The 246464-nt window shown below is 34.7% G+C and overlaps 23 protein-coding genes and 1 long non-coding RNA gene across 29 annotated transcripts in view; 15 read left to right on the top strand and 9 right to left on the bottom strand.

Moving 5' to 3' along the window:
• LOC138335747 (chorion peroxidase-like) overlaps window positions 1-132 on the top strand; it is a 9413-nt gene extending 9281 nt beyond the window's left edge. The window contains exon 10 of the mRNA XM_069284911.1: window positions 1-132. This exon is cut by the window's left edge and continues 132 nt beyond it. The gene's annotated coding sequence lies outside the window, so the exon portion shown is untranslated.
• A 3250-nt stretch (window positions 133-3382) lies between these two features.
• LOC138334917 (chorion peroxidase-like) lies at window positions 3383-19200 on the top strand. 2 transcript variants are annotated; one of them, XM_069283775.1, is made up of 13 exons: window positions 3383-3928; window positions 4834-4997; window positions 8089-8260; window positions 10111-10334; window positions 12619-12795; window positions 13352-13406; window positions 13783-13886; window positions 14357-14458; window positions 14914-15012; window positions 15565-16276; window positions 17077-17246; window positions 18103-18205; window positions 18984-19200. In XM_069283775.1, the coding sequence occupies exons 2-13, from the start codon at window positions 4859-4861 to the stop codon at window positions 19063-19065; spliced, it is 2139 nt and encodes a 712-aa protein (XP_069139876.1). In that variant the 5' UTR covers window positions 3383-3928; window positions 4834-4858; the 3' UTR covers window positions 19066-19200. The 2 variants fall into 2 exon arrangements, with proteins under 2 accessions (XP_069139876.1, XP_069139874.1); XM_069283773.1 differs by lacking the exon at window positions 3383-3928 and having other exon boundaries at window positions 4608-4997.
• Window positions 19201-21774: 2574 nt separating this feature from the next.
• LOC138334459 (angiopoietin-related protein 1-like) lies at window positions 21775-34541 on the bottom strand. The gene is made up of 5 exons (XM_069283117.1): window positions 34391-34541; window positions 26581-26705; window positions 26183-26279; window positions 25314-25475; window positions 21775-24316 (listed from the first exon to the last, which is right to left on the bottom strand). The coding sequence occupies exons 1-5, from the start codon at window positions 34539-34541 to the stop codon at window positions 24060-24062; spliced, it is 792 nt and encodes a 263-aa protein (XP_069139218.1). The 3' UTR covers window positions 21775-24059.
• Window positions 34542-43094: 8553 nt separating this feature from the next.
• On the bottom strand, window positions 43095-45204 carry LOC138334200 (homeobox protein Dlx3b-like). Its single transcript, XM_069282807.1, has 3 exons — window positions 44631-45204; window positions 44155-44318; window positions 43095-43430 (listed from the first exon to the last, which is right to left on the bottom strand). The coding sequence occupies exons 1-3, from the start codon at window positions 45130-45132 to the stop codon at window positions 43095-43097; spliced, it is 1002 nt and encodes a 333-aa protein (XP_069138908.1). The 5' UTR covers window positions 45133-45204.
• Window positions 45205-57491: 12287 nt separating this feature from the next.
• On the bottom strand, window positions 57492-60137 carry LOC138335035 (uncharacterized). Its single transcript, XR_011210223.1, has 3 exons — window positions 60055-60137; window positions 58626-58715; window positions 57492-57574 (listed from the first exon to the last, which is right to left on the bottom strand). It is a non-coding gene; the product is annotated as an uncharacterized lncRNA (long non-coding RNA).
• A 339-nt stretch (window positions 60138-60476) lies between these two features.
• LOC138334918 (transcriptional regulatory protein AlgP-like) lies at window positions 60477-81067 on the top strand. Of its 2 annotated transcripts, none has more exons than XM_069283777.1 (4): window positions 60477-60516; window positions 61715-61806; window positions 71345-71449; window positions 74115-81067. In XM_069283777.1, the coding sequence occupies exons 2-4, from the start codon at window positions 61727-61729 to the stop codon at window positions 75775-75777; spliced, it is 1848 nt and encodes a 615-aa protein (XP_069139878.1). In that variant the 5' UTR covers window positions 60477-60516; window positions 61715-61726; the 3' UTR covers window positions 75778-81067. The 2 variants fall into 2 exon arrangements, with proteins under 2 accessions (XP_069139878.1, XP_069139877.1); XM_069283776.1 differs by having other exon boundaries at window positions 60512-60542.
• A 1713-nt stretch (window positions 81068-82780) lies between these two features.
• On the top strand, window positions 82781-100639 carry LOC138334919 (solute carrier family 49 member A3-like). Of its 3 annotated transcripts, XM_069283779.1 has the most exons (13): window positions 82781-82996; window positions 85707-85773; window positions 87332-87413; window positions 88947-89105; window positions 89250-89466; window positions 89637-89719; window positions 90095-90229; window positions 90498-90614; window positions 92882-93034; window positions 93643-93800; window positions 95158-95249; window positions 95395-95442; window positions 95889-100639. In XM_069283779.1, the coding sequence occupies exons 2-13, from the start codon at window positions 85748-85750 to the stop codon at window positions 96032-96034; spliced, it is 1416 nt and encodes a 471-aa protein (XP_069139880.1). In that variant the 5' UTR covers window positions 82781-82996; window positions 85707-85747; the 3' UTR covers window positions 96035-100639. The 3 variants fall into 3 exon arrangements, with proteins under 3 accessions (XP_069139880.1, XP_069139881.1, XP_069139879.1); XM_069283780.1 differs by lacking the exon at window positions 87332-87413; XM_069283778.1 differs by lacking the exons at window positions 82781-82996; window positions 85707-85773 and having other exon boundaries at window positions 87124-87413.
• Window positions 100640-100771: 132 nt separating this feature from the next.
• Window positions 100772-149722, bottom strand: LOC138334920 (probable tRNA(His) guanylyltransferase). 2 transcript variants are annotated; one of them, XM_069283782.1, is made up of 8 exons: window positions 141234-141358; window positions 124651-124824; window positions 124131-124236; window positions 113069-113245; window positions 108246-108415; window positions 107529-107617; window positions 106731-106838; window positions 100772-106166 (listed from the first exon to the last, which is right to left on the bottom strand). In XM_069283782.1, exons 3-8 carry the CDS (start codon window positions 124232-124234, stop codon window positions 105993-105995), a joined length of 822 nt encoding a protein of 273 aa, XP_069139883.1. In that variant the 5' UTR covers window positions 124235-124236; window positions 124651-124824; window positions 141234-141358; the 3' UTR covers window positions 100772-105992. The 2 variants fall into 2 exon arrangements, with proteins under 2 accessions (XP_069139883.1, XP_069139882.1); XM_069283781.1 differs by lacking the exon at window positions 141234-141358 and adding an exon at window positions 149633-149722 and having other exon boundaries at window positions 124131-124824.
• On the top strand, window positions 130299-133214 carry LOC138334460 (uncharacterized). Its single transcript, XM_069283118.1, has one exon. The coding sequence runs from the start codon at window positions 130299-130301 to the stop codon at window positions 133212-133214; it is 2916 nt and encodes a 971-aa protein (XP_069139219.1).
• LOC138334461 (uncharacterized) lies at window positions 133550-135004 on the top strand. Its single transcript, XM_069283119.1, has one exon. It carries the CDS (start codon window positions 133550-133552, stop codon window positions 135002-135004), a length of 1455 nt encoding a protein of 484 aa, XP_069139220.1.
• LOC138334462 (uncharacterized) lies at window positions 135007-135600 on the top strand. Its single transcript, XM_069283121.1, has one exon. The coding sequence runs from the start codon at window positions 135007-135009 to the stop codon at window positions 135598-135600; it is 594 nt and encodes a 197-aa protein (XP_069139222.1).
• LOC138334921 (E3 ubiquitin-protein ligase RNF103-like) lies at window positions 143553-145661 on the top strand. Its single transcript, XM_069283783.1, has 2 exons — window positions 143553-144181; window positions 145396-145661. Exons 1-2 carry the CDS (start codon window positions 143956-143958, stop codon window positions 145644-145646), a joined length of 477 nt encoding a protein of 158 aa, XP_069139884.1. The 5' UTR covers window positions 143553-143955; the 3' UTR covers window positions 145647-145661.
• A 2808-nt stretch (window positions 149723-152530) lies between the features above and the next one.
• On the top strand, window positions 152531-158343 carry LOC138334923 (E3 ubiquitin-protein ligase RNF103-like). The gene is made up of 3 exons (XM_069283784.1): window positions 152531-153121; window positions 154336-154582; window positions 156238-158343. Exons 1-3 carry the CDS (start codon window positions 152896-152898, stop codon window positions 157886-157888), a joined length of 2124 nt encoding a protein of 707 aa, XP_069139885.1. The 5' UTR covers window positions 152531-152895; the 3' UTR covers window positions 157889-158343.
• Window positions 158344-162085: 3742 nt separating this feature from the next.
• On the bottom strand, window positions 162086-168802 carry LOC138334924 (nuclear receptor-binding factor 2-like). The gene is made up of 4 exons (XM_069283785.1): window positions 168653-168802; window positions 167990-168074; window positions 164605-164735; window positions 162086-163996 (listed from the first exon to the last, which is right to left on the bottom strand). Exons 1-4 carry the CDS (start codon window positions 168671-168673, stop codon window positions 163463-163465), a joined length of 771 nt encoding a protein of 256 aa, XP_069139886.1. The 5' UTR covers window positions 168674-168802; the 3' UTR covers window positions 162086-163462.
• On the top strand, window positions 168726-180669 carry LOC138334925 (vesicle transport protein SEC20-like). The gene is made up of 6 exons (XM_069283786.1): window positions 168726-168877; window positions 174715-174807; window positions 175340-175431; window positions 175748-175849; window positions 176424-176545; window positions 180407-180669. Exons 1-6 carry the CDS (start codon window positions 168797-168799, stop codon window positions 180592-180594), a joined length of 678 nt encoding a protein of 225 aa, XP_069139887.1. The 5' UTR covers window positions 168726-168796; the 3' UTR covers window positions 180595-180669.
• A 7724-nt stretch (window positions 180670-188393) lies between these two features.
• LOC138334926 (uncharacterized) lies at window positions 188394-193411 on the top strand. Its single transcript, XM_069283788.1, has 4 exons — window positions 188394-189540; window positions 189758-189868; window positions 189974-190099; window positions 190184-193411. The coding sequence occupies exons 1-4, from the start codon at window positions 188404-188406 to the stop codon at window positions 190562-190564; spliced, it is 1755 nt and encodes a 584-aa protein (XP_069139889.1). The 5' UTR covers window positions 188394-188403; the 3' UTR covers window positions 190565-193411.
• A 6066-nt stretch (window positions 193412-199477) lies between these two features.
• Window positions 199478-203397, top strand: LOC138335748 (G-protein coupled receptor GRL101-like). Its single transcript, XM_069284912.1, has 3 exons — window positions 199478-200879; window positions 201118-201259; window positions 203179-203397. The coding sequence occupies exons 1-3, from the start codon at window positions 199583-199585 to the stop codon at window positions 203183-203185; spliced, it is 1446 nt and encodes a 481-aa protein (XP_069141013.1). The 5' UTR covers window positions 199478-199582; the 3' UTR covers window positions 203186-203397.
• Window positions 203398-207383: 3986 nt separating this feature from the next.
• LOC138334463 (uncharacterized PPE family protein PPE21-like) lies at window positions 207384-207839 on the bottom strand. Its single transcript, XM_069283122.1, has one exon. It carries the CDS (start codon window positions 207837-207839, stop codon window positions 207384-207386), a length of 456 nt encoding a protein of 151 aa, XP_069139223.1.
• Window positions 207840-207848: 9 nt separating this feature from the next.
• LOC138334464 (aggrecan core protein-like) lies at window positions 207849-208589 on the bottom strand. Its single transcript, XM_069283123.1, has one exon. It carries the CDS (start codon window positions 208587-208589, stop codon window positions 207849-207851), a length of 741 nt encoding a protein of 246 aa, XP_069139224.1.
• Window positions 208590-211771: 3182 nt separating this feature from the next.
• LOC138335749 (G-protein coupled receptor GRL101-like) lies at window positions 211772-216309 on the top strand. Its single transcript, XM_069284913.1, has 3 exons — window positions 211772-213760; window positions 213999-214140; window positions 216060-216309. Exons 1-3 carry the CDS (start codon window positions 211852-211854, stop codon window positions 216064-216066), a joined length of 2058 nt encoding a protein of 685 aa, XP_069141014.1. The 5' UTR covers window positions 211772-211851; the 3' UTR covers window positions 216067-216309.
• Window positions 216310-220275: 3966 nt separating this feature from the next.
• Window positions 220276-220671, bottom strand: LOC138334465 (aggrecan core protein-like). Its single transcript, XM_069283124.1, has one exon. It carries the CDS (start codon window positions 220669-220671, stop codon window positions 220276-220278), a length of 396 nt encoding a protein of 131 aa, XP_069139225.1.
• Window positions 220672-220944: 273 nt separating this feature from the next.
• Window positions 220945-221469, bottom strand: LOC138334466 (aggrecan core protein-like). The gene has a single exon (XM_069283125.1). It carries the CDS (start codon window positions 221467-221469, stop codon window positions 220945-220947), a length of 525 nt encoding a protein of 174 aa, XP_069139226.1.
• Window positions 221470-223142: 1673 nt separating this feature from the next.
• On the top strand, window positions 223143-228752 carry LOC138335750 (G-protein coupled receptor GRL101-like). Its single transcript, XM_069284914.1, has 3 exons — window positions 223143-226193; window positions 226432-226573; window positions 228511-228752. The coding sequence occupies exons 1-3, from the start codon at window positions 224165-224167 to the stop codon at window positions 228515-228517; spliced, it is 2178 nt and encodes a 725-aa protein (XP_069141015.1). The 5' UTR covers window positions 223143-224164; the 3' UTR covers window positions 228518-228752.
• Window positions 228753-230209: 1457 nt separating this feature from the next.
• LOC138334927 (transmembrane protein 128-like) lies at window positions 230210-241407 on the top strand. Its single transcript, XM_069283789.1, has 4 exons — window positions 230210-230367; window positions 236958-237183; window positions 237900-238067; window positions 239551-241407. The coding sequence occupies exons 1-4, from the start codon at window positions 230250-230252 to the stop codon at window positions 239648-239650; spliced, it is 612 nt and encodes a 203-aa protein (XP_069139890.1). The 5' UTR covers window positions 230210-230249; the 3' UTR covers window positions 239651-241407.
• Window positions 241408-246464: the final 5057 nt, after the last annotated feature.

The following is a 246464-nucleotide window of genomic DNA, read 5'->3' on the forward strand; positions in this document are numbered from 1 at the left end:
ATGTTGACAAAATTTTGAGTTATTTCAGGTTTAATTTGTCTAAATTATCAGAAATAAATTATCTTCAGAATCTAAATCATACAATAGTGAATCGCTTTATAAACTATCCTTTATATTAAACCATGTATCTGGTGTTTTTGTTCGTCTTACTTTCATTGTACTACTTCTTCGTACCAAAATAAGTCTTTTTTGTGTCATTTTAATTTCTGAGGGGAATTTCATACCGACCCGTGGACTTCAATCGAGTACTGTAAACCAACTTATTTTCGCGAACTATAACTTTTGCAGGCAATGAGAAAGCGCGAAAATAAATCTCTGCGCAAATGTCTCTAACACATTTAGAATCATAGAGAAATATAATGCGAAATGAAGTTATCATGAAAAAGACCTTAGGCATGGAAACACGAAAAGAAGTCATAATGAAAAGACCTTAGGCATGGAAACCAGTAATGAAGTCATCGCCAAAATAAGTTTGTTTGCAGTAATTAATCGTAGCAATTTAACCTCATTTACTCGAGCACATAGTCCTGGAAGATCCTCATTTATTTTCACGAACTTATTTTGAAAACGAACTTGTTTTGAAATAAAAATCGCGAAATAAAGTAGACACGAAAGAAATTTGGTTTACAATATTTAGTTTTAGAGGCGCGGTTGTCGAGTGGGGGAAAATGAGTCATGTGTTGGAAACCCCAGTGCAGTTGACAGGCATACATACCCGGTTGGTTTTTCTTGATATTCTGCTCCACAAGGGTTTCAGTATGGTTTATCAATACAAACAGATAAAAGCTTGGACAAGACAAGATAAATTTGTACACGATTAGTTTAAACCTATTTAATTTATCTATTATTTCATAAATGAATACTACTGTGTAACGCCACTATGTAATTTGATAAAATATTTCGACGTTTTAGAAATTCATATTTAAGATTTTGCAAGAATTGTATTACACATTGCTAGCACATCGATACACATGATATCTGAGTCGGGCTATTAATACAACGAAAAAGAACAATAACCCCAAACCGTAAGTAAAGTTGTTTTCATAATAAGTTTTTCGCATATGTACTTAATCTTCGCCTTTGGCGTGTATTTACACAACACATGCTGGATTTTAAGAACACATGGCGATTTATAAACCACCAGATTATTATCATGTCACCTGTCGCCTGTATAGTCCCACTTGTTCAACTTCCAATGCAATGTTAGGTTTAAGATAATAAAAATCTACTGAATTGAGTTTAATTTTTAAAGTGTTACCTCCCTAGACATCCTTCAGAACACTTAAAATGTTGTCACAGATGTACCTATTACTAGTAACTAAAGTTCACACTGCAGTTTTCGTTTTCAAACACATGTTAATTTACCTGCATGTTTTCGGAATTTTCAGATTTTTGTTTATTCTTTTTTTCACGGGATAAAGTGTTGATGATATGTTTAGTACTGCATGTAATAAACAAAACCAGCTATGGCTTTACTTTTTATTAAATCTACGGAAGTCTGTTCTTCTGTGACGATAGCATTTTCAATATAATAGTCAGGTATGAGAAAATGTCTTTCCCGTCGGAATTTTTTAATTGTTTGTTTATTTGTTTGTTAATCATACATACCGCATACATGGGAGGCCGTCTTTACATGACCCTGGCTAATTGGACGTTAATTATTCAAACAAATAAACACAAATCTAAGTGTCAATAGATCAATATAATTTCAAAAGATGTTCTAATTTGGTTCCAATGAGTCAATATTTGTTATTCAATTTAAAAGTAACCTTGGTTAACACTTGATTTTATAATGGTGTTATTTAATGTGTATAATGTCTTCAAAAACAGCTGATCTAGTCGAGGACATTTCGTGATTTAGCAAACAATAGATGAGTGGTTTAATACTAACCTCACGGTGAATTCTATAGTCTAGATAGCGAAACAAAATCATAAACCAGTTTAAAGCAGACCCATTGACCTAACCTTTTAATACCCTTGACCAAAAATTGACATCTATCTACCCGCTACTTCCATTGTATAATCGCAATAAGCGAGTTTTAGGATGCTTTAACTTAACATTTGGGTTATTTATATATTTAGTTTGCATATTTTATTAATCTGTGATTCAAATTAAAAAATGTAACATGAATACCTAACAGTCTTATCTGAAACAAAATAAAAAACAAAGAAAAAAACCCAAACAATTGATATGTTGTATGTGTAGATGTCGCTACATTTTAGGGGGCTGTGGTATATCCTTGTTGTGTTTCCTTTTAAAAGTTACACTGTTTATCCTTTCCATAGGACTACTACTGACACTAGTGTACAAAAATGAGGCGTAAACATTTCCAAAAGTAGTGTCTTGAAGAATGTTTTGAAACGCTATTAATTCGTGAACCGTTCCCTCGGGTGTGATCTAATGTAATGGGAATGATGTGACGTCTGAAATGAAAAAAAAAGTGGGCGTACGGCTATTTTGTGTACCTGATGCATGCTTCAGTGATATAGCACTACATCAAGGACAATAATTCCACTATTACACAAAAAGACTCCTAAAACATACATTTACACGCGCAACACGCTGGATACAGGGAAGGAGGCCGTCTTTACGCGAGCTAAGCTGTTAATAGGACGTTAGGTTCAATACACCAAACCTGATCAATGGAGAAAAGACGAATCATGTGATACATCACCTCATTTACACCCGTTACTCATTTCTTCAACTACATGTTTTTAATGAGGAGCAAACCGCTGTATTGGTATTATTTTAATGCTTATACAGTAATTAATTGATCGGACTACTTGATGACACAAAACACGTTTAAACGTATGATTTCATTGATTTTCCAAAGGATTATTTTCTAAATCAATATGCAATATGGATAACCCTAAATGTCATGATAACGTCGGGTTTTTTCCGCCATCTCGGATTTTTTTTTATTCTTTATTGTATACTACGAAAAAGAATCTGCCAACAGAAAGTCGAATTTTTTATGAAAACAAGTAAAAAGTAATTATGAGAAAGAATGTATACGTTCTCTTTCTATCCTAAAGGTTATATATACTTCTGTATTTGTTATGTACTTATAACCTTACGTAACTGTCGTAACGGTCTGTTTTGGTGTGCATTTGGTTTTGTTACGATTGCTTTTCTGAAGGTGATAAGTCTTGGGATATTACGGACACTATCCTTGATTCAGATGAACGACCTTGAATTATCACATTAGCCCCAAGATATGATTGGTCTTCAAACAATTTGAGTGTATGTAAATAGATTTGAACCTGTTGAAGTAAAATAACTGAAATAATTAAACAACTTTTCAATGAAATGTTTTTTTTATTATCTTTATTTATTTATTTGTTTATGTATTCTCCTCGCTACATTAAATCGCATTATTATAGTTGTTTTATACAGGTGGCCATTCAAACAACCATTCAAGAAGAGTTGTCATTTAATCTAATGTCAACAGCTTATACGCCTAGAATGCTACGACAAAAGGATTCCATTTGCTAGCTTGATATCGCCGGCGCAATGACATAACAGTGTTCTTACATATTGGTAACTTATTAATTATATTAATTTCGTCATCAAGATAAGGCGTCATCGATGACTACACATGATGTAAGTGCAAATTACCTATACCACCTACCATTGGATGTCTCTCAACTCTCGTGTCTAAGGTCTTGACCCGGCCTTTCTCTAAGTACTATTGTTATCCTAGCCCCAGGGGCCTTTATATCTACCAATGGCAGTGGTTTCGTTTCTATATAGGACTAAATTTGATTGATTAAATCATTAAAATTTTCAGGTCCGGTTTGAAAAAATAAAGTTCCAAAACCGGTACAGCTATCGAGCATTTAGTACGTTACACAAAAAAGGTGTTGGATTTACTTAAATCTGTTAAGGATATACGATTGGATTAGAAATATTTGGAAATAAGTATTGGTAAGTATGGAAGACATTGTCTTTTATTCTTTATCATTCTATTTCATTCACAACAGTTAATGGTTTTTAATTAATTCCCAATGATAATAAAGCCAGGTATTTTGATCATTTTAAAAGGTTAATTTACTGTATAAATTGAAATATTCGTGGGTACCTCCTTTCGTGAAATGGAACTATACAATTTCCGTGGTTCAATTTTTTAACAAGAATTCCACTATCGTATTAATCATATTTCATAGCAACCGCGACAACGAAGACATTCTACAAAAAATCATGTTGCATTTAATGTAAACATATTTTATTTGCACATTTGCGCATTATAAACTTTAAAGTTGTAAACTTATAATCCGTCTTATCCCGTGCACAGATGTTATACAGTACATGATGGTAATCTTCCCTTTGTTTGACTCTATATTCATAAATAAGTACTGTAAAGTTCCTGCTTGATCTCAATTTGAAAGTAAACGCTATCAAAATGGTTTTGATCTATAATACCGCATAAATGTATATAAGGTTTGCTGGATATTTGTGAGGTTACGAAAATATCGAATTAATCAGAAATACATAAAGCATTTAATATTATAGCAATATAGCCTACTAATAAATTTTAATAATTCCACGTGTTCTCATAAAATTTTAGTAAAGAGGCTGTACATCATAATCAGTTTATCTAGGGTAGCATGTATCTCATATTTCTCTATTATGATTGTGGTGGGTTTTTTTTCTAGGATGACGAAATTTCGTTTCAACCCCATTAACAAAAGTTTGTTATACGGTAACATTATAGAGAAAATCGCGAAATTCCCTCTCCGCGATATTAAGCAATTATACAGTAGGCTATATATACAACAAACCAAATTTCAAGATTCGACTATATTAATAATAACATCTTCATATTCATTTAGTTACGAACAAACAGTACTTGTCATCATGGAGATAATGCGCATGTGTTTCATTATGGCATTGGTTGTGACGACAAATGCGGAGACTACAGAGGCAGGAAACCTGACCGAAATGGTAATCCAATCAATACAAGAAGCCATCCTAATGAGTGAAACAGACCAATCTGGTAAGTTCCGCTTTTTATTATTAGTTAATTTAAATTATTTAGTTCTTTTATTTTTATTATTATTTTTTTTTTGCATTTGCATTTGCATCTTTTGATTTAACTATATTTTCTTAATGCCTTTTTGATTCCTCTTCCATTTGCTATTTTCCCCGAGATAAACTTAATTTAGTTATCTTTTCCTTTTTGTTCGCGGTTATTTTAATTTCAATTTGGAATTAGCACGAGTTTTAAATCAATTTATACGAACATAAACAGCTAATATATAATTCATATAATCGATTAATTGAATATTTAAATATATAAAACTGCATGAAAATATTTACAGAATTTTATATTAAAACCAGTTGCCACTTCTTCCGCAACATCCCTTGAATAGGATATCCCCTTATCGAAGCTTTACCTTAAAGGAATCAAATTGGCCCTCCTATTCTAAGTGTTCGTTACAATACGTGCCTAATGCTGTGCATACACATTTAGTATTAATTAAGTGTAGCTATCAGGTGCGTGATGTAATGTTACCTAACTCGTCTGTTGTTTCCTTTGATTTGAAAGCTTCTCATAATATTATATTGAATCCGTTAACTTGCTGTCCACTTTGGAAATGTTATCTGCGTCGCCTCAGGAATACGATAGCCCACGATCTATTTCACTAGACAAACATTAAAGCAGACTGAAAGGTGAAAAATTACATACCATTGATATCTGAAGTTCCGAAAACCCCATTGAAATGAATTTAAAATAACGACGGATACAATTTTATACGACTTTGGCATTTATCATTTAAGGCGTCATTGAAGTGACTTTCTGATAACTGTTTAAACGAAACATGATGTGGCTTCTTTGTAAAATAATTTACCCATTGAATTAATTGAATCATAATTGTACACAGGAAAAAGTGAATACACGTTTTATGTACGTTATAAAACGCATGTTGAGGACCACGCATGTAAAAAGTACGTACGAAACGTATGTAATACATGTGTTAAACATGCGTAATACGAATGGTAAACAGACGTAAAACGTAAACGCATGTAAAACGGACGTTTCAAAACATGTGTTATACATACGTTTGATCCTATTACAAAATCCACCTTTTTTGTTTTTATGTACATTTACATTGTCTTTGAAGTTGCACCATATATTTGTCATTTTCAAAAGTAAAGTTTAATTCCATTTTATTTGTATTTTCGGTTCCCGTCCAATGACTGATATTTTTTCATACATACACAAGAAAAAGTGCATACACGTTTTAAGTACGTTATAAAACGCATGTAAAACGCATGTTGAGGACCACGCATGTAAAACGTACGTACGAAACGTATGTAATACGTGTGTTAAACATGCATAATACGCATGGTAAACAGACGTAAAACGTAAACGCATGTAAAACGGGCGTATCAAAACATGTCTTATACATACGTTTGATCCTATTACAAAATCCACCTTTTTTAAATGTTTTATGTACATTTACATGGTCTTTGAAGTTGCACCATATATTTGTCATTTTCAAAAGTAAAGTTTAATTCCATTTTATCGGTTCCTGTCCAATGACTGATATTTTTTTCATACATAGTATGTTGTATTTACAAACGAGTTACTACATTGATAAATTTCATAATCTTAGGATGATTTTATTTTTTCTACATCAATTTGTCCTTAACGTCACTTCATCACTTACATTTTTAATAAAGGCTTAAATCTTTACTAAAGTCGTGCCCGTGTTTTCAAATTCTGGCTCATGATCCAGAAATCAATTTATTTGCACATTGTAACATGTAAATACATTTTTTTCCTTTGCATATGCATAATGAAGCTACACGTATAATCCTTAGCTACATTTATAATGACAATTCTAGGGTATATACTCATGATCTCGTAGATCAAAAAGCATCCTCAATACTCCAGAGGTTTCGATCACTTACGATCTCTACATAGATCGTAAGTGACCGGAACCCCTGGAGTATCGAGGATGATCAAACAACAGTTGTAGACTTACTACATTGTACATCATAAAGCGCTGGTCAGTTGATATTGATCATATGTATTCAGAGAATTAGTCTTCAAAACTGTTAAAATTAAAATTTAAAAAGACGGAATCCACATTAGCGGTTTTGCTTCTGTTCACAATCAGTAGATGTACATATAATTGTATACCTACATGTATCATCATACGATATTGAAGCTGCATTATTCTATCATGAGGCTAGTATGAGGTTCACTATAAGTTGGTAGAAGACATATATAGATAACATGAAACCAAAACATAGAGGCTATTAAACATGTATTTGCATATGGGAATATCATTTTCGAAAAAAAAACCACTGCAGGTCTTCAATAACAATGATAAAAGTAATGTTTTACATGTAATTAGTAGGGTTAATTTAACAGACGTCCGTTTTACATGTGGCGGAAAACAAACTGCGTAAAACATATGTTAAACATACGTTTAACGCATGCTTTGTTCAAACGTACGTTTTACGCATGGTGGCCAAAACGTACGTAAAACGCATGTTTTTTCAACGTCTGTAAAACATGAGTTGCACTTTTTGCTGTGTATGTCAATTGGATAAGATCTTTAGGTTATGTTCCCATTCTGAGACACACCAAAAGTGTATATAGTAGTAGTCTCCACTCCTGCTTACCGCATAAATGGTGTTGAAAGAATTGTGACCGTCGAACAGAGTGTGATGTTCGGTGCTATATCTGCTGCCCCTATTGCATGATAGTAAAAGGCGACTAAATTTTGGATCTTACCTTTTCTCTTCTTCCTAACTTCTCCTATATAAAGTCTCCCTTGACACCGATTGCCCACACGCCATAGAGATGAGACCGTCCTCAAATGATCTTATATTCAATAATAAAACTGTACTTATTTTCTTGTGATAGTTTGTACCGTCTTTTGATACCAGAAAAACCAACATCATCGGTTTATTATCTCCATGTTTATAAGTCGTTTCTTAAAACAAAGCATATTTACTTGTCACTTTACTATAATAAGTTATTATCAAATATTATACAAAAATACGCTTAGTTCATTAGCAGTGTTTTTTTCTTTTCTTTTAACTTTAACTGCCATTTGAATTCCACAAAGATGGTCCATATGTAAGAAAAGCAGGAAAATCCGCCATGCCAAGTGCCGTCACAGGGTGTACGCTGTGGCAACACTCCCTCTTTTCCTCCGCCAGTGGGAACTCGGGTCGTGTGCCACAAACCGACAGAAATGCTGCTCTTTCCATTTCGGCATTACGAAAGTTTAATGTAAGGTATGTTACATGATTTATGGCAATAAAGAGGTGTTTTTACTTCTTGTGTGATCAAACAGTTGATAAGGGGATATTGTGTAACGGAGTCTGATATTATTTGTTTTGTGTAAGGTGCTTTACTTGTTCAAGTAGACCAGCACAACTGGAATGAGACAATTACTAGATTCTATCCGTTAAAAGTAGTTTTTCCCTGCTATTTCGTATATCCTCCTTCTCCTTAACATAACTCGTTCCGAAATAATCCGAAGTATTTTAAAGATGCTCCAACGCCGACAGAGCATACATGATATTCATCAGTTGAACAATGATTGGTGTTTGATCATGTATATATATTCTAATTAACACAAAAAATAATATAAAATAATTTATTTCGGATTTGGTGCATGCGCAATCAGTACTTCCTTCCATATAGGATATAGTGACACGGATTTTTTTCGGGATCCAATTAATTATTTTTCATATTTTTAACTTGAGGTAAAATTAGAAGCTCAAACTTTTCAATGGTGGTAATGGTGTAAAGTAAGTAACTTTTGTAACTGAAGAAAAATACTAAATCGTCTGTTCCTGTTTTTAATAGTGAAAAAATGCCATTTGTCAGCGGTGGAGCATCTTTAAATAGGACATAATGAAAGATGAACCAAAAATCGATTTCCATTTTTATGATAATCTCAAAGAAAACTTCCTTTCAGATATCAAAATCCTGAAATAATTCCCTCGTGTACCTAATTATCAATGGATTTGACGATTATATTATAGATATCGTAAATACTCGTGAGTTATTAGGTTCTAAATTACTAAGTAGTAATTAAGTAGTAAAGAAAACTGATTTTATATAAATTAAAATTTCTGACAATATTAAACTAAGTAGAAAATTTAACATAATTACATGGATATTGCCATTACAAATATTTACAAAAAGTTTTCCTCAAACCAACACAAACACGCGTCTTTACATAACGCGATCGTATATAGCCACGGGAGACGAATCTACCTACCGGTATCTAATACCTACCTGTCTACAGGTGTGTACAGGTCAACATTATTAGACATCTTTTTCTATTAAAGAGTGTACCCTAACTTATTTTCGTATGCGATTACATTTAAGGTACATGTATTGTAGGAGCTAGTATTTTAGGTATATGTATTTTAGGAACAATAAAAATAAGTAAAAAAAATAATTGCAAAATAATTTTAATTACTTGTACAGCAGTAATTTAAAAACCGTAAATTGCAAAAGCACACCGACGCTAATAATTCATTAAGCATAGAAACGAAAATTTGAGTCTCTGCGAAAAGTTTACAACAGTCTGATTGTCAATTTATAAAATATTTCATTATGATTGTAATATCTCTAATAAGAAAAGCATCCCTATCAATAAAAGTTATATACTTTCTTTAATTACTGTGTAAACATGCTTCGTCAATAACATAAAACATATTTGTATCCAGACCCGGAATCAATACCAATGGTAACAAAGACTGGTGTTGAAATTTCGATGCAGTATGTTCATTCTTCCAAAACACCTAGTCAATGTTTATGAGTTGCCGCACAAATTTATACACTATATAAATTATTTGTTTGTCCTTTTGAAGGTCAAAGAATTATTATCAAGGCTATGTTCTGGGTCGTATGGGGTCGATAAAATGTTTCCTTGTAGGTTACGAAAGTACTGATAACTTATTTTCAGTCAATATTCGTTTATATAATGTTTGTTTTATCACTGTTTTTGTTTATCCTTTCAATCATATAGCATAGCCTCAAGGAGTACATTTACTGTACCTTTGTAGGAAGTGATTCCTTTTTTTCAATTTGTAAACAACCCATATAATGACTTATTTCAATTCTAAAGATCCCGGACCACTGGCCCGAAGCCAATTACAACTGATGAAGCTCTACTACAAACGTGGCGGTCACAAATAGCTTCAAAGTGCACACCTTCGCCTCAGCCTATGTCCTGTAGTCTGCTTGATAGATACAGAACAGCCAATGGGACTTGCAATAACATACAGAATCCGTTATATGGCTCTTCACATATGCCGCATCGACGACTGCTGCCTCCGGAATATGACGATGGTAACGAATAATCTACTCACGGATCTCGTTATACAACGCTCCCCTATTATTTCTTCTTCAGTTGATTATTTTACTGGTGCTAATGAAGTATAATTACTACACAATAAATATACCCAGTTAGGAGTGATCGATGGTTTATTGTTTAATCTATATATATGTTTCCAAAAACTTACGTGATCCTTTGAGAAGATCGCATTGACAATTAAAAAACATATAACTTCTCATAAGTGTTCCAAAGGGAACATAATTTACAATATACATAATCTAAACAGTCTTTGTTCCAAATTTCCGGCTATAAATTTCAAACAGAGACTGTTTATATTATGTATAATTAAAAAATACTTATTTTATCGAATAAGATATCTTAAGATTACACTCAGGGCTATAAAGAGGGGGTCATTATCACATAACCAAATGTACCGAAGCTTAATATATCATCAGGATATGGCACCTTGTAGCATGTTGCTTTATCATCCAGATATTATTTTACTGGTGCTAATGACGTTATGTTATAATTACTACTCAATAAATATACCCAGTTAGGAATGATCGATGGTAAATTGTTTAATCAATATCTGTTTACAAAATATTATGTGACTCTTTCAGAAGATCGTATTAGCAATTAAAAATACTTATTTTATCCAACAAGATATCTTAAGAATACACTCAATGCTACCAAGATGGGGTCGGTATCACATAGCCAAACACCTGTCTGATGTGCAGATGCTTGGTGTATCATCAAAACATGGAATCTTGCAGCATGTTGGTTAATCCTCAAGATACAATTGTCAGACTAAATAATGGTGTATTAAAGTTGTTTTGTGAATGAATAGCTTATATAATATTGAAGAAAATTACGTCATAAAGTTAATTTAATCTACGGTCGAACTGGTGAACATTATGTATAAATAAATGTTAGTAACTATTTATCTTATTATGTTAAAATTGAGGGGGAGTATTAATATTAAGAGAACGTATTGCAGAGGGCTTCGTATAAGTTTAATAACTTGTGTCTAATCCATTGCATTGTTAAGATATTTTAAATAAAAACTAAACTTAAAACTTAAAGCATAAGATAAAAGTACTCGGTTTATAATCTGGTAACAGAACATGAAACTGTGGGTCAATCAAGACACAAACCGATGATACTTCACGCTGTGTTGCATAACATAAGCGTCCTGACATATCAAAGGGAACCTGTCAGAACTTGTCTCTTCTTTTGTGACAGTGACGAACACTACATAATCGAAATATGTTGTTCTTACGAGAACTATCACGTATATAACATCTTTACAAGTTTTCTTACATGTACAACATCTACCTTTGCCCCGGGCAAAACTGTTCGTTGTAAGCATACTGAAATTTGAAATATGGTGCATTATATTTCTTATAGATATTATTAAACAAATATATATCTTTACTTTGTATACAGATATGAAGGTATCTCTTTTAGAAATAATTTCATTCCGAAAATAAAAATTCATTACTTCAAACTATTTCAACTACACATTTGGATTTAAAAAGAAATTAGGAGTATTTCACATTATTTTTAGTTATTTTGAATTAGTAGCTGGTATTTTGTTTTCAAAATAAATACTAATATAATCTAAATGAAATAAATACTGATGAGGAAAAACGGTATAAAGCTAGTATATTAATAATCCGAAATAAAAGGCCAAAATAAATTCAAAGTAAATATTCAGCCACTATAGGGCTTTCTTCAGTCCGAAATAACACTAACACAACGTGTTCGTCTACATGTTTGTTTACATCTATTGTGTGCAGGTACGAAATGTCTCGGCCCGTTTGATGTAAACGGCGGGTTATTTCGACCCAACATGCTATGTGCACTAAATCAACCCCAGTGTTTAAACAATGGTTATAACCGCAAGATACTTTTTTAGATAGACTCGTGTAGCCATAAACATAACACTGACGTATCAAAAGGGGATATTATATGCAATCACATGCACGGTCGAAACGTCAGACATACCAGCTTTTCGAGGTGGCAATCGAAAGAAAAGTTTGACAATCGACTAAGGGTATGTTATTGTTTTGAGACAACTCGTACCTCACACTATTCTGTAGACATAATGCCTATTACTGATAATACTGATTGTTGATATCTAACGAAGGTTATAGATACAATACAAATGATTCCGGTAATCTGCTTCTGCCTGATACTCCGTTAATTGTTTCATTATAAAGTTGCATTAGTTAAATATCAATGTACACGTCGTTAGATATATAATATAATGATACTTATTGTGATGTTTCCTTCTAGGCATTGATTCGCCTCGGACCCGAGCAGAAAACGGCTCGCTGCTTCCTAGTCCTCGGCTGATCAGTAACACACTACATAGTTCCAGTACGTCATGGAAAAGCCCCAGCTTCACCATCATGTACATGTCCTTTGGTCAGTTTCTTGATCACGACATCACAAGCACTCCTTCCATGAAAGGTAGGACATTAGTGATGAAATGCTAAAAATTATTTGGTCGATTTGTTGCAAAATATCCAATACGAAACCAACAGATATTAAACATGCAACATTTAATTGATTGACATTTTGCAATATATTTTGTACTCCGAAAAATATTTGCGAAATTTTGATTTTCGCAATTAAAAGTATGATAAAAATCGCGAAAAAAATTGTAACACTTTTCATAATTTTCTCTGAATTAAAAATGATTTAGCATTTAGAAATGATATTATAGAAACAATGGTATGAAATTAGTCATAAGAATAAATTTAAAAGTTCTAGGAAAGAACTTGCAGGGGCATTGCCTATTGCCTATTTCTTTTTTTATTTGTTATTGGAATAAAATTATATTGAAATAGCTTACATGCTACTATCTAATACCGACATCGTGTCTTAACTGATAAAATGAACCGCTTTCGAAAAACAGTAATCGCTATGAGAAAATGTAAATTAATTAATTTGATGTGTCATTTCAAACAAACATTTCCTAACCTTGGTTTTAATTCCTCTATATTTAATTTTGTTATTTCATCAGATGAAAACAACAATCCTATTGACTGTTGCCAAGATAACAACGTTGTGCAAAACAGGTGAGCGGAATTGCATCATCATGTAGCGTATAGCAAGATATTTCCGCGATTGTTGACAAGAAAATTTAATTTCAACAGTTTAAGATACTGTGATGCGGCTGTATCGAGTTTTTTAACTTAATTTTGGAGAGTTTTTGTACATATATGTGATCTTGCATCACATTCAATGCGGTTATTGAAACTGTCACATTCTAAATGACTAGATATTTTTCCTGAAAAATTTGAAATTGTTTTGAGATCTTTAATATGAACAACAAAAGATATTTCCAAGATATGCTTTACCCTGTATTGCAATGCTTGTTATTATCTACTTTAGTAAAAAGAATGTAAATTAAATTATCTTTTTTGATGAAATGTTGTTATTCTCATTTTTCAGTGCATGTTTCCCTATAGGCATACCTGATAACGATGAGAGATTTGTCACAAAATGCATGAGCTTTACACGATCGGCAGCGGCAGTGAACAACGGATGTGATCCTGGCAAGTTTAGAATATTGATCACTCTATTGAATTTAGGCAACATTAACTTTTTTGATGAATTATGTTTTACAATCAATGTCTTATATATCGATGAACATTTAAATATGATACGATAGAGTGTCGAGTGTGTTCCTTTAAAGTTAATGTTCTTTCGAAAATCGATTAAAAACTTTCTTAAAATATTGCAATCATTTTGTAAGTACATTGAGGTTCAGACTTTGTGCATCTTGCCAACTACATCATTAGAAATTTAGTTTTTAAAATGCATTGTTCATGGCCTTACATTAGAATGCTTTTAAGTCATTGGCTTCACTGCAGAATCCTAGAAAGACGAAGCAGTTATAAAGTACAGTAAAATCCATAAGGCTTGATGCATATCTCGATTTTGACATAACCAAACACTCGTGCGTGCCATATATCGAATGACATGTTTATTATTGTAATTACCGATATTTTTAAAATCAAAACAGATTATCGTCAACAAATAAACCAGCTGACATCCTACATAGATGCTTCAAATGTGTACGGGTCTTACCAAGAGACTCAAGATCGACTAAGAACGAAATCGGAAGGTAAAATGTTGTCGCGAGAACAATTGATTAATATATAAAAATAAACAAAACATGTCCTTACATAATCTAAATGCCGGGGGTTTCCAACATTTTGTGACCCTTGGGTAGAATATCCCTATCCTTCATATCCACGTACGAGTCTTATATTAATAAGATGTTTTAATCCGATATTGCTACTTAGATTATGCAGATATTAAAACATTCATATCAAACATCTTTAAATAAAAAGGTTATCAAATACAATTTCTCGAATCAATTTTGTTCGCCATGAAATTTAAACTCTTGTCGATAATTTATATTATGTATAGCAACTATACAGTTACTGATGACTATTTTATAATAACTCAATCCTCATGTTCGCCTATATTGTAATGCCCAATGGAGTTAAAATTTATACGTTTTTCTTAAAATGTTTTCATCATTAATGTTGTAAAATTACCGCTTCCGTTTTGAAGGACGCATGCGCGTATCAGTCAGTGGCGACTTACTACCATCCTACAACAGCGACACCTGTGTATTGACTGATTCGTCGTCAACACACTGCTTTGATGCAGGTATATATGGTATTATACATTGTTTTACGTGAAAGCAATTATCATGGCATACAATCGGTATAGCTAATTTAAAGAGACTAGTGACAGTAATACAAAAATACTGTTTGAATAAAAGAACGGATTTTATCTACCAAAATGCGAACCGGTTGCATAATATAGTTTACAAGAATTAGATTAAATTATTTCAAAAAAAAAATAATTTATATGTTATAGTATCGCCGTTAAGTGTACTTAAGTGGCAATGAGCCCAGTAGAAAAACATTTACAGTGACTACAATCAAGTTTTGTTCGTACACAAAGAAATCCCAATAGATATATTATTTAATCGTATATAAATAGTACTATTTTGAATTTGGTTGCTACGACACAGGCTTTATAATATAAGTATAATCAAATTATCTTAGATACAAAGAATAGATACATACATATTTCAATATAATTGACTTTAAATTATTATATCACGAAAATAACGGTAAGATAAAACCTATCTCTCTGCTAACAAATAAACATACAATTTGTTTTCTAATTGCTGCAGATTGGTTTCCTCCACAGGTGATGAAAGGCATTCTGAAGTACCAACTTTAACCACATTACACATAGCCTTTCTGAGAGAACATAATCGGATAGCTGATCAGCTCCATCAACTGAATCCTGACTGGAACGACGAACAAATATTCCAAGAAACGCGGAAAATTGTTGGAGCATTACTTCAGCATATAACATACAATGAGTATCTTCCTATAGTGCTTGGGAATGACCTAATGGAAAAGTTTGACCTGCGGCCATCTCCCAGTGGATTCAGGCATGTCTATAATGACACTATAGATGCGACTTCATTCAATGCGTTTGCAACGGCGGCATTCAGATACGGACATTCACAAATACCTGATCAGATCATGTTACTCAATCAAAGGTATAAAAAGAAGGAAATCATTAATGTAGAAAGTCACTTCTTTAAACCGGACATTATGTTTAAGAAACACGGTCCCGAGTGGTTAGGGCGTTGGCAGGTTTCACGTGCCCAGAGGAAAGAAGATAAATCCATTCAGGGGAGTGTGAGAAATTTTCTATTTTTAGATTCGAAAAATGACAGCCTTGACCTTGCTGCTTTGAACATGCAACGAGGGCGTGATCACGGCCTTCCTTCATACAATGCCTGGAGAACATGGTGTGGTCTTGAACAAGTAACACACTTTGGTTACCGAAAGGGAGGTCTCATCGATCATTCACAATATGCCAGAAAAAAGATTGCCAGTCTTTATAGGTACACATTTATTTTTCCCTTTGAAACCATGTTCAGTCAGGATGTTACGCAATCTAATTAAAATTAGACTTATAGTTTCGCTCCAATGCGATGCTCCACGATACGCTCCAATACAAAATCTGTCAACTCCCAGTTCGGGGTCATCTCTGCAAATTGTAACATCTCGGGATGTACTGTTAACCTTTTATACTTTCGGGAATATCAACCACACAGAAGATTCCGTAGGCGAGACGCTGATTGGCTAACCACAGGAGTTATGCTGAGGTGACCAGGAACGGGAAGTTGTTAGATGTTGTATTGGTGCCTATCGTACAAACCAAATATTAATAAGATTGGATGTTACGAATTATATCCATAAATACTCAATGACCCTCAAATATATATTTTGCACTTGTTAATAAATTAAGTTTCCAAAGAGGCATCTTAATACAATTTTCTCATCATTGTAGTTACTACAATATATAGGTATATACTAACTATGAGAAATAAAGTAATATGATAGGCATTGATGATAGAAAATACAATCCTTGTAACCTTACCCTAAGAGTCTTTCCGAGAAGGGACAAGTAATTCACAATTTAGTTGTCATTAAATAATTCTGCACAATCTCAATTTGTATAAAAGTTTTGAAGAAAATCAACAAAGCGCTAATTAGAATGTGCTTCTTGACGTTTTTGTTTGTCATATACAAATTCAAATTTAGGGTTCATTACAGAAACAAGGTTTCAGATATATATACATAAATTTCCAGCTCCCCTAACGATATTGATCTCTATAGATATATATACCTATATTTTCAGCTCCCCTAACGATATCGATCTCTATAGCGGAGGTCTATCAGAGAACAGGATACTCGGAGGGCTGGTCGGACCAACGTTTGCTTGCATACTGTCCCAACAGTTTAATAATTTACAAAAGGGCGACAGATTTTGGTATGAAAATGATGCGCCAAATTCCGGATTTACAGAAGGTAGATATACTAAGAGGTCTCATAATTGTATCTACAATGCATTATAAAACATATAAAGGTTTTCCTTACACATACAATCAAGTCTAGCTTTACGTATACAAACCAGTCTTGTAACGTTATTTATCCCATAACAATGCAAGTTTCACTATTGAAAAATCATGTGATAAATTCAATAGCAGTTGGTTATCATTTATGTTTACACACTCCAGTGTGTAAAAACCTATATATAGCTACGGCGCCTCTGATTGGTCAATTCCAAGATCTCAATTAGCTTTCAACTTCAGGCTATTCTAATAGCGTATTTTGTTTTAAATAACACTGTATTTACTGAAAAATAGGTAGTTGCTTATTCAAAGTATTTAAACAATAGAACATGAGTTATGTATTAAGGCACTATACTTTATTGCGGAAAGATATCATTACACATTGTATGGTGGAAAGTTCCCCTAAATGAAGACAAGAAAACGGTCACCATGGTATAAACATAAACATAAAGTTATGGATAAATAAGCTCCCTAACGCGTAACTGTTGTTTATCATGTTTATCAAACTCGAGTTAGTTAATTTTCGAATTTTCAAAAGACAAGCTCGTGTCTTTTCAAAATTTGAAAATTAACTAATTGGAGTTTGATAAACATGATAAAAAACTGTCACTTGTTGGGGAACCTCTATACATTATACATTATCAAACATATGAAGATTTGCATTATATAAACCAGAGTAGTAACAGTATCTACTAGTCACTGTCAGATATATAAAGGTTTTCAAACTATTTTCGTCCCTTGCTTGGTTTGTGGATTATTGTTTCCTTAGAATTTCGTGCCCAGGATGTTTAGGCTTTTCATATTTGTTGTAGCACAACTTAATGAAATCAAGAAGATGACACTGTCCTCAATACTATGCACAAATCTCAACTTGATAAAAACACAACGGAATTCATTCAGAATGAAAAACAAATCGTGAGTACAAACTAATCACAGCAATATGTTAAGAGATATACTATAAACACATGTGAAATTCTTAAGTCAATATAGTAATTTGTAGGCAAAAAATTGCAATCCTGTTTAATTTTATCGGAATATGAAAAAAAATGTTTGCAAACGCGGATTCTTAGAAAAGTTTCCAAACGATTTTTTTCATAATCCGATAAAATTAAAAAAAATAGTGACATCAAAGCTTTGATTTTATAACCTATATTAAATGTACCATTCTAGTGACTTTTCAAGAGATTCCTTTTTCCGAATCTATACGAAACGTCGATGTCTCTATTGTGACGTCACAATAACGTGACAATAATATTAAAATATATATACTGTAAATTTGCTTTCAATTTTCATTCTTTGCGAACATTTCATTTTTTTAAGTTTTTTCTGGGTTGCATTCATCACCTTTGTAAAGTAACCTTTAGTCATACCAATTACGACATTGACAGATCACGACTGTCGTAAATTTGTCATTATCTTTAATATATGACGTAAATTTAGAATTTTCTCTGAAATTGCATATTAAAAAATTTAAGTTAATCATCATTTTTTTTTTGTTTTGGTATTTATTGTGATTTTAAAATAATTCAGAGAAGGATATATATATTTGAATAACATATACTTTGGGTTACCTGTTAAAGGTATTAATGTTATTATCATAACATTGAACAAAAAAAGACATACGTTGGCGAAGAATGGGAATTGGGCGCACACACAAGTGACCCCATGTTTATAAAGTAGTTTTTCATTGCAGTGACAACACGAGACAGGAATGCAGTCAGCTACCATCCATCGACATGACAAAATGGGCAATAACCCAGTATAGACACTATTGAAGATGTTGTTATAGTAATTAAAATATATAATAGGATATAAACAGCCAAATTTGGACATTTTCATGTTGATTACTAGTACTTGGTATACATTATGTTCACTAAGATGTAAATCACTTATCATATATAATATGATTTCCTCTTTCCACGAAACACATATACTTGTTTTCATAAATTCAAACGTGAAACACTTTTTCTTTAAATACTGGGTTGCATTCACACCTTTGTAAAGTAACATTTATTACGACTATCACGACTGTCGTAAATTTGTCATTATCTTTAACATATGACGTAAATTTAGAATTTTCTCTGAAATTGCATATTAAAAAATTTAAGTTAATCATCATTTTTTTTTTTTTTTTTTTTTTTTGTATTTATTGTGATTTTAAAATAATTCAGAGAAGGATATATATATTTGAATAACATATACTTTGGGTTGCCTGTTAAAGGTATTAATGTTATTATCATAACATTGAACAAAAAAGACATACGTTGGCGAAGAATGGGAATTGGGCGCACACACAAGTGACCCCATGTTTATAAAGTAGTTTTTCATTGCAGTGACAACACGAGACAGGAATGCAGTCAGCTACCATCCATCGACATGACAAAATGGGCCAATAACCCAGTATAGACACTATTGAAGATGTTGTTATAGTAATTAAAATATAATAGGATATAAACAGCCAAATTTGGACATTTTTATGTTGATTACTAGTACTTGGTATACATTATGTTCACTAAGATGTATATCACTTATCATATATAATATGATTTCCTCTTCAAATGCCAAAATTGACGAAACACATATACTTGTTTTCATATTCTAGCTCAAATTATCGTGAATGTATTATATCTGTAGTTTCGCTTTAGTTCTATAAAACCCTGGTGTAGCACACCAGCACACATCGTATTTAATACTTAAAAATGTGTTTATTATGTAAAAATGTTTATTATGTACCCCGGGGTGTGTTTACAAAACTAAATATTAACACTGACTATTGCTATTAGATTTAATTATTTCAGAGCTCCTTATGAATTCCAATATCCCACTATGGTGCAAATATCAATCACTCATTTGTCAGTAATTAGCTTATTTATTGTTATGCAAAATTAACTTCGCTTGTGATTTACATAATGAAACACCTCGCCATATTGATCAACTAGATGTTGATGGACCGACTTTGTTAACAAAGTGCGTATCATATCTCATATTATTATTTTTGCTTGTTTTAAAATGTCTTGGTTTGCTAGACTTAAATGTTTTAAATATATTATCTGTGCTTATCATCTTTCTCTGTCTCATCTTGTTAACATTGTTCAATCAAATTTCAAACAGAGAAGAAGTGTCAATTTTCAATGGATGAAAATGTTTTTTGTTTGTTTTATGAAGTTACAAATAAAGATAATCATTTTTCATTATGGCTTCAATTGATTATTTCAAAAGTGAAAAAATATGCTACTTGGGGATCTAAGCGTAATACCACACTATCGTCAATGTATAGTTTATATTTCAATACTGTGGATACTTTAATGATCTAGTTTCGACAATTTGTATTCCGATTTGCCCGGATAAATAAATAAAAGATTTTCAGTTTACGAAAATTAAATAATGAATCAACACTCGCGATTTCTTCGGTTAACTACACACTGTTCCAAACACTAATTGGTCCACATTATCGTTACAATGCAACATTACTGAACATTGTTCACGACATCAAAAGTCCGTATTTTCCGGCCTTCATGAATCCAAAGCTCACGTTAGCGGTAAACAATACATATTATGAATTTAAAGGGACAATTCACTCAGGCTAATTCTTTTACATAACCAAGAAGCAAAATATGGCATAAATGTATTGTTCTACATTTCTTATGAAACATATGACATAAATTATTGACAAATTCCACGTCAATGTTTAGTATTTTAATTGATACCATTGTAATTACAAATCGTTGATCAACACGATTAAGCAGGTACAAGATGTACGCCGCTGTACCCATATCCAAGCCAAAGTCACGCGCGTTAAGCAAATTAACTACATAGCCACGTTTGAGGTGATAAAATGATTTTTAGGCAAGATAATTCACCTAATAAGGTAAACACACTACTGTCAGAGCGATTCGAGCAGTTCTAGACAAAAGTAGCATTACTCTACGAGCAAGGGACAGGGTTCGGCATACAAGATGTTTGACCACAATTAGAATGGCGGACAGCGAGCGAGTTTGCACATTTCACACGCATTTCACCACCATGGGCTTTTCTGGCATATCACAGTAAAACCGACTGATCTAATTTCCATTAGAACTGGATTTTTTCTTATATATGTACAAATTTTAATGTTCTCTTAGACTGAATTGACCCTTTAAAAGGTGTCTTTGCACTCGGTGTTATTGTAAATCAACAAACTTTCTAATATGATAATTAATCAAATGCAACATCTTGTGGTTAACAAACAGGCCAACGTTAACGTTATTTGACATTTTCTACAGAGGTCCATCCTCAACACTCCAGGGGTTATTATCACTATCATTATATAAATCCATGGAATATGTCATCATAGCAAAACTGAAAGCAGTCAATGAGAAAAAACAGACAAATCACAGGCTTGTAGAGACTTCCTTATTTGAAGATTATAGAGAGAGTGACGACGTATATTAATAACCACGCAATCGACCACAATGTATCGTTATTCGATTCTTTTGATTACATCAAAAGACCAAATTACCTGTATAATCTGCTGTCCACACAAAGCCTTCAGTTTTGCTATGACATATTCAAAAGTGGATATTAACGACAGTGATAGTAACCTCTGTATTTTTAGGATGATAGTTCCAAAACTGATGTGGATATATTGCAGCTCAAGGTATTTCGAATGTCACTTCCATGAGTTCATCTCCTTGGTTACTTTATTTACCTCGTCTCGTATACAACCGAAAAATGATTTTCGAGCTTGCGAGCACAAGGCGTGGCTGTATTACACCTGGCGATAGGTCAATTTGACGGACACTAGGGCAAATTATAGAACATGTGATGTGTTACTAGATTTTCATTTCCACTCGGTGAATCTATGTATAATTTAACAACTATTGTTAAAAGTTAAAAAGATTTTGAGTGTTTCTGATATCGTCATTCTTGAAAATCCATATAAAAATAAGATAACTATGCATATATGCGAAATGTGCCAGATTCACTGACAGTAGCTCGGGATTTCCCTGGTATTCCCTATTATTATATGTAATTATAAGTCAGATCAATTATCATTAGAAAATTACTTCTATCTGTATGAACAATTAGGTATTTTTTTTTTACAAAAAGTATTACAAAATATAATGGGGCTTTTAACGGCTATTGAATATATATATTAATACATCTAATATTCAACAATCATTTCAAAAAATCTATAACTATTAATTCATGATCATCCACGGTACATTAAACACGACACAACATTCCTGTCTAAGCCACTTGCTATTTCCGGATTGTAAACCACCGCGCTCCCATTAATCCAAACGGCATTAAACTGGAGACCAAATTCTGGCTTATCATTTGGCTGTAACTCCTGAAAATGTCTACATGTGATAGTATATAAAAAGCATTACCGAAAACTGTCTTGGTATTGACCATATCCAATGTCACTTATTTTGTCACACATATCATTTGACAATATAACCAAATTACATAAGAATATTCAGCTTTTAATATCGCGAATTACTTTCAGCTCTAAAAAGGACAAAATGTTGCAAGATATCATTGACATTCATTTCAAAATCTTTTCTAATTTCACAGCATTAAAAAATATAATGAAATATCAGCGTAAGAAAAGTTATTTGAAAATATATTACCTCTTTTCTTGATGTTGGACCAATGTGATCCCATTATTTTCAACCCTGTCAGTGAGAGGTTGTAGTAACGAATTGACCGACGTGTATGACAGGTAAAACAACACAGTATACTTCTTTTGGTTTTATCATACTGAGGTGATACAATCATTTCAAAATAAATTAATCGATTTCGATCATAAAATTAATCAAAGTAATTTCAATCAATATATTTATTGTTGAAATCAACATTGACATCGTTGATATTCCAAATTTGCATGTTTGCGGGTATATAAAATTTGACGTCATTATTTTTACTCATGAAATAATGACGTCATAATCGGTATATATCCACAAGAGCAGATAACTCTATAATATGCACAGACGGAATATCCATATAAGGTATCTTTCGCTGTTACCGACACCGACTGAACTACTTCGATGTGAACCATTGATATATATATTAATACTATATTGATAGAAATGTGAAATATTTATTTTTTGCTTCAATTTTGGATCTAATCAGTAAGATAAAATCTACCTGTAATTTCTGTGAATATCTAGGTAGGTCAGGAATAGTACACAACAATCAGCCTGAGGTGACGCTTGAGCACGTTATGCGTCAATAAGTTGTGGGCTAGATGCAACAGAATAGATAAAATGAATCATTATTGATTGATATCATTTGGTCGACATTTTGCATGAGTGCTCCTTGAGGCATGCTATTAATCATAATGTAACTTCAGAATATAGAATTGCTTTTTAGCCACATGTAATAAACTTTCGTATAAAGAGAAAGATCGAACGCGAATGGGGTGTTTAATGATGTTTGATAACTAAAAACGATTATAAGTAAGGGCCCTTGATCGTAAATTTATGCATTCGCGACATTTTGAAGACAACAAAAACGCAAAAAGAAAGTGGTTTACAGTCGATATTAAAATACCTAACCACAATACCATATACTTACTGCTCGTTGTAGAATATAGGGAAAATATGGAAGAAACATTGCAAATCGGGGTGATGGTAGGTTGGGGATGCAGTATCTCCAGTTCGGACTTAAATATCACACTGCTTTAATGATAGACACCTTACATTTACCTAATAGTGAATAGACCTCTGTATGAACATCTCAGGCAACTTTATAGGTCCATGTAAGATTTTATATTCATGCTTTATTACCTTCTCCTCTTTATCATCATACTGCATTTACGTAAAGGCATTTGACGTCTGTCAGGGAAGAAGTGATTCCAGTTCATAGAGCGGCGTTCGTCTGTTCCTTCATCCATCATGTAGATCCCGTTTAGATTAATAGCGTAGCAGTTCCTGTACCAAAATCCTCCCCTTGCAAAGGACGCACACGTGCGATTGGTTATATCGTTATCCCTATCGTAAGTGGAGAACTGTTGATGTCCATGTTGGGAAAACTTATCAACTGCAATCAAAATAAACGTAAAATTCTTAGATTCATTGTTAACATAATTAGATTATAGAATTGTTAATTTTTAACATATATCAAGCAACGAAGATATTCTTGATACGGGAGTTATGGGAAAAGATGGACTATGGACCTTTACGCCCGTTCACCGGAATTAAATAATGATACACTGTCAATACCGACTAACAGACTATTTGATACAGTTGTCGCAGTCCGTTTTTCCGACGATTTAGTGATTTTTCACATCAGTATATTTTTTTCTGCTTGGGATTGCTAATCATTTTCCATGTTAACGACACTTTGCCTTGACATGATCTTCGTTTGATTCGAAAACGTTAAACAATGGTACTCCACGTGGGCTCTTTAAACATCAGTAAAATATGCCCCACTAGGTTAAGTCACTGATTTACCCTCCTTAACCTTTATCCTAAGTAAATGAGTAAATGCCAGAGTAGCCTATATTCCACAAGTCCTGACTGCTTGTTTGATGATTTTTCGTTCTATTAACAGCTGGGGTCATTCGAAGACTTTAAGGAGGTTGCTCTTGTGTACCATGTACTGTGTGTGTGTTTTGGGAGACTGTGGTATCAAATACTACTGTTTGAACTAGACTCGAAATGTTTCTTTTAGACCAATCGGAGATATGTTTGGTTTTATTGGTCATACCAAAAACAGTGTCCACGTTTCGGAATACAATTCGTGAAAGGTCTTCAAATCTACAACTCTGAATACAATAAGTGATAGGTCTTCAAATCTACAACTTGTTGTAGTTTAGTTTTATATTTTAATATTTTTGTAATTATTCACGCGGGACCACTGCCTGTCTTGACCTACTTTAACGAGAACTTACAATACAGTCATTAGTACATTATTGACATTCCTTGTTTTAGGATGTTATGCTTAACCAAACAACTAACCAATCCAAACTTTTGCTTCAATTTCTACAGAATGGCTGTGTTAACACAAGTTCTTTACTCAATGTTCTATTACTTACCCACATTTCCTGAAAATCCATCAATAGTTAGATTGTAGTTAAAGGATTCGTCCTTAATAGAAAAACTTTCATACTCCGCGTGTTTAGCTGTCCCGTTCCATGATTCTAAAAGTATATAAAGCCTCTGGTCTAGCTGCAGAAGGCTGTAGATATACTCCAGACCTGTGTGAGTAAAATAGACAATTAGTCGATGACATTATGCAAATTTCCATCCTCGATATTCCAGGGGTTAATACGACTGTCGTTATATCGACCCCAGGACTATTTCACTGTAAAATTGTTCAGGAGAACACAAAAGGATGACCAATCATAAGTATGCAGACTTCCTTTGATGATAACAGAGTGAGCTACGTCCAACTTCAAAGCTACACATTCAACCAGTGTACCACTATTCGATTCTTTTGATGTACATCAAATGGTCAATTTACCTGCTGCATTCCGTTTCACCATAGAATAATCCAGGGGTGGATATTACGTCAGTGATAGTAAACCATGGGGTATCGAGAATGGCAATATTCTGGATATAAACGACATAGTACATTTTTTTATGGAATTCAGAACAATTATACTATCTGACTAACATGAGAGGGATAATAACCCCAGTTATTGATTGACCATTGTATTTGTTCTTACTGTTTGTGTCAACCCTATGAAATATAATACAACGCCGATATTAGGAAAAACCACTCATCTCCGGAAGGTTCTAGATAGTAACCCTAGCTTAGCGAAGATAAATGTAATTAAGATCATTTTTGGGGGTAATCGCGCACATGACTTTATTTCTGTTATTATCAACTAATAAGTCTGTTATGAATCTATGATAAATATTGATGGACACATGAACAGATACTGGATATGTCTCTGCTTACCTAACCAGTATTCACCATTGACGTTTCCAAAGCCTTGCTTGTAGTCCTCCCAGTTTCGATAAAAGTCGACAGAACCGTCGAATCGTCGCTGAATGACCTTAGAAATATCAATAACGTTAAATGTATGAAAATATTTGTTATTGCATCATCAATTGTTTGTATATAATCTTATATGTAACAAAAACTGTAACGTTACTTTCTTTATATATTGCGATTGACCGACTGACCAACGACGGCCCGATCACCAGACCACTCTATAAAGCGACTAATATCAGATTTAACAGCAATTCATTTTTTGTTTTAAATGCTTACCATTTTTATTATTGTCATCACTTTTTTAACTTATACAATATTTTTGGCAATCATTGCTGTTTTGAAATATATTAAGATGGACTTACCGTCCATGGGCCGCCGATTATATCGGTTTCACAATAAACATCGAATGTTGTTCCTTTTACCGGGGTAATACTGTAAACACCCGAACAATTGGTGCAGCATAAATCACTACAGTCGACTAGCGGGCCTGTAAAAGCATCCCAAATGTTAATATGAATGAAGATGACAGTAAGCCAAAATTAATCAACTGCATTAGAATGTATAGATAAGAATGCCAGGCACATTCACCACACGTACGTGGCTAGCGAACAAAATCATATTTTTCGCTTTTACTGTTAACTACCTTTGAAAACATTCACAGGCTTAAACATGACTTTATCATTAAATCAACGTTCTAAACATGGCTGAAGAATTGCAATCTTAATATTTGTATAGAACTTCATTTCTCCGGGTATTTTTAAAAATGTATGATAAATCATGTGCCTTAGAAAGGGCAATACAAGAACGCCGCATTTTTTCATAGTTGACATTCAGTACAAACATTTTTTATCAATTTTCAATTGAGAAATTAACAAAAATTGTTAAGCTATTGGAGACACTTTGTGCTCATTTGGTTTGATTTTATTCCTGCGTTTCTGACTAACATTTGCCCTTAGGCGAAACTTAATCACATTTAATGATCACGTATCGTCCGCAAGGGGAGGTCACTCTACTAGAAACTGTCCCTATGACAGCAATATAATCATTAAACGATAGAAATGTAACTCATTAGTTAATACCTTGAGTGAATTTTGTACGAATCCCTGAGTCATAGACAGTACTATCCTTGCTTCATTATTGTGTATTGGCAACCTTTTCTGTACACTCCGTACTAGCAAACCAGCTTCAAAGTACAACTCACCGAGCACATCAAAGACGTTTACATTATCAAAGCATTAAAATCGATAATATGATTTGATAGCAATGTTTTTCAACCTTAGTTAAAACACGATGGTTTTACAATTGAATGCGACAGCCCCAACCAGATGAAATGAATGTTCACAAGAGACCCATGGGCCTTAACGGTCACCGAGAATGATATGGATGTTAAATACTCTATCTTAAGCTACTAATTCTAATGAAGTTTGACTCATTTCCAATGTAAATTAAGCAAAAAATGTTCATATAAATGTATTTTTCATATATAATCTAGAGTAAACTTGACCCTTTCCCCAGGGGAAACATGAGACCCTAGGGTCATATAATTCACAATTTTCATAGAACACCTTAAGGCTTTTCAATCTCTAAAGAGTATTTGATTCGACAATTTCAAGAATTTTAGAAAAATGTTTTTGAAGTTTTAGCCTATTTGCCCCCTTTGGCCCGCCCCTCTTCTCCCAGGGGGTCGGTCAGGACAGATATGGATATGATATAAAGATGCTGTTTCAGGCTAATAATTCTTAACAAGTTTGACGCATTTCCTATGAAGATTGAGCAACACAAATGTTCATAAATGTGTTTTTATCACATGCCTAGTGTCACTTTCTTTAAAGACAGCTAAACCAAAATTCAAAGTACATTCATCCACAGTGTACCATGTTTCAATTCTTTTGGTGTACATCAAAGGACCAAAGTGTCCTAGCAGCACGTACCTGTTGTCGCACACAGAACCTTCCGTTATGATATATTCTAAGAGGAGTAAATATTATGACAGTGATAGTAACCCCTGGAATATCGAGGATGGGTACTGTGTGTAGTCTCCATATGTAAAATATTACTGCGGGATGGTTTGTTTTATCAACATCGTATTGGTAGTAGACTATACCAATGTAAAAGGTGGTGGATTGGGTGTTATTCAAATACAAAGTTAGGTTAGATAGTTTAATATATTAATCTGGAATAGGTAGTTTTATCAATTATATATTTTGGAGTGGGCATTGTTACCATATGAACTTTGGTATAATGTATGGTGTGCATTATATTATAAGACTCTTTCATAAGTGAATAGGAAACGATAGTATTATTCTACTGAGGGTCACAAAACGTAGGAAAACCCGAGGAGGATTGTCGAGGTTTTACAACATTTTGTGATAACAAGGGTAGAATATCCTTATCTTTCATATCCAAAAGTGAAAGAGGATATTTCACTCGTCGCTTCAATGTAGCTAACGCGCTACATTGTATAGGTTTGTATTCAATTGCGTTCATAAGTTCAGTCCCTATATGCATATGTATTTATTTACTATTTATTACATGGGTAGCCATGTAATACTGCCTCTGACGACACGAGTGTATTGCATTGGTAAACCAGTATTACACTTGTAGATATGAGAGAAATAGGCCAATTTACAAACAGGTCACACAACTTTGGGTTATTGGATATGAAATTTATTTCACAAAAGTGAGTTATTTTTTAAAAGTTACTAAAAATACGGACAGTAGCAGAAGCAATAACTTACGATTGTGAAATAAATTCCATATCCAATAACCCTAAGATGAGTGACCTGTTTCTACCACAATTAAATCATCTGCAAGAAGGCCAAAATACGATAACATTATTTATGAATATGTAAATAGTATGTAGTGATATCTTCATATGCAAATCGGCCATCATTAATATTCAAACTGCAGAAAGAATGTATTAATAGCAAATCATTTTATAAACAACTTATCCGTGCATTCCTACTTACTGAACAAGTGAACGTCTTTTTAAATTCTAAAGGTACTTCAACAATAAACTTCTGTTAACAATCTTTCTTTCGTGGCTGTGAAATTTCGCGATTACTATTTCAAAACAAGTTCGCGAAGATTAATATTCACGGATTTAACAAATGAATGATAATTCCTATCAATATAGATGATGTAGATATTACTTCGCGGGGATGAAATTTCGCGAATTTGCTTGGATTTCGCAAAAATTCGCACGCGAAAGAAAGTTAGTTTACAGTATTTTTGTCGAACTACATCCGGGCATTTTTGCGGCAATGTGACATCTACCTCTTGCCAAATAATCATCAAACTATTATAACCAAGTTCTACCAAAATCACCAGAAGGGTCCTCGTACGGCTAGATATAACGCTGACCAAATACAATTCTGAATTTTTAGCAGGCAGTTTATGTTACGAATAGGAAATCCTGGAAATAGAACACCGTCACGCATCATTGTCTATTCGATTCGATTATCGATGACGTTCATAATTTGTGACGTGACACTGGAGAAAGTAGTTCGGGATCAAATTTAAGATTAGATCATATTCCACTAGTGGATTATTAATATATTTATCCAACACCCCACACATTTATACAATGACCTGAGAATGGAATAACACGACATTTCGTGGTAGAAATATAAACTAACCAAGGCAAAATGGTGTTTATTGGGATATAACTGACACCCAAAACATGACAATTATGACGTCACTAACGTTGACAGTTAACGTCAATTGATCACCGTCAAAATGGCTCATCCATATTGTGGTGTATATCGTCGTTTTTCTGGTCTTAGACAATTTTAACGCAGAGATTAAAAAACCTTAATAATTTAAATATAAGCATTACACTATCTTCCTATGGAATATATAGTATATAAAGATGCCAGACTTTTGCAGATAATCTTCGTGATGCCCTAAACAGTTTAATGGTTCAATATATATCAACTTTTGTAATGAGGGTGATTGAATTTAATACAATATGAATGGACTTTATAATTAGTAACATATCTATTTTTATACCTGTGATGGTTATGCTTTGCACTTTTTATCATATTATAAACCTAACATAATATTAAATTATGATCATGATCTCCCTAGGGTGAAAATAAATCCATCAAAGCGTCGAGATGAGACATGAGATACCGGGTATATTCTACACTTTGTCACATCTTATTTACAGTAACCATAATGGAACCCATGTGGTCGATCAGACACTACTTGTCTAAATCCACTAGTAAATGCAACTAAAATGTTAGTCCCAAATCATGTGTTCAGTGTTTTAAGGGGTTGTTTTCTTGATATTTAAAACGAATTAATAATCAGGTTCATTAAATTTGTGATGAATACAAACACGTGTTTCATAAAGTTACGCTGCAATTTTATCTCACTGGTTCGAGGTTCCAAAACCACATGGGTAAACCATCTATTAACCATCGATCGATAAGTCCCACTTTCCGGTGATTATGACGTCACGAAAATCACGTCAAAAGATGACGTCACAATCACCAGATGGTGGAACTTGACAGACAATCGTACCTTATCCACGGAGCTTTTGAATCTCGAAACCGCTGTATTGAGAAGCTAGTCTTTTAGCACACAATTTAGCTATAGAATCAGAAATATGGAAATATTGTATTAACCATAATGCTTTGGAAGTTGAAGACAAATCTCATTTTTTTTCATGTAACAAAAATATATCAAAAAATATTTTAGGAAAACACCCGTCTTTTTTCAAAGCAATAAAATTGCCACAATCTTATACTTTCTTATATACAGTTTATGGCCAGGCAGTATGTCGCCACAACTCATGCTTGCAAAGACGTGTGAACTTACGAGTCATGTAAATATTTGATGGTCATGCTTTGCACTTTTTATGATATTGTAAATACAACATTATATTAAATTATGTACACGATCTACCTGAAGCGAAGAAAAAAACAACTAAAGCGTAGGGATGACGCATATGATAAAGGTATATCTTCTCTCATATCTACGGATATGTATCTCGTGCAATACACCATAAACATATTGGTACTGTACTGTATTACATGGCTACCCATGCTACACAACCTTAAAACATTAATGCGATCGCAAACCTGTCGTTCATTATCTCTGTAAAAGGAGGTAAAAAAACATGGTCTCGGTAATAAACAAAATATTTTGCGTAAAGATACCTTAGAGTCAGCTGCATATCGTATGTTATTCAATACATAGGATTTTTTCTGGGCTTTCGGTTATTTTAGAGCCAAATGTCTAGGGATGGTAATTTGTATTCAATTGTTTATGTCATAATTGATTACATATCATTGAATAAGTAGATCACAGTGACATAGTTAAGCACTATTTCTATTTAAGCATTAAAAACTTGATTGATTTTCCTGGAAAATTTCAATTCACAACGATTCGATAGCTTGATAATTGGATATTGATATTACCTAATTAACATGATTACATCCTAGGTTCACATGGTATTGGAGACAGTAATATTCGATGAATAGTATTACAAGTCCATTTAGCATCTTCTCGTTTCTACATGTTTAAAGCATGTTTAAGTGATCTTCATCTAAGTTTGTTTGAGAGAATATTAAGAAACACCAGCACCGAAAGTAGGATATTAGAATGGTGCCTGCTACCTCGCTGCAATTATTGCAGAAGGCGCCTAAAGGAATCTTGATCTCCTGCCTTTCTTAATCAAAATACTTTCATTTTTCAAAACTTTGCTATTTTTATATTGTTATTCAGCACTTCATGTGGATCTTGACATTATCTGCTTAAGGTGATTGTACCTAATGTCATTTGTGCTGGATGAAGGGGATTAATAGAATCTTACATGGGTCTGTGAAGTGGACAGGGATATCTCAACCCGAGTGAAAGATTTTCGCCGGTCAACCTGAGGCTTGCCGAGGGTTGACGGCCAAAATCTCTCACGAGGGTTGAGATATCCCTGTCCATTTCACAGACCCATGTTTGATTCTTTTTCTCCCATACTTAATAGTAAAATGACGAAATTCCACTTGGTTTCCAGCTCTTTCATCGCGCCACTATCGCAGGAACGTCGTTATGCGTCAAAATTGATGACGTCATCTACAATGCGCGCCGCAGTTACGCCGCATGTATTGATGACGTCACGTTATTGTCTAGCGCGTGTGAGCTGTCTACACCCCCCTGTGTAAGATTAATAAAATCTGTTACCTGTAAGTGATCGAGATCGGGTTATCTCAGTCGAGGGCTAAGATTTTGTAACATAATCCCAACCGAGGCGTTAGCCGAGGTTGGGATGTTACAAAATCTTAGCCCGAGACTGAGATAACCCGATCTTGATCACTTAAAGGTAATAGATTTTTTTTCTCGCGTCTCTCAGATATAATAAAACCATCTATAAACGCATTCAGTGTAAAATTATCCCGTCTTGGGCCTCCTGGTTCAAAGCCGATTGACCATTTCATCTGCGCTTCGAATTTAGTCATTCCGCGTAAAACTATAGTTCGGTTATATCAAAGAAAAAAGCTGATCAATCGGTACATACTATTTTAATCATTAAAAACAACAACCAAACAATGCATGGTAAATGCTGAATGTACATATTTCTAATAATATTGATTGTCTGAAGCGTGTGACGTCATCGATTCGAGAGTATGACGTCACATGAGCGGACTGTTACATGAATGGTGTAAAATTCCGCCAAAAATCGCGTAAAGGTACCAGACAGATCGGACGAGATAGAAAAATCTAGCACTGGGTATCATGTGAGATTTCCCTGTCCGAGGTGCGAGAAAGAGATATATTTTCCCTAGCAACCGCGGGATATCTCTGTGAAGTATGGGAGAATAATTCGATCATATCCAATGACTGGTATCAATTGTGAACTGTGCATCATCTAATGTGGGGTTTTTTCGTGTTTAAAGATGCTCCACCGCCGACAGAGCATAAATGATATTCATCATTTGAACAATAATTGGTGTTTAATCGTGTATATATGTGTCTATTTAACACAAAAAAAAATACAAAATAATTTATTTTGTCTTTGGTGCATGAGCAATCAGTACTTCAATCCATATATGATATAGTGCCACGGATTTTTTTTCGGGATGTAATTAATTATTTTTTTATATTTTGAACTTGAAATTAGAAACTCAAACTTTTCAATGGCGGTAATGGTGTAAATTAAGTAACTTTTGCAACCGAAGAAAAATACTAAATCGTCTGCTCATGTTTTTAATAGTGAAAAAATACCATTTGACAGCGGTGGAGCATCTTTAAAGCATGCTTAGTTGATTTATATCAGATTCTCAAGCAATTTCTACATTGCAAGTAGAATGTTAGAATTGAGTCTGCTGCCCCACTACATGATCGTAAATGGCGAGTAAATCTGAAATCTTTATCCTCGTGGCTACCTAGATCTTCTCAAGTCAAACAACTTCATATATGAGGTTTCTTTCTCAGCAAATAACTGTTTTTTATATTTGAAAAATGAATGTCAATGCAAACCAGTCATTTTCAAAACATACATCCTCACACTGTATCTTAAGTATTGAATGACTAGAGCCACGAGATAAAGATCCCAGATTTAGACGACTGTCTATTTAATAGATCAAGAAAATGGAAAACGGGGGGGAAATTCGCAAGAGAAAACAAAACTAACTAAAACAGTGCGCCAAAACGTTATTTTAAATAAATGGAAGGACATTTTTATTACATTAGTGTCAAAACAAAGAACTATCCACCACTTTAAAGGCTTTAACCATCATTAAGATGATCACGTGATATCAAAAAGGAAGAGATTATTGAAGTCACTGACCTTGTATACCACGTTAGATAAAGCTCGAAGATGCTCCACCGCCGACAGAGCATAAATAATGTTTATCATTTGGATATTAATCTATGTCTATATGTATATCAAGTTATCACAAGAATAGATATAAAATCATTTGTTTCACTTCTGTTAACTTGTCTGCGCAATCAGTACACTAATCCTTATAGAGCATAGTGTCATGGAATTTTCGGGAAACGATTAATCATTTTTTTATACTTTTATTCCAAAAAAAAGTGCCAAGTAAGTACCTCTTGTTACCAAAGAAAAAATACTAATTTATCAGCTCCTGTTTTTATTAGATAAAGAGTATAAATATCATTTATCAGCGGTGGAGCATCTTTAACCAGCTTAAATATTAAAATACTGACCTTGTCTCTGCATCATAGCTGTTTGTATACCCGTAGTCACATTCATCCAGCCCCCATAACTGGCATTCCCGTAGATTGTACAAATTTCTGACGCTGTATCGAAGGAAAATGACGCGCAGTTTAGTTTGGCACATTTTGCTGCACATTCCATCGTAGATCTCGCAGTCACGTTATCCATGACTGTTGAATCATTGTAAGTTACTTCTAGATTGTCGAAGGACACCAAGCATTGGAATGTCCGTTGCACGTGAGTTATAATCAGCAAAACTAACCGCAATACCACACGTGCCATTGTTTTATTTCGTGTGTACTGTCCCTTTGATTAGTTTTAAGGTAATTCGTAAAACAATTTGAACGTTTATATAATTCTGTTAAAATAAGCTGTATGCACAAAATTAGACTTGTGTTTTACATGTCGTGAACCATTGTGATGCTCTAGTCTTATAGAACGATCAATTGCGGTGATCAATCCTCACGATGATATATGACGCGTTTATACGTCCCAAACCAGCCTCGTCATAGATAATTTATTGATGTTACGGTACAATAAAAATTGTATCAACATTTCAAAAGAACCTATTTTGACTCCAAACATACCAACATATCCGTTCAATATAAATAACTCGTACTTTTTATTGCATATCCACTTCACACTCATACATGTGGTATATATTCATTAAAGATAATATGAAAACCTGCTAATGAAGCCGTATTAAAGTTAATGTTGAATAGCCTGCCTCAAATGAACGTCGAATACCAAATTCTGGATATGATGGGGTGTTTCAATAGGAATTCGTGTGTATTGATAGGGAGTTATAGTTTGTCTAAGAATTGTCCTCAGTGCAAGATCACAAGACAAACTCTCCTGCTAGGTAATCAGAAAATCAGTAACTGTTAATGATTGCTAAGCTACTGCAGTATAAAACATTACTGCATACTTTCACCCTCTCACAAAGGAAAAGTGTGGCCAATAAATGTCTTGTTACCATAGGTGACTCCACAATAACCCCATTTCATGGCCAATCAGGATTACTTGACCATGAAAGGGGCTGAATCCCCCATTCATGGCCAATCAGTTAGATTTTTAATTTCAATTTCTTACCAGTTTCTTATAACTTACTGTTACAGTAATTTCATTTTATCATACACATATTAAAGATCACCAACAACAGAAGAGGTGGGCGGTACCTATCTCATGCCCGATTCATCTACACTCGTAATTTTTTTTTTTTTTTTTTTTTTTGCGCATGCGCGTGGCAAGATGGACGTGTTAAATTCTCAGGTGCTATACTTAGAGGAAAATGTTTAAAAAAATGTGTTATCCGAACAATGAAGAAAGCTTTGTGTGATGTGAATATGTTTAATAACTATGGGTCACGGCGGACGGACTAAACGGAGGAAACGGAAAGACGGGTCAGGAGTTACACCACCTAGTAAAATACAGGTAACGTCTACACACATTCCGCATGACAATATGGCGTCTCCACGCGCCTCTACACCGTCCACACCAGTAGCCTCCTCAGTAACCACGATACCGGTTAACCAAGTGTCAAGTCAAGTGTCGCCACTATTATCCCAAACGATATCCCATGCACACTCTGCTCTATTTGGCGCCAACCCGTCAAATTCTGACTCTCCTATATCACCTCAAATTCAACAAGCGCCTGTGTCGCACCCCGGGCCCATCATGTACCCACCATATATGGCCGGACAACCTACCCGATTCCAGTTACCACCACCGACACCACCTGCAGTCCCAGATATTGCAATGCAAATGATATTTAGTAATATTCAAATACTCAGTGACAAGTTAGAAAAAATTGACAGTTTTATGGGTGAGCAGTTACCGAAACTGGATTTATTACAACAAATTCACCAAAAATTTGAGCAAATGGAGAAAACGATTGTAAACATGACATCTGAAATAGAAAATTTAAAAGAAACTGTAACTAGACAAGACAAATTGTTACAAAAACAAGAAGGACATCATTACGAAGTGGAAAACAGAATCGCGCATGTGGAGCATGCAAATGAAAGCTTAGAGTACGAAAATTTCACATTGAAAGAAGAAGGGTTAAAACAACAAACTCATAACATGAAATTCAATTTAATTTTCAACGGTATTCCAGAGACACAGACAGAAAATTCAAACGATGGACGAGAAACAGAACTGGTGTTAAAAGAATTTGTCAAGACATATCTAAAACTAGAAGACGCAAATGACATTCCATTCCATAATGTACATCGACTACGTCCCCGCTCCGATGGGAAGCCCAGGGGAATTATAGCGAAATTTGTTAGGTTCGCGGACCGTGAGCGAGTGTTAAAAGCAGCGCCAGAAAACCTTAGGGATCTGCGACAGTATTCTGTCTTCCAACAATCCCCACCTGAGATCGCGCAACGAAGAGCCAACTTGTACCCTAAAATGAGGGAGCTCAAACACAATGGTAATCGGGTTAAACTGGTGTACGAAACATTAATTGTTAATGGCACCCCGTATGAGGCCCCTTCGTCATCGAACGCGCCACCACCCGATCGACCAAATAGGCAAGTTCGTTGGAATGGACCCGACCATGACAGAGGACGACCTCGTGCACGTGAGGAACGGGTAAACAATATGTAGGACAGTCGCCCAGACGACCCCGGGACGGGCAATACACAAACTGATCAACTTCATGTTGGTTTTTTGAACGTCTGCGGGTTAAAATCAAAGTTAAATAACCCTGATTTTCTGTCTTTGATTACAGAATATGACATTTTTATGTGTGTGGAGACGAAAACCGATAACCTTGATGAAATTATAGTACCCAATGGTTATAATTACCATTTGACAAATAGGATGAAGTGTAAGAAAAAGTCCGGAGGAATTATTGTTATATATAAGCAGATATTGGCTGATGTTTTGCATTTTCATAAAACCGAATCGGAGTTTGTACAGTGGTTTGAAATATCTAAAAACAAATCATTAATACATAACAATGTTTTATTTGGATGTGTATACATTCCTCCAGAATATTCCAAATATTCGTCAGAAAATGCCTTTACCGATTTGGAAGATGAATTGATAGCACTTTCTAAATATAATCATAACATAATATTAACTGGTGATTTTAATGCAAGATCAGCGACATTATCTGATTATATTGTACCGGATGAAAATCTTTTTGGTATACTAAATATTTCCGATAATAATAATGATATCAATAACATGTATTCAATTCAACAGCTTCTTGATCAAAATGTTCCTTTAACTAGGTATAGCATGGATAACAGTAATCCTAACAGGTATGGGACACGACTTATTGAGTTATGTAAGCGATGTTCTATATTTATAGCTAATGGACGTATAGGAAAAGATATATTTATAGGAGAAACGACATGTCGAGATGTAAGCGTGGTAGACTATCTTCTTTTGTCAGCTGCAAGTTTTAAGTTTGTATCTGACTTTGAAGTCTGTGAATTTAATCCAATGTTCTCCGATGTTCATAAACAACTTCACTTCAAAGTAAATATTAACTATGAAATTTGTTCGCAATCTAAAAACCAAGTAAGTAATTGTCCTAGTCTTAAATGGAATTCTATGAAACAGACGATTTTGTGTCTGCTCTTAATTTAAATTCGAATATTAAATTACAAGATATTAATGCAAAACTAAATGAAATAGTGGCACTTGCTGATGTAAATCATACAGATATTAACAATATTGTTGAGGACTTGAGTAAAGTTTTGACGTCTACAGCGATAAATGTATTTGGGGTAAACCAAGTTCACAAAAGTAAAGCTTGTAGTAAACAAAGTAAGCCATGGTTTAACAAAGAATGTAAAGTAGCCCGTAACGCATTTAATTATATCAAAAATATGTATAAAAATAATAAGACGAGAGAAAACAAAACACAATTAAATAAAAAGGGAAGAGAATATCGAAAGACAATTCATATTAATTTTAAAAAATATCAAGAGAAATGTGCGAAAGAGCTGAGAACTCTATCAAGATATAATCCTAAGGCTTTTTGGAAAACTTTGAATAAATTTAGTCAGTCGACAAAGAAATTCCCTGTAGATATTTTCTATGGATATTTCAAAAAGATTAATCGTGGTGATGATGATTATGATGATGATGGTGATGATGATGATGATGATGGACGTGGTGATGATGATGATGATGGAAGTGGTAGTTACGATGATGATGATGATGATGATGATGATGGTAGTGATGATGATGATGATGATGATGATGATGATGGAATGATGATGATGATGATGATGATGATGATGATGATGATGATGATGATGATGATGATGATGATGATGATGATGATGATGATGATGATGATGATGATGATGATGATGATGATGATGATGATGATGATGGTAGTGATGATGATGATGATGATGTAGTGATGATGATGATGTGATGATGATGATGATGATGAATGTTGATGATGATGATGATGATGATGATGATGATGATGATGGATAGTGATGATGATGAGATGATGATGATGATGATGATGATGTGATGATGATGATGATGATGGTATGTGATGATGATGATGATGATGTGTATGATGATGATGATGATGATGATGATGATGATGTAGTAGTGATGATGATGATGATGATGATGATGATGATGATGATGATGATGATGATATGATGATGATGATTAGTATGATGATGATGATGATGATGATGATGATGATGATGATGATGATATATTGAATAGTGAAATAACTGAACTTGAATTACTTAATGCTATTAAACAGTTAAAAAAACAACAAGGCCCCTGGTATTGACATGATATTAAATGAGTACTTAAAAAACTCACCGCCTGATCTAATAACTAGATATTGTAAACTTTTTAATGTCATTTTGGATACAGGATTAATACCTGAGAGTTGGACTATTGGTATTATAAACCCATGTACAAAAATAAAGGAAGTGAGGAAAATCCGGATAATTATAGAGCAATAACCCTTATAAGTTGTCTTGGGAAATTGTTTACTTCTATCATAAACACAAGTTGAAGTGGAGGTCTTCTATCATAAACACAAGGTTGAAGTGAGGAAGATCCGGATAATTATAGAGCAATAACCCTTATAAGTTGTCTTGGGAAATTGTTTACTTCTATCATAAACACAAGGTTGAAGTGAGGAAGATCCGGATAATTATAGAGCAATAACCCTTATAAGTTGTCTTGGGAAATTGTTTACTTCTATCATAAACACAAGGTTGAATAAATACTCTATTCAGTGAGGAATAGAGTGAGGAAGATCCGGATAATTATAGAGCAATAACCCTGTAAGTTGTCTCGGGAAATTGTTTACTTCTATCATAAACACAAGGTTGAATAAATACTCTATTCAAAAAAACCTCATTTCAAAAATCAGGCAGGATTTAGAAAGAATCACTCCACGATGGATAATGTTTTTATTTTGCAATCTCTGATATCTCTATATCTCGCTAATAATAAAAGCTGTATTGTACTTTTGTTGATTTTCGAAAAGCATTTGATACTGTGTGGCGTGTAGGTTTATGGAAAAAAAATAGGAAAAGCAAAATAAAGGGAAAATGTTTTAAAGTTTTTTAATTTATAATATGTATGATAATATAAAATCTTGTGTACAATACAATGGTCAAATATCTAATTGTTTCCCGTGCCTAGTTGGTGTCCGTCAAGGTGAAAAATCTATCCCCATTTCTTTTCTCCGTATTCCTAAACGATTTAGAACAATATATGGAGGTTGCAGGAGTTAGCTCCCTTGGGACTATCGAACAGAAAATGTCTGACGAATTAAGCATATTTTTGAAAATTTTCATATTACTTTATGCAGATGATACTGTGAAATTTTCCGAAACAGCAGAAGGTATGCAAAACGCACTAGATATTTTTCAACAGTATTGCGATACATGGAAACTTCAGGTAAATATTAACAAAACTAAAGTGTTAGTTTTCAGCAAGAGGAAAACTAAACAGGTGTATAATTTCGTGCTTAACGGTCATGTCTTAGAAACAACAGATACTTTTACATATTTAGGCATCACTTTTAAATATAATGGTAATTTTTCCAACGCTATTAACAGATTGGTTGACCAAGCCCAAAAATCAATATTCGCTATATATAAAAAGGTGCGTAACCAAGCTATTCCAATAGATTTACAACTAAAATTATTTGATTCGTTAGTCGAACCAATACTGCTATACGGTTCCGAAGTTTGGGGGTTTGGGAATTTAAAGTCAGTCGAGCAAACACACCTGAAATTCTGCAAACGAATACTTAAAGTCAGAAGTAGCACTCCAGATTTTATGGTGTATGGGGAACTGGGAAGATTCCCACTCGAAATAAATATCAAACTGAGAATGCTGTGTTTTTGGAAAAGACTTATACAAAATGAAAATAAATTAAGTAGTATACTTTATAAACTAATCTCGAAGTTACATTTCGAAGGAATATACACATTTAAATGGATATCTTTCATTAGAAATATTTTTGATGAATCTGGTCAGTCAAATATCTTCCTCAATGAAATACAAATGATTAACAGTTTTTATAAAAGTTTTATGAAACAGCGCCTTCAAGATCAGTTTATACAAAAATGGTTCTCAGATGTAGAAAACTCCTCAAGAGGGCAGACTTATCTAATATATAAAAAAGAATTTGGATTTGAAAATTATCTTATAAAATTATCGGAAATGAATAGAGTATACATAACTAAATTCCGTACATCGAATTTAAAAATTCCAATTGAGACTGGAAGATGGCGTAATGTTGAGAAACATGAAAGAATATGCCATTTATGCAATGAAAATATCGGGGATGAATTTCACTATCTTTTTGTATGTAAACACGACGAAATCAAGAATATACGTATTAAATATATCCCACAGTATTATAATAGTAATCCATGTCTTCATAAGATGGGTGGCCTTATAGGTATTTGTAATATCCAATTATTGAAGAAGGTGTCTCTATTCATTAGAAAAATGATTGTATTTTTGTAGATGTGAATGAAAGCAATGATAGTAATACGGTATAAGTATTGTTAATTTCCAAATTTATTGTCCATATTGTCCATCCAGCCACGTGCAGTTAAAAATGTAACTTGTATTTGTATAATCCATGTAACACATTTTAATGTGTCTGGGAGACTATAATAAAATCTTTGAAAATCTTTAAAAGTGACGGCAGGACTTTCTTGATATGCCCTACTTCTGATTGCTCAGTCTCCCTCACCACACTAGACTACATTCCCGCGCCCATATCTCTGATAAAGCCAACGTTGGACCTGGTTACCAACCGCTGTGCAGAGTCCAGATTAACAGCATCCGTGCGCAGATTGACGGCGACATGACTCCAATGACATACGCGCTCGGAAAAAGCCAGACCATCTACACATGCTTTTTGACGTTTCTTCAGGCACATATGACCAGCTTCATCATTTCCTTTCGACCGACTACTGCTTTCGTCGACTTTAACCGTAGTGTCTTCCCTGGAATTGATGCCAAAAGATAGTTTTTTTTTCATCCAGTGTATTTGAAGAAAGGTCCAGTCGACATGAATTCAGACTCCCTGTGCGCCGAGCTGCTGTATTGCCCCTTATTCCATTGGAACATGTTGACGATGTCTGGTTCCAGACACGGAAGGAAGCCAATGATGCCTACGTACCTTGTCCATTTCTTTCACCGACTACGAAGAGTGGGTAGATGGAGACATGACATGAAACCGCTTCCTTTCTGAGGTTTCACGCAGTAAACCAATCACCATCAAGCCTGGTATGAAAAACTGTGAGACGAGTGATGCACACGTTCAACCCAACATCATACAATTGTTCAAAGACATGCAGAACATGTATGACACCAGCGGGATTAAGAATTGAATCATCGACCTGATGCCTTATGTCGACTCAGCATCACAGCTGTTGCATCTTAGTTAGATCCCCGTTGATGATGGAAGTACGACAACTCCTCTTGATATGTATAACCATAACAGATACACATTAATTACTGTTGTAGTGTTTGTTAGTTTAACCGGAAGTTGTCTTAAACACAAGGGTTTCAATGATGTAGCCGTACTGCTAATGCTACGGTGGCTGATTTGCGCCATTTCGTCTTTTCAGGACGAAACGGTACAAAAAGTGAAAAGTCAAACACGAAAAGACGAAAGTAATGCACGCTAATTAACGCCTTTAATTTTCGTCTTTTCGTCTTCAAAAATCTCGAAGTTTCACCCGGAAATGACGAGAACTAACAAGTCATTTCGCTCCGAAATGATGATGCTGTTAACGATAATGATGTTGACGTTAATACCAATACATTCAATATAGATCTATCACACGCCTCTACAGACCCGCCTTGATCTAATCATCAATATTGACGGCGTCAGGAATGGCTAATTTAACATTTTGTCGCGTTACGCTATGCATGTTTTTGACTCGGAGGCCTTGCCCATGATTCCTAGCAGTTTGCTTGTTCCAAGAGAACATATTTTTTTCTTTCGAATGAATCGAGTTTTGGCCTATATTTCTTGAAACAAAGTAAAATATAAGCTTCAACGAAATTCAATAAAAATATGAAAACGTGTAACATTCCTGCATAACATTTATTGAGATTTGGCACTTGTGGAAAAATACTTATAATATTCATTACATAATTATCAAATGTCAATATAGTTCATTATTAACAGAAAATTATTCATTCTTGTTGTCAACTGTAACCCTCACGTTGATTGGTCGAGCACGAAAATACGGGTGAATTGCTAAGGCCGTTTGCAATTGGCTGAAATCTTGAGTGTAGCGGCAATGGCTGTGTTCGGAACATTGGCGAGTGAGGACTTGATGTCGGTGAAGGGAAGTTTGGAATATTGTCATCTCTCAACATTTGTTGGTGCTTGTTGTTGATAGTATACGGTGGAGGACAAGGGATTCCGAGTGCCTGTAGTTGAGATACATCAACGCCACCTGTCGGCAAAGGCATACCAAATGTGTCATCTTTGTGTTTTCTCTTTTCTTTCATCCTTCTGTTTTGAAACCATGTTTTCACCTGCGAAAAATAAAAAGAAATACGTCAATATGAAGTAAAAGTTGCCAAAATTTCGAAACATCAAAATAAATTTGGTGGGTAGGACAAAAAAATGAAGTCTGTCAAAATCAATCAAAACAAACAAGGGGGGGGGGGCATTTTTCTTATGGAGTAGCATGATTCTCCTGCTTATCTGAGAACTGGTAAAAGCAATTTTCATCGATTTCAATATAGACCCCTATAACGTCTAAAATGTTCTATGGACGCAAACTTAATATACTAATATACTGTAGCTATTGATCATATCCTGTGGCTGAAGACACCTATCGCGAAGTTTCATTTCTATTAGAATTATTTTGATGAGTTATTACTACTGTCAAACGCACCAAATGCCAAACTGAATAACGCGTACAGAAATAAAGAAATTCCAAATTTGAACCTTGAACTGTACCATACTCTCTCCTGATCAGATAACTTTCTTGTGGCCATGAAACTTTCACTAACCCGTAGTGCTTCGTCCATATGTTTCGGCGTTCAATTTTACACATTTTGTTGAGATATATTTCTAGATTGGCTGGTTGAAGGAATATATTACCAGTTCAGCTTTAGTCTTCAATGTTTCCAGCGCTATTCTACGACAACCTGATCACTCTGTACCATAACCACATTCTGATCTTTCTCAGTTGTACAATATTCCAATATGGGAAAGGGGAGGTAATCCTATTAAAGTTATCGCCTCACTTACCTGCTGGTCAGTAAGACCAAGTTCTGTGGCCAGTTTTGACCTCTCGCCAGCGGGTAGATACTTCTGGGATTTATACCGGACTTCCAGCGCCTGTACCTGATCGTCGGAAAACGCTGTCCTCGCCTTCTTATGTCGGGGAGTGTCTCCCAAACCTTCGTCTATATCTAATAACACAGTTAAAAATGGATTTAAGATACACATTAAATTTACCAACATTTCTCTCTTTATCCTTGTGACATAATATTGTACTCAAATTAATGAATTAATTAATTAATTGATTGATTGATTAAGAGCGAAAGGCTAATAAATGATAGTGTAATTTCATTGATTTTTATTAACGTTTCATCATCTTGATATATCCATTTAATATAATACTTAAATTAACAGAATAATTTATCGTTTACAACGATTTTATATTAAGAATCAGTATATAAATATGTTGCGGAAAACTTTAAAACAATAGATTATAGACATACCTGAAGTTCCACATGAAGATTCAAGACTTGAATCTATGAAACTGTCATTTTCTCTCTGAAGGATCCTTGTAGTTCTTGATTTGTCTACATATTCGTCGGTGCGCTTCCGTTTCAAAGCACTGCCAACACCTGGCGAGCCACTTTTTTGTTCATCACCATCAAGATTGAGACTGCGCTTTCTAGAACTTTTTGAGGAAGATGGCGTACTGTTTTGAGATGAATAACCATCGTCTGGAATGAGTTTAAACGAGTCTCTCAAGTTTCCTAACGGAGACTTAAATTGAGACACACACGGTGACGATTGTCCGTGATTCGTGTAATACGGACTAGAAAACACACTTGGGTTAAAACTTCCAAAGTTTGTTAAGTTAGTATCCTGCCACGGGTTTCTGTTGACGATGTACGTTCCATAAAAATCTCTGACTTGACTTTCATCCGTACGGCTGCTTTTTGCCAGATTCTCAATAGAAAACGACATTTTCTTATTGCTGGTGTTTGCCATACTTAATTGTCACTTTGAGTACCTCAGAAAGTCTCATGAACAAAAGTTCCACAAAAATATTCCTCTTATGAATAAACTGTCAAATGCTGAAATATTGTGAAAACTAACCATAAGAAAATATCTCAAGACGCCAGAACAAAATCCATGTGTTCACTCAGCAATGTCAAATTAATTTTGAACTCGAACTGTGAGCGACATTCTTTTTATACCAAAATTAGTGGTGAGATATGACACTTTTTGTGATTGTTTGTCACCCCCATGATTTGTGATGCTTATTACAACACAAGCCGGTCAAATCGTCCAAAAACCTGTCCGAGTGTTGATACAGATCCCTATTGTTATCTTAATTAATTAGCCGACGGTCGATTTCAGGCCTTAATTGGGGTTATGAGATCTCGCCACCTGCGGATAGTTCAGGTAATTAGCGAACGTGTTGATCATGGGTCAAGGCCGTTTATATTGTGACAATGCTCGAGCTGGCGGTAATTTGAAAATCCAATTATCGCTAATTACAATTGAGTGTAACACGTCACGAATTTCTTTCGGTAGTTAACACTAATGTTGAGCACATAGTGATTATCTATTGAAATTGATATTTCACGATTTTGATTTCTATCAGTCGTCCTATCTGCCTCCGATGTATCCCCATAGGACAAACGTTAATCCATATCCTTCATTTTAGGTTCGTAACCTTTAACTTAGAGCCGACATGGATTAACACTAATCCCAGCACTGATCGACGCTATTGATGTTCAAAAAGTTTCTTTAATTTAAGTACAGATGATGTGGTCTTTTGAATTTATGATACCATCAATAATTAGTTGAAGATCAAACAAGCCAGCTTCTAGGGGATTAGCGATATCAATTAACATATTATTGCTCATAGATACAGTAAGGAGAGGATTAATAAAGCAAATTCTATCTATTATTAAACATTTACTCAAAATACATCAAAGACTGATTATACTTCAAAGACTGAAGAATGCAATTCTTAATGGACATGACAAGAAAAAGTTATCATACTGTACTTTGCTATCACGATTTCTTGAATAACATACATGTATTTACTTTTTCCTATATCTTGTGTTGTTTTGTGTGTCTATATTTTGAAAATGTAAGAGATGTATATTTTGTGTATGTAAATCAAAAGCTTATTTGCTATATTTAACCAACTTGCCATTCACTTTGGTATTATTACTAAATAGAAAATTCTAATTGTTCTATGCATTTATCCGACGAAATCGAAAAATACAACTAGAAGCATTAAGAATTATAACTGGAATGAGAAAAGGCACATCACATTTGAAATCATATAATGAAACTGAATTTGTTCCATTAAAAACCAGAAGAGATAACCACTCTCAAATTCAACTCTACAAAATTATAAATCACATGACACCAAACTATCTTCATGAAATAATTGATCCCTGTATTAATAATGTAAACAACAATAATTATAATTTGAGAAATCATAGATTTTCTAATATACTTTTTGCTCGCACCAACTGCTATCAAAGTTTCTTTCCAAATATGATGAATAAATGGAATCTTTTAGATCAACATATTACTTACTCACAATCCATATCAATTTTCAAAAACACACTTGATAAATTAACCACTTTTGAAAATGACATAAGTACAATTTTTACTTATTGTTCACCAAGATTTTAAATATTTTATTATGTCAGCTAAGAATGGAGTCAGTAATCTGAATTCCGACAGATTTAATGATCATCTAATTGAAAGTGCCCAATGTATTTGTGGCTACCAAAATGAAAACATAAATCATTTCTTTTTCTTCTGTCCACTCTTTCATCAATACCGCCATTACTTATTTTTAATCTTCAATAAGATTGGCTTCATATCTGCTAATATTTTAACAAAAAGAAGTTTAATACTTTCCGATGAAGACAATAAACACATTTTAGACAATGTATCAAAATCTATTATTGAATCAAATCGATTCATGTAAAATTTCTTTGCACCTTAAATTATATATATATTATATTCATGATTTACAATGTACTTAAGTTCATACCCTATCAGAAGGTAAAAGGGCTATTTATAATCTATTTTCTCACTTTAATAGCTATGAAAGGGCTTAATTCAATCTTATTACATAAAAATGTAAATGTATGATATATACATGTACTAAGTATTCAGCATGTATTTATACTTTTATAGTAATATATAAATGATTATATGATGAGATATGATGCTAATTAACTCATATATGTATTGTTGCTAAAGATGGAAGTAGTTGAAAGGTGTATGTGTGCTTGTTTATTTTAATCAATTTCCAAGAATGAAACCTTAATTTGATACTCAACTATCAACAGGTATATTTATACATTTACTGTAGATAAGTATATAATATTCCACTTATAGAAATTAATTTATCTAAATCTAAGTTAATAGTAACTTAATTAACAATAATATAGTATAATGGTATACCATTGTACCGGATTCAGGAAAGGATTAATATAGGCACTACCTGCCTGTTATCCAATCCTTTTGTTTTCAATAAAATATATTGAGTTTAAATATAAAAATGGACAATTTTGAGGTTGTTTTTTTTTCTTCGTTTCTGTGACACACCAGTGTACCAGTGACACACTGATTTGGAGCCACTTTCTATAATATTGATTTCATTTCTTTATTTTTTCAAATTTATTTAATTTGCTTCTTTTCCATAAAATATGTCTGTTTCACAATCAGCTCTCATTAATGTTTAAGACTGAAAAAAATCTATAACATTTGTTAAGTTAGTTTAATAAGAAATCATATCAACTTGATTTGAAAATAGTCATTTAACTGAGATTGGGCTTATCAGCTTTGACCAACTAGACCTGGAACAGGTAATAAGAAAGTTTTGACCAACTAATTTAATTCAAAATATTTAATTGTCAAATATAGCAAAATATGTTAAATTAAGTAATAACGTAAGAAATAACATTTTATAAGTTAAATATTAGCATTATCCCTCTACACTAGTCTTATGTATACTTACGAGGGTTGTTTGTGTGTCAGTGTGTATGTAAGTATGGCCAGAGCATGGATGTGAGTGTGGTTTTTGTGTATTGTACTTGTATATATGTTTGTTTCAAACCGATGAGCTGAAAGGCTCAAGGATATAAAAGAACTGAATATTGTATATTTATAAATTATACACAATGGGATTGGGTAACAGGCAGTGCCTATATCAACCCTTTCCCTTTTCCAGTAAAGTACAACATGTTATAAATACAAATTAAACAACAAATTACAATTAATTAATATACACATCCTTACACTCTCTCTCTCACATCCTCGCGTCCCTAACCTATGAATTATTAATGAATCAGGGAGCATTTAAATTTGAGTAAAGATAGTAAATTATATGGGAAGATGTATAAATAATTCATTATTAAATGTGTTTATTAATTCATAGTTAAATATATGACTGAATATATCAGCATGTAAGTTATATCACAATGGTCTTTTTGTATGTATTATATATTTGGACACATTATATAGGATATATTTGTTATCATCAGAAAGTAGAAGACTACCTTTAGTTAGAATGTCAGCTGAGATATAGCCAATTCTGATAAAGATCATGTATAAAAAGTGTCTACAGAAATTAAAAAGTGGGCTGTTAAAACTGTCTTCAGTATAATTACCACAATCACATTGAGCACTGTATCTATCATAAATGTTACTATCTCCTTGTCAATATGTAAAAATTACACTAACAACAGACAGACATTGTGAGTTAATAATATGTTCATCTAAATTTATTCCATAAGTTCATTGTGCTAGGAAAAAAAACTATTTTTATAACAATTTGTGCATGCAAACCGCTACAGTAGCAAATATCTGTGAAGCACCCAATCTAGAGTTGTTGTTATTGTTGCTTTTATATAGGGTAAAACTTATTTCATATAGAATAGTCAGGTGTCGATGCGGTTGATAAATTTTATACAATTGGATCAAACACGTGTTTGTTTCGTATCGAGTAATTAGAGAGTCAATATTTGTTTTCAGAATAGAGTTTATAATGAAGATGTTACCTCTCCTCATACCAGTGATTATTCTAAGTGCTTCGATCATGTATTTTTTCAATTTTCATCGGAGAGATACATTGTACAATTGTTCCATATTATATCAGCATATTCCAAAATAGTCGTATAAAACTTTTATTTATAATTTCAAGGGATTTGCGATCAATTTTATGCTTAAGCATTCGAAGTTATATTTAGATTTTTTGACAGGCTTTGATTTGTCCCTACTGTGTTTATTGAAAGTTTAAGCCCAGGTGCCTATGGCAGTCTTGTTTCATTGATGATGATAAAATTATTAAATATGACATAACTCTGCATTTTGAAATTAAAAAAAGATATTGAATTATTTTTTTTTGTTGACACCAGTGTGGTATCAGCACGACAGTTTTGTATCACGATTTTACTCTGCTGTTTTGTTTGGTCAGAGGGCAGTTTTGATCCTGGGAGCCGATCTAGCCATTTAGGCGATATCGTCGTCCTACAACATCGCGATCGCCATTTATTGTGGTATATTGGTATAAGTGAGTTGTTTGTGCCACGTCCGTCGTCTGGACTTGTCCGTGTGTTGTAATTCGTTTATCGTCTGTCGTCTGTGTTCATTGCGAATCGTCCGCTGTCCGTCGTCCGTGTTCTATATAATCGTCTCTTGACCGTCGTCAGTCTTTGTAAATCTGTTAGCTCTTCGTACTATCGGTCTTTCCCGGTTTTCCATGAAGCAGCAACATGGAGGTAGAAGAACTATACCAAACTACATCGTCCCAGGACTTTGACACATTTACCTCGGCAGGAAAACTAAATTTTGACACCCCTGATAAGATGCAAGACTCAAAGGATGCTAAGAGAAAGAGAATAAACTCCCCACAAGACAATGTAAGTAAAGACGCAATCATCATACATTGCAAAACTGTGAAATTATCCAAGTGTAACCCTATTAAAATCCAAAAAACTTGTTACATGTGTTATAGAATACCCAGTAAAAAGCATCAGGGGCCTGGGAAATGGAGACTTGCTGGTAATATGTACTGATGACATGCAGAAAAAGAAATTACTTAAAGAAAAACAATTGGGTGAGTACAAGATATATGTAAAAGGAACCAGTTTCAACAGACAGAGTAGAAGGTGTCATATACGGTGTGTCACCAGACATCTCAGATGCCGATATTTTAGAATGCCTCGAAGAGGCAGAGGTTGGTAAAGTCACCCGTATGAAAGGGAGACAGTATGAGAGTATTGAAGGCAGTACAACTGTGAAACTAACTTTTAATTGTTAAAACCCTGCCCGAGCGTGTATCCATCGGATACCGCTCACACAATGTTAAACAATATATATACCGCCACCGCTCAGGTGCTATAAATGCAATCGATATGGCCACATAGCGGCCAAGTGTAGAGGCACCCAAAGATGCCAAAAATGTGGGGGGAGAACATAAAGTTCAAGACTGTACTAGTGAGACCAAAAAGTGTGTTAACTGTGGTGGACAGCATAGTGCTGCATATGGTGGGTGTCCTGCCAGGAAAACGGCAGTTGAAATTGTAAAAATTCAAACCACTGAGAAATGCTCTCGCCGTGAGGCAATAGCCGAGGTAAAAAAATCTTACGCACAAGCTGCAGCGGAAGCTACAGAAGTTAATCGTGTACCCTATACCGGTGTGGCCGACTTTAACATACCGCCGCCAAAAACAACCCGTCCATCCGTCCGTCCGTCCGTTGTTCCCAACACAGGAACCACAGGTAACGGTTCCAATAAAAAAACTAATGTTGTTACTGGTCTCCGTAATTACCAAATTTCAATCTGGCGAGAGCTGGTCTGAAATTCTTGTGTATATACTTGGCCAGGTCGATACACTGTTCGGTATCAATCTGGATGTTCCTTTAGTACCCCGCTGCAGAAACAACTTAAATGGCCCATAAACACCACCATCGGTATAGGCATCCTACAATGGAATGCCCGGAGCATTAATAAAAATGGCACTGAATTATTAAATTATATAGAAAGTAGACCTGAAATTAATATTATTTGTCTACAAGAGACTTGGCTTACCAAAAACACCAACTTTTTTTATTCCAGGTTTTTACCCCCAAATATTAAAAGATCGCCCTGAACATCAACGGGGGGGGGGGGGGGGGGGGGAGGTGTAGCAATATATATACGGGATAACCTCGTGTTTCATGAATTAGATATCACAAGTAACGTATTGGAGGTAGTCGGTGCTGTTATAAAATTACACGACAAATCTATAAGTATAGTAAATGTATACAACACCGCTACTTCCAATAAACACGAGGATTATACCCATCTAAACCAATTTATAAGTACCCCATACATCATGTGTGGGGATTTTAATAGCCATCATACCCTATGGGAGGCAATTACTGTAGTGCTAAAGGCAATGCCTTATACACTTATATAGAAAATAATGACCTTACACTACTAAATGATGGCTCGGGCACCCGAGTAAATATATCAACTTTTGAAATGTCAGTATTAGACCTTACCTTAGCTACACCAGACATTGCCGGACAGTGTACCTGGAGGGTTCACGAACACAATTTTGACAGTGACCACTTCCCCATCATTACACACTATAGATGTAAACCGTTAAGAAATAATACAGGTAATAAAGCGGGTTGGAATTTTAACAGGGCTGACTGGGTGGGCTATACAACATCTAGTGAAAGGGAAGTAACTCCGGTATGTACTGGACGGCAATGTCGAGTCAAGTCTAAAAAAATATCACCCAGGCCATAATAAAATATAACTAATATTAATGTTCCTTTAAAGCAGAAAAAGAACTATAAATATTCTGCAGTACCATGGTGGAATGGGGATTGTGAGCGGGCAGTACGTGCCAAGCGCAAGGCTTATAACAAAGCCAGGAGAAGTTTTAATTATTCTTACTTGCAGGACTACAGAGAGAAAAGAGAGGCTTGTAAAAACAGTTATCAATACAGCAAAAAAAGAACATTGGCAAAACTACTGTAACACCATTAATAAAGACACTACCATGGCCAAGGTCTGGAAAGCTGTCAAGGACATGAAAAACACAAACACATGTAAAGAAATACCTGCACTAATACACAACAATACACACATTACAGAAAATAAAGAAAAAACAAACTTATTTGCAGCCTCCTTTTCCTCTGTAAGTAGTACCGAAAATTATAATCAAGATTTTTTGCAGCACACAAAACACAATTTGAACAAGAACAGTCTGATTTTATTAATAATACAGAACCTTGTGATAATCATATAAACAATATTTTTACATTTCAGGAATTTACTGATGCGCTTGCGCAAACTAAAGACACAAGTCGTGGGGAAGATAAAATAACATATAACATGTATAAAAAAATTAAGTGTTCCAGCAACAGAAAGTCTTATTAGATTATATCAACCTGGTATGGATAAGCCAAAAAGTCCCTAATAGCTGGAAACACTCCATTGTTGTTCCAATATTTAAGAAAGGAAAAAATCCTAATATACCACTTTCTTACAGGCCCATCTCACTTACATCCACCCTTTGTAAACTTATGGAGAAAATGGTCAACAATCGCCTCAAATGGTACCTTGAGTGCAACAATTTACTTACAATCAATCAATGCGGGTTTAGATCTAACCGTGGAACAACCGACCACTAATAAAACTAACTAACGAAAATTCAAAAAGCCAACCTTAATAAAGAAAGTCTATTAGCTGTATTTATTGATTTTGAAAAAAGCATTCGACATGATGTGGAAAGATGGTTTATTATATAAAATGAAAAATATGGGTATACATGGAAACATGTATGGTTTTATTAAAGATTTTTTACAGGGCCGAACTATACAAGTGCGTATAGGGGAGACGTACTCAGAAGTATACCCAATTGAAAACGGTACCCCCAGGGCTCAGTGATCAGTCCTACATTATTTAATATCTGTATAAATGACAATATCTGACTGTATTACTATTAAACAAAATATATCACAATTTGCAGATGATAGTGCCATCTGGAAAGCGCATCGTAACCTACAACTATTGAGCACCGCTCTATCCAAAGACATTACTAACATTCTAAATTGGTGTAATACATGGGGATTCAAAATATCTGAAACCAAAACTATTGCAGTGCTATTTCGCAGAAGGGGTTCTGCTGAGTTTAAGTCAAGAACATCGGAGGTGAAAATTAAAATGGGGGAAACACTTATATCTATTAAAAATGTTGCACAAAATTTCTTGGTATGTTTTATGACAGAGGTTTACACCTGGAGCACACATATAGATTCTGTGATACAAGCGGTGCGAACAACGCCCTAATTTAATAAAACATTTAAGTGGTACTAACTGGGGGCTGTTGATCGTTATATACTAACTACATTATATAAAACCTTAATTAGAAGTATAGTAAGAGTATGGCGCTGAAGTATATCAACTCAAGCCGGCGATACACATCTAGCGCGCCTAGAATCAATTACAATATAAATGTTTAATGACTTGTTTGCATGCTATGAAAGTGCACTTCACTTTCTAGTCTGCAGGCGGAAGCCTCAGACCCACCCTTTCAACTCCACAGGAACTTTTTTAATTTGTAAATATCAGCTGAAAAATTGAGGGACTTAAAACCCCGCACACCTACAATAAACAGCCTAACAGAAGATGCCAAATTCATATATAATGAACCTAAAATGCCAATAACATACAAATCGTACTACACTTCGATAAAAACAATCAAATCTCTTCTTTTCAGATAGCAAACATCACATCACACACACCTCCGAGTTCAGCCCAATCCCACTGTGGACCCTGAGCAAACCGGAAGTGAGCACCACACTACACGACACCGTAAACAAGTCAATGTCGCCGGCAGATGCCCTAGGTCCTGCAGGTCAATATATCCTATCTTTTTCAGGAGTACACATATATACTGATGGATCTAAAGATCCAACCACACAACTATGTGGAGTGTGCTTTTTGTCATTCCGGAAATGAATATACAAACAAATTCAGACCTAAGTAGATCCATATTATCAATTATGAACTGCTGAACTTAACATGCAATTCCTAACTCACTCAACAATTTTTTGAAAAAACACCAATTTGAAACTAATTAGACTATGTATATTGTAAATCTTTAACCAGACTCACTGAGTTCATTGCAGTGCTATACAAACGCCAGCTTTCAACATTAAGAATCCCAATTGTGTTATGAAATTATTATATCTAATTGTCCTTAATACGACTGTTCAGTTTAGCATTGGATTCCGAGCCATGTCGGCATCACAAGGTTAATGACTTGGCGGATACGGAAGTCCAAAGCTGCCCTTAGAGTTAGAGCATCGTCATAGATTAAAGTTCCCTCGTATCTAAGGACGTAAGTTAAGGTCTTTTTTTGCAGGCACAGGAAACTAAAAAATCTTGCAAACTAAATGGGAATGAACCAGACGTGGGGAGGTCTATGGAAAACCACAAAATGCCCATTTTGAAAAAATTTTACAACAAAATTAATTTTAAAAAAATTTATACAGCTTAACGACCAGAGCATATACACACCACCGCGCTCTATCTATTCCAGAGGACCACGTGGGAAAAATGTCCGTGACTCAAATTTTTATCTATACCAAATGAATTTTACATTCTGAAGGATTATGTGAAACATGTAACTGTATTACCAGAAACCATAGAACACTAATCTTTTATATATGTGTGTGATAAAATTCTATTGATACAGAGACAAGAATTACGTGGGTTTAGGCTACAGGACAGGGGGGGGGTTTGGCGTGAGTTCGCGCTGGTGCCTCTTATGGGGGTTGGTCTTTGGATTGGTGGGGGGGATTATTAGGGGCGCGATAACGAACCTGTTGTTCGCAGATTTGGGTACAGCACGTAGAATCACACGTTGGAAACTTGTTCACCTTCAGTATGGAGGTGGCAGGAACTGTTCAGTTACCCTTAGGTGATGCGGTTCCAGCACGAAGGTGCGATCAGACACTCCCAGCTGTAACCAGAAATTCGATCTCAACAACAAGGAAATGGCAGGAGCACTATAGGTATCATTATATATACTGGTGTACTCCACATGTACATATCTCTTGTAGTCTACGTACTACATTTTGTTGCTTTGTGTCACGTACATTTTAAAATCAGACTGTTCGACAGAAGCCAGCACAGGGGCGCTGTCCGCATCAGTCACCAGTGGCTTATAATAAGACACCATTTTATATAAATTGTTACATATCCACCGGGGGGGGGGGGGGGGGGGGGGGTGGGGGAAGACGTATTTTCTTTAGAATAGGCTAGATGTGTAAGTGCTAGGTCCTAGGGGGGTTGGCAATTAGTGTTGTGCCGTATCGCTCGTGCACACCTTATAAGGCCCATCCCCCACCCCATCCCGCTCTATTTTTGCATAAATAACTTTTATAAATAAGGGGGGAGTTTGTGATACCAGCTGACGTCAGTTTGAAACAAACAATTTATTATATAAACTTATAAACTTAAAGTCCTAATAAATAGGGAGGTTTATTTTGCTTTTATAGCTAGTTTTTGTTAGGAAAAAACACTTTAATCTTTTTCAGATAAGATATTTTAAATAGAGATAGGACTAAATAGCATTATCGTCATATCATGTAAGCCCACCGCGATGGTTTAGCTTATATCAGCCCGACACGAGTGCAACAAATATCATGTTCATTATCGTCCAGCATTTAGGTTATCGACAATTCATAAATCATATGATGACAATGGTTCCATGATACGTCCGGAAGGGGGTCCCCAACCACTATTGTGGAAACATTGAAGATTCATAACGTCCGGGCCGCTGGTTAGCTTATAGTGACCTCGGAGACGGATGACCTTTAGTCTGAACTTGAACATAAATTTAAGGGTTAAGTATACATGTGAGTACATTTACACACGTGTGACAAAATTTTCATATATATACTTTACATACTTTAAATACACATGTATTTTGCACTTGTGACTGGAGAAGTGGTATAATGGTGTTAAAACACTTGTTTTTCTTACGGGGCTAGTTACTAACACTACAAATGTACATCACCTTTTTTCCATAAGAAAAATGGCGATAAACTATCGCTCAAGGATTATTATTTTTTCTTTATAATATACTAATATTAACAAATCCTTGAGTCAGAATGTAACTTTTTTTTTTTTTTTTATAATCACCAGTCGGTGAACAGTATGTGGTACTTTTACCAAATACTATCGACCTCCCTCCACTGATTACAGGTGTGGAACAAAGGGAGTGTAATCCAAACTCCGGCCATAAGACAGGGCTTTAGCCCATCTGGGCAAAATTTTTCAATAAGTTTATTCTTCATTTTTTTTTACACTTGGATAAACCCCCTTTAACGAAAAAACTGTACTCGTGGCAAGGAGATACAGTTTTGATAAATGAACAATCAATGTTTTTTTATCCTACAATCCATCGCAATTTTCTGGCATCTTCTCTGTTAAATTAACTATAATAACGAACTGATTTCAATTATAATATGAACATGGTCTCATCTCTTTTGATTTTCCTTAAAAACTTATTCCTTATATATACCAACATCCAATTTCCTCTAGTAACCTGGATAATTACTTATAAAATTTATTTTTGATCGGTTTAGAAGATACCGTGACACAACTCTACTTGTTTTTCAATTCTGATCTGTTGATAAATAATACACTGGGTACTCCCCCCTACTGTACAGGATGTGGAATAGGGGAGGCAACCCCTACATTTACACCGGCCAGGATACATAAGGGCATGGCCCGCCTGGCATTTTTTCTCTAACGATTTTTATCTCTTTATCTTAAACTATATATACATAGTATAACTGTATAGTTATATTATTAGTCAACGTTTAACGTGGCAGATTAAACAGTTGATCTACATAATTATAGATATATGAAAGAATACAGCTAATCTGGCTTCTAACTCCATTAAATTTTTTAAATTTTATTTTTTAATCTTTTAAATTTATCCTTTTAATTAACTATACAAATAATACGTATCCGTACGTAAAAAAAATTTAAGCTGGTTGGTTCCCTCACATTAAGTTACTTTACTAAGTATCAAATAATTATTATTGACGGCGAAGTCATTTGATACTATATTTTTAAATTAATTTTTATAAATAGATTTATATTACAATTTTTGATCAATATATCTAAGTGATTAATAACAAAGTTCTCATTGTTTTTCTCCTCTACTTTAATAACGCATACACTTAATATAATTTAAAAGTCAGCACACACCAACCCTATATTAGGGAGAGTCTGAAATCAAACATTTAAGACAATTAATACTTAATTATATAAGGAAAAAACATTCTTACCTTTCCTTTATCATCAACTGTGACCTTACAATGTTCTCTGGATACATTTGGGAGCTGAATGCGAATGTCACATTCATTGGATCTACAAAACAAACAATTAAGTTATAGGTTTAAAGCTGTTAACCATTATCCTAGCTACTGTGATATTTTTTTACAAATATACTAATCATTACTGAATAGTGAATATATTGATAAAATCTTAATGAAGGTTTTAATAATTGATCTTAAAGACAGAATAGTATTCCAGATGCAGGGGATATATGATGCAAGGTCATAAGCTGCTAAATGTCAGATTCGTTCGCACTAGATCTCCTTATCGATCAGTGGTTCAATTCAATGATGTTTTTCTCCCATTGGTGGGGTATAAGTTACAATAATTGAGATAACAGTTCTGACCTTCGGTTTTCACACTATCGGTTGATTTTAGCTATCCGATAACTCCATATAAATTGTACGGCAAAAAATACAAATGCAAATCATAAATAATTGAAATGATAAAAGACAAAGAAAATTTAATAACTTTTGCATAACTGACTGCTTCCAAAGCGTACACACTTTTGTAAGAAAATTATGCTTGAATCCAACAGGATCTTTTAAATTCGGTCAAAAATAAAGTGCCTTCACTTGGCTCCTAAAGTGACCATTTATGAAGAATTTGTGCATGAAGTCGCAGCCCTACTGATCTGTTTGGACACATACACCATCAGTTGGTTTTTAATAATGATGTTGAACATAAAAAAATGTTTGAAATTTAAGGTAAGTTCATTCAATTGTTTAAATTGGTGGGGTATGTTACAAAAAATAGATAACAGAAAATTAACTTAAACACTATAAATAAAAACGGTCGGTTCCCAAAGTTTGTATTTTTAACTAACCGTAATCATCAGTAGGGAAAGAAATTGTAAAAACCTTGTCACACTAAAAATTAAAGTCAATTATATGAAAAAAATAATAATAAAATAAAAATAATAGTAATAAAAAATAGTAATAAAAAAAAGACAAAGAAAATTTAATAACTTTCTGTTTATATATATATATATATATAACTGATCACACACACACCAATCAGGTTTGGAAAAATAATATTAAAATCTAAACATGTTTCACATTAACATCACTAAAATATAACTTACCTTCCAAACAAACATACTGATGTTGTCAAGGGAAATTGTGCACCATCTGCCCCCGTCCGCTTGATAACTACTATTTTACCATACAGCATACTGCAAAATATCACAATATGAGCATTATATGCCCTATATTATTCTCTTTTAAGTACTACTACTATCAATTAATTTTCAATGTGCAATTACCATGTCTACAGTGAATAAGCAAATTATGGAACTCTCAGGTAATTACAAATCAGCTGTCAACAAGTGTTCAGTCATGTGTCAGTGCATTAGTTTATATACATAATTCGGTATAGGTATAAGCTGACAATAAAACAAATAATTTTGATTGATAATCAGATTACAGGGACCCATTACTGATATTATTTAGGAAGGGATAAGTCTTAGATATTTACAAACAGAAATTTAGTATTGAGAAATGTCTTTGTTAATAAAACAAATTCCAATTTACTATTAATTGATTCAGTTTATAACCAGATTTTCTAGAAATTTTGAAAGTTTGTAGAAAACTGCATGCTCTTTTCTTTGGTTTTATCCAAAAAACTTGGTTTATGTCAAATATATCACCACATAATAAAATTTTGATGATGTTTATTGATTTCCATGTTCACTTGAACTGTGAATTTTGGTTGAAATTAGTAAAAATATGATAATTCTCAATGCTTTTTATGTGTGCTCTACATTAAGACGACCTACCTATATAATGTTATACTGTATCTTATCACAAGTGACATGTCCTTGTGGTAACAGACACAGAAATCAAATGAATGCAAGATTATCAAGAACATGCTAGTACTGATGCTGTATGTTACCTGTGATATGGAGTGTATCAATGTAAGTGGGTTTATTGTTTTTTATTCATCCCTTTCATTTAAAGCAATCATATGGTGAAATATCATTAAATTGTGCAATATTAAGAGCATAGACTAGTTTAAAAGTAAAATCAGTGGACAAAAACTGATAACAAGACCAAGATGATCTGGATTAAACAGTAGCTATGCATTAAAAATGTTAAATGACTACCACATTTCCCACAAAGAAAAACTTGGCTTTTGTTTTGTAACCACATTCATCGACATTTATTCAGATATTATATCATATGCATTCGTTTTCGACTATAAATAAAACATGAAAATAACGAATATTGAATTCACGATTTAACCGAAGAAAATTGAAATCTAGAAACTCAATCATCAACGTGACTTTGAACTTTTTGCATCATTTTACCGTTGGCATACATTTGCTCTCAGCTGTTTTCAACGCCATGTTTTTTTTAAAAAGGCCGATAGCACCAAATTCAAACTTACCCGCGGAACCAGTACGAGACACTAATTTTTATAAACAAATGGTTCGCTAAATTTAATTTATCAAGAGAAACCATTAAAACTGGTAAATAACTATAATATAATGTTACTTATTAAATTGACCTTACCTTTCTAACGGCTGTTACGGTGAATATAATGTATATTGCGCGATGCGCGTACCCCGGTAATGTATCGCCGCGCGAGGCTAATGATGAAGTGAGTAATACGGTCGATTCGGCTTTCGCCGGAAAAAGTATAACCGGAAGTAATATTTTATATAACAATTTTTTAGTCAACTTCAAAATAATTCGAACAAATTAATAGCAATATCATTATAATATGAAATATTTAAACATTCAATTAAGACGATAAAAAGGAAAAATAAATATTTTTCATAACCGTAAATAAACAGTGGCTGTGCGCATTGATATAATTTTCCTTTCCTTGTACAAGATTTAAATGTGTTGTTCGCGATGAAATGATTGGTTGGTTAGAATCACCCGCCATTTTTAAGACCTTATATGGAAAAGTTCAAAGGTCATTCTTGAATAGACCATTGAACCTCATTTGCATTTTTGGCGTTTGTTGTGGTAAGTGTGTTTCGATATTAAGGCGGGTAAGTACGATATATACAAATATATCCAAATGTGGTCAAGTTAAGCAATGGTATATGAAGCTATATATACAAACTTGAAAGTAAGGTACAAAATGCATTTCATCCAGAGTAATAATGCAGTGTTTTGCAAGGTTGTGGAACAACCGAAAATCATTCATAAACAAACGGTTTCATATGGGGCCCTTCATATGCACTAGCTAAGTACATTCAAAGGATCAAGTTCAAACTTACCGTCTGATTTACATAATGATTTTTAAGTTCTGCATTGCCTTTTGGCAATTGTTAATATCATTGGAAGACTAATATATAGACTATATTGTCGTGGGATTTTACATAACTCAGTAGGCCTTATAGGCCCAGGTTGTAATCATAATTTTGAACAGCCTTGTTGATATTTCAGCCAATCGCGTTACATTATTTATTCGTATGAAGTCACGTGTATAAACAGAGTAGTAAGTCTCAGCTTCACGCAAGTTGACCAACTCTCAGGTGAATTTCATGTAAAATTATATGACCGCTTTTCAATATAAGCTTGAATGTTATATCGTCAATACTTATGCAGTACAGATTTTTTGACATCAAACATTTTCTTACTTTCCTGTGGATTTGTTTCATCTTACTGACTTCTAAAATAATTTATAAAAGAGTAATTTAGCACATTCCTAGAGGGATATGAACTTAGACTAGAGGCATATGCTTTCCTGGGTCCATTAATTTACTTAGTACATATTCCTTATCTTGTTCTCTTATCCATCGACATTGGAATTTGATCACATCCACATATCTACTAGGACTGGTTGTGTACATATATATTCTATGCATCAAGATTTTCGCACGTCTGGAGCTGTTGACGAATACTCCATGATGGTGTTGTTTTGTTAATGTGAATATAGTGTGTTTCATGAGATTTCAACAATTATTTTTTTCCTAAATCACGACTACTGTTCCTTCATGACTACTTGTTGGGTGCAGTACTGTACAGTTAGAACCCTTTATGAAAACCCCCACTTATTTCACCTTTGAAAATGAAAAAGTAATGAAGTGTGATTTGTGATATATATATTCTCTTTTATAATTAATTGTATGAATTTGTAGTAGTTCATTGATGCAAGTTTCCTTGATTTTTTGATAATTTTAATTTGATTGACCTTTAAATCTATGTCATTTATTAGTATTGGATCAGGATGCCAGGGAGACAGACAAAGACACCTAAAAGGACAACCAGAAAGTCCACTGCTGCTTCAGGAAGTCCCACTGACATTGGGTACGTTACAATCAGGAAGTAATAAGTGATATTATGATATATAGTTTTTAAAATTACCGATGAAAAAATAGAAATAAAAATGTTAATACCAGTACCTTTTCTGTAAGGTATCATCTGATTACATGCTATCCAGTGAGTCTGAGTAACTCCCACACAAGCTTTACCCTGAATGGTCCTTCTAACACTAACACTTTCAACAGAAAAAAAGTTCTATAAGTAGCAGTTGATACAAGTTTTGTTCTAATCTTGCAAAACTGGAATCTGATGCTGTACCCTGAAGTTATAACAAATTTAAGTAGACAGAATTGCCCCAGGTCAGTGAAAGGTGTGAGATGAAAAGTTTGTGTTACCTGCCATAAGGAAAGTTGATTGTTATCATATGGTAGTCAATACCATAAAGATATTATGCCACACTAAGCTAGCTATATATAGCTTAATTAGATCTATAAAAACATGATAATGCCGAAAGGTTCCTGTCAATCAAATAATGTTGATCAGATTGCATTGTAACTTTCCTTGTACTTGTCTTATTTTCTGCATAAAGGTTTCAGAACTTTAGCATAAAGCAAACAATTCAAAGATATGCAGTTGTCCCATTAAGCAATTATATGCACATGTATAAACATTTGAAAGCCTGGTAATGTGTTGGAATGTATTGCAATATTTCAAAACAAAGTTCAGAAATAACAAAAATCTACTAAAAAATTCATGTCTTAACACCAAGATTTCTATATGGGTTTTAAAAACAATGTATTTTAGTACACGGGTAAAACACAATAATGGGCTCCCCTATGTTGCACTTTGGGGTCAAAATTAAACATTTCAGAAATCAAATGAAAACTATTTCATATCAATGAGTAATGTTCAAAAACAGCGATTGTTTTGAAATGACTTATGTTTAAGTCAATTTTTTTATTGTTTTATTGGGGTACCCAATACCAGGTTACGGACACTACTAATGCAAAATAACAGATGACATCTCATAAGCATCATGTATTTTAACAATTTTATTTCTACTAAACATGTGTAGCCATATATTAAAATAAGGTTATAAAATTAAACTAACTTGATCTGTTGAAAATGGATAATCTCCAAGCAAAAACAAACATTGTGGTATATCCAAAATTTGCCATTCAAAATGTTTAAAAACAATTCAAACAATTTCCTTACAAGCATAATTATGGTCATAAAAACACTAAAAGAAACACTAGCCCTAATAAAAAACACAAAATATTCAATTCAGATTGATAGAATGAACGGTAAAATTAAAAATAATCTACATCAAAATATTGGTAGGTTACGGACACTACAGAATCGTAAATTATACATAATTTTCTTCATTATTTAATTGTGCTGCATATATATACATTACTGAATGAATTTGTTAATACATTATTTTATCAATGACCATTGATATATACAATGTATGTCTTTTCAGATTGATTACTATTATAATAAAATCTCAAAGATAAAGTTTAATTATGTATTATTTTATACAAGATTGAATTACCAGTATATCATTCAGTTCTACATTTTTATTTGGAATCTCAAAACAGAAAATCTGTTTAACTACAATAAAAGAGGCATTTTCACTTAAAGGACTTGTTGCATTTACAGTAATTTACTAAAATCTATATGATACATATAAACAGTGCATTTAATTACTTGTAGGTATTTTTTTTCTAAAAAATGAAATTATGTAGATCTCTCATAACATCAATTGACTTAGATTGATTTAATTTACTCTTGTGTTTTTATGCTCTCTTCTGGCAAATGAAGTCGGTAATCTGAACAATTTGATTTTTTCATTTTTTTTGGTGTTTTTTTGCTTGAGCCAAGTATAATAAGAACCATTTCTTTTCACCATACTGATCAGGACTTGCTACTCACTGATCAACTGACCTAAAAAATAGTCAAAAAAGCACATTTCTTAATCATCATTTAATGACATTTGTTTTTTTCAATTTTGGAATTTCCTTAGGTTTTCCAGTTGATGCTCTGATGTTTCAGCTGTCTTAATTTTTTTTCAAATTTTACAGGCTAATCCACTTTCTTTCATGGTCTTCTTTAGAACATCATATGTATACTGCATGCTCTTCATAGTCATTTGATTTGGTTATTTTAAAGTCTTGCAGATCATTTTTTATTTACTTCATTCCTGCATGGTCTGTTCTTGAGTACTTCCAGTCTTCCACCTCTCGATCTTAGTTCAAACTTGGTCTAAATTGAAGAAAAAAAATATTAATATCAACTACACTTATAAAGATTGAAATAACATAAGGTATACCTTTATCATATGAATGAACATAAATATTCATAATCTTTAAAGATAATGAGAAAAAACTTTAAAACACTACTTGTTTTGAAGGTCTGACATTTTTGTAGTGTCTGTAACCAGTGACATATTGATCAAATGTAGAAATATTGTGAATAAAATCTGAAATGATTAATGTTGAATTTTTTTTTTTTTCATATATCTTGTGATCAGAAGAGAGATTCTAAAAATCATTTATAGTGAAATTGTTAAAATTTTGTTATTAATATTTCAACTAAACTTAATTTTCATACCAAAAAATCCATAACCAGACAGGAAATCTGTTCACTAAAGTATTTGTGAAAGATAAATTAAGGTTAAAACCAGATTTTGCTATTATTCAATCAATAATTGATAATGTGTTGTACTAAAACTCATAAAAATACTCATATCAGAGCTCTTATAAATAATCAACAGTATGGTTTACAGATACTACATTTGGTCCATAGTGACAAGTTTTACTCAACTTCAAGCAAAGTATCCACAAATTCTGCAGTATATGGCCTCAGGATCTCCTTCAGATGTCTTCAGAAAATCATATGCAGCTTTCAATGCCTCATTACTTGGCAACGTGTGTGTTTGAATAACTAGAATTTTCAGGACTCGCAAGTTGTTTTTGACGTTGTTTACTTAAAGGGCCACTACCTTTCCGAAACGGCTTTTAATTTTTTAGCTCACCTGGCCCAAAGGGCCGGTGAGCTTATGTCATGGCGCGGCGTCCGTCGTCCGTCTGTCCGTCAACATTTCCTTTAAATCGCTACTAGTCATAGAGTTCTGCATGGATTTTAACCAAATTTGGCCAGAATACATCCTTGGTGGGAGGGGAACAGAACTTGTATAAATTTTTGCTCTGACCCCCCGGGGACAGGAGGGGCGGGGCCCAATAGGGGAAATAGAGGTAAATCCTATAAATCGCTACTTGTCCTAGAGTTCTGCATGGATTGAAAACAAATTTGGCCAGAAACATCCTTGGGGGAAGGGGAATAGAACTTGTATAAATATTGGCTCTCTGACCCCCCGGGGGCAGGAGGGGCGGGGCCCCAATAGGTGAAATTGAGGTAAATCCTATAAATTGCTACCTGTCCTAGTGTTTCTGCATGGATTGTAACCAAATTTGGCCAGAAACATCCTTGGGGGAAAGGGAACAGAAACTTGTATAAATTTTGGCTCTGACCCCCCGGGGGCAGGAGGGGCGGGGCCCAATAAGGGAAATTTAGGTAAATCCTATAAAAATCGCTACTTGTCCTAGAGTTCTGCATGGATTGTAACCAAATTTGGCCAGAAACATCCTTGGGGAGAGGGGATCAGAACTTGTTTAAATTTTTGCTCTGACCCCCCGAGGATAGGAGGGGCGGGGCCAAATAGGGGAAATTAAGGTAAAATCCTATAAATCGCTACTTGTCCTAGAGTTCTGCATGGATTGTAACCAAAATTGGCCAGAAACATCCTTGGGGGAAGGGGAATAGAACTTGTGTATAAATTTTGGCTCTGACCCCCCCGGGGACAGGAGGGGCGGGGCCCAATAGGAGAAATTGAGGTAAATCCTATAAATCGCTACTTGTCCTAGAGTTCTGCATGGATTGTAACCAAATTTGGCCAGAAACATCCTTGGGGGAAGGATAGAAACAGAACTTTGTATAAATTTTCGGCTCTGACCCCCCGGGGACAGCGAGGAGGGAGGGACCCAATAGGGGAAATCTTAGGTAAATCCTATAAATTGCTACTTGTTCATAGAGTTCTGCATGGATTGTAACCAAATTTGGCCAAAACATCCTAGGGGGAAGGGGAAACAGAACTTGTATAAACTTTTTGCTCTGACCCTCTGGGACATGAGGGGCGGGGCCCAATAGGGGGAAATAGAGGTAAATCCCTATAAATCGATACTTGTCCTAGCAGTTTCTGCATGGATTGTAAACCAAATTTTTGGCCAGAAACATTCTTAGGGAATAGGAAACAGAACTTATACTATAATATTGGCTTCTGACCCCCAAGGCAGGCAGGAGGGGCAGGCGGCCAATAGGGGAAATAGAGGTAAATCCTATAAATCGCTACTTGTCCTAGAGTTCTGCATGGATTGAAACCAAATTTGACCAGAAACATCCTTGGGGGAAGGAGAATAGAACTTGTATAAATTTTGGCTCTGACCCCCTGGGGGCAGGAGGGGCGGGGGCCCAATAGGGAAATTTAGGTAAATCCTATAAATCGCTACTAGTCTTAGAGTTCTGCTTGGAGTTTAACCAAATTTGGCCCAGAAACATCCTTGGGGTTAACAGAATTCCTATAATTTTTGGCTCTGACCCCCTTGAGCAGAAAGAGTGGGGCCCAATAGGGAATTAGAGGTAAATATTCAAATTCCTTCAGAAAAGAAACAATGAACCTTACTAGGGCATTTCAAACCTGGGTGAACTGTGATACAGGCCCTCTGGGCCTCTTGTTCAAATAGGACATGTACAAACGAGATACACATTTTGTAGAGTCGCAGAATTTATTAATATGAACGGCTAACTAAGCACCCTTATCTTCACCCTGAAGAACAGTTTAATTAGAATAAAATAAATTGTTAATTTGTCAGAAACGCGGGTCCGTTTTGTGTTTCCCCCGCCGTCGTCCTACATTGCGCGCGGATCGAGAGGACTAATCACTGCCGCCAGACACGGCAAACTAGTGAGAAATGAATCTCCACTGTTATCGTACATTAGTCAGGGGACTCTTGGCATATGTTTGTTGTTGTAACCTTCATCTTAAGCCCATCGTTATAGATACTTTCTTTGGTTATTACTGTTTTAATGAAACCGTGTTAAATTTGCCTCCGGAAATGGTAGTATGGGCTTTAATAGCTTATCAGCTAGTCAATACCAAAGATATTTAAGTGACATGCACTTTCAAAAATATAAAATCTGTGGTGTCATTGTTTAATCTTAAGATATTCTACCAATAAAATGTGTTCAGGGTTTGTTTATACACTATCTGAAAACATGCAGTTAGAAATCAGGTTACGGACACTACAGCAAAATCGTAGTGTCCGTAACCTTCATGACCCTGTAGTTTTAAAGCAATACTCATAAGGAGATTATTTTTTTACATTTTATGGGATATTAAACTAAGTAGTTACTACACACACACACAAAAAGAAATAGATCTTCAAAGCATTATATAGGAATAATGGAAGTGGTTACGGACACTACATGTTTTTTTTTGTTTTTTCTTTTACAAAGGAAAAGTGCCTCGCAAAACTTTGCTGTATCATTAAAAATATCTAGTTGCAAGTAGGATTAGACTTAACTATGAAATCTATAGTTTAAGTATAAATTAAAAAATTTCTAGGCTATAACATGGGGCAAGTTTTGAAAGGTAAAAACGCAAACGAAGCCGGTAATTGTAACAAATTAGATTTTTATTGCCATTTTTTATTGTATCATTATGAATGATACATCATTCAATTCGTAAAAGAATATCCTATTTGGTTTTATTTTAATCTTTGCATTAAACCTATTTTACAATGTGTTTATTTGGTCTGTCAAAAACAGATTTTTTAGCTCACCTGGCCCGAAGGGCCAGTGAGCTTATGTCATGGCGCGGCGTCCGTCGTCCGTCCGTCCGTCCGTCCGTCTGTCTGTCCGTCAACATTTCCTTTTAAATCGCTACTAGTCATAGAGTTCTGCATGGATTGTAACCAAATTTGGCCACAAACATCCTTGGGGGAGGGGGAACAGAACTTGTATAAATTTTGGCTCTGACCCCCCGGGGGCAGGAGGGGCGGGGCCCAATATGGGAAATAGAGGTAAATCCTATAAATCCCTACTTGTCCTAGAGTTCTGCATGGATTGTAACCAAATTTGGCCACAAACATCCTTAGGGGAGGGGGAACAGAACTTGTATAAATTTTGGCTCTGACCCCCTGGGGGCAGGAGGGGCGAGGCCCCATAGGGGAATTAGAGGTAAATCCTATAAATCGCTACTTGTCCTAGAGTTCTGCATGGAATGTAACCAAATTTGGTCACAAACATCCTTGGGGGAAGGGGAACAGAACTTGTAAAAATTTTGGCTCTGGTCCCTCGGGGGCAGGGGGGGGGGCCCAATAGGGGAAATAGAGGTAAATCCTTTAAATCCCTACTAGTCATAGAGTTTCTGAATGGAATGTAACCAAATTTGGCCACAAACATCCTTGGGGAAGGGGAACAGAACTTGTATAAATTTTGGCTCTGACCCCCCGGGGGCAGCAGGGGCGAGGCCCCATAGGGGAATTAGAGGTAAATCCTATAAATCGCTACTTGTCCTAGAGTTCTGCATGGAATGTAACCAAATTTGGTCACAAACATCCTTGGGGGAAGGGGAACAGAACTTTTATAAATTTTGGCTCTGGTCCCTCGGGGGCAGGAGGGGGGGCCCAATAGGGGAAATAGAGGTAAATCCTTTAAATCCCTACTAGTCATAGAGTTCTGAATGGAATGAAACCAAATTTGGCCACAAACATCCTTTGGGGAAGAGGAACAGAAACTTATATAAATTTTGGCTCTGGCCCCCCCGGGGGCTGGAGGGGTTGGGCCCAATAGAGGAAATAGAGGCAAATCCTTTAAATCGCTACTAGTCATAGAGTTTTTGCTTGGATTGTGACCAAATTTAGCCATAAACATCCTGGGGGGAAGGGGAAACAGAACTTGTGTAAAGTTTGGCTCTGGCCCCCAGGGGGCAGGACGGGTGGGGCCCAATAGGGGAAATAGAGGTAAATCCTATAGATCACTACTAGTCATAGAGTTCTGCATGGAATGTAAACACAATTTGGCCACAAACATCCCTGGGCGGAAGGGGAACAGAACTTGTGTAAATTTTGGCTCTGGCCCCCCCAGGGCAGGACGGGTGGGGCCCAATAGGGAAATTAGAGGTAAATCCTTTAAATCGCTACTTGTCCTAGAATTTTGCTTGGATTGTGACCAAATTTAGCCATAAACATCCTTGGGGGAAGGGTAAACATCCTTGGGGGAAGGGAAACAGAACTTGTGTAAATTTTGGCTCTGACCCCCTGGGGGCAGGAGGGGTGGGGCCCAATAGGGGATTTAGAGGTTAATATTATAATTCCTTCAGAAAAAACAATGAACCTGTATTCAGAATATTACTTGGCATTACAAACCAGGTGAGCGATACAGGCCCTCTGGGCCTCTTGTTTTAAGTGCAACAGCATAACGTAGAAAAATGTATCATTTTCAGCATTTCCTCTTTGTATAACTCAAAAACTATCGAAGCAATTCTCATGAAATTTGGAACACAGTCACAGTATTATATATATATATATATTTGTTGAAAATGATTAACAAATTGAATTAACTTAATAATTGAAGCTGGTATGACTGTATAACATTGGATAGTTTTAAAAGAGCCCTTTATTGTGTTTTACCCGACAGTGACTTAGTGAACAAAGGTTGCATCAGATCCGTCTCTCCATCCTTTCTTCCTTCTGTGAATCTGTCCTTCCACACATTGTCTTGTCCATGACCTATCTCCTATAAGTAGTATTGTAAAAACAATAAGGCATCAGAACTAAGGGTAAAGGCTTTGTAATATGGGCTAATCTAGAGAATGTGTATGGTGTACTAAAATAAGACCACCTATATTTTGACTTTTCATTCTCCGTTCCTTATTATTTTCCACCACAACTTGGTCTCAGCATTTTGTTCTAAAATTATAATTTTGATCGCCATGGAATTTTGTCAGGTCATTTCTGGTGATCAGCAGATGTGTCGACCGGTTTCATTTTTTTTTAGGTTTTTTTTTACCAGCATCCAAGATGGCCGCCACATTCTTTCATTGTTCAAAATTGAACTGCATATAGATATTTATTTACTGGTCCGATTTGCCTGTAATCGGTTTCAATATGTAGTTAAAATCAGATTTTTAATTTTAAAGTGAAAAATACCATACTTAATGAAATAAAATAAAATAAAAAATCTGGCTGTTTGAAATTTTCTACCTGGTTCTTGGATTGAAGCAAGGATCCATTTCAGGGCCACTATTATTTGTTTTCTATTTTTAACTTATAGATCATAAGGTTACTAGTGACATATAACTACTTTGAGGTCATTTTTGTTGACCTGTAGATGTACAACTTTTGCAGACCAGGAACCAAGATGGCTACCACTGCATGCATTTGGTAAAATTGAACAAAAAGAAACATAATTGAGAACACAAATTTAATACAATTATAAACATCGCTGTGCCTAATATATTAACTTTAAATGACGTGACTTTTCAAAAAGCATTTTTCTGCTGTGAAATAAAAATTATTTACCGGTAAAACAATGTCAAATCATCATGCGGGGAGGTCACTCTTGTCAAACTAGGCTCTGTGGAGATTGGGGGAACTTTATGTAACAGCACCCATCACAATTAGATCTTGTTAAATAATGACTTACTCTGTGCAATACGATTTTGTGAAATGCTATCTGAAATTTGGTCATATTAAACATTATTCAATTTCGCTGTGGGCAGTTATATATTGTACATGTGTTGGATACAGTATTGTAATTGAAAATCAAAATAAAGGGATACTTGGTCAGTAGGACTAGGGGTACTCCCTATCAACGACAATTTCAACTATTGCAATACAATTTGTTTCACTATCAGATAATACATATTATGATAGTTAAATACTGCATACTACAATTGCAATAGTACTGTGAATTTGTGATAGTGTTGCATCTATTATATTCAAGTTGATGAATTGGTTGCCATGTCGTACATGAAGTAAAATATGGGTTTAGAGTTATATCCCTTTACCTTCTAACATTTAAACACACTCACTGATCACAATGGAGAAAAATGTCAGTATTTGTCCTATTTAATTTTGACATTTTTTCATATCTGTTTGGCTTTTACTGTATCAAATCACTATGAGTTCTTCATTTTAGTCTAAATTTCTGAAAAAAGCATTCCGACTACTGAAAGTCTTAATAGTTTGACATGCTTTCCGCAATATTGTTATCAACTTGTTTGTCATTGATTCATGATCAAATTTAGAGGCATGTAAACTGTAATCACAATATACATCAAATTTTTGATAATATTGTTAAACCCCTTTTTGTCAGACAATAGTCAAAAGTGTTCAATGATCTTTTTATCAACAAAAATTACTATGATCAAAACATTTTATAAATAAAAAACAACACCCCCACCCCTGCCCACTGCTAGAAGATCTAATTTTTCTTACAGACTTATTTTCTTATGTTTCAGAACTTTGAAAGCGTTAAGTCCTAAAACGCCAGGATGGATGTCGGGAACACATGCAGTCTTCAAAACACCTGAATCACCGTCACCAAAGCAACTTAGGACTCGTCGGTAAACACCTATTTTATACACTATTGGCAGTTTTTAGGTCAACTGAGACGAAGTCTCAAGTGACCTATTTTAATCGTCTTTTGTCTGACGTGTTGTATGTCCATAAACAATTAACATTTTCGACTTCTTCTCCAAAACCACTGAAGCAATTTCAATGAAATTTTACACAAACCTTCTAAGGTGTAAGGCCAATCAAAATTGTGAATTATATGACCCTCAACCCCTAGGGGGCTGTGGGAGGGGCCAAAAGGGGTAAAATTGGCTAAAATTTCAAAAATCATCTTCTCCACTCACAGATATGGTAGAATCAAATACTTTTCATGGATAGAAAGGTCTCAAGGCCCTCTACAAAAATTGTGAATTATAGGACCCTGGGTTATCAGGTTTCCCCCTGGGGAGGGATTAAGTTTACTATAATTTTGAGCATTATTTGGTCATTTATAATAGGAAACTAGTAAAATATTGTCAGAATTATCCCTATGAGATGGCCATTGAATTCTATTAATAAATTGTCCATGACTGACTCCCAGGCACCTTAGGGGTGGGGCCAAAAGGGGTCAAATTAGCTGAAACTACAAAAATCTTCTTCTGAAATTCGGAAACTGGTAGAATCAAATACTCTTCATAGATGGAAATGTCTTAAGGTCCTTTAAAAAAAATGTGAATGATATGACTCTGGGTCTAGTGTTTCCCCCTGGGGAGGGGGTCAAGTTTATATAGGAAAAACACATTTATGATCATTAGGAAATGAGTCAAACTGGGTTAGAATTATTAGCCTGAGATAGCATTTGAACATCATATCCATATTGGTCCTGGCCGACCCCCAGGGGCCAGAAGGGCGGAGCCAAAAGGGGTCAAAATGGATACCATTTCAAAAATCTTTCTTCTGAATTCACAGATTTGATGGAAGCAAATACTCTTCATAGATTAAAAAGTCAAATTTTTGAAAATACTGACTGACTTCAAGGGCCTGATGGGCCAATATATAGCGTTTATATGTCTTTGTTTCATTCTGTATTTGAATTCAGGTGACCGTTAAGGCCCATTGGCCTCTTGTTGACTTAAACTTGTATGGTTTGAGTCTAAGGAATTGCTTTCAGTAACCTTTTTACTCAGTAATTTAAGTGCCATTGGCCTATGACATTCTAATTTAAATGCCGTTGACCTAAGAAATGCTAATTTAAATGCTGTTGACTAGGGCTGCCGCGGTTCACCGGTATATTGGGGTATTGCAATGCACCACCAAAAAATATTGTACCGCGATACAGTTTACATGTACCGGTTTTTTACGATATATTTTCTTAGTATCATAATTTCATTAATTTGATATAATTAAAACATCCTGTCATTAAAACAAAACCAGCAAGTTATATTTGTTTTCCTTTTCCGATAATATGAAGCCATGTGGGTATCCCTTTCGTTTTCATTAGATTCAGATGTCGGTCAAATGTTTGTAACTAACGTGTATAATGTTCAAATGATTCAAACATTTGAATGACGTTGAATATAAACAATATGACATTAGGCTAGTTTCTGAAATATTATCAAGCTGATTCGCTCCATCAATCAACAAAACCGGAATATATAATTCTCTAAACACATTTAAGGCCCGGTGAATACATGGCTGCAGGGATTTTGCCAGCTATTTCAGGCTTCATCGTCCGCCGCCATTTTCGATTTCCTACACGTGTCAAAACAACACTGCAAGCTGATCAGCCCTTTGAAGTTTAATCACGATCGTAAGCTTATTTTGCCAGGACAATTGTACGTAAATTTGTTCATCATTTAGGTTCAAAAGTGTACATATTTGCAGACACTATCATGTTTAGTTATTGCATTATTAGGTTACGATCGTCTGTAGCTTAGCGTTTTCACAAACAGACTCGTATTTTTTTAAAACAAGAACCTCACATTTGAACATTTTTGTTACTCAACAACACGGTTCAAATCGATGTAAAACTACATAACATAGCACTGTATGTTTGTATAATGTAAAGGGTGTTTTTATTATGGAATATATACAAAATAGACACCACATATGTTAAGGTCAAAATATTGCAATACATATCACAATAAAGTTGTTGTGTATCGCAATATATCGTGGTACGCTTCTGCCGTATCGCGGCAGCCCTACTGTTGACCTATATCTGACATGGATATATATACTGTTCTTGTCATTATAAAACAACAAATTGAGTCTTAGAAACTGATATAAATCAATGCTGTATATTTTGGGGTATATTTGTGAATCTTGGTTTCAATAAACATGAAAAACAATCAAATCTGTCTTATGTTTGAAATGAAATATGTTGTTTGTATCTTGCTAACAAAGACATAACTTTTTGGGTCTTACTAAAATTATGAATACATGCATGTGTGACATGATTATTGTTCATTAATGAAAAGACTTTGAAACCTCTTTTGTGCATTTTTCCTCAAATATATATACATGTATATGAAAAATCATATGGGAAAGAACCAGCAGAAAAGTTATTAAAAGCAACCACTGTTTATAGTACTGCAATGATAAACCATGGGGTGATATAACATGGTATAAGCTACAATGCTAAATTCAGACTTTTTCAAGGTTATTAGTTAAGTCGAAAATAAATTTTCCCATTATGCTGTGTCATTAAACTAAGTTTTTGTTTGTTTTGTATTCTAGGTCATCTATGTACCCGTCAAACTTTGAACTGAAGAGCAAGACATCAAAATTGGGACTTAAAGAAAAACAACTTATACGTTCCCCACCAGTGGCAAAACGCACTAGAAGGTCATCCATATACCAGAAGTCTACCATGACTTTAGTAGATATTCCTCTTTCTCCCGAAAAACCCAAGTCCAAAATGGCATCCCCTAAAGGTGTTAAAACCAGGACAAGGAGGTCGTCTGTCTATCACAGAGGTGGAAGTGCTAAACTTGTACAGATCACAGAAGAATCAACAGTTACGCAAAAGACCAAAACAATACCAATATCAGTCAAACCTTTCACTAATGTGAAATCTCAGGATAAATCTACTTCCAGTCAGCCAGTTAAACAGGAAAATGCCCGGCCACCTCGACCGGCACCAAAGTCCTTACCACAGAAGAGGAAGGTACAGACTCCAGACAAGTCCCCACAGGCAAAGAGAGCCAAGGTCAGTAGTCCAACATCTCCAGTGATAGCAGCAAAACAGGTCAAAAGTCCTCCCGGGGATTCTGCATCTAGATCTTCAACAAAGAAAACCAGTTCCCCTACAAAAGAGTTGACTTGGAAAACTCCTGCAAAATCTTCAAGATCATCTCGTAGCACTCCTGTGTTGCAAGTTGAGGTTTCATCCAAGACAAAGTCAACATCAGTTAAAAAGACGCCAGTGCAAAAGATAAAATCACCAACAGAGCAAACTGCAAAGACACCAGCTGCAAAAGCACCTGTTCAGAGTAAGGAAAAAAAACTAGTTGCGAAAACACCTGTTCAGAGTAAAGCAAAAACACCAGCTGCGAAAACACCTGTTCAGAGTAAGGCAAAAACACCAGCAGCAAAAACACCAGCTGTGAAAACACCAGCTGTGAAAACACCTGTTCAGAGTAAGGCAAAAACACCAGCTGTGAAAACTCCTGTTCAGAGTAAGGCAAAAACACCAGCTGTGAAAACACCTGTTCAGAGTAAAGCAAAAACACCAGCTGTGAAACCTCCTGTTCAGAGTAAAGCAAAAACACCAGCAGCAAAAACACCAGCTGTGAAACCTCCTGTTCAGAGTAAGGCAAAAACACCAGGTCAGAGTAAGGCGAAAACACCAGCTGCGAAAACACCTGTTCAAAGTAAGGCAAAAACACCAGCTGTGAAAACTCCTGTTGAGAGTAAAGCAAAGACACCAGTTACAAAGAAAAGTCCTGGAAGAAGGGCGAAAGAATCCTCACCAATGAAAGACACTCCAGTTATTGGGTCTAAAGTTTTAACACAAAGTAACCATGTGAAAAATGTACAGAAAAGAAAATTGTCTGAAGAAACTGTTGATACCAAGAGTCCTCAACCCCTCAAGAAGTACAAGGCTGCTGAAAATGTAAAACCCAAATCTGTCATTGTACAATCTCCAGATAGTAGTGCGAAAAGACTGAAGACCCCCAAGAAACTTCCAAAAACACCAGTAGTTAAACGCAAAACAACTCCTGCCAGGCATGCTGAGGTAGAAGCACAGACCATAGATGTGATTCCTGTCCAAGCAGACCAGGAATATGAGCCATTTAACGCTACACTGATTGATGAGGCAAACACATCTATAATGAGCCAGACAAGTAATGGACTTGATACAACATATTCACACTCATCGCGCTGTATTATCCTCTAGTCTTAGAACAGGACTAAGAATAGATTTAGATTTTTGGCCGATATCTGCCAATCAGAGAAAATTTCATTATGTGTGCCACAACAAAAACTGTAAAGATTTTGTAAATAGATATCTCTAATGGTTTCTGAGAATTGACTGTAATTGTCAATTTTCACATAAGTTGTATAGACATACCGGTAATAATTTGTTCATGAATAATTTCCGATTCATAAGCAATTTTTTCTCTGGTCCTGACTTCAGAAGATAAGTTCTGTAAGACCTCTGGGTTCATTTGTTCAAAAGATGAATTGGCTCATCACAGTTTAAGGACAGTTTTCCAATTATGAAAAAACAAACATTCTTGCTAAATTAACTTGATAAAGTTTTGATAACACTTTGAAGTATTTTATCTTTTACTTACTTGCTCATTTTAGACCACAGCTTTTGCAACAAATGAGAAATTAAAAGTTGGATAAGTTTATTGCCTTTTGAACAAGCAGGACATGTATTTTAGAGCATCTCGGGTCAGGATCGGAGAAACCTTGACAAGCTAGATGAGTTCTGATACAGTTCAGGCTGCGTGTAAGAGTCAGCTTAAATTTGTAATATATAGGGATATGTAATTTTGATTTATATTTAAATGTCTTATTTAAAAACTATGTTTGTGTCTGTATATTATCTGTTTGGTGTATTGCTGTAGATTTTATCAAAGTAGATTTAGATTTTATTTATTTTTTTATGGCATTAAGTTTATTTTTAGTCTTCAAAACATATTTTCTTTTATTTTAAGTATTCTATCAGATTATTTTATTATTACCCAAGTCTGTTTTACATATGACAAATCATATTTAAACCTTTACCTGAATTGCAAACACAAAACTTTATTTGCAGCATAAATAATAAATCAGATCCTATTTTTGTACAGGGTTTTGTATGGAGATTATAATATGTACTAGAGTCTTGGTGCTACTTGGCTACAGTAGCTGTGTCTATCAAATGTTTTCCTTTTTCTCTTCTTCTTTCATTCCTTCTTTGCTCACATATAATCTACATCTTGTAAATATACAGTATATATATTCTTTGTTTCAATAAGATGAGACTATATTTCTATATATTAGGACAAGATGTTTTAGTTATTGCTTTATTTGACATTTAAAGTGATGTGTAGTATATGTATGTCATTTGATATATATGGTGTCTGTCATGTGACATGTGTGTGTAAGGGTGTGTCATGTTGTGTGTAGTACTAATATGTGTGTCTTGACATGTGTGTTTGGAGGTTAAAAAGGTAATACATTCATGTATGATTGTGATTTGTATGTAGTGATCTTTAGTTGAAGGTTGACAGCTGGATAACATGTAATGATTGAATGATGGGAAGTGTATCTATGAATGCTTGTGTGTAACAGAAGGTTATATGGGAACATGTGGTGTGGTGGTTTTTGTGTATAGGTAGTTTGAGGAGAATACATACTGATAGGTATACTGGTATTTGTATGATGCTTGTGTGTACGGTATATTTGTGTGTGTGTGTGTGTGTAATGTATGTATAGGTTAATCTCTCAGGGACCATTTCAATCGTCTGATGGAATGGATTAAGTGATGACTTCATACATTTTAGTAGTCCGCTAAACCTGCCTATATTATAAGGCTTTTTGATTGATTTTTTTTTTTGGCCTAATATGTATATCAGGCATTAGGTAAAAAAAAAAAATTAAAGCCTTTTTATATAAACAGGTTTAGCGAACTAACATTTTAGAAGCTGTTTGTAGAATTTCCCCTAACTGTTGGAGCGAAATAATAAAACTACCCATAGCTTCATTTTCGGAGCTTGTTGTTATGTGAAATTCTTCCGCTTGTTGGTGAGAAATTAGTTTGAGTAATGTGCTACATTTTAGTAGCTGTTTTCTGTGTGCTTGCAATCACAAGGACTTGATACGATTTTCCAACCAACGGTCAATACCATGTATACATGTACATAATATAGATACTATAATACATATATCTATTGACCGTTAGTTGGAAAATTGTGCCAAGTCCCTGTGCATGAGATGTGTGGAAATTGTATGAATGAAATGTGTTAAATGATTGTATTGATGTACAATTTTTCTGTTCAAGCTAGTCGACGAAGAAACCATCTTTGATACTCCAGGGGTTACTATCATTAATCAGTTGGCAACAGAGTTGACACAGGTAATTTGATCCTTTGATGCATATCAAAGAAATTTTATAACTTTGGTTGACTGTGTGACTTTGAAGTTTGTTTTTGCTTTCTGTTATCTTCAAAGGAAGTCTCTGCAGGTTATGATTGGTTAGATTTTTTCTCCTGAACTACCTCCAGTTTTACTATGAGATAGTTTAGGGGTGGATATAACATTCGTGGTAGTAACCTCGGAAGTATCAAGGATGCGAGGAACCATACATGGTCACAACATTTTGATGAATATATATTTTGTAATTAATATGATGATGAAATATTGCTTAATGGGGAACCTTTTTTAGGTCATTTGACCCGAAGGGGTTAATCCTAAATCCAAAATGGCCACCATAGCTGCCATCTTGAAAACTTCTTCTCAAGTTCTACATGAGCGATTTGGCTGAAACTTGCATGAAATGCTCCGGCATGGTCCAGACAAAGTGTTGATACATCTCTGGTTGATCCAAAATGGAATATGGCTACCATGACACTATATCTAATTAATTTCCTGTATGAATATTGTCAAGGTAGTCAGATGACCGTTAAGGCCTCTTGTTATCATAATCATTCAATTTTTGAAATTATTTACAAAGTTAACATCCATTGGTATTAAATAAATATTATTTAGTTATCAAAATTCAAAAAAACTAATCAAACTTTTCTTCTTCTTTATTTTGCCTTGATATTCTGTTCAAATTTCAATGGCTTTTATGACAGTCAAATGGCAATTTATTGCATAAAATGTAAATGGCACAATACTGTTTAGATATTTTGTTGTTACTCAAGATTTTTTATGTGAAACAGTATGGTACATGTACTTGTTTTACCTTCATTATCCTCTATGTAAATGTTTCTATTCTAGTACAGTATTTATGATATTTATGATAAGATTGTATATTTGTCCTAGACCTCACATTGGTAAAGAAATCGAACTATAAATCAATGATACTATGTTAATGAATGATGTTATGTTTGTGTTGACGTGGGTAATTCTCGTTTCAATAGGGGTGTAACTTTGGCGTAAAATGGGTTCTTTTAGAGAAAATTGATCTTTCTCGTTTCTTTGTGTAAGTGTTGGGTCAGCAAGCACTCAGCAAGCCTCATGCTGAATATATATTAGATTGGATTAATTCACACCATGTTGCGAAATCATAGATCAATGTAAAATTCTATTCATCAAGCAATAATGTAAGGGTGCTAACATCTTCAGATTTTATAGATAGCTGAAATCTTATCTTTTGAGCAGACACTCAAAACTTCTAACTACTATAGACCTATCAATATATTTCTATAAAATCATAGCAGAACCAAGTCTGACTAATCTGTTACATGTATATAAATTACAAACATCAGCAAGTTTTTCTGGCCATAATTTTGGTTTATATCTATCAGTGAATTTGAATAAGGACATGTAACAGTGTAACTGTTAACACCAATTTCTCATCAATGGCTTCTTTTAAGATTGTCACGAGGGAAAATAACTGCCAATGAGGAATCATGGTGGTTATGAAAGTGTGACAAATAATTTCATTAAGATTAAAAGAGATCATTCGGGGTAATATTGAGTAAACCTGTAAAGAAAGTAATGGTCAATATAATATATACCACCAGGTAGCATTTATAGCTATTGTGTAGTGACAATATATTTATATGTGTGTGCTGTCTGTAAAACCTTGTTTTACTGCCAATGATATTGTGCTTCAGGAAAAATGTGAAGTTTATTTTTACAGGAACATTTAAATATTCAGTAACTATTCATTTAGATTTTTTTATATTGTGTATTTTTCATGATCTTACATTTCCTACAAAAGAATTTAAAACATTTGGTGTATTTTTGTGGCTTTTAACATCTTTTTGTTTGCTAATGTAAATTGTTAAATGTATTTTGAATTTGTTTGCTTTTCTGTGCACCTTGGTCATCTTTTATACATATATTGGTACATGAAGCCTAAGAACTAGGCTAAATGTACTTAGAAAATCTTGATTTTAAAGTCAGCACCCCAATGTGCAATTTTCAATAGTACTTTCTTGAACAACTACATGTATTGTATACCTGGTAATGATGTTACTTCTGGATTTTGGAGAGAGAGAAAAATCTAGGATTTGACAAATGTCTGTTGAAGGATTTGTAAAGTAGGTGAAAAGAGTATTTGAATAGGAGGAGAGAAACTTGTGTGAGGTTTTGTTAGATGAGTAAGGCCATGAAGTAAAGAGATTATCAACATTAGAAAGGAGGCAACAAAAAGTTATTGAATGATAACAAAACAGGAGATCCATCGCCAAACTTAAATGTGCTGTAATTACAATGGTGAGATGGTAGGGAAGATCTTAAGTTATTAAGAGAATAAAATGGAACTTTGAAAGACTGCTTTGTGTTGAAAGCAATAGAATATCTTTATTTTCTAAATTTATCTCCTGTTATGAGCAAAGGGGAGATAAGTCTATTTGTTGATAGGGAGCGCAGTTAAGGAAGAAAAGTACACGGGTGATGGAATGATGGAAATATTAAAAGCAGTTGAAGGCTTAATGGAAAGGATGAATTTTGAAGGGAAATTAGCAAGGAAGTTATAGACTGATGGAAGGATAGGATAAAGATGATTGGTTAATGAGTTTGGTTGTGATATGGAAAGGGTGAAGGAGAGAGGAATTGAGGCCAAGACGGCTGTTCAGAGTTGAGAGTGGGAGCAGATAAAGAGAGAAATGAACAGATTAAGATGAAAGATAACAGTGGAGGAAATGTGTAGGTAAAGGGGAAAGGATGAATGACTAAGGAAGCTGACAAAATCTGTAATATAATAAATAATGATGTACATAGAGGAGGAGGAGTTAATGGTGACAGTCAGCTCTTCAGAAGGCAGCTCTCAAACACAAACTTAGAACATATGCAGACTAAAGCAGATTTTGAAATAGCTTGCTATGTTTCTTTGGTATATTAGCTTAGTATGTAACTCGGTAGTGTAAATGGCTTTGCTATGTTACTTGGTGGTATTCTGTAGTTTTTAACAGATTCCCTATGTTTAAAACGGTGTCTGTTATGTTTTGAATTTCTTTGACAGTTTTGACAAAATAAACACTAGGAATTTTCTTAAAGAATAAACAAGGTATAATTAAGAAGTGGTTTTGTTTTTATTTGTCATATTCTTATTAAACTTCGTTGGCCAAGGGTATTCAGTACGAGATGCACTCCCTGACACAGGAAGAATATCAGACTGAATACACTTGGCTACCGAAGTTGATCCTCATCAATTAGTGTTCTGTGAGATTTGACTTATGTCATCTTCAAGATACCTTTGACTCTCAAGTTAGAAAGAATTACTGAAATTTCTATGTATTTTAGGGGGCTGTATCTCTGAGGTGGGCTGGAGATTTCCTTGAACGCCATTGTTTTGAAATTGTATACATATACATTACAATGTGGCAATAGCTGATACATATACAATAGAATGTGGCAATAGCTGAAGATATGCAAACATGCAATTGAATATGGGTTTGAATTTTCCTGATAATCAAATCAAATTTGTTTGCTGTTGCCCAGAAAAAAAAACCTAGGAAGACTATAGAATACATTTTCGACCTAATAAGAGCCCAATTGAAAAACCTAATAAGATTATAGTTATTACACGAAGTAAATATCAAATCGATTTGCAAAAGAAAGTCTTTCGAGTTAACTTGAGACCTCAAAAACGGAAGGGGACTTTGATTCGGTCGAAACTTATTAATCAAGAGATTTCAATAAAAACTGACACAATGGGTCTGAAAATACAAGAGATTAGCAAACGGTTTGTGCAAAGGAATGTCCTTGACCTTCGGCCAAGGTCTTAAGGTCAAATATGCTAAAATGTTATGCAACTTTTCCTTCATAAAAATAAGGCACAGTGACTTAGGTGGTAGATTTTTACCATAAGGACTTCATATTATTCCTATGAACTTTATATGGTCATTAGACTTGTAATTTTGCTCCACAATGATGCTATAAGGTCCAATACCAAGGAAAGTATCGTAGAGCATCGCATCCTCGATATTCCAGGGGTTCCGACCACTTACGATCTCTACACCCAAGATATTATATATATTGAGATATCTTATATACGATAAAAGACATCCTGTATAGAAAATGATTTAATAATATGTAAGATATTTCATATACTATGTAATACACGATATCTCATGTAGATAAATACGTAACATAACTTACTACTTCAATCAATTTGAGTAACCACAACCTATCTAACCTATACCAATACCATGGCCAACAGTCGGGACACGCTGCTCCATAAATATAAAATTGAGAGATGGGTCGTTTTCGTATCTTTATTTATATACGGTTTGACTGGTTGGACCTAGTTGTGGTTATTGTTTTAAAACAAAGCCCTCATATGCTTGTATAAAAAATACAGCATTTATACTTGAACTAATTACTTTAAAGGCACACTATCTTTCCGAAACGGCTTTTAGTTTTTAAAATGGGAAGATAAAACGGGATTGATAATTTTGTACAGTCGCAAAAGTTATGAACTTACTGTTATTCTACACTTACCATCATCTGAAACAATAAGTCAAAATAGATAAAATGTTAAGTTTCATAACGCGGGTCGTCTTATGTGTCCCGCTGGCTGTAGTCCTAGATATCGCGTGGTAGTTGACTATCACTGCGGCAGACGGCAAAACAGCGAAATTTATCTTAACAGTTATCATATACATGTAATACGCAGGAAATCTTGCATATATTCAATTGTTACCTCACCTGGCCATCGATATGTATTTTTTTATGTTATTAGTTTTAAAAAAATATTACTGAAAGGCAGTGGGCCTTTAACAAACGGGTGAACTGTGGCTTTCTGAATAAACGAAAACGACCATGATGTTCATCCAAGTGTGGAACTAGCAAATGAAGCAGACAGTATCAAATATCAACAAGTCTGAATAAGCTGAAGACGTCCTAGTTTTGGGAGGGAGCTCCGATCGAGGACGATTGTTCCCCGTCATCACAATCACAACTACAAAAGTGTTGTTATATACTTTTTGTACTATAGATTTGTTAAGGTAAGTCGCTAACTTCCGCTTTCTAAGGTAAAAAGTATATATATACATAATAAAAAACGTGTATTGGTAACAATGGTGACTCTTTGTTAATATATTACACTACCACCAAAAGGGTTAAATAATCCCAGTCCCTTGTTTTCGTATAGAAAGATGTGACTTCATTTAGGCTATTAACATTGTAATACACTAACTAAATACATGTACGTAATATGGTCTGTTGAGTAGGTGAGTATACCCGCCACCACTATAACCTCTAACTTGTGTGTACTCATTGTCTACAACATTTCTTTGTAGGTCATATTTTTCTCTATGCAACTGTGTATGCATACATGTATGCAATGATTCTGTTGTGTCGGTTTCTGCTATGTTGTATGTGGGGAATACCTGCCACCTCTTACGTCCACACAATACTATATTATATGACAATATTACAGGTTTTCCTTGTGTCTTGCCCATTCCTAGTCACCAGTCAACAACCCAATAAGATTAAGTTAAAAAAACCCAATAATAACATAAGAAAATACATCGACGGCCTAAGACGAGATTACAACATCAAACAAATGCAAGATTCCCTACATAATCTATTTTGAAAGACAATATTCTTTTAGCTGCTCTAGAGTAGTGACATCCTCGATATTCCACGATCTCTACATCGTAAGTGATCGGAACCCCTGGAGTATCAAGGATGGAGTAGTGATAGTCTTGTAAAGCACGTTGCGAAACATTATACTACCCGCGTTATGAAAAAAATAACATTGAATTTATTTTCATAAAATTATTCAGAAGGTGATGGGGAGTGTAGTGTTAGCGGTAAGCTAATACTTTTTCGACTCTATAAAATCATGAATCTCGTTTAACATTCCCATCTTATAGAATAAATGAGTTTCTGAATGTTAGTGGCACTTTAAAGCTACACTATTATATTTAGCACGGATAAAAAATGTTTCGTTACAATATACCAAATTAGCTCGGAACGTAAGCTACCTGAAAGTTTGAATAGAAACTCATAGAATTGTACGAGAATATATGAGTTTGTTTTGGTATGCGTCAAGGTGGCGTTCTTCGATCACTGATATTTTACCGTCTGAAGCATTCCAAGACTTTTGAAATTCACACTGGTAGATGTTTTGCTTTCGGCGCTACCATGAATGTGGTAGGTTCGTTTTTCAAACTTCGGACTGTGCACAAAAAACACACTGGTAAACGTTTTAGATCGGAGAAAAAAACGAGAGCCAGTATGTTTGACGCCTTATTATGCTCGCGAAAACTATTTCGCGTTGTATATATGTACAGACAAGAATCTAGAACATTCCTGAGTATCGCTTCTAAACAGAAAAAAAATCGACGAGTTTTCAGTTATATAACAGTTTCATGCAATTATTTTTCGGGTGTATTTCTTTGATTAGTCGTCTATTCAATATTATTTATTGACACAGATATATGCCTTGATACCTTCTAAACTCTGTACGAGCATTTTTGAATTCAGGAAAAGTATACATCTGTCGACATGGGGCATTTCAAATTATCTTTAGTTCATATCGGTTTTTTTTGTTTTTGTTTTTGTTGTTGTACAGTCTGAAGTTTGAAAAACAAGTGCCCGAGGCCTGCTTTGATGAGAGAGCCCGGGCTAAAACATTCACCAGATAGATTTAAAAAAAAAATAGCAGCATAGAAAACGATAGGAATTGGAGGTAGTGAAGTAAAAGAAATGTCCTATAGCTAGTTTTTGAAAATGCTGAAAACTGGATAAAAAACAACTTTTGATTTGATTTTGCTGTTTAGAAGCGCTTTTGGGGGATGTTCTCAATTCCTGTCGGGTTTACAATTATCAACACATATCCCAACGGAAACGCCGCGCTTTGACGCGAGCGCCGGAGCTTAAACATTTATCATTGTGTACTTGTAATTGCGCAAAATCGAGTTATTTGTGTCTTTTGTTAAAACCTATGGACATGAAATCGATTGACTATTGCAATATCGTAAGAGAGAAAATTTGTATAGTGGTTTAATCATGTCAACAATTTAGCCCTTTATGTTGTTTACAGAGAAAACATTTTTTTTGTGTAAATAATAAGTTCACTAATTCTCATATCCTAATGGTTTTATGGTTACTGGTTTTCTGCCTAATGACTCTGTTTATATAAAAGTTTTGTCTCGTCGTAGTGTTATCAAAGTGTCAGACACTCACTACCTTCTCTATTCTGTCGCGAATAAAACATCTGTAAACTAGAGATTTTATCGGGTGTACCATTAAAAAGATTTCACGTTTAATTGCTGTTATTGTTTTGTAATTGTATCAAGTATACATAAGATGATCCAAATTCATACAACTTTTATTCTGTTTCGTAAACTTCACATTTGTGCACTTACTGACTGACGCGGTAAGCTCGTGAGAAAGGAATGGTAAATCTTACTGAATGAGATAACAGAAAGGTGAGTAAATAAAGCTATGTTAGGGAAAGGTTTGTCGCTAGCTAACACCACACATGTCCTTACTTAGCCATAGTAATCCTGAATTTTCAGTATTACATCATACCATTATAAATCGCTATTGAACAAAATACATGTAACTTATAGAACTTCCCTATAAGATAACAGTGGTCACAGGTTGCCATAATAAATACTAAGGTACTCGGGGATACCCTTAATTCCATGCCGCGTTATACTTTATTGATTCAATGTAGTCCCTCTTTATATGTTCCCTTATCAGGGATCGGATGTCCCCACTGATAAAGGGACCAGGCTACAGCGATGACGGTGGGGCCGATGGAGGTCAGGTAAGAAACGTATATGTAAGGCACATGTTATTACTGATTCAATTATTACCTGTAATTAAATCCCGCTATAAGACCGGGTGTGGACATGTCCGAGTTTCCTTTGACCCATGTATAGCAGACATCGTTATTTTGAAATATAAATGTCTTGATGTCTAATCATAATGACTCAGAATGAATGAATGAATGTCTGGCTATAGGTATACATGTGTATGTATATACATATACCTTCTAGTCGTTCGATTTTACTATGAACCCCAATACCACATTTAAATAACTCCTATTTTGAGCATTGGTTAAAAGCCTGATATTTCTTATCTAAAATCAGAAACATATATATATAGAGAGAGATTGGAAACTCCTTCTTTGTCTTTGTTGACAGGCAGAGGGACCTCCGGTTTATAGGCATTTTGCCTTGGCTAACTACTTTTAAGTGTATTCTTTTAAACATGATATTTTTGCATCAACACAAAGTTAAAACATTATATCATGGTTTGATGTGATCAGCTTTCCCAATCGATGATATTTAATATGATTTTTGAAAACATGAAAATAAGCAATTCTACCTGGTTTTTCGAAAATCAGGCATTCAAAACCAGAAGTGCGTATAAGTTAAAATATTATAATATTTCTATCCAAAATCGTACTCAAACCATATGAAAATTACTGAACTTTTACAACATATCAAAGTTATTCTTCTATATTCAACTATTTAAGAGTTTATCTTAAAACCCCTAAGCACATTTAGAGGTACATCTGCCGATCGTTAAAAATGGAGGAGTTGCCAATCTCTATGTATATATATGTTTCTGCTAAAATCAACGGTAACAGTCTCTATCTCGATCTATTCATAACTCATTAGAGTTATGGACTTTAGATTATCAAGATACGTGTATACTTTATAAGAAACATCAATCCGATATATCCGGGTAAGTATTATGTTGATTTTATCTTCTATATGACATAATTAAAAGGTGTAATTATATTTAATCCAGGCCTAACGAAAAAACGTATACCAAGTTGAAAGCAGTAGGTTCCTACTCAAAATGGACATTATCATATTTTTTCCAGATAATCATATTAAATTATCTATCATATTAATTATAAGATATAGGCAATCAATAATGGATGGTCATAAAACGCGCAAAGAAATAAATAGTGCATTTTTAAATATTTTGTGTAACCGCCGATAAAGGTTTTACCCATTCGAAACACCTCGTCGGATTGGGTACCATATTAAGGGATTCGACCGAAGTGTTCCGAATGAGTTAAAATAAAAGTTGTAGACTTTTGATTTTATTGTGACTTATAATTATAATTCCATGAGAATATTTGTTAAATGTTTAAAATGAATTGATTTGAGCATGAACAGAAATGCACAATGAGAACATATTTTTATGGGAAAAGGCGGGGTAAGCATCTTTAATGTTGTTCATGTGGTGTGTACATATGTCACATGATCATTAGCTGCGGACAAAATGGCGCCGACGGGTGGTGCACAACAAAACTCTGTTATCAATGAACGAACCGCTATAGTATCTGATTTCTCTTCCTCGTCTAGCACACCATTGGAGTACAGGACCTATAAATGGCGATGGTTTATGCTAATTGTTGTCAGCATCCTGAATTTGTCAAATGCTATGGTAGGTACTATAGGGAAAGCTAAAACACGAACCCTACATCACTCTTCAGTACTCTTCAGTACATTCTGTTTTAGTCTCTGTTAGTAGCAACGTCTGAATTTGTTATATCCGCCGTGGTTACACCCTACGCTGTTAGGTTACTACAACACACGATATATTTCTTTTATTACTCGAGAAAAGGTCATGCTAATAAGGATTTGACATCAAAAATATTTGTAACTATTTTTATATATAACTTATATGAAGTAATATGGGCTGGTTAAATCCATGAAGGATTTACAACTGAGAAGGATTCGTGACTGTCTCTTTACACTACTTAACACCACGCGAGACGACTATGAACCGGGAATAAAAAACATTTTTATCGACAAATACTTGTCTTATCGAGTCAAATGAAACACTAATGTAAAGTTAAATAATTTTACAACATTTTCACTTGCTTTAAGGACGGAAGATTTAGAAGAAATGTCTTAAATTTTCGTTAAAATATACAACAGCTCATGAAATGACAGCAGTCACTTCAGAAGACGGTAACCCTCACACCCGCAGGCTAATTCAAAAGCTGCGTGGGTGGATATCAAAGGAAAATAAGTCTTCGCCCAGCATCACGGTCAGTGCAAAAACACAAAAGCTCCTGCGTTGTTCTTGCCCAATACCCAGTGTGACTTATCCTTCTCATATACATCCTTGAATCTAATAGCAAGAGTATAGAATACTCACGATAAAGCAAACCTTTACTTCTCTTTTTTCTTGGCTCAAAAACATGTCAGAAATCATCCATCAGTCGTAAAGGCCTTCAAATGTGTTTTACGGCTAGTGTAAGAGGTCCCGTGTTCGAACCCCATCATTTTCTGCCCCTGTCTTACATTTGGTGTCTATGACCAAGCCATATTTTAAGTAAGGTCAATGTTTAATTGACAGAAGAAACTTTGAAAGATTGTGTGATTCGCGTCTGGGTTGTAGCTAGGTAAAGTTGAACCTTCAAGAACGATTAAGACAAAAAAGGTAGGTAATAGTGTTGATAGTGATCATGTTGATATCCTGCTAGTGTTTAGTCCTGGATACAAAACCTGGTCTGGTTGTGCATTTATCCTCCTTTATCCACTGCTTTTACTGTAGACCCTTTTGGATGATATATGATTTATATATATATATATATATATATTTATAAATTACGTAACAGTGGACAGTGTCAATAAGAAATTATTGTTCAGGGACAGACTGGTTGATTGAAGCATACATTATAGTCTTGCATTGGAATTTCTGATATTTCCCCTCTCCTGTTACTGGTAGCCATACATACAAACATTTGGACGAGGCTTTATTTGCTCTATTTATTAGCCATAGATTATAGTCTTCTTGAGGGTGAACCCATGACCACTCCAGATCCATCAATATTGACCTTTATAACGATGGCGATTTTAATCAGATTGATATGTTGTTACTGTACATTACATATATATCATTTTATCACTTGTTTGGCACAACTAAATTATATATAACACCATTTGTTCTATGTTGTTGTTGTTCCAGGTATGGATCACATTTTCTCCCATTGCCGACCTGACGACTGTTTACTTCAACATCAATTCTTTCCAAGTGAACATACTTTCACTGGTGTACCTAATAGCCTCTATTCCTTTTGGACTGACCGCCTCATGGATACTGGATACCTTTGGCCTGAGAGCTAGTGTAAGTGTCCAGCTAAGTAGCCATTGTGATGGAAAGACCTGTACAAAAAAATGTCGTATAAAATCAAACAAACATTTATGATCCCTGTTTCACTTTAAAATGATATTATAAAAATATATATGTAAATATGAATCTATATTTCAGTTATTGACGGCAGCATGGTTGAATGGTATTGGGTCATTGCTCCGTAACTTCAGCACGTTTGACTTTGTACCTGGTGATTCTAAGTTTGCTGTACTGTTGGTCGGTCAGATCCTGGCAGCATGTGCCCAACCCTTTGTCATGTTTGCCCCAACCAAACTCGCAGCTTTATGGTTCGCAGAAAACCAGAGAGCAACTGCCAACATGCTTACTTCAATGGGTAAGGGTTTCAGTGATTGGTTAATTGGATGTTTCATTGCAAGGCTAGAAAATACAATGTATATATATGTAGTGACCATTTGTGTGGTGGATTGTAAACAGATATTGCAGTGATTTTCATCGCTTATTGTTTGAAAAATGGAACATTACTGTTTGATTTGTTGTTTACAGCGAATCCACTGGGAATCCTTGTGACCAATGTCTTAATCCCAGCTATAGTGAACGGCTGTAACAAACAGGAGATTCCAATCGCTGTAAGTGTTTATCATGATACTGTAAATATACAGTTTGCAATTTTTGCTTCAGGAATTTTACACTAAGATTAATCAGATTTTTTTTCAGTGTGAATTCATCACTATGTACACTTACCATGTACTAAAATTTTATTCCGCCTTAATGAATACAATAATTACCGGTATACAATTACTTATCATCAGTTACATGTAGTACAGTGTACCAAAGCATATTTATACTGAGGTACCAGTCTCTGATGTTTTAAGAATTATCACCAACATTTGACTTGATTTCATACACTGCATTCAAATTAACTAGGCTGTATTTTAAAGTTTACCATCTTTCAAAAATCATCCATCAGTTTTATAAAACCAATATATTTGATTCTCTTCCAGCTCTGGGTTGTGACGGGACCTGCTCTCTTGGTGATGTTAATGACAACGTTTGGAGTCTGTAGTTCAGTGCCGCCGTCCCCACCATCAGCCAGTGCTGACGAGGCCTCACAACCATTTGTCCAAGGATTCAAAAAGGTCAGAAATATTTATCATTTACTTCCTGTTTTAAATCTCCATTTAATATTTGTACCAGAAGAAGAGCTTATCTAAATTAACAACTGTGTACACTTAGATAAAAGAACTACCCGCTGATAAATTATACAATTTAACCAGTAATCTGTGGTTTTTTAAGGGTATTTATCTTCTTTTATTAGCATAAAAAAGCTTAATCTGTGTTTATATTAATTTACAATTAAGATACTTCATAGTTTATGTAATATGTACGAAAAAAATCTCATTTCAGATGGCCAAAAACAAGAATTACTGGATACTGAACTTTCTGTTTGGAGCAGGGCTGGCCATCTTTACAGCCTTTACCTCATTTCTTGACCAGATTCTCTGTCCAAGAGGATACTCCAATGTAAGTTAGGCCTCTAGCCGATATTTTATCTCTTGTTTTTCTTCAAAGTTCCTTGGATGACATAATGAAATACATGTATAATGCTTGCATGCACAAAGTGTTTTGAAAATGTCATCATTGATAGTTAGCAGTCAGAGTACGATAATTTATTTTTCTATGTTAGTTGTTGATAACTGACAGCAGTTCTCTCTTGTAACTAATTCTTCCATATATAATACGTGATGAAAATATTATAAAGATAAAAAATAATAACGTACCAGATACATGTTCAATCGTAAAATTGTTTAATTCACGGAAAATCGCCAACTGAAGCGTGGTTGTTTACAGCACAACACAATGGCGGACTGATTTCGCTATCGATTTGCTGCAGGATTGTTACCAAGAAAATAATAACTAAATCGTCAAAAATCATCAAATATCAATCAATAAGTTAAACATATTATTTAAATATTTTGTATGTGCAAAAAATGTCCGCAGACAGCAAGAAAACGATCTTCTGATCATGAATGACTGCTAACTTGCACACGTGTTACACTCGGTCAACACACAAGGCCTCGTTACTATTGATGATATATATAAGATAGGTCACGTATGTAAATAGACGTGACCTATCTTATATATATCATCAATAGTAACGAGGCCCTGTGGTCAACATGTGTATTTTCCGGAATCCTGTCGCTGTGATTTCAATGAAATAATCAGTAATCAAGTTTATTCGCGTGTTTTACATGTTATTTAGAACATTCTAGCGATGTTATAAGCATCGAACAGTCTATAAAACATCATTTTATCGATCTCTGCAGCGGCAAACACCACGAGGTCTTAATCCGGAAGTTTACAAAAATAAGGCTTCGGTGAATTGCATCATGGGACACCTAGTTAACAAACAGTGGAAGAACACTCTAAACGAAGACGATTGATACAGTAACTCTTTACACCAAGATATATCTTATACACAAAATATATCAAAAAAGAAATATAATCAATTCCTATGCATAACGTTACTGAAGAAAGTATTTTACCGGCGTACTGAAATATGAACGAGAGTAAGCATGAACTCAAACTTGCACACGTACGTGTTACACATATGTCGGTCAACAGGGGAATTTCCCGGAATCCTGTCGCCGTGATTTTAATGAAATAATCAGCAATCAAGTTTATAAACGAAAATCACATGTAATTAAGAACATTATACCGAGTGTAAAACATCGCTAAGTAATATTAAAATCATTTAATCGATCTCTGTAGCGAAAATAATATCCGGAAGTTTACAAAAATAAGGCTTCGGTGAATTGCATCATGGGATGGCAAGTTGACAGAGAACTCAGATTTAGGTTAATGATGCAAGCCTTGATAATCAAATACAGTAAAATCTTTACACATCAATATAATAATTACGCGAAATATATCAAAATAGAGATAAAATAAAATCATATGCATACTGAAAAAAGTTTTAACCGACATGCTGAAATATTAGAGAGAGTAAGCGTAAAATCGTACGGCCGCCATGTTTACACAAAGTAGGCTTACGTAATTATAGCAGAATAAACAAGGAACAGAAACATGACCAAGTCCATTTTGCTAAAGATGTTTACATCATAATGAGTTTTATTTGTTATATATAAACAGTACAAGTTTACAGACAATTTTCGTGATTCTAAACGATCGATAAGCATTACTGTATACTTCAATAGAGATCGATCGTATGTGCACAGATGGTTACGTGGGTACATTGGCCTAACTTTCGGGTGCGGCTAATATAACGGTGCGTCTTATACGTGCACAAAACCTGAAAAAATCGTAAAAAAGGCCTCTGCGGCTTATACACAGGTGCGGTTAACTGACAGCAGTTCTCTCTTGTAACTAATTCTTCCATATATTGTACAAATAGATACATATTTAGGAGTGAAATATACTTTTATGGACATTATTTATCTAGGTTTATTTTATTCAGTGGTGGGTTCTATAGATTTGTGTCATGTCAGTCTGAACTTGTTCAGGCTCTTTTTCTTACCAATAAGGCAATGAGACTTCATACTTAGTATGTGGGTTCACCTTGGTGGAGATGGTGAGATGTGTGTCAAAACCATGTGAATGACCTACATTTTGACCTTTGGCCTCAAATTTATACTTGTACAGACATTCTCTTGAGTCTCTTTCCTTACTATGAGATACTAAAGCATACAGACAGCAGGTGACTTGAATTCGTCTAATTATCTTGTTTTGTTTTGGGTAATTTATTTATTTCATATTTCATGTTCTCTTAGAACTTTTCAGGCATATGTGGTGCTTTGATGATAGCAGGTGGCCTGTTCGGGGCGGTCATTTCTGGTATCTATGTGGACAAGACCAAAAGGTTTGAGGAGGTGGTCAAAGTATCCTATGGATTAGCCATTGTATTCGCTGTAGGCTTTATGGAGGTAAGGACAACTATTCAAACTGCGTGATATTTTGGTTGATTTATGAATAAGTTGTGCAATTTAAACATCTCAAATACCATGTCCTGACCACTTCACGAGTACATGTAGTATCTATTTAATTGATATTCGTTTTGAGAAGAACTAATTGAGCAATGTAAATGAACATGTTTTTCAAATGATCGTAGCTTGCCAAAATAAATTTTCTAATAAAAAATAAAAATAATAAAGCCTTTACTGCTACTTGGGTATACTTCATTTTACAATACTTTACATGCAGTAAAAGTTGTTAGACGGGCATCCAGTTGACCCTTGACTTTTAGCAGATTCAGGAGTCAAATCACAATTTCTAAGAAATCTGAAAAGTCAAAATATGTAACAAATAGACATGTGCTTCAAACTCAAGATTAAAATCTGATTTTTGGGGATCAAAAAAATACTCTCAAGGGTCTACTGGATGTCCTGGTTAGATAGAAAAATGCAAAATTTGCTGTAAATAGTTAAAAAGTAAATTACAATCTCCTATTGAATCCATATGTTTCTAGCAGATGAGAAAAGTTTGTTTAGTGAAAATATAAAGTTCCTTTCCAACAATCTGTGCTTTTTTGCAGGTTTGCCGTATGAGAGACCAGGAAGCTTTGATAGCAGCCTCTATATGCATGTTTGGAATGTTTGGATTCGCCTTGTATCCCATTAGTCTAGAAATGGCAGTAGAGATTACATACCCTGTTGCCGAGGCAACAAGTTCGGGTCTGCTGGTAGTCTCTGGGTAAGTTAGATGCATTTTAAGGTAATCTGACACAACTTTTCAAACCATACCACATAAAAGGCCTTTTGAAATAGTCTTAGCAGTCTTATAAAACATTTAAACTAAATCACACCAAACAAAATCAATGTCATTTTTTTTCTAACAGGTCTTATTTTCTTGCATTTTTCATGTAGATTTCAAATCTGTAAAGATAAATGGGTGTTCTCCAACTACTTTTTGAGATATTTGAGCTTGAAATATACCATCCTTGCAAATTTGCTGGCCGAAAATAGAAAAATTCATAAAATTATGTTTTCTGTAATATTAGGATGAATGTAGTCTCGATCCTGTTGACTTTTTGTCCTAAATTTCTAACGATAGAACAATATACAAAACTCTTGTATTTTTTTAAATGCTAACTAATTTTTGTTATTTTCCAGGACCGTTTCTATACGTAATTATCATGTTTTGCCATATTTTCGCCCGTAAAAAATCAATGAATATGCCAAAAAGGAAATGAAAACCCATGTCAATTTCACAATATTTGTATATGGTATGCCCAAGATAATATATTTTTCAAATATCACATAAAAACATGGGGTCCTCGATCAAAATTTCACAATTTTGTAAGCTTGAAGTTTGTAACTCACAACCCTACCCCCATTTTATCCAGTGCTAAGATGGGTCATATTTGACTATTTTTTGAAAATGATGCCGCAAAAAAAACATTCCACATCAGTTCATATGTTTTTTGTGATAGTATATCTGGTTTATGTCTGTTTGTTTTTATGATTTTCTCCAAATTTTGTGTTTAAAGGAAATCCGTATGCGATTTTTTTAGAATTCCGGAATTTCGATCCGGCCGGGTCCCATCTTATCATTTATAGCGACGAAGGGCACTTCCGGTGTTTGAAAATCCATTCCCATTTACGACAGGGAACGCAAAAATCTCAGAGATAGCATATAATTTTCACTTCACTGCTTTTATTTGATTTATTTAATGATTTTAAACATTCAATATTATATGTAGACAATTTTCACCTATTGAAAAAATATCCAAGTGGGATGTCGTGGCGTATCGGAAACCATTCTGGAATTCAAAACAACCTCCGCAACTTCCGGTATAGCGTCATATGAATTGGCGCGGTTTTCAAAAGTATGGACCTACATTTAAACTAAATCACACCAAACAAAATCAAACTATGCTGCTGCTTAATTCAGTGAAACACAGTTATAAAATTACTTCGTTATAGGCATAGTTTGTAATTTAAAACCTTGCTGAGGAGTAAAAATACTACTATATAACCATTGATTTATTACAAGGATGTTCATTATATAGATGTGTTACTGTATATGTATTTTACTTGATGTGTTACAGACAAGTCCAGGGCATTGTGATGATACTGGTATCCCAGGTGTTAGCCCAGCCTCTCCCACCTACAGAAATGTCCTATTCACGCTGTGTAGTGGGTAAGTGATATTAAATGTGCAGATTCAGAACTATTAAAAAACGGAACTAGTTTTGACAGTAATTGATCATACAGTATACTTTAATGCAGTTTCAGTATTTCCTGGATAAATTATGGTTATTTTGAAGTGTTTTATGTTGCTGTAGGTTGTGGAGCAGATGCTGCCAATGGTTTCACTCCTCAGGACTGGACAGGTAACTAATTTACAATTTTAAATTTAACAATGCAGAAACATGTACCTAGGCTATAACAGGTCGAGGGGCCTCAGTTGCTGAGTGGTTTCTCGATATATTATTATCAGCTTTCCATCTCTGGGTAGCATGTTCAAGTTCTATGTGGGGCAGTTGTCAGGTGATGACCATAGGTCAGTGTTTTTCCCTGGATACTCAGGCTTTCTTTAGAAACTGGTTGATGAAGTGAATATATTTCGAGGTCAATCATATTTATGACATTGAGATATGAAATGTTAACAAAGTTGTCGGTTATGTTTCAGATCCAATCATATTTATGTTGTGCTATTGGACCATTGTGTTATGTTTCAGATACAATCGTATTTATGTTGTGTTATGGGACCGTTGTGTTATGTTTCAGACCCAATCATGTTTATGTTGTGCTATGGGACTGTTGTGTTATGTTTCAGATCCAATCATGTTTATGTTGTGCTATGGGACCGTTGCGGCTGTATTAGGAATCTTATTCCTGAGAGGCGACTACAAACGTCTGAAAGCAGAACAAAAAATTATGGCAGGGAAAATATTACAGAACTCTCTAACAGTCCCATCATGATTCTAACTTATGATATTTGTGCCTGGATGTTTAAAGCTTTAACTAGAGTGAGAGTGATGTGTAGGTCGTATTAGTTAATCTTCGACCATATATTTGTAACTCCGTCAGCATGAATAAGGGTTTAAAGAAGTAGTGTGTCTATCAACAGGTTCTTTTAGTGTCTGTGACTTTTATTTAAATATGTTTAGAGTTATGTCCCTTTAGAGCAGCTATTCTTTAAGTTGTTCCATTGCAATATTGTGGACAGTATTATGTTAGAGACCGCTTTTATTGCTTCTGAATGAATGTTATTTATTTATATCTTTGGCATTCCTATATCTGGTAACTTTGATGATAACAATTTTATCCTAGGCTATTAAAACAATTTTTCATCATGATAATATGGAATTGATTTTGGAACTCTGCCAAACTTTTTTGTTTATCTCATAAAATCTCTTAATTCGACATGGAGAATGAATGCATATTATTATTTGGGTAAAACTTGAAATTAAAAACTTCACAATGAGAACAATTCCATTCTGATTTATTTCTTTTCTATATTTCATAGTTTCTCTCTACAATTTGTACTTTTAAAAATATTTTCTTGATCGTAAATCATAATGAGAGAATAATTTTGATATTATTTGTACCTAGTATAGGAGATTGATTTACAGATGATGATGTATAGACACATTTCCTCAAAAGAAAGTTTCAAATTTGATTCCCCTAGAATCAGTAAATTGAATTGTTAATGATTTACTAAAACTTTGGTCAGGTATTTAGGAAAGAAAGATATTGAGTACTTTCCCAACGTTGTTGTTTGTGGTTGTGTGCAGATGATATACTTGTGAGAGTTATAAGTGGTGCTTAAAACTAGTATATGATTACATTGTACCATAAATTCCTGTGTATTGCGTCCAAGCTATACAATTCTTTTTCACGTCAGAAGTTGCCTACTGAGGGCTATCTGCTGGTGCGTGCTATCAAGGGAAAACTGCAGGTGAATAGATGATGTACCCTCCTACCATGTCAAAGTATCTTTAAAATAAATGAGTAGATGTTCTTAAATTTGAAGTCTATTTTCATACACATAATAATGCTATTGTTAACTATAATATATCATTTTTCAAGTGAAATATTATTATGAACTGGGGTGCTATTTTTAGTGCACACCATACTTGCACTTGCACCTTAAGGTATTCTGCAAGTGCGGATTTTATTTTACATCATAGAAAGTGTCTTATTTAGTTTTCTGTGTACTATACCCAATGCAGGTAATACACAGGAAATTATGGTATGTAATTTGCATGGCTCTTTATTTAAACTGGTATGTATGTATTTATGTGTATTTAGTCACAGGGACTTGATGTATTCCATTTACTGTGATACACGTGTGTTAATGATAGCTCATATGTAAAGTAGAGGATTAGGTGATAGGTAACAAGTCCCTGTGTTTTTGATAAGTGCTTTATTGTACCAGTGCTTTTACAAAGTGATTGTGATAAATGGAGAAGATTTTATTTTCTTTGAACCCGATCAAAACATTACTCAAATGTTGTAACTATTTTCATTTGTCAGTTTAAGGCATACCATGTCTCATTTGAAAGAAAACTGTCCATGTAAATGATTTTCATATATAATTCTGTTTCTACATAATGTAATATACAATATACTTTCTTATCAAATTTTTCTGTTACATATTCTTATTCCGTCTTTGCATATAACCACTTTCATCTCTCGTTTGGCTAGGTATTGATTGTGATGTCATTACTTTGTGAGAAAAAACTATGTCATGTTGTCTGTAAAAATAAGTCGTTACACTCGTAAACACATGACGTAACAATCAGTACCTACCTGCAAGGGCAGATAACTCTGTAATATGCAAATACAGAATATTTCTTTGTTCATAACATTGTATGATGCACTAATTCTTAGTTAATGATATTATCTACCAATTGAGCAAAAGGTCATCAACATTATTTTGATAATGTTTTATGACTTATTTTTCTTTATCATAAATTTCTTGTATTTTATTTATTAACACTGTACAAATTTGATTTTGTCTATGAAATTATTGGTTTTTGGTACATTTTGGTATTTTTAACACAATCTATTTCTTAACAGTATGACTTTCTTTTACATCTAAATGTGCATTCAATGAATACAGGTAAAAGTAAATCAAATTTGAAAAGGCTGGCTTTTGTAACTGATACTGATGTAGACGAGACAATACGTATGTCCAGTCATCTTTGTGTTCAGTTTCACAGATAAGGAATTTTTCAATATAAGACAATATCAACATTCCATGCACACCTTCAGGTAATGTGTTGTGTTCTGTGTCAATTACAAAAAATGGCTTTAGAATAGAAAACAGGCTCCAATTTCTCGAAACAAAAGTGCAGACTTAAGTCAAAACCTAAGTTTTTCTCCTTATGTAACTTATATGGAAACTTTAAACTTAAACCAGTTTTGGACTTAAGTTTATTTCGAGAAATCGAGGCCAGATTTAGCTGATTAATTTTAGTTATTTTAATGATTTAATTTTAAATGAATCTTTTTATTGTAAATGACTTTTTATGACATGGCAATCAAAATCATCTCATGAAATATCTTTATGATTTTATTACATTGCATTTTCATTGAAAATATCAGGTTAAAAAGAAGCTTGTCAAGTAATGAATAGATTTTGAAATATTTGAAGAAGATAATCATGACATCTTATCGACGGTTTTCAAGCTGTCAATCAAACCACCTCAGTACTGCATGTGATATAGCACTTTGAATTTTGTAAGTTCCAACATTGACTCCAACATTGAATAGGTGGAGCATGAGGTATGGCCACATATACATTCTAGTACTTCTGACCAAATTGTACTTGTTTTGAACTTTATACTTAAAATAAATATTGTTTTAAAGATTCAGTCCAGTTGATAATTTCAGGCTTTTGTTGGACATTGCTACGAGCACAAAAATTTGTTCTGCAAAATATTGAGAAATTATACTGAGTCATATAAACCCTGAAAGCTAGATTGCAAAGATATGAAAGTTAAACTGTATTTTTGTAAGTGGATGATTAGAATTTATTTGTTTTGTTAGATGCATTTTATGTGAATTTGTAAGTTTGATGTACCTGTAAATTACTATCGCAGCTTGTGCCAAACAAAGAGGGGATGAAGAATAAATGTGCTCCTCTGTGATAAAAATGAAATAAAAGTGTCAATAGTAAGTTAACAAGGAACAAATTTTGAACTTTAAAATTCTGATAATTGTTTTATGCAGGAAAATAGATATAGAAATTTTGCCCTTGGACTCATCACCCAACTAATGTATCTGAATGTAAACTTCGTACGAAATTTTACCTGTCCATGGTACCATGTACTGTGTATTACAGGAAAATACAGAAAAACGTTCATGAAGCATTTGCTTTTAAACCATAATGATATCAATTTGGGAGAAAATTATGCCATGGACACATAACTTTTAGCACACAAAAGCTGCTTTCAAGAGAATATAATTCTACATAGCAAAACAACTTGACAAATACAATATCATATACAGTAATTTTTATAATAAAATTTTATCAACAGTTTCATATAAACTTGACAGGAGCTTACAGTGAACCAAGAGCACCATTTGCTATATATGTATTGCATGTTCATTTATATTCATTTTTCATTTATTCTTATTTCAAGAAATTTGCAATTTTTTAATTAAAAATATTTTACAGGGTACGTTTTATAATTCTTTAACTTACCCAAGCACAAGTCCCGATGTTGACATATTTATATGTATACATGTATTACATGTTAACTGCATCAACACAATGCTTTATTTTAAATTCTTTGGACTTATTCATGAATGTGGAAACTTTTTTATATTATTTTATCATGACATTAAAACATTTTAGTGAAACTACCTAGGGTATACAATTACCATATTTGATCACAAATAAGACCCCCACCCACCAAGAGAAGACAAGGTCTAAAGCATCTTTTATTTGCAGAATATCTGTGTGATTATATAATTACATCAGTCTATTATCTCAGATTATGTCTTGTCTTGCATTGTCGTAAATATTCTCAGTCAGATAAGTAATAGCAAGATGTTCTAGCATTGATAATAATGATAAAGATGTTGAAATAATTTTAATCAAATTTCATGGGGTCTTATTTGTGTTGAAATACGGGACTAAAATATCTAGTCCAGCAATATTTTGCTAGTCCAATATGTCTTTAAGGTGACTCCGGTTAATTTTTTAGACAGACGGTCTTTGTACAAAGGTTGATATCCAATGTGGCATTCTGGGTAAACTGAATATTATGTACACAATGAGGGCAGACATTTTACATAAGACAGAACAGGTTTTAAAGAAAAATATTTAATGATGTGGAAAAATTATTGAAAGACATTATTGATTCATATGAATAAGATGAAAGTATATATTTATGTAACAAGAGGAAATATACAGAAACTTGGGCGAATAAATCCACAATTTATCATTAACAACATGATATTAAAATCATAAAACGGATCAGAAACATTTATTTATTAAATAAGTTTGATTGAAATGTGGCTTCAGATGGAGTTCCGCAGATTGTCTTGCCATTAAATATATATATAAAACATTGTTGGTCTTTGTGTTCCTTCACCGTGTAATTATGGCACAGTGGTTAATTTGTGAAACATTCTATCGCTTACATTCTTTTGTTAGCAAATTCATATCCCATGTGTGGCAGTTGTCATGTTCATAGCTCAGTGATTTGTCCTTTTCTAGTCTAGTACATAATCCTGGTAAATACTAGCCACAATATATATCTTGGCTAGAGAGAACTTTTCTCTGGGTAGTTTGATCCCTGGCAGAGGTGGTAATTATGTGGCTGTGTGTTTTGCTCGTTCCTGATTGGCTGAAACTACACTTTCCCGCCACGATACAACACGATATCCACCAGAAAATTCCGAACTATGCATTGTGACGTCATCCCAGGTTGATATAAGATTCCGAAACCCCCAGGTCGTACCCAAATATAGAAATCTTGCATTGTGACGTGATGTAAAATGACGTTACAATCACTTCACAGGTTGTTATAAGATTCCAATGGGTCCAGGTCGTACCCAAATATAGCGTAAAGGGAATTTCCTTGACGTCAAATATCTATTGTGACGTCATCATTCAACGAGATTTGTCGGGGAGCCGCAGGTTTACTGGAATCAATGTGACCCTGCCAATATTTGTGTGTACTTTTTTGTCAGATTTTTCAAATGATAAGTAAAATGTATTTCGTGGTGTTTTCTCTATTTTATTGATATTATCAACCTTCATTTTTCTCTTCGAAATTATTCAACAGGACTATTGAGTATCAGAGCGGGGTTGCTCAATATCATGAAGAGGAAATACATGTGCATATACCGGTACATGTAGTCAAATGGTTTACATTATGTAAATGCCATAAAATAAAACAGATATCTACCCGTTTTCAGGTGGATACGGTGATTTATCAGCTCTCTTCAGCCTCCGGTAATATCACTTCCTCGAGTTGATAAAATCACCGTATCCACCCGAAAACAGGTCGATATTTGAATATTATATAAAATCCTACACTTGTTACAAGTATGTTCTGAAAGACCACATAACAAATGGAAAGATGGAAAACACAAGCCTCACCAAGATGCACCCTCGTTAACCACATTGTCAAAACTCCACTAGTGATTACGCTGCTTTCATGTATCAACAACCCGATGGTGACCACATACATATCTACTGAGCACATACTTGACTGCAGATCAACACTGTAACATCTTCAACATTTGATTTTATAAACATTTATTGCCGAATATAATTTAACATGCAATTTGTTACAAGTAGCTTACGAATTACATGTGTACAAACATTTGCACAGTAGAAATAAAAAATAAATCTTAAAGATGCTCCACAGCTGACAAAAGGTATTTTTTCACTATTAAAAACAGAAGCAGACGATTTTGTATTTTTCTTAAGTTACAAAAAATACTTACTTTACACCATTACCACCATTGCAAAGTTTAAGCATCTAATTTAACTTCAAAATGAAAATATGAAAAATAATTAATTGCATCCCGGAAAAAATCTGTGGCATTATATCCTAAATGAAATGAAGAACAGATAACGCATGCTCCAAAGCCAAAATAAATTATATTATTTTTTGTGTTAACTAGACATATATTTACATGGTTAAACACTTGTTCAAATGATGAATATCATTTATGCTCTGTTGTCGGTGGAGCGTCTTTAAAGGCCCATTACCTTTCCGGAGCAAAATATAAATGTTTCTTAAAAAACATTAATAACATCAGAAAATGCATACCGATGACCTAAAATAAGGTTACGACACCAAACATATGCAAGATTTCCTGCGTAATATAGGAAAACAGTGGAGAGTCAATTCGCTGTTTTGCCGTCTGGCGCAGTGATAGTCAACTACCGCGCGGTATTTAGGACAAAGGCGAGAAACATAATACGACCCACGTTATGAATATAAACATTTTATTTATTTTAATCAAAACGTTCAGAAGGTGATGATGAATGTAGTATTAACGGTAAGTTAATAATTCTTAAGACTCTACAAAATTATCGATCTTGTTTTACATTCCCATTTTAAAAATTAAAAGCCGTTTCGGAAAGGTAGTGGGCCTCTAATTAATTCATTGTATCTGATGCTGACAATACACAATCTACAGTTGTACAATCCTATTAAAAACACATATCCTTATTCTCACTCCATTTATTCAACAAAGTGATTACTGTATGTAAATCAGATAGTATCACTGGACTGGTCTTGTAAACTGTGCCCAGTGATAAACCTATTGTCCATGTACACTTGGCAGTTCAGTCCTTTATTATTATAAATCACATGGTTCATAAGTGCTGTAAGTTTGAAGATTGCTTGATACCAACAAATTCCAAAAAGATTGTTGACATATCAGTTTTTGATGAAGATATTCATTCTGGACATTGCAATTACCTTCGTAAATGAAAATATTCACATAAAACTTGTTAATCAATGGGTTGTTCAATAACAATAAACAATGTAGAATAATATCTAGTTTTTTCAATCGGATGTACCAGTCATACATGCATATCTGCCATATTTGCTGTAATCAACGCCCCTCCCCCTATAAGCATCCCCTCTTGAAATTATATAAATGCTCACATCCCATGGATTTACAAGATGTTTTACAACTGTGTGATGGTTATAACATTGGCATTGTATGCAATATCACATGAACTTTCGACGTAATAATGCAAGAGTACTGCTACAGGTTAAAGTGTCACAAGTATGAAAATATCTAATCGAAATACGACTGACTTCATTTCGTCCACAACTTACATTTTTGTAACCTACTAAGTGTTTCCCTTTGTTATATCAATTTAAGCGCCCTGGGCACTAGTAATTACGGCAAGTACAGTAAGTGAAATTCTGAATGTCAATACACGAATGATGCAATATTACTACTTGGTGGTAGTTAAAAACACAAATGATAGACTTATCTAATGACCCTTTACCCAAAACTTTCTCTCAACACTGCTCATTCAAACAACATGAAGTTTCTAAAAACAGTAGCAATGGGTTAATATATCAAAATATTAACCTTTGTTTTACCTTGATTTATTGAATGAGAACTATGAACATTTGGAATGTATCATTTAAACTATTATCTTGTCGTAAACCTAAATTTGTCTACAATACCAATGGTATTTTCCAAGATGAAGAAAGTCATTCGAATGATTCGATTGAGAGAAAGAACACATCTTGCAACAACAAAACCTCACATGACTTCTGATGTGGATGAATTACAAAGTAAAACAAAAATACAAATACAAAAGTAAACATAGTATATATTACTATTCCTTCTTTACACAATACAGAGTTATCTACCCTTTCAGGTAGGTATTGATTATGATGTCGTGTGTTTGCATATTTTTGTAGAGAAAACTGAATTAATTTTGCTTTAATATAAAACAATAAAGCCACAATCGATACACCTTTCAACAAGGGAGATAACTCTGTAATATGGAAATCAAAACCATTCAGTCTAGACAGGCTTCTATCTTGATATGATATAGGAAAAATAGGTCATTGAATATTAATCATCAATTTTTAATTCAACTATCACCTACTTTTCATTTTTAATTTTGAAATATTACACCAGTCATGAATCCAAAACTTGATTTCTATGTGGCTACGATCTAGTCAAGACTAATGTACCATGTCATACTTTTATAAATGATGTATTTGTATGAAATCAAGGATGAAATCTGGCCCCGATTTCTCCTACAGTTTTACACTGCTGTACTGCAGTCTCCATTGATTTCCTGTTAACTTCAGCCAAGAACCTTACAGGTTCCTTCACAAGTAAAAAAACTAATGACACGTAATTGATAGCAGTGTGACATTCCAGAAAATCACTGAAAGAAAATCAATCAAAAGGTAATTTGTTATTAAACTCCTTCACCCCTGAAGACACATTTAGACTTTTCTAAATTACTACATTTAACTTATAAGCAAATACTAGCCCAGTCTATTTCAAGGGGGAATGAGTTAAAGGGTGATGTATAAATAATTGATCCAGCACCTATGTAATGTTGTTATATTCATAGACAGATACTAAGTATCTTCATGTGTCAATTGACAGTAATTAAAATGCGAGGATAAATTTTCAATGACCAGGCATGAATCAAATTTGGGGTATTCAAAATTTAGGCAGATAAATGCATAGTGTCAACTTCGCTAGCCAAGGGTATTAATTCCGATTCTCTTCCTACTACCCTTGGCATATCTCACTTCAGAACAGGTGTTTTTGCTTTCAAATTCTGATTGGATGCGGCTAGGTTCAGGCGACCAATGAAAACGCAGCTTTGATATGACAACAAAACTGAACTGAAGCGATAGTATAGTGACCTACATTTATATCGGGCATGTCATGCCTGTCAACATCAACTCCTAGCGAAGTTATATTACTATCTATTTAATCAATTAGATGTTTTATACCAGCTAAATGAACGTCTTGGAGATGTTGCTCTCCAAACAGATTTGAAAGTACGTGTGTGGTTTATGTTTTACAAATTAAACAATTAAAAGATATACTGCGATCTCGTTACAAATTGGACATTGCAGAACTTCTGCATGAAACACAAAAAACTGGTGTCCGAACTTACTAATAAACAAATGACTCACACACATGTTCATCTTTGGTATTTTGAATCTGTCGCAAACAACACGCGTGTTTCATAGGGCGCTGCCATTTTTTCAACCATACAAATGATACGAGCTTTTTAATTGGTTGCTTATTACGTAAATGGAAGGGGCGCAACTGCGGTGATCCAGCAGGTGGCGCAGTGCGGGACCACCCGTTCTGAAGTGAGATATGCCAAGGGTAGTAGAAAGAGAAGCGGACTAATCCCCTTGGCTAGCGAAGTTGGCATAGTGTATGTGATCCTAAAGCAAGCATTACACCTCTGGGCCATACAGAAATATAGACAATAGTGTCACATTAGTGGCTCACTTAGGTCCATTTCTGTCACCGCACTCTGTAATAGTGTCGTGTAAATGAACCCTATCTTTCTAGGAAGAAGATTATTGCAAGTCACTTATAGTACAATGCTCCCATAACACATTTACAATCTCTCTCCACATTGCAAACATTAACTTTGCACAACACTCATTTGCCGTTCACAATTTGCTTTGAAATTCACAAATGTTTAATATTTAACTTTCATGATATGAAAAGCTGGGATAGTCACGTAGTTAACATTAACAGTACCAGTCATCATGGGAATCTTTGATGATCGTAGTGTTAAGCTGTGCACCATATCCAGCTATACCACAAACAGCAACATTTTCACTTGTCACATCCAGCATCCAATTAATGAAATACACCCTTTAAATTTCAGGACAATTTTAGGGTAAACGAAATTGATAAAACCTAGAAATTTCCATTAGGACTACCCTGCTAGAATTTCTGGGTGTTCCTGCCAGAATTTTTCACCAATAATGTCTGTATGGAGAACGTTAATGCGTGGTTTACTGCTTGGGTCCGAGGGATACTCAAACGATACAGATAAACTCCTCACCCCATTCTGTAACTCCTTGTCACCTGGACGATCAACATCTGTATCCTAGAAAGGAGATACAACATGCTAAATGCAAGATCATTCATTATCATAGAGTTAAGGGGTTATACTTAATACAAGGGAGATAATTTATTTTCATGCATTTCTGAACCAACATACTAAATGCAAGGGAGTTAATTTATTTTCATACAGAGCTAAAATATGTATTCAACCACAAAGGGACTTAATTCATTCTCATATAGTGGCAAAAAGACTTAAAACGTTTATAAATACAATAATACATGGAAGATAAGTGGTAGATATGGACTCAAATACAGGGGAGATGATTCATTCTCATAAAATGACAAAACTTTCTTAAATACAAGAGGAATCATTCATTCTCAAAGAAAGGTAAATATGTGGTGACCAACTAAGTATCTCAATATACTATTCCAGTTCATTTAAATGTAAAAGTTAGCAGATATGATAATAAACTGAAAACATCATTTTGAGCAGTATTTCAGCAATTCATTTGATAAAATTGTCTGATCTTTACCTTGAAAATGAAACACTAAGTAATGGGAGCTTGGGTATTATTTCTGTCAACATCTAACATGAAGTCAAATTTACCTTCATCCTTAGTAAAATTGAGCCTTTCCTGTACAGCTCTGGCAGACTGTTGTAGTTTAAACCAAAGTCTGCGAATAACAGCTCATTTTTATCACTGGAAAGTGTGCCCTACAAAATGGAATATGAATCATAGAAGATTAATGATTTTTTTCTGCAAACTTCATGAATTTTCAGATCTTCTGTGTTTTCATGACTGACTAGAAAGAAGATCAACATGATTTACAAAACAAAAGAAATCTAGTTAAAAGTGTAAATAATTCAATATGTCTTTCAAAACAAATCAAGAATGCATAACAAGAGACCTAGAGGGCCTGTATCGCTCACCTGGTTTTTAATGCCAAGTTATGTTCGGAATACAGGTCTATTGTTTCTTTTCTAAAGGAATTCAAATATTTACCTCAAAGGCCCCATCCCTCCTGCCCTGGCAGGGTAGAGGGTGTCAGAGCCAAAATTTAAACATTTTACATATTCTGTTCCCCTTCCATCAAGGATGTTTATGGCCAAATTTGGTTACAATCCATGCAGAACTCTATGACTAGTAGTGATTTAAAGGAAATGTTGAAGTATGGACGGACGAGGACAGACGCCGTGCCAGAACATAAGCTCACTGGCCCTTTGAGCCAGGTAAGCTAAAAATCATACTGTAAATGGCAAAATTACTTGACTCACCTGAAAGGCATCTTACGTATCATTTGAAGATTTTTGTGATCATGCACACCCTCATATTTATGAAATTATGAAGTATACCTATTATTGTCTTATAAACAGTTTCCTCATTATAACACATGTATTACCTACCTTGAGTCGTTCCTGTGACTGGGCCGGTGACATCCCTTTCTCCTGGACTAACTTCCAGAAACATGTGTTGTAGAGGTTGTTGATGTGACCTGTGAATATTACCATTAGAGTTTAGAAAAATTTCAGTCAAATGTATCTATAGTTTGAAGATAATGTTGACTTATCAGTAATAAATTACATTGAATATATAAAGACAATTATCAGGTAAATTGTTCCCATGGCATTTTGTAACTTCTACATAAAGGCAATAAAGATTAACCTTCATGTCAGTTTTGAATCTTGGTTAACTTAAACTCAACCTTACATCAGTGACCTTGAAACTGATCACTTAACCTTTGGATTGCCTTGTGACCTTGAAATGACATCTTGGGAATGACTTAAATTTATGACCTTGAAATGAGCCCTTAATTGACTTCAAGTTATCTTTGTGATTTTGAGATGACACCCAGACACCTAGGCCGTTTTTCGATTATACAGTTTGGCTGGTTGGACCTAGTTGTTCATTTATTAATTTTAGACGGACCTTGTGATTTTATATTGTTTTCAGACAAGCCTTGACAAAGCCCTCACAGGCCTGTATCAATAACTGCAGGTCCGTCAGGATTTATACTTGAAATAATGACTTTAACCAACGGTCAAAGCGTTTGTTACGAATAAACGAAAATGGCCCACGTGTAAAAGTTATGACCTTGAAATGATGCCTTGACCTTGACTTACAGTCTGCCTGTCTCCAGCTGAGGTAGTCTTTAAGGTTCTTGTCTGAAGGGTAGAGTACAACTCGCCCATCAAACACAGGAGGGTACTGAAGAGGCTGCTTGTTGAAGAATCGTGCCCAGTGAAATACGAATGATGAGGAAAACTGGCTTACAAGGTTTGTCATCAGCTTACTGTGAAGGGTAAATAAACAGATATTAACAATGTTAATTTTTAGTTGGAAGTATAAAAGAAGTATTTGTTTTTACATGGTGCCAAGACAGAGGACAGATGGTGAAACTCAAAGAAAACTTCTAAAATAACAATTGGTTACCAACTTACCAGTTTGTTTGGTGATCAATTTTGGGTAAGTATAAATCTCATGTAAGGAAATACCAGGTACTAGCCATACATCAGGGAAATCCTGCTTTCCTTATAACCATCAAAATCAGACATATCTTGGAATGGGGAAAATTCCCGTTTTTGTGGTACTAATATCTTCATTGGTGATCAAATGTAACCCTTTGCAATCTTGAAATGACGTTAGCGCGGGATATCTTATTTTACGTCATTCCATCAACAATGGAAAACAATAGTCACACAGTAACGTATCACATGATATGTGAATTATTCCCATTAAATGTACCGGGTATAGCTAGACAATTACTTCAGATTCATCAGTGGTTCACATTTGCTATATTCATTTTCTTTATTTACTTTATATTAATCAGTCTCACCAGCTATATTATATATATCAATAACATTTTGTACTATTCTTATTGATTGAAGAAGGATTTGTTCAGCTTACAAAGACCAAATTAACTGTTAAAGTGAATAGACGGGCAAAGAAAACCAGTCTAAATGCGTTCATTGGCCTTCCAAAAGTTCTCACATATTAATACGACGGCCAAGTTCTGCTTAGTTTCCCAGTTCTGACCATTAAAGTAAAGAAAAGTTGAAAGCATTGAAAGCGAGGCTGCGTGGAAATGTAACCACGGACATAGTGAGCTGGGAGGACGTTTTAGAATTTCCATACTTTAAATTAATTTCTTCGTAGGCAGACAGATTTTGACAAGAGATTTTAAATTTTCCATTTCATAAGAAATTATACTGGATACATTCACACCATTTTTACCGACTTTAGCCATCCTTGCCCGACTGTTCACTTTAAACAGAAGGTTTTCTGGTGTTGGTCAGTCGTGAGTCTATATTCTGGAGATTTCGGTATCATGGACATGTCATGAGTACATAACGCTATCCTACCAACTTAACCTACAAATCAATATTTACCTAGGTTTGAGGTTACGTTTTCGTTACCTGTCGGCTGGGCTAGCCTAACAGGTGTGTTTAATACCCATTATAGGTTCTGGTCATTGTAACTACAGCTGACTGTCATTCAGACGGGACAAGTAAATATGTAAACACAAAATATTTTTATAAATAATTAATATAATACTGTGTACATATAATTTCCCAATTCTAAACTCTTAAGGTTTACAATTTCCAGCACTATGTCAACTCATATGTAATATTAGCTATTTCTAGTATGTTTAGAATAATTTCTTTCAAAGCTTTACCACCAAATACATCATATGATAACCAGTTTTTTTATCAGAAATCATATTTTTATCAGCAGTAAAATTTAAATATTGACCATTTATATATATGATAAATGTGGAAATTTACACAAGGGAGAAAGTTTCGCTAATTAAGCGAATTTTCCCCGCGCATAATATTTTGTACAAGTATAAACTTTGTTGTTAAAAGTATGGAAGTGTCAAAGGTTTATGCATGAAAATCGCAAAATTAAGCACTCACAAAAATATTCACATTTCCATTATTTACCACTATATAGTACCACTCTGTACTAGGAGATATATTTCTTATACATGTGTGAAAGGCCCTGGCTTTTGATTAATATTGATATCCTTATAATTAAAGTGGACCATTCAAATGCATTTATTGCACCTCTGAGGAGATATGGGGCAGCAATCCAATTTTGTGCTTCAGAAGTCAAACAAAACCTGGGGTAGAAATATTCAAAATTATGCACGTCCTCTTTACAAATACTTAGAAACCACTAGTGACTACGGATAAAACTAACTAGAATGTGTATGTGGTTGCATTAAATACATGTAGGTCTAATTTAACTTCCTCAATATATCTGAAGGTGAATGATATAAATAAGCTAATCATGAGTTTGTCCTCCTGGATTCCAGATGGCAATCGCAAGAAGATAATAATGTCCTTAATTCCCTGTAAACAAGATAGGGTCACCATTATCACCTCTTTATGTACTGAGTTTGGGTCAAATCCATTTACTGTACAAATACTATTTAAACCTTAGTGATTATACAAAACAACTTATGTTTATATGAGTTTGTCAAGACTATCAGTTCATCAACAAAACATTTTTCACAATATACACCATTATGACGTCACTGTCATCACATTTAAGCATTGATGTCACTATTTTTTTAATTTTATCGGGGTATGAAAAAAAAAATTGTTTGCAAACTTTGTGAATCCGCGTATTGTGATATCTACAAAGTACAATAGAATTGGAACAGCAAGTATTTTACAAATCAACCAGTAGTTAGGAAATCATTGAGGTACATATCACTTTTTGTGAGAATCCGCTACGTGGATTCACACAGTTTATAAACCAATTTTTTGTCATACCTGATGAAATTAAAAAATAGTGACATCAATGCTTATAATTAATTCTATACTCTATTTGATAAAACGATGTATGTTTAAATGTAGCATTATAGTGGTTTTTCAAGGGATTCTTTTTTCCGAATTAATACGCAACGTGTATGTCTCTATTGTGACCTCACGATAACGTCAGGGTTTCGCGCCATTCTCAGATTTTTTTTCATAGTGGTATGCCAAAAAAATACTGGCCAATCAGAAAGCCAGATTTGGTATGAAAACAAAGGAAAATTAATTATATAGATTTGACATCATAATATCCATGTTGCGTCGCATGATTGTTTCAGTAGAGGGAAACATCATATCTAAGCCGGATTTCTACTGTTTTATAAAGAGACAAAATTTAACATTTTGCTTATATTTCTATAAATAAAAGTTATGTGATAAATAGAATCTTACACTAGTGACTATGTGATATGAAATTTATCAAACCCGTTACATTATTTGATTTGCCATTCGCCTAGAGGCTCGTTGCATATCAAATTATTGAACTTGTTTGATAAATTTCATATCATATAGTTACCGATGTAAGATCCTCTATTTATTATAACAGTTGTTTACATTAGATTTTTACATAAAACTAGTAAAAATGATACATTACAAATGTCTACTATATGGTTGCTGAAGTGTTTGGTTGTATTCTCAGACTTGATGTATATGTGACATACATATGTGTGTTCCTGTATAGTATTGGCCAAGGAAGTGTTTGATATACATGTACTTTGTATCCCAAGCCGAAGGTCATACTAGATTTAGAATTTCATCTCAACACTCTACTTCATTTGCTTTTTCGTCTTAAGAACAGCTTAGAAAAGAATACAACGTTATAATGAGGACTTAGACGTCACCATTGATTCATGTTCAAACTCGTGCCAATTTGACAGTATCGGAGGAAGTGAGAATTATTGTCTAATAACACTCATTAGTATATCAAATGGGGAGTCAGTATTCTGTCACATAACCTACCATTACCATTAAAGTCCTACTTTCTTAATACAGCTTACTTACTTTACCGAGAAAAGGTAATCAATTTCATGGAAAGTATGAATAAATGCAAGATGTGACAATACATAATATTTGATATCTACGGAGTACAACTGAATTGGAACAGCAAGTATTTTAAATATCAACCAGTAGTAAGGAAATCATTGAGGTACATATATCACTTTCTGCAAACTGACATTTTTTTAGTTTTGCATTTTCATGTCTACCTTCTTTTTCCCAGTACTTGAATTTCACTATCTAGACCTTTTGTTTTATCTTATTATCTGTATAAGTAACATTTTCATAGCGATATGTTTTCGTGATATCTTATTGGCCACAAAAGACACGAAATTTAATCTCACATGAATATTAGTTGGTTTGCAGCAACAGGTGTATAGAATATACAAAAAACAACTTTTCCAGGTATTTAGGGGTTCATGGTTCCAAAAATAAGTTTGTTTTATATACCTTTACCTGTTTAAATTAATCAGAAAGTATGGTAACGGCTTAACAGTTAAAGTTGATCAGAACATATGATAATGGCTTCTTACATTTTAAACTTGTACCTCTGTCACACATGTAACATCCCAAGGACATTGTAAAGTATTTATGTCTCAAATTCTCATTGACAATTATGTAAATCGATCCCCCAGGTAAACACTACATAAATGTAGACAGGTATGCACATTTCCAGGTGATTAAGTTTGATCCAGGTGAGATATCTGTGTGTAATCTAATTTTGACTTGTAAGATGCATAAATATACATCCTATATCCGTGTTAGCCTGATATCATTTATATAAATGTTTGGTGACCAGATGTCATGTCTTTCTAACAGATCTATAATGTAGGTTTTTAGTGGTATTAAAGTAAGATACCAAAAACATTAATTATTTATCTTGGTATACAAGGTCCCAGTTTCATCAAAGTTCTGAACTTTTAAAGACTTCTATTTACTTCAAATTAAAGAACGTACCAGTTAGTTTAGGAACATTCTTTAGCTTCTATTACTAATAATGATATGTAACATTTATGTTTTTCTAAGTTCAGTAACTTTCAAAAGTTCAGGAATAATGATGAAACTGGTATAAGATGTTTAGGTACATGCATGAAATATAAATAAAATGGCAAACAGGTTATAACACATACCTAGCTCTTCTGTTGAACATTTTGGTATTTTTCTTGAAGATGAAGCTGTATTCATCACTTTGACCATATGCCATGACAACGTCCTTGAACTCCTCAAGGACACACTGTGCTGCCTTAGTCATTAGACCCAAACCTCGCTCATCATTAGGCTTCATGTAATGGTGCACATCAGTGAATCTGTTCAAAAACAAGCCAGGTTTTACTGAAGTTACAGAAGAGGTGGTCTCTAAAGACAGGTTTTACTGTAGTTACAGAAGAGGTGGTCTCTAAAGACAGGTTTTACTGAAGTTACAGAAGAGGTGGTCTCTAAAGACAGGTTCTACTGTAGTTACAGAAGAGGTGGTCTCTAAAGACAGGTTCTACTGTAGTTACAGAAGAAGTGGTCTGTAAAAACAGGTTCTACTGAAGTTACAGAAGAGGTGGTCTCTAAAGACAGGTTCTACTGTAGTTACAGAAGAGGTGGTCTCTAAAGACAGGTTCTACTGTAGTTACAGATAAAATGGTCTCTCAAAGACAGGTTTTACTGAAGTTACAGAAGAGGTGGTCTCTAAAAACAGGTTTAACTGAAGTTACAGAAGAGGTGGTCTCTAAAAACAGGTTTTACTGAAGTTACAGATTGAATGGTCTCTCAAAGACAGGTTCTACTCTACATTTAGTAAAAGGAGAGGAGTGATCTCTCAAGACAAGTTTCACTGTAATTACAGGAGGGATGGTCTCTCAAGACAAGTTTTACTGTAATTACAGGAGGGGTGGTCTCTCAAGACAAGTTTTACTGTAATTACAGGAGGGGTGGTCTCTCAAGACAAGTTTTACTGTAATTACGGGAGGGGTGGTCTCTCAAGATAGGTTCTTCTGTAATTACAGGAGGGGTGGTCTCTCAAGACAAGTTTTACTGTAATTACAGGAGGGGTGGTCTCTCAAGATAGGTTCTACTGTAATTACAGAAGGGGTGGTCTCTCAAGACAAGTTTTACTGTAATTACAGAAGAAGTGGTCACCCAAGACAAGTTTTACTGTAATTACAGGAGGAGCTATCCATGGTCTCTCAATATAAATTTTACGTACTGATGGAAAGGGTGGTCTTTGACAAGTTCTACAGAATGAATTGACAGGAAAGAAAATGGTAGATATGGATATTTATATATGGTATGACAAAGTAGATCTAGCTAACAAGCACATTAATATGTAAATTAAGAATATTCCTTGACAAGCATAATTAGCTTTAGGTACGAATGGTCTTCACAAACATGATAATTCATGCTGGTACCTGATAGTTTCCAACCATATAAATAAGAAAGTTACAGTTCCTCAAGTGTGACAAACCAGTCCAGGTGCTAGTGTAGCCCTATAGACATCTCATTAATATTCACGAAAAAAGTAGGTATGGGGACCAGAGATCTCATCATTTCCAATTACCTTATCAGATTAATCTCATTTAAAAACCACAAATATATGTAATAAGAACAGACCCGTTATCTACTTAAACTCAATGACCTTTTCACTCAAAACTATAAAGTTGTACTTGTTAAACTGTGTTCTTCGTCAGGTACTGGTATAGCTAGCTATAGGTCTTTTGTAAGGTAAATGTAACACAAGCATTATATGTAACATTAGTTGAACATTGGTGTCACCGTTTATTTTTTTTTTTAATTGAAAGAAAATTTAAATTACATGTATAATTTAATATAACACTTATAGTCCAGTCAAACTAGGTTTCAACGTCAAACTAATTGCAACAGAAATTATTTTTGTTGGAATGTTTTTAGATTTCGACTATAAGTAACTGGTAAAAATTCCCAAAAAATCCCATAAGGGGAAAGTGGTTAATTTTACCTATTTATAAAGCCATCTACACCGCCGGTAAATGTGTCCCGTATGGGCCGCCGTAGATCGGAAGAGTTCCACAAAGGAGGTGGAAAAGAGCTACAATGTTGGCATGAGTGGAATACAATTCACATAAACAAAAGCGTTTATTATTGACAATCGTGCATCATTGGCAGGTTTTATGATAGTGTGAGCTAAGTTCATGATTATTTTAAGTTATATTATACATAGTACCATGTACTTCACAGATGTCTATAAGTGTTGAAATGGTTAGCGATCGGTGACGGTAACCTACCCGACGGAAGTACAATTTGACGACGACATAATATTGTATTTATGTTAAATAAAACATATCTGAATTTCGATATTTTGTCAGTGTATGCTTTAATTTATCTTTAATGAGTAATGGTTCTGTCATTACGATGTATTTAAGTTTTAAAAGTTTGCCAGTTTTGATAACCCTGTTTCATTGACGAAAAAAGTATGGAAGCCTGTTTGTACTAGCGCGATATTGATCAAAATTTTCATTTTACACATACATTTTGTATTTCCGATAAAATTCAATATTTAATACTTATTCCGAAGAGTGGTTTGGATTTTTGTGGCCTCATTGTTGTTTTTGGTTTTAACTGTGTATTCTATATGTACTATTTTCTTTTATTTTTGTAATTATTTTACTTTATTGCCATTTTATTTCTTAATACATGTACGTGTCATAGCTCTACATATAACAGATACTAATGGTCAGTTAGTTCCATGTATTTATTTATCTGGGGCCAGTTGTTCAAAGGTCTATTAAAAGTTAATCGAGGATTAAACCTTCATTAAACCGTCATTAACTTGATGACGTCATTTCCAGAAAATATGATGTTGCACAAACGTCCATTAAAGTTAACGGAGCATAAAGCTCTAATAAAGCTTTATTAAAATCTGCGATATTTAATGGACCTATGGGGCTCCTTTAAACCACAATTAAATGTTAATTTGTATGGTAAAACTTTTGTATAAACTCTTTTAGCAGATTTCGGTTACCAAATTGACAGAGCATTTATATATTTGAGGAAATATTTAGAAATGAAACTGGAAGAAGCAGAATTAAAAAGTGAACTTGCCGGGTTGGGGATGTACATGATGTACATACATGTATATGATAATCAACTTCTACATGTTCTTTATGGATACATATTGAAAAATTACTTTACAGTGAAAACTAGTCATCATGTTATAGACTTTTACACCTTCTTATTAATAACAGAAACAACAATATCAAGCAAATAAAATAAATATTTTAACAAACAAATGTCAAAGGGCATATAGATGTAGCTCTGAATAAGTAGTAAATACACACAGTGATGAATAAAGTCAATATACAGTAAAACTTCCTTAAGAAGAATTTGCTTGATACGCATTTTTATTTATTACGAAGTAAATTCAAATCTTGGGTTTATGGCTCCTCTTTATTTATACTTCTTTGAGAAACGTATAGCGGATTTCCTTATAACGAATTATCTTTTGATAGGAGTGATTTCGTGGTCCCTTCAAGAAAATGTTTGCTCTATAACAATTTTTTTTTTCCAGAAAGTGTTGGATGTAGCCTTGTTTTAAAGTGAAACTTGGGGTTTAAAAAGGGAATTAATTTATAGAAAATCAGGGAATTAATTTATAGAAAATCAAATACGACAGAGCATGAATGATATTTATTATTTGAACAATAATTGCTGTTTAATCGTGTATAAATGTGCCTAATTAACACAAAAAATAATATAAAATAATTTATTTCGCCGTTGGTGCATGCGCAATCATTACTTCATTCCATATAGGATAAAGTGCTACGGAATTTTTTCGGGATGCAATTAATTATTTTTCATCTTTTTAACTTGAAGTAAAATTAGAAGCTCAAACTTTTCAATGGTAGTAATGGTGTAAAGTAAGTAACTTTTGTAACTGAAGAAATATACTAGATCGTCTGCTCCCGTTTTTGATAGTGAAAAAATACCATTTGTCAGCGGTGGAGCATCTTTAATTAACTTATAGTTTCAGAAACTCTATATCAAATTTCTGTTGTAACGAATTATTTCCTCTGGTCCCAAGTCTGATTGTAATTAGATTTGATTAAAGTTTATTTTAAAGTATAGATGAAAATTGAACTTTTGAGCTTTTCTACACACATGTACATATGGAAGTAACGTATAATGTAACCAGTGGGTTCCCGCCAAAAATATAAACTGTTCTTATTTTTTTAGAATATCACTTTATACAACGTCAACGTAATGTTGTAGACCACAACCAATCCCCATGACACAAACCATAATATACATGCATATATGAGGCTGTATTATTTGAAGGTAAGCTATTGGTACAAGGACAATACTGCCACATCACTCCGCTAATTACATTTTAAACAATTTGACGTCATATATAGGTTCCGCTTCTTAATCATTTTAGTTCTTTATATACATGCTGTATTCGCCGTAATTGGCGCCCCCTCCCCTCTTCTGGAGGAATTGATTTGTTTGTCTGTTTGTTTGTTTGTTTGATTAAATTAACGTCCTATTAACAGCTAAGATCATGTAGGGATGACCTCCCATGTATGCTGTGTGTTGTGTGTATGAAGAGCGTGGTGGCAGCTTTGGGAGACTGTTGTATATTCGTGTTGTATAGTGGAAGTCTTGGCCTTTTTATAGTGCTATATCACTGAAGCATTCCGCCGAAGACATACTGACGGGTGAACCAGTCGTCCCACTCCCTTAATGCTGAAGTTAATATAAATGCCCCAATCATCCGATGAATTTAACGATGTGATTTGTGGTTTGAACGATCCGAAAAGCAATTCCGGACGCTTGAACGCAGTTCACTGTACAACTGTGTGATGCTTACAGGCATCGTATTCCATGAACTTGTGAGACTTCCACATGTGAATCATTACGTGCTAATGCGTAATCAAAGGAAAGAAGGCGTATGTATGTTTACTGTGACAGATTAATGTGCCATGAGTGTGGAAAGAGTAAAAATGGGCGCTAATTACGGTGGATATGGTAATTAATAAATAAATATTCTGTAGTTGATGTTCATTTTATGTGATTTTAGTTATCACGCCACTGAGGTCAATTATATAACCAATGACAACACAAAGAATGTTCGAAGTTTATGTGCGAAAGGCTGGGAAAGATACAACCTTGGTATTAGACTACATTCATCAAAGAAATGCCTTTGGCCAAAGTTTGTTTGTTTGTTTGTTTGATTAATTAACGTCCTATTAACAGCTATGGTATAAAATATAGCAATGTCATTATGTAATTTAACTTTTTGGTCCATTGAGCCTTTTGAAATTATCAAAATCCAGCATTTCCCCCTTTAAGTCATTGTCCATATACCACAATTATAAACCAAAATTATTGCAGAAATAAATGTCAGTTCTGACATATGACAGTATTACAACACTTGCACCAAAACCTTAACCTGCCTACTTCGGCCAATTGGGCCTCTTGAAATTCTCCAAATCCAGCATTGTCCTTCTTTAAATGCTTGTCCATACTTATCATAACAATTGTAATCCAAGTATATTATAGAAATTAATGTCAGTTGTTAAAAATAGCAGTATATATTACAACACACAACCAAAACCTTAACATGGGATTTCTAACACCGAAGCCGACACTGACACCAAAGTGATTCCGTAAGCTCCGAGTAGCGAGCTAACAATGTAATGGGACATTATATAGTTGCCATGGTTATATTTTGTAGTGTGTATGAATTTATTTTAACTTTGTGCAAAGATGAAAATGGTATAAGTGATATAAATGCATTATAAACCTACAAGAGAGTAAATCTGAAAGCACTGCTGGTTTTTCATCATTTTTTCACCAATTCGTCAGTTTTGACCTTTATTTGACCTTCATAATAGAATGATTTTTACAGAAACAAATATCATAACAAAGTTTAATCTATCTTTATTGTAATATTGCAAGTATATACTGTGTACATATAAATACTTTCCAAGAAAGAATAATTTTATTACCCTACCCCCTTAACCTACAGTGCTTATCTGCGAGGCTATATAGGTCTTAGGAAAGCTGATATTTTTCAATTTTCCCCTTTTGGGATTATTTGGGAATTTTAATACATCATTTACTACATATCAGGGAGTAAGAAAAATGCATAGTTGCTTCTGTTGCAATTAGTTTGAGGTTCAGCTATTTTTATGGCTAGATTGACTGGTCTATAATCAGTGGTGTTAAATCCTGTGTGACTAAGTGAGGATCACACATTATTAATTTTATTACAAGTTAATCAAAGATAAAGTTAGCAATTTTATTAACAGAATGGGAGTTTTTCATTAAAATGATAATACATACCAGTATGTACTATATAATATTTTTGGTACATATTTGAAGTATTACAATATGCATAAGAACACATTTTGAAGTCTTTATTTTTCAAGTTTTTTTTTATCTTTAATATTATAGATGAAAGATTTCAGTCTTGGATACAGTACCTCAAACAAATTGTATCCATAGTAATTTTGCTAAATAAAGTATCAAAATGAGGTTTCAAAAGATGTATTCACATATTCTTACATAATCTTCAAGAACTCTTAAACATGCATAGTAATTGTATTTGAATGAACAAGTAATGTTTACTAAATTTTTCGTTGGTTTTTTGTTTATTTTGTTTTATTCTTTTTATAGTTTATATATTGGTCTTATATATGGACAGTTCCCAAATTACCCCGCAGTTGATAGAATAAATAGACTAATGTGCTTTTGAACACAAACTACATGCAGACCCTATACATCATGTACGAAAAAAAGGTACCATACAGCAAAGTAACATGTTCACAAACCATTTAAGGGAAAACACCTTGAATGGAATCAAGATGACAAATGTTTTACTAATGGATTGAAAATACCTTTTAACGTCATGACGTAGGCAAGAGGGTTTATTTCTATCAATTTCAAATCTGGTTTATATGTATTCCCATATGCATTAAAGAATCTTAAGAATTGGAGTTGTCATGCTTGTTCAGACACATCTGAGGGAACGATGTATCATGATCAGTACAGCATTCAGTAAAAACAAAACCATTAGTCTGCTTACAAGACATTCACCATTAAAAATACTCATGACAAGACAATACATTCCCCAACTTTGAACTGATGTTAGGTACTCAAGTTTAGATAAGGAGTATTTTAAGAAAATATGTTCAAATTACTTTTTGCATATCTTTCTTAGCAAGACATCACTAAGTTATACAAACAGGCTTCTGCCATGTAAACTGACAAAGAGCTATGACCTGATTATTTTACATTACTTAATTTATCACAATTTAAAATTTATTTTGTTATGTACGCCTTGTTTGCCCTAAAACAAATTTCCACGCACACAAACAGTACCTGTGAACTGCACCAAAGAGTTTTGATTATTCAATCCATTTGACTATAACATATCTGTCAGTAAAATTTGTTGAAATGAAAGGTTTTGATTAGCCAAAATATCAAAAAAACTACAAATGTTTTCAAATCATGAATGCCCCTATCTCCATATTAATTAAACCAAGATAGGAATACAGACTTGTTGATTGGGGACAGAATGAATGGGGTGGAATGGACATGTACATTGGTATACACTGTCCCCACTATTCATGGAAGCATTATAATGAAAAGGAGAAGGACACTGAAATGAACATGAGAGACACATGGCATTCAAATTGGGCGAGTGTGGACTGTGAGATGAGTTTAAAAGGCCAACTAACCTCTCTGAAACAGCTTTTGATTTTTAAAATGAGAATTTAAAATGAGATTGATAATTTTGTAGAGTCGTAAAAAGTTATTAGCTTAACATTGTGGTACAGTTTATTGTCACCTTCTGAATGAATTAAATGTTGATTTTCATAGCACGGGTTATATCAGATTTCCCATCATTGTCCTAATTACTGTACATGTGCCTTAGTTAAATATCGCTGCAGCAGATGAAAAAATAACGAAATGAATCTCTCCACTGTTCACATGGATTACATAAGGAATCTTGCATTGGTTTGGTGTTGGAACCTTATCTAAGGCCATCAATAGACATGTTCTTGTTATTATTGTTTTTGAGGAACTTTATTTTTTTGTTCTGGAAAGGTAATGGGCCTTTATAGTAAAGAGGAGAAATGTGTTTTGTCACAAAAAACAAATATGTGATTCTACACCAAGAGCAAACAAAAAGTTTATCTCCTCTGACAGTGTCTGCCTGCGAGTTGTACAACATGTTTTCCTATATGTCTGTGTACATATCAGAATGTTTATTATTACAGGTTTAAATCCTACATTGTTTGTACTTGGTAAGAAGCTGTAACTTAAAGTTTACTTTTTGATTGACTGTAATATATTGTGGAGTTATTTAAGAAAATTTTGTGTATGACATCATGTGGCGCACAGTTTTATAACATCAGACCATTTTGATTAGTGCTACGTGCATCCCATAAATATTACCTTCCAGAAGATTGGTGCTTGGATACTACATGGCTCAAACAGACCAACATCTTAAAGATAATAAATTTGGAATTTATTTCCAATCAGATTTCATTCACTCAGTTATTATATTACAGAAGACCTTTCATCCTTAATAGCACAATGTCAGAATTACAGCTACGTCCAGTTGCTCTTGGACAACTGACAACTAGTATAGTGTTACTGTTGGAAACTTAAGCCCAGTTGCCTTTCAACATTGAACAGCTATGTATGTCCAGTTGCTCTTGGACAGCTAGGTCCAGTTGCTCTTGGACAGCTAGGTCCAGTTGCTCTTGGACAGCTAGGTCCAGTTGCTCTTGGACAGCTAGGTCCAGTTGCTCTTGGACAGCTAGGTCCAGTTGCTCTTGGACAGCTAGGTCCAGTTGCTCTTGGACAGCTAGGTCCAGTTGCTCTTGGACAGCTAGGTCCAGTTGCTCTTGGACAGCTAGGTCCAGTTGCTCTTGGACAGCTAGGTCCAGTTGCTCTTGGACAGCTAGGTCCAGTTGCTCTTGGACAGCTAGGTCCAGTTGCTCTTGGACAGCTAGGTCCAGTTGCTCTTGGACAGCTAGGTCCAGTTGCTCTTAGACAGTAAAGTCAATTTGCTCTTGGACAGCTAGGTCCAGTTGCTCTTAGACAGTAAAGTCAATTTGCTCTTGGACAGCTAGGTCCAGTTGCTCTTAGACCGTAAAGTCAATTTGCTCTTGGACAGTTCATTATAAGTCAAGTTGCTCTTGGACAATAAAGCCCAGTTGCCTTTGAACAGACAATAATTTTATTGTCCATTGGTCTTCAAAATTTAAGTCTAGTTACTCTAGGATATTACGTCCAGTTGCTCTTGGACAGGAAAGTTTGCTTGATAGACTCTCATTCCCAACATTGTTTAGAAATTACTTATAAATGGTTGCATCACTAATTTAGCTAGTATACATCGGACAATTGGTATTAAATATTTAGGTCTGTAGCAAGTTTCATCACAATAACTTCCAATAAAACAATATATTGATATGTAGACACTTACACATAAGCAGTGTTATCAAGCAGAACTTTTCATCACTACAATTGTAAATTACATACTGTCAACCACAACTCATACATAATTTATATGTTCAATACATACATAACAATGTGGTAGAACTGGCCAAATTGATTTACATCACACAGACTTTCATTGACAGTGTCTAGGCTAGTTTCCAGCTAATATCCATGTAGTAGTGTAGTATTTTACATCAACTGTACCTATATAATGAATACTAATGAAGGAACTATAATGCCCTCTTGTATTTAACACATCCACCCCTAAAGACACATTTGAGCTGTTCTAATTCAAAGGCTAGAAGAGTTCATTATGAAGAGATTAACATGGCTATGTGGACAAGAATATTTCAGTAACTCCTGATGATTTCTAAAAAAAAATATGAAGTTATTAATTTTTGAAGCTAATCTATCTTCCATTGTGTAATTCCTTTTATATATTAGTCCCCAAGATCACTTCAACCCAACATTCTCTCATGGCTATACGCGATTTCCATTCCAAAATAAATTTGCAGAGATAAAGTTTCGCAATTTTAAAATTAAATGAAACTGCTTTTCAAAATACATATGGAGGATATAAATTCATGAACAATAAATTTTCATGAACTTACATTGATTGTGGAATTCATGAAAATAAAAAGTAGGTGAATGCAAGTTGGTTTAGATCTCTGTTAGCTCTCATTTAGGTATATAGACTAGAGAGAGATATTAGACGGAACACGTTGGTTATCAACCTTCGTATTGGAGATATTCCTACTACGTACCCCGACTCATTCACCCTTAAAGACACATTTGAACTCTTCTAATTCAAACCCTGGTACAATTTATTGTGAATACTGAGGGGTAAATTAGTTAAGGAAAGGTGACTGGAGTGGGTGGATTATTACCTAGAGAAGAAAATTGATCACTTAGCTCTCTAGAGGACCATCCATCAGACAGGTGAAAATGGACACATTTAACACATTCCTGTCAGAAGTGAGTCGAATGGTATGGAGACAGCTACTTTGATGACATAATGTCTCGTGGAGCTTTATGACACTGATGTGAAGCGAAAATCATTCCTTCCCAGTTCTGGCAACACCTCAACTTCACAAGTCAATCTTATTACAATATGATATTCTCCTTGAAGCAAGGAGAGTGTACGTAGTACTGAATACGTTTGGTTAGAGAAGAGCCTTTGCTTTTGTGACAGGAGAGGAGAAAATGTAGTGGCCAGACCGGGATTAGCCGAGTGCTCTACCGACTGAGCTACCTGGTCACTGATGATCGACCCAGTCCAACCCCGCTACCCTCTTATAGGACAGTTTTTTTAACTTCTGTTTGCAGTACTAATGTATCTATGAAGGACCATCACCTGAAACCTCCGAGTCACCTCTCTATAATCATTTGTGATACATCATAGAGCAATGACTCCACATGGGTTTCTGACGATGATGATTGACAAATCTGAATAAAAAAATGAACTCTACATAAATAAAGACAGTATTTAAGGAAATCAACCTAAAATTTCAGCTCTTAAAATTATAAGTTTTAATTGAAATTCTCTGCTTTCTGTCCTGTCTTAAAAAAGCTTAGCCAGACATGTACTAAGGATATGAATGTACTTTAATATAATTACTTGAAACGAGTTCACCAGGAGTGCCACTGTCCTAATATACTCCTATAGAATGCAACAGTTTGTGTGAACAGTAATATATATATAAAGTCAATATTTACCTGTGGAATGCTTTGCCATCCACCCGTACCACAATCCAGCAGTTAGGCAGACACCGATCCTCTGCTTCAAAATGTTTTACGTATTCAAATTTACTCTTCGCCATAACTTTTTAAAAATGTTTGTAAGATCAAGAGAATGAAATATTGTTCACAACACTAGTAACATATCTCACAAGTCCATTGAAGTATTACGAACAACACAACAGCAGAAATATCCACTCGAATTCAATCAACCATGTCATATAAAAACAGGAACTGATGATGCGTGGTATGGTGTCCCAACTTGGCTTTTTCCTTGTCACAGATTCTAACTGGTTTCTCTGAATTGCTGGTTTAAATACCTGATATATATCGGTATATGCCTTCTATAAATTGTACCTGTCAATTTAAAGGGGCTCAATACACAACGTCTAAACCTAAACAATAACGACCTTACGACTGGACTTTAAATTGGCCAGTTATTGCATTGACAGGCCAAAATTAAAGGCCAAAATCCACTGTCACTGGCATATAAATCTACCTGTTCACTGAGCTAGTACAATTCCAAACATTCAATAGATTCAGAATGATGTCACTGATCCTGGTCTCTTAGTATTAGGTTCCTTGATTCCAGCATACGGCATTTGAAGTTTTTTGCTGTCTCAGCTATATCACGGTCATCCAAGTTGACAGTCTTCGTTCCGTGTATGCTCGTCTAATAAAGATAAAATATACACATGGTACAACAGGGTTTAGTATTAGTACACAACACAAAACGCGTGTAAACTGACATCATTTTAGACAATACTAAATTGTTCTTGGATGATTAAACCTTTGTGTAGTACTCGACAGTACACTACGAACAAGGATCAAATGGTCAACGGTAGGTATATATAGATACATATTAACTTAAAGAACAAACATACTGATATAAGAATCCTACAAGTTCCTTGAAGTATGAACGGAAAACAAACACAGTGCTTGACACAAAATGTTTGTCATATCCGAGACTTTTAAAACATTCTCCAGAACTTTAAATATTTTCAAGGCTGGCGAAAATTGTAAATGTTCAATTTTAAATGGAGATATATGGCTATCTTGACATGTTTGAGGAGATACATAGAACTTTAAATGCCCTATCTATACATCTGAACGTTAGAACTCAACGAGACACACAGTTATTGGAGCAGATATTCATTGTACAGGGAAACGATATGTGTCTGCTCAAAGCCACTCGACAAGTCACACTTTTGTTGCGACAATATGTTTAAGTAGGCCTTGTAATCACCTTTAGCTCAGTATTAGTACTATTTTGGCCCTAACTTAAGGTCTACGTAACGAGACATACCATCAAAACCTATGAATGAAGATACATACAGGTATAAACTAGGCTAATTCATAAGAAATGTATAGGGCAATTATCAAAATTTAACCCTTTGAATTTCCTGCCTATTTGTATCATCAAATTACATACATGAAATTTCACTGGTGTAGAAACTTTTGTTGATACCATGGTTGCTGTAACCACAGATGTTAAAACACAAAATCATCTTTCATTGTTATCTTTTCTATCGATGAAATGATTTAAAATCTCCAAACCACAAAAGAAAGTACCCACAAGTATTTCAATTTATACAGTATGGTAAACGTAAATGATACTAAGTGCTGATGATGGACTATTGCTAGTAATGCTAAAAGTAACAACAGCCAAACCTCAAAGTGGTCATGGAAATAAACATTTTCCATGTATCAAAAAGTAATTAAGATTAGTGGATGCAGAGTCCATATATATTAAGTAAAGAATTTAATGTAGGAAGAAAATACTTCCAGTTAAATAAGACTTTGAATCAACAAACAAATTAATTGAAGATATCCCTGTGCTTTCAGGAAATACCCTTGTTGAACATTATTGACGTTATGCCAAGACAAAAAGAGTTATTAAACATGAAACAACAGATAACAATGAATTTAACTATATGTCCACAGAATCATTTAATGGCTTTTGACTTTGTTATCAATATCAAATTTCGAGTGAAATAGTTTTTATTTATATCAGTTAATGCATACATTTTTTGGAGGTAAACAAGGGGCCATAACTTTGCCAGTTAATGTTTTGCCAGTCTTTAACTAAACTTGCTAGTAACTAAACATGTAAGCAAATTTTCACATTTGTTACAGTTACTGTATGGAAAGAACAGAAGCTGTGAGTGAACTATCAGTCGTTGTAACAATTTTGCTCTAATAGATTACAAGATTTGAAGTGTTTTCAATGTGGCAGTATTGCTTTCTGAAATGGAAGTTAAAGTATAATCAGCCTATCGAAGAGATCAATCATTTGATTGATTAAAACTACCATTTAAAACCAAAGATATCTGTAAGATATAAATGCCCTAGCCTTCATATCAAAGCAAGGTAGGACACCACAGAATTAGTGATGAGTATTGTTAACTAGATATTACATGTATATACCCCCTGTCTTCTTAAAATATCTGGGTTATTGAGATATCCTGTTTGTGAGATTAAATTATCAATTCTGCTAATCAGTTTTCATTTTTATAAAATACAAAATGTATGTCAAAAATTTCAAATAAACCAAGAAAACTATTCAGTTTTGACAACTTTTGTGTACATGATTGTGATTAGGAATACGATGTCCATCTGAGAACAATGACAAGTTTAGTATTAAATCTCAGTACTATATATAAGACTGACAGAATATTCTATTAAAAGTCTTATCATATTACCAGCTGTAAAATGATAATATAATCAATCTGTATAACATTTTTTTCAGTACAAGAGCATTACTCATTCAATTTATTGTTTGAACAATGAAATAACAGATCATATTTATTTAAAACTCCCAAACAACATTTCCCTGTAAGTCTGGTATCTGTATTAAGTAAACAAAACTTGTTTTCAGATTGTATACCCAGGTGCGTGTAATATGATGTGGAGTAATAATTCTGCAAAATAAATCAAATAAAGCTCTCCAACAGAGTTAATTAATCCTTTGGTTACTTAAATCTTATAATCAAGTGTCCAATATCTATTATAGTTCATGAAAAGCTGTGAAAGATGGGAAGATTGATGAACCTGTATAAAATTTCCAAATTTTCAATGAAATTAGGGAGCAAAATCAATTTGTGTAGGAGACATTTTTCATCCAATGGATTGTGCATTGTTTTAAGTTTTAAACAAAGGGGAGATAATTAAGTAAATATAAACGGTGCAGCTATTAGAATTCAGCGGAAAAATTCCTATAAAATTGTAGGTGTCTGGTCACCAATTTAGAACTCGAACCAATATGGTATCTGTTACTTTATCTGATCACCTGCTAGTCTGGTTATTATCTTATACTGACACTTTTATAAAATTTCAATAACTGTCTTATAAGGAATATGACTTTACAGTAATTCACTCGAATGCTTTGATAAAGATTTGAAGACAGCAAGTGCTTTTGTTTAAATTTTTTTCATAGAAGATTGACTAACTGACTGAATCCGATAGACTGACTAATTGATAGAACCCTATGTGATATTTAGGCATGCCTTGTGCTTGCCCATGCACAGATTCCCATTCAATGTCGGAGCAAATATCCACAACAAAGTCACAAGCGGCTCCCGGATTGTGTGCTTGACAGTTGGCTTAATGAAATATTTTAATTTTGAAGCTTTGAAAATTAAAGTTGTTTTTCTTGTAATTTTCACCAAACTCTCATAAAACATACAATGTGTGAATACGGATGCTTATATATGATGGTTCAGATCCATGAAACCACCAAAATACTATTGACATAGCGGTAAATGTCGCAAGAAATATCACACGTTTTGAAAGAACCACCACAGTCAACGCAATGTTTCAAACTTTCGAGTAATAACGGAAAACCGAGTTGCATTGCATACAACATTGGCGATACTCATATAGATCAGAACCTCCCAATATCTGTACAGATCTGAATAGATCGGAACAGCTCGGATACCTCCAAGCTATTTTAAACGTGTACACGTTTAAAACTCAATATTTTAATTTAATTGTTTGATAACTTTGCGAATACGAACTTTACAAAAGTTGGTGAATATTGAAAGTTTAAAACTTAGAGAGACGAAGTAAATTATGTAGAATACTCTAAATACATTTTCTATGCCAAAAATACAACAGGTCACAGACTATACAACTTTAAAGATTTTTTTTACCTTCAAAAGAGCTAGTGAACATGCATCGTAAAATTTGTCATAATGCTTTTGGGCAATACTGTTGGTGAATATTTCTGAGGTATAGGATATGATAAAAATAGAAAAATAAATGAAAGATGTCTGCTCTGTCCACTTTAGATTTTACAACTGACCGAGTTCAGATCCGGTACATATACAGTAGTGCAATTCTCCATAACACTCTACTCTCATTTATCATAAGATATCCAATCCATCTCATAGTGCTTGCTGTTTGGCAGTTTGTATTTGTTTTAAATCCTTCTTAATCCCCTAGTTGAAACATATTTCAGTTGCTCTGTTTACAAAATAAATAGCTAAAACTTTGCTACAGGATATACTTCCACATTATTGATGATGTCATCAAAGTTGATACACAAATATGATGACATAATAAGGGATTTAATTTTGACAGAACAATGATAAAGCCTTTACAAATCAATGACCCAAAGGGTAGTGGGAGGTCAAATGTTTAAAGTACAGTTAGCTTAACTGAAAACTTTGTGTCAATAATATCTAGATATTGTTATCAATACAAATTATTGTTAAAGATATTTTGGTAGTGTCTTGATTCTGAAATCAATAATTATGAATTTGGTGTTAATGACAACTTTTCTTTTCCTTTTTTTCCTACCAGACAAACCAATATCTGTATATGAAAGCTAACCAGACTTTTAAGCGTGTCTGATAGCCAATCAATGTTGTGAGTAGCACTAGTCTGTCAGATGGATCATGGAGGTTTAAATCTTCAATAGTACAACATACCTTCTACATGTGTTATTTATTTTCTAGTATGTGCAATATTACCTACACTGATAAACATGTGTTAATTTTATTCATTGTTGGATTACTTTACCAATAGTAGGGCTGGGTTCAGTCGTGACCAGATAGCTCAACTTGTAGAGTCTCTGTTAAGAGATTTAAGCACTCCATGGTTCAAACCATTGGCTGGTTACTACATCTTCTCTACTCTTGTTACAAGTGTCAAAATCCATAGTTACAAAGCAAAGGTTCTTGAAAGTTCTATTTAGAACGAAACATGCCTGTGAGACATAAATGCCCACAATTCATTTATATATAATATCTAAAATAAGACATAATTACTGGTTGAACACAAAATATCGATAGATACATATGTCTACCATTTGATATAAATATTAAACAGGATTGAATAAAATGGGTCGTGATAAAACACAGGTAACGCTATACTATATATAGCCCGACATTTAGTGTTGGTCAATCTAATTAGAATTAGACTTGTAATTCCGCTCCACTATGATGCTCTATGATACGCCCCTATACAAGAGCGTATTGAAGAGCATCATATATCTGAGCGGAATAACATGTCTAATTTTAATTATAGTGAGTGTTGGTAGATCTATTCAGAGCTCCATATTATCGTGCAAGTATCCTTCTGCTTGCACATGTTCGGTACTAGTTTGGCAGCTGTAGCAATCTTGGTTGACAGCAACCAGTTGATGCAAGATCTTGGGTTGAACTACTGAATACATAAGCACATGTTCTAGTTTATATATATATATATATATATATGATAAATTTAAAGAAAAATCCTTACGGACGAAATCTATAAGAAATAAAAACAATAACGACTGACTAGTGAGAGTTCTGAAGAGCTCCCTTGAATGGGGCGAAAGCGCTCACTAGTCAGTCGTTATTGTTTTTATTTTCTTATATATATATATATATATATATATATATATCTACACACAAAGCTGAATGTACATTGTTTTGTCTACTAATTTTTTCAACAGTTTCAAAAAGATACTGCTAACTACAGACAAGGTAAAGGTACATATCAGGAATTACCATTCATTGTCGTGAATTATTATTGTGATTATGACGTCACAGTCAATGGTCTGACGTGACGTCATCTCGTAAGTCAGTTCAAATAAAGATGTCAAGGAAGATGAAGGTGTCGTAATCTATCAACGTAACGTTGGTGCCGTGACAAATGTAAAGAATGGAGCTACAGAAGCTAAAGAACATAAGAACTGGCAACAAGCGGGCCATAACACGACTGCTAGGAAAATTAGAGGATTTTAAATCAAACGATGACTTTATCGGAATCAACACAGCCTTGACATCGGTACAAGAAAAGATGGCAAACATCCAGAAAATTGATGAACAGATACTTACCCTAATTGAAGAAGACGGCATTGCCGATGAATTTGAAAACTCAGATAAGTATATATTTGAAGTTGATTATGAAATCGCTGAAACTCTCAAGTACATTGAACACCACGCTCAGGATGAAATTTTAAATGTCAATGCACAGAACTTTGCCCCCAGAATTAATACAAACTTAAGCGGACACCAGCTTTCTTCAAGTTCAAGTGTATCTTCTCAATTTCATAAACTCCCTAAGCTGAGTCTCCCGATTTTTGATGGGGATATATTACAGTGGAAAACATTCTGGGAATCGTTCCAGTCAACGATTCATTTCAATAATTGTTTGACAGACATTCAAAAATTTAGTTATCTAAAAGCACAATTACATGGCCAAGCGTCACAGTGCATTGAAGGTCTTCCTATCACGAACAATAGCTATTTACAAGCTATAGACATTCTCTTGAAAAGGTTTGGACAGACCCACAAAGTTACAAACACATACATGGAACATTTGATAAATATTCCTGCCCCGCGATTTAACACAAGTAGTCTCAGATCATTTCACGATAAGATACATCAGAGGTTAGAGTCTTTAGGACAGTGTGAGGAATCATTTGGGTCTCTCCTTATACCAATAATCAAGAACAAACTACCGCCCAACGTAAGACAGAACATCACTAGAGATAACGGAGGCGATAATTGGGAATTGAAATCCTTGCGCGAGGCTATCAGGAAGGAAATATGCATTTTGGAAGCGGGAAAAACTGAACCGGAAGTTATACCTACGGCAACTTTTGTAACCGGAACTTCAGACAACATGGGAACAAAAGGAAAGACACAAGGTATACCGAATACAAGCGCCAATTCTAGAAAGCCGTGTTTGTTTTGCCGGGAGATGCACTCACCTAACCAATGTACAAACATCACCGATTACAAAGCACGCATAGACATTGTGAAGTCCAAGAACGTTTGTTTCAACTGTTTTGGTTCACATAAAGTGAGTAACTGTCATTCCAAATTCAAGTGTAGAAAATGCGGGAAAAGACATCACACTAGTATATGTAATGACCAGATTCCACAATCGCCGAATCCTAAGGTTTATGTATCGGAGGGAAATAAAGGTGCTGACAAGGAGGAGAAAACCGCAGCGCTTCACTCAACAACGATTACATCTCATTCCGAGGTATTATTAAAGACCGCTATAGCCCCAGTATGGTCGGAATTTCAACACGCTACAGCAAGCATTCTTTTAGACGAAGGAGCACAGAATTCTTTCATGACCGAGGATTTAGCCAAAGAACTAAATGTCGAGACTACAGGAACTATTAACATGAAAATAGCTGCTTTTAGGGGAAGTGAAAGTCAGATACGTCATCTAAAAACTGCACGCATATTCATTGAATCTGTCAGCGGAGAGAGAATCCCGATAGAGGTAGTAATCTTACCAAAGATAGCCGCGCCAATAGAGATGAAAGCCCGGATTAACGCTGCAAAGTTGCCTTATTTACGAGGATTACAGCTAGCTCACCCAGTGACACATCATGAGAAATTCAACATAAACCTCCTAATTGGAGCAGACTACTATTGGTCAATAGTACAGGACAAAGTGATTCGTGGGAGTGGACCGACAGCTGTCAAGTCCAAATTAGGATATCTGTTATCCGGTCCAATCATCACACACAAAAACTTAACAACTGTTGCATCTTCGATGGGATTCATGAATACTGCGATCATGAACATTTTGATAAACCACAAATCAGAGGAAGTTGACCTAGAAAAGTTTTGGAAAATTGAATCCCTTGGAGTAAAGGATACACCAGACAACTCTACTAGTTCTACGAGTTACATGGAAGAATATCAGAATACTTCCATATCCTTCAATAACGACAGATATACTGCTAAGTTGCCCTGGCGTGAGGACCACCAAGAACTTCCGACAAATGAATTTGTCACAAGAAACAGAACGATTAATGTCGTTAATCGACTCGCTCGGGAACCAAACCTATTGAAGATGTATGGAGATATCATATCTGACCAAGAAAAGAGAGGATTCATAGAGAAAGTTTCGGATGACAACATCAAATCAGGGGACAAAATACATTACATACCACACCACCCTGTGAAAAAAGACTTGACAACTACACCAATCAGGATCGTTTACGATTGCAGTTGCCATCAAGATTCAGAATCTCCAAGTTTAAACGACTGTCTACTGTCCACTCCTCCTAAACTTAATGGCATTACAGGACTCATCGCGAGATTTCGAGTGAAGAAATATGGAATATCTACAGACATTGAAAAGGCATTCCTTAACGTAAACCTTGATGAAGGAGACAGAGATGTGACAAGATTTTTCTGGCTTCGTGATCCATCAGACCCCAATAATCCATTGATAACCTACAGATTCAAAGCGGTACTCTTCGGCGCCACGTGTTCTCCATTCATTTTTAACGCGACACTTCTGAAACATCTCAACGGCAGTCAGACAGAATTGTCCAATGATCTAAAAAGAAATCTATATGTAGATAACATACTTTCATCCGTGAACACTGAACAGGAAGCTTTACACTACTTCCGCGGTTCAAGAGATTTGCTGAGACAAGCTGGATTCAATCTGAGGTCTTGGTCATCAAACAGTAAAGACTTACGGAAGGCAGCCGAGAATGAGAATGTACATGACACCGACAATGTTGTTAAGATACTTGGAATGAGATGGAATCCGGTGTCGGACACTATCGCACAAGAGCGGATATCGGCAACCTGTTAGCCACAAAACGTGAAGTTTTGAAACAATCAGCATCAATTTATGACCCATTAGGCATACTTGGACCAGTCACCATTCGCGCAAAATTACTGATGCAGAGACTTTGGAAGGATGGACTCTCATGGGATGAAAAACTATCAGAAGAAGTAAAAACTTCATGGATAGATATTTTGGTAGATACAGCACTCGTTACCGCGAAAACTTTGATTCCCAGGAAGTATTTTGTCGATTCCGACAATACGATAAAGGATTCTACATTGCACGTCTTCGTAGACGCAAGTCAAAAAGCATATGGAGCTTGCGCATACATTGTCAATCATACTGAAGCATCTTTCGTAATGGCCAAGAATCAAGTTGCTCCTATAAAGGGAATGACATTACCACAACTAGAGTTGATGGCTGCAGTATTAGGAGCTCACTTGGGGCGACATTTACTGGATGAATTAGAACTTGAACGTGTTGTATATTGGAGTGACAGTCAAATAGTCATACACTGGCTATCGTCGGAGAAACAGCAAAACAAATTCATAAAAAACAGAAGGAAAGAAATCAACGATTTAACTGGATCCAAACACTGGCGATATGTTCCTACGCATTCTAATCCGGCAGATTTACAAACCAGAGGCATATCTGCTAAAGAATTTGAAGACAACACACTATGGTTTCATGGACCACCTTGGATAACCCAACCCCAGAGTTGGCCTGTATGGAAAGAATGCGACACAACTGTGTTGTCAGCCATTGAGAACACTGAGACTGAGAATTGTTCTGAAACTGCAAAGGACAAAAGAATGGAACCCACGAGCAACGTAATGGACATAGTCCAGATAGAAAGATTTAATTCATATCAGAAACTTTTACGCGTCACAGCATATGTCATCCGATTTGTTGACAACTTACGTAAACGGGAGGACAGGAATCAAGGGAAACTGACAGCAGGAGAGCTTCAACGTGCCGCAAACATGTGGATTCGCGACATCCAACACAACATATATTCTACGGAACTGGAATGTTTGCGATCGAGGACCCAACACCATTTGATTCGACAGCTCAAGCTTTACATAGATCCTGGCAACATGCTACGATGTGGAGGGCGTATTAACAACGCACCAATTCCTACAGACGCAAAATTCCCGTTGTTGTTACCAGGGAAACATAAATTCACACATCTCCTCATACAAGACACTCACCAAAGAAACTGCCATGCTGGTACAGGAACAGTTGTCACTCTATTAAGGCAAAGAGTATGGATCCCTGCAGCTCGACAGATAGTTAGGTCTGTTTTACGAAAATGCGTTTCATGTAAAAAAGTATCTGGGAAACCATATTTGGCTCCAGCTCCACCTCCTTTACCAAAAGATAGGATGCTGGACAGTGAACCCTTCTCTGTTACTGGAGTTGACTTTACAGGAGAACTACACGTGAAATCAGCAAACGGAAGAGATAAAAAGGTGTACATTTGCCTTTTTACGTGCGCGAACACAAGAGCGGTCCATTTAGAGATAGTACCTGACTTAACCGAAGAATCGTTTCTTCGAGCTTTTCGCCGATTTATCAGCCGAAAGTCCTTACCAAAAATTATGATGTCAGATAATGCTACTACATTCGTTTCTGCGGCGGAGAATATTCGACGACTAAGTCAATCTGTTGCCGTAACTGACACACTTTGCCAAGCAGGAACTGTATGGAAATTTATACCTAAGCGAGCACCGTGGTATGGTGGATATTGGGAAAGACTGACTGGGATAACCAAGGATTGCATAAAGAAAGTACTCGGATGCACATATATGTGACGATGGAAGTCTTATCAACAATAACTACAGAGGTTGAGGCTATTCTTAACGACCGACCATTAACATATATTTCATCAGATGTCAACGATCCAGATCCACTCTGCCCATCACATTTTTTGTATGGAAGAAAGCTTAAAGGACTTCAGTATCCCGATGAGAGCAGTTCTAATGAGGATGAAATTACAGAGGACGTTTCCCATGATCAACTTTTAAAACGATTTTCAAGAAAGCAAAAACTTATCGAACATTTCTGGCATAGATGGAAACAAGAATATGTCACTTCATTGCGTGAATTCCACAAAAAGTCCAGACATGCTACACAAACAATCAAAGAGGGAGACGTTGTTCAAATTCGTGACAATTCGACAAGAGGTAAATGGAAATTAGCAATTGTCAAAGAACTGATAAGAGGCAAGGATGGATTTGTTAGAGCAGCAACTGTAGATACGGCATCCGGAAGAACAAATCGCCCTATTGTCAAACTCTACCCTTTGGAGGTTAACATCAAGGATGTCACAGATTGCACGCCAAGGATCCAAAGAAGAGCAAAATTGGCAGCAGAAGGGAAAATCAAAACATGGACATTGTCAAAATAACTTATAAATATCGTATACAAAAAACTTAATTATCTAGTGAACATAACAAACACAACGCGAAACACACCATTGTACGCTTTTTAATGGACATTGTTTTATCAATAACTTTGTGTAAATTTATACTATAAATATTCTTTTATGTGTTATTATATCTAATAACTTTCCGCGGCCCCGAGGATGTCGTGAATTATTATTGTGATTATGACGTCACAGTCAATGGTCTGACGTGACGTCATCTCGTAAGTCAGTTCAAATAAAGATGTCAAGGAAGATGAAGGTGTCGTAATCTATCAACGTAACATTCATCTTTGCTGTACAGATATATTTCTTCTGCGAAAGCTCAGTGATAGTGATATCTTACCTGAACTGTATAGAATGCTGGTTTTAAAAATGGTGATGGTGAAATAACAGGCGAGTGTGGCCAGCCTGGTGCTCGAACCTGGGACCTCATAACAATAAAACATTATCAACCCCATAAGCTCCCTCGTCCCTATATGCAACCCTTTCCCTTTTGTAGGCTTCAATTTCATTTACTTTGAAATAAAGGCTGACTGAAGATATTAAAACTGTGTTGGTTTCCTTGCTGATATCTTTTACAAATTGATTTATGGCTTACTTTAGAGAATAATTTTATGAAAGGCTAGTCAAAATTTGTTTCTATTAAGTGCCCCCTTATTTGCTTCAATTTTTCAAGCGCCCTGGGCATTTGTTAGGTCAAATATGGAATAGTTAGCTTGGTGGATGCTCTTTTCAATGAGTTACCTTGTCACTGATTATCAAACCAGTCCAGAACTGCTACACTCCTCCCTCCTTAAAGTCTTTGCCTCCTCCCTCCTTAAAGTCTTTGCCCGCTCATCGTCAGAAACCCATGAGTCATCACTCTATGTTTGTGACAAACGTAGAGCAGTGTATGACTCTTGGATTTCCAACAATGTTGCCCACTATACCACCACTGTGTAAAAATGTATATTTTTTCTAAAGATTGCCTCCACCAAGCTTTATCCTTATGTAATTTGATGGCATTTTGAAAGTGTCTTTGAACATCGTCTATATCTTTAACATGAATACCAGTGGCCAACTGGCCATGGGTTTTATGTAAGGTTGTCAAGCTATTAAGGATAACAAATTGTTTTATATGTGACATTAACTGTCATCATTTAAGATAATCTTGATCCATTGCTGAGCTGCATCTCTTTCATATTTTAAGGTCTGTACCTTTTAAATTGGGAAATTCTATACCTTTGTTCTTGCTTGCAATACATAATATACTTTAGATTTTTTTTCTTTATTTACGAAAATGTTCACATAGGCCTATATACAAATACAAAAAAAATGTATACATGTACATATACTAAGAATCTACATGTATAAAAAAATCTTTGGAAGGGACGTTACAGCTTTATTCGGCCACAAATGCACCGAAGCTATATATAGCTACTCTACTACTATACTGTTACTTACAAAAACTTAATTTGTGGATTGCAAGATCCCAAAGCGACGTACAATGTTCTCCCCAGGATTTTTTCACTGCGCTATGGTAATTTTTTTCCCGTTGCAAACTGCGCGGCGCAGCGCGAATAATCTTTTTGTACCACAATTTAATTATAATGACCTAGTGTTATAATTAAAATAAAAGTAACAAAAAATAATAACATTTTGATTTCACTGTCACATTTACTGAATCCAGATTAATTGCATTTAAAAATTATTAGAATTATTTAAATTTTTTAATTAAAATTATTTTAATGTGTTTCACAATTCTAGATTATTATGGGATTATGCACCAATCACTGTTTGTGTATTTAAAATATTTAAAACAGACTAGTTACTGTATGGTACTGTAAATGTAACTTTTGAAAGAGATAAAAAAATCATTGTTAAAATTTAAGTCTTTTATAACACATATCTGTACACTTGTATGACATGTTTATTATCATCCAATTATGCTTAAAATTTACAAATTTTGGAAATTTTTTCAAATCCGGATTTCTTATACCCAGCTGGCTCTATAGGAGATTTCAGAAAAGATGGCGATGACGTCACACAAAGGTACATCCGGGCGCTCAAAGGTACAACTCTGTAAAATCTGTACACATTAACATGGTGGGAACACAGCCGCTTCGATGTTTGTTTACATTTTATTGTAATAAATAGTACGACCATCCGAGAATTGTTGCTTTATCTTAATTTCAAAAGGTGTAAATAAAAATATGTAACAATAATATATAGATATAAACATATGGTATTCATATATTTTACGATGTTTATACTCCATTTTCGACCGCCACGAGGAAAAACATGGTCGCCATTATGTGTAAACATTGACAGAATATTGCAAATATCAGCTTGAAATTACAAATTAAATTCCAAGTTCCGCAAATATAGTACTGAAATTTTAATAAGCGATTACCGTTTTCTTAGTCTTACTTTGTAAAACACCTTAAGATGTGTGATTATCACCAAATTAAAGTTTGCTTTCGTAGATCACCCCAAGCGCACGGCAGCCATTATGTACAGTACTGCCGAGATCTCGAATTTAACCCTTTTTAGAGTCACAAAATTACGTATTCTAGATAATTTATTCGTCAAAAATTTTGGATTTTAGCTCATGGCATACAAATGAGTCAGTTTATAGTTACTTTTTATCGTATTTTTAAACAAAACTTTTAGTATTTATAGGATTTTCGAAGCCGTGCGCAATATGTGTCCTGGTCGGCATTTACAGTATTACGATCTGTATTCATAAATCTAAATGTAGTCTATCTAACATGCATTCAAATTATTTTAAAGTATTATCACTTCAATTTGAGACTTCACTAGCAGCCCATGGAATAAACGCGACTGACATTAAAAAATAAACTCTACAGCATTAAAGGGCCACTACCTTTCTAAAACGGCTTTTAATTTTTAAAATGGGAATGAAAAACGAGATCGATAATTTTGTAGAGTTACAAAAGTTATTAACTTACCGATAATACTACTACACGTATCATCACCTTCTGAACAATTTTATTAAAATAAATAAAATGTTAATTTTCATAACGCGGGTCGTTTTATGTTTCCCGCTGTCGTCCTAAATACCGCGCGGTAGTTGACTATCTCTGCGCCAGACGGCAAAACGGCGAAATGACTCTCCACTGTTATCATATATTACGCAGGAAATCTTGCATATGTTTGGTGTTGTAACCTCATCTTAGGCCATCGGTATATATTTTCTGATGTTATTAATGTTTTTTAAGAAACCTTTATGTTTTGCTCCGGAAAGGTAGTGGGCCTTTAAAACTGAACCATGTACATCGCGTAGATCTGCTATAAGTGTAACACAGTGGTTTATAGCATTCCTTTAAAGCAAGATATACATGGAAAAGAACGAAATATATATCTTTTACAAGTACTTATTGAGATATGTGTTGGTAATTACGTATTTTATATTATTAAATTCCCAACTATGGGCTGTGGCCTGAGGTGATCTACCAGCGGGAATTCCTACCAGCGAAGGCTCCATGCACGAGCGGCCGTGGTCTGGCAATGTGGTTCACATTTCGTTATATTTAATAGTATTCAACTATTGTGAACAAGTTTCATGTATAACAGAAACGTTACACAATAAAATCAATTATCTATTCATAACTTTTTCACAACAAGGATTTCTACCTGTGAAGAAAAAACGGGTACTGTGACGGCCCGACACCGCTTGGCAAGCTGGCTTCAACGCTCTATCTACACAAATATATTCAGCAATAAACAATTGTAAATACAAATGTCTGTAACCTCTGAAACAATAAGAAACAATTTTAAAATCGGAATTTGCAAGTATGAATGTGTATACTTTTGACAAAGTATCGATTGTGTAGCAGCGATGTACGTATCTGTTATTGTTTTTATTAGTCGGCCATACTGTGTTTGTACCTTTGAGGACCCGGATGTAAACTTTCTGTGACGTCACGCCATCTTTTCTGAAATCTCCTATTATTACAATTACCTAACACCAAAATGGCGGCCATTTCGGTTGCAAAGTTTGTGGTATCTTTCAGCAGTATATTACATTAAAAACGTGAGTACATCATTTACAATTGCAGGCAGTGTTTGTTTTTGGGATGATGCTCACTAGCTATAATCAAAACATCTGTTGAAAAGGTGTCAGTTTGTTTCCTAAACTGCCGATGTGCTGCACTTCAGTTACGTCGCCGTAGCTCACATGATTGAAAGTGATTTGATCAGTTATTTCTCCTCTCTCTAGCTGACCTATATCCCCAGACTGCTAAATAGAAAAAGTGAGGTCTTGGTTAGGGACTAGTCACACCTCTTTTGTTTACTTATCAATGCAATTCAACAGTACAATCTGGCAGGACACCCCTGCGGATCACAAGTAATCAACACGGTCACGGTCGTAAAAATGGACCCAATCCCATGGCATAGCAGCATGACAGACACCGTAAATTTATTAGAATACTACTTGTTAGGTAGCAGGAGGGATTTATTATGAGGTTTATATTCAGTAGACCTACTTAGAGAAAATGGGGGTCTGATTTATTGATGTGCAACGGGAGGCCGAAAGTGCGCTACGGAAGAAATTCCTGTGCAACGGCTAAAAATTTCCACGTAACGGGACCGTTATGCGGAAAGGGCCTGGGGAGAACACTGCCAAAGCGACGTGGGTAAAGTACAATTTACTGCCGAATAGTCCCACCTTCCCGTGATTATGACATCATGAAACTCACATCAAATAATTAGGTCAAAATTCATTGGATGGTGGGACAGTAAAGTGTACTTTACCCACGTCGTTTTGGGATTTTGAAACACCTGTATACAAAGTACCTGTATCTGTATTTTTCTGAGCTGCCTTCAATTCTGAAGATTGTGCTCAGAAGTACAGTGTTTTTCCTGCCTATATATTTGGGGCCGAAATAAGGCCCCATTCCCAATTGTATTTCTTGTTATTTTTTCCCAAATCTATGCCTAAATTTCCCAAATCAATGAGTTGACGCGTATTTTGTGCGACGAAACTAAAAAATTCAGGAAATCCCAAGTCTGAATGTGGTATTTTAGTAACCATTCTTACACTTGATTCTTAGAGAAGCATAATTATCTATTCTACCTTTTCCAAAATTTCCATAAACACCGTTCAAATTTTTCATTTCCTACTTATATCACACAAAATTTCCCAATTTTCATCACGTGGCAATTTCCCAAAATACCCAGGAAAAACACTGGAGTAGTAGTGGCTAACAGGGCCATGTATAGTCTCTATATGAAAAAATAGCCAGAAATACATATAAGTGTTATTTATATATATTTCTGGCTATTTTTTTCATATAGAGACTATACATGGCCCTGTAAGTGACAGGATTGATTTAATCACATTTTTGGAGATGTAATCAAAATTCCTCCACACCTGCAGCTAGATGTCACACAGATATTAATTAAGTACCTTCATAAAAGCAGAAACATATATACGCATATATGTTTCTGATAAAAGTTTAAGTGTTGTTGATGGAAAAGAAGTGAGATAAAACGAAATTACAGAATGTAATACAGAATTTCATCATCAGCTTTCAGCTGCTGTATCAGAGTACATGTAAAAAATCTCGAATAATATTGAAAGATAAGGATTTATATGTAATCATACTTACATTTTTGTTTCATTCTTTTTAGTTCAATGTGAAACAAACACCGCGAAGTTGTCTTTTATCACGATATCGGCTGGTAACAGTCTTTCCACGTGCGGTGTCCAGTTCGTAAACATTAGAGAAGTAAAATCTAAAACGAATACCGGATAATAATTCCGGTTTCATATTTTAAAAGCGAAAATAAATGTGAATATAAACAAAGCTTTCGACAAAATAATTTTTAATGATGAACACAAAATGTTTCTATATCAAAATAATACCTATATTTAAAAAAAATCAGATATTTATCAATAGTTGTGACGAAATGTTAATTTCCGGATAAAAAGAGAGGTGCTTTTAATTGGTTAGGTTATTTGAACGCTTAAAAGGCACGAAGATAGTATGCGTACTAATATATTTCCTATGTGGGTAAAACGCTTTAAATACACTAATGCGGAAAATATTATGACACTTTGGGGAAATGAAGTTTAAGAAATAATTAATTTGATCCTCTATTTTAACAACGCATGTAAAATTCTTGTCATGTCTTACGCGACATAAACAACACGATGAAATGCGTACAAGGTCGTTCGAGTAACTTCCCTTGGATAGTCGCTCGAGTAGCTTCCCTTGGATACAAAGAAAATTGGCGCGAAGTGTTCGAGTGGATTTCATTTTCAAGAACACTGATAATCAGTGTTTTCTTATAGCATACTCCAACCTGGATAACCCAATCTTTACGCTATCGTTGTTACCCACGGGATGAAAAATACATCTGACATCGGGTTTTCCATGGTGCCACAGGGACCCATCTTCGATACTCCAGGGGTTCCGATCACTTACGATCTGTACACCCCTGGACTGTCTCATAGTAAAACTGCTTCCAATAACCAACATTGCTTCATGATATTTAAGCATTAAATTGCCTTCTTGGGGGATATATGGTCCTATAATTTCCCCAGGATTGCAGACAAATTGAATAACGAGCAAATGGAAATATATTAGATTAAAAGATTGAAATACCATGCCGCTTGTCAAGGAATTATATGGCAAATCGAAAAAAAAGTCTGGAAAATGGCTGACAATGTGGCGTATTTATGATAGCGCAACCTCTCATATATAATGGCCGAGATTTTGCCCGCCAAATTTGACACGATTTATCGAGTTCTGTGTTAGTGCTAATTTTTCAGTGAGTAGTGCTCATAGCTTGGCGCATTGTTTTCGCAACAATATTTCGATAGTATATTATATTTCGATATATCAGTCGATTTTCAACGAACTTAGATTACTATATAAAAATTGCGTGAACGTCGAAAAATATTTGCAGTTTCCGCATGGTGAAATATATAATAATGTAATTTGACCATAGCTTATTTCAAGAGATGTTTTATATTACATTTTATCAACTTCGCCGATGGAATTGATTTGATTTAAACATATTTTATTTGCAAATTACATGTATATACAAATGGGATTAGACACAAGTCGTAAACTTATTATCCGTCTTCTTCCGAAAAAATAATGATGATATATACATATGACCCGAAATATTAGACAAAATGATGATGATTAAATAACGTATCAAAACTAGCCAAATTTACAATGTAGTTCAAGCACGATGAAATTTCTCTGTACCCTCCTGTCTATATAAAATAAAATTACTGTAAAATACAGAATCAATTTGTAAATAACATCATTCAATGAATAAAATGTCAGATATTAGAAATACACTTTTGTTCAAAGTACAAGAAAATGTAGTAAAGACACATTCAACAGTAAATTTATATAGGATCCGTTGAGTTAACTCCTAGTACATGTATATGTATCAGAAATAAAAAAATTACGAACTGTTGGCTAGTAAGCTATCAATGCCGATGGAATTACGTGTATGAAGTAAAAACGAAGAATAAATCGACGTCAAAGTTTTACCACATTACGTGTAATAATATGTTTCACAAAAACCAAATAAAGGAGAATAATTGCAAACATATCTAAAAAAAATGAAAGCAGCTTTCTACAACTTTTGCAAAATCAAGAAGATCTGGTTAAAACAAAATCCTGATGCATAAATTGAAAACTTGTCAAAATCAGAGATTTAAATATAAATCTCTGTCAAAATGCATGAAATCTACAAAAAAAAATATTGCGTAGTGTAAGTGGCATTTCTGCCATTGTCAATAATATAATCGTACTAAAAATTTTACAATGACATTTGTGTATTTTATTAATTTATTTCGATCTATATTTAATTTATTAATAGCCGGAACAGAAATACCAGTATCCATCGCTCTAGTCCGCTACCATCGATCCGGATCCGTCAAACGAGTTTAGAATAGGCAACGAGTAAAACCACGTGATCTGTTTTGACAGTCGCCATATTTAGATCCAGAGTCGACGGCTGTGTGGAAAATTGCATCAGCATGTCGTTTTATAGAAAGGACATGGGTCCGAATATGTGAACATCACCATCTGAGTGTCAATTCTTTACGAAGATGTCGTTTAAACATGAAAGATCGCTTCTGCATGTGCATTTGCAGGCATTTTCTGTTTGACAGTTGGCGCCCCTTGTCGGGTTGTTTTTGTTGACACGTCAAACAACAAGTGAACTAGAACGTGCAAACGGAAGGGAGACCGTTGCAGTAGCTGTTAACCCATGCTTACGGATTCGCCACCTTTAGACTAACTATCACCCACTTTTACTCAAACTATCTTTGATTTAGATCCTTGAATCGGATAAACAACAAAAATGTGGCTAAAATTAGTTTTGGTGATATTTTACGCTTTGGTGCTATTCGTGCTAGCCCGAATTCTAGAGACCGTGACATGGGTTGAGTCTGGCAACATATCCCGTCGACTCTTGGATCCGATGACAATGTCTGTACTGAAGCTGAAGGCCCTGTTAGAACAAAGAGGTATTAGTTATGAAGGTGCAGTTGAGAAGAGGGAGCTGTCCGACCTGGTGGAAGCCACTGGTCAGTTCATAAATATTCTCTAACTTATGATAAATCTGTAACAATGGATAACCATTTTCTTCCATGCAATGTCCCAATCGCCCCATCCTCGATACCACAGGGGTTATCGCTGTCATTACCGACCGGTATATACACCCATGGACTTGTTGTCATTCTGTAGTAAAACTGAAGGTTCTTGTGTTTTACAACAAATGAGCAGGTAGTTTGGTCATTTTATGTATGGACATCAAATGAATCGAATAAAATATATGAATTGAAAAAAAGATACAATGGATGTGGTTGACAATCTTCAAAGGCCTGTGATATGGTCAGTATTTTCTCCTGAACTGCTTCAGTTTTTACTATGAGAGAGTTAGATAGTCCAAGGATGGACATAGAGACAGTGAAAGTAACTCTTGGAGTATTGAGGATGCAATCAACCAAGCTATTGTACTTGTTAATCTTTTCTGCTACAACAGTTATCAATCAATCCATGTTAATAAATACTGGAAATCCATGCACAGACTCCTTGCATATAAATTTTAAGGCATATTTTCATCCAACCTGACCGCAATTATGACACAGGACAAATATATTCAATATGCTTTGTATGTAGTTACCAAAATAGGGATGTGTAATGGAAATGTAATTTATCGGCTTGATTTCTTTAGAGACATGTATCATATCATATGATTGCATGATCTCATCATGAATACAGAATAATAAATAATTGCCCCAACAGAAATAAAAAGAAATCACCTGAAGTGAATGAGAATGGAAAAAATAATTGATCTACTTGTTTTGTCACCCATGTTTTAATTGACAGACTTTACACTGGTTCGCCTGTTGTCAGTATATTGTGACCGGGTGGAGTGTGTTGCTTGGTGTCTTCAGTGGCGCACCTCAGTGATATAACACTTTGAAAAGGGCAATAGTTCCACTATACAAGACACAACACAAATATACCAAATCTACACCGTGCGCTTAATAACATACATGCTACACGCCGCATACATGAGTGGCCGTGCTTACATAACCCTGGCTGTTAATAGGACGTTTATTAATCAATCAAACAAACAAATAAGCATTGACATAATTTTCAGGTATGTTGAAATATTTTGAGAAATGATACCTTCTTGTAAATGGCTTTAGTTGATAATCTAATGTTAATTATGAAGTCTATAATTTGCATAATATTGACCAGGTTGCAATAAGTTATTTTCCTCGTCTTTAAGGTCCTGTCATGGAAGAAACAAGTTGTGAGACAGCCAGTGAGGAGAACGCCAGCATGACAAACTTTACGGGGGAAGCTCATTTCCTAGAGCAGGTGGAAGACTCTAAAGACAGTGTATGGCTAGTAGAAGTTCTCTCCAAAGGTCGTCAAATCAGTGCCCTTTCTGACACCAGTTGGCTAGAATTTCGAAAAAAGATGTCCAGATTTGGAGTAAATGTGGGCATTTTTGACTGCAATCTTGATAGAAAGTAAGTTTTATTGTGAAATGCTTCAGGAAAGTCAGTTTTACTCTTGTCTATGTTTATGTTGCCTCTGCACATTACCTAATATTTACAGTCAGTGGTGAATTGATAGTATAAACCCCGTTGATTTCAACCAAAGGCTACTCAACTTTATTTCTCGATAGATTGAGTATGTCACGCGCAATTTGGAGCCGTGCGGATGAATTTATGATGGTCCAAATCAGAAACTTTTGGTGTTTTCAGTACCGAACGTACGTTCGATGAACATGTACATGTATCAAAATAGGTTTTAACACATATACATGTACGTGTGTAAATACAAATGTAGAAAAGCTACATTGTTTATGTTACTACCGTACCTCTTTGAGCAATGCTTCCGTGAGTATTATAAATAAACACTGTTGTACAATGTACACTTTTGCACATTCCGATGACGTCGCAATGTTTACATGTTGTGTGTCGGTGCAATGAGTCTGTGTTTTTCGCTACAACACATGTAGATCTACATCCTATTTGTATTTTTAACATCTTTGGTTGTACGCAAATGGATAAAATATGTTAGGACAACATCAGTCTTTGAGTTGCATAAGTTTAACCAAAACGACCTAGCACGATAATGCACTTTTTTGTTCGCCTCTGGGGACAGACAAGTCCTGTACGTTATCTACTTTGAATCGGCGAGAGTTGGCCTTACATACACAATGTACGTTTGGGTAAAATGTTCTCTACAGTTGCTTTCCAGACTTGGCAAAGAGGGAAACTCACAGCAGTCCTAAATCTATGACCTCAATAGATCCCCTGTGCCACCTATGGTTCGGTGGTTCACACGGATATGTAGGATTTGTGCTTCTTACGAATTAAGGAGAACTAACCCAACCTCCGCAGAATGTGGATCTGGTGTCTTTTCCATAATGCCGGGGAAGTCTGGAACATCTTATACGATACTGTGAATTAGTGAAATTTGATATGAAACGAGGAAAGCAGCTCTGGCATCCCTGAATACGATGTTTCTGATGTTATATCATGGACGGTTGACAAGTTAGAACCTCGATGGTAATACACGATAATGTAATGTCACATCAGGGTCATCGAGGTCGAAGACGAACACTCTGGCGAGAAGCTGCACACACGAAAATGATTATCATTAAGAACTAGGGAAAGAAATATGTGACATGTAGTAACCATCTCATATTTCCTATGTGTATACACAGGAAGTAAATATGGATGTGCTCCATTCTAAAAGACACAAACACGTTTCGAAAAGTGTCGTGGTATTTGCGGAATTCTTATTTGATTCCTCTAAGCTATTAGTTGGCGGTTTGCTGTAATAATTCAGTTTGAGATGATACTAGTCTACAAATATTTCGATCATGAAATATGAATGGAATTAGTTTTAGTCCTACATGTTATTACATTACAATACTTGTTAGATATAAATCTTCTAATGTTATTTCAGGTAAATTCAAAGACACCAGGAAACTGAAGTGTTTGAAACAACATTATAAAATATAAGCATTTCTATATTATGTGTTGTTTTAACTGAGCAGAGGTACAGAGTTACGATTTATTAATTTTGTTGGTAGGGTAAACATTATTTGCTGCGTCTACAAATATGAAAAAATGTGTAAAAATTACTTTTTTATGAGCTTAAAATCTCGGTATTATTTATCATTTCCTTCGTTCAGATTCACTATACATAAATTGGATTATTATTGGTCCTGACATGTATTATGTTGTTCTATTGTGGTTCATTTTGATACATCATTTGTCTACTTCAGTCGAAAAAATGTCAACGTTATGACTATTTTTCATTTATTCAGTGAATTTTCGAGATTGGTGGCCCTCGTGATGAAGTCATAACCGGATTTTATACTGATGTTATACATTGGTTTATTGTATTGTTTTCGTTTGCTTAAACGAATAGATAAGTGGTCAAAAAAAACTATTTAAAAAAAAAGTATGCTGAATGGGAAACATTTTTGCTTCGTCAAGCCCAAATGATGAGAAAAATTTGCTGAAAAAATCCCTCCATTTTTGAGCTTAGAATCAGTTTTTTTTCATTCATTCTTTGCGTTATATTGATTAAGGTCTGTATGTCAATGTTATACTATTTTGATTTTTTTTCGAGTTTTTAAATTGGGAAATTCTATACCTTTTGGTTCTTGCTTGCAATACATAATATACTTTAGATTTTTTTTCTTTATTTACGAAAATGTTCACATAGGCCTATATACAAATACATAAAAAATGTATACATGTACATATACTAAGAATCTACATGTATAAAAAAATCTTTGGAAGGGACGTTACAGCTTTATTCGGCCACAAATGCACCGAAGCTATATATAGCTACTCTACTACTATACTGTTACTTACAAAAACTTAATTTGTGGATTGCAAGATCCCAAAGCGACGTGGGTAACGTACAATTTACTGCCGAATAGTCCCACCTTCCCGTGATTATGACATCATGAAACTCACATCAAATAATTAGGTCAAAATTCATTGGATGGTGGGACAGTAAAGTGTACTTTACCCACGTCGTTTTGGGATTTTGAAACACCTGTATACAAAGTACCTGTATCTGTATTTTTCTGAGCTGCCTTCAATTCTGAAGATTGTGCTCAGGAGTACAGTGTTTTTCCTGCCTATATATTTGGGGCCAAAATAAGGCCCCATTCCCAATTGTATTTCTTGTTATTTTTTCCCAAATCTATGCCTAAATTTCCCAAATCAATGAGTTGACGCGTATTTTGTGCGACGAAACTAAAAAATTCAGGAAATCCCAAGTCTGAATGTGGTATTTTAGTAACCATTCTTACACTTGATTCTTAGAGAAGCATAATTATCTATTCTACCTTTTCCAAAATTTCCATAAACACCGTTCAAATTTTTCATTTCCTACTTATATCACACAAAATTTCCCAATTTTCATCACGTGGCAATTTCCCAAAATACCCAGGAAAAACACTTGAGAAGTAGTGGCTAAGTAAGGGCCATGTATAGTCTCTATATGATTCATTCTAAAAAATCATGCCAGAAATACAATGCAGCAGCTTACATAAGTGTTAGCCCTCTTTAGTTTTGCGGGGAAAGGAGGACTACAGATTTCTGGCTATTTTTTTTCCTACACTCTTGGCTAGGCAAATGACATCTCCCCCACTTCATCCCCGCAAGACATTTATACATGGCCCTGGTGACGTACAACGCCCGGGGACTGGTCTACATTGAATTAATTTCAAAAACAGGCCTTACACCAGTTTTTGGAGATGTAATCAAAATTCCTCCACATCTGCAGCTACAGATAACAGCGGCGATGAAAACAGTTCATTGTCGCAGAATTATCAAGAGCTTATCACGTGGCAATTTCCCAAAACGGTAGGGCCATTATCTTTTTTACAGCCGCTCGAAAATACAACAACAGGCCCTTTTCAGGGCCATTATTTTTTCATTACTAGCACACGTTCTACGCATCAAACGGCGCCCTTTTAGGGCCATTATTTTTTTCCATTTTCAGGCAACAAAACGAAAATACGCCACCATTTCTCTTCATTAACAAATACAACTCTAAAATACGCCACAAAGGCCCTTTCATGACCATTTAATAATTAAGTACGGAATTGATGATAATTAGAATAATAATTATAGCATAAATATAAAAATAAAAATATAAATAAAAAATCTTATAATATTATTATAAAATCATATTACAAACAGTTATGTTTTGCATCGTTAGAAAGGATATATTTACGTATATATGCTTTATTTCTGATAAAAGTTTTGAGTGTTGGGGTTGATGGGGAAAGTAGTGGGGTAAGTGAGATAAAACGAAATTACAGAATGTGTGGTCTACAGAATTTCATCTTAAAATCAGCTTTCAGCTAGCTGTGGAAAATCAGAGAAATTACAATGTACGAGAATTTCATCAAAACATTTCGAATAAAAAAAGTCTCGAATAATATTGAAAGATAAGGATTTATATGTAATTATACTTACATTTTTGTTTCATTCTTTTTAGTTCAATATGAAACAAACACCGCGAAGTTGTCTTTTATCACGATATCGGCTGGTAACAGTCTTTCCACGTGCGGTGTCCAGTTCGTAAACATTAGAGAAGTAAAATCTAAAACGAATACCGGATAATAATTCCGGTTTCATATTTTAAAAGCGAAAATAAATGTGAATATAAACAAAGCTTTCGACATAATAATTTTTAATGATGAACACAAAATGTTTCTATATCAAAATAATACCTATATTAAAAAAATCAGATATTTATCAATAGTTGTGACGAAATGTTAATTTCCGGATAAAAAGAGAGGTGCTTTTAATTGGTTAGGTTATTTCAACGCTTAAAAGGCACGAAGATGTTATGCATACTATATATTTCCTATGTGGGTAAAACGCTTTAAATACACTAATGCGGAAAATATTATGACACTTTGCGGAAATTAAGTTTAAGAAATAATTAATTTGATCCTCTATTTTAACAACGCATGTAAAATTCTTGTCATGTCTTCCGCGACATAAATAACACAATGAAATGCGTACAAGGTCGTTCGAGTAACTTCCCTTGGATAGTCGCTCGAGTAGCTTCCCTTGGATACTAAGGCGCGAAGTGTTCGAGTGGATTTCATTTTCAAGAACACTGATAATCAGTGTTTTCCTATAGCATACTCCAACCTGGATAACCCAATCTTTACGCTATCGTTGTTACCCACGGGATGAAAAATACATCTGACATCGGGTTTTCCATGGTGCCACAGGGACCCATCTTCGATACTCCAGGGGTTCCGATCACTTACGATCTATACACCCCTGGACTGTTTCATAGTAAAACTGCTTCCAATAACCAATTGCTTCATGATATTTAAGCATTAAATTGCCTTCTTCAGACTTGGGGGATATATGGTCCTATAATTTCCCCAGGATTACAGACAAATTGAATAACGAGCAAATGGAAATATATTAGATTAAAAGATTGAAATACCATGCCGCTTGTCAAGGAATTATATGGCAAATCGAAAAAAAAGTCTGAAAAATGGCTGACAATGTGGCGTATTTATGATGGCGCAACCTCTCATATATAATGGCACGAGGATTTTGCCCGCCAAATTTGAGTCATCACGATTTATTCAGTGAGTAACCATTTTGCTCATCACCTGGCGCATTGTTTTCGCAACAATTATTTTCGATAGTATATGTTATATTTCGATATATCAGATATATCGATTTTCAACGAACTTTAGTACATACTATATGAAAAAATTGACGTGAACGAGATTTTTCGATATCGTAAAAAATATCATTGCGTGTGATGTCCGCAGCGGGTGAAATATATATTCTCGGAAATCAAGTTCTGGGTCAATTTGTCCATGGAACAAATTTCAAGATTAAGATGTTTTATATTACATTTTATCATCTTCGCAGATGGAATTCGATTTTGATTTAATTGCGTTGAACATATTTTATTTTGAACATTACATGTATATACAAATAAAGAAATTAGACACAAGTCGTTAAACATAAATACTTATAATCCGTCTTCTTCATCCGAAAAAAATAATGATGATATATACATATGACCCGAAATATTGAACAAAATGATGATTGAATAATGTATCAAAACTAGCCAAATTTACAATGTAGTTCAAGCACGATGAAATTTCTCTGTACCCTCCTGTCTATATAAAATAAAATAACTGTAAAATACAGAATCAATTTGTAAATAACATCATTCAATGAATAAAATGACAGATATTAGAAATACGCTTTTGTTCAAAGTACAAGAAAATGTAGTAAAGACACATTCAACGGTAAATTTATATAGGATCCGTTGAGTACATGTATATGTATCAGAAATAAAAAAAAAATACGAACTGTTGGCTAGTAAGTTATCAATGCCGATGGAATTACGTGTATGAAGTAAAAACGAAGAATAAATCGACGTCAAAGTTTTACCACATTACGTGTAATAATATGTTTCACAAAAACCAAATAAAGGAAAATAATTGCAAACATATCTGAAAAATATGAAAGCACCTTTCTACACTTTTGCAACTTTTGCAATATCAAGAAGATAGACGATTTTGGTTGAATGGCTTCAGTGGCGATTGGGGGAAACAAAAATCCTGATAAATCATAAATTGAAAACATTGATAGTGTTTTTGTAGCTGTTGCAACAGGGAGGTGAGATTCAGTATGTGATGGATGTGGGGAAAAAAGGAGTATAAACGTATCCATTAGTGGACGGCGATGTGTCTTTATGCAAGGGGATGTGTGTGCATGAAATCTGGCAACGAGATGGTGTGTGAAAAAAAATATTGCGTACTGAGACTGTAAGTGTTTTGTAACATATCAATTTCTGCCATTGTCAATTATATAATCGCTATTAAAAATGCGTGGTTCATTAAAAATTTGTGAGGTTTCCGATTTTTACAATAGTTTTACATTGGAGGTTGTTTTTGTGTATTACTGTGGTTTGACGGTTTATTAAGAGTTGTAGTGTGGTGGATTTTGTTGCGTTTTTATTTCGATCTATATTTAATTGTATTAATAGCCGGAACAGAAATACCACTGTTCTGGGTGCGATGTGAAAGAAAATCTTGTTATCCATGGCATCGTGTGTTATGCCTGAGTTTGTAACATGAAGGCGTTTTGATGCTGGTACTTTGTCAAAGGCCTTTTGCAAAGTCACGCTCTAGTCCGCTACATGTAAATCTTTTTGTAACGGATTGGTAGCTCGGGATGTCTTTGAGTTCCTTTCAATATTCAGCCAAGGGATAGTTTTGTCGGGCCCAGTTGCTTATTATGCGTGGTTATATTGTTCAGTATCGATCCGGATCCGTCTTTGATGGCAGAAAACGAGTTATCATTTTTTCTAGGTAAATTTAGATCCAGAGTCGACGGCTGTGTGGAAAATTGCATCAGCATGTCGTTTTATAGAAAGGACATGGGTCCGAATATGTGAACATCATCATCTGAGTGTCAATTCTTTACGAAGATGTCGTTTAAACATGAAAGATCGCTTCTATGCATGTGCATTTGCAGGCATTTTCTGTTTGACAGTTGGCGCCCCTTGTCGGGTTGTTTTTGTTGACACGTCAAACAACAAGTTAACTAGAACGTGCAAACGGAAGGGAGACCGTTGCAGTAGCTGTTAACCCATGCTTACGGATTCGCCACCTTTAGACTAACTATCACCCACTTTTACTCAAACTATCTTTGATTTAGATCCTTGAATCAGATAAACAACAAAAATGTGGCTAAAATTAGTTTTGGTGATATTTTACGCTTTGGTGCTATTCGTGCTAGCCCGAATTCTAGAGACCGTGACATGGGTTGAGTCTGGCAACATATCCCGTCGACTCTTGGATCCGATGACAATGTCTGTACTGAAGCTGAAGGCCCTGTTAGAACAAAGAGGTATTAGTTATGAAGGTGCAGTTGAGAAGAGGGAGCTGTCCGACCTGGTGGAAGCCACTGGTCAGTTCATAAATATTCTCTAACTTAAGATAAATCTGTAACAATGGATAACCATTTTCTTCCATGCAATGTCCCAATCGCCCCATCCTCGATACCACAGGGGTTATCGCTGTCATTACCGACCGGTATATACACCCATGGATTTGTTGTCATTCTGTAGTAAAACTGAAGGTTCTTGTGTTTTACAACAAATGAGCAGGTAGTTTGGTCATTTTATGTATGGACATCAAATGAATCGAATAAAATATATGAATTGAAAAAAAAGATGTAATAGATGTGGTTGACAGTCTTCAAAGGCCTGTGATATGGTCAGTATTTTTATCTTGAACTACCTTCAGTTTTACTATGAGAGTTAGATAGTCCAAGGATGTACATAGAGACAGTGAAAGTAACTCTTGGAGTATTGAGGATGCAATCAACCAAGCTATTGTACTTGTTAATCTTTTCTGCTACAACAGTTATCAATCAACCCATGTTAATAAATACTGGAAATCCATGCACAGACTCCTTGCATATAAATTTTAAGGCATATTTTCATCCAACCTGACCGCAATTATGACACAGGACAAATATATTCAATATGCTTTGTATGTAGTTACCAAAATAGGGATGTGTAATGGAAATGCAATTTATCGGCTTGATTTCTTTAGATACATGTATCATATCATATGATTGCATGATCTCATCATGAATACAGAATAATAAATAATTGCCCCAACAGAAATAAAAAGAAATCACCTGAAGTGAATGAGAATGGAAAAAATAATTGATCTACTTGTTTTGTCACCCATGTTTTAATTGACAGACTTTACACTGGTTCGCCTGTTGTCAGTATATTGTGACCGGGTGGAGTGTGTTGCTTGGTGTCTTCAGTGGCGCACCTCAGTGATATAACACTTTAAAAAGGGCAACAGTTCCACTATACAAGACACAACACAAATATACCAAATCTACACTGTGCGCTTAATAACATACATGCTACACGCCGCATACATGAGTGGCCGTGCTTACATAACCCTGGCTGTTAATAGGACGTTTATTAATCAATCAAACAAACAAATAAGCATTGACATAATTTTCAGGTATGTTGAAATATTTTGAGAAATGATACCTTCTTGTAAATGGCTTTAGTTGATAATCTAATGTTAATTATGAAGTCTATAAGTTGCATAATATTGACCAGGTTGCAATAAGTTATTTTCCTCGTCTTTAAGGTCCTGTCATGGAAGAAACAAGTTGTGAGACAGCCAGTGAGGAGAACGCCAGCATGACAAACTTTACGGGGGAAGCTCATTTCCTAGAGCAGGTGGAAGACTCTAAAGACAGTGTATGGCTAGTAGAAGTTCTCTCCAAAGGTCGTCAAATCAGTGCCCTTTCTGACACCAGTTGGCTAGAATTTCGAAAAAAGATGTCCAGATTTGGAGTAAATGTGGGCATTTTTGACTGCAATCTTGATAGAAAGTAAGTTTTATTGTGAAATGCTTCAGGAAAGTCAGTTTTACTCTTGTCTTTGTTTATGTTGCCTCTGCACATTACCTAATGTTACTACTAAACCCAATGTATGACAATTTCCAATACTTAATTACATTGACAGATTGGCTCTGGCATATCAATTCCTTCATCAGAGTTCAAGAGGTTAAAGATGTAAATATAAGCATTGGTTGTCATATTTTAACATGCATTAGTGTGTAACATACATTCATTGGGTGTTCAAGTACATCATGGGCCATGACACTCTAACCATGATAGATATACTAGAACATTGCTATATACTGATTTGTTACACGCCAGTGCATGTCAAAAATATGACAACCAATGGTTAAATAAGAAAACACTATTGATCATCTACATGTAAACCTTAGTATGGGTACGGTAAACCTCCGGTGAGTTCGAACAGAATTAAATAAATATTGATTGATCAGTTCGAACTATCCGAAATTGTTGTCTGAAAAGATAATTCAGTGTTCGAACTAACCGAAAGTTCGAAAAAATACCTAAAATTTACCAGAGTTCGAACTACCCGCATCATCATACTCATGTAGGCTACTGGCATGCGACCAGTTCTCGTCGCCATTGCATATGTATCTGTACAAATTCCACGCAAATTTAGTCAATAAAGCCTTCTTCTGATAGAAGACACTACCATGCTGATTTTCACAAAAAATGTCACAAAATTCGTCTGTGATCATACTTGTACATATGCGATGGCGAGAATTGGTACCCGGCGAGAACTGGTCGCTTGCCAGTAACTGTTACACAAGCTTACGTTGTCAAACATAGCGTTAATGCATGAAGCTTAACACAAATTGTATGTAAGATAAAACTCAAAATATTCTATGAATTAAAATTTAGATAACTGTTGATTTTCCTTACAATGCTTACATGTTACTGTCGACGATTTAATAAGTATAGCATAAACCTTAAAATAGCTACTGACGGCCCCAAAACAGAACATTTTATCACTGAATTAATCAAATCTAATTAAGCATATATTTTTCGAGAGTTATAGAGCTTTTCTGGGTTTTTGTTCAGTATGAGTAAGATTAAACATAGTTGGGGCCTAAACGTGTTCCGTTTCCCATACGATGTTTTGACGGCATGTTTTGACAGCATCAGTGTGTGATGTTTGTAAAGAATTGAAGCCAGATCAAGTAGACGTCTATAACCTGTAAATTTTGAAGTTTATTTTTATTGGTTTGTAGCGGGTGTCCATGTGTTATAGCATTGTACAGATCGCTTAGACCAACCCGACTCGGGGCTGTCGTCACCGTAACAAGGTCCCCGAAAACGACATATTCAGTGGTGATTTTATAAAAAATCTGCGGTGTTCGAACTATCTGAAATTGAAATTGTACAGGAAAGTCAGTGTTCGAACTATCACTAGCTGAAAAATTATCGTTTTTCATGGAAAATATCCGTGTTCCAACTATCCGGTGTTTGAATTAACCGGAGGTTTACCGTATATTAAAAGTTAGGGTACTTGTGGTGGATAAGCTTTCTCTTCATCAAAGCATGAAATTTAAATGAAAATTAATAGATTTTGTGAAGTTTAACAAGTGAAATAAAATAAATTGAATGAAAAAGACTGTCACTATATCACTTTTAATCCTTTTCAGATTTTGTTCCAAGAAACATTGGCACGATTCTCATCTTATTCTCGGTCTTCCACAAGAATTCAAAAGCAAGGCTGTTGTTAAGTTATACAGTTACCAAGGCCAGTATCGCCAACAGAATATTTTCAACTGGATAAAAGAAACAATGTCTAAAAAAGTATATCAAATCAGTTCATATGAAGAGCTCAAAAGGAAATGGCTGAAATTTAATCACACAGACTCCACTGCAGAGATCCGCATGGTTTTGTTTTCTGATATAAAAAATCCACCATTGTTTTACTCAGCTGTAAGCATAAAGTTTCCAGGGAGAGTAAAATTTGGTATCATGAACAATAACAGTTTAATCCAGAAAGACATTTTAAAGGAGTTTGACTGGGGAATACCCCCAAGATATGTTATAATTACCGCCGAAAAAGTCACTGTGTATGGTAAAAAGCCCACAGAAAACTCAACATACAAATCAATGGAAGTTTTTCTAAAAACACTCTACCCCAGTTTGAATGACATTTTTGTATTGAGTTTAGGAATTTGTAATTTCACAAGCTTATTTGAACCATTTCTTGTGCAAGGATCAGTGTTTAAGAGACTCTTTAAGTTTATTTGTTGTGTCTTGAAAAATAACACTGTTCTTTTGTTATCTTGGATCATATTGCTGACAGTTTTCCAACTCAATACAATTTCATTTATGATAGAGTTTGGACTGAAATGCATACGTATCCTAGGACTTTCTGAATTTGGTTCCTACATGCGGCAAGATTATTGTTTCTATACGGCCCATAATTATTTCAGTGGATTTTCGTTTGTACTGTACGTTTCCATTGTGGGAATTTTGGCATATAGATTTAAAGATCATGAAGCTGAGCAATTCAATCCAAATGAGTGGAACTTTGCTCAATTTCGAACTTTGGAACATTTATTTTATCCAACAGCAAGTCTTTTCTTGGCATCACAAAGAAGGTTTATAGATTACGAGGATGCCCCTGATGCTACAGTCTTGGGTTTGCTTCACGGTGCCATGATTTCGACTGATTACATCCGTAATCTTCCTGTGTGGAACCACAAACCACTTCCCATTGTAAGATATGGGAAAGAACCTTTTCATAGTGAACATTTGGACAAAGGATATGCTATGAAATCATCTCAAGAAGATTCAAGCAACAGTGATAATAATATTTGCTTCCATGAGGAAAATGATAAAGAAGATAATCCTAAGGATGAGCAGAGTAGTGGTGCTTGTGGTATGGACAGCAAGAAAGAACATGATTTGAAGTCGGTTGTGCAAATGAAGAATAAGTTAGGCACAGAGAGAACAAACAATCAGAAATCCAAGCAAAACACTGACAATGCTCATGGTGCATTAATGGACCAATCAATGTACGTGAATCCCAAGCATATCTGTGATGGTGACATGAAGCAACATGGGGCGCTGTGTGGGGCTCCCGAGGGGATGCTGGTGGAGACTGGTTGTGGCATATGTCTGGAGGAGTACGAGATGGACACAAAACTGTGTGGACTGCCCTGTGGTCACTGTTTCCATCACACCTGTATTCTGACATGGCTGGTCAAGGATACGGGCAGTGATAACCATTTCTGTCCCTTCTGTCGCTGGCCATCATACAAACAGAAGCAATCAGTACATCTTCACCAGGAGTAGCATCAAAAGTCAAAACTCGCTCTTTTCTTTCAATGTCAGCAACTCTTCTTGTTCAGAATCAATTTTTCTTTTACTTTGGATTATACATGTTACAGTAAAATTCCAATTTAGTTTAGATTATGATCATAAAATTCCAATTGAGTTTAGCTACTGGTATAAGTAATTACAAATACATATGTACAGGTATCGTCTACACTTGTATGTCACTTTGTTACATTGTTGATGTAAGTGGTGACATACGTATATGGTCTAGGGCTGGGTATTGGAAGGTCTAAAACGATACGATACGTATTAACAATACACTGAAACAATACACGATACGTATTGACGATACAGTGGACCTCTTTTTCAAATTCATATGACCAATAAGTTTTGAATATTGTGACAATAAAAGACAATTTTGATAAAACATTTTATAACCAGGAAAAAATATACCAAACATTTGATTCGGTTTATCATCTGTGTTAATTAATTTATGTCAATTTGTACTCTTAGTTATGAAAAGGCATTTCTAATCCATCTAGGTGACACAGATGCCTTAAACACTTCATATTGATTGAAATGCTCTTACTTGAATGATGTTTTAGAATAAATTGTTTGGAATTTCCTATTTCTATAACAAAAACAGTAGGGTGAGATGTAAAACGATACAGCGATTTACAGCATGTTTGCATATCGATATTCGATACACCGGTGAAAACCGATGCATATCGGTATATCGATATATTGATCCAGCCCTAATATGGTCCACTTGGTTAGAGATCTGAGGTGTGTAGTGATGTTCTTTATAATTTGTTTCTTGGAAAGCTTCAAAGTCAGCTGGCCCTGATTTCTGGATACAAAAAGCGTTGACTTAAAGATGCTCCACTGCCGACAGAGCATACCATAAATGATACTCATCATTTGAACACTAATTAATGTTTTCTCATGTAAATGTTTATCTAATTAACACAAAAAATAATATAAAATAAATTGTTTTACTTTTGGTGGATGCACAATCAGTATTCCATATAGGGCATAGTGACATGGACATTTTTTGGGACGCAATTAATTATTTTCAATAGTTTTATTTTGAAGTAAAATAAGCTGAAACTTTTCTATTGTGGCAATGGTGTAAAGTAAGTAACTTTTGCAACTGAAGAAAAATACTAATTTGTCTGCTCTTGTATTTGATAGACGAAAAACTATTTGTCAGCGGTGTAGCATCTTTTAATAAAAACATTCTTTCCATAACATAATTTCCTTTATGTAACTTTTGAATATTAAAGTAAATTTTTGCTTACCAGTTTATTTTGATAATTTGGGGACTTTGTGTTAGTGTTTCTAAGTAACGTGCTTTGTGTTAATTGCTATAAATCAAACATAAAAGATCTTGAGTATACAGACAAGTCTCTAACAGATGCTAAAAGGGCTTAAGACTACCGGTATATGTATATAACATATTGCTGTTTAGCTTGGCAGTTTTGTGATAAAACATGTTTTTTTGGCATTGAAAACCAAGTAGCTTGGATGTTGATAGTCAATTCATATTCATGTTCTGGAAACCAATCCGTACCTGATCTAATAAATATTTCCTGAATCGGTCTCCAAACAGCTGTACCTGATCTTATAAATATTAACGTAATTTAATTTTCAGTTCAGACATGTTATTTATCTACTCTTGTTTTAAAAAGGGGATTTAGTTAAAACTTATTTTCATTTGCAATTTGAAGTAATTGATATTACTTACGTTTGACATAGAGTCGTCAAAGCTTGTCATATTCCAGGGACCACATGAATGTTACATATGATTTATAAATTTTATCATTTCAAAATTGCAATTTTCTAGTGATATTATTTGTAATTAACATGCCCAATAGATCATGGATTATGTGAGATTATAATACTTTACACCCTGAATCCTTTATAGTTAAAGAAATCATGTTTTTTTCTTTCACATTTATCACTAGAAAAAGTGAAAAGAATCTGTAATTGTATATGGTTGTTGTGTTTGAAAGATTATGTAGTAATGTTTTTCACTTTAAATTCATTAGTTTTAAAGTTTTATCTTGATTATTTCTTTTATTTAAGCAGATATTTAGATTTATATCTCTGATTTGATATATTGCATAAAATGTGTCACACTTCTCATGCTTTTTTGTTAAGAAATGATTTGAAAGAACAGTCTGTATTTTTATTTCATTTTTGTTTAATTAACCTTAGTGACTTATTGGTTGTTTAATTTTCATAGTTTGAAATAAAACAAAATGACTGGTTTTTTAAATTTTGAAGTGCTATAAGTTAGAACTGTTTTTTCATTTATTACTGATGACTAGTAATTTGCAATCTAATTTCAAGTGTTTTGATGTTATGATATGTTTACCGTTAATTACTAACAAGCTTTTATGTGATCTCATTGTTCCAAAACTTGTGATGGGATGTAAATATTTGAAGCCACTTTTATTTTTTTGGTTTCAAATGTCTGCAGATTTACACTTCATCCATTTTGTTGGCTAATTAGGTTTATATATTTATGTAAATGACTCCATTACTGTGAAACATACTCAGCTGAAATTGTGTCATTTAAAACAAGGTGTTATTTGAATATCATTTGAATGAGCGGGCCAACAGAAGGGTTGAAATTTGGTATACCAGTACAAAAGAAGCCCAGTCTTTATAGCCAAGACTTGTAATGCAGATTTAGCAGCTGCTATATGTTTTATGTTGTCAAATGGAATGTTAGAAAAAATCAAATTTCTAACAATATTGAATATTTGAGATTCCTCTGACAACTAGTTGTATTATTGAGGACGGGACAGATTTACATTTTCAGATCTACTTCATTACTATAAAAACCCTTAAGTGACTATAAGTGACTATTAACCAAGTCGTAAATTGTTATTAATGCTATTTCTTATTTTTTCCCATGTTCTGTTTATAATTTTCATTCGATTGTTAACGTTTTATGTTGAACATCACTTACTAGATTCATATATCTTTCTGAAATATACATGTAGATTATGCCATGAAAATTATTTATAGTTTTACTGTCATATACGCAGTGCTTTTTTCGTTAATAAATGTGTTGCATTTAGCAAGAATGTATTCATTGTCTTTAAAACCTATATGCCTGCACAATCCATAGTGACACAGGAATTTGTTCTTTTTTTGCATCCTATTAACAGCCAGGGTCATCAAAGGACATACCAGGTTTAGGAAAGCAGGTTATCCCATAGAAATAAAACACTTATTTATGATCACAAACTGGCAACTGGCACATCTGGTTCAAACTCAAAACTCTGAGGTCGAGCACTTGACAAATGTAGATCCAAGCAAAGTAGTAAAATGGAAATCACTAATTGTAAGCAGTATTAATATTCATAACCTTTTACGTATACATCATGACTGAAGATCCAAACAATTATTTTTCACTGTAATTCATTTTGAATTGATACAAGCACAATAGTACATCTTTTTATTTACATTTTCACTGCAGTCCCACTCATAGGTATTTAACTCGCCTGACAATACATGTCGATATATAATCATAATTATATATTGACATGTATTGTCAGACGAGTTTAATACCTATGGTCCCACTATGTAACCTTACCAAACGCAGTTGGCAGTCATATAGACAATGAACTTTAAGCACTTATCATGTCATTATCATTGTGACATCACAATTGTCGTGCCAGCGATCACGGAAGACGGCTGTTCAAATGACTGTTCCATCCATGACGATAACAAATGATTATTTCATTATAGATGCATAATTCCTTGGGATTTCATCATAAAATTGTAACCAAATGTAAATATAAGCGCGCTTCATGGAGTTTGCCTCTGTCCAGTTTGCATACATACTGGCTATGAATGCCAACTGAAAGACTTTCAATGCTTAAATGATTCCTGACTATGGCTATTTAGCTGTTGCCATATTTAACCAAGACCTTTTTGAGGATCTAGAAAAATTGGTGTACCAGTAAACTCCATTGATTTCTTTAATGTTGTGAATGGTTTTTTTAAACATTGGGTCTCTGGATATCTTGGTTAAAGTCTAGGTATATTTGACCCTTACGACCTTGACAAGATAAAAATAACCGACCTGGCTGTCTTGAGTGCATCGTGGTCAATTTCTCATGCTGTAATCTTGGCTTCATTATTAGTGAAAGGCAATTAATCTCCTAAGAACATGAAAAATAAGGCAAGAAATCTAAATCAAATTTATTTTTAATGGGGAATAACTGAATCAACCCTCCACACCACTTAATGCAGACTGGATTAAAATCCAACATGTACTTACAATTACAAACTTCTTTTCCTGAATTTACCTTCCACAACAAATAGGCATACCAGTACATACTGAAATTAATTGAGCATTTGTAATATAAAATCATTACATACAAGATAAAACTTTAAAACATGTTGGTCCCTCAATAAATATATATAAACAATATGGAATCAAATTAATTACAATTAGAAGTATGTTAAGTGTTGGTTAAATAAGGAAAAAAATCCTTTGAATTCCTAAGTGTATGGATCTGTAACTGCTCTTTCACCAAGAATAATTGCTCATCTAGAGTTCCCCCCTACTACCAATATTGTATCAAAATTAAATAAGTTAAATATACAATTCTGTAGCACTATATTTAGGTATTGTGATAAAATTACGAATTCACATATTGCACTTTACATGAAATAATGCTTCAGATGTTAAATGCCATTACCACCTGGGGTTATTATCACTACTATTATATCTACCCTTGGACTATGTTTATTATAAACATGAGAAAAAAATACCAAGCACAGGCCTGCAGAGAATTCTTTTGAAAATTACAAAGGAGCAATACTGGTATCTAACTTCACTGTCAGTACAGTGTATGCTATTCAATACGCCAAGTTCTTTTGATTTACATCAAAGAACCATACTATCTGTCTTGTCTTATACACAAGTTGTTGTACATATATATATGATAATAGTCCAGGTATGGGTATATTAATAGTGATAGTAAGGCCTGGAGATCAAGGATGCTTTAGAATCATAGGTTTGGTATAGACCTAGGTGAAGCCATCCTCCATACTCCAGAGGTTACTATTACTGATAATTTAGTTTTACTATGAGATAGTACAGGGGTGAATATGATGTCAGTGACAGTAACCCCTGGAATATTGAAAATGAGGTGAAGCAGACCATTTGTATTAAACATTGCTGGCAGTGTAGATGAATCCCAATACATATATGTGAACATAAATGAAGCATAATAAAACATGGTGACAAATGACAAGACATGGAAAGCCAATATGAACAAACTGAGGTAAAGCATACAGATGGATCAAAATGGCCCTTAACTTATGTCAAATAAAGTTCTAAACATTATGGAAATAAAAATTACTGCATGGTATTTATGCCTGTAATGTTAACAAGTTTTACTAAAGAATAATTCTTTCACATTTGTTGCAGTTATTGCAAGGAAATGAAAAGTTACTGACAGACTTAACAGACAGAAAGATATTTCAACAAACCAAAATTACATGTAATATCCTCTTGGGGTATTGTTAGTACATGCACCAATACAATACAACGCGTTGCTAACATCAATCATTAAAAAATATGCTTTTTTCCTCTACACTATGCTCCAAAGCTTCTACCGGAATGCCAATTGAGTCAAAGTCAAAATGAGGTTGTTCTAGGGGAGGTAACTCAAAGTTTGGTGACTTCTCATCGTCAATTGTTCGACCAAATAAATCTTTGTTATCAGAGCCTCTATCTGGTCTGTCGGCAGTCAGCACCCTTTGTAGTAAGAACTCATTGTCTCCCTTGCATTCATCCAAGTCTTTTATAAGTACATGAACATGTTTCCGTAACTCAGCATTTTGAAGTGTCAATTCCTCGATTACTGTTTTATCATCTCTTGGATGGGTTTTTGCTATTTTCTGTTTTTCTGGTTGAATTGGTGATAACAGGCCACGCTCCTGTTTCTCGCGGTTGATTAGGTATTCCAGCACAGAGTCAGTGTCCGATAAAGCTTGGGATGCAGCATCCAGACAGTTCCGTGAGTCATCAAGGTTCAAAAGGTCAGTCTGTGTTCCTTGACTCTGTGTTAAATCTTTCTTGTTTGATTTCTTTTCCTGTTATATTTAAAAAAGTAAGAATGATTTTAATAAAAATTTATTTATAAAACTATTAAACTTTTATACATAATGGATGAGTTAAGATGGTATGTGTATTTTAAAATCTAATGACTTCTCATACTTTCAACATTTAAATATGTAAGGGTCATCTTTAATACATTTAAAGTCATGTTTCCTTTTTTGACCTTGAGTTCGTGCTTCCAAAATGACATCGACAATTAAACCCCATACTTTGTCACCAGGTGAATTCATCTTGCATTGCCAAAAAAACATTGCACTCAGATACATAAAATAAAGTTCAAACAAATCAAGCAACAGCTGCAATCTTTAGTCAGCCAGTCATAAAACTATAAGCATGACAAGATATTATTAGAAAATTTCACATACCAGGTATAATGAACCATCAATCTTATTAAAATTAGACTTGTAATTCTGCTCCCACAACGATACTCTATGTTACGCTTCACTTGTATTGAAGTGTAACTTAGAGTATCGTAGTGGAAGCGGAATTGTAAGTCTAATTTTAATTATATTGAATGAACCATCTGACCAAGAGGTCACGAATGCATTTGTAAGGGGAGATAACCACCATCAGAACTACCTACCTGGAGAACCTGTAACTTGGTTACCCGCTCCTGAATCAGGTCCTGCTGGCGGAGATGGAATTTATGTTGAAGACTTATGGAATCTTTAGCTTTCATACACGTGGATAACTGCATCGCTTGTAGAAGGTATTCTACAAAAGATTTACAAACAATTCAATTCTGAACACTAGAGCAAAATAAAGATGTAAATTATCTTAAACTAAACATTCTATAAACAACAAGGAACCTAGGCCAACAGTACAGTTGAAAAGATCATAACAATTTTACACTATGTACTACAAGCATATCTGATGATCAATGACAATGTTTTGATTATATAACACAAATAACATAACACATATAACAAGGAGTCAAAATGCCTGCAATGCTCATAAATGCTATCTGGTGATCACATGTTACAGGCCAATGTAAGATCAGCAGGCCTCCTGGTTTGTAATATTTAGTTTTAAGATTTCTGCCTCAAAGTGGTGTGTAGGTGTCTTAGTCCTTATATGGAATCAATGTAAAACTAATCATTCATTTGAACAAACTACCGCATTCGACCCAATAAGCGCCACTATCCCTATGATCTGACCATCACTACAGATACCCATGTTCAGGCAAGATGGATACTGACGGCCCTAGAGGAAACAGCAACTTGGGCAAGAATGACCTTCAAGCCAAGGAAGTCAAGATCTCTTATCATAAAGAAGGGAAGAGTAACCAGGCAATTCCAACTAAAGATCCAAGGGGAGGAGATACCAACAATAATCGGAAACCCCATCAAATGCCTAGGAAAATGGTTTGATGAATCACTAGGGGACAAAGGCAACATCAGGAGAATAGAACAACAGGTCCAAGAAGGGATGAGACGTATAGACAAAACAGGTCTCCCAGGGAAGTTCAAAGCCTGGATGTACCAGCACGGTCTCTTGCCACGCCTAGCCTGGCCCCTCATGCTATATGAGATATCAACTTCAACGGTGGAGAAGATGGAGCGAATTATCAATCGGCACCTAAGGAGGTGGTTGGGAGTCCCTCCAAGCTTTACTGCAGTAGGTTTATACAGCAGAACGGCAAAACTCCAACTTCCTCTCTCTTCATTAGTTGAAGAATTCAAGACAGGCAAGGCAAGACTCATCATGACCTTAAAAGAGTCGAAGGATGACAAGGTGCGGCTAGCAGGTGTAGAAGTACGCACTGGCAGAAAATGGTCAGCATCCAAGGCAGTCGATGAAGCGGAGAGCCAGTTGCGACACAAAGATATTTGTGGGAACAACCGCAGTAGGAAGGCAGGGCCTAGGGACATCAAAAACACACTCTCTGGAAGAAAGCTGATGTCACAGAGAGGCGATCATTGGTACAGAAGGAGATAAGAAGTCGGGAAGAAGAAAGAAGACAGACCAAAGCAGTGGAACTAGGTTTTCAGGGGGCCTGGACAAGGTGGGACACAGAACCACGTGTTCTATCCTGGACAGAAATCTGGAAGTACCCGCAGTTCCAACTGTATTTTCTCCTCCGATCTGTGTATGATGTGCTACCAACACCAGCAAATCTCCATAGATGGGACCTTGTGGAAACACCAGACTGCCCTCTGTGTGGACAGAGAGGAACTCTCCAGCACATACTCACCTCCTGTCAGGTGGCCTTATCACAGGGGAGATATACGTGGCGCCACAACCAAGTCCTTAGGGAGCTGGCTGATGTTTTGGAGAAAGAACGGAAGAGCGGCAGGTCAAGTCAACCAAGGTCTAAGCATACGCAGATTAGGTTTGTGAGGGAAGGTGAAACAAGGACATCCAGATCTGAGAGGTCATCCGGAATTATCGGCCAGGCAGGAGACTGGAGGCTGGAGGTAGATCTCAATCAGAGATTAACTTTTCCGGATATTGTTCCCACCAACCTCAGACCGGATATGGTTCTATGGTCACCAGGAACAAAGAAAGTCATCATTATCGAACTAACAGTCCCATGGGAGGAAAGGCGCAGTGAAGCACATGAAAGGAAGAGGGCGAAGTACGAGGCACTGCTGACGGAATGCAGGGAGCAGGGCTGGCATACATGGAACTACCCTGTTGAGGTTGGATGTAGAGGCTTCCCTGCACAGTCTGTGTGGAGAATGCTATCTGCATTAGGGTTGTCGGGCAGGACCAGAAGGACAGCAGTGCAGAGGATGGCTAAGGCAGCAGAACGATCTTCATGCTGGGTGTGGATGAAGAAGGACACCAGTAGCTGGACACCCACCACCGACGCGCAGTGACTGATCATCACTGTGGACCCCCCATCCTGAGAGTGTACCGAGTAAGGGGTCGAAACACGCAATGAGGGATGGCCTCGGCTGAGGACGTCGGCGGTGCTGCAGCATACCATCACAGCTGTATTTAGGTAATTAGCATCCCCTCCTTTTTTTAGATATTAATTTTATTTACATTGAATTAATTGCAGACTGAAAATATCAAAAGTATGTAGGTTTCTTACTGATTTCTTTTGCATATTGATTTATGTCTTATTTTGTACAATAATTTTATGAAAGGCTAGTCCAAATTGGTTCTAATAAGTGTCCCTGTAGTGTCTAACGAATCTAATCGACGAATTTAATCGGACAAACCACAGAAACGTCCTCTTCAAAGATGGCGCTTTATTAGAGAGCGAACTAGGGGCAGTAACTCTAACATGTAAACTCGACTAGTCACATTTAAGGTCGCACACCACTAAAGTATAATACACATGATACTACAGTCCCCTTATTTGTTTCAATTTTCAATTGCCTTTGGTGCTTATTGGGTTCCATTTGGTAATTGGTCTTTCACCTGAGCATGATACACGCCAAGTATCAGGGGTCTAGGATTCTTGATTATTCAGAAGAATTGGTTGTAAAGGTACATTGTATAATGATCCAATACTACCCAATTAACCCTGAATGAAATCAAGGTATTAATTTACACATCTTTGAAGTCCTTTGACCTTATCACTCTTGTGGTTCTTAATAGAAGTTGTTAAACAATTTAAGTGGACTTGACGGAAGCATGGAAGAAGATCAATGCCTTTTTATCGAAGACTTGCTAGTCATTTATTCAAGTATACTCTAGGTCAAATATGTAATAAATTAATGAGAAAAACTTATCTAAAGAAGCTTGGTTTACTTTGATTGTAATTGGTTTAATGTACTATAAACAGCCACCATCATTTAAGGATGTGATATAGGTTTAAGTGGAGGAAAGCAACAGTATCCAGAGAAAAACAGCCAAGTAGTGATCAGCACCTGGCAACTGGTTATTGATATTTTATATTCTTTATAATTATAAATGAATAAAAAGCAAAATACTGTATGTAATGGAACCCAAAATAACTAAATGTAATCTTAATCAAAAGTAAAAAAAAGAAATCAAACAACCCAACAATATACCTGCAGCTCTTCTATGACAAAATATGGCTTCCTCTGGTTTCCCTGATTTTAGCATCATGTCTGCTTTCCTACCTTGTTGGTGTGCCTATGTGGAAGGGAAAGAAATGGGCGGATCAGACATACCTAGCATTCTTTGAATACTGGCAGTGAAACAATATTTTAGATCCAAAAATAATATTATTTTTGTGCACGTTCATTCAGTCAACAGTAACATAAAATTTCAAAATGTCATGAATATGTTTTCATACAAAGGTATTCTGAATTTGCATATTACAGAGTAATCTGCCTTTTCAGCCCTTTCAGCCCCTCATCCAGCATGTTACAAGCCTAATAATTAAAGTTTCTGACAAGTTGTTTAAGATTTTATCCTTCCAGGGTATTTGCCACTTAGGACAAACAAGGTTATTCATTTGAACAAATTTTGAAGCCCTTCATCCCAACATATATACATACCTATCAAGTTATCAACAACGACAATATTTTCTGTTTCTAAATTTAGTTTTTACAGACATCTTATCGGATCTACGATTGTCAAAGTATATGTATTTTAAATAATGGTAAAATATTGATAAACTGTATATCAATATGAAGTTATAGTAACTTCTGTAATCAACACATTTGTGATATTTGTAGGTTTTATAGCTTGGATAACAGATTATTTACCGAATTTAAAGCGGAATCCATCTGTCAAGTTTTTTTCACCGGAAAAACAATATCGGTGTCTAATACTAAACATGGTTGCGTACTCCAGTTCCGTAACTTCACTTCCGGTTTCATTTTCATTTTCATTGATGTGGCAAAATAGACATGGCTGCAGAAGACATCCACGTGCGCCTGTGTTTACAAGAAATCGTTAGGCTAGATCTTGAAGTAAAAGCTCTCATTCAGGTAAAGAATGATGATTTTTATCGTCGAACTATTTTAATCTTGATCATTAGCAGATCTAAATGAGAAGGCCTAAAATTTCTCAAGCTCTCCAATATTGTTGATAATATGTATGTTAATGCCTTCATTAGATCATATCTAGACGAAAATATTTAACACTTTCATGATGCATGGGTATACAATATTGATTTTTGCACAGTAAAATAATAAATATGGTAATTGTTATTATACTTATTAATAGTAACAGGTTTTAGTTGTAAATAATTGTGTACATGTTCACTTTCTATACATTGTATGTGCTCTTGGAAGCCCCTTCAACTAAGTTGTAGATTGGCATACCATGCAGCCATTATACTCCAGGGGTTACTATCACTGTCATTATGATTACATTTTTGTTGTTGTATATCCAAATGTCAGTGATAGTATTCCCTGGATCATTGACAATAATCCAGGTGTTGCGGGCCCAATGTCCCTAACTGGTGGCACACACAAAATATATACTAAACTACATTGAATTTGTATTGCATATACTAGACCAGAGATATCCTCGATACTCCATACTCCAGGGTTTCCGATCACTTATGATCTCTACATCCCTGGACTATCTCATAGTAAAACTTGAGGCAACAGAACAGAACAGGTAATTTAGTCCTTTGCTCTACATCAAAAGAGCCGCATAACCGTATACACTGTGGTTGACTGTGTGGCTTTGAAGTTGGGAGTCACTCTCATTGTAGTCTTCAAAGGAAATTTTTGCTGACCTGTGTTTGGTTAAGATTTTTTTCCTCTGAGCTGCCTCCAGTTTTACTATGATATATTCCAGTGATGTAGAGATCGTAAGTGATTGGAACCCTTGGAGTATCGAGGATGGTCCAGAGAATACTTTTCTTTATCACAACCGGTTAAATATTGTATTAGTAACCCAGTTAACCAATTGCAAAACTCTATTTGAAAGTTTACAGAATAAAAGGGAATTAATTCATCCGGAGCAATTATTGACTTACCTGTTACTTTTTAGGTCACCTATGACGAAGTCTCAAATGACCTATTCGAATCGCCTTTTGTCTGTCGTCGTGCGTCGTCCTTCGTCTGTCGTATGGCGATAAACAATTTACTTTTTCGACTTCTTCTCCAAAACTATCGAACCAAATTTGTTGAAATTTTGCAGAAACCTTCCATAGCCAAAGGTCAACCAGAATTGTGAATTATATGGTCCCAGCCCCCCAGGGGCCTGAGGGGTGGGGCCAAAAGGGGTCAAATAGGCTAAAACTTCAAAAACCTTCTTCTGAAATTCCAGAAATGGCAGAATCAAATACTCTTCATAGATTGAAAGGTCTTGAGATCCTTTACAAAAATCGTGAATTATATGACCCTGTGGTCTCATGTTTCCCCCTGAGGAGGGGGTCAAGTTTACTATAGTTAATATAGGAAAAACATATTTATGAATGTTATTTGCTTATTTTTCATAGGAAATTAGTCAAACTGGGTTAGAATTATTAGCCTGAGATAGCATTTTCAAAAAGTGAAATTTATGAAATCACTGACACTGACTGACTTCTTTATTGGTTTTGTTGTTTTAACGTTGGCAAAGCAAATTGGAATAGCATTTTATCGTCATATCCATATTTGTCCTGGCCGACCCCCAGGGGCCTTAGTGGCAGGGCCAAAAGGGGTCAAAGAGGCTAAAACTTCAAAAATCTTCTTCTGAATTCACAGAATTGATGGAACCAAATACTCTTCATAGATTGAAACGTCTTAAGGCCCTTTTAAAAATGTTTGAATTTTATGGCCCTGGGATCTCAGATTTTCCCCTGGGGAGGGAGTAAAATTTACTATAGTTTATATAGGAAAAACACATTGATGAATATTATTTGCTTAGTTTTAACAGGAAATGAGTCAAACTGGGTTATAATTATTAGCCTGAAATAGCATTTTAACACCATATCCATATTGGTCCTGGCCGACCCCCAGGGACCAGAGGGGCGGGGCCAAAATGGGTCAAAATGGCTAAAATTTCAAAAATCTTCTTCTGAATCACTGATTTGATGAAACCAAATAATCTTCATAGATTAAAAAGTGAAATTTATAAAATCACTGACACTGACTGACTAGTTTGGTTTTGTTGTGTAACGTTAGCAAAGCAAATTGGAATTTTAAGCATAAGGTTTGGTAACATAATAAACTAACTATCAAAATGAAAAACAAAAAATAAAAATTTTAATACATGTACGAAGGTTCAAACTTTAATATTTATTCTAATACGTACATACTTTTTACAGATTTAAACCAACTTTGCAATTTTCTTTCTGTATGAGCACTCAGGTGACCTCTTGGGCCTCTTGTTTATTTTGAGAATACCAGTGGTAAAACTTTGCCCCCCAACCAGTCTTCACTGCATATATACTTCTGTGATAAGTCCTTTAGATATTTTAGTACTTTTCTGGTCATATCTGTCACTAGCCCAAGAAACTGGTGTGGGCATCTATCAGTTATAATGTCTATAAGTCTGGTGTCAGGGCCAGAGTATCTCAGGCTACACCAGACATCTATCTATTATAATGTCTATAATGGTGTCAGGGCCAGAGTATCTCGAGCTAAACCAGACATCTATCTGTCATAATGTCTATAAGTCTGGTGTCAGGGCTAGAGTATCTCGGGCTACACCAGACATCTATCTGTTATAATGTCTATAAGTCTGGTGTCAGGGCCAGAGTATCTCAGGCTAAACCAGACATCTATCAGTTATAATGTCTATAAGTCTGGTGTCAGGGCCAGAGTATCTCAGGCTACACCAGACATCTATCTATTATAATGTCTATAAGTCTGGTGTCAGGGCCAGAGTATCTCGAGCTAAACCAGACATCTATCTGTCATAATGTCTATAAGTCTGGTGTCAGGGCTAGAGTATCTCGGGCTACACCAGACATCTATCTGTTATAATGTCTATAAGTCTGGTGTCAGGACCAGAGTATCTCAGGCAACACCAGACATCTATCTATTATAATGTCTATAAGTCTGGTGTCAGGGCCAGAGTATCTCGGGCTACACCACACATCTATCTGTTATAATGTCTATAAGTCTGGTGTCAGGGCCAGAGTATCTCAGGCTACACCAGACATCTATCTGTTATAATGTCTATAAGTCTGGTGTCAGGGCCAGAGTATCTCAGGCTACACCAGATATATATCTGTTATAATGTCTATAATGGTGTCAGGGCCAGAGTATCTCGAGCTACACCAGACATCTATCTGTCATAATGTCTATAAGTCTGGTGTCAGGGCCAGAGTATCTCGGGCTACACCAGACATCTATCTGTTATAATGTCTATAAGTCTGGTGTCAGGGCCAGAGTATCTCAGGCTACACCAGACATCTATCTGTTATAATGTCTATAAGTCTGGTGTCAGGGCCAGAGTATCTCGGGCTACACCAGACATCTATCTGTTTATAATGTCTATAAGTCTGGTGTGCAGGGCCAGAGTATCTCAGGCTACACCAGACATCTATCTGTTATAATGTCTATAAGTCTGGTGTCAGGGCCAGAGTATCTCAGGCTACACCAGACATCTATCAGTTATAATGTCTATAAGTCTGGTGTCAGGGCTAGAGTATCTCGGGCTACACCAGACATCTATCTGTTATAATGTCTATAAGTCTGGTGTCAGGACCAGAGTATCTCAGGCAACACCAGACATCTATCTGTTATAATGTCTATAAGTCTGGTGTCAGGACCAGAGTATCTCAGGCTACACCAGACATCTATCGATTATAATGTCTATAAGACTGGTGTCAGGGCCAGAGTATCTCGGGCTACACCAGACATCTATCTGTCATAATATATCTATAAGTCTGGTGTCAGGGCTAGAGTATCTCGGGCTACACCAGACATCTATCTGTTATAATGTCTATAAGTCTGGTGTCAGGACCAGAGTATCTCAGGCAACACCAGACATCTATCTATTATAATGTCTATAAGTCTGGTGTCAGGGCCAGAGTATCTCGGGCAACACCACACATCTATCTGTTATAATGTCTATAATGGTGTCAGGGCCAGAGTATCTCAGGCTACACCAGACATCTATCAGTTATAATGTCTATAAGTCTGGTGTCAGGGCCAGAGTATCTCAGGCTACACCAGATATATATCTGTTATAATGTCTATAATGGTGTCAGGGCCAGAGTATCTCGAGCTACACCAGACATCTATCTGTCATAATGTCTATAAGTCTGGTGTCAGGGCTAGAGTATCTCGGGCTACTCCAGACATCTATCTGTTATAATGTCTATAAGTCTGGTGTCAGGACCAGAGTATCTCAGGCTACACCAGACATCTATCGATTATAATGTCTATAAGACTGGTGTCAGGGCCAGAGTATCTCGGGCTACACCAGACATCTATCTGTTATAATGTCTATAAGTCTGGTGTGCAGGGCCAGAGTATCTCAGGCTACACCAGACATCTATCTGTTATAATGTCTATAAGTCTGGTGTCAGGGCCAGAGTATCTCGGGCTACACCAGACATCTATCTGTTATAATGTCTTTAAGTCTGTTGTCAGGGCCAGAGTTTCTCGGGCTACACCAGACATCTATCTGTTATAATGTCTATAAGTCTGGTGTCATGGCCAGAGTATCTCAGGCTACACCACACATCTATCTGTTATAATGTCTATAAGTCTGGTGTCAGGGCTAGAGTATCTCAGGCTACACCAGACATCTATCTGTTATAATGTCTATAATGGTGTCAGGGCCAGAGTATCTCGAGCTAAACCAGACATCTATCAGTTATAATGTCTATAAGTCTGGTGTCAGGGCCAGAGTATCTCAGGCTACACCAGACATCTATCTGTTATAATGTCTATAATGGTGTCAGGGCCAGAGTATCTCGAGCTAAACCAGACATCTATCTGTCATAATGTCTATAAGTCTGGTGTCAGGGCTAGAGTATCTCGGGCTACACCAGACATCTATCTGTTATAATGTCTATAAGTCTGGTGTCAGGACCAGAGTATATCAGGCAACACCAGACATCTATCTATTATAATGTCTATAAGTCTGGTGTCAGGGCCAGAGTATCTCAGGCTACACCAGACATCTATCAGTTATAATGTCTATAAGTCTGGTGTCAGGGCCAGAGTATCTCAGGCTACACCAGATATTTATCTGTTATAATGTCTATAATGGTGTCAGGGCCAGAGTATCTCGAGCTACACCAGACATCTATCTGTCATAATGTCTATAAGTCTGGTGTCAGGGCTAGAGTATCTCGGCTACTCCAGACATCTATCTGTTATAATGTCTATAAGTCTGGTGTCAGGACCAGAGTATCTCAGGCTACACCAGACATCTATCGATTATAATGTCTATAAGTCTGGTGTCAGGGCCAGAGTATCTCGGGCTACACCAGACATCTATCTGTTATAATGTCTATAAGTCTGGTGTGCAGGGCCAGAGTATCTCGGGCTACTCCAGACATCTATCTGTTATAATGTCTATAAGTCTGGTGTCAGGGCCAGAGTATCTCGGGCTACACCAGACATCTATCTGTTATAATGTCTATAAGTCTGGTGTCAGGGCCAGAGTATCTCAGGCTACACCAGACATCTATCTGTTATAATGTCTATAAGTCTGGTGTCAGGGCCAGAGTATCTCAGGCTACACCAGACATCTATCTGTTATAATGTCTATAAGTCTGGTGTCAGGACCAGATTATCTTGGGCTAATCTGACACAAACACAAATGTATTTAGTAGAGCAGATTGTCAGAACCCTTTAAATTGTGGTTAAGTAATTATATAAACCTCTGTGGATTTGTATAAGATGAATTGTTTTGTGTTTTACAGGACATTAGGGAGTGTGCTGATACCAAGGAGGTGCTGGAAGACATCAATGTTGAGGCGAGAGGGAAAGTCAACAAGCTCCGTAAGAAAATTGAGGTCAATATGTTATACATGTACTTATCAAAGCATTTCTCTGGATATTAGAAAGGAAAACTAGTTTTTGTGATCATTTGATTGTATTGGCACATTTTGAAAAAGAAAGTTGTACGTAATTTTGATTAGTTTTGATAAAAAGTAAATGAGGCTTATTGCTAAGACTAGGCTTATTGCTAGTGAATTATAATAATGTTGTGACTTTAAAGTCTCAACTTGAGATGGATCTAAGGTCCATTTATCTGAGAGTAATACAATTCATTTTTATTTGTTTTCATAGTAATCTGACATTCTTTTTCTTCATATACTATGAAGCATATAAGCATTGATGTAACTATCTTTTAACTTCATTGGGTTATGAAATGAATTTTTGTTTGCAAACTTTTGTGAGCTTACGCAGATTCACACACTTTGCAAACAAAATTTCTTTTATACCCCAATGAAGTTAAAACATAATGACATCAATGCTTAAATGATATCATGGTTAAGTATTTTGGTAAAATAATTTTCCTGATTTATTTTAAACCTTCCCTAGGAATTGGAAACTTTAGGCTTTGAACAAGATAAGGAGGAGGACAGACAAATAATACACAAGGATGTTGAGAATCAAAAACAGAGACTTGCCAGGTAACTCACTCACCCCTGTAGACACGTTTGTACTCTTCTAAATTTAAAGCTAGGACAGTCTTTATCAATATTTTAGGGGACTGCGACTTCAGCTGACCTCTTATTGTTATACCAGTTGTGAATATTGTTCTCATGATTTAAAGGAAAAAAGTTCTGCGAAGCGTCAACTTCTGTTCATCATTATGAAATTGAAGTATAATCTCTCAATTTTTAGATTGAAAAAAATTGTTTAGTACGAGTAGAAGACCTAGATTTGTATAAGAACCACATTGATTTATGATGGATTTGTTTGAAAGATATTTTTTGTTCATTGTAGTACTGTCAGCAGCCTTAGAAAAACTAATGTTTCTGTGCAACTTAGAATTGATAAATGTGAAAAGGACTTGCTACTGAAGGGAGGAAATACTGTGAGAAAACGGTAGAGGTAAGTTATCGGTAACATAATGATATACACAAATATACACAATATATTAACTACAAAAATCAAAGGGAAGTAACCACAGTGAGAAAACGGTAAGTTATCGGTGACAGAATGATGTATGTATACCAATGAAAATTATAGTGTATTAATTTATTAAAGGAAGGTAATCAACTAATCCTAAGGTATATACAATACATAGTTACAAAGTAACATTTCCACTGTAAAACTGATTGTAGAATGCAGAGAATATAACAAACAAGTCCATCAGCTACAGGGAAGCTGGAAAACAATATTAAAGGGAGATAATTCAAATGAGAAAACGAAGAAGTATAGAGTCTTATAAATTATGATAACCCACCCGGCCCAAAAAGTATGTTTTAGATGACTTTGGGTTAATGGATTTAAGATTTAATTTGCATATACGTACCTTGGGGTCAAAGGGTCACCAGGTTATACAGGTAGAATAGAAGTTCTTTAAATTGCTAATTATCATTAAGTACATTTATATTTATTAATATCAGCAAAAGTCTTGTTGTTTATACATGTTTATAACTATTTTGTGTTTGAAAAGGACTGCAAACTCCAAGGAAATATTAGCAAAGAGAGGAGGTGATATATCTGAAAGTCTGATGAGTTTGAATAGAACAATGGCTGCACAGGTCCAGAAAAGTGAACTCACAAAGTCTACACTTAGTAAGTTGCTGTATATATTTTGTGTTTATCTAAATAAAAATTGTTATCAAACTACAGCAAGGTCGTCTCTCTGGGTAAAGATGAGGTTACAAATATTCTGTCTTTGCGTATTACATAGCTATCTCCCTTGCGAGTAGGTATCAATACGGGGTTTCAAGATACATTGGTAAAGTACAATTTACTGTTGGTTAGTCCCACCATCCAGTGACGTAATAGTCACCTGAAGGTGGGACTAATCAACGGTAAATTTTACTTTACCCATGTCATTTTTGGATCTTGACACCCCCGTATTGTGACACCATTACTTTGTGAGCAAAATTATGTTGTTTTTTCTTAACAATACTCTGCTAATCTTCTTCAATATAATGTAAATATCAGTACCTACCTGCAATGACCAATAACTCTGTAATATGCAAATACAGAATACCAGTACTTATATGATATTAGCTGTTTTCTCATGCAGTTTTCACTCCATATGGACCTTTGCTGCCTGTATGGAGAAAACTTTGTAACATTCTGTTTTAAGTGATAATCTTATATACTATATACATCATTTTATTTAAAAAATATATCTTTCCTACAACAAGAAATATTGGTAGGCCAATTTATTATAATCTTTTATAATTTTGTTATGCACTAGGTACGACTACTGTAAACTAACTTCCTTTCATGGCTACTAAATTTCACAATTTCCGCTTCAAAACAATTTTGTTGAGATTAAGTTTCACAGATTTAAAATTGAATGGAGATATTTTTTAAATGTGTAAGAATTGTCATAGATATTAATTTGCAAAGATAAATTTTCTTGAATTTACTATGATCGCAAAATTCAACAAAGATAAATTGCACGCGAAAGAAAGTTTGTTAAGTGTTAACAGTACGGAGGACTTCACCTAATTGTATAACGGTTTTTGGTATAAAATTCTGTGGTCCCGATTTTTTCCTTCTTTATCTTTGTTTTTCAACTCCGTGTATTTGCATCAACTTTTTACATGACCTTAAGTTATTTGAATGAAATATCTGGGAAATTCTAAAAATCAAATAGAATATTTTTCAATTTTGCAATGCATTTCCAGCGAAATTTGTCGATATATGTTTCAAGATACTTTGCTTTTACTAGAAATTGGTGTGGTGACAGATTAACATTATCATATGGCTTGTTATTTTAAGCCGTGAGATCTGCAAAAGTATTTGACACCTGAGTACCGATTCTCAATCAGCAAGGTAAATTACTTTCTTATAGTAGTCATTACTGGAACTTTAACATCTGTAATACCAACATATGGACTTTCAATAATGTTTAAGTTATTAAATAATGTATTGTATACATTGTTATTTTAATATGTTTTTTCAACTGTACTCTATATAGTGAAAAAACGAATATGGTAGCAATTTGTGTTTAATTCAATTTTATGTTGTGAACTATTTGTTAATTGTTGAAATAAAAAGGCTTATGGTATATATTTGCTGCTTTTTATTTTACATTTTTATATTGTGTAATTGTTATACAGCTGCATGAAATTCAACAGGAGCCATAATTACATTTTACTATGAGGTCATCTGACCCGATAGGGTCAGGATTTTGATATATATATATATGTTTCCAAATATCGATAACAGTTAGGGTCATTAAGGATATGCCATGGAAAGCTGGAGTACCCAGATTAAAACCACCAACAAGCCGTCATTACCATGCAACTGCACATTTTGATTTCAACCAAAATTGGTACATGCGATTTATGAAATGAGATCTCGGATGAGTTCGATACATGGTCAAAAAGTGTTGTTGATTTTTTGCAAGGTCGATCCGGGACATTAAATGGCCGCCACAGCCGCCATGGATATTTCTAAAACAATCATTTTATTAACTTCTTCTCAAGTTCTACCGGTGCGATTTGGCTGAAACTTGCATGAAATGATCCTGACATGGTCCCGACAAAGTGTTGTTATTTTTCGGGTCGATCCGAAATCCAAGATGGCCGCCACAGCCGCCATCTTGAAAACACATTTTGAACTTCTTCTCAAGTTCTACTGGTGCGATTTGGCTGAAACTTGCATGAAATGATCCTGACATGGTCCCGACAAAGTGTTGTTATTTTTTCGGGTCGATCCGAAATCCAAGATGGCCGCCACAGCCGCCATCTTGAAAACACATTTTGAACTTCTTCTCAAGTTCTACCGGTGCGATTTGGCTGAAACTTGCGTGAAATGATCCTGACATGGTCCCGACAAAGTGTTGTTATTTTTCGGGTCGATCCGAAATCCAAGATGGCCGCCACAGCCGCCATCTTGAAAACACATTTTGAACTTCTTCTCAAGTTCTACTGGTGCGATTTGGCTGAAACTTGCATGAAAAGATCCTGACATGGTCCCGACAAAGTGTTGTTATTTTTCGGGTCGATCCGAAATCCAAGATGGCCGCCACAGCCGCCATCTTGAAAACACATTTTGAACTTCTTCTCAAGTTCTACTGGTGCAATTTTGGCTGAAACTTGCATGAAATGATCCTGACATGGTCCCGACAAAGTGTTGTTATTTTTTCGGGTCGATCCGAAATCCAAGATGGCCGCCACAGCCGCCATCTTGAAAACACATTTTGAACTTCTTCTCAAGTTCTACCGGTGCGATTTGGCTGAAACTTGCGTGAAATGATCCTGACATGGTCCCGACAAAGTGTTGTTATTTTTCGGGTCGATCCGAAATCCAAGATGGCCGCCACAGCCGCCATCTTGAAAACACATTTTGAACTTCTTCTCGAGTTCTACCGGTGCGATTTGGCTGAAACTTGAGTGAAATGATCCTGACATGGTCCCGACAAAGTGTTGTTATTTTTCGGGTTGATCCAAAATCCAAGATGGCCGCCACAGCCGCCATCTTGAAAACACATTTTGAACTTCTTCTCAAGTTTTACTGGTGCGATTTGGCTGAAACTTGCATGAAATGATCCTGACATGGTCCCGACAAAGTGTTGTTATTTTTTCGGGTCGATCCGAAATCCAAGATGGCCGCCACAGCCGCCATCTTGAAAACACATTTTGAACTTCTTCTCAAGTTCTACCGGTGCGATTTGGCTGAAACTTGCATGAAATGATCCTGACATGGTCCCGACAAAGTGTTGTTATTTTTCGGGTCGATCCGAAATCCAAGATGGCCGCCACAACCGCCATCTTGAAAACACATTTTGAACTTCTTCTCAAGTTCTACCGCTGCGATTTCGCTGAAACTTGCATGAAATGATCCTGACATGGTCCCGACAAAGTGTTGTTATTTTTCGGGTTGATCCAAAATCCAAGATGGCCGCCACAGCCGCCATCTTGAAAACACATTTTGAACTTCTTCTCAAGTTCTACCGGTGCGATTTGGCTGAAACTTGAGTGAAATGATCCTGACATGGTCCCGACAAAGTGTTGTTATTTTTCGGGTTGATCCAAAATCCAAGATGGCCGCCACAGCCGCCATCTTGAAAACACATTTTGAACTTCTTCTCAAGTTCTGCCGGTGCGATTTGGCTGAAACTTGCATGAAATGATCCTGATATGGTCCAGACAAAGTATTGTTACATCTAGATCTGGTTGATCCCAAATCGAAGATGACTACCATGACACTATATATATCTAATTAATTTCCTATATGTTAAGGCCCTTGGGCCTCTTGTTTGAAATAAAATTTGTTGAAAGAAATTGAAAATGATCCTGACATGGTCCTGACAAAGGGACACCATATATAATTAATTTTACTATGGCCAAGGTAGTCAGATGACCGTTAAGGCCCTTTGGGCCTCTTGTTTTTTAATCTTATTTTTTTTTTTTTAATTTTATTAATATTGACCATAGTTTTAAAAATTTGTCTTTTTTAATTCAGTTCAGTCATCATCTACCCTGCATGGTACACACGAGGAAATGAAAAGTATGGGTGGACATCTAGTCAGCTCCCGAAAACTTATCACCAAATATGGGCGCCGGCAATTAACTGATAGACTTCTAATATTTCTAGCTGTGGTGTTCTTCTTTGCAACTGTACTGTATATAGTGAAAAAACGAATATGGTAGCAATTTGTGTTTAATTCAATTTTATGTTGTGAACTATTTGTTAATTGTTGAAATTAAAAGGCTTATGGTATATAATATATGCTTTTTTATTTACATTTCTACATTGTGTAATTGTTTATACAGCTATCTGAAATTCAACAGGAGCCACGAATTACTACAGTTTGGTTTGTTTTGATTATATATATATATATATATATATATATATATATATGTATCCTAATATAATTAACAGTTAGGGTCATTAAGGATATGCCATGGAAAGCTGGAGTACCCAGATTAAAACCACCAACAGGCAGTCATTACCATGCAACTGCACTCGATTTCAACCAAAATTGGTACATTGTTTTATATCAATGAGATCTCGGATGAGTTCGATAATGGTCAAAACTCGTCAATATTTGCAAGAGTTACGGGACATTAAAATCGTCAAAACAGATAAATCCATGGATATTTACTTATAATCTAATATTAATAATTTTATTAGTAAATATTCCGATTAACAAATAATTTTTCAAATCTTGTATTTTCTGAAAAAAATCACGTGACTGTTAGGTGTACATTTTTCTATTCATCAGTCCATCCACCAAATACAAAAAAAACGTATGACAACATCCATTTTCCAATGCTTCAATAAATCAAAGCACCCATTGGATTATTGCTTATTTTTCCTAGTTTTTCAATAGATGGTGAGCTATTCAAATCACTTTTGGTCTGTGGTCCATGGTCAGTCGTTCCGCCAGGCAGCCATCTTGGATATTGATAGTTAAAGTTGTTATTGCTATTTCTCAGATAGTATTAAGGATCGTTCTTAAATTTCATATGTAGGTTGCCTAGGGCCCTAGTTTGGCATATTGCGTTTTGAGACTGATTAGTCAACAAGATGGCCTCCAGACTGCCATCTTGGATTTTGATAGTTAAAGTTTGTTATTGTTATGTCTCAGAAAGTACTTAAGTGATCTATCTCAAATTTCATATCCATTTTGGGACTTGTATTTTGATAGTTGACATTTGTTACAGCTATTTCTAAAAAAGTACTGAAGCGATCTGTCTCAAATTTTATATTTAGCATGTTTGAAAATGTTTGATCCCTCTTTCCATTGTCAGACATAGATCATTCTTTTGTGGGCACCAAGATCCCTCTGGGATCTCTTGTTGATATAACTTATTTTTCATTCAGTTTTTAACTCACCTGGTCCAAAGGACAAAGGTGAGCTTATGCCATACCGTGGCGTCCAGCGTCCATCGTCCATCATCTGTCCTCCGTGGTCCGTCCGTCTGTTCGTCAACAATCGACTTCTTCTCCATAACCGATGGTCGGAATTCAACAAAATTTGACTGGTAGCATCCTTATGGGTTACTGACTGAAAATTGTACAAATAATGGTAGCATCCTTATAGGGTGATGATTCAAAATTGTACAAATGATGGGGCTGACCCCCGGGGCCTTAGACGCGGGGTCTAAAAGGTTAATAAGGCTACTATTTTTATATAAATTACTTCCTCTCTGAAACTATGTATTGGATAGCATATTCGTATGGTATCTATAGCATCATTATATGATGAGATTCAAAATTAAACAAATCATGGAGTCAATTTTGCTATTTTTTCTAATTGTAAGAGTCTTTGTGATGTTTGAATCACTAATTACGTAATTACAGAATTACTCAAAAAAAGAAAAAAAAAAGTTGAGCGATACAGGCCCTCTGGGCCTCTTGTTTATTTATATACAATACACATTACATAATCATTTCCTTATTATCATTCTCACTACATTCTCATCCCCCTCTAAATTATCAACCATGCATACCGTGAAAACTTGAAGTTTGGGGTGTGCAAGTTACATTGATAGGGGAGGCTTAAAAAATTCATGGGAGAAAATCTATTCATTCTCAGGGGCTGACGATCTATGAATGATGAAGTACCGCTCTGTTTTTGATAGCCTTTTTAATTCATTTAATAAAAAGTATTGATGAATTATAAAAGCAATGCCTCACCTACTACAGTTGATCAAATAAGGCTAGCTAGTTACAGTGTTAAGTTCACCATATTTCTGAGTCACAGGAACTAGCCTACCACATGTGGATCCTGGATGCCAACCATCTCTATACATAGAACAGATTTGAGATTTGAATTTTCAAATTAACTGCACTATGTAGTATGCATTACTAAAAATTACCCAGCACATTGAATTTACCACCCGCAGCAAGGAACCACCAATGACGTCTATCGTCAATATTCAAAATTCAGGTTATAATACCAATTTCCATGAACTTGTGTTATCCCGTTAAGAACTAGTACTAGAGAATAACAGGAATTGTCTTACTCTATGTGTATAAGTACCCCGAAGGGCATCATCTTTAAAACTATTTCTAATACAAGATACATGTATATACACGGGCAACTTCGAATTCGCTAGCTAAGGGTTTTAGGGGGGAGAGTATCGGAATTTACAGGATGCCCCAAAAACGTGTCCCGTCTTTCAGGTAAAAACTTTTTAATTCAAAATGCCTTTGAGAGCAGGAGTATCTTAATTTAACTTAATTCGGTACACATGTACTGATTACATCATCATTTCGTGTGATGACGTCATAATAGAAATTATGGCGTCATTTATGTTGTTACGATTCAGCGACTTTCCATCAACATGAAGATTCAGGCTGAAATTATTGAACTCTACTATGCGACCAGAGAATCCGTTATCTTACATAAATTTCACCCAATATGCATCTGTCTCTCTCTTGAAAATCATTACTTTTCTTATGGTACGAGGGTGATTCCAATATTAAACAACATAATGCGTAACTTGTATTTCATCGAATCATATCATATATTTAAATTTCACCCAATATGCATCTGTCTCTCTCTTGAAAATCATTACTTTTCTTATGGTACGAGGGTGATTCCAATATTAAACAACATAATGCGTAACTTGTATTTCATCGAATCATATCATATATTTAAGGTTATTTTGTCGAAATATCAATAAATAAGCAACAAGAATGTATCTAAATCATATAAAATGACTCCATGGACTTTTAAAAGCATATTTAGGACCCAAATCGACTTGTAACCAAGCAGGAATGTTATATTGATCAGTTAATTATAACATCAAACATTTGAATATTGTAAACATTTAGCAGTCAAATAAAACCATTTTTACATAAGTTTTTAAAGTGTTTGTTCATTTCTTTAATGTTTAACTCTTAAATGATGATTTTTCAACAAATTTTCTGTGTAACCAACACTGCGTCATTACCGTAACGATGATTTAAAATTGAAAATTATCTAAGAGTTATCGCCCTTTAAGCATGTTTCCTCTTCCTATCTGAGAGTTAGCGGCGGGAAAAATTTGACACGCCAATGTCTGCTGACCAGCGGTTTTCAGGAGAAGAAGGATTAGTCTGTAAGTTTCAAATTTACTTAAGAATGTTTTTTACTAGTCATTACCGTACATTGGATATCTTACACCATACAACTGATTAAACTCTAGCAAGTATCTAACTGCTATACACAATATCGTATGCAGCGTGGGAACAGATTGATTTTCTCCTTGTACTGTTAAGGGGCTCCATTCGGGGTTTTTTATAATAAAAAGTCATTACCATAACTGTCATTACCAAAACGAGTACTCCAGTAACGGTAATGACCACACCGTTACGGAAATGACTTTCAATATGAAAATGAATTATTGACCATTATACAAATCAAAAATAAATCATTATTAATAGTAAAATTATCAAATAAAATATAGAATGATACATGAATAGCAAATAACTGAGAAGTAAAACTTCAGTAACGGTTATAACAACAACGTTACGGAAATGACATTCATTATGAAAATGAATGATTTACCAATATACACATTAAAGATAAACCATTAAATGGTAAAATCATAAAAAACACGAAAGGAGATATTAGCAAATAAATGAAATGTACCAAATTGAAATAAAGAAAATAACAAGTTTACTTTATCATAATAAATTATTTATAAATAGGGAGTACTGATTTATTTATTTATATTTATTGCAGTGTACAAAACAATCCTTAATGAAACGGATAAAGGCTTAGCGGCCACAGAAAAACATTTCTTTGAACTTTTATCTGAAACTGGCGAAAAACCGCCAAATTGGGCCACAAGGGTTTGTGATCTGTACGATGATATAACCAACGCTAAAGACAAAATAGAACTAAGGAAAAGACAAAAAAGAATGGTTTTGTCAGGAGCAGAAAGAGCTGCGTTATGGCGGCAAAGACAGAGAGAAAATACAAATAAACATGATGAATATAAACGGAAAGAAAGAGAAAGATATCAAATGCGAAAGAAAAAGGGTCAAATAAAAATGGTGGAAGATATGTCACACAGAGAACAAAGAAGCGCTAGAAAAAACTGGCGAAAGAATCAAAGAAACAAAAGGACCAAAGACAAAACAATTTCAAAGGCCATGAAAGAAACTTTGACGCCCCCGATGTCTCCAGATAATGAGAGAACGGTAGAGCACCTTAGTCGCAGAGACTCAACAATGAAGAAAATTGGTCGTAAACGTGTCCGCCGTGACAGATCAAAAGCTTATAGAAAGATAGGAAAGTTAGAGGTAGCTCTGTTTAAGCAGAAAAGATTAGTAAACAAATATAAAGTTAGAAACTTTCGCTTAAAGGGACTAAATCGTTAAAAAATCATGTAATAAAAGATAAAACGAGTTATAGAACTGAAAATAATGGTAAAAGTTATGTACTTTGTGTTTATAACAAAATTTAAAAGTCTGTATAACCATTTTGTTCAAAATGAAGAAAAAACTAAAAATAAATAGGAACGACCTAGTCACTATTTCATATCATTATCTTTCGGCGAGGTAAACAATCCCTGTGTGCATGCGCGATGTGGGAACATTTACCGAAAGGAAATCTCATCTGTCTGATGGACATTATCTGCTGTCGACTGAAAACACCAATTTATCGACTACAAGTACCTTATTACTGTGTTAAATCTAATAAACGTTGAAACGTATGCAGAAGTTTTGTGAAGAGTTTCTAAGTGTAAATATCATATAGTGTACTGGTTTTTTGCAGCTTTAAGGAAGAGTTTTCATTATATTATAAGGTTTTATACTTGCTTCTTACATTATTTTATTTTCATTTGTCATATTAGGTACTAGATCGTTAAACCTGCCAATATTATTAGGTTTTAAAAAAAATGGCCTAATATATCAACTTTCTAATAAGGAAAAACTAATAATATAGGCATATTTAGCGGGCTAATGAGGTACATGTATTTCTTTTATCTTTATATCAATATTTGACATTCCCTATATATCCTTAGTTATAATGTCTATCCGTCTAATGGACATTCCCTATAGCCCTATAGTATACCCGTCTAATGGACATTCCTTTATATAGCCCTAGTTATAATATATATCCGTCTAATGGACATTCCTTATATAGCCATAGTTATAATATAAATCCGTCTAATTGCCATTCCCTATATATCGTTAGTTATATTATATATCCGTCTAATGGATATTCCTTATATAGCCCTAGTTATAATATATATCCGTCAAATGGATATTCCTTATATAGCCCTAGTTATAATATATATCCGTCTAATGGACATTCCTTATATAGCCCTAGTTATAATATATATCCGTCTAATTTGCCATTCCCTATATATCGTTAGTTATAGTCTCTATCCGTCTAATGGACATTCCCTACATAGCCCTAGTTATAATATAATATCCGTCTAATGGATATTCCTTATATAGCCCTAGTTATAATATATATCCGTCTAATGGACATTCCTTATATAGCCCTAGTTATAATATATATCCGTCTAATGGACATTCCCTATAAATACGTAGTTATAGTCTATCTGTCTAATGGAAATTCCCTATTATGCAAATATTTCATGGGTTACTGTGCTCTAGTTCATAATATAATGTATTAACCCGAGGTTCGACCTCGTGCAATATGATATTTGTTGATTACTACCACCGAGGGGTAAATATTATGAATTAGTGCACAGAAACTCATGAAATATTTGTTTTATTATATAATCACTATTTTGTTTAGTTGAATATTTTATAAAACGAATACGACAATCACTTTAAATAAAACAAAATCAACAGCACCCTACCGTACGGAGAAGCTTCAAGTCCTATTGAAGATTGACGTATTACCTACGTACGTCACGTTCAAACTCCGGTTTGAATGTCTTATTTTCTTCGTTAACATTATTAGACCTGCATGCAGCCTTTTAATCTAATACATCGCCGTGTCCGTCCTCTATTCGATAAACGTCTACATGACGTGCTTGATTCGAGATCTATAAAGCTAGCGCGAAATTGAGCGTGAACCTTTGTGACGTCATAATAACGTAACTCACTGTTACGCGCGATTCCTCGGAAGTTTATATTAATTAAAAAATCGTTGAAAATATTGTATTTTCTCGAATATGAATTGGTGTAAACAAATTATGTAATAAATATACCTATATATATATCCCTAGTTAATAATGTCTATCCGTCTAATGGACACTCCCCTATATAGCTACATGTCACTAGTTATATAACCTTTTTCCATCTGATTTACTTAAGATGTTCCACCGCCGACAGAGCATAAATGATATTTATCATTTGAACAATAATTGGTGTTTTAATCGTGTACATATGCCTAATTAACACAAAAAATAGTATAAAATAATTTCTTTTGCCTTTGGTGCATGCGCAAACAGTACTTAATTCCATATAAGATATAGTGCCACGGGGTTTTTTCGGGATGTAATTAATTATTTTTCATATTTTTTAACTTGAAGTAAAATTAGAAGCTCATTCAATGGTGGTAATTGTGTAAAGTAAGTAACTTTTGTTTTGTAACTGAAGAAAAACATTAAATCCTCTGCTCCTGTTTTTTGATAGTGAAAAAATACCATTTGTCAGCGATAGGGCGTCTTTAAAAAATCTACCGAACTATATATCTAAATTGTATGTGTATTTTCATGTATTCAAAGCAAAAAAATACCTTACATATACATTTTAGACCTATGTAAAATGTATATGTTTGCTTTAATAAAGTACATGTACACCTGTATGATATATACATAATTAACGGGTGAAAATACCTCTCACTTCTTGTCATATTTTCATCACATACTCTAAAGCTTCATAGAACGTATGCTGATTTACTTATCGATGTATGTATCGGCTGTTTCACTGAATCAGGCCAATATAACTGATAGAATACAAGTGGCTTCTTATAGTGGTGTTATTACATCTATATCCATTAGCCGGATGAGATTTTCAGTGATCCCGATTTTGAACTCAAAGCTGCACTCGGGTCTTTCCGTGATAAACAGCCAATGTCGACAGATACAGTTTCTTGTTGAAAACATTTGTAAGGAAGTCAAAACCCCTAAGAAAATGTAAATCTAATGATTTAGTAACTTTAATTAAAACAAAAGTCAAAAGACACAAGCAGTTTGGAACAGAAGGTAAATGATATCATTAACAAACAGGAAACAAAGAAAGCTCTTCTAGTCTTTCAGTCAATCATAATCGAATGAGAAATAGTAACAAAACGAAGAGTGTAGACGAGAAAAGTAAAATTTCAAGTTTGATCTGCTCTTCAAAGGTACTGAAAAGGTTCCGTCTTGGCAGTTATGCAAGAGGTTTGCTAGGCTTTACTCGAGCACACATGACAGGAACGGCAAGGACTAGGGAAATAAGGACACCCAGATCGAAGAAACACGTACAAGATTTCTTAGAAAGAGATGACAATTCAAGAGTAAAAGCTGGGAAAAAATCCACTTCTTTGCGACAACATGAAGACGCTCCATAAAAAGTTTTTGACCGAAACTGATATGAAGGTATCTTACAGTTTATTTTGTTATTTCAAGCCCTTCTACATACTCAAAGCTACCGAAAAGGACAGGGAGACATGCCTATGCAAAACACACGAAAATCTGTGTTTCAAATTAAATAAATGCTTCCAAGAACAAATCATCAAATCAAATAACATTGAAACTTTCTTGAAAGATGTCACATGCAACATCGAAAACAAAGACTGCATGTATCGAGATTGCAGTAATTGTAAAGACCGCTGTATCACATTGAGCGATGATGTAGATTCAGGAAAACAAACATGGTGGTTTGTATGGAAGAACAGGAGAGAAGAAAGAGAAAAACAAAAGAATGGACAAGGCACCACTACGGTCAACATAACAGTGAAAGAAAAAGAGTATGGCTCTAGGCAAATTCTGACGGAAGAACTAAACAAAGATATCTCGAAAGCTTCCAGGCACATTTTTAACATCCAGCATCAATACAAGACGATTCGGTATCTTCGCCAGAGATTGACCCACGAGGAGATCATGATGCAAATTGACTTTTCCGAAAATTACAACTGCAAATATGCTTCTGAAATACAGAGCATGCATTTTGGTTGTTCTCAACGGCAAATTTCTCTTCACACTGGTGTAGCCTACACAAAGAACACACTGTATTCTTTCTGTACAGTATCGGATTGTCTCAAACACGGCCCCGCTGCTATTTGGGCACACTTACATCCCATCCTGGAAGAACTTCGCTCAAAGACCCAAGCAACAAAAATCCATTTCATAAGTGATGGCCCTACGACTCAGTACAGAAACAAACACAATTTCTACCTGTTTTCTACAAAATTGTTCAGGTATGGGTTCACTGAGGCAACATGGAATCTACTGGAAGCAGGACATGGCAAAGGGGCGGCTGATGGCATCGGAGGAGCGATAAAACGGACCGCTGATAATTACGTCAACAAAGGAGGTGATATCAAGGATGCATCTGACTTGGTTGATGCCCTAACTTCAGCTGGATCGTCAATTATAATTCATAAAGTCGTCGAGGATGAAGTGACCGCAATCGAAGCGACGTTACCAACAACACTTAAACCTTTGTTGAAAACAATGCAAATTCACCAGGTGAGTAAAATCAATTAAACAATTAAAACTGCCGATAACACATTTTTTTATAACGTCTAACTTTTATTCACAAGAAAATTTAATTAAGGATACATATTATCCAACTTAAGTAAGTTCAATGTTTACTTTATGCAGTATGTAAATTACGTAGATTTCGTCACCATGTCTTGTGTTGTGTACTTGACAAAAATAACGCAAAATAATTTAATCCTTATAGGTACTTGTAAGCTCACCAGGAGAAGTAAGACACCGTGTACTATCCTGCTTCTGCCAAAAACCTACTTTCTGCAACTGCTACGACCCTGTTGTGACAACGTTTCCAATCGAGGTACTTAGAATCACTTTATGTATCTAAATAATTATCAAATACCAGGTAAAGTTTGTAAGTTTATGGACAGAACACCCTCTCTCATTTTCTAATCTTGCACTTCAGTCGGTTCCTTCGGACACTCTACCTACAGACGTCGTAACTGGAAGTTGTACTGCTGAGACTGAAAGGGAACCTGGAGATTTAGTCAAAGGGACCGAAAGAGATGTTCCTGTAAGGATCAACAGAGCGGTAAGATTGTGTAATAAAAAAATTGTTAACACAAAAAGAGTAGAAGAGATATTGTAATTACTAATATGCCCTTTTAATTTTCAGCTGGATCCAGCTACGAGTGCTGTCGGCGATGTAACTGATGCCAACGCCAGTTCACCATTAGTTAACCATAAAGATATACCAAATCTCGTCAAGGTGGATGTCGTCGATAACAGCATTGTCAACAAGTACTGTGTGGTCAAGTATGATGATCAAGCGTACCCCGGTATCATCCATGATGTAGACGATGATGAAGAGGTCGAGGTGCAGGTTATGCATAGGATTGGCAGGAACCGTTTCTTCTGGCCACTTATGCAAGACATCCTTTGGTACCCTAAGGAAAACATCATCACGATGTTAGCAGATCCTCCACAACTGGTGACAAAAAGGCACCACGAAATCACTCCAAAAATCTGGGCTCTTATCGAGAAAGAGCTAAATTAAATCATGTGTTATCTGTTTAATGAAATTTTACAAGTTTTTCAACAAATTTGACATTCGTGTCGTTGTTTGGTGTTTGAGAATTAGTTGTTTAATATGAATAAAAAAGTAAGTGGTGTCATCTCCGTAACACTTTGTCATTACCGGAACATGAAGTCACTTCCGTAACGTGGCCTTTAAAGACAAATGACGCATGAATAAATGATAAAATTGTCAAATAAATATTGAAATTGCAATTACCAATGAAATATACGTATGTTCAAATCCAAAATATAATTCAGTTAATTTCATAAGTTGTGTTATAATAAAAATCAAATTACATTTTGCTGTAGTTGTAAATAAGCAAACATTAAACACTACACAGATATTATATTTCGTCTCCCGTTACATACACATGTGTTCAGTATTGTGAAATGAATTTTTTGTGGATGTATAACGAAAAGAAATATCATTTTAAGTTCTAAAATAAATGTTCCAGCTATGTTTTCTTACGTTATGGTAATGACATTGAGATCAGAGTTATGTTAAAAAAAATGTTACTGTGTATATTCAACATTGATTGACTCACTGCAAAATAATGAAATAACAACTTTTCGTTTTGTACTTTGTGTCAATAAAGATTTTTTTCTCAAAATGGCATTTTTTATTTTTAAAATCCAAAGGTGCAAAATGTCGTTTAATTTTGGAATCACCCACGAACATTATCAAATTCTTCTGTCTATTGAAACACTTTTTTCTGGGACCCCCTGTATATACTGTATATGATAAACATGTAGTGTATTATGTATAGGATAAACCCCGAGTTGGTGTTGAATAGGCCAGAGAAAACACATTTATCGAGGCCAATCAATTTTATTGATTTATCGAATCAAAGCCCGATATAGGGTGTTTTCTCTGGTCTTTTCTACACCAACGAGTGGTTTATCCAACTTAAAACATTCTCATCCCCTTATGACCCCCATCAAACATTGCAACAATTCAACTATCCAACTGTTGGATAGTTGAATAAAACTTAATTGGTTACATAGGTAAATCAGGTTTATTAAATGGTCTAATAAACACAACCAGGAAAGGTTAATACTATTCGCCATATCACGGTTACATGGTCATTGATTAGGAATGGATTTAACATGGCATTGCTGTTTATAGTGAAAATTCAATCATTAACTACACCCAACGATCCAAAAAAGTTTCTGTGAATTTTATTCTTGTGCCGATATCAAATGAAGATTTATATATCGAAATACCATATATTCAGTGATATTTTTTCCGAAAGAGCAAAAGTGTTCTTGAAATCCAATTCATGATTGGGAACAAAACGCACCTTACAGAAGAGTTGCGTAAAAGATACCTCTAATATAGGATATAATTTGACACCTTTATCACTTCCCTTCTGGAGAGGTGAAGTGTCATGCAAACAAAGGACATTGTGTAAGGATTGTAAAACCAGGATTGTTTTAAATAGAAATCGAACGTAACTTCATATTAAAATCATTCAGTGTATCTTTTCATTTGGGAAAACACTACATTGTATCTTTCTTGAAACATGCATATTTTTAGAGATTTTTTTGAGAAAATATTAATATAAAATTGGGAAAATACAGCAAAATTTTTCAAGGTGAAGTGGCCTTTATTCGGCTCCAAATGCACCTAAAAATCATTGTCGTTGATTTTATACTAAGTGTTCGTTGTGCTTGAAGAATCATTTAGAACACATACACAAGATGAAGGAATATTTATTAATTGATTTTTTCGCAAATATTTTTTTTCTTACACAATATCTATACGCACATGTACAAGTATTGTATATTTTACCTACATGTCTACCACAGTAAAATGGACCTTTGTTCGCAAGTCTTAAAATTCATGTGTATTTATCACTAGATTAGAACTGTTGGATATTTGACTATCCAACGGTAATACTGTTGGTCCACCTGACCATAATTGGATAGTGAAACTATACATCTGTTGTACACAATGAATGATTTATTAATTTATACTTATAAAACTGACTCACTATTGTAACGTAATATATTTTCTTTGAAAGTACATTCCTTTTAAAAGACAGATGGTACATACATATTTTATGCTTGCATGGCCCTCAGATTACACGTAATAGAATAGAGATAATTGTTGACGCTAAAAATCCAATATCAAAAGTGAATTCAAAATGTCAGCGTTTCTTCTCAAAATTACAACATATCAGTTTCGACAGTGTTGAGCCCTATCAGCACAAAAACCATGATGTTTTGCACATTCATTATAATGTTATTAATTTACTTTCGTTGTGTTCATGTTTCTGGTGGACACTGTCAATGACCACTCTTGTCGAGTAACATTTCATTTGTCACATACATTAGCAATATCACTTATAGTTTAGATTAACAGTATTTTGCGTCATTGTTTGAGACATTTTTACCAGCGAGTTTAAAAACTGTCATCACTATTTGCCTTCGAAAAGAATGTTAAAACTTATTTTTTAACAATGTATTTATCAAACTGAAATTTCTTTGCATTCTCGTTTACATGTAATTTTTATCTATATACATGTATATTATTAACACCACATAGGCTGCTGTCTCCCTATATATATATAGCTAGTAGATACAATATCGTGTTTTAGTTTTTGTAAATGTGTGATAAATCATTTTTATGTTTCAATGCAATGGAAATACCGGGTATGTTTGGTATTAATCAACAAAAGTTTATTTGTTTCAAAACAAAATCTGTATTTGAATAAATGTGAATTTGAGTGAAAAAAAATGACTGAAAGTTTACAATATAGTAATGTTTATTCCTGTCAATATGAATGTATTACATGTTTGTTCTTGTTTTCGTCGTAATGTTGTGAGGGCCATATGTAAGATTAGTACTGTACTAAATATGTAACCCTCGTGAAATAAAGTTTTTATTATTATCATTATATTATTATTATTATAGTGTGTCTAAGTTACTGGATGCAGTTTTCAGGATAACCAACCTGAGAATAACTCAGTCTTTAGGTCAATTATTCTGTGAAATTAATTTAGTCTCCACCAGTATCAAGGTCAGCCATTTTGTGATATTGCTCCAAACTCAAAGTTATTTGTTCTGTGGCATCGACATTGTTTCAGGACACTTATTCATTTACATCGATTTAGTTTCTAAAACAGTTGTTTCAGTCTTAAGGAGCCATTTTGTGATCTCGCTCTAGTCTCAAATCAGTTGTTCCCTTATATATCGCTCTAGTCTCAAGGCTGTTCTGTGAAATCTCTCCAGTTTCAAGGTCATTTGTTCTGTGACATTTCTGTGCTTCCATTGTTGCTGTTTCTTCTGGTTGCAATTGAGACAAAGAAACACAAACATGTGGAAAATGACATACAGATGTATTATTTCGATAACAATGCTATCCTTGAATGCTACTTCAAGTCAATTTGTAAAACAATCAGATATTCTACCCCAGAAAGGAAGTGAGATAGAACAGAATTTTTTTCTGGAATGAAAGTTTCAACAATTTTATTGGTGATTCTACCACCGAAAGCAAGAAACAGCTGATTACAACGCAGCTGCCAGATGGAATCCGAGCAAGTAAGTATACATATTTTACTATTGTAACGCAAATTTTCATTAGTCGAGTAATTTTGTCTATCAAGTCTGAAACCAAAAGGCTGAAACAGGAACTTTCAGTTTTTGCATCGAATTAAGGTTTCTTCATCAATTTTACAGAAAGTACACAGGCCATTTAATTATTCATTTGTTTAGGTTTCTTTGTATTAATTTCTATTGAAAATCCTTACCTTTTGTATCAGTTACTGAATATTTGATTGTTTACTATTGTTTACCAAATAAGTTCCTAATTGATATCCTCAATATTAAAATAGTGCTCCAGTTTATTTCTTTGTTTAGTTTTTGAGTTATTTTTATGCAAAAAAGTTTAAAAACTTTTGAGGTCCCAAGTGTGATTAATAATTTATAATTTTCTCATTCGATATTATACATAGTCATCAGTGATCTAAGTTATTCCTTGGCCATCTTCTTGTTCTTTTTAAGATATGGAACTAATTACTGTGTATTGCCTTTTTATTTAAAAAAAATTATGTTATCCAGTTAAGTTTATTGATTAATTTATTCTGAAGTGCTTCGGAGTTAATAAATTTCATCAGTACTATTATTCCATATATGTTTACTTTTGCACATTCCGCTTTTACACCATTGTTTAAAGAAAAATGGTTTGTGCTTAAATAATATTTCACTATTGCCAAAAAGATTTATACTCAATATGCCTTGCTGGATGTGATTAGAAGATTTTTGGATAATAAACTGCCATTGTTATAGCCTGCTGAAATTTAGCTGATGTTTTTCGGATGTCTACCCTTTTGTGGTGCTACACGCGTACACTTGATATACTGCATTAAATATCTGTAATGATGCGATCAGGCACCGATTTCTCAAAACAATTCTAAAACTGACTAAGCCTTAAGTTTTCATATGAGTTACATATGGAGAAAAACTTACGCTTTGACTTAATTTTGTACTTTTGTTTCAAGAAATCAGTGTCTGTTGTATAGATAAGACGTGACGTGACGGTACGTTTCATTCAACCGCCGTCTACTATGTTGTGTACATGTTTTGGCCTGTGCTTACCTCCGTCTATATAGGCTTGTAATTTGGAAAAAACGGTAACTGAAAATTTGTGAAGTTCTCACACAATACATAAAGAACCAGCCGATTATAATCTTCACCAGTAGCCATACTTGTGGTGATTTTGGCTGTCAGAAAGTATTCCACGAGTTAAGAAAGCTATATCCCTGGATGCTGCTGTATTAAGCAATATTTAAATAACTGATTGTGTACCAGAACATTTTGAGGACATGTATGTGTGTATTTATGACTACGTGCCACACAAGGAGAGAATTTAAACCGATGTAAAAATTTCTCATTAAACCTGTCATTTTCCTTAATCTAATGACGTCTGCAATCATGAAGTGTTTGTGACAGAATTGAAAGTTTCCCTGTGGATTTTTAAAACTGGCTTACATAAAGACTGTCATATAAATTATCGATGATTGCATAATTCAATATTAATCAATACTGAAAACTGTTACTTTCTCAAACTATACAAATAGGTAAATAGAGTGGCGAAATAGCGAATTAAGAAGATCCTCGATGCCGACCATCTTTACACATCAGAAGAGATTTGAGATTTGTATGTTCTAACTTTCTACATGTATGTATTATGCAACGCTAAAAGTTACCCAGCACATTGAATTTACTATCCGCAGCAAAGAATGTCTACAAATGATTCACCACCAACAGCGTCTATCGTCAATTTATAAATCTGAATAGACAGACGGAATTACCGTTACTTGTACACTTTAAAAAAGACAATGAATACGCTCATTTTATTATTCAGAAAAATCAGGTTATAGTTTGTTTTATTCCTTTTTGAACTAGTGAATAACAGGGATGTTGTTTCTCTATTTAAAAAAATATATATATATACTGTATATGATTTTATACTTAACTCGCTATTGTAACATAAGCCTAATAGTTTTTTATCGAAAGTTAATTCCTTTTAAAAAACAGATGGTACATACATATTTGATGATTGCATGGACCACAGATTGCACGTAATAAAATAAAGATAATTGTTGACGCTAAAAATCCAATATACCAAAAGTGAATTTAAAATGTCAGCGTTACTTCTAAACATTACATCATATCACTTTCGACAGCGTTGAGCCCTATTAGCACAAAAGTCATAATGTTTGGCATGTTCATTATAAAATGTTATTGATTTACTTGACTTTCGTTGTGTTAATATATCTGGTGGACACTGCCAATGATCACTCTTGTCGAGCTGAGTAGCATTTAATTTGTCATATACATTAGCAGTATCACATATGGCATAAATTCACAGTTTTTGCGTCATTGTTTGAGAGTTGGTCTAAGTTACTTGATGCAGTTAGGGCAACCAACCTGTGAAAAGCTCAGTCTTTAGAACAGTTATTCTGTGAGATTGCTTTAGTCTCCACCAGTCTCAAGGTCAGCTACTTTATTATATTGCTCTAGACTCAGGGTCATCTGTTCTGTGACATCGCTCCAATGATAAGGTGATCTATTCTGTGACATCGCTCCAATGACAAGGTGATCTGTTCTGTGAACATCGCTCCAATGATAAGGTGATCTGTTCTGTGACATCGCTCCAATGACAAGGTGATCTGTTCTGTGACATCGCTCCAATGATAAGGTGACCTGTTCTGTGACATCGCTCCAATGACAAGGTGATCTGTTCTGTGACATCGCTCCAATGATAAGGTGATCTGTTCTGTGACATCGCTCCAATGATAAGGTGATCTGTTCTGTGACATCGCTCCAATGACAAGGTGATCTGTTCTGTGACATCGCTCCAATGATAAGGTGATCTGTTTTGTGACATTGCTGTACTTTTGTTGTTGCTGATTCTTATGGTTACAATTAAGACAAAGAAATACAAGCATGTGGAAAATGACATACAGTTGTATTATTGCTATAACAATGCTATCCATGAAAGCTACTTCAAGTCAATTTGTAAAACAATCAGATATTCTACCCCAGAAAGGAAGTGAGATAGAACAGAACTTTTTCTGGAATGAAAGTTTCAACAATTTTATTGGTGATTCTACCACTGAAAGCAAGAAACAGCTGATTACAACGCAGCTGCCAGATGGAATCCGAGCAAGTAAGTATACATATTTTACTATTGTAACGCAAAATTTTCATTTTTCGAGTAATTTTATCTATCAAATCTGAGACCAAAAGGTTGAAACAGGAATTTTCAGTTCTTGTATCGAAAGGCTAAATAACCATTGCGTTCAATCCAAATAAATATTTTGTTATTTAATGGTTTAAAGATTACTTCTGTCGTTTAGTCAGTATGAAATGACAAACTGCCAACAAACCATGAGGGGGAATTGCTTCACGTATTAATTTCTAGTTACAATGTACTACACCAAACACTTTCGAATGAGTTAAAACTGTTGCATATTTCAATCCGTTTTGAATCTATCAACCAAACTGGAATGACGGGGCAGCAGCTGCGAGTATGAACTGTTAGCTACAGCTATAAGTCAATCAAAAAGGAGATGTCATAGTTAAAATACTAACATGCCAAGCTTATATACTTAATACTGATATATACAGTGTATTCACTATGCTGCATTGGATATCTGTAATGATGTGATCAGGCATCGATTTTTCGAAACAATTTGCAAAACTGACTTAAGTTTTCATTTTAGTTACCTATGGAGAAAAAAACCGCCAGTTTAGTCTGCACTTTTGTTTCGGGATATCGGAGTCTGTTGTATAATTTAGACGTCCATAGCTTTATCTTTATACTATTAGAGTACACGTTTGGCTACGCTTCCTTTTTTAATCATTATTTGTTGTAAGAGAAACCAATGCCAAGGTTTTTCTCGAAACTCACATGCATTGAGAATTTAATTAAATGATTGGTTTTAATCTGAAAAGTAGCTATGTCTTGGGAGAACTATGATGTAGCAGCAAAGTACTACTCAGATATTACACACACATACTAGATGAACTATCTTGTATTAAACAACCAGTACCAGTTATATTCTTCATCATTGCCATAGTTGCGGTGGATTTTGTTAACAGATTAAGATTATCTAAAAATAGTATATTATCTATGTGTGATATGTTTATCTTTATTTATGTCCTTGTCCACTCGAGGAGTGGAATGACTCTTTCTTTCTCTATCATTAGTATCAACAAAGAAGACCATAAATCAATGTAAATTTCTTATTAATCTGTTATTTTCTTTAAGTCTATAACGTCTGCATCCATTTAAGTGTTCGTGACGGAATTGAAAATTTTCCTGTGAATTTTTATCATTTTAGGACATTGTTTTAAGGGTAGATCAAATGGCTTTCATCGATTTTCAGGTACACTACAGGATAACGTGCAGACCTCGTGTCCACCAGAAGCCAAACAACGACTGGTCAATTACGAATGTCTTTTTTATTGTTCAGATTTGAAAAACGGCGATAACTGTGGTAAGTGCGACGAAATAATTGCATCACCGTCATTAGTAATGTTTGAAATGTGATATTTGAGTGCAAGTTTTACTAGAATTCCCATTTTCGTCTTCTTCTGAAAAGATGCATTTTCCACGCACAAGTTCTCTTGTATTTGGCCAAACTATCTAATATCATTTAATTACAAACTACGATTAACGAATTACTAATTTGACTGTTATCAGAGGTTTTAAAGAAAACTGAAACTCTCGTTGTCAGTAGACTAAGACATGCAGGATTTCTTGTGTAGTTTTTAATCCCAAACATTTGATACTATGTACTGGTTATTATCGATTACGATTTTTTTCCGGAGCAACAATAAAAAAAAACATTCTGAGCAACACGAGTTCAGATATTAAATCAAAAATGAATTGCATAGATAGTCAAGCAGAATATAAATATTCTCATCTTATTGCTGTGATTATCTTTCAGAACCCTATAATTGTTCAACCTTGGTTTCATCATGTGTGTCTGAATATATCTTCAGTGCCAAGTTTTTATGTAGTGAGTTCGACATATGTATGGAAATCACCCAGCTCAACATTTCTAGCAGGAACATTACCATTCTACCCGACAACGCATTTGCTGGGTTATCGGAGCTGCTGTTTTTACATCTGGGCTTCAACAAGATACGTGTTCTCCCTCTCAGAGTCTTCTACGGACTGGATAATCTTGTTTATCTTAATCTAGCATCAAACGACATTGTAAATATACCCTACGACATCTTCTGCGGACTGGATAATTTTTCTTGCATCAACGAATTGAATCTTAACCTTTGCGACTGATAACTTAAATCTAGCATCAAAGCATTGTAGATAACCTACGACACTTCGCGAGGACATTGTAGATATACACAGACATCTTCTGCGGACTGTCGAATCTGGTGTATCTTGACCTACACCGTAACAAAATAAAACGCTTACCACGCGATGTTTTCCATCATCTCTCTGCACTGTTCGTTCTTAACATGAGCAGCAATAATATTGTAGATCTGCCAAACAAGTTGTTCCAAGGATTGCATGATTTGTCCAATCTTGATATATCTAATAATTACATAACGGAAATACCATTGGATTTGTTCTTAGGATTAGTAAATCTCAATGTACTTTTTATAAACAATAACAAAATATCTGCTCTGTCTGATAATGTGTTCAAAGGAATCATCGTTGATGAACAGGGCTCTCCACAGTATAATAAATCCACAGTGTCCTCTACCAAACAGTTGAAAATAGAACATTTAAACTTGTCATACAATAACTTGACACATTTGCCAACTCTACCAAGTACGATACAGAACTTGAATATCATGGGAAATAAATTAATAGTAAAAGAACATATGTTTGACAGATTAGAAAATTTAACAAAATTACTTACGGACACCCCTTTCATGTGTTGCGTAAAGCCACTGTCGGTAGCGGACAATAACTGCATTCAAACAAAATTATCGTTTATAGAATGTGTCTTTCTAAACTGTAAATCTGAAGTTGATGCTATATCCTCATGTTTTGCCTTGGTTGGTTCTACTGTTCTCAGAGTTTGTCTTTGGATGATTGGAACTTCTGCTTTCATTGGAAATCTATTTGTCATCGTGTACAGATTGTCCCTGGATAGGCATAACATTAAAAATAATTATTCACTTTTCACACTGAATTTGGCTATTTCTGATTTACTGATGGCAATCTACCTGTTGATAATAGGTGTGATTGATATGTATTATGACGGTGTGTACGCCTGGAATGACCAGAAATGGAGAAACAGTATTTTATGTACCACAGCAGGTGTAATGTCGACTGTATCCAGTGAGATGTCGACGTTTCTCATTTTACTGGTGACGATAGACAGACTTATTGTTGTTATGTTCCCGCTGTCTCGTCTGTCTCGGGGAGACATATCCTGGAGGTTAGCTGTGACTGCCTCTGTGTTGTTGTGGATTGTTTCAATCACACTTGCCGTAATCCCTATTGTGACCATGCAGTCATACTTCAATGGTGAATTCTACTCCCAATCAGGCGTGTGTCTGGCACTACCACTTACAGGAGTTGAACAACCAGGTACTGAATATTCCTTTGCTGTGTTCGTTTGCCTCAACAGCTTATTGTTTGCTGTTATATTCTTGGGACAAATTTGTATTTGTAAAAGTTTGAGGAAAGGTGGTTGCCACATCACCTTGTCTCAGAATCGTCAGAGAGAGAGGAGCGTAGCGACGACTCTGTTCTTTGTGGTGATGACAGACTTCTGCTGTTGGTTCCCGATTGGTGTCATGGGTACGTTTCTCGTCACGATTGGCCAATTTCCATTTAACGCATTGATATGTGGTTAAACATACAAAGACAAATATTTACAAATGTAGATAATATACTAATTGTCGGTTTATGTTCTTTGTTTGTTTTTGTCAGTGTTAAAGTCATATTGTCATATTGCATTGTTTTCTTATATACAGTTCAATATCAGGTTTGGTGAATTTTCAATAGTTTTGATAGTGATATGTTTGTTCTGTTGTAGGAGTTTTATCACGGTATGGAATCCAAATCCCGGACGAGGTGTACGCCTGGGTGATGGTGTTTGTGTTGCCCGTTAATGCAGCAATCAACCCGTTCTTGTACACGGCTTCAGCTGTGTGGAGGAAGCGAAGATATAGAGTTAGGTAATAATGAGGATGTATTTATGTGAATGAAATGGTGTCACCCTTGGGAAACTGACGAGTCCTTTTCAAGCCTTACATCATGTTGCGAAACAACATTGCAATATTCTGTTAATCTTTATTTGAAAAGACACATACACCATTAGACTAAATTACATGAATTGCTAAAGACACAACAGATTACTCATTGCCTTATCTTTGAATCCGTGTGTATCTTTTACGTCTCGGCATTATCGGAACGGCTGATTTATTTATTTTTTTTGTCCAAACGCTGATCTAAAGAAGTGGGTCGCAAAAATCTCCATATTTCGCATATATACAGGATTTGTCACGAGTTTCCTGATTAGTGCCATTTCGTCATTCTGTATCTCGTGTTTTCAAGGAGTAAAGACGAAATGACAAAAAATAAAACACGAAAAGACAAAATTGATAAACGCTTATTAACGACTAAATTCTTCGCCTTTTCGCTTCAAAATACGCCCCGAAAAGACGAAAAATAACCAATGTTAAATGTCGTCTTTTCGTTTTCGATGTTACACCGCTGACAAATGGCATTTTTTTCTACCAAAAACAGGAGTAGACGAATTAGTATTTTTCTTCAGTTACAAAAGTTACTTACTTTACACCACCCCCCCCCCCCCCCCCCCCCCCCCCATTGAAAAGTTTGAGCGTATTTGACTTTTTGAAATTTAAGATTTGTTAATTTTCGTGGAATAAAAGACGAGTTTTTTGAAGCGAAAAGACGAAGAATTAGGTTTTTTTCGTCTTTTATGTACGAAAAGACGAAATTTCAGGTTTAATTTTTGTCTTTTCGGATCGAAAAAAAATCGAGATAAAAAGACGAGATTTTTGATGGCGCTAAGTAGCGTACATCAATTTCGTCTTTTTTTTGTGTTTGACTTTTCTTCTTTTCGTCCAAGAATGACGAAGTTAAGAATTGTTAATTAGGGGAAGAGACCAAAAAACGAGAATTATGATCATTTTGGGCCAAAAGACAAACAGATAAAAATGGCACAAATCAGTCACCGTAGTGTCTTTTTATATTAGGCGAGCAAAAAAAATGAAAGTTCGATCAAAATCAATCTCAAATGAAGGGAAACGAATAACAGATTTTTTTATATAAATTAAGTGTGCCTTCTTTTCTTACCGTTTGGAGTTTTCCGGAAGATGATCAATTAATCGGTCGGTTGCGATTCGGACCATATCACTAAAAACCAAAAGTCGCTCAAGTATCAATATGTCTTAAAAATAGTGCTAAAATAATTAGCTTATTTAAAGGCCCACTACCTTTCCGGAGGAAAACATAAAGGTTTCTTAAAATCATTAATAACATCAGAAAATATATACCAATGGCCTAAGATGAGGTTACAACACCAAACTTCCTGCGTAATGTTTGATAACAGTGGAGAGTTATTTCGCTGTTTTGCCGTCTGGCGCAGTGATAGTCAACTACCGCGCGGTATTTAGGACGACGGCGGGAAACATAAGACGACCCGCGTTATGAAAATTAACATTTTATTTATTTTAATCAAATTGTTCAGAATGTGATGACACGTGTAGTATTAACGGTAAGTTAATAACTTTAGCGAATATACAAAAATATCGCTCTCGTTTTACTTTCCCATTTTAGAAACTAAAAGCCGTTTCGGAAAGGTAGTGAGCCTTTAAAATATTAATCTAATTTCATCTTGTAAATTATTTCAAAATAAAGCTGCGAATTTAATGCAAGGAAAAAAGTTGAAATCTATCAATTACCTGTAGCGAAAACTGAAAGAAACCAATATTAATTCGTGTTCCAAAATTTCATGGATCCAAAATAATTACAAAAAACGTCATTTTATATGTAAAATAATAATTATATACTTTAAATATTAGTTATCATATTATCATCATCATTATTTTATTACTATTATTTTTTACAGAAACTGAGAATACATCGCCTTCACACTACAGATGTTTTGGTCACCGGTGGTCAAAGAATGTTCAGTTGTCACGACTATTATACAGGACGAATAGTTTAATGTATGTCAGTGTGTTCTTGTATATTGGATTGTTAGTTCTATACCATGTGACCGTGTGTGGATTTTTATGTGTGTCTTGTTAAAGGGACAAATTACCTTGAATGGTTGGAATTACTTCCTTATCGGCTCATGTCTATTTTTATCGCAATAAAAACTTCTGCTTGTTTTAAGTGTCATTTTTTGTATAAAATATACTCATTAACATTGAGATCATTTCACATGATAAATCTTTTGGTCTATTTCAGATTATATATATATATCTGAATAAGAAATTCAGGTTAATTCCAGGCGGAATTCCGCAGTATCTTGTGAAATGCAAGTAAATGTCTGGGCAAATTAACATTTGTCCTCTTTTGAGAAAATTTTAACTTAAATTTACTTGAGATTGACCTGAATATATACTTGAATGTACATGTACATGAAGATATTCTGCATGTGTACGGTTGCCATTGAATAAGTTATGGCAAAAAGTCAAATTTGTCGATTTGTAATTATATCAGAAAGGACAATTACTGTTCATGTAAATGGATTCCAATTGAATTGAAATAAGATTGATAGCTTAATAAATGCTTAAAACATTTAAAATCGAGTTTACATTAAATCGGAAAAACTTAAAACTGATCAAATTATGGAGGCCTAACATGGTCAATGTGGCATTGAAACATGATGTTTCAAAATGTAAATCAGAAGAGAAACTTAAAGATGCTCTACCTTTTCGAAACAAAGATTCTTAACGCAATAATAACAAAATTAATATGGCCTAAAGACGAGGTTACAACACTAAACCACAGGGACCTGGCACGATTTTTTTATACTAACAGTATACAGATATATATATATTATAGTATCAAGGGTATGAACTCGGCGGTCGAGAAAAACGGACCTATTTTTTTTTAAAACCGTAATTATTTTAATAATTATACCCTTGATACTATAATATATATATATATGTACAGTATACTATTGGTTAAAATTTTTCGTGCCAGGTCCCTGTGCACTAAACACATATAAGATATCCTATATAATCTTTGTTAACAGCGCAGATTCATTTCGATACTACGACCTGTTTCAATGAAAATTAATATTTGATTGATTTTAATTAAAATGCGCAGAAGGTGATAATAAGTATTGTAATACATATAATTAATTAATGGTTATTAAGCTAATAACTATTGCGACTCAACATTTTTTCAATCTCGTTTTAATACATAAACATTAAAAATGAAAGATCATTTTGGAAAGGTATAGTGGGTTTTTAACCAGGAAATCTTGTCTGATCACAAATTTACGGCGCGCATTTTTTTTTGTGCGTCGTAAACCTGTGGTCTAATTACAGGTAAATGACATCAAAAGAATAACCCTGTATAGAAATTGGCACACAACACAAAGAACTACAGAAACATGACATCAAAGGAACGACAACTCTCGGTAAAAATAGGTAGGCCTACATGGTATCAAATCAATAGATGAATTTAAACAACGATAACTTATGGAAGCGTTTTAGACTCAAATATACTGAAGGAAAATATTTTTCAGGACAGCGATATTTTTTTTATTTACGGTCACCAGAAAATAAGGCCGCCAAAATATTTTCGTTAACAGTTACACCGAAATATTTAGTGTAGTGCACTAGTGTAATATGCTTAGGCATTTTTATAAAGGAACATTTACTCCAGATTCTCATGAATTTTAATACACGTTTTATGAAACAGATATTTTGACAAGTTGTTATTATAAGCAAATCATTACTTTTCTCATGGTACAAACATTATCAAATTCTTCCGTCTATTGAAACATTTTTTATAAAGTGTCAAACTTGTTTGTTTTTGGGACACCCTGTTTACACTGTACGTGATAAACATTTAGTGTATTATGTATAGGACAAACCTCGAGTTGGTGTTGAATAGGCAAGAGAAAACACACCTATCGAGATCGAAGGCCCGAGATAGGGTGTTTTCTCTGGTCTTTTCTACACCAACGAGTGGTTTATCCAACTTAAAACATTCTCATTCCCTTTTGACCCCCATCAAACATTGCAACAATTCAACTATCCAACTGTTGGATAGTTGAATAGAACTTAATTGGTTACATAGGTAAATCAAGTTTATTCAATGGTCTAATGAACACAACCAGGAAAGGTTAATATATACTAGGTTCACTAGTACTGTACACGTGCATTCTATTCGCCATATCACTGTTACACGGTCGTTGATTAAGAATGGATTAAACATGGCATTGCTGTTTATAGTGATAATTCAATCATTAATTACACACAACGATCAAAAAAAAATCTGTGAATTTTATTCTTGTTGATATCAAATGAAGATTTTAATATTGAAATAACCTATTTTCAGCGATATTTATGATAAGGAAATTGTAAATTCCGAAGGAGCAAAAGTGTTCTTGGAATCCAATTCATGACTGGAAACAAAACACACCTTAAAGATGCTCCATCGCCGACAGAGCATAAATGATATTCATCATTTAAACAATAACTGGCGTGTAATCGTGTATATATCTGTCTAATTAACACAAAAACTAATATAAAATAATTTATTTTGCCTTTGGTGCATGCACAATTAGTACTTCATTCCATATAGGATATAGTGCCACGGAATTTTTTCGGGATGCAATTAATTATTTTTTATATTTTTACTTTTAAGTAAAATTAGAAGCTCAAACTTTTCAATGGTGGTAATTGTGTAAAGTACGTAATTTTTGTAACTGAAGAAAAATACTAAATCGTCTGCTTTTGATAGTGAAAAAACATCATTTGTCAGCGATGGAGCATCTTTAAAGAAGAGTTGTGGAAAATATACCTCTAACATAGGATATAATTTGACACCTAAGTTATCACTTCTCTTGTGTAGAGGTGATGTGTCATGCAAACAAAGGACATTGTGTAAGGATTGTAAAACCAGGATTGTTCTAAATAGAAATCGAACGTAACTTCATATTAAAATCACGCAGTGGTTTTTTCCTCAATAATTTCAGGGCCTGCATCTTTTCATTTGGGAAAACACTACATTGTATCTTTCTTGAAACATGCATATTTTTAGAGATTTTTGGAGAAAATTTTAACATAAAATTGGGAAAATACAGCAAAATTTTTCAAGGTGAAATGGCCTTTATTCGGCTCCAAATGCACCTAAAACTCACTGTCATTGATTTTGTACTAAGTGTTCGTTGTGCTTGAAGAATCATTTATAACACATATACAGGATGAAGGAATATTTATTAATTGATTTTTTCGCAAAAGTTTTTTTTTCTTACACAATATCTATACGCACATGTACAAGTATTGTGTATTTTACTTACATGTCTACCACAGTAAAATGGACCTTTGTTTCAAAGTTTTTTTTATTGTTCCCAAGGCTTAAAAATCATGTGTATTTATCACTAGATTAGAACTGTTGGATATTTGACTATCCAACGGTAATACTGTTGGTCCACCTGACCATAATTGGATAGTGAAACTATACATCAATGGGTGATTTTTTAATTTATACTTATAAAACTGACTCACTATTTTAATGTAATATATTTTCTTTGAAAGTGCATTCCTTTTAAAAGACAGATGGTACATACATATTTTATGCTTGCATGACCCTCAGATAAAACGTAATAGATAATTGTTGACGCTAAAAATCCAATATCAAAAGTGAATTCAAAATGTCAGCGTTTCTTCTCAAAATTACAACATATCAGTTTCGACAGCGTTGAGCCCTATCAGCACAAAAACCATAATGTTTTGCACATGTTATTAATTTACTTTCGTTGTGTTCATGTTTCTGGTGGACACTGTCAATGACCACTCTTGTCGAGTAACATTTCATTTGTCACATAAATTAGCAATATCACATATAGTTTAGATTAACAGTATTTTGCGTCATTGTTTGAGAGTGTGTCTAAGTTACTGGATGCAGTTTTCAGGGTAACCAACCTGAGAATAACTCAGTCTTTAGGTCAATTATTCTGTGAAATTGATTTAGTCTCCACCAGTCTCAAGGTCTGCCATTTTGTGATATTGCTCCAAACTCAAAGTCATTTGTTCTGTGGCATCGACATTGTTTCAGGACACTTGTTCATTTACATCGATTAAGTTTCTAAAACAGTTGTTTCAGTCTTAAGGAGCCATTTTGTGATCTCGCTCTAGTTGTTCTCTTATATATCGCTCCAGTCTCAAGGCTGTTCTGTGACATCGCTCCAGTCTCAAGGCTGTTCTGTGACATCGCTCCAGTCTCAAGGCTGTTCTGTGACATCGCTCCAGTCTCAAGGCTGTTCTGTGACATCGCTCCAGTTTCAAGGCTGTTCTGTGACATCGCTCCAGTCTCAATGTTGTTCTGTGACATCGCTCCAGTCTCAAGGCTGTTCTGTGACATCGCCCCAGTCTCAAGGCTGTTCTGTGACATCGCTCCAGTCTCAAGGCTGTTCTGTGACATCGCCCCAGTCTCAAGGCTGTTCTGTGACATCGCTCCAGTCTCAAGGCTGTTCTGTGACATCGCCAAAGTCTCAAGGCTGTTCTGTGACATCGCTCCAGTCTCAAGGCTGTTCTGTGACATCGCCCCAGTCTAAAGGCTGTTCTGTGACATCGCCCCAGTCTCAAGGCTGTTCTGTGACATCGCCCCAGTCTCAAGGCTGTTCTGTGACATCGCCCCAGTCTCAAGGCTGTTCTGTGACATCGCCAAAGTCTCAAGGCAGTTCTGTGACATCGCTCCAGTCTCAAGGCTGTTCTGTGACATCGCCCCAGTCTCAAGGCTGTTCTGTGACATCGCCCCAGTCTCAAGGCTGTTCTGTGACATCGCCCCAGTCTCAAGGCTGTTCTGTGACATCGCCCCAGTCTCAAGGCTGTTCTGTGACATCGCCCCAGTCTCAAGGCTGTTCTGTGACATCGCCCCAGTCTCAAGGCTGTTCTGTGACATCGCCCCAGTCTCAAGGCTGTTCTGTGACATCGCTCCAGTCTCAAGGCTGTTCTGTGACATCGCCCCAGTCTCAAGGCTGTTCTGTGACATCGCTCCAGTCTCAAGGCTGTTCTGTGACATCGCTCCAGTCTCAAGGCTGTTCTGTGACATCGCTCCAGTCTCAAGGCTGTTCTGTGACATCGCCCCAGTCTCAAGGCTGTTCTGTGACATCGCTCCAGTCTCAAGGCTGTTCTGTGACATCGCCCCAGTCTCAAGGCTGTTCTGTGACATCGCCCCAGTCTCAAGGCTGTTCTGTGACATCGCTGTTCTGTGACATCGCCCAGTCTCAAGGCTGTTCTGTGCCAAGTTCAACTCTGTGACATCGCCCAGTCTCAAGCTGTTCTGTGACATGCTCCAGTTCAAGGCTGTTCTGTGACATCGCCCCAGTCTCAAGGCTGTTCTGTGACATCGCCCAGTTTCAAGGCTGTTCTGTGACATCGCTCCAGTCTCAAGGCTGTTCTGTGATCGCCCCAGTCTCAAGGCTGTTCTGTGACATCGCTCCAGTCTCAAGGCTGTTCTGTGACATCAGTCTCAGCTGTTCTGTGACATCGCTCCAGTCTCAAGGCTGTTCTGTGACATCGCTCCAGTCTCAAGGCTGTTCTGTGACATCGCTCCAGTCTCAGGCTGTTCTGTGACATCGCTCAGTCTCAGTGTTCTGTGACATCGCTCCAGTCTCGAGGCTGTTCTGTGACATCGCCCCAGTCTCAAGGCTGTTCTGTGACATCGCCCCAGTCTCAAGGCTGTTCTGTGACATCGCTCCAGTCTCAAGGTCAGTTGTTCTGTGACATTGCTGTGCTTTCATTGTTGCTGTTTCTTCTGGTTGCAATTGAGACAAAGAAACACAAACATGTGGAAAATACTATACAGATGTATTATTTCGATAACAATGCTATCCTTGAATGCTACTTCAAGTCAATTTGTTAAACAATCAGATATTCTACCCCAGAAAGAAAGTGATATAGAACAGAACTTTTTCGGAAATGAAAGTTTCAACGATTTCATTGGTGAGTCTAACGAAGAAAGCAAGAAACCGGTGATTACAACGCAGCTACCAGATGGAACCCAAACAAGTAAGTTTGTAACGCGATTTTTCATTAGTCTAGTAATTTTATTTATCAAATCTGAGACTTAAAGGTTGAAACAGGAACTTTCAGTTTTTGCATCGAATTAAGGTTTCTTCATTAATTTTACAGAATGTACACAGGCCATTTAATTTATTCATTTGTTAAGGTTTCTTTGTATAAGTTTCTATTGAAAATCCTTACATTTTGTATCAGTTACTGAATATTTGATTGTTTACCATTGTTTACCATTAAGTTCCTAATTGATATCCTCAATATTAAAATAGTGCTCCAGTTTATTTCTTTGTTTAGTTTTTGAGTTATTTTTATACACAAAAAAAAAATTAAAAACTTTTGAGATCCCAAGTGTGATTAATAATTTATAATTTTCTCATTCGATATTATACATAGATCATCAGTGATCTTAGTTATTCCTTGGCAATCTTCTTCTTCTTTTTAAAATATGGAACTAGTTACTGTGTATTGCCTTTTTATTTAAAAAAATATATGTTATCCAGTTATGTTTATTGATTAATTTATTCTGAAGTGCTTTGGAGTAAAAATAAATTTCATCAGTATTATTCCATATATGTTTACTTTTGCACATTCCGCTTTTACACCATTGTTTAAAGCAAAATGATTTGTGCTTAAATAATATTTCACTATTGCCAAAAAGATTTATACTCAATATGCCTTGCTGGATGTGATTAGAAGATTTTTGGATAATAAACTGTCATTGTTATAGCCTGCTGAAATATAGCTGATGTTTTTCGGATGTCTAACCCTTTTGTGGTGCTACACGCGTACACTTGATATACTGCATTAAATATCTGTAATGATGTGATCAGGCATCGATTTCTCAAAACAATTCTAAAACTGACACATACGGAGAAAAACTTAAGCTTTAACTTAATTTTGTACTTTTGTTTCAAGAAATCAGTGTCTGTTGTATAGATAAGACGTGACGTGACGGTACGTTCATTACTCAACCTCCGTCTATTACTATACTATTTGTGTACATGTTTGGCTGTGCTTACTTTTTTAAGATCGTGATTTGTAAGAGTAACCGTTTCCAGTATTTTATTCGAAAATCGTTTGGTTAATGTATGCACATGAAAATTGAGAATTTAATTATAGGGCTTTAATTTGGAAAAAACGTAATTTTGTGCAGGGAAAACTATGATATAGCGGACCAGAAGGAAGTTCTCACACAATTACTAGGTGAACTGACTTATATTAAAGAACCAGGACCGATTATATTCTACTTGTGGTAGATTTCGGTAACAGATTAAAATTATCTAAAAATAGTATATTATTTACACTGCCCTTCAAAAGTTCTGTTACATCAATAAACATTTCTTGACAATTCATCTCCAACTCTCAGAAAAGCATTGAATGAGTTAAGGAAGAAAAATAAGTTGATAATTCATATATACTGATGTCTGTATTAACAAGATTTAAATATTTCTGTACTTATGTTTATTTGTAAAATTGATTGTGTAACACAACTTTTGGAGGACAGTGTATGTGTGATGTATTTCTTTTTATTTATGTCTACGTCCACACAAGGAGAGGAATTAATCTTTCTTTCTCTTATTATTAGTATCAACAAAGAAGATCATAAATCGATGTAAAATTTCTCATTAACCTGTCATTTTCTTTAATTCTATGACGTCTGCAATCATTGAAGTGTTTGTGACAGAATTGAAAGTTTCCCTGTGGATTTTGATCATTTTAGGGCATTTTGTAATACTATATCAAATGGCTTTCATCGAATTTCAGGTAGATGTGAGGATAACGTGCAAATCTCGTGTCCACCAGACCGACTTGCCAATTACAAATGTCATATTTATTGTTCAGATATGAAAAACGGCGATAATTGTGGTAAGTGCGACGAAATAGATGCGTCATCGTCGTTAGTAATATGTTAGTTAATCAAACAAGTTATTTTCTGACTTATTGGACGACATTCAAATATATGTGATATTTGAGTGTTAGTTTTACAAGAATTCCCATTTTCGTCTTCTCGTGATATGATACATTTTCCACGCACATGTTCTCTTATATATGGACAAACCATCTAATATAATTTACATACACACTAGTAAAGCACAAATCAGTCGGTGGCGCACGTCCTAATAGGTTGATATGCTTGCTTGAATCCTATTGGCATTTTTGCGATAAGTGAGTTAATAATTTAACTGTTATCAGAGTTTTTTAAGAATACTGAAACCCTCGTTGTCAGTAGACTATGGCATTCAGGATTTCTTATATAGATTTTACTTCCAAACATTTGATACTACTATATATATAGTATGTACTGGTTATAATCGATTACGATTATTTTCCGGATTATAAAACATTCTGAGCAATATGAGTCCAGATATTTAATGAAAAAAAATTAATGGCATAAATAGTCAAGAAAAATATAAATGTTCTCATCATATTATTGTGATTATCTTTCAGAACCCTATAACTGTTCAAGTTTGGTTTCATCCTGTGAGCCTACCGTCTTGAATGCCACCCTTATATGTAGAGAGTTAGACATATGTATGGAAATCAACCAGCTCAACATTTCTAGCAGGAACATTACCATTGTACCCGACAACGTGTTTGTTGGGTTATCGGAGCTGCTGTTTTTATATCTGGACTCCAACAAGATACGTGTTCTCTCTCCCAGAGTCTTCTACGGACTGTCTAATCTTGTTTATCTTAATCTAGCATCAAACGACATTGAATATATACCCCACGAAATCTTCGATGGACTGACTCATCTTGTCTATCTTATATTAGAATCAAATGACATTGAAGTTATACCCCACGACACCTTCTACGGACTGTCTAATCTTGCTTTTCTTAATCTAGCATCAAACGGCATTGAATATATACCCCACGACATCTTCGATGGACTGACTCATCTTGTCTATCTTAGTTTAGAATCAAATGACATTGAAGTTATACCCCACGACACCTTCTACAGACTGTCTAATCTTGATTATCTTAATCTAGCATCAAACGACATTGAATATATACCCCACGACATCTTCTACGGACTGTCTCATCTTACCTATCTTAATCTAGAATCAAATGACATTGAAGTTATACCCCATGACATCTTCTACGGACTGTCTAATCTTACCTATCTTCACCTACACCGTAACAAAATAAAACGCTTACCACACGATGTTTTCCATCATCTCTCTGCACTGTCCGAGCTTGACATGAGCAGCAATAATATTGTAGATCTGCCAAACAAGTTGTTCCATGGATTGCATGATTTGTTCCTTCTTGATATATCTAACAATTACATAACGGAAATACCATTGGATATGTTCTTAGGACTAGGAATCCAAGGAATCATCGTCGATGAACAGGGCTCTCCGCAGTATAATAAATCCACAGTGTCCTCTACCAAACAGTTGAAAATAGAACATTTAAACTTATCATACAATAACTTGACACATTTGCCAACTCTACCGAGTACGATACAGAACTTGAATATCATGGGAAATAAATTAATAGTAAAAGAACATATGTTTGACAGATTAGAAAATTTAACAAAATTACTTACGGACACCCCTTTCATGTGTTGCGTAAAGCCACTGTCGGTAGCGGACAATAACTGCATTCAAACAAAATTATCGTTTATAGAATGTGTCTTTCTAAACTGTAAATCTGAAGTTGATGCTATATCCTCATGTTTTGCCTTGGTTGGTTCTACTGTTCTCAGAGTTTGTCTTTGGATGATTGGAACTTCTGCTTTCATTGGAAATCTACTTGTCATTGTTTACAGATTGTCCCTGGATAGGCATAACATTAAAAATAATTATTCACTTTTCACACTGAATTTGGCTATTTCTGATTTACTGATGGCAATCTACCTATTGACAATAGGTGTGATTGATATGTATTATGACGGTGTGTACGCCTGGAATGACCAGAAATGGAGAAACAGTATTTTATGTACCACAGCAGGTGTGATGTCGACTGTATCCAGTGAGATGTCGACGTTTCTCATTTTACTGGTGACGATAGACAGACTTATTGTTGTTATGTTCCCGCTGTCTCGTCTGTCTCGGGGAGACATATCCTGGAGGTTAGCTGTGACTGCCTCTGTGTTGTTGTGGATTGTTTCAATCACACTTGCCGTAATCCCTATTGTGACCATGCAGTCATACTTCAATGGTGAATTCTACTCCCAATCAGGCGTGTGTCTGGCACTACCACTTACAGGAGTTGAACAACCAGGTACAGAATATTCCTTTGCTGTGTTCGTTTGCCTCAACAGCATATTGTTTGCTGTAATATTCTTGGGACAAATTTGTATTTGTAAAAGTTTGAGGAAAAGTGGTCGTCACATCACCTTGTCTCAGAATCGTCAAAGAGAGAGGAGCGTAGCGACGACTCTGTTCTTTGTGGTGATGACAGACTTCTGCTGTTGGTTCCCGATTGGTGTCATGGGTACGTTTCTCGTCACGATTGGCCAATTTCCATTTAACGCATTGATATGTGGTTAAACATACAAAGACAAATATTTACAAATGTAGATAATATACTAATTGTCGGTTTATGTTCTTTGTTTGTTTTTGTCAGTGTTAAAGTCATATTGTCATATTGCATTGTTTTCTTATATACAGTTCAATATTAGGTTTGGTGAATTTTCAATAGTTTTGATAGTGATATGTTTGTTCTGTTATAGGAGTTTTATCACGGTATGGAATCCAAATCCCGGACGAGGTGTACGCCTGGGTGATGGTGTTTGTGTTGCCCGTTAATGCAGCAATCAACCCGTTCTTGTACACGGCTTCAGCTGTGTGGAGGAAGCGAAGATATAGAGTTAGGTAATAATGAGGATGTATTTATGTGAATGAAATGGTGTCACCCTTGGGAAACTGACGAGTCCTTTTCAAGCCTTACATCATGTTGCGAAACAACATTGCAATATTCTGTTAATCTTTATTTGAAAAGACACATACACCATTAGACTAAATTACATGAATTGCTAAAGACACAACAGATTACTCATTGCCTTATCTTTGAATCCGTGTGTATCTTTTACGTATCGGCATTATCGGAACGGCTGATTTATTTATTTTTTTTTTTGTCCAAACGCTGATCTAAAGAAGTGGGTCGCAAAAATCTCTATATTTCGCATATATACAGGATTTGTCACGAGTTTCCTGATTAGTGCCATTTCGTCATTCTGTATCTCGTGTTTTCAAGGAGTAAAGACGAAATGACAAAAAATAAAACACGAAAAGACAAAATTGATAAACGCTTATTAACGACTAAATTCTTCGCCTTTTCGCTTCAAAATACGCCCCGAAAAGACGAAAAATAACCAATGTTAAATGTCGTCTTTTCGTTTACAACGTTAAAAAAAGATGTTACACCGCTGACAAATGGTATTTTTCTCTACCAAAAACAGGAGTAGACGAATTAGTATTATTCTTCAGTTACAAAAGTTACTTACTTGACACCATTACCACCATTGAAAAGTTTGAGCGTATTTGACTTTTTGAAATTTAAGATTTGTTAATTTTCGTGGAATAAAAGACGAGTTTTTTTAAGCGAAAAGACGAAGAATTAGTTTTTTTTTCGTCTTTTATGTACGAAAAGACGAAATTTCAGGTTTAATTTTTGTCTTTTCGGATCGAAAAAAAATCGAGATAAAAAGACGAGATTTTTGATGGCGCTAAGTAGCGTACATCAATTTCGTCTTTTTTGTGTGTTTGACTTTTCTTCTTTTCGTCCAAGAATGACGAAGTTAAGAATTGTTAATTAGGGGAAGAGACCAAAAAACGAGAATTATGATCATTTTGGGCCAAAAGACAAACAGATAAAAATGGCACAAATCAGTCACCGTAGTGTCTTTTTATATTAGGCGAGCAAAAAAAATGAAAGTTCGATCAAAATCAATCTCAAATGAAGGGAAACGAATAACAGATTTTTTTAATATAAATTAAGTGTGCCTTCTTTTCTTACCGTTTGGAGTTTTCCGGAAGATGATCAATTAATCGGTCGGTTGCGATTCGGACCATATCACTAAAAACCAAAAGTCGCTCAAGTATCAATATGTCTTAAAAATAGTGCTAAAATAATTAGCTTATTTAAAGGCCCACTTTCTTTCCGGAGGAAAACATAAAGGTTTCTTAAAATCATTAATAACATCAGAAAATATATACCAATGGCCTAAGATGAGGTTACAACACCAAACTTCCTGCGTAATGTTTGATAACAGTGGAGAGTTATTTCGCTGTTTTGCCGTCTGGCGCAGTGATAGTCAACTACCGCGCGGTATTTAGGACGACGGCGGGAAACATAAGACGACCCGCGTTATGAAAATTAACATTTTATTTATTTTAATCAAATTGTTCATAATGTGATGACACGTGTAGTATTAACGGTAAGTTAATAACTTTAGCGAATATACAAAAATATCGCTCTCGTTTTACTTTCCCATTTTAGAAACTAAAAGCCGTTTCGAAAAGGTAGTGAGCCTTTAAAATATTAATCTAATTTCATCTTGTAAATTATTTCAAAATAAAGCTGCGAATTTAATGCAAGGAAAAAAGTTGAAATCTATCAATTACCTGTAGCGAAAACTGAACGAAACCAATATTAATTCGTGTTCCAAAATTTCATGGATCCAAAATAATTACAAAAAACGTCATTTTATATGTAAAATAATAATTATATACCTTAAATATTAATTATCATATTATCATCATCATTATTTTATTACTATTATTTTTTACAGAAACTGAGAATACATCGCCTTCACACTACAGATGTTTTGGTCACCGGTGGTCAAAGAATGTTCAGTTGTCACGACTATTATACAGGACGAATAGTTTAATGTATGTCAGTGTGTTCTTGTATTTCGGATTGTTAGTTCTATACCATGTGACCGTGTGTGGATTTTTTATGTGTGTCTTGTTAAAGGGACAAATTACCTTGAATGGTTGGAATTACTTCCTTATCGGCTCATGTCTTTTTTTATCGCAATAAAAACTTCTGCTTGTTTTAAGTGTCATTTTTTTGTATAAAATATACTCATTAACATTGAGATCATTTCACATGATAAATCTTTTGGTCTATTTCAGATTATATATATATATCTGAATAAGAAATTCAGGTTAATTCCAGGCGGAATTCCACAGTATCTTGTGAAATGCAAGTAAATGTCTGGGCAAATTAACATTTGTCCTCTTTTGAGAAAATTTTAACTTAAATTTACTTGAGATTGACCTGAATATATACTTGAATGTACATGTACATGAAGATATTCTGCATGTGTACGGTTGCCATTGAATAAGTTATGGCAAAAAGTCAAATTTGTCGATTTGTAATTATATCAGAAAGGACAATTACTGTTCATGTAAATGGATTCCAATTGAATTGAAATAAGATTGATAGTTTAATAAATGCTTAAAACATTTAAAATCGATTTTACATTAAATCGGAAAAACTTAAAACTGATCAAATTATGGAGGCCTAACATGGTCAATGTGGCATTGAAACATGATGTTTCAAAATGTAAATCAGAAGAGAAACTTAAAGATGCTCTACCTTTTCGAAACAAAGATTCTTAACGCAATAATAACAAAATTAATATGGCCTAAAGACGAGGTTACAACACTAAACCACAGGGACCTGGCACGATTTTTTTAAACTAACAGTATACATATATATATATATATATATTATAGTATCAAGGGTATGAACTCGGCGGTCGAGAAAAACGGACCTATTTTTTTTTAAACCGTAATTATTTTAATAATTATACTATTGATACTATAATATATATATATATGTACAGTATACTATTGGTTAAAATTTTTCGTGCCAGGTCCCTGTGCACTAAACACATATAAGATATCCTATATAATCTTTGTTAACAGCGCAGATTCATTTCGATACTACGACCTGTTTCAATGAAAATTAATATTTGATTGATTTTAATTAAAATGCGCAGAAGGTGATAATAAGTATTGTAATACATATAATTAATTAATGGTTATTAAGCTAATAACTATTGCGACTCAACATTTTTTCAATCTCGTTTTAATACATAAACATTAAAAATGAAAGATCATTTTGGAAAGGTATAGTGGGTTTTTAACCAGGAAATCTTGTCTGATCACAAATTTACGGCGCGCATTTTTTTTTTGTGCGTCGTAAACCTGTGGTCTAATTACAGGTAAATGACATCAAAAGAATAACCCTGTATAGAAATTGGCACACAACACAAAGAACTACAGAAACATGACATCAAAGGAACGACAACTCTCGGTAAAAATAGGTAGGCCTACATGGTATCAAATCAATAGATGAATTTAAACAACGATAACTTATGGAAGCGTTTTAGACTCAAATATACTGTAGGAAAATATTTTTCAGGACAGCGATATTTTTTTTATTTACGGTCACCAGAAAATAAGGCCGCCAAAATATTTTCGTTAACAGTTACACCGAAATATTTAGTGTAGTGCACTAGTGTAATATGCTTAGGCATTTTTATAAAGGAACATTTACTCCAGATTCTCATGAATTTTAATACACGTTTTATGAAACAGATATTTTGATAATAAGTTGTTATTATAAGCAAATCATTACTTTTCTCATGGTACAAACATTATCAAATTTTTCCGTCTATTGAAACATTTTTTATAAAGTGTCAAACTTGTTTGTTTTTGGGACACCCTGTTTACACTGTACGTGATAAACATTTAGTGTATTATGTATAGGACAAACCTCGAGTTGGTGTTGAATAGGCAAGAGAAAACACACCTATCGAGACCGAAGGCCCGAGATAGGGTGTTTTCTCTGGTCTTTTCTACACCAACGAGTGGTTTATCCAACTTAAAACATTCTCATTCCCTTTTGACCCCCATCAAACATTGCAACAATTCAACTATCCAACTGTTGGATAGTTGAATAGAACTTAATTGGTTACATAGGTAAATCAAGTTTATTCAATGGTCTAATGAACACAACCAGGAAAGGTTAATATATACTAGGTTCACTAGTACTGTACACGTGCATTCTATTCGCCATATCACTGTTACACGGTCATTGATTAAGAATGGATTAAACATGGCATTGCTGTTTATAGTGATAATTCAATCATTAATTACACACAACGATCAAAAAAAATCTGTGAATTTTATTCTTGTTGATATCAAATGAAGATTTTAATATTGAAATAACCTATTTTCAGCGATATTTATGATAAGGAAATTGTAAATTCCGAAGGAGCAAAAGTGTTCTTGGAATCCAATTCATGATTGGAAACAAAACACACCTTAAAGATGCTCCATCGCCGACAGAGCATAAATGATATTCATCATTTAAACAATAACTGGCGTGTAATCGTGTATATATCTGTCTAATTAACACAAAAACTAATATAAAATAATTTATTTTGCCTTTGGTGCATGCACAATTAGTACTTCATTCCATATAGGATATAGTGCCACGGAATTTTTTCGGGATGCAATTAATTATTTTTTATATTTTTACTTTTAAGAAAAAATAGAAGCTCAAACTTTTCAATGGTGGTAATTGTGTAAAGTACGTAATTTTTGTAACTGAAGAAAAATACTAAATCGTCTGCTTTTGATAGTGAAAAAACATCATTTGTTAGCGATGGAGCATCTTTAAAGAAGAGTTGTGGAAAATATACCTCTAACATAGGATATAATTTGACACCTAAGTTATCACTTCTCTTGTGTAGAGGTGATGTGTCATGCAAACAAAGGACATTGTGTAAGGATTGTAAAACCAGAATTGTTCTAAATAGAAATCGAACGTAACTTCATATTAAAATCACGCAGTGTTTTTTTCCTCAATAATTTCAGGGCCTGCATCTTTTCATTTGGGAAAACACTACATTGTATCTTTCTTGAAACATGCATATTTTTAGAGATTTTTGGAGAAAATTTTAACATAAAATTGGGAAAATACAGCAAAATTTTTCAAGGTGAAATGGCCTTTATTCGGCTCCAAATGCACCTAAAACTCACTGTCATTGATTTTGTACTAAGTGTTCGTTGTGCTTGAAGAATCATTTATAACACATATACAGGATGAAGGAATATTTATTAATTGATTTTTTCGCAAAAGTTTTTTTTTCTTACACAATATCTATACGCACATGTACAAGTATTGTGTATTTTACTTACATGTCTACCACAGTAAAATGGACCTTTGTTTCAAAGTTTTTTTTATTGTTCCCAAGGCTTAAAAATCATGTGTATTTATCACTAGATTAGAACTGTTGGATATTTGACTATCCAACGGTAATACTGTTGGTCCACCTGACCATAATTGGATAGTGAAACTATACATCAATGGGTGATTTTTTAATTTATACTTATAAAACTGACTCACTATTTTAATGTAATATATTTTCTTTGAAAGTGCATTCCTTTTAAAAGACAGATGGTACATACATATTTTATGCTTGCATGACCCTCAGATAAAACGTAATAGATAATTGTTGACGCTAAAAATCCAATATCAAAAGTGAATTCAAAATGTCAGCGTTTCTTCTCAAAATTACAACATATCAGTTTCGACAGCGTTGAGCCCTATCAGCACAAAAACCATAATGTTTTGCACATGTTATTAATTTACTTTCGTTGTGTTCATGTTTCTGGTGGACACTGTCAATGACCACTCTTGTCGAGTAACATTTCATTTGTCACATACATTAGCAATATCACATATAGTTTAGATTAACAGTATTTTGCGTCATTGTTTGAGAGTGTGTCTAAGTTACTGGATGCAGTTTTCAGGGTAACCAAACCTGAGAATAACTCAGTCTTTAGGTCAATTATTCTGTGAAATTGATTTAGTCTCCACCAGTCTCAAGGTCTGCCATTTTGTGATATTGCTCCAAACTCAAAGTCATTTGTTCTGTGGCATCGACATTGTTTCAGGACACTTGTTCATTTACATCGATTAAGTTTCTAAAACAGTTGTTTCAGTCTTAAGGAGCCATTTTGTGATCTCGCTCTAGTTGTTCTCTTATATATCGCTCCAGTCTCAAGGCTGTTCTGTGACATCGCTCCAGTCTCAAAGCTGTTCTGTGACATCGCTCCAGTCTCAAGGCTGTTCTGTGACATCGCTCCAGTCTCAAGGCTGTTCTGTGACATCGCTCCAGTTTCAAGGCTGTTCTGTGACATCGCTCCAGTCTCAATGTTGTTCTGTGACATCGCTCCAGTCTCAAGGCTGTTCTGTGACATCGCCCCAGTCTCAAGGCTGTTCTGTGACATCGCCCCAGTCTCAAGGCTGTTCTGTGACATCGCTCCAGTCTCAAGGCTGTTCTGTGACATCGCCAAAGTCTCAAGGCTGTTCTGTGACATCGCTCCAGTCTAAAGGCTGTTCTGTGACATCGCCCCAGTCTAAAGGCTGTTCTGTGACATCGCCCCAGTCTCAAGGCTGTTCTGTGACATCGCCCCAGTCTCAAGGCTGTTCTGTGACATCGCCCCAGTCTCAAGGCTGTTCTGTGACATCGCCCCAGTCTCAAGGCTGTTCTGTGACATCGCTCCAGTCTCAAGGCTGTTCTGTGACATCGCCCCAGTCTCAAGGCTGTTCTGTGACATCGCCCCAGTCTCAAGGCTGTTCTGTGACATCGCTCAAGTCTCAAGGCTGTTCTGTGACATCGCTCCAGTCTCAAGGCTGTTCTGTGACATCGCCCCAGTCTCAAGGCTGTTCTGTGACATCGCTCCAGTCTCAAGGCTGTTCTGTGACATCGCCCCAGTCTCAAGGCTGTTCTGTGACATCGCTCCAGTCTCAAGGCTGTTCTGTGACATCGCTCCAGTCTCAAGGCTGTTCTGTGACATCGCTCCAGTCTCAAGGCTGTTCTGTGACATCGCCCCAGTCTCAAGGCTGTTCTGTGACATCGCTCCAGTCTCAAGGCTGTTCTGTGACATCGCCCCAGTCTCAAGGCTGTTCTGTGACATCGCTCCAGTCTCGAGGCTGTTCTGTGACATCGCTTCAGTCTCAAGGCTGTTCTGTGACATCGCTCCAGTCTCAAGGCTGTTCTGTGACATCGCCCCAGTCTCAAGGCTGTTCTGTGACATCGCCCCAGTCTCAAGGCTGTTCTGTGACATCGCTCCAGTCTCAAGGTCAGTTGTTCTGTGACATTGCTGTGCTTTCATTGTTGCTGTTTCTTCTGGTTGCAATTGAGACAAAGAAACACAAACATGTGGAAAATACTATACAGATGTATTATTTCGATAACAATGCTATCCTTGAATGCTACTTCAAGTCAATTTGTTAAACAATCAGATATTCTACCCCAGAAAGAAAGTGATATAGAACAGAACTTTTTCGGAAATGAAAGTTTCAACGATTTCATTGGTGAGTCTAACGAAGAAAGCAAGAAACCGGTGATTACAACGCAGCTGCCAGATGGAACCCAAACAAGTAAGTTTGTAACGCGATTTTTCATTAGTCTAGTAATTTTATTTATCAAATCTGAGACTTAAAGGTTGAAACAGGAACTTTCAGTTTTTGCATCGAATTAAGGTTTCTTCATTAATTTTACAGAATGTACACAGGCCATTTAATTTATTCATTTGTTAAGGTTTCTTTGTATAAGTTTCTATTGAAAATCCTTACATTTTGTATCAGTTACTGAATATTTGATTGTTTACCATTGTTTACCATTAAGTTCCTAATTGATATCCTCAATATTAAAATAGTGCTTCAGTTTATTTCTTTGTTTAGTTTTTGAGTTATTTTTATACACAAAAAAAAAATTAAAAACTTTTGAGATCCCAAGTGTGATTAATAATTTATAATTTTCTCATTCGATATTATACATAGATCATCAGTGATCTTAGTTATTCCTTGGCAATCTTCTTCTTCTTTTTAAAATATGGAACTAGTTACTGTGTATTGCCTTTTTATTTAAAAAATATATGTTATCCAGTTATGTTTATTGATTAATTTATTCTGAAGTGCTTTGGAGTAAAATTAAATTTCATCAGTATTATTCCATATATGTTTACTTTTGCACATTCCGCTTTTACATCATTGTTTAAAGCAAAATGATTTGTGCTTAAATAATATTTCACTATTGCCAAAAAGATTTATACTCAATATGCCTTGCTGGATGTGATTAGAAGATTTTTGGATAATAAACTGTCATTGTTATAGCCTGCTGAAATATAGCTGATGTTTTTCGGATGTCTAACCCCTTTTGTGGTGCTACACGCGTACACTTGATATACTGCATTAAATATCTGTAATGATGTGATCAGGCATCGATTTCTCAAAACAATTCTAAAACTGACACATACGGAGAAAAACTTAAGCTTTAACATAATTTTGTACTTTTGTTTCAAGAAATCAGTGTCTGTTTGTATAGATAAGACGTGACGTGACGGTACGTTCATTACTCAACCTCCGTCTATTACTATACTATTTGTGTACATGTTTGGCTTGTTACTTTTTTAAGATCGTGATTTGTAAGAGTAACCGTTTCCAGTATTTTATTCGAAAATCGTTTGGTTAATGTATGCACATGAAAATTGAGAATTTAATTATAGGGCTTTAATTTGGAAAAAACGTAATTTTTGTGCAGGGAAAACTATGATATAGCGGACCAGAAGGAAGTTCTCACACAATTACTAGGTGAACTGACTTATATTAAAGAACCAGGACCGATTATATTCTACTTGTGGTAGATTTCGGTAACAGATTAAAATTATCTAAAAATAGTATATTATTTACACTGCCCTTCAAAAGTTCTGTTACATCAATAAACATTTCTTGACAATTCATCTCCAACTCTCAGAAAAGCATTGAATGAGTTAAGGAAGAAAAATAAGTTGATAATTCATATATACTGATGTCTGTATTAACAAGATTTAAATATTTCTGTACTTATGTTTATTTGTAAAATTGATTGTGTAACACAACTTTTGGAGGACAGTGTATGTGTGATGTATTTCTTTTTATTTATGTCTACGTCCACACAAGGAGAGGAATTAATCTTTCTTTCTCTCATTATTAGTATCAACAAAGAAGATCATAAATCGATGTAAAATTTCTCATTAACCACCTGTCATTTTCTTTAATTCTATGACGTCTGCAATCATTGAAGTGTTTGTGACAGAATTGAAAGTTTCCCTGTGGATTTTGATCATTTTAGGGCATTTTGTAATACTATATCAAATGGCTTTCATCGAATTTCAGGTAGATGTGAGGATAACGTGCAAATCTCGTGTCCACCAGACCGACTTGCCAATTACAAATGTCATATTTATTGTTCAGATATGAAAAACGGCGATAATTGTGGTAAGTGCGACGAAATAGATGCGTCATCGTCGTTAGTAATATGTTAGTTAATCAAACAAGTTATTTTCTGACTTATTGGACGACATTCAAATATATGTGATATTTGAGTGTTAGTTTTACAAGAATTCCCATTTTCGTCTTCTCGTGATATGATACATTTTCCACGCACATGTTCTCTTATATATGGACAAACCATCTAATATAATTTACATACACACTAGTAAAGCACAAATCAGTCGGTGGCGCACGTCCTAATAGGTTGATATGCTTGCTTGAATCCTATTGGCATTTTTGCGATAAGTGAGTTAATAATTTAACTGTTATCAGAGTTTTTTAAGAATACTGAAACCCTCGTTGTCAGTAGACTATGGCATTCAGGATTTCTTATATAGATTTTACTTCCAAACATTTGATACTACTATATATATAGTATGTACTGGTTATAATCGATTACGATTATTTTCCGGATTATAAAACATTCTGAGCAATATGAGTCCAGATATTTAATGAAAAAAAAATTAATGGCATAAATAGTCAAGAAAAATATAAATGTTCTCATCATATTATTGTGATTATCTTTCAGAACCCTATAACTGTTCAAGTTTGGTTTCATCCTGTGAGCCTACCGTCTTGAATGCCACCCTTATATGTAGAGAGTTAGACATATGTATGGAAATCAACCAGCTCAACATTTCTAGCAGGAACATTACCATTGTACCCGACAACGTGTTTGTTGGGTTATCGGAGCTGCTGTTTTTATATCTGGACTCCAACAAGATACGTGTTCTCTCTCCCAGAGTCTTCTACGGACTGTCTAATCTTGTTTATCTTAATCTAGCATCAAACGACATTGAATATATACCCCACGAAATCTTCGATGGACTGACTCATCTTGTCTATCTTATATTAGAATCAAATGACATTGAAGTTATACCCCACGACACCTTCTACGGACTGTCTAATCTTGTTTATCTTAATCTAGCATCAAACGACATTGAATATATACCCCACGACATCTTCTACGGACTGACTCATCTTACCTATCTTAATCTAGAATCAAATGACATTGAAGTTATACCCCACGACACCTTCTACAGACTGTCTAATCTTGATTATCTTAATCTAGCATCAAACGACATTGAATATATACCCCACGACATCTTCTACGGACTGTCTCATCTTACCTATCTTAATCTAGAATCAAATGACATTGAAGTTATACCCCATGACATCTTCTACGGACTGTCTAATCTTACCTATCTTCACCTACACCGTAACAAAATAAAACGCTTACCACACGATGTTTTCCATCATCTCTCTGCACTGTCCGAGCTTGACATGAGCAGCAATAATATTGTAGATCTGCCAAACAAGTTGTTCCATGGATTGCATGATTTGTTCCTTCTTGATATATCTAACAATTACATAACGGAAATACCATTGGATATGTTCTTAGGACTAGGAATCCAAGGAATCATCGTCGATGAACAGGGCTCTCCGCAGTATAATAAATCCACAGTGTCCTCTACCAAACAGTTGAAAATAGAACATTTAAACTTATCATACAATAACTTGACACATTTGCCAACTCTACCGAGTACGATACAGAACTTGAATATCATGGGAAATAAATTAATTGTAAAAGAACATATGTTTGACAGATTAGAAAATTTAACAAAATTACTTACGGACACCCCTTTCATGTGTTGCGTAAAGCCACTGTCGGTAGCGGACAATAACTGCATTCAAACAAAATTATCGTTTATAGAATGTGTCTTTCTAAACTGTAAATCTGAAGTTGATGCTATATCCTCATGTTTTGCCTTGGTTGGTTCTACTGTTCTCAGAGTTTGTCTTTGGATGATTGGAACTTCTGCTTTCATTGGAAATCTACTTGTCATTGTTTACAGATTGTCCCTGGATAGGCATAACATTAAAAATAATTATTCACTTTTCACACTGAATTTGGCTATTTCTGATTTACTGATGGCAATCTACCTATTGACAATAGGTGTGATTGATATGTATTATGACGGTGTGTACGCCTGGAATGACCAGAAATGGAGAAAAAGTATTTTATGTACCACAGCAGGTGTGATGTCGACTGTATCCAGTGAGATGTCGACGTTTCTCATTTTACTGGTGACGATAGACAGACTTATTGTTGTTATGTTCCCGCTGTCTCGTCTGTCTCGGGGAGACATATCCTGGAGGTTAGCTGTGACTGCCTCTGTGTTGTTGTGGATTGTTTCAATCACACTTACCGTAATCCCTATTGTGACCATGAAGTCATACTTCAACGGTGAATTCTACTCCCAATCAGGCGTGTGTCTGGCACTACCACTTACAGGAGTTGAACAACCAGGTACAGAATATTCCTTTGCTGTGTTCGTTTGCCTCAACAGCATATTGTTTGCTGTAATATTCTTGGGACAAATTTGTATTTGTAAAAGTTTGAGGAAAGGTGGTTGCCACATCACCTTGTCTCAGAATCGTCAGAGAGAGAGGAGCGTAGCGACGACTCTGTTCTTTGTGGTGATGACAGACTTCTGCTGTTGGTTCCCGATTGGTGTCATGGGTACGTTTCTCGTCACGATTGGCCAATTTCCATTTAACGCATTGATATGTGGTTAAACATACAAAGACAAATATTTACAAATGTAGATAATATACTAAGTGTCGGTTTATGTTCTTTGTTTGTTTTTGTCAGTGTTAAAGTCATATTGTCATATTGCATTGTTTTCTTATATACAGTTCAATATTAGGTTTGGTGAATTTTCAATAGTTTTGATAGTGATATGTTTGTTCTGTTGTAGGAGTTTTATCACGGTATGGAATCCAAATCCCGGACGAGGTGTACGCCTGGGTGATGGTGTTTGTGTTGCCCGTCAATGCAGCAATCAACCCGTTCTTGTACACGGCTTCAGCTGTGTGGAGGAAGCGAAGGTACAGAGCGAGGTAATTATGAGGATGTATTTATGTGAATGAAATGGACGTTCATTGGTCTCACCGTTGGGAAACTGACGAGTCCTTTTCAAGCCTTACATCATGTTGCGAAACAACATTGCAATATTTTGTTTAATCTTTATTTGAAAAGACACATACACCATTAGACTAAATTACATGAATTGCTAAAGACACAACAGATTACTCATTGCCTTATCTTTGAATCCGTGTGTATCTTTTACGTCTCGGCATTATCGGAACGACTGATTTATTTATTTATTTTTTTTTTTTTTTGTTGTTGTCCAAACGCTGATCTAAAGAAGTGGGTCGCAAAAATCTCTATATTTCGCATATATACAGGATTTGTCACGAGTTTCCTGATTAGTGCCATTTCGTCATTCTGTATCTCGTGTTTTCAAGGAGTAAAGACGAAATGACAAAAAATAAAACACGAAAAGACAAAATTGATAAACGCTTTTTAACGACTAAATTCTTCGCCTTTTCGCTTCAAAATACGCCCCGAAAAGACGAAAAATAACCAATGTTAAATGTCGTCTTTTCGTTTTCGATGTTACACCGCTGACAAATGGTATTTTTCTCAACCAAAAACAGGAGTAGACGAATTAGTATTATTCTTCAGTTACAAAAGTTACTTACTTTACACCACTCCCCCCCCCCCCCCCCCATTGAAAAGTTTGAGCGTATTTGACTTTTTGAAATTAAGATTTGTTAATTTTCGTGGAATAAAAGACGAGTTTTTTGAAGCGAAAAGACGAAGAATTAGGTTTGTTTTCGTCTTTTATGTACGAAAAGACGAAATTTCAGGTTTAATTTTTGTCTTTTCGGATCGAAAAAAAAATCGAGATAAAAAGACGAGATTTTTGATGGCGCTAAGTAGCGTACGTCAATTTCGTCTTTTTTTTGTTTGACTTTTCTTCTTTTCGTCCAAGAATGACGAAGTTAAGAATTGTTAATTAGGAGAAGAGACCAAAAAACGAGAATTATGATCATTTTGGGCCAAAAGACAAACAGATAAAAATGGCACAAATCAGTCACCGTAGTGTCTTTTTAGGCGAGCAAAAAAAATGAAAGTTCGATCAAAATCAATCTCAAATGAAGGGAAACGAATAACAGATTTTTTTTTATATAAATTAAGTGTGCCTTCTTTTCTTACCGTTTGGAGTTTTCCGGCAGATGATCAATTAATCGGTCGGTTGCGATTCGGACCATATCACTAAAAACCAAAAGTCGCTCAAGTATCAATATGTCTTAAAAATAGTGCTAAAATAATTAGCTTATTTAAAGGCCCACTTTCTTTCCGGAGGAAAACATAAAGGTTTCTTAAAATCATTAATAACATCAGAAAATATATACCAATGGCCTAAGATGAGGTTACAACACCAAACTTCCTGCGTAATGTTTGATAACAGTGGAGAGTTATTTCGCTGTTTTGCCGTCTGGCGCAGTGATAGTCAACTACCGCGCGGTATTTAGGACGACGGCGGGAAACATAAGACGACCCGCGTTATGAAAATTAACATTTTATTTATTTTAATCAAATTGTTCAGAATGTGATGACACGTGTAGTATTAACGGTAAGTTAATAACTTTAGCGACTATACAAAAATATCGATCTCGTTTTACTTTCCCATTTTAGAAACTAAAAGCCGTTTCGGAAAGGTAGTGAGCCTTTAAAATATTAATCTAATTTCATCTTGTAAATTATTTCAAAATAAAGCTGCGAATTTAATGCAAGGAAAAAGGTTGAAATCTATCAATTACCTGTAGCGAAAACTGAACGAAACCAATATTAATTCGTGTTCCAAAGTTTCATGGATCCAAAATAATTACAAGAAACGTCATTTTATATGTAAAATAATAATTATATACCTTAAATATTAATTATCATATTATCATCATCATTATTTTATTACTATTATTTTTTACAGAAACTGAGAATACATCGCCTTCGCACTACAGATGTTTTGGTCACCGGTGGTCAAAGAATGTTCAGTTGTCACGACTATTATACAGGACGAATAGTTTAATGTATGTCAGTGTGTTCTTGTATTTTGGATTGTTAGTTCGATACCATGTGACCGTGTGTGTATTTTTATGTGTGTCTTGTTAAAGGGACAGATTACCTTGAATGGTTGGAATTACTTCCTTATCGGCTCATGTCTATTTTTATCGCAATAAAAACTTCTGCTTGCTTTAAGTATCATTTTTTGTATAAAATATACTCATTAACATTGAGATCATTTCACATGAAAAATCTTTTGGTCTATTTCAGATTATATATTATATATATCTGAATAAGAAATTCAGGTTAATTTCAGGCGGAATTCCGCAATATCTTGTGAAATGCAGGTAAATGTCAGGTCAAATTAACATTTGTCCTCTTTTGAGAAAATTTTAACTTAAAAGAAATATTTACTTGAGATTGACCAGAATATATACCTGAATGTACATGAAGATATTCTGCATGTGTACGGTTGCCATTGAATAAGTTATGGCAAAAAGTCAAATTTGTCGATTTGTAATTATATCAGAAAGGACAATTACTGTTCATGTAAATGGATTCCAATTGAATTGAAATAAGATTGATAGTTTAATAAATGCTTAAAAAATTTAAAATCGATTTTAGATTAAATCGGAAAAAACTTAAAACTGATCAAATTATGGAGGCCTAACATGGTCAATGTGGCATTGAAACATTTTGTTTCAAAATGTAAATTAGAAGAGAAACTTAAAGATCCTATGCCTTTTCGAAACAAAGATTCTTAACACAATAATAACAAAATTAATATGGCCTTAAGACGAGGTTACAACACTAAACAAATACAAGATATCCTGTATAATCGTTGTTAACAGTGGAGATTCATTTCGATAACACGACCTGTTTCAATTGAAAATTATGAAAATTAATATTTGATTGATTTTAATTAAAATGCGCAGAAGGTGATAATAAGTATAGTAATACATTTAATTAATTAAAGGTTATTAAGCTAATAACTATTGCAACTCAACATTTTTTCTATCTCGTTTTAATACATAAACATTAAAAATGAAAGACCATTTTGGAAAGGTATAGTGGGTTTTTAACTAGGAAATCTTGTCTGATCACAAATTTACGGCGCGCATTTTTTTGTTGTGCGTCGTAAACCTGTGGACTAATTACAGGTAAATGACATCAAAAGAATAATTCTGTATAGAAATTTCACAACACAAAGAACTACAGAAACATGACATCAAAGGAACGACAACTCTCGGTAAAAATAGGTAGACCTACATGGTATCAAATCAATAGATGGGTTTAAACAACGATAACTTATGGAAGCGTTTTAGGCTCAAATATACTGTAGGAAAATATGTTTACGGTCACCAGAAAATAAGGCCGCCAAATAAAATATTTTCGTTAACAGTTACACCGAAATATATAGTGTAGTGCACTAGTGTAATATGCTTAGGTATTTTTATAAAGGAACATTTACTCCAGAAACGTATTAGTTTGAAATTGTTAAAGAGAGATACATATGTATGTAGATATGGTTCGCTTCATAGCCTTAGAGATTCGATAAGTACTAACTTAGGTAACGTAAAACAAATCAGTGTTGACAGGTGCTTTAAGTTGTCCCTATCGTTCGAATCAAGCGCATCATTGATGTAGAAACAATCATCAACAACGATGGCGTCCACAGGAGAAAACGAGCCTCTTCTCATTTCAAGTGAAGAAGAAATGGAGAAAATACGCCGGCGAGTTCAGCACAAGATTGCAGAAAAATATCTTGAAGTGCTAGATCCAGGTAAAATTAATTTGTAAAATATCAAAGGCATGTATAGTCACGCATTTCCCGTTTTGATGGATGTGTCATGTCATGTTGACGGTTTTGGTTTGTCGTGATTTCTGGTGTTATTTTTAGAAACAACACTTTACTGTATAACGCATAATCGAGCATCAATCTTTGATAAAGCCATAAAAATGTGTTATTTCAATAGAGTAAGTTTGATCTAATCAATTTAATTATGTATACCCGGTATATTTAAGGATTTGTTTGTAAATGTTTGTTATTTACAAGTTATTTAACGTACAGCTGTTGCAAACATACTTTGAAAGTTTGATTGTCGTTTGCAACTTGATTAGGATCGATAAAGACTGTTTTCTTTTTTCATGTTAACACAGCCATATATGAATTCAAGGCAAAGCCTCAGAAGAGTGCAACTACAGTAAAATGAGTACATGTAATACTACACAGGATTATATCCTCAGAAATTTATATATATATGTCTACATTTTTGCTATGAGATTATATATAATACATTGACATGCACAGGATATCAATAGTTAGAAAAAATTCGAAATAATCCATCTAGAATAGTTCAATATACTTCAGTCTGGTTTCTATCAAAAGGCAGAAAACATGGTAATTAACATGACATGTATCAACAATTTGCGGGAATCTCATTCTGTGTTGTCATCATTTTCAATCATGTCACATTTCATGACGTCACTGCTGATGTTGCCATGCGCTTGATAACATACAGAGTATATTTTTTGACCAGTACATTTATTGCGTCTTTGTATAGTTATCTAAAACTACTTACAGTAATTTCAAAGCGTTATTCCGACGCAAATTTAGTCTAGATACAGAAAAATTTAAATTATTAAAATCTCATTGTTCTGATAATAAGACTTCAAACATGGCTGCCTGCATGCTTCTTCTGCCTATAAGGTGTCCAGTTCTTACCTAGTACCAATTCTCACCATTGTAAATATATACATACATAAATGAGATTTTCACTGTGGAGAAGGTTAACGGAATCGGGGTGTGCATGCAGGAGGTGCGTACCTCTGACTTAGGGGGAGCTCGAAGCGAGAAAATGGCCGACGGTAGTTGTTTACATTTTTTCAATGCGATCATAGACACAGATATTGAGAGGCAAATTAAAAACCAACAATTTTTGCATGGTGAGTGATTTCCTCATTAAGGAATTACAATTACTCGATATTCCAACTACACATGGAATCCGATGAGCGATATGTGTATGTATTATATGTTTATATCTTTTTTTCATCCAGGTAATAATTAACTTACAATACTATGTAAATCTGTTGCAACTTTGGACCAGTAGTCAAGTACCTGTATATACCTGAGCCAGGGTGTTAGTTAGTTCAGGGGGTATTGTCTTGATTGAACACATACTGTAATTGTACAGTAATACTTGAAAAAAATACAATAAAAATACTTGCATACATTCTCAAATGAAATAAAGTAGATTTTCGCAAGGTAAGTAGATTTAATTATAATTATTAATTTGTTTTGTTTGGAACACAACCACATGGGGGAGTCTAGTGTGTAGACTTTATTTTACTAGTTAGATTATTTAGGCTGTCATTAAAACGGACGTCATGGAGATAGATTATATAGGTAATCAGTCATGTTGTGACACATGACTGATCATCATATCAGGTAAGGTATTACATTTGGTATTTGGGAAGGGAATGGCCCCAGGGAATGAGTCGAATGAGGGTAACGTGGAAAAATAAAGGCCCTGGTGGTCATAACAACAGACCTACATGTATGTGCCATAGATAGTTACAGATACACTATCTAATTATTTAGGTGCAATTATTACACAACTATATATACCTGTATCCCCATCTGTGTCTGTATGTTAGTATGTCTATACATTGGGTATACACATAGTAAAGTAATGATATGATTCAGAAGTGTGTAATATAAATTAACTGAATGAAAATAAAACCAACAAGTAATTATTCTGTGTGTAAAAGCACTAAAACAGATTGACAATTAAGATGTTTCGGACAACATGAATAATGACACATTATCTGCAAATTTGGCGTGATTTCAATGTAGATCTAATGTCGATAGGTATACCACCCGAAATGATAATATCAACAAAAAAATAAATAAATAAAAATGAATAAATAAAGTATGTGTATCAAAATTTATTTCAAAGCTTATGCTTGAATATTATTTGTCTACAATATTAATGTAGTAGAACAATATGTTTGAAAGATCGCCAAAAACGGGGACGTATACGTAGATGACTTATAAATCATGTATATGAAAATTAGACTCATCTAAATCAGTTTTAAGTGAGGAGATCATTCTGCAGATTAAAGTAGTCCTAACGTATATACTTAACGTAACCCCCCGGGGCCCACCCATGCGCCGTCCCCAGCTAAAATAGGGTCTCCCCCTGATCCTGTCCCTCGCTAGCGTAGGGTAATTTTTGCCAAATTTCAATCATTTTACAAGTCATGGGAAAATTTTACTTCTAATAGCACCTTTCAATGCTGATGAAAATCTTAATTCGTCTAGTTCTGGAATTGTAAACTATGTAAAATCACCACATGCTCCGTATTTTGACAGCGAAAAATGTAATCAAACCACCCGACGCCCCTACTTACATCACTTATGTGGCTTAGCTTGAACGAATCGTGCATCCTTGGCTTCAATCAACGCATCTCATCTGTAGAATGGAAATCACTCTACATGCAAAAATTGTTGGTTTTTAATTTTCCTCTCAATATCTGTGTCTATGATCGCATTGAAAAAATGTAAACATCTACCATCGGCCATTCTCTCGCTTTGAGCCTCAGCGCCCCCTAAGTCAGAGGTACGCACCTCCTGCACACCCCGATTCCGTTAACCTTCTCCACGGTGAATTTGTACCTGCATGATGAGAACTAGTTACTAATGTACAATTTAATGAAAACTACATCATTTTAGGCTTTAGAAAGGAGAAAAAGTTACCATCTGTGTAATATTAATATACAAATTATTAATATTACAGAAAGTTTGCAATGAACAGTTACACTAATGTATTCTGTAATTGCATATTACAGAATTATCTGCCCTTATGGGTGGGTATTGATTGCATAGTCATGTGTTTGGGAGCGTAACGTCATACTTTTTTGAGAAACGATGTGAACCGATCGCTCAACAAGATGGCCACCAGGCAGCCATCTTGGATTTTGATAGTTATAGTTTGTTATCGCTATTTTTCAGAAAGTGCTGCAGAGATCATTCTCAGATTTCATACTGGAGGTTCCCCTAGGGCCCTACTTTTGCATATTGCGATTTGGGACCAATTGGTCAAGATTGCTGCCAAGCAGCCATCTTGGATTTTGATAGTTAAATTTTGTTATCGCTATTATTCAGAAAGTACCAAAAAGAATTGTTCCCAAATTTCATATGTAGGTTCCCCTAGGGCCTTAGTTTTGCATATTGCATTTTGGGACCGAACGGTGACCAAGATGGCCGACAGGCTGCCATCATGGATTTTGATAGTTGAAGTTTGTTATTGTTATTTCTCAGAAAGTACTGAAGAGATCTGTCTCAAATAAATATCATATCACGGTTCCCCTAGGGCCTTAGATTTACATATTGTATTTTAGGACTGAATGGTGACCAAGATGGCCGACAAGCCTTCATCTTGTATTTTGGTAGTTAAAGGTTGTTACCGCTATTTCATCTATTACCAATTTTTTTTTTTTATTTAAATTGGTATAAAAAGAGTGTTATAATCATAAATGACATAATCAAAAATCATTCCTCCAATACACTATATATATATATATATATTAGAAATAAAAACAATAACGACTGACTAGTGAGCGCTTTCGCCCCATTTAAGGGAGCTCCTCAGACTGTTTGTTGTGATACGAAGGTGACTTACCTACATTATGTGGTATATTCATCAGCTGTGGGGAATCCCTGACTTCTATGTCTCAGGTCCCAATCCAATTAATATATATAAATAGATACACTTGTGAGTAATTTACACAAAAATTCAACATAGAACAGACTTTCTTAAATTTCAAGGCATCACCACAGTATAATAAGATATTACCTCACTCCAGATATATCCAATACAGTATTAAGCTATCCATATATACCTAAAAAATTAGATTTTTTTCTGTAGCATCAAAAAAGTTCTAAAGACAACCCATTGAATAGAAATGCCACAATCTCTACTGGGAAATCCAAATGGAATAATTTATTTAACTTCAATGATAATATTTGGACACAAATATATAACAATCCTTTTGGTGGAACTAAAAAGTCCAAACTACATTGGTTACAATATAGAGTCAATCAACATATTTTAATTCTTTTTAATCCCAAACTGGGCTTGCTGAAAGTGTGAATTGTTACGTTGTAAAATGGAAGTAAAGACACTTGTACATATGTTATGGGGATGTATAGCAGAATTTTTTAGGTAACTTTGAATCCCTAAAAGATAGATTACTCATCCCATTCACCTTTCCCAAAGAAACATTTATTTTTGGATTATTTAATCAACCAATACAACATAATAGGGTAGACAATATGATTATTCTATTATTAAAACAATACATATATCACACAAGGTGTTACCACGAGAGGTGTATGCCTTAACTAAACTTATAAAGGATGCATACTTCACAGAAAAATATACTTCAGTCAGAAAAGACTGTCATATTCTCAAATTAGACAATGATTGAAATAAATGGAATATCTTAATCAATTTGTAATACTGGTTCAATAATTTTAAAAAAGGAATGTTATCAACCAGTAAACTATCATTTAGCTGTATCTTCTGAGATCATTTGTACCATGAGCTTATGTCATGGCGCGGCGTCTGTCCTCGTCCGTCAACATTTCCTTTAAATCGCTTCTAGTCATAGAGTTCGCGATATCCCTAGTTATAATGTCTATCCGTGTAATGGACCTTCCTTACATATTGATTGTAACCAAATTTGGCCACAAACATCCTTGAGGGAAGGGGAAGGAAACAGAACTGGTATAAATTTTTCAACATTGTACATTATATAAATACAATGTTCTACAACATGTTTACTAAATTTGATATAAATGATAAACCAATTTTTTTATTCCTTTGTTTGAGTCCTTTATTCACAGCATCTATGAGTGGTCTTGGCACTTTGATATTGTATATAGGACTATAAAAGAATACACAAGTATGTATGAGTCAAGATTATGAATATTTGGTTGTTATGATGACATATTTAAATAAATAAAAAAATATGATGTCTACCAATGCTTGCAAAACTGAAATTGAAGATGAACCCTAGTGATATGAATGATTAATTGTACATGTAGCACAAACCAGGGAGATTGAAATACCGTTTTCGACCCAATAAGCGCCCAGGGCGTATACAAATTGAAAAGAATGAAAAGGTGCTAATAGGACGCAATTGTATTGGAAATCTATACATTTTTGTGTTGTTTTGGTCTTAATTAATGCCTCGGCAATTAAAATTGAGGCCACAAAAAGGGGGAGGGGCGCTTATAGGGACATGAGGGCTTATTAGGTCGAATATGGTAGGTGATGAAAGAATGAGGTGAATCATGTATAATATTTATTTCAAAATGTTTATGATACAATGTGTTGTTTCTAAAAATTAAAGAGAATACAAAAAAAAGTTGTGTTAATTTGATTTGAGTCTCAACGGTGGTCAAGTGGTTATAAAAACATTCAGACTTATTACCACAAGTCTGCCAACACAAGTTTGAATCCCATGGCTATGTTGGATAGTCCCATGGTACTGACCTTTGGCCAGTGTGTGACCGGTCAGTGGTTTTCTGTATGTCCTCCAGTTTTTCTCCACCTCCTAAACTTGTTTTTGCTTCATTTTTTCTCAAATGGTTCTATTCTGGTTCAGGGGAGGCAACTCTTACATCTAGAGATTAGTCTATATAGATACTAATTATAACTACATTTCATAAAAGTCCTGTTTTGATTGCGTTATAAATGTTACAGGTGTGTGTTTTTCTTCATAGCAGTTCTTTAGCTTGTTCTATCTTCCTGATAATTTGTACAAAATTTTAGTGACATGCAGACAAATGGACAGTTATCAAAATCTGGTAAAATAAAAGCTAAAAACCAAAACCTCAATTGAACTACAAGTTCTTTAATATGTTTTTGCATAGGCATGTAATATATGATTCCAGAGAAAAACAAAGCATAATTATCTAATCTGGGATAGAAACATTATACTTTCAAATGAACTCTTATTATCAACAGTATACTTACAGTTGATAACTAAAACATAGTAATCTGCTGTCAGCAGTGTCAGAACTGTGGTGATCAATTCCCTTTAGTTAGAAATGGCATGTGATGTCACATGATCTAGCTTATATACATGTATAATGAGATTACATATAAAACCCTAATTCTCGTACACATGTCCAAGGGTAATTAATTCTATTTCTGCTAAAGTGATGTACATGTATTGATTTATGATTAGGACTCAAAATCAATTGTTTCCATAATGTGAGACTACCAGGATAGTTATACATGTTCTTGAGTAGATGTGGATAACATGTTTAACTCATTTAATATTACAAAAATGCATTGACAGATGCGATGATACCAGAAAGTGAAAGAGAGATCCCTGACCATTCCAAACTGAGCACCCATTTTGACGAGGAAACCAGACAGGAGTTTGAGGAAAGGTTCGGGAAATACAGGAAAAAGAAAGGATCCAAGTACAGCCTACAAAATGTGTTGTGGTTCGTGGGATCCATCGCCATATTCTACTACACTGATTTTTACATTGCATGCAGATACGATCCAAGGGTCAATAGGTATGTGGAATACATCATTCAAAATACATATTTACCGGTAATAAATTAATTCTTCTTTGAAAAAAAAAAGTAATCTAATTTCCGGTGTAGGACTGTTTCTTGATTTAAATCGATGATCGAGTGATTATGATTTTCCTAAAGACTGGTGGGTATTGATTTATCAAGTCAATAATTGAATATTAAAATGGGAGATAACTTGTGCTTATTTTATTTTGTTCTGAACTTTTCTTATGTGTAAATTGGTGGAAAACCACATTTTAAAATGTCATTGACATGTTAGATAAACAATAATTTGAATTTAAGACAAAAAATGACTTCTTTGTACTGTTAACACAGGATATATATCTTTCTAAAATTCTTCAGAGAAAATAAAAGGTAGAAATTTTTCTATAAATGTTATCCAATTATGAAATCGATAATTAGTAGGTTGTCCTTAACCAATCATTGAATGTGGTTTTACAACTGATTCCCAACACTATTTATTTCATTAAACACCAGTATTACTAATAGACTTACTTTGAATCCACGGATACACTGTCATTAGCTCAAACTAACTGTAAAATTATAGTCATGCATGCTTTTACATAGATATGAATCTTACCAATCAAATGCAGTGTATTATCTGTAGAACCTAGTACCATACAGCTTCTCTTGGAACTCTTTTGTTATTCCTGTTATCAAATATAAAAGAAACGAGACCATGCATGTTTTGGCAGAAATTGGTTCAACATTGGTGCTGTTCTCATAGTGATCAACGTGTGTATAGCATTATTCTTCATTGTGTGGCTATCTGGCATAAAGAAAGTGGATGTGGATGAATGGGAAAAACGGTATCCAATACTAATCCCCATAGCAACAGGGGCCTTTATAATTGGTGGAATGTGGTAAGTATGAAAAATAATCAATCTTGATCCCATAGCCACATTAAGGGGCTATACAGGTGTCTGTCTTCTTCCCATAGCAATGCATTCTGCAGAAATTGGACAGATTCTTTTATATATTCAGCTCTTGGTATTTTCACAAAACTTTGTTGGTGTGCACCAGTCATCCAGTGTTATATATTTGGTCATCTGATCAATGAGTTTGTTCAATAAATGACCTTTACCTCAAGGTCACAGGGTCAAAGAGGCTAAAATCTTTTAAAAGACTTCCTGTCTATAACTAAGAGTCCTTAATGTCTTAATTCTCATGAATAACTTGTAAACATAGGAACCTGATATTGGGTTTGAGACATGCCGAAATGAATGGGCAGGGATCAATCTAGGTTTTGGGGGAAACTACCCTTTTTCAAAATTGGGGAAAAGCTTGGCGAAATATAGGGGAATTTGAATCTTCTTACTTTGGTCCAAAATTATATTCATTTTGACCAAAAAGTACTGTAAAACAACTTATTTTATTTTTAGTTTTAGTAAAGCACGATTTTAAGCTCAATAATAAAAAATTTGAGTTTATCATAAAATATGCAATAGCCGTATGGTAAATTTGAAGAAATTTGCAAGCAAAAGTCTAAAAAAAAATATGAAAAATAAGTCACAGAGGAAATTTTGTTACAAAAAGACATTTTTTAGCTTCAAATGGGGAATTTTTAAATCTTCAGGGAAATTTTAGGCCAGAGGGGAATTCATTCCTTGAGGGGAAATTTACCCATAAACGGTAATAAATCAGAGCTAGATTGATCCCTGATGGGTTGCCAGGTTTGTTCAAACGAATAACCTTGACCTTCATTTAAGGTCACTGAAATCCAGTATGAAACTAAAAATAAGAGGCCTTGAGACCTGATATTGGGCATGTAACATGCTGGGATGAAGGACCACCAAGTTTATGAATGACTTAAAGCCTTGACCTACTTTCAAGGTCACAATGGTTAAATAGCCAAACATTTTAAAACATTTTTTTTCGATAAGTAGTAGACATAGGGTCGTAAAATCAAGACAGTGGCGTGCTGGGATGAAGGGCTATCCTACTTATAAGGTCACATACCCTGGTATAGGATAACCTGGAACAACTTTTCAATTAGTTTAAGGTTTAATTTACTCAGATATTAAATGGGCATGTACCATTTACTTGAATGACCTTGACCTACTTTGAAGATCACTGTGGTCAAATACCGTATATCAGAAATTAACAACATCTATAGATAATGTCTCAATTGTCAAAGTAAAGATGAGCACTTTCAGCCCATTTCGTCTTTTGTAAATTGATTCGAAGATTTTTTTTCCCACTGCGGTATACTTGTGTTGTATTGTATGAATACCCCAGTAGTCAGACGACCATTAAGGCCTGTGGACCTCTTGTTTTGATATTGTAACGGTAGTCTGTTATGAATGAATGTCTGTACCTGTACATTTGTCCTGTATTACATTCCAGCGTGACTGTGGGTCTGTGGCCAGTCTGGAGCTTCTTCACGCCAATTATCCTCTTCACATTGTTTATGGGCTTCGTTGTCTTTATCGCCATGATTCCTTGACACAATTACAGAGGAAACAGATTACTAAATGTTAATTAATGCTCAACAACATCAATTGTAAATGATGATGTAAGAAAATGCTACTTTTCACATTTCTTTTGCAAATTATGTATTTTTAGAGCGACGTGAACAAACATGTAAAAGAATAATGAAGTAATGTTTCATCTTTGGATTTTATTTATTTTGAAATTATTGTAAATTTATTTTAAAGGATTAATAATTTTTATAAATATTCAAATGTGATGAGCAGAAGCAATATTGAATATGATTTATGTAATACTTAAGTTTACTCGTTATAATTCAATTTTACTTTATTTTAAAAGACTTACTAATTCACTGTACAGCTGGTTATTTTCGCGAGTATGATATATTTGCGATTTGATCCACAAAATATTGAGAAATGGTTCAATGATATCTACCTTTAAGTCCATAACGTGAAAAATTAAAATTGTTAACATACCGGTATATGATTCTCTCTTTTTTTTAGATCAAATCGTGAAAATTTTGGTCCGCAAAAATACCTGGCTATACAGTATTAACTGAACTAGCTATTTAATAGCCAATAGTTTTCTATGCACCATTAGTATTTTAAGTGAGTTTGGGATGGAGGTGTTTGATATGTTACTGTCAGGTTTCCACCTTAAAATTTTGAGGCCCACATAGTTGTAGCATCTTGGTTATTGGTCAATTAAAATTTTCCTGGTACTCTATTGACATGTCTTTTGATGATTTTATAGAACGTAACTTAATCCACATGAAGACCAAAATTTTATCTCTATGAATTATGATGATAAGAATGTAGCAGAATTAACTACTGCGGACAATCCAGGGTGAAAAGAGACCACAATCAATATATGTATCTTTTGTGTTCAGTAGTATAGTCAATTAATATCCAAAGTACTGTATTCGACCCAATAAGCGCTCAGTATATTCAGAAAACTGAAAAAATGCAAAGGTGCTAAATTAGACGAAATTATTGCAAACCTAGTTTTGGTCTTTTTCAGGGTCAATTGAAATTGAGGCCTAAAAAAGAGGAGGGGGTGCTTTTAGTCGAATACAGTATGTAAAATGAATGGAACTAATTCACACCATGCGATACCCTATAACGTTTGTGCAGGACGTTTTTTCTATTATGAAGGAATGACGCTAAAAGATGATATTCCCCGCTAAAGTCATTTCAGTAGGAAGATTACAAGGAGTTACGTTCCATCACCACTGGAGATACAAGTCCCTCACATATGTTATCAGGTATCATGTGGTATATGCCATCACAAATGTTATCGGGTATCACATGGTATGTGAAATGGTTCCATTCCATGTTTGCGAAAAGGGGGAAAATATTGAAATTGGCCAAGTGGTAGAATGATAGTATAATATTATATGAACTACTGTGAATATTGTACTCAAATCATCATTGATGTGTTCTTCAAACTTCTACCTGTATTTATTGATTTTTTTATTTATTAATTCATTTATATGCATACCTTTAAAACAATTGTAGCATTTCATCATCTAAATATACTAACTGAGTAGGCACTTCACTTATGTATAATTTAGAATAAACATTTTTGCAGATAAAATACGTATAAAGATTTTTGAGCTGTGTCTCATAAGCTTGTAAGTCTTGGTAAAATTTAAGTAGATTGTTTTTGAATTCAGTGTTGGTCAATAATTAAATGAAATGAGAAGTTTTTATTTTTTAACAGTGATTTGTTAGTGACTTTTGAAATACAACATTGTCTTTGTTTGTATGTAATACAACATTGTCTTTGTTTGTATGTAATACAACATTGTCTTTGTTTGTATGTAATACAACATTGTCTTTGTTTGTATGTAATACAACATTGTCTTTGTTTGTATGTAATACAACATTGTCTTTGTTTGTATGTAATACAACATTGTCTTTGTTTGTATGTAATACAACATTGTCTTTGTTTGTATGTAATACAACATTGTCTTTGTTTGTATGTAATACAACATTGTCTTTGTTTTGTATGTAATAAAACATTGTCTTTGTTTGTATGTAATACAACATTGTCTTTGTTTGTATGTAATACAACATTGTCTTTGTTGTTTGTATGTAATACAACATTGTCTTTGTTTGTATGTAATACAACATTGTCTTTGTTTGTATGTAATACAACATTGTCTTTGTTTGTATGTAATACAACATTGTCTTTGTTTGTATGTAATACAACATTGTCTTTGTTTGTATGTAATTTGTCTTTGTTTATGTAATACAACATTGTCTTTGTTTGTATGTAATACAACATTGTCTTTGTTTGTATGTAATACAACATTGTCTTTGTTTGTATGTAATACAACATTGTCTTTGTTTGTATGTAATACAACATTGTCTTTGTTTGTATGTAATACAACATTGTCTTTGTTTGTATGTAATACAACATTGTCTTTGTTTGTATGTAATACAACATTGTCTTTGTTGTGTAATACAACATTGTCTTTGTTTGTATGTAATACAACATTGTCTTTGTTTGTATGTAAACAACATTGTCTTTGTTTGTATGTAATACAACATTGTCTTTGTTTGTATGTAATACAACATTGTCTTTGTTTGTATGTAATACAACATTGTCTTTGTTTGTATGTAATACAACATTGTCTTTGTTTGTATGTAATACAACATTGTCTTTGTTTGTTTATGGTATGTAATACAACATTGTCTTTGTTTGTATGTAATACAACATTGTCTTTGTTTGTATGTAATACAACATTGTCTTTGTTTGTATGTAATACAACATAACTGGTAATGCTGGTATTTTTGTTTTATGGCAAAATATTATTATTGTTTTCCGCTTGTGTGCTAAGCTAGCTATCAAAGTATGTGTATGCATAGTTCACAATACCATACCACTTAATCATAAAGATAAATGTAACGGGACATAGAGTATGATCTGATAAGTACTGATGCTGTGAAATCATGAAGGCGTAAAACAATCGTATTTTGTGTCTCTGTGTGTGTTATTATAGATTAAGTTTTTGTGTTGATAACAACATTGTGATACAATAATTTTGTTGACCATGTCTTGTTGTGTATCTTAGCAAAGATGACTTCTTTTTAGTTTCTAACTATTTTTTCATCTAAAGCAAGATCTCATGTGTAAAATGATTAGCAGAATTTTTGCACCAAAAAGGTTTTTTTCAGCAGAAGAAATCTTTCAATGACATAACACTGTTAGGTAAAATGGTTTTATTAGCTCACCTACCCAAAGGGCAAGTGAGCTTATGCAGTGGTGTGGCATCCGTCATCCATTCATGATCCGTCCTTTCAGCATCAGTTTCCATTTAAACAACTTCTTCTAAAAAAGGAGACATAGAGTCCAGAAGCTTGGCTTATAGCATGCTGGGATGAAGGGCTACAGAGTTCGATCAAATGAATGACCTTGAACTTCCTTCAATGTCACAGGGGTCAAATAGGCTGAAATCTTTAAACAGCTTTTTCTTAATAACAAAGAGACATAATATTGGACCTGGGATGAAGGGCTACCAAATTGTTCAAATGAACGACCTTGACCTTCACTCAAGGTCACAAGGGTAAAATAGGCTAAAAATTTTAAATCGTTTCTTAATAACCAAGTGTTCTAGAGACCTAACCAACTTCTTATCAAGAACGAAGAGGTAGACACCTGATATTACCTGGGTCATTCATAGAAATTCTTATTGACTCTCTTATGTCTTAATTATACCACAGGTGTTCGTTTCTAATATAAGTATAAGTATAATAGGGTCATTATACTTATACTTATATTAGAAACGAACACCTGTGATTATACACCATGATTACCAGGTAGTAGGTGATAAATCTCAAGTCAATTTCAATGAAATAATAGTTAGAAAAAATATGGTAGTTTAAATTTATTGAAGCAATATCAACTAAAGAATATCTAATTTATTATCATTATCAATAATTCATCTATTCTAATTAACAATATAAATATGTATGGTCATTCATAGAAAGTAATATGCGTCATGTGTTGTATATTTTTTTTAACGTGTGACATAATGCTTTTGAAAAGACTTGATATTTATTTTTTTATTGTCATAGTGATGGTGGTGAATATTCAATTCTCGGTATCAGTATTCCATATTACAGATATTACATCAAAGTACTAGAAATTACTATATATTGTTACATGACCTTACTAATCATACACTGTGTTGAAAAGTTAGTGTCATTTGGATATAGTATGCTATGTAATTATTTTACAACTGTAGAAACAAGTGCCTTTTGAAATACCAGTTCCCTTTACAAATCTTTGTAAATTCATATCAATTTTTGCAACTATAATTTTCTGCTCCATGACAAAGTAATGTTTGATTGGAATGTAAAACAAACCATTATATCGCACAAGTTTCTGTATTCCTAAAATTGCACATATTTACTTATTCTTAACATTGCACTTGTATTTGTATTGGGGATTGCACTAGTTTGTTTATTAATAATATTCTGTGTTCCTAGTATGGCATCAGTTTCTTAATTTCTGAAATAGCACTAGTTTCTTTATTCCCAATATAACAATATAATTTTCTTAATATCTCGCCACTTACAATATTCTTGAGTTTATTAGCCCACCATCATCAGTTAACACTCTTTCTTGAGATGTACTTCAGATATTTCTCAAATTTTACATGCATGGTTCCCTTGATCCCTAGGAATGTCATATGCATGCTGATTTTGAGACTGATTGGAAAAACAATATGGCCGCCAGGATGCCATCTTGGATTATGGCAGTTGATGTTTGTTACTGCTATTTCTCAGATAGTACTGAAGAGATCTATCTTAAATTTCATAAGTAGGTTTCCCTAGGGCTGTAGGAGTGTCATGCTGATTTTCAGACTGATCAGAAAAACAAAATGGCCGTCAGGCAGCCATCTTGGATTTTGCTATTTGAGGTTTGTTACTGCTATTTCTCAGAAAGTACTGGGTACAGAAGAGATCAGTCTCAAATTTCATATGTAGTTTCTTCTTAGGTCCTATTTGTGTATATTGCATTTTAGGACTGATCAATCAACAATATGGCCTACCTGTCGCCATCTTGGATTTTAGTATTTGAAGTTTGTTACAGCTATTTCTGAGGAATCTATCTTAAATTTCATATGTAGGTTCCCCTTGGGCTCTAGTTGTGTTTTGCATTTTGGGAGACATTGGTCTTCAATATGGCTGACTGGCCACCATCCTGGAATTTGATAGAGATGAGATCCTTCTTTCCATTATCAGACATAGATCATTCTTTGGTGGGCTCCAAGATCTCTCAGGGATCTCTTGTAACGTACTTTGTCATCAATCACAATGGAGATGTGTTTGTGCTAACTATAATATACTTTTCTATACCTTTCTGGTAAATGTTACCAATTTCCTGTAATACACATGTAATTTGCCTCGTTGTGTTCGATAATGCTCAAGTTAACAAGCTATTATCAAGTGTTCATTATAGCAACAAACATATCTTTAAAATGAATATGAAATTCTTATTCTTTCTAACCCTGGTGTCCAGTGATTGAGGCAAACTTGATCAGTGTCATTCACTAAAGGAAATTATCTTTTGATTTGTAATGAAAAAATCGTTTAAGAAAAAAAGCAGCAATATTTTGCATTGAAATGAAATTTTGAATAAAACAGATAATGCTTCGTCTTGAAATATCTTCAATATAAAGAAATTAGTTTTGTTCAAATTGTCCCCCTTGATTGATAAGCCATATTGTTCAAGGGGTACAAGTTTGTGTCAGATGTTCAGTTTGAGGTGAAATGACATTAGTGTTGTGAAATATTAGATTGTGATGGTTAGTATATTTCTATTTTTAAAATCATCTAAATTTTAACTACTTTCTTTGTTTTGAAATATTAAAGTTATGTGTTTTGTAGCTTCCTAATTAATGACACAACTTTATGTTCTACGGTATGTAACTTCTTACAAATACTAATGAAATAACAAATAATTACTCTGCCCCAGACACTAGACTTAACATCTAACTGTCACAATGTCTGGATATGGTGCACAGGGTTCAACACAAGCTTTGTAGTGGAGAGAGAGATGATATAGATTTGTGTTTTACTTTAGTAACCGTACAATGATTCAGATATGAAAAGTAAACTGTGATTTGAATCACTTTGACTGTGAGCCACTGTTAGTCGTACTACATGTGAAATACATTCCATTCTATCTGTGATACTCCATTCGTTGTCCAGGATTCACTCTCACGTTTTGGATTCTACCTACGGCAGTAGTCGTCCAATGTCGAAGTTACAATCACATGCATATACAAATTGTCAAAGGTTATGATAGATACAATGCGATTGTTGGGGATTATGATTACTGTATTCCACCCAATAAGCGCCCAGGGCGCTAAAAAATTGATAAAAATGAAAAGGTGCTAATAAGTCAAAATTATTGCAAATTTATACCAATTTATGTAGTTTTGATCCTTATTTATGCCTGGGCAATTGAAATTGAGGCCTCAAAAAGGGGGAGGGGCGCTTATTGGGTCGAATACGGTAGATGCATCGTTGGAATCGGTTGTTAGGATTGTATCCCTGGAGTATGGATGAGAGCGATACACTAAAAGGTGTTGAAATAAATAATATTTCAATATATCTTGTTCTTAACACCAGTATGTAAATAGTTTGTATTAAGTTATATATGTTTGTATTTTGCAATACAAAATAAAATTATAATATTCTTGTTTATTATCCTGTGTTAATTTTTTGTAATGTGCCTTCAGCTTGTCACAAAGATGAAAGCATACAAATATAGAAATGTCCTTGATATGTACTACCAAATCTCTTCATTTGTTT

The sequence above is a fragment of the Argopecten irradians genome, chromosome 11 (genome assembly GCF_041381155.1).
Source record: "Argopecten irradians isolate NY chromosome 11, Ai_NY, whole genome shotgun sequence".
In the NCBI taxonomy this organism is placed as follows: Eukaryota; Metazoa; Mollusca; class Bivalvia; order Pectinida; family Pectinidae; genus Argopecten; species Argopecten irradians.

Bases quoted from the DNA above. Each gene is read 5' to 3' on its own strand.
- LOC138334459 (XM_069283117.1), bottom strand. From the start codon at position 34,541: ATGGAATGTGCAGCAAAATGTGCCAAACTAAACTGCGCGTCATTTTCC. The intron at 26,706-34,390 runs GTCAGTATTTTA...ATGCTTTTACAG, and splicing joins AGCTATGATGCAGAGACAAG to GCCCGCTAGTCGACTGTAGT. The intron at 25,476-26,182 runs GTAAGCAGAGAC...TTACTCACACAG, and splicing joins CAATGGTGAATACTGGTTAG to GTCTGGAGTATATCTACAGC.
- LOC138334463 (XM_069283122.1), bottom strand. From the start codon at position 207,839: ATGTCACAGAACAGCCTTGAGACTGGAGCGATGTCACAGAACAGCCTT.
- LOC138334465 (XM_069283124.1), bottom strand. From the start codon at position 220,671: ATGTCACAGAACAGCCTTGAGACTTTGGCGATGTCACAGAACAGCCTT.
- LOC138334917 (XM_069283773.1), top strand. From the start codon at position 4,631: ATGATTGTGGTGGGTTTTTTTTCTAGGATGACGAAATTTCGTTTCAAC. The intron at 13,407-13,782 runs GTGAGCGGAATT...CTCATTTTTCAG, and splicing joins AACAACGTTGTGCAAAACAG to TGCATGTTTCCCTATAGGCA. The intron at 14,459-14,913 runs GTAAAATGTTGT...TCCGTTTTGAAG, and splicing joins ACTAAGAACGAAATCGGAAG to GACGCATGCGCGTATCAGTC.
- LOC138334923 (XM_069283784.1), top strand. From the start codon at position 152,896: ATGTGGCTAAAATTAGTTTTGGTGATATTTTACGCTTTGGTGCTATTC. The intron at 153,122-154,335 runs GTCAGTTCATAA...CTCGTCTTTAAG, and splicing joins CGACCTGGTGGAAGCCACTG to GTCCTGTCATGGAAGAAACA. The intron at 154,583-156,237 runs GTAAGTTTTATT...AATCCTTTTCAG, and splicing joins GACTGCAATCTTGATAGAAA to ATTTTGTTCCAAGAAACATT.
- LOC138334927 (XM_069283789.1), top strand. From the start codon at position 230,250: ATGGCGTCCACAGGAGAAAACGAGCCTCTTCTCATTTCAAGTGAAGAA. The intron at 230,368-236,957 runs GTAAAATTAATT...ATGCATTGACAG, and splicing joins TCTTGAAGTGCTAGATCCAG to ATGCGATGATACCAGAAAGT. The intron at 237,184-237,899 runs GTATGTGGAATA...ATGTTTTGGCAG, and splicing joins TACGATCCAAGGGTCAATAG to AAATTGGTTCAACATTGGTG.
- LOC138334464 (XM_069283123.1), bottom strand. From the start codon at position 208,589: ATGTCACAGAACAGCTTGAGACTGGGCGATGTCACAGAGTTGAACTTG.
- LOC138335750 (XM_069284914.1), top strand. From the start codon at position 224,165: ATGTTCTCATCATATTATTGTGATTATCTTTCAGAACCCTATAACTGT. The intron at 226,194-226,431 runs GTACGTTTCTCG...GTTCTGTTGTAG, and splicing joins GTTCCCGATTGGTGTCATGG to GAGTTTTATCACGGTATGGA.
- LOC138334925 (XM_069283786.1), top strand. From the start codon at position 168,797: ATGGCTGCAGAAGACATCCACGTGCGCCTGTGTTTACAAGAAATCGTT. The intron at 168,878-174,714 runs GTAAAGAATGAT...TGTGTTTTACAG, and splicing joins AAGTAAAAGCTCTCATTCAG to GACATTAGGGAGTGTGCTGA. The intron at 176,546-180,406 runs GTAAGTTGCTGT...TTTTTAATTCAG, and splicing joins ACTCACAAAGTCTACACTTA to TTCAGTCATCATCTACCCTG.
- LOC138334918 (XM_069283777.1), top strand. From the start codon at position 61,727: ATGCCAGGGAGACAGACAAAGACACCTAAAAGGACAACCAGAAAGTCC. The intron at 61,807-71,344 runs GTACGTTACAAT...CTTATGTTTCAG, and splicing joins GGAAGTCCCACTGACATTGG to AACTTTGAAAGCGTTAAGTC. The intron at 71,450-74,114 runs GTAAACACCTAT...TTTGTATTCTAG, and splicing joins AAGCAACTTAGGACTCGTCG to GTCATCTATGTACCCGTCAA.
- LOC138334920 (XM_069283781.1), bottom strand. From the start codon at position 124,234: ATGGCGAAGAGTAAATTTGAATACGTAAAACATTTTGAAGCAGAGGAT. The intron at 108,416-113,068 runs GTATGTGTTATA...TACCCTTCACAG, and splicing joins ATGTTCAACAGAAGAGCTAG to TAAGCTGATGACAAACCTTG. The intron at 106,839-107,528 runs GTAGGTAATACA...TCCATTTTGTAG, and splicing joins AGTCACAGGAACGACTCAAG to GGCACACTTTCCAGTGATAA.
- LOC138334919 (XM_069283778.1), top strand. From the start codon at position 87,249: ATGGCGCCGACGGGTGGTGCACAACAAAACTCTGTTATCAATGAACGA. The intron at 93,801-95,157 runs GTAAGTTAGATG...GATGTGTTACAG, and splicing joins GGTCTGCTGGTAGTCTCTGG to ACAAGTCCAGGGCATTGTGA. The intron at 95,250-95,394 runs GTAAGTGATATT...ATGTTGCTGTAG, and splicing joins CTATTCACGCTGTGTAGTGG to GTTGTGGAGCAGATGCTGCC.
- LOC138334466 (XM_069283125.1), bottom strand. From the start codon at position 221,469: ATGAAAGCACAGCAATGTCACAGAACAACTGACCTTGAGACTGGAGCG.
- LOC138334200 (XM_069282807.1), bottom strand. From the start codon at position 45,132: ATGGCAAACACCAGCAATAAGAAAATGTCGTTTTCTATTGAGAATCTG. The intron at 44,319-44,630 runs GTATGTCTATAA...CTGTGTTATTAG, and splicing joins ATCTTCATGTGGAACTTCAG to ATATAGACGAAGGTTTGGGA. The intron at 43,431-44,154 runs GTAAGTGAGGCG...TATTTTTCGCAG, and splicing joins TTGGTCTTACTGACCAGCAG to GTGAAAACATGGTTTCAAAA.
- LOC138334461 (XM_069283119.1), top strand. From the start codon at position 133,550: ATGGCCAAGAATCAAGTTGCTCCTATAAAGGGAATGACATTACCACAA.
- LOC138334462 (XM_069283121.1), top strand. From the start codon at position 135,007: ATGGAAGTCTTATCAACAATAACTACAGAGGTTGAGGCTATTCTTAAC.
- LOC138334921 (XM_069283783.1), top strand. From the start codon at position 143,956: ATGTGGCTAAAATTAGTTTTGGTGATATTTTACGCTTTGGTGCTATTC. The intron at 144,182-145,395 runs GTCAGTTCATAA...CTCGTCTTTAAG, and splicing joins CGACCTGGTGGAAGCCACTG to GTCCTGTCATGGAAGAAACA.
- LOC138334460 (XM_069283118.1), top strand. From the start codon at position 130,299: ATGGAGCTACAGAAGCTAAAGAACATAAGAACTGGCAACAAGCGGGCC.
- LOC138335748 (XM_069284912.1), top strand. From the start codon at position 199,583: ATGAGCAGCAATAATATTGTAGATCTGCCAAACAAGTTGTTCCAAGGA. The intron at 200,880-201,117 runs GTACGTTTCTCG...GTTCTGTTGTAG, and splicing joins GTTCCCGATTGGTGTCATGG to GAGTTTTATCACGGTATGGA.
- LOC138334926 (XM_069283788.1), top strand. From the start codon at position 188,404: ATGAAGACGCTCCATAAAAAGTTTTTGACCGAAACTGATATGAAGGTA. The intron at 189,541-189,757 runs GTGAGTAAAATC...TAATCCTTATAG, and splicing joins AAACAATGCAAATTCACCAG to GTACTTGTAAGCTCACCAGG. The intron at 189,869-189,973 runs GTACTTAGAATC...CTTGCACTTCAG, and splicing joins TGACAACGTTTCCAATCGAG to TCGGTTCCTTCGGACACTCT.
- LOC138334924 (XM_069283785.1), bottom strand. From the start codon at position 168,673: ATGGATTCCGCTTTAAATTCG. The intron at 168,075-168,652 runs GTAAATAATCTG...CCTTCCACATAG, and splicing joins TGGATTCCGCTTTAAATTCG to GCACACCAACAAGGTAGGAA. The intron at 164,736-167,989 runs GTATATTGTTGG...AATCTTTTGTAG, and splicing joins TTGTCATAGAAGAGCTGCAG to AATACCTTCTACAAGCGATG.
- LOC138335749 (XM_069284913.1), top strand. From the start codon at position 211,852: ATGGAAATCAACCAGCTCAACATTTCTAGCAGGAACATTACCATTGTA. The intron at 213,761-213,998 runs GTACGTTTCTCG...GTTCTGTTATAG, and splicing joins GTTCCCGATTGGTGTCATGG to GAGTTTTATCACGGTATGGA.